The 251186-nt window shown below is 40.6% G+C and overlaps 2 protein-coding genes across 3 annotated transcripts; one reads left to right on the forward strand and one right to left on the reverse strand.

The window, feature by feature from the left end:
* Positions 1 to 12355: 12355 nt before the first annotated feature.
* Positions 12356 to 15130, reverse strand: sp9 (sp9 transcription factor). Of its 2 annotated transcripts, XR_010018238.1 has the most exons (3): positions 14991 to 15130; positions 13288 to 14732; positions 12356 to 12943 (listed from the first exon to the last, which is right to left on the reverse strand). XR_010018238.1 is itself a non-coding variant. In XM_063050100.1 (2 exons), exons 1-2 carry the CDS (start codon positions 15009 to 15011, stop codon positions 13401 to 13403), a joined length of 1353 nt encoding a protein of 450 aa, XP_062906170.1. In that variant the 5' UTR covers positions 15012 to 15130; the 3' UTR covers positions 12985 to 13400. The 2 variants fall into 2 exon arrangements, 1 of the variants encoding a protein (XP_062906170.1); XM_063050100.1 differs by lacking the exon at positions 12356 to 12943 and having other exon boundaries at positions 12985 to 14732.
* A 30037-nt stretch (positions 15131 to 45167) lies between these two features.
* Positions 45168 to 218632, forward strand: ola1 (Obg-like ATPase 1). Its single transcript, XM_063050101.1, has 11 exons — positions 45168 to 45271; positions 45701 to 45816; positions 66768 to 66911; positions 70786 to 70913; positions 132148 to 132323; positions 134199 to 134279; positions 134509 to 134606; positions 182349 to 182489; positions 185649 to 185745; positions 194973 to 195095; positions 216572 to 218632. Exons 2-11 carry the CDS (start codon positions 45716 to 45718, stop codon positions 216671 to 216673), a joined length of 1191 nt encoding a protein of 396 aa, XP_062906171.1. The 5' UTR covers positions 45168 to 45271; positions 45701 to 45715; the 3' UTR covers positions 216674 to 218632.
* Positions 218633 to 251186: the final 32554 nt, after the last annotated feature.

The following is a 251186-nucleotide window of genomic DNA, read 5'->3' on the forward strand; positions in this document are numbered from 1 at the left end:
CTCGTCAATACTGAGTACACCATTTCAACAATCACAGTCTAGCTTCAAAAAACTATGTGAACCTCTGGGGTAATGCCCTCTACAAAAGCTATTTGGAGTAGGGTGTTCCAAACAATGAGATGAGGTTGGAGTTTGAAGGTTGAAGGTGTGGGTTGTGGTGGTGCCCTGTCCTATAAAAAAAGACACACAAAGTGAGGTTACTGACAGAGCCTGCTCTTCTCAAGAAAGATTTGTTTACGTGGGCCATGCCTCGATCAAAACAACTTTCAGAGGACCTTGGAGGAAGAATTGTAGCAATGCATGATGCTGGAAAAGGCTACAGAAACATTTCTAAAGACCTGAGTGTTCATCAGTCCACAGAACGAGAAAATGTCTACAAAATGGAGGAAATTCAGTACTGTTGCTACTCTCCCTAGGAGTGGGCATCCTTCAAAGATCACACACCAAGAGCACAACATGCAATGCTGAAGGAGGTGAAAAAGAACCCAAGGGTTCTTACAGGAACCTCTTGAACTTGCTAAAGTCTCCCTTCATGAGTCCACCATAAGGAAAACATTTTGCTTCTTGCACGGTCAGGTATAAACATGAGGAACAACACTTCATCTTCTGCCTAAGCATACTGCAGATTTCCAAACTCAATGTCAAATTCAACAATTTTAGGTAATTCACTTTCTCTATGTATCTGAACTGATCGGTCCTATAAGTTACCCAGCTTTAACTTACTTTTCTTTCAGCTGTCCGGTCTGTTGAGTATTTTCCACAGTTCTGATCTGCAATTTTAAATTTCCTATTATCTTTTCTCTCTGCAATTACCCTCATTAATCCCATCAACAGCCGACAACCAAAAGATTCCTGGCCTCACCCTATCAGAGATATTCCGTTTGTCTTATTCATCTCTGACTCATGCACTCTGCAACTTAACTAACTTGTTCTCCCTTCCCAGCTCTAACAAAGAGTCTTTGACCTAAAGCACTAATTGCTCTTCTTCTTTCTGCAGATGCTGACTGACCTGCCAAGTATTCCTGACATCTTGTTTTTTTATTTCAATTGAACTAATCAGATGTGACCTTCCCATAATAAATTCATTTAAAACAAAATCTGTTCAAGGGAGTCTCTTAAATAGATGTCAATAACTTTTCCTTCTCAAGATAAACTAACTGGAATGTAAATATTGGGTTTATCTTTTCCTTTCTTTTGAAACAATGGTACAGTATTATCAATCTCTACAGCCAAGGAGAATTTAAAAAGTGGTCAGAACGTTCATAATTACCTTCCTCAGTGCATTTGACAGTGGAATTTATCCATGTCCAAGCAGCTAAATCATTTAATGCCTCCTATTTTACTATGTTTATCCCTTACAATATTTCACACTCTTCATCCCAATCAATAGAATTGCATCCTCTTTTTTGTAAAAACTCCTGTGAAGAATTTATTAGAGTCTTTTCCCATAATCTACTGTATACCATAATACAGCTTTATTGTCCCTAGTGTTCTCTTTGGTTAACCTTCTTCCTCTTTTTGCACTTACAAAAGAAGATAATTCTCTAGACACATGAGATTTTAAATCTTGCTATTGAACAGAAAGATATTCTGGTTGCCTATGATTTTTTGAAGGTTGCTTGTTTCTAAACCTGGGTCTTCAGGCTTAAGAGGTTTATAACTTTGAGTAAATCTCATATTTATTCAATAAAATTTGTCACAAGAAATAGAAGAAATTTACACAATAGCAAAGTAAATTTGATTATGTTTTCAAGTCTTGTTTCTGTTATGGCTATTTGGAATTTTCTTGTCAGAGTATGTATTTAGATCATCAGAAGATCATTCTTTAGCAATTTATTACACATTAGATGCTTGTTATTGCTAATGGATTCCTAATTTAGTTTTTTTTTATAAATTTGATGTGCCAGGACAAAAATAAAGAACAAAAGAAGAAAATTGAAACACCTGTGACAGATATGTAGAATTAAAATACAGTTTGAAATTTATATCATCATTCATATTCCAGAGAAGAAAAATGCCTTGCATTTACTGTATATACACAAGAAAGTATGCAGCTGCTGGAAATCCAAAGTGACACAAACAAAATTCTGGAGGAACTCAGCAGGTCAGGTAGCATCTTTGGAAATGAATAACCAGTTAACGTTTCAGGCTGAGACCCCGAAGAGGCTCAAAACGTCAACTGTATATTCATTTCCATAGATGCTACCTGACCTTCTGAGTTCCTCTAGCATTGTGTGTGTTGCCTTGCATTTACATATGCTTCATAATAATATCAATGGTCTTTATAGCCAATTAAGTATTTTTGGTAGTTCTTTAATATTATGGAATATCTGAACTAAATATCTAGTTATTTTTATTTATTAACTTTCACCAATCCCACATTTACTGGTGAAAAACTATGTATCAAAAATTTCTTGTTAAATTTCTCTCACTCTACTTGCATTCAAAGACCTACTTAAACCCCATCTTTTCAGTCTTTTACTCTTCCTTCATATCTATAATACTCTGTATTAGTATTCAGTTATTTTTTCCATTTTTCTATCATGCATTTTACAATATTTCTGTGGTAAAGATGTGTAAATGCCAGTGATTGTTATAGTGGTTTGTCTATACAATTTTCATTCACGCTCTTAGTGCACAAGTGTTTTTTTTTCCACACTCATGCTCTTCATTGCTTTCTGCCTTTGCTGTGTCTTTCTTGATTCCAATATACACTGACCACTATTTTATGAGCATTCATTTAAATGGTCTGAAATTCACATGCAGAGCAGAGTCAAATTTCCATTCTCTGTAGTCAAGGCTTCCTCTGAAGTGCATAAAGTTGTAAAATTTCCCCTTTTATCATTTGTTGAATAGTGCTACTTATGCTGAGCATTGCAGAGAGGACTATAGATAATAAAAAGCCTTGAACACAAGACAATTGGAAACCTCTGTATCAGCTCCACTTTTTTACCCTTTTCTCATTCTGTTTATCTGAACAATAATCTGTTGATCTCAGTATTGACTCATTTGGATAATTGTACACCATGGGCCTTCTCGCACAGAGAATTCTGAAGATTTGCAAACCTCCTCATTGCAGTCCTAAATATCCACATCTAATACATAGACTAACATCCCATAATTCTCTCCAGCCAAAGCAGCTTCTAATTATCTATGATATCCACTGCATTTATAATTCTACACGCTTCATTGAGCTTATTTTCAACTCCAAAATCCAGCCATTATAGTTAAATTCTGTTCGATCTCCTCTTCCTAGGAGTAAGATTTAGCAACATTTGTTGCATTCCCAAAGATGGCCCTTAGCCCAATGGACTACCCATGAAAAAGAAACTTCCTCTTGAAGACAATTATATCCTTATAAAGGAGAACAAACCACAATGCTGTACTCCGTGAGCACTCTAATATCCTTGTCCACTGTGATGCAACAAGATTTCCCTGCTGTTGTACATCGCCCCCTTCGCAAGCAAGACTAACATATTGTTTGCCTTCTCAATTTGTTTTCCTACCTGCTAGCATAGGTTCTGTGATTAGTGCACAAGAAAATCAGCAACTCTTAAACTCTTCCTTAGAAACATTTTTTCTGCAGAACTAGATGCTTAACGCTTCCCAAAGTTACATTCTTTTCACCATGTTGCCAGATCACTTTGCTTTCCACAGCTTCTTTGCATCCTCCTCACGGTTCATTTTTCAATCTAGCTTTGCATCAGCAGGCATAGCTCTCTGTCCCCTTATCAAAGTTATTAAAATAAATTGAAAAACATTACTTTCCAAGGATGCATCTCACAACACTCCATTAATTGCTCTAATTACCATTCCAAAAGCATGTCCTGTTTTTTAACTACTCACTGCTTTCTCTTCCCAAGCCCTGCTAATACCTTACTATCTAATTCCTCAGCCCTAATATCACATAACAACCATGTGACAATTTATCTAATAGATTCCAAAGATCCAAATATACCACAGTCACTGGTTTTCCTTTTATTTGCCTTAGTTTCACTTTTGCTGAAAGGTCAATAATCTAAAACATTCTCTGTCCACAGGTAATGCAGATACTGCCTGGTTGCTGAGTATTCCCAAAGTTTTCAATGATTTTAAAGTTCCAGCATCAACAGTTTTTGTCTTATGAATCCTTTTAAAACCCAAGAATTAAGGATATTTATTGAAGTGATATAACAGTTTTAGGGGATTTTAAATACTCCAGTATGTTGGTTTCACTAATACTGAATACTTCAAATTCCACATATTCAAGAGACCTTTGGTTCTCCCCACAATTTCTGATACGATTATTGTAGCCTCTATAATGAAAATAGACAAAAATATTTATTTTACTTCTCTGGCATTTCCTGACATTGTATTTCTTGAATCTAATTCCCAGGATTATTGTGTTTTCTTTGTCATGCTCTTCTAATTTCTTAATTTCCACTCTCTACAATTCCTATTTTGTTGAAGTGTGGCTGCTCCCACTTTTATTTTTTGTCCTTTAGCTCCACCCAGACTGAGTTCCAGGGTGTTTTTTTTGTCCTCCTTTGATATCAAGACTCCACCACCTCTTTGCCATTTCCCTGACTTGTCGAAAAAGATGATCCAGTTCACAATGTTTGTCTTCTTGCAAACAAAATTTTAGTAATGGCCAGAAGATTAAACCCTCTTATCTATATTTCTGCTGTTCACCTTACAAATTTTTCATATTCTCAGATATAATTCTACTAACGTTAACATCATGCTATTGTTTTTTGATGCATCTTCAGGTGCTATTTTCCTACTACTTCATTCTCTCTCTCATTTCTGTCACAACCTATGTAATTTTATACAAATTGTTTCTCCAGCCTCTGACCTTGACTTTTTTAACTAGATCATAAAATATAAACATAATCCAACCCCTCAATCCCCATAATTGGCTTTATGTTGTAACTGCTGAAGTTATTTGATTCACCAGGAAACAGGATTCTCTTAATGTGATAGTAAATACTGTGGTACTGACTTGTAAAGATGAGAAAACCCTCAGATCACCTGAGTCAGTTAATCTTAATTCAGTTAATAGGCCACAGTTTCCTCAAGCTGCTGCTCCATTCATTACCAGTGAACCCTGTACGGTTGTCAATTGAGGACTTAGCGGGCTCAGCTTCGTTGGTCTACCTTGCTGACTTGCCAGCAGACATGCTCTCCAAATTACCTTGAAGGGTGAGATATCAAAAACCACCAGAAAGGTGTTGATGTCTATTGGTCTCCAGTACTCATGTTCAGAAATATAAAAACTCGCTTGCATGGAAAGAATGAACTTAAACAACATGAAAAATTTGTTTACATTTCAAAAGTACATTTCCAGGTCTCGGCATATTCCAAATGCTGTTATGCAGCCTAAGAAGTATTTTTCAAGAGTAGTCACCCCTTATAATGCAGGTATAACATCAAAGAAAGATGAAAGGGATACAGGAATAGAATGAGTAAAGGTGTCTTTCACATAAGTGTGGTGAGTGCAAAAGACAGCATGACCTGTTGACTTCCATGACCCTGACCATCAATGATAGATATGTCTGCACCTGTAATTTTAAGTTAAAATTATGTAGGAATCTGAATGAAAACCAGTAATCAATGGGGCATTCATGGAAGGAGAAAGAATGGCAATATGTACTGCAGAAGTTCAAATAGAAACTATGTTTTATAATCTTTCAAATAATTTGTATTAAATTGCCCCACCACAGTTTTTGTTAATGATTTTTTTGTTGTAGATTATTGTTATATTAGTTTATCACAACTAGAAAATAATGACATTGTAAAATGTCCGGTTTCAAAATCATGCTATGGGGTTATTTTGGGAAATTACTCAGTATACACATTTTAGAGAACTGAGATCACCTAATCTTTACAGTTTTAGAGGTTACAATAATAAAATTCACATTTCATTGTTGCTAAAGAGTTGTTGAATTTAAAGCACAGTGGGACAAAATGAAATTTAAAATGTAAAATATTGCCTCATAAATAATGCTTGAACACAATTACAGACTGAAATGTAATTATTTATTTGCTATAATACCAGGGAGAATTAATGATATTTTTATCCCAAGTCGGTCATCACCTTCTGCCACACCTTCACTCTCCCAATCTCACTAACCCCCATCAACTCACCAGCATTTACCCTTGATACATTGATCCTACTGAGTAATTTTTTCCCAGTTGTCCATTTTTTAGGTTTGCTCAGACAATTTGTCATGGTTGGTTAGTTGACCATGAATCATTACAGTGTAATTTCGTATTCATGTGATTTAAAATGTGTTTGAATTTGGACATTATTTGTTTTCATGAAAAGGCCTTCTGTTTACTTTCAAACTTTAGTAATTATTCTCACAATTTATGTCTTGTGTCAATTACATATTGCAGGTCTGGATTCCACACACAGGGAGGCTATTGTTGAACCAGCGTTGGGTTTTAAAGGGTGGAGAGCTAATAATCATTTATTGCCAGGTTTGGAGATTTGAATTCAGAATCTTTAGATTTCAAGTCAGTGCAATATTGCTACAATAATATACCCATATTCAGCGGACGTTGCAAGGTAATGCTGAGAAATTGACATTTCAGATGATGTTCTTCTTCCCTATCCAGCATTAATAAAACAAGTTTCACAATGGGCGTCTGTAAACGAGCAAGGCGTCAAACCTGGAATCAGTCTACATATCCATTCATCCCATTGAATTAATTGGATGAACCATCTTAAATGGCAAAATCTTCACCAGTTTGAACAGAAATATTTTTTATGTTGCACCGTCTATCTCTCCGCTATTTATTCATAATGTTATTACAAGATAAAATGTAAAATTGTCTTTTGTCGCTTTTGCTATATGTTAATTGTACAGTATATGTGTGCTTTAAATCTGCAGGATGATTATTTTGAAGGAATTTTTAAAAATAATTATCCGGTAGATGGCAGCCTTGTCTATTTGCTGCAATGTACCACGTCTTGGTGAAACGTTCGCTCTGCATGTTTTTTTTAACTCACATAAAATTTCATAAATTTTACTTGTTAAAACGCAGTATTCTTCGCGATTGAAAATGTAGTGCGACTTTTTTGAGTTACATACCAGTACAATATTGTAAATGATATTGTTTCCCCTTTGGCGTTTAAATTAACTTTTGTTTAATTACAGCATAAATAAATCTGTTTTAATAATGTCAAAGGAAGCTTTTGATTTTCCACTTCTATTTTGAATATACTGGAATATGTTGCGCAGTTGATTGCATGTTTTAATTTTTGTTTCCGTATTTAAATAAGAAGTAAAAACTAGGCTAAAATCACACATTGTATTTCTATCCAAACGTTCCCCTCTTGTACTTCAGCGTCAAAAATGTATCTCGATTAGTTTTTCTCAAACTTGATTAGCCGGCATTCAGAGATACTATTCGTCCCAAACGGGAGACCGGCTGATCCAAAACGTCACAGGTTGTAACTGTTCTTTTGAAGTATTTTTGCTTCCTGCGGGTGAGAGGAAAAACGACAGACTTGTCGCTGTGTCACATACAGTGTTTTATGTTATTTCTCACCATAGGAACACGTTGAAGAGGAATGTTACTGCACGTTTTTTTTTATCGATTTAGTAGTATAAATAATAGGTTCCCAGGAAAATGGAAGTGCATTCGTTTAACAATTACTAACTGCGTTCTTTTATTTTGCTCTGTTAAGATCCAGCAGCTATTTATAGTGAACTTTTCCGATGAAAGACTTATTGTATGACTGGAATTTTTAAAAGTAGATAAATAACAATTTAAGCGCTGTGTTTCTGTCCTGTTCACCTCATTCCCCTTTTCATGGTAGCAGGCATATATGAAGGGGAATATTTGTTATACATGAGCTCAGCTGTTTCTACCCCCAATGATATTCCATAAATAATTGTAAATTGTTATTTATGTAAGTGTGTGCTTATGTTGTCATTGATTAATACACACTGTATAGCTCATTAGATTTCGATTATGAACGATTTGATGCTAATTGAGGTAGTTGTATATCATCTGTTAGACATTTCAACTTATAATTTGAATGGGCAAAATTACTATAATTAAAACACAGGTAAAGAGTTTTGTTTTAAAGGTGATCACTCTGGGTGGCGCTTGATAGAATATTTTTCATTTTTATTTAAATTAACGAGCATATGGAGAGATAGAAAAATCACAACATTTTAATTCTTCGTGTATTTACATACGTCTGGATTGAACAAGCTGCCAATTGAAAAACATTGGCAGTGTAAGGATGTTTCCATAGTAAAGTCCCTTTACTGGGTAACCTCTATATTAAAAAAAACATGCACTCTATGAATAGCTGTTTCAAGTACCATTCTTTATCGATTCATCACAATAGCTTTTCTTTAAAAACTTATTGACCTTTTATTGAATCCTAGCTAAAAATGACAATATAAAGAGATCACTGAATGTTTGAAACCGATGTAAATTTGACAAGCAAATTGTTCTGAAATGCGAACCTCTAAATCGAAGCCCGGCACGATCTATAGAAGGCTTTTTTTTTAATGACCAATTTTCTGTTACTGTTCTATAGTTACCAGGTTATCTTGGATATTAAGATTAGATATTGAATGAAAATTCCAACAGTAGCTAAAAATTTTATCATGAACTGAGTGTGCGTTTTATCAATTTATTTACGTAACTAAAACTGGCTTTTGCTGTGGAACAATGCTTTATTTTCCCGTTATAGTACAGTATTGCCATTGGGTTTGTCAGAATGCGTAGCAGCATGACTACTTTAAATATTCAAAAGAAATTTTGAAATTTTAAGATCTTGTGTTGATGGTATTGACTGGATTTATTTAGAGGCGAATTGATCGGCGTTCAGGTGCTGGCGTTCTGTTTTTCGATATAACTGCCTGAGTCTTTTGGCATCGACATAAAGATAATTCGCAGCGCCTGTTGTTTGTAATAGTAGGAAAATCAAATTAAATAAGTAAAATGCTGACCTGGCGGGTGGGTGACCTGATACAACGACATACTAATCCAGGAAAATTTCAGGTTCGTGAGCTTTGGTTCTAACTCGACTCTCGTCTAGTACATTATAAAGATACCGACTTTAGTAAAAGCCAGCGAGGCACACTCCTGTGTGCTGTGGAACGCCGCAATAATCTTTTGATGGAGCAAGGATGTCATCGATCAAAGTGAAAGGTGTCACTTAATTAGTCCATCGCTCATTACAAGCAGCTGGTTCTATTGTTGTACCTGACACTTCGTCAACAGAGGCAAACACCTGTTTTGAAATATATCATTTCAATGATTCTGACCATGGTTACCTGGTTTGTAGCCAATAACTGCAAAATGCTTGTTCTGATTGCTTTCCGATTCTGCCAAAGGCATGATTTGCTGTTGCAACTTATATGGATTCATACAAAGTTCACATTCAAAATAACTTTGTCGTTATATTGCAATTCAACTCAGTTGTTCCTCTTTGCCACTCGGTTCTTGCATCTCACCGCCACATCAGCGCCACGTTAAATTTTCTGGTGGGTGGGAAAGTCCAAACCAGAGCATTCAGACTATTTATTCTAAATCCTGACATATTAAGAGGTATACATTTGGAGTGTGAAGTCATATGTGAATATTGACTGAAGTATATATTTATTCATTACCATATCTTTTCTAAGATCTTATAAAGTAATTACGACGACGGATATTTACAAGAACAGTCTTGTGACGTTTCCTGCTGAAATATGGATCATTCAGCGATGAAAATATGGAATTTAAACTAATATTGAATGTTATATATATTGCCACTGTTATTAAATAGATACTTTGACTACCACACGAAATCGGCAGAATGTCGTGTATAATATTACAACGTGTCACTGAGATAATAAACCAAATAGTCTCGAGAAAGGAGCACTGGGGTGGAGTCGGTAGATGTCGCTCTATGGTCGTGCCTTAGGAAAAGGGAGCTGCTGAAAGTCGGAACCTTCGCCGAATTTAGCAGCACCTTTTCAGTCCTCAGAATAATTAGAGCACCGCAGTTTGCACAAATCGCTGCTCTTTGGCGCAACTGGTTAAAAATAAGGTCAGAAAACTGAATCCTTTCAGCCTTACTCCTTTCTTAAATCCAAATTCGCCGAGTTTGGAAATAAGTCCCGAAGCTACTATCCTTGAATTGCTGACCTACAGAAATTATTTCCCTTCGAGGAACTTGTACTATAAACTTTTCTTTCTGTGAGATGATAGCTGTAAAAATGAAATGTTTCAAGAAAAAAAAGTTTCCCCACGCAAAAAATTAAATTGAGTAGTCTCTCAATAGAAAATCCAATTAGGTTTATAGACAGTTTATAATAATTGTATTCCTCCCCAAGCTGGCGTCATGCAGTCTGCCCAACTATTATTATTTAATGTTCTGCGGTGCTTAATTTAAAGCAAACAAATGCCTATGCTACCATAAAATACTGTTTATTGTTGCCTAACCCCCAAATAATCCACGATTAATTCACTTTAAACAACTTCGAAAAATTTAAATTAGAGTGCTTACTTGCAACTTTGATAAATAAAAGCTGCCCGTTTCTTCATTATTAATTTTGCGTCGGACAACCTCGATCGCACCTTTACTATCCAGTAGTTTTCTTTGCACTTTGAAACGTTGGGATATGTACAAATAATTGTTTATTCTTGTTGGGGGGAAATAAGGGAAAGTTGCCATGTATAAATAATTATCCTTACAAGTTATAATGTCTTTATTATGACTTCGTGTGCTCACCTGCTCGTTAAACAATTTTACTACCGTATGGTCATGTTGGCTATTTTCTAATTCCGCTCACATAAATCAAATCAAGATACCAATTTCCATGTGAATATTTTTCTCTAAAACTCATGAAAAACAAAAGGTGCCAAGTTTATGAAAAGTGATATCACGAATTGTGTGGTTTTAGCATTTTTCATTTTGAACTTCTAAAATACACGATTCTTTTCTATTAAACTGGGAAACCGTTTTCGTTTTCAAGTTCGCTTATAGACTAAATGGAACTCATCCTTAGTGTTGCTGAATTATAACAACGCTTTGCTTATTTTGAGTTGTGAAGGCGGTGTGCATTTTAACATATGGCTGAATTATAGCAGTTTGTCTTACTCATAAATCCTCCTTGTCCGCAATGAATTTAAGATATTTTGCTTGCGTCTAACTTTCGTGGTTGACGTATTTTACAATGCGTTCCAGCACAGAAGATAACTAAGCCAATTCGGTAATCACTTTAATAATAAGAATTACATAGCTGAAAAATAATTATTTAAGTTAGCCGAGGCCTTGCATAATGTTTTAGGTATACATTATTTACAGTATTTCCAATACGTTGGATTTCTTATGTTTGTATGTCGCCGATCCTCTTTTGGGGAGTTTCAAGTGATGGACAACCGTTTGACCTGCGAGGGCCAAAAGCAATCCAAACTGAGCCTTGATCATTCAGCTGGGAATTGTAACCCTGTGGCCTGTCGTGAAGCGGACCAGTAAGATTTGCTTTGATCTCCATTGGTTCTGTGTGGAAAACAATACTGACTTCAGCCCAACACCCACTGAGAATGCATACCAGAAAAACAACCAGCAAACAGAATTACTGGCAGTGACTTTTGTGCAGTTCCCCAGGCACCAGCCCACCTTTCCCTGCAAACTAGCGCACGCACAATTATCCATAATAGACATGCCAGTTCTTTTAAAATCTCGGTACTTTTAAACTGACAAACCTGTGTGTAAAATTATTTGTTTTGAATAATGGCTTGATTGTAGAGACAGACTTTCATTTTGCAGATAATTTCCCTCCATGTCAATGGCGCCTGCTTGTTGTTAGGATGAATATTATGCAAACCTCGCTGAGTCTCAGAATTTTGAGGGGAAATTATGGGACAGATGCTTTAAAAATATTAAGGGAGAGCTCAACAGATTTGCCGTTATAATGCGTGCGAGCTGAGAACAAAAGATAATTAAAACTATTTTCTTTCCGATAATTACCTTCTGGTCAATTTAACTGTACAGAGTTTGAAAGAACCTGGGTAAATGAGATCCCGGTCCCAAACGTGTTCCCATGCCTGAGCCTAGCCTATAATTATTCGTTTGGTTTCATTTGCTTCAGACGCTGCAGTGAGTAATCACAAAGAAGTCAGAGAGCATCCTTGAACCTTTTCAATACCCAAGCCAGTGATATTCAAATAACGTTTAAGGGCCATTTGACTGGGAACATAAGCATTTCAAATTCAGCATTAGCATACATTTGCTGCGTTTGAAAAGCAATGAAACAGTTGCCTTCATAACATAAAAAGCAAGGTTATCAAATCGAGAGCCCCATTCCTCCTCCTCCCCCTCCCACCACCACCACCAACGCTCACATGTTATCTTGAATTCGTTTTTTTTTATTCGTTTGACATGCAAATATGTCCAGTTAATTTGAAAAATTAAAATGGATCTTCAATGGCGCTTTGTCGCTAGAAATCTCAGGAGTTTTACATGGACAAGCTCGGATAAAGTTCAGGGGAACAAATGATGTCTGAGAGATTAATTGGATATTTGATAAAACATGAATCTCTAATCGGGAATACAAGGCACTGGGGGCTGCTGTGTGTTCCGAGTCAAAATTACTAACATTTAACAAGCTTTTCATTAAGGCATGAAATGTTTGCTACGGGGTATTAACTGTTCTCGTATTCCACAGAGAACTCAGCTGTGCCCCCGTTTTCACAGTATTGTAATCGCTTTGGACGTCAGGCATGTACATTCAAGCGTCTTGTAAAAAACGGTTACTAGCACCACGATAATGTTCTTAATTTATATATTTCAATATGGCTAAATCTATTAACAGCCTAATAAGCAATTCATATTATTTGATGTTTGGAAGCAGGTCTGTCGATTTCCCTCCGGTAGCATTGTCGATATGTTTTCTTATCTTTCGATTTAGTTTGGAAGATTTCCTGTTAATATTTCGTGGCTTCGCTAAAGGGAAAATAACAAAGAAATGTCCCAAGTTTGTACTTGCACAATTTATTTATACAGATAAATGCATATAATATTTTTATGCGGCGCAGATTTTCTGTTCATATAGTATGTGGACGAGCTGATTAATATGCAATTTATTACATATCGACTTTCACAAAGTGCATCGAAATCATAGAATTCCCAGTTTCAAGTGCGACCCGGTCACAAAATAGTTTTATCAAACACTTACAAGAAAAAAAAGAGGAAACACAGGACATTTTGAACTTTTTCTGTACATAGAATTTTAAACAATCTTATACATAGAGAAACAAGTCCCAAGCATTTGATGCACATATGCTCACCTCCTTTTAAGATGTAACTTCCGTGAGAGTGCAGGGCTTGGAACTCCAAGTACTTAATAGTCATACTGTACTGGACACAAATTTTTAATAAGTTCCTGTTTTGGGTATTAGATTTAGGAATCATTTTGTACCGGAGTGGCTGTTTTGATTGCTCTATTGGAATGCACAGCCTCCATGAGGATATCTGGCGATTCTGATCTGGGGGTCTCCAAGTTGCTGGTGTCGGTATCACTATCGCTGCCCTTTTTGCCTCCGCCGCCGCTGTGTGTTTTGATGTGTTTACTGAGGTGATCACTTCTCATAAAGCGTTTGTTGCAGACCGGACAGGCGAAGCGCTTCTCTCCCGTATGGGTTCTCAAATGTCTCTGCAACTCGTCCGATCGGGTGAAGCGTTTGCCGCAGAACAACCAGTTACAAACGAAGGGCCTCTCCCCAGTGTGCCATCGTAAGTGTGCCTTGAGGTGAGAGGTCTTGCCGTAGACCTTACCGCATCCTGGAATGTGGCAGCTGTGGAGGCCTTTCCTCCGAAGGCTGGCTCCCGCAGGTCCAAGGCGCTCGGCCTCCTGGCAGTTGGGGCAGTCGCAGGTTGCTCTGCCGGAATATCGCCGTGAGGACCTGGCTGAACTGCCTAGTCCCGACGGGCCTGAAATCATCGAGTTCGCCGTGATTGCAGCAGAGGTGGAATCCGTATAGGACGGAATCATAGGTTTGAAGCCATCTTGAGCGAGGAGGTGCTGCCCCGTGGACAACAGGTGAGAGGCGGTGGAGCCGATCCCGGTGGAACTGAAGGCGGAGTGGCTCAGAGTTGAGAAATCCGCGTTGTAAGTACTAAGCTGTGTGTGCAGTGAAGCCTGTGCGCTCCCGGAGTGCAGGGTGGGCTGGAGGCCCCCATTTGGATTCTGAACTTCCAGCCAGCTGGGGTTAGTGTGCACGTCCCACCAGGAGGACGCCCCGCTGCCAACCTCGCCAGAAATGCTCGTGTGGAACCCGGATTTGTACCAGGATTCATAAGGATGAGCCATGCCGACCCTCGGGTACATTCCCTGAAGAGTGTCAGCGGAAGAGTGGACTTTGGATATGAAAGCCGATTGTCCGGTGTCTTGCGTGTTGACACTCGCCGAGACGGAGTTGGAGAAGAGGTTGTATTCAGTGCTGAAGGCAGAAGACGTTGGAGAAGTGGAAGCCAAACAGAAGGCGCTGTTCCCGGAACCGCTGCTCACCGAGAAACTGTTGCTTATACCGCCTGAAGCTCGACTGTTGGCCACGCTGAATCCCGACAGGCCCGACCCCAGATTACAGTTGGAGACAGACCGTTTCCATGGATGAAATCCGCCCTTCCCAAATGCACTGGATTCTGGCAAAGTTGTTAATGGGCTTGTATTGCCAATCTTATTACAAGTTGCGGCCAACATTGCCAACGGAGTGGTTCCAAATCTGGGTTCTTCCTGGTGGTGGAATCATTATGTTAAGTAATATATCATCGATAAAAAGAAAAATATAAACCCAAACACAATAATTGAAAAAAAGCTATCCAAAATGATTCTGAGAAATAATCTATATTTAACATGAAGGCAGTTATTTTTTTCTGAGTGTATAATAAAGTACTGCAAGATATACTGCAATGTCTACTGCCCGCAAATTATGACGATATTTATGAAGATGAAGCTTATTCAACTATTTTGCATTAAGTTTGCGCAACTTACCCCAAGTATTGAAGTTGCCATGACGGCTTCTTTCTTCCCTTTACTGTGCTTAAATTAACGGAACTAAGCTGTCACAGTTGAAGATGATGTCTACTCACTCACTGCCTTGTTCTCCGGACTACTCGACCTAATTGTAGTGAGCGCACCCTTTGAAGTGCCGCGGTGCTGAGCTCTGAGCCAATCAAACCTTTTATTACACGGACAGGGCGAATAGTCAGCCACTCAGAGTGCCCAGCACGCCGCAATAGATAGGTCACAGCCAATCACGGTATCTGGAACTGGGCAGCACGCGTCAATCACCCGGTGCAGCATCTCACTGCTCTGCACGTTAATGTAATTGATATACATTCAAGTTCAGTTCGCATATACACGGTAATTCAGCGGTCAGTTTGGTCCATTGCCAGATATCACAAGAGGCTCGTGTATTACGAAGTATTTTAATATGCTGAACATTTTCCGAGGAGTAGAGCGAAAAGAGGCTACATAAGTTGGTGGAGGATCACCAAACTTGCTTGTTTTACAATTAAAATAGCATCTTGGCTTAACGCAATGAATCATTTTGCATCAGTTCAGTTTTGTGTGAGGGTTACAGTTATGTTCAGGACTAAGGCATTTGTTATGAACGTCAGCGTCTTATTTAAGAGTCTGTTAGCCAATTTATCCAATGACTTCCGAATCCCATTCCGGAGCATTTCCTGAAAAATGCTTCAGAACCTGCTTACATCATTAATACATTTTTTATGGATCCGACTTTACGATGTCTCGTTAGCTTCTATTTCATTGTATTTACTTTGCTACCGTTATTAATTTGTTACGATCGAGTTGCGATTTTATCGTACCGTTATTTCTGTATGTATGTTGGGGGAGGGGCGTTGTAGAAGAACGATATCAACTCCGACTAAACTACATTAAAAGGCTAGTGAAAGTTCAATATCAATAGCCAAATTATATACTTAGTTTCTGTGTAAAGAATATTTAACATAGTTTTGTTTTACAAAGTAGACTACGTTAAAAAAATAATGCTTCTCGGATTCTGTAGGGAGAGCTAACTAAATTATTTGTGCAAAGTTACAATATCAGTATAAATAGTGCAAGCTGAACTGCAGCCGAGCATAATAAAGTTAAACATGCGTCAGGGTCCAGAGTGTGCATCGCAGATCTGAATTACTAATCGCACGTCTGTCTCAAGCCTGAAACGAGCTGAAGCTTACCCTTGGGGACTGCGATCTTGATCAAAATGACGCCGCTGTTATGATTCTTGTTTGATCTACTGAGAGAAATAACGAAGCTGCTTAGACTTGCATTTATTGAGAGTCTGTTTGACAGCAGGTGAATATTGCTCTTTACTGTGTATTAGGAAATTAAATCTGTTTATTTCTGCCATGTTTACTGGGTTTTGCTTATAGCTGTGATTACAAGATGTCAGTAAGGCGTTTCCGACCGGCCCAGGGGCAGGAAAGGGAGGGGAGGGATAAAGGCGTTTTTTGTGTCGCAGAAGACTGATTGACGGAGTAACAAGTGAATTTGTGAAGATTCCTTTTGTTCTTATTTATTTTGATTGAACAAGTTGCGGTCAAGGGGTTCAAAGATCTGGCTTCTTACATCTTTACAACATCGTGAGTTAAAAGTGGATATCAATTATCGGAATGAATGACTTGTATTCAATACGCTAAAACGAAATGGACTTTCTAGTGTACGTCACCCATGGATTTATTAAGACGCATTCATATATCTTTACTGATTACGAGAGGTTTTAACAATCTTCTGGGAGTGAAATAATTCAGAATGCTAATAATCCAAACACGAAGACATGATTTTAAAATTCTTCGAGTCTGTGTGCATTTTAAAGCATTAATTCACAAAGTCCCTTACAATAGGGAATTTTGAACTTTTAACAATCATAGCAGAACATGGCTTTAAACCGGGATCCGTGCATTATGCGAATGAGTTGTGCTAACGGTTAAAACATTTAGAGGTAATGACAATCTAACAAAGCCCTAGTTCCGAGTGTAATCGCCTGTGACTCATCATCCTTTTTAAAAGTTAAAGCAATTTCAGGAGAGACGCTTTCAGTAACTGCTTTACATTATTCAAAACGGACAAATAATACTCTATTATAGCGCTTGAATGCTGCCAGTCATCAGATGTGCAATTTATCGAAAAAACTCAATGTGCCAAATATCGCAGTCTTTATAGGGTACTGAATCTAAAACAATTTCTTAGAATCTCTGCACAAATTTCGAAAATTGCTTCCCATTACAATCATCCCAATTTGACGAGAAGGCAATTAACACTATTAAACGTGGATTCTGCATAAACAAATATAATAGAAATGCAACCAGTTACTTGCCACAAAGGAAATTCAGTTCCATAATTGCTTTCCGTGATGAAGTTTCTCAATCTGCTAATGTAAAACCATATTTAAAGTCGATTTTTCTAACGTTCTGATTAACGACTAAGTTGAACGTTTCAGGTAGTCCCATGAGGAGATAATTTCCCATCAGTTGGACTCTGTCTGCTTGAATACGCTGATAAATAAAGACATCTAGAAGCTTTTAAAACCTCTCTATGTTTACTTATTCCGATACTTTTGATAGCCCTTCGTATTTAGTTATAAGATATTAGTGCTATCCAAATTGTAAGAATGTTGTCACTATAACTAAAAGTTAGTTAATTCTAGAAATATTTAAATTCTACGAAAGTTTTGTCATGTTTGTTTTAATAACTGTTCCTTAACCATCTCTATTCTAATAAGTTAACAAACATAAGGGGAAGTTATTTCATATAATTGGGCTTAAAATCTCAAACGCAGGCATTGTCTCCATGTAGATGTAAACTGCCATCAAACACATTTGTCTTGTAAGATTATTTTCCACAATTTTTGCTTCACAAAGCCTTCTTTTACCTTTGTAATCTGCAGGTGTAATTCGCAATGGTAATTTATTATCAGATGGCTTTACACGGCTGATCTACTCAATTCTATTTTCATATTACAATTCAACTGTATGTTAACAGGATAAGACGTGGAGTCTAGAAATATAAGCAGAAATGCATTAAAATAATAATTCTGTACAATAGAGATGGTCGAGCAGCTTGGTGTTTCAAAATCCGCATTGTAGATTATCATTTCGGGTCTACCTGTTATAGCCGAAACCGTTTTATATATAAGGTATCTTTTGTTTCAGACAATACTTCTTTTATTCTTCTTCAAATAATATTAAAATTGGATCACATCAAGGAAGATCTTAGTTTTTAATTATCGGCTTAAAAGACCATGTAATCATTACATATACCAATGAGAAAATATCGTTCAAGTGCAATGTGGACAAAGAACAGATACGTTTTATTTGGTTTGCTTTGTTATCTTGTCCACGTGAATGAAGTTTGATTCAGAAGCGTTTTGGAAAAGCATCGGGCCTCTCGCAAAAGATTCTGGAGGGCGAAAGCAATAGCAGCAGCAGCGGCGGCAATGTTTGAGAGTGGCAGGCTGCGGAAGATGAATGCTCCATCTGGGATGCAGGATTTTAATTAGAGTGATTATGCACAGATCGCCCTCATTCATTCATCAGCTGATCAGTAAGTGGCGCTGCCAACGCTTTGGAAAATGCGGTCGTGATCAGGCAAATTATTTTAAATGAGTCGCAATATTCTTATATGAAGTGGTCCCATAGTAACGACCAAACCACTCGGTAGGGTCGATAAAGTCTTCAACAATCACGTGTTATTGAAAATATAAACAAACAACATTTATAAATATTTATTCGGATAATAAATTATTGTGCACATCACCCAACTAATTATTCTGTCCGTATAAATCTTAGAACACTTGGAAATACTGTCCTGAGCAGTTTCATGTTGCTACAAGTAAAAATGTACCATTACCATCCAGGCGTCACATCTTTTGCGAGCTGTACACCACGAGGAACTCAAGACTTACTGGCATTGAAACAGATGGAACAAGTGCACACAGCCCGTTCACATTTTCAGAAGCATCTTATTTAGGTTGCTGTTGTGTGGTGGTAAATTAGCTCTACCTTTCGGGATTTCAGAATATATTCACTGAAAAGTAAATATATCTTAACCGGACACGCAAACAAAGTTTTATATCTTTGAAACACGACGTGCACCAACGCACGAGATTAACGTAATTTTTGAGAAAATAAATAGGTCGCTTTCTATAAAGTGGAAGGGTAAGTAATTATTCTTAAACATACAACCCATAATAATCAGAATGAAATATCTTAATACGATCAATGTATTGAGTTATTTTTTCTTTTCGTTAGTCGCAATTCTTCGTGTATATTGACTGAGGGAAAATATCATTTGTACGATATATGCGTGGATTGTACTACCGTGTTCTTCGCGATGCGAGAGCTGCTGCCGGTAGCTGATGGTTACAGTCGTCTCAGGGTCGCAATATGGTAATGCGTGTAGACATTGGTGGGCGGGGGTGGGGGGGTCTGTGAAAATCCAGGCAGATTTAACTCACCTTCTTGCCAAGATCTGAACAGTTCATAAACAGAGCCCATTTTTATTAAAGTATGCAGCAAGGATAAAGGTCGATTATTTCCTGAATGTGTACAGAGCTCCAGCTGACATATTTTAGAACTAGTACTTGCATATTCTGAATTGTCCTTGCATGTTGACCCTGAAGACTTGACTTGAACGATCCACAAACTACACCAGACATCCCTGTCTCTTCTTTTGATAAAGTAAGTTAGTATTATAACGAAGGAATCAGAACCTGCCCAATGACATATTTAACGAATTTGACTGGAGTAGGAGCATTTTTCAGTTGTTCTGAATTTGGTTACCGGCATTGCCACCGAAACGCTCCCTGTAATACTTCCCACAAAACACGGTTGAAACTGTGATATAACACGCGCATACTCGTGAGAAACCTTGAAAAAAACCCGACGCTAGTTTTTTTTTTGGGGGGGGGGAGATTTGACTTAATTGTTTTTGAGAGCTGAGTTGTTAATATGGTAAACAGCCACAGGTATCGGCGATTAGCCTATTTCTCAATCAAAGAGAGTCAGACCCAATCACAATAATTGACTCGAGCAAAGATCATACAATATACAGTATTGAGATTGAACCGCCCCATTTGTGCGGGCAGTCCTCGCTTCGTATTTTGAAATCTCTCCACTGAGGGGATTCTGTCTATCGCACTTCGCTGTCGATTTCAAATCCATTTTCGTATTAGACCGTATTAACGTCGCATCTTCTCAGTAGAATTTACCCAAACAGTAACTGGGCGAGTTCTTACAAGGGTTAACCATTATCTGCTATGGTCGTGATCTTTTATTTAGAAAGAGGCGGTTCAGATCGGTTTTTAGCCAATTCTTGGGAGAAGGGCTTCCGGAAATCAATTATCAGGCGCTATTATAATTGCTTTGTGCGGTTCTCAAAATTATGCACTTCAAATAATAAGTGCTTAAAATACAATGGAACAGTTGAGGTCCAGCGTCCTAATCTGCATTGTCGATATACTCCTGCAGTACGAGTTGACATTTCCAATGCAATATTATACTTCCAGTTTCTCAACGTTAGTTATGTCCAGCTAGCTAAATGTAGGTGTTAGTTAAAGTTATCGTTAAAGAAATGAATTTGGAAATCAATATGCAACTTTACAGGATTTGACTTTCTTACAGGTTGATGTTGCCATAATTAATTAAGGTACTTTTTAGATGTTTATAGTTATCTGATTTTAATCGTTTTTAGAATATCTTACAAAAGGATCAATTGTTTTCAATGCTGTCTTCAGATATCCTTACAACCTCTATTAATTATTGCTCATCTCGTGCTCTTGTACAGTGTCTTAGAATATTAGACTCTTAAAATGCAAGACGTTATTGTCACAATTGTTACAAAATTTCTCCTTTCTATCTCCCTCAGAATCCGTTTAGTTTGCAACAGCATTTATAAATCTTGCAATCAATTTACTGTAAATAATAAAGAAATCCAAAAGGATACAGATTTAGTGTATTGTGGACACTTTTTGTGCAGATGAATTTGACTTGTGAAACTGTAATGCATTCATTTCCACAGAGTTTAGATAGTCTATCTTATGGATTGTGTAAGTATTGTTAACAGCAACTTTGGCCTCTCTTTAAATCCTCTACTGAAATATTTCTTGGTACCTTCTTGCAATCAGACAATCAAGGTTTAGTTGAGATGAGTATGTTCCTTGTAAATTCAATCTCCAGGTTAGAAAGCCTAGGATAAAGACCCCACTTTCCTTATTCCAAACACTAACTTCCATTTATACAGAAGTAAGAATTGTGAGCTCTGATGTTAATCTGCAATGGGAAATGTATAGGCATGATAAAGTGAATGCCAAACATAAATGATGTGTTGAAAAAGATGAATGCATAAACAACAGGGAAATAGTTCAATCAATAGTTGGTCGAGTCATAAATGGTATTTAGATTGGAGAAAATTAGGAAACAGGATACTTTGAGGATCAATAATGGGACTATGATTATTCATAATTTATATCAATTATTTGAATTTATGCTTAAATGACATGATATAAAATCTGTAAATAATACCAAAGTGTGGTCTATAACAAATATCAAAGAATAATGTATAACAGTAGAAAATGAGTTTACAAATTTTACAGTGGTGCTAGAAATGTTTTCTGTGTTATTTAATTGGGTTCTCTTTATCTAGCATTAGGACTTACGTGAAGATCTGATCGCATTTTAGGTCATATTTATACAGAAATAGAGAAAATTCTACAGGGTTCACAAACTTTCTAGAACTGTACACATGAGTAAGTAATTGGAAAATGATCTTTAACATAAGTATGAGTTCATCCATATGGGCATAATGTAAGAATTAATAATGGGATAGTGCTACAAGACGATCTACAGATACATGTCCAAATTGTTAAAAATACCATTTGGGAGAGCAAGGTGAATAAAATACAAATAAACAATGGTGATTTTTCTCAAGGGGTATAAAATTAAAGCAATGCAGTTATACTGAACTATTTGAACAGCATACACTTAGACGACTGTATACAGTCCTCTCTATAAAAACAACATAGAAACACAATAGATGGTGTAAAATGATTTGCAGGCATCACACACAAAATGCTAGAGGAACTCAGCAAGTCAGGCAGCACCTACAGAGGTGAATAAATAGTTGACATTTCAGGCTGAGACCCTTCATCAGGACTGGAAAGGAAAGGAGGAAGAAGCCAAAATAAGAAGGAGGGGGCAGGGGAAGTGGTACAAGCTGGTAGATGAAACCAGGTGAAGGGGAAGGTGGGTGGGTGGGTTGAATTCAGAAGCTGGGAGGGGATAAGTGGAAGAGGTAAAGAGCTGAGGAAGAAGAAATCTAATAGGAGAAGATGGTGGATCATGGAAAAAAGGAGGAGAGGGACCAGTGGGAGGTGATGTGCAGATGGGAAGAGAAAAGATGAGAGGGTAACTAGAATGGGGAATAGAAAAAGAAAGGGAGGGGAGGGGGGTATAAATTAGTGGAAGTGAGAGAAATTGATGTTCATGCCATCAGGTAGGAGGCTACCCAAATGGATGGCATGAACACTGATTTCCAGCATCTGCAGAATCTCTCGTGTTTATTATTTAGAAGTACCCGTATGATACCATATAGTGATTATGACTAGAAGGAAAGACTGGAAATTGTACATGGTGCATTTTTCAAGATAAGTCACGTTGAGGTTATTTTTTATGCATGAAGCGTGTCTGCACAGAATCTATGAAAAGAACAAAGTGATAGAGATATAACATACATAAGAATGTTGTACAAGAATCATGTAAGAAAAGAAAATAATTTAAACCCCCAAAAATTAAACATATTTTCTTGCAGTGCAAAGTGGTCATAGTGTTGTTATAAAGAGGTAGTGATTAGGGTTGTACAGGTCGTTTCTAATGATTGAAGGGAAGCAGCTGTTTTTGTACCTTATGGTGTGGGACTTCAGGCTTCCGACTGATGGTGGTTGCAGTGGCACGGATAGTGGGATTCTTTGATGATCAATGCTGCTTTTTTGAGGCACTGCTTCCTTAGATATTTTTGGTGATGAGGAAGGATGTGTGCCTGATGAATTGGACCGAGACCACTACCCTGTGCAGTTTCTTGCATTACTACTGTGGCGACCCACTTTCTATGCAGGCGAACCAGTTCACAAAATGGTGCGCGCGTCGGCAGAGAGGCCAGCCCCAAAATGGCACTGGGCCTTCTTCTTCACCAGCAAGGGGAGAAAGCCCGTGCGCGGGGAGAGATTTTTGTAATGCACCTCTGACGTCATTTCCGCCCGGAGAGGGCGGGAACGGAACTGCATAAAAGCCAGTGCCGTGAACTTTGAATAAATCAGTCTCGAGTGCAACTTACAGACTGCATGTCGTTACTTCAAGCTCTGTGTGTAGCACATCCCTACAATGGTGACCCTCACGGTCCAAACGGGATTTGGACCAAAGATGATCGACTCTTCATCTGTTCACACAGTTTTGCTAAAACTGCCAACTTCCTGGACGCTGCGACCACGCATGTGGTTTGACCAAGCAGAAGCCCAGTTCCAGATTCGGCAGATATCTTCGATTCCACACGTTACTATTACGTGGTGAGCTCCCTTGACCAGGAGTCAGCCGCATGAGTTGGGGATTTCATACAGTCAACCCCGAAGAAGGCAAATATGCAGCGTTCAAAGCACTGCTCTTAGAGACCTTTGGCCTCTCACAGCGTGAGCGAGGTGCCCGCTTGCTGCACCTGGACGGTTTGGGAGACAGGCCGCCGTCAGCATTAATGAACGAGATGCTGGCCCTGGCTGAAGGACACAAGCCCTGCCTCATGTTTGAGCAGGCGTTCCTAGAACAACTGCCCGAAGACATACATCTGCTGCTGGCCAACGCAGATTTCAGTGACCCCCGGGAGGTGGTAGCCCAGGCAGATGTGCTGTGGAAAGCCAAGAGGGAGAGCGGGGTGTCTGTCGGACAGATTACCAAGCCACGCGCCCAACAGCAGGCCAGACCAGGCCCGGCACTGAAGCGCACACAACCCAGAGGCAGCAGTGAGGAGGCCAATGAACAGTGGTGTTTCTACCACCAGCGGTGGGGCACAGAAGCCCGCCATTGTCGCCCGCCCTGCAAGTTCCCAGGAAACACCAGGACCAGCCGCCACTAATGGCTACGGCAGCTGGCCACCAAGACAGCCTCTTGTATGTCTAGGACAAACAGTCGGGACGCCGCTTCTTGGTCGACACCAGAGCGGAAATCATCGTCTTACCCCTGACGGGGTGCGACACCCACAACAGGGAGCCGGGACCCACCCTGAGGGCCACAAACATCAGCACGATACGGACCTATGGCACCTGCATAGTGCAGCTGCAGTTCGGCGCCAGCCGGTTCACGTGGGACTTCACACTGGCCACCATGGCCCAACCACTCCTCGGGCTGGACTTCTTGCGAGCTCACAGCCTGCTGGTCCACTTGCAAGGGAAAAGACTGGTCCATGCCAAGACTTTCTAGATGTTCTCCCTGGGTGAAGCCAAGTTGCCGGCCCCACACCTGGACTCCATCACGCTGTCTGGCAACAAATTCACCAGAATCCTGGTGGACTTTCCATTGGTTCTGGCACTGCAGTTCACGGCAGCCATGCCCAGACACGGAGTACAGCACCACATTCCAACCCAGGGACCACCCCTCCACGCCCGCACACGAAGGCTCCCCCTGGACAAGCTCCGCCTGGCGAAGGAGGAGTTCAAGAGGATGGAGGAATTGGGGATTGTACGGCGGTCCGACAGCCCATGGGCCTCCCCCCTGCACATGGTGCCCAAAGCAGCCGGGGGCTGGAGACCATGCGGCGACTACCGCAGACTGAACGAGGCTACAACTCCAGACCGCTACCCCGTGCCGCACATACAGGACTTCACAGCAAACCTGCACGGGGCAAGCATCTTTTCCAAAGTAGACCTCATCTGGGGATACCATCAAATCCCGGTACGCCCTGAAGACATCCCCAAAACAGCACTCATCACCCCGTTCGGCCTGTTTGAATTCCTCCGAATGCCGTTCGGCCTGAAGGATGCCGCACAGACGTTCCAGCAGCTAATGGATGCGGTGGGACGCGACCTGGACTTTGTGTTAATCTAGTTGGACGACATCCTCATAGCCAGCAGTAGTCGTCAGGAGCGTCTGTCACACCTCCGCCAGCTCTACTCCCGCCTGAGTGATTTCGGCCTCACGATCAACCCGGCCAAATGCCAGTTCGGACTTGACACCATCGACTTCCTGGGACATAGGATTACCAAATACGGGGCAACACCTCTGCCCGCCAAGGTAGATGCAATCTGCCATTTCACCTGGCCCAACACAGTCAAAGGCCTGCAGGAGTTCGTTGGTATAGTGAACTTCTACCACCGCTTCCTCCCCTCAGCAGCCCGTATCATGTGCCCTTTGTTCACTGTGATGTCGGGTAAAGGCAAGGACATTACTTGGGATGAAGAGGCTACGGCCACTTTCATTAAAGCCAAGGAAGCCTTGGCAGAGGCTGCGATGCTGGTGCACCCCAGAACGGACGTTCCAACTGCCCTCACAGTGGACGCATCCAACACAGCAGTCGGTGGGGTGCTGGAGCAACTCATCGAGGGGTGCTGGCAACCCCTGGTGTTTTTCCGCAGGCACCTGCGGCCACCCGAACCCAAGTACAGTGCCTTCGACCGGGAGTTGTTGGCACCATATCTGGCAATCTGGCATTTCAGGTACTTCTAAGAAGGCAGGCCGTTCACCGCGTTCACGGACCACAAACCGTTGACCTTCGCGTTCACGAAGGTGTCCGATCCCTGATCGGCCCGCCAGCAACGACATCTGTCCTACATCTCCGAGTACACGACGGACATCCAGCATGTCTCAGGAAAGGACAACGTCATGGCGAACGCACTCTCCAGACCCTGCCCCGGGGGTGGACTATGCAGCACTGGCGGAGGCGCAGCAGGCAGACGACAAGATGCCCAGCTACAGGACCACAGTCTCGGGTTTGCAGCTGCAAGACTTCCTCATAGGTCCAGGTGAGAGGACCCTCCTGTGTGACGTGGCTACTGGCCAACCTCGCCCCATAGTCCCAGCAGCCTGGCGGCGGCGAGTTTTCGACTCCATACACGGCTTGGCGCACCCATCTATCAGGACAACCGTCCAGATGGTCTCCAGCAAGTTCATGTGGCATGGACTTCGCAAACAGGTCAGCGAATAGGCCAAAACGTGTATGCAGTGCCAAACAGCCAAGGTGCAGTGGCACACCAAAGCCCCACCGCAGCAGTTCAAACCCACCCGCCGGAGGTTCGACCACATCCATGTGGATATCGTGGGGCCCCCGCCAGCATCACGAGGAGCGCGGTACCTCCTAACTATGGTAGACCGGTTCACCAGATGGCCAGAGGCGGTCCCGCTCACCGATACCACCGCCGATTCCTGCACCCGAGCACTGATCGCAACCTGGGTAGCACGCTTTGGGGTACCGGCCCACATTACCTCCGACAGAGGCGCCCAGTTCACCTCCAGCCTGTGGTCGGCTATGGCCAGCCTGTTGGGAACGCAGCTACACCACACAACTGCCTACCACCCACAGTCGAACAGACTAGTGGAACGCTTCCACCGTCACTTGAAGTCTGCTCTCATGGCCCGCATGAAAGGGCCTAACTGGGTGGACGAGCTTCCCTGGATTCTGCTTGGAATCCGCACAGCACCCAAAGAGGATCTGCACACCTCGTCGGCCGAGCTGGTGTACGGCGCACCCCTGGTCGTCCCAGGAGAGTTCATATATTGCCCCAAGGGGGCAAGAGGAAGAACCCGCAGCAGTCCTGGACAGACTACATGAAAGGCTCGGCAACCTGGCCCCCGTAGTGACTTCACAGCACAGACAGATCCCGACCTGCGTACCCAAAGACCTGCAGAACTGTAAGTTTGTATTTGTACGAAGGGGCGCACACCGGGCACCGCTACAGCGGCCGTTCAAGGTGATCAGGAACAACGGGTTCACGTACGTTCTGGACATTGAGGGGAACGAGGAGGTTTTCATGGTGGACCGACTCAAACCAGCCCATGTGGACTTGGCGCAGCCAGTTGAGGTTCAGGCACCGCGGCGCAGAGGCAGACCGCCCAAACAGAGACTGATCCAGACTGTGGACATTGCGGGGTGTATCACCGGTTCTGGGAGCGGGGGTTATGTGGCAACCCACTTTCTACACAGGCGAACCGGCTCACAAAATGGTGTGCGCATCAGCAGAGAGGCCAGCCCCAAAATGGAGCTGGGCCTTCTTCTTCACCAGCAAGGGGAGAAAGCCTGCACGCAGGAAGAGACTTCTGTAATGCACCTCTGACGTCATTTCCACCCGGAGAGGGCAGGAATGGAACTGCGTAAAAGCCAGTGCCGCGAAGTTTGAATAAACTAGTCTCGAGTGCAACTTACAGACTGCGTGTCATTATTTTCTAGCTCTGTGTGTAGCATATCGCTACACTACACATTTAAATTGCCGTATTAGAAAATGATGCAGTCAGGGTACTTTCAATAGTACATCTGTAGAAGTTTGTGGGCTTGTCAGTGACATGCCGATCCTCCTCAACCATTTTAAGAATTAGATTTTTCTTGTGATTGCCTCTATGTGCTGTGTCCAATATCAGTCATACAATATGTTAATATCCAGGAATTTAAAGTTGCTTACCCTCTCTGCCATTAATTCACCATTATAGACTGGCACATATTTACCCTCCGTACTCTTCCTGAAGTCAATGATCATATCTTTAGTTTTACTGATACTGTCACCGCAGTACCACTCAATCAGACGCCCGAGCTTGCTCCTGTACATTGATGTATCACCACCCATGATTTGTCCAATGACAGTGGTGTCATCAGCGAATTCGCAAATGGCACTGGAGCAATGCTTAGCCACACGGTATGTGTCTATAGAGAGTAGATCGAAGGGCTGGACACGTCGCCTTGAGGGGCACCTGTGTTGATGGTCAGGTGATGCTATTACCAATCCTCACTGACTGAGGTCCTCCACAACCTGGAGCCACATTTGACATCATGTGCTTCAAGGGCTCCATCAGGTGATGCCAACCCAGGACCACCCATGATGGAACGTCTGTGGACAAGATGCCAGACAAAAATTGATCCAATCCTGGCTCCCGAACGGGCAGACTCATGTCTGCCCCTCCTGGGCCACACTTCATCATGAATGTCAAGCCACGAGCTGGAGGAGTGGCTCGACAAAAAGACAGTCAGAAGTGTGAAGAAAAAACACCTGCCGTATGAAACAACAACTGACTGAGATCTGCCAGAGGGATTTCAGTTGTGAGGCCGGTACAGACGCTTGGTGATAAGATAGGAGGAATGATTGTGTTGAATACTACACAGTAGTCAATGTAAGTGTGTGTGACATATGTGTTCCTGTTGTCCAGATGATTCACAGCAGGATGAAGAGTCAAAGGAATAACATCTTTTCACCAGCCTATCACTTACCCCTGGATCCCCTCCTCCTTCCCTTTCTCCCGTGGTCCACTCTCCCCTCCTATCAGTTTCCTTCTTCTCCATCCCTTTACCTTCCCCCCCACCCCCGCCACCTTTTTATTCTGCTGTCCTTCCCCTTCAGTCCCGAAGAAGGGTCTCGGCCCAAAACGTTGACTGTTTATTCATTTCCATAGATGCTGCCTGACCTGCTGAGTTCCTCCAGCATTTTGTGTGTGTTGCTCTGGTTTTACAGCATCTGCAGGATCTCTTGTGTCTATGATGTGTTATAGACTTTTTGTGGTAGGAGGCAAATTTCAGGTCATCTCTGAGACTAGAGCTGATTTGTGCCATAACCAGTTTTTCAAAGCACTTCATTATAATCGGTGTAAGCAATTCCAGACAGCAGTCATTGAAGCATGTCACCATTCTCTTCTTGGGCACTGGTGCAATGAGTGCCTTTTTGAATCGGGTGGGATCTTCAGACTATTGAATTGAGAGATTCAACATGTCCGCAAATACTGCAGCTACTTTGTCCACACAGTTTTTTATTACTCTGCCAGGTATGCTGTCTGGACCAGTTGCTTTTCTTGGGTTCATTCCCGAATTTGCTCCTCTACCTTTCCCGTCCAGGACTTCAGGCCTCCTCACTGGTACAACACGATTCAGTTTCTGTCTAAACACAGGGAAAAGAAGCCCAGCCAGGTGGTTGGATTTACCAAAGCACCGGTGAAGGATGAAACAATATGTTCTGGTGGTTGTATAGCAATGGTTGAGTGGGTTCTATTCTTTAGTGTTGTAGATGACATGTTAATGATAGATAGACAGAGACTTCTACAAATAGCCTAATTAAAGTCTCCCACCATGATGTGACAGACAGGGTCTCAACTCAAGATCACTGAATCCTGAGAGTTTTGCTGAGTTCCTCCAGCAGTTTGTTTTCTAGTCCAGGTAACAGGATCTGCAATCGCTTTTGTCTCCGTTATATTCCAGACAATTGATTTTCCATTGGTTATTTTCCCATCCCAATTACATTCAGTATCAATGTTGTGCATCTGTGTAACAGTCATTATTAACAGGCATTTCATATTGTCATCCATCACACCTCATTTCTCTCAGTCATTTAAGTCACTCTGGTGTTCTTTGACTCCAGAGAGGAGCAGAGAGCTATAAGCTGTCCTCCATGGGGATGGGAGATGGGGAGAAGAGGAGGCAGAAGCACCACAGGTACCTGGTAATGGAATTGTATCTCATGCAGACACACGTATTCAACACTCACTCATGGAGTTGAGCTCAGCAGCACATGAAAAATAATGGCACACTCAAAAAATCCGCAATAGAATAACAAACGTAACGGAATCAGTGAAACACTGCACCAACTTGGGCTTTCAACCAGTGTGCAAAAGACAACAAAACAGTGCAAATACAAAAAGAAAAAAAAATGAACAAACAATAAGCACCGATAACGTGAGATGAAGAGTCCTTGAAAGTGAGTCTTTAGGTTGTGGGAACATTTCAATGATGGGGCGAATGAAGTTGAGTGGAGTTATTCCCTTTGGTTCAAGAGCCCGATGTTCGAGGAGTAATAACTGTCCCTGGACCTGGTGGTGAGAGTCCAGAGGCTCCAGTACCTTCTTCCTGATGGCTGCACCAAGAAGGGAGCATGGCCTGGATGGTGAGGGTCTCTGATGATGGATGCTGTTTTCCTGCAACAACATTTTGTATAGAGTGCTCAATGGTGGGGAAGGGCTTTACCCGTGATGGACTGAGCCTTATCCACTACTTTTTGTAGGACTTTCCATTCAAGGGAATTGGTGCTTCCATGTCAGGCTGTGATGCAGCCAGTCAATACATCTATAGAAGTTTATTAAAGTTTTGGACGTCATGCCAAATCTTCACAAACTCCAAAGGAAGTCGAGGAGCTGTCGTACTTTCTCCATAATGCACTTGCATGCTGGGCCTAGGATAGGTCCTCTGAAATGATAGCACTAAGGAATTTAAAGATTCTGACTCTCTCCACCTCAGACCCTCCGATGAGGACTAGTTCATGGACCTCTGGTTTCCTCCTCCTGAAGTCAATAATCAGCTCCTTGTTCTTGCTGACATTGAGAAAGAGGTTGTGTGACACCACTCAGATAGACTTGCAGTGTCCCTCTTACATGCTGATTCATTAGCATCTTTGGTTAGGCCTGCGAATGTGGTGTTGTCAGCAAACATGAATACTGTATGTCGTTGGAACTGTACTTAGCCACACAGTCATATATGTAAAGCAAGCAGAGCAGAAGACTAAGCACATAGCTTTGTGATGCACCTGTTCTGATGGAGATTGTGGATTGTGGAGGAGATGTTGTTGCCAATCCAAACTGCCTGGGGTCTGGCAAGTGAGGAAATCGAGGAATAAATTGCACAAGGAGGTACTGAGGCCAAGGTCTTGAAACATATTGATTAGTTTGAGAGGATGATGGTATTGAATGCCGAGCTGTAGTTGATAAAGAGCATCCTGATTTATGCAGCTTTGCTGTCCAGATGTTCCAGGGTTGAGTGAAGAGCCAATGAAATGCCATCTCCTGTGCACCTGTTGCTCTGGAAGGCAAATTGGAGTGGACCCAAGTCGCTCTTCAGGCAGGAGTTGATGTGTTTCATCACCAACCTTTCAAAACACTTTATCACTGTGGATGTAAGTGCTACTGGATAATAGTCATTGAGGCAGGTCCTTAGGCACCGGTATAAGTAAAGTCTGCTTGAAGCAGGTGTGTATCTCAGATTGCCGAAACAAGAGGTTAAAGACCTCAGTGAACACTCCAGCTAGTTGATCAGCACAGGTCTTTAGTACTTGCCAAGTACCCGGTCTGGGCCAGATGCTTTCCCTGGTTTCACCCTCCTGAAGGCTGTTTGCATGTCAGCTTCAGAGACTGGATCATTGGGGGCCATGGGAGTTTGTGATGGTTCCATGTTTTGATGGTCAAAGCGAGCATAGAAGGCATTCTCATCTGGGACTGAGCCCTGTTGTCACCTACGTTGCTTCATTTTACTTTACTCAAGGTGAGAGCATTCAAGCCCTGATTCAACTGTCAAGCATCCTCTGTTGATTCAAGTTTAGTCCGGAGGTGCCACTGTGCCTGTGAGATGGCTTTCTGGAGATCATACCTGGACCTCTTGTAACTTTCTTGGTCACTGGACTTGAATGCCTCTGATCTGGCCCTCAGTAGATTGCGGATATCATGGTTCATCCAGGGCTTCCGGTTGGGGAAGAGTGAATGATTTTGTGGGGACACACTTGTCTACAACTGTCTTAATAAAGTCTGTGACAACCGTGGTGTAGTCATTCAGATCCACAGAAGAGTCTTTGAACATGTCCAGTCCACTACCTCGAAGCTCCTCTGCCTCCCGTGACCAACTCTTTGTTGTTATAATCTCTGGAGCTTTGTTCTTAAGCCTCTGCCTGTGTGCAGGTAGGAGAAGTACAGCCAAGTGATCAGATTTACCGAAATGTGGTCTGGGCATGGAACGGAGGTATTCCCTTAGTATAGTAGTGGTCTTATGTGTTGGGACCTCTGGCACCATGGGTTATATGTTGATGGTAATTGGGCAGGGATTTCTTCAAACAAGCCTGGTTGAAGTCCCTGAGCATGATTTAAGATGCATTAGGATGGACTATTTCCCATTTGGAGTTAACAGTAAACAGTTCTAATTAATACCTCTCACTTCCTGAAGAATTTTTTTCATCTCACAAGATGACAAGATGACGAATTCTCTAAAGAAAAAATCACTCAATTGAGAAGTGCACTGTTTTGGGGCTGGTGCCTGTCGTATACAGTACCCACACTCAGATGCTCACACTTCAGTAAGAAAGTTAATTGGATTTTTAGTTGTTGACTGAGACGTCAGAAGTGAGCAAGTACAAGTGGTGGAGCCAGGGACTGCAGTGTAAAGTCTGTGTTAAAGGGTGCAAAGCACAGCAGCGTGCTACTGATACCGAATCTCAGGAAAAGCAGAAACAAGTTCAAGAGATACTGGCAGGCATTTGAGCTACACTGGACATGTTTGCAGAGACCAGAGGAATCTGATTAGAGCAGAAAAAGCATGATGTCACTTTGCTTTGTCCTTTATCTCTGTAAAGAATGGTTTCTCACATGGAGCATGAATCTGACAATCACATAATTAGCCCAACTACATCATTCTGAGTATCAATTTGAATCCTTGGTAATATTTGAATACAGCAGACCAACACATAAGATTGGAATATGAGTAGCCATATCTATTTAAGAAAGAAAGATAATGTGCCTCTTAATACAATAGATACCATGACTACCAAGGTCAACAGGATACACAACGATCTAATCTAAGGCATTTAGTACTTTATTGATTTGCAGCAATGTGAGAAGTGGTTAGTAATTTGTTCCTAGCAGGAGTGTGGAAGGGCTTTGGGCGGGGAAATAGTAATGAGGACATGAAAGTAGGGTCTCTGTAAGCTCTTTCACCTGCTCTATTTCCTCCCAACTCTTAAGGAGCTGCAAAGCTCTCTTGATAGTTGATGTCTAATACAGCAGAACCTACATGAGTTTCAAAATTGGGAAAGTACCAAGCAAGAATATCTCGAGAATCTCATCAAAGGTTCCAGCAGTTAAAACCACGGAAACTGCACTATGTAAGAACTGTAAGAAAAGGAATGGTGGAGAGCATTCTATGTAATGTTAATTAGATTTCAATTCTTTTGGACTCAAAATTAATTTGTCGGTCTTGTATGGAAAATTTTCTATTCATGAATGTCATGAATGGTAAGGTGTGGATTAATACCAAGCATTGTTGACACATGGCTATTTGAAGGATTGATTTGCATTGGTGATTTCTGGAGGCAAAGTTGAGTGTGAAGGAGATCCCAGGTGCCTTGTAGCAAATGGGCGCCACTCTTTTCAACTTCTACAACTTCTTCCTCCTCATCCCTGCTCTTCCTTATCTTCTGCTCTCTCCTCATTCAGAGTTCTTCATTTCAGATTTCCACCACCAATTTTCACTGCTCAAAACTGTGTAGACCTTAGGGAACCCAACAGCTGCATATTAAAGAATATATCAAGATGACTGAAATGTGTCCGTAACAGGCTGATGAATTCCACAATCAAATTTATTGTTGCTGGTTGGGTTTGTTTATAACACATAGGCCTCATTGTTTAGCTTCCTCGTAGATGTTTATTGAGGGAGAATCCCTTGCTTCTGAGCATCCAGCTTAGAGGTGCAAAGACATCAAGGAGAATGGGTTACTCCAAGAAGAATGCTTCTTGACTGCTAACTGGGTACCTTGCTTGTGCCACATGGAGTCCGGAGGCAAAATTCAATCTCACTAAGATTTGGACCTGGTGCATGATCAATAATGCCACTGCACGAGTATTGTAATGTTGGAAAGCAAAAGGTAAAGGAGAAGGTCAATTATTTTAAAAAGTCACTTTTATATTTTTACTTAGTTCTTTGAAACTATTTTAAAATTTTGGTTAAAAATTAATACTTTTTAATTTGTAAACATTAATTCTTTCAATTTTAATCATATTGAAGATTCAGAAGGATAGATAGAAGTAAACACGATGGAAAATATCTTAAAGGTTTTGTAGCAAGGAGGGTGAGAACAAGCCTTTGCCAGTCAAAGCAGTTCATAGAGTTATACAGCTCAGAAACAAGCCCTTTGACCCAGTTTGTCAATATCAACCAAGGTGCCAACCTGAGATTACATTTGCCTGTGTGTGGCTCATATCACTAAAAACCTTTCTTATCAATGTACCTGTCTAAATGTCTTTAAAACATTGTAATTGTACTTGCCTCTACCACTTCCTCTGGTAGTCTTTATTCCTGAGTCGAGTCTTTTTACAAAACTAACTTGCTGCTCAGCGTACATGCTAACTTTTAGTGTAGCAGTACTATGGGAGTAGATTTTTCTTACTTCACCACCGCCATTCTTACAATCTGAAATCTGGGATGCCTTGAATTGGTGAGATTAATTATCCAAATCTGGTCGTGTAAGCATTGATTTATTATTGTCACATGTACTAGATGCAGTGAAAGGCCTTTTCTTTCATACCATTTGCACAGATCAAATCATTACAGGTCCAGCTTTGAGCTAGCATAAGGCAAACCAATGCAAATTAAAGTGGAAAAGAGTGCAGTGCAGGTAAACAATAAGATCATAACAAGGTAGATTGTGAGGCCAAGAGTTCAATGCTTGGAGGCCGGCTGAGGTCTTCGAGGCCGGGGTTCTTGGAGCTTGGAGGCTGGCTGGGGTCTTCGAGGCTGGGGTTCTTGGAGCTTGGCTGCAGGATCTTCAAGGCCAAGGTTCTTGGAGCTTCTTCTGGGCAGAACGCGGAACTTCACCCCACAGAGGCAAGGACAGGGAGGGACGGACCCAACCGCAGGGTAACAGCAATCGGCCTGGCTTACCCGACGGAGGCAAGGGGCAGGAAGGGACAGAACCAACCGCTGTGTAACGGCAATTACAGCCTGGCTTACCCGACAGAGGCAAGGAACAGGAAGGGACAGAACCAACCGCAGGGTAATGGCAATCAGCCTGGCTTACCCGACGGAGGCAAGGGGCTTGAAGGGACAGAACCAACCGCAGGGTAACGGCAATTGGCCTGGCTTACCCGACGGAGGCAAGGGACAGGAAGGGACAGAACCAACCGCAGGGTAATGGCAATTACAGCCTGGCTTACCCGACAGAGACAAGGGACAGGAAGGAGCAGAACCAACCACAGGGTAATGGCAATTACGGCCTGGCTTACCCAACAGAGGCTCAATCCAGGGTGGCTCTGAGTCTTGGGGCAGCCAGCAACCTTGTCTGGCTACAGAAACGGCTGAATCCATACCATGATGACTACTCCGACGAGTGGCGTCAAGGCTTCATGAAGTGGTGGTCCTCCAACCAGGCCTAGAGATCATGAATAGTTACACTAGCCTTCCATCAGCAAGTTGCTCCAAGGAGGACTGACAAGACAAACCAGCAGCCCACACTCAACCCCAAGGCCACTTATATTCCAAGCCCCAAGATGGGAATCAGTTGCCTATGATTAACTCAACCAAATGAGGGACATCTGGAAGACCCGGAGTCCTGAGTCCACGGACCGGACCTTGAACCGGAATGCGGACTTCACGGACCGGACCATGGCAGTCATTGGTATTCTCTTTTATATTATTGCCTAATTTCCCTTCGTATTTCATCTTTTCTCTCCTTATGGATTTTTAGTTGTCTTCTGTTGGTTTTTAAAAGCTTCCCAATCCTCCAACTTCACATAATTATTTGCTATGTTATATGCCCTCTCTTTTGCTCTTATGCTGTCTTTGACTTCTGTTGTTAGCCATGGTTGTGTCATCCTCCCTTTACAATAGTTCTTTATCTTTGTAATGTAGTTATACTGCACCTTCCGAATTGGTCCCAGAAACTCCAGCCACTGCTGTTCTGCCATCATCCCAGCAAGTGTCCTCTTCTAATCAACTTTAGCCATCTCCTCTCTCATGTCTCTGTAATTCCCTTTACTCCACTGCAAGATTGATAGATCTGACTTTAGCTTCTCCCTCTCAAACTGCAGGGTGAATGCTATCATATTATGATCACTGCCTCCCAATTGTTCCTTTACCTTAAGCTCCATGACCAAGACTGGTTCATTGCACAACATCTGATCCCAACTAGCCTTTCCCCAGTGGGTTTAAGCACGAGCTACTCCAATAAGCCGTTTCGTAGGCATTCTACAAATTTCCTCTCTTGGAATCCAGCACCAACCTGATTTTCCAAATCTATCTGCATTTTGAAATCCCCCATGACTATTGTAACATTGTCCATTTATATGCCTTTTTAATCCCCTGTTCTAATTTGTATCCCACATTTGACTACTGTTCAGAGGGCTGTATGTAACTCCCATTAGGGTCTTTTTACCATTGGAGTTTCTTAACTCCACCCACAAAGGTTCTATATCTTCTGATAAATGACCTTTTGATACAGGGTGTATCCTTGGATGTTAAGTTCCCAACTATGGGCTTCTTTCAGCCACGACTCAGTGATGCCCACAACATCATGATTGCTAATCTTTAACTGCGCTACAAGATAATCTATCTTATTCTGTATGCAGCCTGCATTCAAATATAACACTTTTTTCCTGTCATCACCCTTTTCGATTTTGCCCCCATGTTACATTTCAACTCATCCCACTGACTGCAATTTTGCCCTATCATCTGCCTGTCCTTCCTCACAGTCTCACTACACACTGCATCTACTTATATACCTACTGTCCCATAGTCAGCCCTATCACACCAGTTCCTATCCCTCTGCCAAATTAGTTTAAGCCCTCCCCAACAGCCCTAGCAATGATGTTCTGTTGCTTAAGAAAGGCTCTAATAATAAGCTGGGAAATTGTAGGTCTGTGAGTCTGACATCAGCATTGTGTAAGGGATTAGAAGGTATTCCAAGAGACCGATACGTAAGTATGGTATTTTGCAAAGATGCAGGGGCCGATTAGGGATAGTCAACATGGCTTTGTTCATGGTAGGTCATGTCTAATCAATCTTAAAGAGTTTTTCGAGGAAGTTGCCAGGAAAGTTGATGAAGGCAAGGCAATGGATGTTGTCTACATGGACTTTTGCAAGGCCTTTGAAGAGGGCCAGCATGGGAGGTTGGCTCAGTTGCTTGGCATTCAGGATGTGATAGTAAATTGGATTAGACTTTGGCTTTTCAGGAGAAGCCAGAGGGTGGAAGTAGATGTTGCTTCTGACTGGGAGGCCTGTGACTGTAAGGATCAGTGCTGGGTCCATTATGGTTTCTCTTCTCTATCAATGATCCAGATGATAATATGCTAAACTGGATTAGTAAATTTGCAGATGACAGCAAGATTGGGGCGTAGTAGAGAGCGAGGAAGGCTATCAAAGCTTGCAGCAGCATCTGTACCAGTTGGAAAAATGGGTTGAGGAAGGGCTGATGGAATTTAATGCAGACAAGTGTGAAATGTTACACTTTGGGAGGCAAACCAGGGTAGGAATTGCTTGGGGAGCAGTTGGGCACTGAAGAGACAGAGGGACCTGGGAATACAGAAACATTATTTCTTCAAAGTGGTGTCAGAAATAGACAAGGTTGTAAAGAGAACTTTTGGCACATTGGCCTTCATAAATCAAAATACTGAGGACAGAAGTTGGGATGTTATGTTGAAGTTGTATAAGATGTTGGTGAGGCCTAATTTGGAGTATTGTGTGCAATTCTGATAACATACCTGCAGGAAAGATATCAATAAGATTGAAAGAGTACAGAGAAAATTTACAAGGATGTTGCCAGGACATGAAAACCTGAGTTATAGGAAAAGGTAGAACAGGTTAAAACTTTATTCCCTAGAGCATAGGAGAATGAGGGGGATTTGTCAATGTACCATGCCTACATTGTAATTTATATTGTATCTCACCATTCCTTCTGCCAAAATAGATTATATTTGCATTTCTCTATATTAAACTTCACCTGACTTGTTCACTCAGTCTTCTAGTACATTTATGTAATTTATCTGTCACTTTTCACCTCACTGGTGACAATATCCCCAAAACTTTTGCCAAATATAAATTTTGATTTTTTTCGAATGCAACCCCATGTCTATGCCATTAATATAGTTTGAAAAGCACTGACTGCTATTTCAGGTGTGCATTTAAAGCTTAATCAGTGAACTAGTCAGCACAGAACAGCTGCCATTGCACTGTAGGAAGAAGCAAACTGACGAGCCTTGTGTTAATATGAGGTGGGAGAAAATCCAGCAAGTGATTTGCGGAAGCATTAAACAATAGGAAGAAATCTGCAGTCCATAATTAATCTGGTACACTAACAAAACAATGTAGATCACCTGGAGACACAAAAGACTGCAGATGCTGGAACCAGGAGCAACAAACAGTCCTGGTGTGCGGTTTCAACCCAAAATGTCGACAGTTTCTTTCCTCCCACAGCTGCTGCTCAAATCAGAGTTCTTCCAACTGAATGTTTGAAAAAAGATTTAAAATCATGTTTTAAAATTTTACTTCATTTGATACTTGAATAACAAAGCTACACAGGAATAATAATGTAACACACAAAATGCCGAAGGAGCTCAGCAGGCCAGGCAGCATCAATGGAAAAGAGTAAACAGTTGGCGTTTCGGGTTGAGACCCTTCATCGGGACTGGGAGCTTGGCAGGCACAAGGGGCTGTAGACGTTGCAATGTAGAGCAATAAACAATGTGCTGGAAGAAACAATAAACAATGTGCTGGAAGCAGCAACAAACAACGTGCTGGAAGAAACAACAAACAATGTGCTGGAAGAAGTCAGCAGGTTGAGCAGAACCAATGGGAGGAAAGGAAATGTCAACGTTTCAGGTTGAAACCCTCAGGACTGAGTGGAAAGACGAGATGGCCAGTAGAAGGAAGCAAAGGAGTAGAGAAGAAAGGATTCTGTGGTGATTGGTGGACTGAGAAAGGATGTAAGATGACTGGCAGTTGGTTCCAGCTGAGCAGAATTGGAGCAGGAGAACAGTGGCAGGTGAATGATAGATGGAAGGAGACGAGGAGAGGGAGAGAGAAAAGGGAAATAAAAATAATGGAGCAAGGTGGGGTGAGAGAAGTGTGGAGATAAGTGACAGCTGTGAAAGCAGGGGTCCCCAAACTTTTTTATGCCATAGACCCCTACTATTAACTGAGGTGTCCGTGGACCCCAGTTGGGAACCCCTGTGCTGGGGGAGATGAGCAGGAACACAAAGTGCTAAGAGTGATAAATAAAGGAGGTGAAAATGGGAACCATTAGGGGAGAGGTGACTGTTTGTTGGGGGGACAGGGGTGGAGACACCTATGTGTGAATGAGTGGATGGAGTTAAGAGGAAGAGAGGGATGGTAGGTGAAGGGCAGGCTGGGGTTTGTGTGGGAATAGGACAAAAATAGTAGAACTGGAGGAGAATCAGAAGGACAGGGAGAAGAAGTTGGGTTGTGGGAGAGAGAAGTTGTTGGTGGGAGGGAAAAGGAGGGAGGAGGAAGAAAGAAAAGAAGGATAAAATGGGGTTACCTAAAATTGGAAGACTCCATACCTATGCCACTAGTTGGAGACTACCTGGGTAGAATATAAGATGATGTTCCTCCTGTTTACATTGGCCTTAATCCTGATAGTGGAGAAGGCCAGGGATGGACAGGTCAGTGTGGGAATGGGAAGGAGAATTTAATTGGTTTGTAACTGGGAACTTAGGATGGTCATTACTGACTGAGTGTAGGTGTTCTGTAAAACAGTTACCCACTCTGTGATTGTTCTTGCTGTTGTAGAAGAGGCCATATTGGGAACACTAAATGCAGTGAATGAGGTTGGAGGAGATGCATGTGAACCTTTGCTTCACCTGGAAAAACTGTTGAGATCACTGAACGGTGGTGAGCGACGATGTGTAAGGACATCTACTGTGAAAGCAGGGGGAGCTGCCAGGAGTCAGGGCAGGATAGATGTGGAAAAGTCACGGAGGGAGTGGCACCTTGCAAAGGCAGAAAGGAGTGGGGAGGAGTAGATGTGACTGTTGGTGGGATCTTGTTGCAGCTGATAAAAAAGGCAAAGGATGGTTCATAGGGTAAAGGGTCAGGAGTAGGGGAACTCTATCTCTGGTTCTGTATGGGAGAAGGCTAAGTGAGAGCAGAAACACAAGAAACAGAGGAGATGTGAGAGTGGGGTCTGTCAACTGTAGCAGAAGGGATGCCACACTTCCCGACATAGAAGGACATTTCAGATGTCCTGGAATGGAATGCTTCATCTTCAGAGCAGATGCAGCAGAGATGGAGAAACTAGGAGAAAGAAATGGCAATCTTACAAGAGACAGACTGAACCTCTTCCCACCCTAAGCAGCTGTGGGAATCCATGAGACCATAAGACATAGGGGCAGAATTGAGGCCATTTAGACCATTGAGTGTGCTCCACCATCGATTATGGCCGATTCATTATTCCCTCTCAATCCCATTCAAAGTTCAAAGTAAATTTATTATCAAAGTTTGTATATGTCACCATTTTTCAGCCTGAGATTCAGTGTCTTGCAGGCATTCATGGTAGAACAAAGCAATACGATAGAGTCAAAGAGAAACTACACACAATGAATGACAAGCAACCAATGTGCAAAAGAATACAAACTCTGCAGAGACAAAAAAACTACGACTACAAATAATAGTAATAAATAAGTTGTGTGATCACTTGTCAAGTATAATGTTCTCCAAAGGGTCCTCTGGTGGCTGTAGAGGCTGATCCAGGATCTATATTGCTCGGATTTTAGGGTAGATTCCCTTCATAGACCAGTCCAGTGTGTGACTTTGTATAACATGGGGAGGCTGATGCATGAGCAGCCACCACAGGTCCTTGACAGATCAGGGTCAGGATCCATGGCATAGAACACAAGACGATTTGGGATCCTTCACTCCTGCAGCCTTCCTCCACCTTCATTGCTATTGTGATGTCTCATCATCTTCCTCCAGCTCCAGCATTGAGAGCTTGGATGGATTGGGACTTCATCTGGAACTCACCTTCACCTTACCACCATGGGTGACCCTACCAGAGTGAAGTGGCAGATGGCATCACTCTTAGGGTGTCAGAAACTCACAGGTCTTTCCACTATAACAAGATGATGATCCTTAGAGAAGTGTAATAAATTAAATGAGTATTTAAATAATACTGAGATCATGAGTTCAGTATTATTCTCCTGCTTTCTCCCCGTAACCTTTGGCACCCCTACTAACCAAGAACCTGTCAATCTCTGCTTTAAATATATCCATTGACTTGGCCTCCACAGCAGTCTGTGACAATGAATTTCACAGATTCATCACTCTCTGGCTAAATAATTACTCTTTCATTTCCGTTCTAAAGGAATGTCCTTCTATTCTGAGGCCATGCCCTCTGATTCCATATCCTCCCATTACTGGAAAGATCCTCTCCGTGTCCACTCTATCCGAATGGTCAATATTCAGTAGATCTCAGTGATATCCTTCTAAACTCCAGCAAGTACAGGCCTAGAGCCATCAGACACTCCTCTTTATTTAATTCTTTCAGCCCCATAAATATCTTCAGAACCCTCTCCAATGCCAGCATATCCTTCAATATTGGACCCTAAACTGTTCACAATTCTGCAAATGTGATCCGGCAACATTGAAGATGGTGTGTTTATAGTAAATATCAGTGGTTAGTCTGCCTCCTGAGATAGAGGCAGAGAGATCTAGAAAAAGGAGTGAAGAGTCAGAAATGGTCCATGTGAGTGTGAGAGCAGGGTGGAAGCTGGTGGTGAAGGTGATAAAATTGATGAGTTATACAGGGATGCAAGAAGCAGCATCTTTTCAGTCATCAATGAAAGAAAGAGTTGGGAAGTGGTACTGGAGAAGGTTTGGAATAGGGACTGTTCCACCATGACTATTGTCCAGTAGCACTCACGTCTAAGATGATGAAAAGTTTTGAGATGTTGGTCATGGCAAGAATCAACTCTGGCCTCAGCAAGGACCTGGACCCACTGCAATTTGCCTATCGCCACAATAGGTCTATGGAGGACATGATCTCATTGGCTCTCCACATGGCCTTGGATCACCCAATCAAAATACCTATGTCAGGATGCTGTTTGGTGACTACAGCACAGCATTTAACATAATCATTCCTACAGTTCTGATTGAAAATCTCCAGGACCTGGGCACCTGTACCTCTCTCTGCAAATGGATCCTTGACTTCCTAACCTGAAGACCATAAACTGTGCGGATTGGGAATAACATCTCCACCTTGCTGACAATCAACACTTACCCCACCGCTCTATTCTCTTTGCACCCATGGCTGTGTGGCTAGGCTCAGCTCAAATACCATCTATAAACTTGCTGACAATACAACCATTGTTGGCAGAACCTCGGATGGTGATGAGAAGGCATGCAGGAGCAAGATATACCAGCTAGTTAAGTGGTGCCGCAGCAATGGCCTTGCACTCAGTGTCAGTGAGATAAGAACTGATTGTGGATTTCAGAAAGGGTCAGATGAGGTAACACAGACAAGTCCTCATTAAGGGATCAGAAGTGGAGAGAGTGAGCAATTTCAAGTTCCTGGGTGTCATTATCTTTCAGTACCTAATCTGGACCCAACATATTGATGCAGCTATAAAGAAGGCACGACAGCAGCTATATTTCATTAGGAGTTTGAGGAGATTTGGTTTGTTACCAATAACTCTCACAAATTTCTACAGATGTACTGTGGAAACCATTCTGCATCACCCTCTGGTATAGGAGGGCTACTGCACAAGATCGAAGTAAGTTGTAGAAAATGGTAAGATTAGTCAGCTCCATCACGAGCACTGGTCTCCCTACTATCCAAGACATCTTCAAGGAGCAGTGCCTCAGAAAGGCAGCATCCATCATGAATGACTCCCACCACCAAGGACATGCCCTCTTGTTATTGCTACCATCAGGAAGGAAATACAGAATCCTGAAGGCGCATACTCAGTGATTCAGTAACAGCTTCTTTCCTTCTGCTGTCCGATTTCTAAATGGATATTGAATCCATGAACACTACCTCACTACTTTTTTATTTCTATTTTTTTGCACAACTTACTTAACTATATATGTATTTACTTACTGAAATTCAGTTTTTTTTCTGTCTGTGACCATGTATTGCATTGTACTGCTGCCACAAAGTTAACAAATTTCAAGATATTGAACATGATTCTGATTCTGCAAACAATGAAAAGACAGCATTGCTTATTCAATGAGATAAATACAGATTTCTCCATCATTCCAAAAGATACTATTTAAATTCATGCCAGTTAGAAATTGATCACATCATGGATTAGTCTGATACTGGACATAAATTTGGGAACAAGGAAACAGGAACAAGTGCAGGGTTAGCATGTGAAATCTTAATATCACATTGGCCAGAACAATCAGAAAATAAGAAATAACTGAAATAGATGCCATTTAAGCTTGCTTCTCCAGCCATAAAATCATAGCTGATCTTCTACCTCAATGCTGTTTTCCTGCTCTGACTTCATCTCCCTTGATTTCCTTGGTGTCAAGGAACTTATCAATCAATACACTCGAGGTCTGAACCTCCACAACCTGCTGGGTTAGTGAATTCCAACAAATTATCTGAGTTTTGAAATTTCCCATGTCTTATTCTGAGATGATGAAGCCTGGTTCAAGGGTCTCAGTGAGAAAACAACCCCCTTTCATCCAGTCTTGTATGAATTTTCTAAGTTTCAATAAGATTCCCTTTGGGAATACAGGACTATAATATAACAATATGAGACCTGGAACTCGTTGGGTAAGTATACCAAAACCATACACACACAATTGAGAAATGAAAACCTTCAAATGATTATTTGGTTTTGTTAAAACAAATTCTTTCTATCAGCACAGGTGCTGTTTGATCTGATGGGTATTTCTGGCATTTAAGACAATTATTTAAGTTAGCACACATGCCAGCTGCATTTTATTTATTTATGGTTATAGTGTGGAATAGGATCTTTTGACCCATCAAGCTGTTGGCCACCAAGCAGCCCCTGACTTAACCCTATCCACAGGACAATTTACAATGACCAATTAACGTACCACCTAGTAGATCTTTGGACTGAGAGAGAAATCCGGAACAAACCCAAGCAGTCACAGAGAGAATGTACAGATTGTCGCAGGAATTGAACCTGTGCCACTGGTACTGTGAAGCATTGTGCTAACCATTACGGGACTGTGCCACCCCAAAATCTTAGGAACATAGAATTGGCTTAATAGCCCTATGTATTCACTGGAATGTCCAGCAGGAAAACAAACACTAAGTTACGCAATAGTTTTATAAATAAAAATGCCTTTGTCTGTGAATTGGAACACTTGCCTCACCTGGTTTCACCTACCATCTGCCAATGTGCTCCAATCCCCCCGACCGCACCTTCCCCCTTCCTCTTTAGTCCTGATGAAGGGTCGCGGCCCAAAACTCGACTGTTTAACTCCACAGATGCCGCCTGACCCGCTGAGTTTCTCCAGCATTTTGATGTGTTGCTCTGGCTTTCCAGCATCTGCAGAATCTCTTGTGTTCCTAACACAAGAGTTGTGGTGGTTCAGAGGAGTAGTCAAGTTTGCGTTTTATGTCGCGGAGTGAAATTTTTGCCCTCTGTTACTCTCCCTTGCAAACTTCCTGGACGAACTGCTTGCAGAAAGTGAATTCTTCTCTGTAAACAAGGGCTTTTGTGGCAACGGGACAGAGGTAGGGACAAAAGGCAATACAAATTTTATTTTGACAGTGTTCGGATGAATTATGTGTCTACTTAACTTATTTTATCGTAGATTAAAAAATACAGCTTTGTTGTGTAAATCTAAATACTTAAAATATTGACAGGTGAGTAACATTTAACGGACCACAAACGAGTTGGGATTACATATGATTTTATTGGGGTTTAGCCCGTCGAAAACAAATTTAGTCCTATACTTCTTCACTTCAGCGCAAATCATCTAATTATATATATATATACTGTAGTAATCAAAGGAAACAACTTTGTAGCAACATGGAGTCGTTATTAGTTTACTTTCTGAGTAATCAACGGGATTTTTTTCCCCCTCACATTATTTCTTTCCAGCCTTTCTCTGTTTTTATCTTCCCACAACGCTTCCTTTCTCCTTAAATGAGTTACTTCTGCCGGAATTTCAAATGGCCCGATGTTAGCCAATGGGCAGGTGCCGTGTGCGCATGCTCCAGGCTGCGGCTGCCGGAGCCCCTCCCCCTCTGGCCGGTCGGCGCGTGCAGTGTGTGTAGCGGCTGTCCGTTTGAGTTTTATTATAACAGTTCAGTCCTCAGACACGACCCGCTGTTTTATCAGGTGAAGCCGATGTTTCGCTGCTTTTGTAGTCTGTGCTCGCATCTAAGCCTGGCGGCGTTCGCTTTTTTTTAAAAAAAAGCCTAAGATATTGTCCAGGCCTTGCAGCTTGAGTGAGCGGGCCTGCTCCTCCTGGCAGATCTGATGAAACAAGAATTAACTCATTGGTGCAGCTGCTGTGTGAGAGGTGAACTAAAAGACTCAGTTTCTAAAGGTGAAATGTCAGCATTCAGCTGTGAACAGGTTATAAATAGAATGAGTCTTCTGGAGGGCTACTCAGACTGCTTAAATAGGGAGCAATCTATAGCTTTACTTAATTAGAGTTTCACTATTAGTGATAAATTCTGGTATTTAATTATCAGTAATTCACTGATATGTTAAATACGTGCCAAATTATCGGAAGCTTATAACGCAATTGTTATATTTTTACAGTTCGTCTTTTGGAAGATGCCTCCAAAAAAGGCAGACGGTGAAGTGAAATTACCACCCATCATTGGAAGATTTGGTACTTCGTTGAAAATTGGCATTGTTGGTTTACCAAATGTAGGGTAAGTTAAGTTTTATGGTGATGTGATCTGGCCTGAATTATATTAACGTTAACAAGTGTTCATGCTAGACTTAAATTAGCAATAGTTCAGTATCATTGCAAGATGAGGATTAATAGATTTGATTAATGCTGTTCAGTATTTCATGAAAAATATACTTGTCCAACCAAAGGTTGTTTAACTTCTAATAGAAACGCAATTTCCTTGAAGTTTATTTAGCTTCTTAGTGGGAGTTGTAAACTAATTACTAGCTTCTCCCTATTCTTTTGTGAACTGGGCTGCTTACTAGTGAACTGGTAATTTAACTTACTGCTAAAATAATAAGACAGTCTGGTGATTTGTACTGTATTAGATAATATGACTAATTTTATTTATTATATAAAATGCTTTAATTATACTTATTGTATTTAAGGAATACTTAGATTTTTATTTAAAAGCAAATAATTATTTTGGAAATAGATGCAAAAAGAAGGATGTCTTGCTACTTCATTCACAGCAAAATAAGTTTGGGAAGTATTTTGTGTATAGACTGTTCTGCATTATTATTATTAGTATTATCATTATAACAATCCTGTAATATATGCAGGACAGATGATGGGGGTATAAATACAACTGGACTAGAAATGCCCAGGCATCATCCCTGATGAAGATGGCAGAGTTTGTTATTGAAATGTTGGTTGTAATTGATACTTGTACCCTGCTGGAAGCCCGAGAAAAGTTTATTTGTCATATACGCTGGGAGAGCACGAGATGCTTTTTCAATCCTGTAACATTAGGAGAACAGTGATCTAGATTATATTAAGATTCTATGTGGATTTTGAAAGTAAGATGTTAGACGTAAAAGTCATTGCTTTTGGCAGGGAAAAACAAACGATTAAAGGCATTGGTAGGGTATGTGGGTATTTGGTTAATAATTGTAAAGTGCTGCTTTGTATTTAAAGGGCTAGTGGGGGGGACTGAATTGTCGAGGGGAGTAGAAACGGAAAGAAAATGAAAGGATGCAAGGAATGGAGGAAATGCGTGTGAAAACAATGGAAAAAGAAAAAGGACCTTGTGCTATCTTGGAGTATATGATGCATAAACTTCTCTTGGACTTCCAGTCGATTTTAACTGAAGTTTTGATGACAAACTCTGCCATCTTCATCAGGGATGATGCCTAGGCATGTCTAGTGTGGGATGGACAATGGGTGTGTGTGTGTGTATATATATACACACACACACACACACACACACACACACACACACACACCCCCCACCCCCACTGGACTAGACGTGCCGAGGCATCATCTCTGAAGATGGCAGAGTTTGTCATCGAAACGTTGGTTAAAATTGATACATGTACAGAAGCCCAAGAAGAGTTTAAGCAATGGAAGGATTGCTGTAATATTTCTGCGGTGCCTAACTTGTTAGAAATTGTTTACCCTGCTCTGTCACATGTAAATAAAGTAAAAGCCAAAGAGTATAGAAAGGCATTTAATAAAACACTATAGATGAGCTTCCAAAATAAGAGAAATATAGTTCTGCTTTGTCATAATCATGTTTGACATTTTGGATGAGCAATTAAAGTGGCAAGTTGCTTGAATTAAATAGTGTGTGTCATTGCTTCGAGTAGAATTAAAGTGCATGTATTTTTTTTTGAGGCACGTCACGCGATTAGAAAACATTTTTCTTCTCTTGTCAATGATTAATAGTAACATGTTTTTATATATACTATTGGCAGTCAATTATTGCCCAAAATATATGTGCAAGAGTCGATGGTGATGAGACCTACTTAAATCATGTTGCACTCCTTATGAAGGAAAATCCATGGTGCTGTTGTTGCTAAATTCCCATAATTAGAGCTTGTAGTGATGACAGATTAGTGATATATTTTCATGTAAGAATAGTGTTTACTTTGAAACTTGATGTTGTTCATGTGGATCTGCTCTCAGTCTTTTATGAGGTAGGGGAGTGTGTGTGTTTTCAGTGTGGTCAATGGAGTGCAAGTCAAATAGGCTGCTTTACTCTGGACGGACTTAGTCATAGAGGTAAACAGTTTGGAAACGAGCCTTTTGGCCCAACCGGTCCATGCTGACCAAGATGGCAATGTAGTCCCATTTGCCCATAACCTAAACTTTTACAATTTGTGTACCTGTCCACTGACTTTTAAAAGTTGTTAATGTATGACCCTCAACCACTTCCTCTGTCAGCTCATTCCATATTGATTCCACCATTTGTGTGCTTAACCAAAAAAGTTACACCTCAAGTTCCTATTAAATCTTTCTACTCTCACCTTTAACATATATCCTCTAGCTCTTAATTTCCCAACCCTAGGAAAAAGACTTAGATGCATTTACCCTGTCTATGCCCCTTATGATTTTCTACTCTGTGAAGTCACCTCTGTCTCAAGAAATAAAGTCCTACAAACACAAAAGCTGCAGATGCAGGAAATCCAAAGAAACACACACAAAATGCTGGAAGAACTCAGCAGCCAAGCAGCATCTATGGAAAAGAGTAAACAGCGGTCGTTTCGGCCCGAGACCCTTCATTAAATCTTAGCTTGTTTAACCTCTCCCTATAACTCATTCCCTCAAGTCCTGGTAGCACCCTTATAAATCTTTTCTGCACTTCTTCCAGTCTAATCTTAATTCCAGTTCAACATCTTTAGTATAGCAGGGCAACCAAAACTGAACACAATATTTCCAAATACAGCGTCACCAGCCTCCTGTACAAACTCTCCATGATCTCCCAAGTGTCATGATTTATGATGGCCAACATGCCAAAAACATTCTTCACCACATTGTCTTATTTGTGACTCCACTTTCAGTGAACCATGCACTCTAATATCCCACTGTTCCACAGCACTCTCCAGGGTCCTGCCATTCAAAGCCTACCTGAATTTGCTTTTCCAAAACTTAACTTGGACTTATCCAAATTAAACTCTAATTCAAATGCACACCTTGGTATGTTAAACGTGGAGACAGTACACTTAAGGGTAAGACCCTTTAAAGTATTAATGAGCAGAGGGACCTTGGGTTCATAGTTCCCTAGAAGTGGTTACACAGGTTGATAGGGTAGCTAAGGCATATGGCATACTTGTCTTTGTTAGTCAAGGCATTGTGTCAAGGATTGGTTGCAGCTTTTATAATACTCTAGTTAGGCTGTATTTGAAGTATTGCATATAGTTCTGGTCCCCCCGTTATAGGAAGGATATCGAGGCTTTGGAGAGGGTGTAAAGAGGTATACTGGGATGCTGCCTGAATTAAAGGGCATGTTGTATAATTAAAGGTTTGACAAACTTGGGTTGTTTTCTCTGGAGAATTGGAGGCTGAGAGGGGATACAATAGACAGTATATTTTTCCAAGGGTATTCAAGCCAAGGGGGTAATTTCAAAGGACATACAAAGGGCAAGGTTTTTACACAGTGCTGTTCTGCTTGGTTGGTGGTAGAGGCAGATGCATTAAGATTTTTAAGAGGCATTTAGATGGGCAAATGAACATGAGGAAAATAGAACGATCTGGATATTATGTGGGCAAAGGAGATTAGTTTAGTTAACTGTTTGATTACCAACTTATTTGGTTTGGCACAATATTGTGGGCTGAAGGCCCTGTTCCAGTACTGTTCTGTGTTCTAAACTCCATTTGCCATTCCTCAGCCCATTTGCTCGGCTGATCAAGCACTCTCTGTAATCTTTGATGACCTTTTTCCACCTATATCACCTAGTTTAGTCGTTTTCAGACTTGCTATGTCATGTGTATTGTTATCCAAATTGTTGATGTAGATCAACGGTCCCCAACTACCGGGCTACGGACTGGTGCCAGACCGCAAAGCATCAGCTGCACCTTTCCTCTTTCCCTGTCACCCACTGTTGAGCCATTACGCATGTGAGGTCAACCCGCGCGTCATCCATGTCAGCGCAGGAAGGAGATCAACTCCTCGAGCTTGCAAATGACGGCGGGCTGAAAAGTATGTTTGACATAAAATCTATGCCGGCATTCTGGATCAAAGTCAAGGTTAAATATCCTGAGATAGCCATGAATGCACTGAAAACGTTGCTTCCATTTCCAACATATCTCTGCAGTGAATGCAACGAAAACTAAATTGCGGAATAGACTGGACATAAGGAACCCCCTTTGAGTATCACGTTCTCCCATCACCCCTCAATAGGACTGTCTCGTTGCGGGGAAACAAGCCCAGGGCTCCCACTGATTCAGTAATGTTAGTGTGTTGCAATGATTTTATATGTTCATACGAGGAAAATATGTGCTGTGTGTTTAATATCCAAACGTTACTTAAAATGTTATGATGCTATTGACTTGTAAGTGACTTATATAACCATATAACAATTACAGCACGGAAACAGGCCATCTCAGCCCTTCAAGTCCGTGCCGAACGCTACTCTCATCTAGTCCCACTGACCTGCACTCAGCCCATAACCCTCCATTCCTTTTCCTGTCCATATACCTATCCAATTTTTATTTAAATGATAATATTGAACCTGCCTCTACCACTTCTACTGGAAGTTCGTTCAACCCTTACTTCAAGCTCCCCTGACCTCCCCTGATAATTGACTTATCACTATATTCATGCAAGGAAAATATGCGGTGTGTTTAATATTAAATTCGTCAGATAAACCCTTTTAGAAACAAAATTGAGTGTATTAGCCACTTACCACCTATATCCCGGTTGTGATTAACACCCCCCCCCGGCGAACAGAATTGCCAAAAACGACTTGTAAATCAGCACATACACGCATGCGCACTGGTGCCCGCGCAAGGCTTCATGGTCATTGTAGTCTTTCTTGGGGTAAACAACATGTTTGACTGCTACTCCTGTCCGTTGGCAACCCTACCTTCCCCCCCCCCCCCGGGTCAGCCGGTCCGCAAGAATATTGTCAATATGAAACCGGTCCGCAATGCAAAAAAGGTTGGCGACCCCTGATGTAGATGACAGGTAACAATGGGCCAGCACTGACCCCAGAGGCACAACATGAGTCAGGATTCCAGTTTCAGGTGTATGGTGTGTCCCAGAATGTTGATGATTTTTCCTCTTTTAATAATATGTAGTTTTGACTTTTCTTTCAAAAAATGGCTTTTTTCTTTATGGACCCCTTGTGCATTTTGACTCTTTTCGTCAATGTTTCATAATCCAAGTAATTCCCTCTGGATACTGAAGGTTTTAGTTTACCCTACCTAGAAATATGTTCATTTAAGTTTACAACAGTGTATGTGGTACTAGTGCAACCTGAAAATGTAAGTGAATACATCCAAAACCCAAATCTCCACTTTTAGATTAAACTTTTATTCATGAAAAACACATCACCTTTACCAGGGCCCCATTTTGAGTCAAAATTGTCTAAGGATGCAATAGAAACAGCCATATAAATACATTACTTCTAAGAGCAGATCAGTGGGTGGGTGTCCTTCCTGTAGTATGTGAATGTTAGCTGGCTTTACAAAGTCTTTCCACTGTTAACAGGATGATGTGTGCAAACTGGCTTTTTGGATTAGTATGTTGAGGTTGTATGGGGTCATTTTGGAGAAAGTTACTATAACCTGATAGAATTCTTAATTTAGCTTAAATGTGGAAAAACTTAAATCTGAAACGAGGATCCTAAATTTAAATTTGCGTAGAGTACAATCAGAAAATGCCTGCATAATTAAATAAATACCTGTGCCATCTTCTGTAGAGGGAAAAAAAGACAAAGTTGTCAGGTATATTAGGGAACCAAGGATTTAATGAAAGTAGGGAACGAAAGGAAATCAGTGTTTTAAAAAGAACTGCTGGAACACTGTTTAAAATTGCATGTATTTCAATGCAGGTAACTTAACTGGTAATATAGACAAACTGAGAATGTGGATTGCCTCTAGGGGAACTGGGATATTGTGGCCATAATAGAAAAGTGCCTGAGAGAAGGGCAGGACAGGTCAATGTTCTGGGATACTTATGCTTTAGGCGTGACAGAGAAACAGGTAATAGTGAAGTGAGTGTAATGGGCAGTAGTATGGCAGTTAGCTTAATGCTTTACAATGCCACCAATTGGGGTTCATTTCCTGCTGCTGTCTGTGAGGAGTTTGTGTATTTTCCCTGTGACCTTGAGTTTCCTTTGAGTGCTGTGGTTTTCTCCCACATTCCAAAGCCATACAGGTTAGTAAGTTGTTGGCATGTTATGTTGGCACCGGAAGCATGGAGACATTTGCAGGCTGCCTCCAGCACATTCTCTGATTGTTGGTTGTATGTTTTGATGTAATCTTTCCCTTTTTAATAAGGGAAGATGTAATAGCAGTGAGGATATTCTTGAGGATCATTTAACGAGGGCACTTAGAAATAAGAGAGGGACAGTTACCTTTGTAGGACTTCATTAAGAAACCCCTCCCCTCCCCCTATAGTCAATGGAAACTTGAGCAAATGTGTCAAGAAATTGCATGTAGTTGTGGTAGTAGTAGGGAAGTGCTAGTGGAATATTTCAATTTTCCCAGTATCAACAAGACCATCCAGAGTGCAAAGGGTCTTAATGGGGCAGAGTTTGGGTGGTGCCTTCAAGACAGTTTTCTCATGTGATATATAGAGCGTATGTGGGCAAGGGCAACACTGGACGTCTCTTAGGGAATGAGGTAAGCCAGTTAACTTAAGTAGCAGTTGAGCATTTTGGGTCCAGGGGCGTGATTCTGTTAGTTTTAAAATACAGTGGACTCCAGGTAAATGGGACATATTGGGACCAATTCATTTTGGTCCGATTAAGTGGCTGTCCCAATTACCAAAATTCTCAGGAAATAGTTAAAAAGGTTAAAAAAAAGATAAACAGCTTTTTAACTGAGTAACAAATTCTGTATTTAAATGGAATACAGAACAAATTAGAACATTACAAAAACTAGTACAGTACCATAAAATTTATTCCTAAGTTATCAAGAGAGGTATTAATCCAGTGTATGTACTTAAGCCTAACTGCTTGAAACTGCAGTGATCAAAACAGTTCTGAATTCTCTTACTGCTTATTACTTGCCAACTATCCTTGAGGAAAATCACTGCTCTTTGAACATAAACAGGAGAAGATGGCAGCACGATGCAGCGCGTGTGGCCACTCCTGTGAATGATATCTGTAATCTGTCAGGTAGGGGACCGTGCACAATTCTGATTTGATGGAGACAAGACGTGAGAGTACGGAGGAACATCTGGAGAAACTTTTGAAATGCCAGCTTTGCTGCCGCTGCTACTGTGTGGTCCTGAATCTCCGGAGGAGAAGGCCCCGAGTCCTTGGCTTTGCTTGTTTCGGTGGCCGGGGCGAGGTCGAAGGCCCTCGGCAGAGGATGGTGCTTGGAAGGCTGTATTGGAGGGGCTGGTCGGAGGCTTGAAGTTTTTGGAATGGACGGACTCAGTGTCAGCTGTGGTCAGGTGCTTCCAATGCATCGGCAGTTGTTGGTGCCTGGAGGTTTATGGCAGGGAGTTTCTCCCTTTTGCCACCTGCTATCAGGGACTTGGGAGTCGATTGGGACTTCGAGACTTTTTTTTGCCGTGCCCATGGTCTGCTCTTTATCAAATTATGGTACTGCTTTGCACTGCTGTAACTATATGTTATAATTATGTGGTTCTGTCAGTTAGTCTTTGGTTTGTCCTGTTTTTCTGTGATATCACTCTGGAGGAACATTATATCATTTCTTAATGCATGCATGCATTTCTAAATGACAATAAACAAGGACTGAGTTCTAAATCTAAATAAACACATTTAAGTGATGCTATTTAAAAACTGTAAGGTCTAATTATGGTGTAGTGTCTTACGGCACATGACGTGCATGCGACTAACACTAATTATAAGCGATTTGGCAATAGTCTGCTGTCCCAATTAAGTGGCATAGTGTCCCAAATAAATGGGAATCCTTTCTACTTGATTTGTTTTTTGTTCTTTAGGAGTTGTCCCAAATATGTAGCTGCCCCAGTGAACCTATTGCCCAATTAACTGGAATCCACTGTAGTTATAGAAAATAGTAGAATAGGTCCACGGGTTGAAGTCCTGAACTGGAGCAAGGCCAACTTTGACATTAGGTAGGATATAATTTGGGTTGACTAGATTAGCTATTTAAAGGAAAAGGAACATTTGGCAAGTGAGAGGCTTTTGAAAATGTCATTTGAGTTCAGGGCATCATATTCCTGTTAGGGTGAAGGGTAGACAAACATTTAAAGTATTTTAATTAAGGTATTTAAAGCCTGGCTAATGAGAAGTTGAGGTTCTGTAAGGGAAGAAACTGGGGAGAGTACATTGCTTTTATGCAGTTAGAAACAAATTAATCCTTCAACAAATATGAAAAGTTTAAGAGCAGGCTGAAGAGGGTAATCAAGGAAGGTAAAATGAGGGTAAGAGGTGGATTTAACAGCAGAGTTAAAGATAATTCCAATTATATTAACAGCACAAAGTCAAGGGGGTGGGATTGGTGGGGGATCAACTATGTCCTGTAAAAGGCCATCAGAACTACTTGTGTGTGGAACTGCAGATGGCCAAAATTTTTCATGTATTTTTCTCCTTGGTGTTTACAAATGAGAATATTATGGATGCTGAAGAAACAAGTGCAATATAAGCTGATGCTCTGTGGATAGCTCACAAAACTACTAGATATTCTACAAGATGTACTTCTGAATGATCACTGCAATCTGCTGCCTGTAGTTTCCCTTTAAGAAATGTACTTTTGAACAGTCTCAACAAACTAGCGATTTTACAATCTCCTGAAGGTTTTGGTAAATTTGACTCTCAGGAAGTGAACAAAGCTCGGCCATTGCCGAGCTGGATTTGAAGCCAGATTAAAATGTTGATACCTGAGAGAGGAAAACGAACCAATGTTCAGCCCCACTACTCTGTGCCATGTGAGCTCGTCCTAGCTGCTTTCGTTTGACCTGCTTCCCCTCCTGCTGCAGGTGTAGGATTCTTGGATCCCACACCTCTAGGTTCAGGAATAGTTGTTGCCCTGCAACCACTGGGCCCCTTGGCCAGTGTGGATGACTTTACTTGGCTCAGCACTGGACTGTCTCCACAGCCTGTAGACTCACTTTCAGGATTCTGCAGCTCATGTTCTCTGTATTATCTATTTACTTTCTTTATTATTTGCATGGTATGTCCTCTTTTGCATATTGGATGTCTGTTGGTTTTTGTTATCTAGGTTTTTCATGTGTTCCGTTGTGTTTCTTTAGTATAGGTGCCTGCAAGGAAGTGAATCTCAAGGTTGTATATGGTACACATAATTAGATGATAAATTTACTTTTGAACTTTTGATAAGTAGAACATGTGCATATCACAAAGGAAGGAGGTACTTGCAGCATTGAGCTGGGCAAATCCCCAGGGCCTGACCAGGTGCAACCCTGGACTTTATGGGAGACCAGGAAAGAAATTGTGGGGGCCCTTGTAGGGATATTTGCTTTGTCATTTGCTGCTGGTAAAGTTCCGGAAGATTAGTTGGTCCTTGCTCCATTGCTCAAGAATGGTAGCAAGGACCACCCAGGGAACAATTGGCTGGTGAGTCTGATTTCAGTTATAGAGAAGTTACTGGAGGGAATTCTGAAGGACAAGAACTATATCACTCGGATGCTCAAAGCTTAATCAGGAATATTCTGCATGTTTTTGTGCCTGGGAAGTAATGTCTGAATAATCTTTAAGGGGATAAATGAAGGTAGGGAGTGGAAATTGTCTATTTGGACTTTAGTAAGGCCTTTGATAAGGTCTGGGAGATTAGGTCACATGGGTTTCTGGGAGCTGGTGAGGTGGATTCAGAATTGATTTGGTGATAAGAAGCAGAGGGTGATGGTTGTAGGTTGACTTTCCATCTGGAGGCATGTGATTAGTGGGATGCCCCAGGACTCAGTGCTGGGACCTCTTTTATTCATTATTTCTGTAAAAGATTTGAATGTACAGAGTGTACAAGGCATGATTAGCTGGTTTATTGATGGTACTAAATTAGGGGTTCTTACTGATAGTAAAGTGGATTATGATGATTTGCAGAGATCTTAATCAGAGATGGGCTGAGTAATGGTAGATGGATTCTACCATTACTAGATTTCCAGTGTGAGGCTTTGGACAGTCAAACCAGGGTATGATTTGTATGGTGAATGGCAAGGCACTGACAGGAGGAGTAGGACAGAGGGACCTGGGAGTGCAAGTGCACAGCTGAAAGCGGCCGTGCAGGTATAGACAGGGTGGTGAAGAAATCATTTTGCATGCTGACCTTCATCAGGCAGGGCAATGAGTTTAGGATTAGGAACGTGTTGCAGTTATATGTCATTAATGTGGCCACAAATTTGGTAACTCTGTTATAGGAAAGGTATTATAAAGCTGGAGAGTGTGCAGCAGAGATTGGCGAGAGTACGGCCTGGATTAAAATGCCTGAGTTATGGGGGAGAGGTTGCCCACAGGAGATCTTTATTTCCTGGAGTGAAGGAGAGTGAGGGGTGACCTCATAGAATTTTATAAAATCATAACCTGCCATAGAGAACGTCCCATAAAGATACACCAGACTGATTTCTGTGATGGGACTGGCTCATTCTTTTTGAGATTAGGTGGACTTAGTTTCTATTTACTGCAGTTTAGAAGAATGTGATGAGATCTAATTGAAACTGGCACAATTTTGACAGGATGTGGAATGGGTGCTTTCCTTGCCTGGATGCCTAGAATGTGACATCACAATCTTGGCTTCCATGGCAAGATTTAAGTTTAAGGTTTAAGATGGTGCAAGTGAAATGTGGTGACCCTCAACTGGCAGCATACAAATCTGACCATATTAATCACTTTTACTGGACAACAATTACTGCAATCAATAGCCTGTAGCTTCACCTTTTGGAGTTAAGTTTTTGAACTGCCTGTACGACCTGACATTTTTGCGATGTCCTGGGGGATTTAGCTGCTTGGTGGGTACAAGCCAAATTGAGGTGTTGGGGCCTTGGCCCGAAAGCAAGGAATGAGCTGATGTTTGGCTAATGCTTGAGTGGACTTGGGGGGGTCGAATTGAAGTGCAGGACCTGGGCCCAAGATTGAGGAAGAAGCCAATGTTTGGCTGATTTAAGTGCAGGGGCAGTTTGAAAAGGTTGGGGTGTCAGGGCTGGAGGCAGAGGAAGGGCCACTTTTCAGCTTACTGCTCTGCGAAGTTTGCTTAGCTGTGCTCTGAACTGAGGCCGTGGCCTGCAACCAACAGGCTCCGTTTCTGGCTGTAGTTGTGGTTGTGGACTCATTTTCGTGAACTTTAGTTCTGTGTTTTTTGTTTACTTTTTTTTAATAAGGTTTATTCTTTTTTTTCCACATTGGGTGTTGGACAGTTTTTCTTAAAATGGGTTCTAATGGTTTTGCTACCTATAAGAAGACAAATTCAAGGTTGAACGTAGTATACTTCAATAATAAATGTACTTTTGAACTTGAAGAGATTTGAGACTTCCTTCACTCAGGATGGTCAATCTGTGGATTTCATTACCACAGATTTCATTCATCATTCGTCAAGTTGCTGAATATACTTCAGAAGGAAGTAAACAAATTTCTTGATGCAGAGGTGTTAGGAGAGAGTGGGAAGAATATATTAACACAGATGGTTAACTGTAATCACATTGAATGGTGGAGTGAGGAAATGGTTTTCATTTGTTCTTATTTTCTGTGTGGGGCACAAATGAGTGCAGTGGAGAATGTTGCATTTGCTGAATGACTACATCTTCAACAGCACATAAGCAGGACTAGTAATCTGTTCTCCCATTTACCTTCCAAAGTGTTTCACTATCACCAGTTGCATTGTACTGTGTGTACCATGTACTAATGCTTTACGGTTAGTTAGACTTTTCCAATATTTTTCAAACCTGTAACCTCTACCAAAGACAAAATAGCATGTATGAGAATACTACCACCTGCAGGGTCTCTTAGAAAGTTAATTGTTGACCCTTCGTTGCCCTGCTGGACATACCGACTGTGTGGTGAAAAAGGCACAACAGTGCCTCCTTCACCTCAGATAGTTGAAGAAGTTTGATATTGCTCCCCCAAGTCCTAAGAACATTCTATGGGGGCACAACTGAGAGCATCCTGACTAGCTGCTTCACTGCCTGGTATGAGAACTGTACTTCCCCCAATCATAGGACTCCGCAGAGAGTGGTGCGGACAGCGCAGTGCATCTGTAGATGTGAACTTCCTACTATTCGGGGACATTTACAAAGACAGGTATGTAAAAAGGGCCTGAAGGATCATTGGAGACCTGAGTCACCCCAACCACAAACTGGTCCAGCTGCTGCCATCTGGGAAATGGTACCACAGCATAAAAGTCAGGACATCAGACTGATTAATTCATGCTGACACAACTGCATTTCTTTTTTTAAAGTTTATTTTTATTGAAGGAATGACACAATACAGAATATGTAATGTATTATATTTTCCTCTGTTTTGCTTTTATATCTTACCCTTAAACAAAACTCCCCTTACCCGCCCTCCCCGAACATACCATGGCAGCTAATATATTTACAATACAACACTTCACAAATACAAGTTTACAGACATTTTACTGCCATACCCCCACATTCCTTCAAGACGAAGGCCCACACACATCCACAACACGTCAGATGATCCAGAATACACTCATATTACAATGCATCAACCACCCTGTGAGGTAATCCATATGTGCGTTAAAAGGGAGCAAATCCCGAAGTACAATCAAATGCCCCCAACTGGTAGGGAATTCCTTAAGACTTCCAAAATATGACAAGAAAGGTCCCCATTTTGAATAGAACTTTTTCACAGACCCCCTCAGAGTAAATTTAATCTTTTCTAGTTTCAGAAAAAACATTACGTCCTCTAACCAAGCAGCAGCAGATGGGGGAGTGGCAGATTTCCATGCTGCATTGTATTCCTTTGCTACATTGACTGTCCTGTTGTTCAATGCGACAATCTTCACAATGTGACAACTACAAGAAAAATGTCGTGAACAACATCAATCTTTGTACATGGTATTTATCGACCTCACCAAAGCCTTTGACTGGGTATCAAGGGAACTCCTGTGGGATGTCCTGTCCACCTGTGGATGCCCTGAAAAGTACGTTCAAATCCTGAGACTCCTCCATGATGGCATGCTTGCCACAGTCATGGTCAGCAACAGTAACTGTGAGCCTTTTCAAGTTAGATCAGGAGTAAAACAGGGATACGTGATTGCCCCAACTTTGTTCACCATCTTCATTGTGACAATCATCCACATTATCAAGGATGACCTACCCCCAGGAGTCGAAATTGTCTACAGAACAGATGGCAGACTTTTCAATCTTGCCCGTCTCAAATCCGGAATGAAGACATCCACGAGTTCCCTTGTCAAGTTCCAATATGCAGATGACAACAGTGTTGCAGCTCTTTCAGAAACCCACCTACAACAGATTCTGACTGCCTTCAACCGTGCATACATGAAACTTGGACTTATCATCAGTTCAAGAAGACTCAGATCATCTATCAACCTTCACCAGTTCAGACAAATCTGATAGAACCATCAATTCAACTTGGTGAAACAACCCTGGAAAACGTGGACCACTTTCTGTATCTTGGAAGTCACCTCTCCTCCAATGTCGACCTTAATGACGAGATCTAACATCGTCTTAAATGCATTGGAACAGCTTTTGGACGTCTCCGAACAAGAGTCTTTCATGATCGTGACATCCGAACAGACACCAAAATGATAGTGTACAAAGCTGTGGTAATCCCAATGCTCCTGTATGCATCAGAAACCTGGACAACATACCAACGCCATCTGAAGGCACTTGAAAAGTTCCATCAATGCTGTCTTCGAAACATCTTAAATATCAACTGGGAAGATAGAAGAACCAACGTCAGTGTGCTAAATGAAGCAAAGACAACAAGCATTGAAGCCTACATCATCAAGAACCAATTAAGATGAAGCGGTCATGTTGTTCAGATGAAAGACGAACGTCTGCCGAAACAAATCTTTTACTCCCACCTTAAAGAAGGCAAACGTAAAAGAGGCAGACAACAGAAGAGATTCAAAGACGTCTTAAAAGCCAACATGAAGAAATGTAACATCGACATCCAACAATTGGGAAACCAGTGCCAAGGACAGGAAACTCTGGCAAGCCATCATCCGAGAAGGAACAGCAACTTTCGAAGCCAACAGATATGCAGAATTAGAAGAAAAGAGAAGAAGATGGAAAGAGGCAGCAACAACCAAAGCCTGATCTGCCATCTGGAATTACCCGTCCTGAATGTGGAAGAACTTTCAAAGCCGAGATTGGACTCATAAGCCACTTGAGAGCCCATAAATAGATCAACAGAACAAAGACCATCATCCTCGACCTCGAGGGATAACCACGACGACCTGTTGTACATACTATTTATTATAAATTCCTATAAATTGCACATTGCACATTTAGATGGAGACAGAACGTAAAGATTTTTACTTGTAAATGAAGGATCTAAGGAATAAAGTCAATTCAGTTGTTGCTGGGTCTAAATCTTAGAAACTCAAGCCAGAGTATTGTGAGAATATTTTCACTTTTTGTAGAACCCACATTCCAAAAAATGAGTACCAAAGTGTCTTGACTATTTAAAGTACTGTTGGAATCTAGATCAGTCAACCTTTTGACTGTGTAGCAGATTTATAGTTTAGTTATAAATCTAAGTCAGTTTTAGAATTTGATTAACTTGGAGCATGGGAACTTCTCTGCAGCATAGTACTTAGCTGGAAGGTTTAAAACTGAGCTGCCATTTGCATTTCCATTACCAGTGCTGCAATTATAATATGTGAGGTTGGTCACTTCACATTGTAAACACGAATATAGGAATTTATAATAGGTAAAATTAACCACAAATGTAAGCATATTTGATATTTTAATATTCTAAATTCAGGTTTTAAGAAAATATTTTATAAAGAATATCCATGAATAGTTTGGACGATAGTGTGTGATCTTAAAAAAATGAGTTTGGATAAAATTTGAGCAACATACAAAGTTTTTTCTATCCAAGTCTCAGTTATAAAATATCAATATAATAAAACTTTTCACTTGTGCTTTAATTGCTTTATTTAACAGTTCTTTGTAGATTATCTTTGAAGCATTTAATAAATTTTAGTATGTGTATTGGATCAATAGACTAAATAGAGGGTTTGGTAGCATCGTGGTTAAAATTATTGGATGGGTATCTGGGGGCCTGGATTAATGATCCAGAGAAATGAGTTTGAACCCTCCATACCTGTTGTGGAATTTACACTTATTTAATTAGATTAATCTGGAGTATAGTATTGGTGCAGTAAAGTACAAATTATGTGATTATGCTTGCCTTATCTGGTCCAAGTGTAAGGGGGTTTCGACTTTTATGTTACTGCGGAGGCTAATTAAAATGGCATCTTTGTTATGTTAATCTGGGGAATGCGGCTTTGTTGTGTTAAATGCTGAGAAAGTTTGCGCTAGCAGCTTGTTTCGCTTTTGAGTGTGATAAGAGAGTGCTATTAACCAATTGGGATAGTTGTTATGGTTTTGATGTATTTGAAGATACTGTATGCGCGGGGTTTTGGGGCAGAAGGCGGGAGAGCGAGTCAGAGGATGGATGATGTGCTGTGATGTCCGCTAATGGGGTCGGACCCCGAGGAGGGCGTTCGGCGAGGAGACGGAGACAGACTCGTATGGAGCGTCTGGTCGACCACCGTTGTTGGTCCCAGGCGGCCGGTCGAGGTGGTCTAAGGGGGTCGCAGGGTGAAGAAGAAGGTCCTTGAGCTCCAACGGTTTTTGTGCACGAAGAGATTGAACTTTGATAAGTGTGGCGCCTTTTATTTTCCTTTTATATTTTATTCTCTCTTAATTATATAGTTCCAGTAATATCTATAAACTGTAAATCATTTAATCGTATCTGGTGTATTGTCTGTTATTTGGGTGGCGTGGGGTACATCACACAGCATCCACACAAACGAATTACCCAGTTTGCCGGGGCCGAGGGCTGTTTCCCTAGACGACAGCGAGCCGAGCGACCCTGAGGGTGGCCGGGAGGGGGGGGCTACACAAGCTATACCTGAATGGCAATCCACTCTATTTAAGAGCAATTTAGGATATAAATAAAGCACTGTCCTGCATGTGATAGCTGCATCTCCACTATGAGGATGCCTGGAACAATAATGCATGTTTTTAAAACTCTTGTGAATATTATTAACCCGGCTCTTTGTACAGACTTTTTCCATTTAAAAAAATAACTATGAAAGAGGCAAGGTGATGAAGGGTCTCAACCTGAAACATTAACTGTATTCATTTCCAGAGATGCTACCAGACCTGCTCAGTTCCTTCAGTATGTTGTGTGTGTTACTCTAGATTTCCAGCATCTGCAGTCTCTTGTGTTCAAGATGGTGATACTTTTAAAAACGCGCAGTGCTGTTCCAGGACAATAAAAAATGAGAACTTGCGAAGGATGTGTTGTTACTTGTTATATCACAATGTTCCCAATTTCAGGCTTGTATTGGTTTTACTCTAGAGCAGTGGTCAATATTTGACGCTGCCACCCAGGTTCCTTTACCAGTGAAATCACTGAAGCCTACCGAGAAACGCTTTGACAGGTGGATAAATCAACAGCCTGGATTTACTGAATGTCAAAAATGTTATTGTACTGGAATGATCTGATCTTTTTCACATATTGAAAATCTTCAAGCTACCAAAGATTAATGATGCTACTAAAATTTTTTACAACACACAAAACACTTATATTTGTTATCTTAATTAATTCACAAGCTAAATTAAAACGTACTTCAATCTCTTGCTGCTATTCCTAATTTTTGAAATGAATGGAGTTGCTACTTTAGGTGTAACATTAAGGTTCAATGCTTACATTTTCAGTGCAATTGCTGGGAAACTTAGTAAACCATTGCTGGGGTTTAGATTAGTTGTGCAGTTATAGAAGTTGAGGTGAGGATCGCTTGAAGTTTGGAATGTCTGCTTCACTTACCTGGAACAGTAATTGCTGTGGTCGTTTTAGACCTGTCTTCAAAACAAAGATGTGTACTCTTCTGCAGCCTTATTTCCATTTCTACTACTCTTATTGTCCTTTCTTTTATTTCCTTTTTCCTTTGTAGAAACTTTTTGAGGTTGGGTTGAGATATGAGTGAGACATTTGTTGAGACTTTGAAAGAAGCCATATGGTGCCATAATACTGTGGTGCTGTTGGTCATGGAGGAGACAATTTCCTGGAGTATCAGCAAGTCTATCAGCCCTTGAGTAACAGTCACTCTGTTCATAGATTACTTTTGTGGTGGTTAATTAAGATCCTGCCATGCACTCTCCAACTTGCCACTCTTTCAGTGTCTCGTTTCATCTTCAGCCCCTTACCATTTCAGTATCAAAATGAAATGACTCGGAACAATTATTTTTCACCTTTGTCAGTCTTTTTCTTACACTTTTGAATAGCAATTTAAGTTTGCTTTTGTGCAAATCATTACTTCCTGACTGGTAGTTCTACCACAAATCTACCCGTTTCTCTCCAGTGGGAAAGAGTACAGACTTCTCCAGAGATTTTCTTAATACTGTTATCCTCTTTTGGTATCATCCAGTCACCCTATTCTTTTCCACAATATTTAAAAATTTATATTAATTTTAAATACACAGCATTGCAACTTAATAATCTGGAATCATTTTGTACAGTCTTGAGTATTTCAAATTATGTCTTCTGTTAACTGTAAGTGCATTATGTTCGTGTATTCAATTCCCATTTATGATGTGCTGTGTATAGATATCAAAAATGAATATAAGAACTGCTGAAGTCGTTGTTATTCTGATGCAAATCATAAGTCTTGTATTCCAGGATGTGGCTGATGGGAGCAATGTAGCAACTTGTAAGGGAAAACTCCATCATTGTTCATTACCATTTCACATCAGCCAGGGGGAAGGCTTTTGCATTTCACTTGTCATTTCTTGACAACATCATCTCCAAAATGCCATGGTCGTGACAGTGTTTTGACACTTTCACACTTGGTTCTTCTGTTGTTGATGGGTCATATGGTACAATAGTTTACTAGTAAATGAATTGAGAGGTCAAAAGTTCATTTTCTAAACTGCCACAAAATTATGTGCATTGATGCATGGTTTTCTGATACAAGCGACACACATGGCTTTTATTTTAGATTGAAATAGAATTTTAGTGTCATTAAGGTTTCCACCAAAAAAAAATTGTTTGTTATGAAAGCAAAGTTACATCACTAAGTGGTTCCCATTGAAACATATGAATTAGGTGCAGAGGTAGGCCACTCAGCCCCTTGAACCTGCTGTGCTGTTTTATCAGATCGCTGCAGATCTAATAATGCCATCAATTCTATTTTATTGATATAATGTATCTTTCACCATGCTTATTAGGAACTTGTCTGGCTCTGCATTAAAGATATTAAAGGACTTTCTTTGAAACTCCAAGAATTCATAATTCCAAAAAGTATTTTCACCTCAACTTTACCTAAATGGACAACCTCTTATTTTTAAACAGTAATCCCAAATTCTGGATTCACCCACAAAGAGAATTGTTTTTTCAACATCAACTCTGTCAAACAGCTTCATGATCTTGTGTTTCAATCAATTCCCCTCTCATTCTACTGGACCCAACCAGATACAAAACTAATCTGTCCAATTTTTCCTCTTAAGACAACCTGCCTATTCCACATGTTATTTAATTTGACTGCAATCAAATCAGCATAGTTATGAAAATCACTGAATTATTCCTTTTAAGGACATGTATAAAATGTATGAATTTAACCAATTTAAAAATGAAGAATCAACTACTTCGGTGATTGAAATAGATGAATGATCTATTTTTAGTAACATAAGGTAAGTCTAAATCTGTCATCTACAGTAAATGTTAGTAAAATAGGCAGATATCTTGTAACTTTGTGATATGTGACAATTTTACTCTTAACATTTAACAAATGTGCAAGTCCAATCAATGGTCATTTCCAGTTGCAGAAGCAGATCTTTTATCTTTCAAAAATAAAATGCTGCAGATGCCGAAAATCTGAAATAAAACACCATGCTGCGTGTTCCGTGAATATTTCCAACACTTCCTCGTTTTAGTTCTGACACCCAAACCACTTTGGTGGAATAATTCAATGGTAATCAAAAACACAACTGCAGAACTGGAGGATTCTACTTGAATCTTGGAGGATTTACCCAACTGTCAATCTTCTGGTGTCTTGTCTTCCAGTGGATGCTTTCATTATTGTGTACTGATTTACTTGAAGACAGCAGAATGGCATTTGGGACTACAACGTTGTGTTTTGTAATATTCTGTGTTTAAAACTAAATATATTGTTTTGGATCTTAGAATGCTGATAATGGTCCTTCTGCCCACCATCTCTAAATTAATCTCAATTGGTTGTAACATTTTATCCGCCCTGAACCTTAACAATGGTGCTGTCCGTGATTGTGTTAAATCCTCTGCTCTGCTCCCTTTCTAACAATAACTCTTTGGCTAGATACACCGCTAAATTGCAAATACTATGTCATGATGTCAGAAAAGCAACCTAGCCCTTAATGTCAGAAAGTATCCTTATGGATTGCATCTCAAACTGGAATGATAACTGATCTGCTCTTGACCATTGGAAGCTACAGGTCAGCCCATCCCAGACATCTCACTTTTATTTCATCCAGTCCATTTTCAGGAAGTTTGCTTCAGGAAAGCAAGTAGTACTAAGGATGCCTGCCACTATTACCATTCTCTTCTTCGCTCTTCTGCTGCCTTAGAAAATATACAGGAACTCAAGACAGCTTCTTTCTTATTGCTGTCAGACTTCTGAACCATAAACAAGATTTTACAGATGCTGGAAGTTCTGAGTAAAGCATGCAAAATGTTGGAGGAGCTTAGGCAGCATCTATGGGGGAAAAACACAGTCAATGTTTCAGGCTGAGACCCATCATTAGGATTAGAAAGGAAGGGGAAAAAAGCCCGAAATGTCAACTAATTTCTTTCCACAGATGCTACCTAACCAAAGATTCACCAACCTCCTTGAAAAGATCCTACGCAATTCAGTTTGAAATGACCAGCTCCTCATTGTACAACTGTCACCTAGTGGGAATGTTTTTGTCATCTACCCTATCATGCTTCTAAAGATCATGGATGTTTCTGTAAATTTCTGCCCTCACCCCCCCCCCCATTGTTCTAAGTGCTGGATCACGTAGTTCTTTCTTGTTTATTTGCTTGTGATAGGATGAATTTCGTATGCCAGGGCAGAAAATGAAAATGCATTTCCTTTTTTTGTGCTAAAACTAGCATCTCTCACAATAAGTGCAACACAAATCCTGTAACAGCCTTCTGAGCTACATACTGCTGTAATGCTACCAGTGTTCTACAAAATTCATTTTTCCATATTCTAGATATTGGGAAGCCAGCATTTATTATACTTAGCCAAGTATCCTTGAAAGAGCTGATGAGCCTCCTTGAACCTTTGCAGTCATTCTGATGTAACTCTCCCACAGTGCGGATGAGAAGGGAGTTCCAGGGTTTAGACTGGGCACTGATTGAAAAAATGAAAATATATTTCCAAGTCAGGGAAATAGGCAATTTGGGAGGGAATATGCAGATATGATGTTTCCATGTGTTATAGCCCCTCTTCCTTCATGTGAGAGGTTGTGGGTTGGAAGGTGCTGTGGATTAGCAAAGGTGAGTGACTGCATTTCACTTTGGGGATGAATACTCAGCACTGTGAAATGAACATTTGGACTGATGGATGGTCTGTCAGTCAAGGAGGTGTTTTGTTCAGGATGGAACTGAGCTTCTGAGTATTGGGCTGTTTGTGTGCCTGGTCTGCTATATAATATATATTTTGTATACATAAGACCTATTTAGCAATGTTTGTAAAATCATTTAAAGGTCTCTCAAACTTGCCCCTAATTCTTTAAGTAATTAGTTGGTGTTGTAAGCAGGATGTTCAGTCTTTAAGATAATCTTGCTGTCCTTCACTTTCACTGTATCAAGTGTTTATATTCAAACATTTGCTAAAATACTCTTCTTTTCTGTGAAACAGGAAATCTACATTTTTTAATGTTCTAACAAAGAGCCAAGCAGCTGCAGAAAACTTTCCCTTCTGTACTATTGATCCCAATGAAAGCAGAGTGCCTGTTCCAGATGAGCGGTTTGATTTCCTCTGCAAGTACCATAAGCCTCCCAGGTACATTAATTTATTTTTCTTAGAGCTTTGGATATTTTAGTTAGGAATGACATTTTATAAAATTGAATGTTTGATGTCTGCAGATGCTTAAGGTTTAATGACCAACCTTTCTGAGGTACTTATAAATTCATAAGTTCTCAAATATAATTATCTCCAAATCTGTTTTGTCACTCCATAAAACAGCATGCAGATTACAATCTTATTGGTATACTTTTTGAAAATCTTTATATCCATGTAGAATTTCATTTGTAGCCAGCCCCTTTCAAAAATTGCTAGTAGGTATTAATCAGGTTTGAAGTGAACCATCTTACTTCACCAGTTCTTGTACAACTTTATTAAAGCTAATATCATTTTATTTACTGTATTGTTGTGATTTGTATGAGACACATTCCATTCAGCTTCATCTCTTTTCTGCATCTCATCTTTTTTAAGCTGTAGACATGTTAAATTTTTAAACACTAGATTCTGCAGATGCTGGAGAGCCAGAGAAACGCGTACAAAGTGCTGGAGAAACACGTACAAAGTGCTGGAGAAACACGTACAAAGTGCTGGAGAAACACGTACAAAATGCTGGAGAAAAGCGTACAAAATGCTGGAGAAACTCAGCGTGTTAGGTAGTATCTATGGAAGGGAATAAACAGTTGACGTTTCAGAGCGAGATCCTTCATCGGGACTGGAAAGGAAGGGGAAAGAAGCCAGAAGAAGGTGGGGGAGGGGAAGGAGTTACTGGCAAAGAAGGTGGTAGGTGAAGGCAGGTTGCTGGGAGGGGGTGAAGTGAAATGCTGAGAGGTGATAGGTGGAAAAGGTGAAGGGCTGAAGTGGAAGGAATCTGATGGGAGAGAGAGGAGGAGGAGGGGCACTAGGGGAAGGTGATAGCTAAGTGAGGAAAAGAGAAGAGGGCAGGGGACTGGAAGAAGAGAGCTGAGGGAGAAATGACTGGGAATTGGAGAAATTGATGTTCATGGCATCAGGGAGGGGGCTACCCAGACAGAATGAGGTGTTGTGCCTCCACCCGCAGAGTAGCCTCATCATGGCAGTAGAAGATTGACATGTTGGAATATGAATTTGCAATTGGAATTAAAATAGTTAGTTACCAGGAAATCCTGCTTGCTGCAGATCCAGCAAAGGTGCTCAACAAAGTGGTCCCCCAGTCTACGTCGGATCTCATCAGTGTAGAGGAGCCTGCGGTGACAGGGACCTTAGAGCTTACAAAAGCATTTTTATCTGCACCAAAGTGACTTTTTTTCTCCAGTTTCTGCTTCTGAGACTGAGGTAGATGATCTTGTAATGCAGTTAGAAATTGACAGGTATGATGTTGCGAGCATCATTGGGTCGTGGCTGAAAGAAGATCATATTTGGGATCTTAGCATCCAAGGATACACATTGTATCAAAAGGACAAGCAGGTGGGGTGACTCGATTGATAGAAAGAGATGACATAGGATTGGAAGATGTAGAATCCTTGTGGATAGAGTTTAAGAAATTGCAAGGATAAAAAGACCCTGATGGGCATTATATACAGGCTTCCAAACAGTAGCCAAATGTGGACTCTGAGAGTGTTGTGACTTTGATGGAAGTCATTGGAGAGGCACTGAGCTGGTGATGTAGAAGCCTTTATTCATCATAACAAGCAGACATTCTTCTCGAAACCCTCTTGATAGTCTCACAAATTCAAAAGTGCATCTCATTTTTATACCCTTAAGATCAATGGTATGCTTAAGAAAAAATTTCAATAGTTATAGTGCCATTGTTCACTTAAATACTTGAGGGTGACAGTGCTTTCTCTTTGAATTGCGTATCTATGTTGGAAGACATCTTTGAATGGTCGAATACCTTTGCTGGGACAAACTAATTGATAGTATCAGTCTGGCCTACAAGCTTCCTTGAACTTGTTTACAATAGTGCAAACCCATAGTTACCCGGATTGATGTAGGACAATTAACACAGCCCCATTATCTTAAACGTTTGGCTAATCTATATGTGTGTTCATCTCACGAGCACCATTTTGCCAACCATATCTCTTGGTCTGTGCATCAGCCTGTGCTTCACAGACAGTATTGTTTAATCAAAGGTACGCTTTAACTTTAAAATTGATTCCAATCTTCAATACTTAATGTAAATTGTAGACTGGTTCTTGAATTAATATCTACTATATTCACATAACTCCAGAATATTTCCTAACAGGGAGGTAAACAAAGACATGTCAAAAGGAAATGTTGTGATAGTCATGGGGCGGGGGGGGGGTGTGGAGGAAATTAGGTTGGTGCTGGATCCTAAGAGAAGGAATGTATAGATTTGCTACACGATGGCTTTTTAGAGCAGCTTATGGTCGAGCCCTCTAGGGAAAAGGTAATTCTGGTGTGCGATAAACCAGATTTGATTAGTGAGCTAAGGTAAGGGAATCCTTAGGAGACAGTGATCATAATATGATAGAATTCACGCTGCATCAGTATTATAGTTGAGTAAAGGCAACTACAGAGGAATGTTAGAGGAGGTGGCCAAAGATGATTGGAAAGGGACACCAACCGGGATGACAACAGAACAGCAGTGGCTAGAGTATCTGGGAGTCATTTGGAAAGTGTGAGATTGGTTTATCCCAAAGAAGAAGAAGCAATGTAAAGGGAGGATGAGGCAGCTGTGGTTGACAAGGGAAGTCAAAGCAGCAGAAAAGCAAAAGGGGGCATGTAATATAGCAAATATTAGAGGGAAGCTAGAGGATTGGGAAGCTTTTTTTAAAAAAAAAACAACAACATATATACTTATACAAAGTGGTGAGTGTGAGTATCAGACTGCTGGAAAATGATGCTAGAGAGGTAGCAGTGCAGGACAAAGAAATGGCGAATGAACTCAAGTATTTTGTGTCAGTCTTCACTGTGGAAGACACCAGTGTTATGCCAGAAACTCAAGAATATCATGGAGCAGAAGTGAGCATAGTTGTGATAACTAAGGAGAAGGTGCTTGGGAAGCTGAAAGATCTGAAAGTAGATTAGTCACCTAGATGACACCCCAGGCAAAGACCCATAAACAACAATAAGTTAAATGGTCAGATGATAAGGCATCTGAATTTCCAAATAGATTGTTATATCAATTTATGAGCATCAACTTGGATGTGTACTTAATGTAGTGGAAATGTTTAGGACCTCATCATAGGTATTTTATGGGGTGCTTGATGTTGGAATAGCATTCCACTGGATTTTAGATCTAGATCTTTTAATCAAAGGATTACTGGTGTCCAGGTTTCATGACCTTTTTAAATTTTAAGCATTTTCTGGAAGACCTGTAAGTGATAATTGTCTTTGAACCACTTTGGCTGTTGCTCAAGTGGCCAAATGGCATTCATATTAGACCCTGATAAGTTTTTTGTGCACACTAAGTGCTAGAAATTAATATGTGCTTCTGAGACAGTTCTATATTCTTTATTTCACAAGGACAATATGAAATGGAATCACATGTACATTTGGCAATGTCATTCTCAGTAAAGTTAATACGTCATGAATTAAAATTCCAAGGATGAGCTACTTAATCCTGGCTGATCCTTAATTATGGTGATAAGGGATTGAAGTGCTGTCTTTGATTGAGATGGTAACAGGTTCCATCTCTTTGGCTGGAACTACTGAAATCCACTGGCTACTTTCTTTTTGTGCAACTGCTTTGCAGCAAATTCTATATTTGCTGATGATATAACAGTAGATCAGGTGTTTTTCATGTTTTTTCCCCTTCCACTCTCCCTCCCCTCATTATTTGTGACCCTGCCTCTGAACCATTGTGATTTATCCTTTGTAATTCATTTTTTTCTGATTTGTGTTTATTTTCAATTTTGAATTGAGTTTGATGTATAGACAGAAAAGCAAGTTAAACTTTGTTAATTTTTTACAGTAAAATACCAGCATTTCTGAATGTGGTTGACATAGCAGGACTTGTGAAGGGTGCTCATGCTGGTCAAGGGCTTGGGAATGCCTTCCTATCTCACATCAGTGCCTGTGATGCAATCTTCCATCTTACAAGTATGTATCAATGAAGAGTAATTCACTATCATTTAATATCACAGTATATTTAATAGTTTTTCCCTCATTTTCATTGTTCTGCTGGTATTCGCTGATTTCAAGTGTTACTTCGACATAATTATGCAATCCTTCAGTCAAAATATGGGTTGAAATGAAATCCTGTAGCATTGGAGTTGGCATTGGTTTGCTGAAATGTTAAATGATATATTTGTTCAAGTAGTCATAATGTTCCATGGTACTTCTCTTGAAGAGGAGCAGGTGTTCTTTCAATTTTGTTCACGAGCATCAGTCGACCAGTGGCAATAAAATGGATTAATTGGTTGTTTATCTTAACTGTTTTATAGATCCTTAGTGTGCAAATTAGCTGTTACAAACAGTGACTTCCAATATTCCAAGTTTTTTTAATATGAAAACTGAAACAGAATATAAAGTTATTATTATTGACCTGAAACATTGTTTTCAGTAAGCTTCTGAAAATACATTGAAATAAGCAAAATGATACTGGCTATTTCACCATCTTGACTGTACTTATCCCATCATCCTCCACTGGATTTGTAGCCGTACAGGTCATGGTTCTTCAACTCATCCAGATACTTTTTACATGTGATGTGGAGTTTTGCCTGAGCCATATTTTTTAGGTAGGTTCCCTGCAAGACACCTGTCACCTACCGGGAGGTGCGGGAGGGAACTTGATTTCCTAGTTCTTCTACCACTGCTTTTGTGCTATTCACCCTTGTTTTTTTGACCTCAATGCTAAAGGAAATAGGTCTTTCATATGTATTTTGTCAAGTCCCTTCATAATATTACACACTGGAATTGAGTCTCTTGGTCTCTTCTGTTCCAAAGAAAACAAGCTACCTTATCCAATATATCCACGTAGCAAGTTTTCTGGTTCTGAGAAAATCCTTAAATCTCCTCTAAACCAGGTCTAGTGGATGAGTGTCTTTCTTATAATATAAATGTAGATATTATTTGCGCTGTGGCCTGGCGAATATTGTGTGCCATTCTAGTATCATAACACTATTGTTACTGTCTTAGCGAATAAAGGAAGACACTGTGTGTGCTTTTTGAATTTATTATTCTTTCCAGCTGCCTTTAATGATCTGTGGACTTGTACTACTCCCTGTTTGTCCAGATCTTTCAATATTCTGTCACTTATTGTGCATTCTTTGTATAGTTCAACAAATGCATTACTTCCTAATGAATGGACTAAAATCCATTTACTACTTGACTGTTTAACTGACCAGAACATCTAATTTTTTTTGGTGGTCTAACCTGGTACTACTTACTACACATCCAAATTTTGTTGCATTTTCAGGTTTATTCAAGTATCACATGCTCAATGAATCAGATGTGTTGAAGGGAATTAATATACAGTGCCTATAAAAAGTATTCACCCCCCCCCTTGGAATTTTCATGTTTAATTGTTTTACAACATTGAATCACAGTGGATTTAATTTGGCTCTTTTTAGACACCGATCAACCGAAAAAGACACTTTTGTGTCAAAATGAAAACATCTCTACAAAGCAATCTAAATTAATTACAAATATAAAACACAATAATTGATTGCATAAGTATTCAACCCCTTCAAGTCAGTATTTAGTAGATGCACCTTTGACAGCAAATACAGCCTTGATTCTGCGTGGATTAGTCTCTGTCAGCTTTGCACATCTGGACACTGCAATTTTTCTCCATTCTTCTTTACAAAACTGCTTAAGCTCTGCCTCTGGGGATCATGAGTGAACAGCCCTTTTCAAGTCCAATCACAAATTCTCAATTGGATTGAGGTCTGGACTCTGATTTGGCCACTACAGGACATTACTTTGCTTTTAAGTCATTCCTGTGTAGCTTTGTGCTTCAGGTCATTGTCTTGCTTGAAATCAAATCTTTTCTCAAGTCACAGTTCTGCATCAGGTTTTCTTCCAGGATTTCTCTGTATTTCGCTGCATTCATTTTGCCTTCTGTTTTTACAAGCCTTCCAGGGCCGCTGTAGTGAACATCCCTACAGCATGATGCAGCCACCACTGGTTTCATGGTAGAGATGGTGTGTTTTTGATGTGCAGTGTTTGGCTTATGCCAAACATAGCGTTTAGTCAAAAAGCTCAATTTAAAAAAAATTGAGATACAGCACAGTTAGGCCCTTCCAGCCCTTGGAGTTATGCTGCCCAGCAATCCCTCGATTGCACCCTGGCCTAATCAAGGGCCAATTTACAATGATCAATTAACCTACCAACTGGTGCTACTTTGGACTGTGGGAGGAAACCGGAGCACCTGGAGGAAATCCACACAATCACGGGGAGAATGTACCATCTCCTTACAGGCAGCAGTGGGAATTTGGTTTCATCAGACCATAGAACCTTCTTCCAGCTGACTTCAGAGTCTCCCATTGCCTTCTGGCAAACTTTAGGCGAGATTTCATGTGAGTTTTTTTTCTTTTTCAATATTTTTATTAATTTCTACATAAAAGAATACAGAGTACAAGAAAGTATATATAAAGGTCGAAAAAGCAACTACCAATTACATTATATCTATTCATAATAACAATCTTGTTACCCCATATTCATGTAGGTTAGTCAAAGTTATATTGAAATATACTAATTTATTACAAAAAAAATCTAACCCCTACCAAGACCGAAACGGTTTATTAAGGAGAAAAAAAGGTAAGATATTTTCTCGTATAATAAAAATTAATAATAGCCAACATCTAAATTTAAACAACAAATTGCGGGTTTTGAAAATAATTCAGAAAAGGTTCCCACAATGTTTGAAAGTCTTGACGAGATTCAGAAATTGAACAACGATTTTTCTTTAAATCTAAACATGACATAACATCGCATAACCATTGAGCATGAGTAGGAGGAGAAGCATCTTTCCATTTAAACAAAAGCACCCTCCTAGCTATAAGAGAGCTAGAGGCCAAAATATGTAAATCTGATGTCTTCAACTTGATATCTTGTCCTGCAACAATACTGAATAGGGCCGTCAGAGGATTAGGCTTAAAATTGACTTTGAAAAGTAAAGAAAAAGTTTGAAAAACTTCCTTCCAATATTTTTCAAGACATGGACAAGTCCAAAACACATGAATTAATGAAGCTTCTCCATTATTGCATCTGTCACAGTAGGTAGATATATCCGAATAAAAATGAGATAGCTTATCTTTAGTCATATGGACTCTATGTACCACCTTAAATTGTATGAAGGAATGGTGAGCACATAGCGATAACGTATTAACCAGTTTAAAAATTTCATTCCAAGTTTCCTCAGATATTGATGTCTGTAACTCTTGTTCCCAGAGATCCTTAATTTTGTCTAAAGGAACATTCCTCGTCTCCAGTAACATGCCATAAATATTAGATGTTGAACCATGATCTAATTGCTTTAATTGATTGGCTAATTCAATTATTTCTTTATAGCTTTATTCTTAACATTCACAGTATAAGAAATAATTTATTATAGGCCTTGAAAGTATCCCATCCATACAATAAGATTAGAAGTCTCTTCCTTTTTATTCTCTTCAAAAAACAAAATAATATGCTTCTCTGGAAATTTAAAAAATTCCTTATCAGATAACAAAGTTGTATTAAAATGCCAGAATCTGTTGGTTTGAAGAAGACCAGGGAGTTTTAAAGATAAAAATATAGGAGCATGGTCTAAAACATCAATCTCTTGATGTTCACAGGAATGAACTGATGAGATTATTTGACTATCGATTTAAAAAAAAACAATCAATCCTGAATATGTGTGATGAACATGGGGGAGAAAAACGAATATTCCCTATCTAAAGGATGTAAGAAACGCCAAACATAACTATACCACACTTCAATAAAAAGGATTGAATAAACAAAGCTGATTTATTAAGAGACGCTGGTTTAGAACACGATTGGTCTAAGATTGGGTCTAGCGAACAGTTAAAATCTCCTCCCATCACTTAAGAATAAAGATTCAGATCTGGTAAAAATGAAAAAAAGCATTCAAAGAATCCTGGTCATCTACATTTGGGGCATACAGATTGGCAAATACTATTAACTTTTATCTAGTTTTCCTGAGACTATAACAAAACATCCATTAGTATCAGACACTATGTTGGACAAAGTGTGTTTTCTATAAGAATTGAAACTCTAGATTTGGCCTGAAAAGAAGAGTGAAAACAAAGTCCATTCCAACGGCTTAAAAATCGTAGATTATCATATTTGCATATGTGAGTTTCTTGTAAAACAAAAATAATAGGGACCTTAAATTTCTTAATATAAGCAAAATTCTTATGTTTAACAGGGTGATTTAACACTTCACGTTAAAACTGAGTAAATTAATAGTTTGGTCCATTTTTAATATTATTTAAAGGAAGGGTTAAAATGTAATTTTAAAAACCAAGCCATAAACATAACGAAATGGTAACCAAGCAACAAGTTGGCTAAAAATTCGAAAACAGCTTCTAGGAAAATACCATAACCCTGCCCACCTCCCAAAGAAAGAAAACCGACCAATAGAAAGTCGGCATCTACCAACTACTGACAACGCCCGAAAAAACATGTTGATTGCACCAATTAGTTTCAAGGTTATTTATATTCCAACCGAGACTAAATAAAACCCAAACGAGATTCAGCTCTTGTATATTAAAAATACAGTATTAAAAAATACGAAAGGAAATTAGTTACAAAGGTTTACCAAAAGTAAAGGATAAAATTATTCATACAGATAGACATCTTGTATCTTCATGGAAAAACAGACTAAGCAATTAGCTTCCAAATTTAAAAAAATCTTTGTGCTTCAACATTCAAACAAAGCCTTTCGAGGGATCCATCTTTAATGAGATTCTCAGTCAAACTGGGTAGCCAAGGGATGGGTTAAAACCCTTGTTTAAAAAAAAAAATTCCAACAGAGCTTGTTTAAACTTGGCGCACTCCTGCATAACCTCAAGCAAATAACCTTCGAGAATCTTAATATTCCACCTTATAACCAGGCATGCCCCTTCGGGATTTGCGAATTAAAAGTTTCTCATTTAATCTTGTGTCTTCATGTAAGGAGAAACTAAACAGTTAGCCTTCGGGTTTAACCATCGGATTTTAAAAACTTTCGTGCTTCAATAGTCGAGCGGAACCATTCGAAAGAACCGTTTTTAAGTGTAATTCTGAGTCAGGTTGGGTAGCGAAGGGAAGGCTTGAAACCCCATATTAAAAAAACTCAGACATAACTTCTTTGAATTTAACAAGTTCCTGCATAACCTCAGGCAAATAATCTTCAATGATTCTAATCTTGCAACCATTATAATCAATCATGCCTCTTCAACGAGATTTGTGAATTATGAGTTCCTTTGTTTTAAATTCATGAAAGCAGATTATTTCTGATCTTGGTTTCTGAGCATTAGGAAATCTAAATGCAGGAGATCTGTGAACTTGTTCGATCATAGGCACAGATGTCAAAACTCCGGAAATAATTAAAAAAAGTTTGCAAAAAACTCCATGGGATGTTAAACTTTGATTAATTCTTTGAGACCCAGAACCTGTAAGTTGTTCCTTCTACTTCTATTTTCTAGGTCGATAATCTTCTGTCTTAACTTTTCGTTGGACTTCGATTGCTTTTCACAAAGCTTCTGCAATTCATCCACTTCCGTTTCCAGAGCCAACAAATTTTCCTCATTATTTTTAATAAATTTATTGTGTTCATTAAGAGTTTGTTGAATAGAGTCCAATTTACCATCTATTTGTTTAAATTCAGTGCTGAATTGTTGAAACTTCTCAGAGGCTTCTTGTGTATGACTTTGCAGCAATTCCGTAATAGAATCCAAAGAGGCAGGAAAATCAACCTGTTTAGTACCTCTGGCAGTCCTTCCAGCCATAATGAAAGAATATCACACTTCTATATTTAAAAAAAAAGTTTCAAGACAGGTTGGAAATAGTAAGATAATTAAAGTTGGAGCAACGGCAGATTGCTGTTACTCCATCAGCTGCCACCAGGAAATCTTGCATGTGAGTTTTTCTCAACCGTGGCTTTCTCCTTGCTACTCTCCCATAAAGTTGTGACTGGTAAAACACCCGGGCGGTAGTTGCATGCAGTCTCTTCCCATCTCAGCCACTGAAGCTTATAACTCCGCCAGAGTTGCTGTAGGTCTCTTGGTGGCCTCCCTCACTAGTCTCTTCTTGTACAGTCAGTCAGTTTTTGAGAACGGCCTGCTCTCAGCAGGTTTACAGATGTGTCATATTCTTTCCATTTTTGATGATTGACTAAACTGTACTCCAAGGGATGTACAGTGACTTGGAAATTTTCTTCTGTCCATCTTTTGACTTGTGCTTTGTAATAACCTGTTTGCGAAATTGCTTGGAGTGTTCTTTTGTCTTTGTGGTGTAGTTTTTTGCCAGGATACTGACTCAGCAGCTGTTGGACCTTACAGATACAGGTTTATTTTTACTACAATCAGTTGAAACATCTTGACTGCACACAGGTGATCTCCATTTAACTAATGTGACTTCTAAAACCGATTGGTGCACCAGTGATGAGTTGGTGTGTCATATTAAAGGGGGGGGGGGTTAATACTTGTGCAATCCTTTTTTTAAATTTTTGTTATTTATTTAGATCACTTTGTAGAGATCTGTTTTCACTTTGACAGGAAAGTCTTTTTTTCTGTCAAACAGTGTCAATAAAAGCCAAATTAAATCTATGGTTCAATGTTGTAAAACAATAAAAGAAGAAAACTTTGGGGGGTGGTGGGTGAATACTTTTTTATGGACACTGGTAATAATACCATCTTTTGGTCAGTATACAGTCTTGTCTGGCAAATGGGCTATGCATCCCTATGCAATAATGTATACAAGCTAGGAACCATGCAGTGTAGGAGAACTCTTGACGGGATAATAACATGCACAGCGGGGACCCGTCAGATTGTAAGCAAACAATGGTAATCATGAATTAAACCCCCAGTAAAAACCAAATTGTCTTGAGGGTATCTGGAGAGAAAGGCTATGGGATTACATGATGAAAAATAAAATATCTGAAATGGAGTCCAAGAAGTACTGATGCAGAGCTGATTTACTATCTGGCAGGTTTTACAGTGAAGCCCATGGTAGATACAGAAGCTTGCATTCTTTTAAACTCAGCTGAGGACTTTGTGGAGCGTAAGAATGTCCTGATGTTTTATTGGGTTGGCATTCTTCTTGTGCTCATACCTTTACGAGGACACCAGTACTGCTAAAATCAGAGGAGCAAAGGGAGTCCTTGTGCATTTGAGTCAGTGGTGAGGAAGGCAAATGCAACAGAAGCATTCTTTTTGTGAGGACTAGAATATAAAAACAAGGATGTAATTCTGAGGCTTTAAGGCATCGGTCAAACTGCACTTGGAGCACTGTGAGCAGTTTTGGGCCCATTATCTAAGAAAGTAGATGCTGACATTGGAGAAGGTCCAGAGGAGATTCACAATAGTGAAAGGGTTAAGGAATGAGAAGCATTTGATGTCTCTGGGCCTGTACTCAAGTTTAGAAGAATGGGGGGGGGGCGGGGGAGATATCTGATTGAAACTTATCCTATATTGGGTCCTTGATATTGTAGATGTGAAAGAATGTTTCCTATGGCAGAGCAGACTTGATGGGCTGAATTGCCAATTTCTCTCCTATGTCTTATGGTCTGTAGTGGGGGAGTCTAGGAACAGAGTGCACAGCTGCAGAATAGAGGGACATCCCTTTAGAGCAGGGATGAGGCAGGATTTCTTTAGCTAGGCCTTTGTGAATCTGTGGATTTCCTTGCCACAGCCAGCTGTGGAGGCCAAGTTGTTGGGTATATCTAAAGCAGAGGGTGATAGGTTGTTGATCATTAAGGGTCTCAAATATTACGGGAAGAAGGCCAGAGAATGGAGTTGAAAGGGATAATAAATCAGCCATGATAGAATGGTGGAGCAGACTCAATTGGCCGAATGGCCTAATTTCTCCTATGCCTTATGGTCTTTTAGTAAATAGAATAAGCTACCAAAGGAAGTGGCTGAGGCATGTACAATAACAACTTTTAAAAGACACTTGACAGGTATGTATATGGATAGGAAAGATTTAGAGAGATATGGGCCAAATGGACTAAATAGCTTCGATGGGCATCTTGGTCAACATGGGCAAATTGGGCCTTAAGGCATTTCTGTGCTGCAATAATCTATGACTCCAAATACCTGATTATTCCATTTCTTCAAAGCTTTTCCATCCATTCTATCATGTTCCTTACTCGAACTACCAAGAGAGCATCCTTTTAGAATTCTTGATTGAAGCTGTAAAGGTCACCCACCTATAACTATATGAACTATGCAGACAAGTGCTAATGCTGTATTTTTAAATCCTTTACCACACTCATCCTCCTACTTCATTGCCAAAGCGTGCTCCATGAAACACTGCACAGATTTGTCTTTGACCTAAAATACCAATTAACAGTGGAGGATCACGAGTATGGTTTGGGCATTAATAACACAGTAAATCTAAATTATTTCTCTATGCTGAGAATGCCTAAAATTGTTACTTTATTTTCTGACGAGGATGTCACGTGGTCTGTACGTACCGACAATGTGGTGAAAAAGGCACAACAGCGCCTCTTTCACCTCAGATGTCTGAAGAAGTTTGGTGTGGGCCCCCAAATCCTAAGAACTTTCTATAGGGGCGCAATTAAGAGCATCCTGACTGGCTGTATCACTGCCTAGTATGGGAACTGTACTTCCCTCAATCACAGGACTCTGCAGAGAGTGGTGCAGACAGCCCAGCACATCTGTAGATGTGAACTTCCCACTATTCAGGACATTTACAAAAAGAGGTGTGTAAAAACGGCCTGAAGGCTCAGTGGGGTCCCGAGTCACTCCAGCCAGAAACTGTTCCAGCTGCTGCCATCCGGGAAACGGTACTGCAGCATAAAAGCCAGTACTAACAGATTCCGGGACCGCTTCTTCCACCAGGCTGTCAGACTGATTAATTCATGCTGACACAATTGTATTTCTATGTTATATTGTTTATCCTGTTGTACATACTATTTATTATAAATTACTATAAATTGCACATTGCACATTTAGACGGAGACGTAACGTAAAGATTACTCTATGTGTATGAAGGATTTAGGTAATAAGTCAGTTCAATTAAATTTAAAGAAATATCTTGCTCAATGAGTGTACAGTCTTACTGTATATCCTTATGTGGGAATGGATGGGTTAGAAGTAAAGCACAGCTAAGCAGCCCTATCTCCTGTAAAACTGCTATTCCTTTTTCTCAGTTCACAGGATGTGGCTTTCCTTTCCAGAATATCAGAGATCTCTTTCTGCCTTCAAAGAACAGTGTTTCCCTCTCTCCACTATTGATGGTGCCCTCACCCAAACATCCATGTTCACCTCGTTTTCCTGCCACCTTAACAGTGATAGAGTTCCTGTTGTTCTTTCCTACCACTCCGTGGGCTTCTGCATCCGACATATCATCCTCCCCAATATCTGCCATCTCTAAAGGAATCCTACCTCTAAACACATTTTACCCCTCCCCCCACCTGCTTTACCCAAGGTTCGCTCCTTCTGTGGCTCCCTTGTTCATTCATCCCTCCCCACTCATCTCCCTCCTGGCACTTATCCTTACAAGTGATCTAAGTGCTACAGCTGCCCATTCACCTCTTCTCTCACCTCCCTTCAGGGCTCCAAACAGTCAGTCATTCCAGGTGAGGTTGTCCATTGTGTCCGGTGCTCCCAGTGTGCCCCTTCTATATTGGTAGAGGAGGCCACATTATAAATTGGGGGACTGCTTCATTGAGTACCTCCGCTCCATCCGCAAAAAGTGGAACTTCCTGGTGGCCAAACATTTTAATTCCAATTCCCATTCCTGTTCGACATAGCTCCATAGCCAAGATGAGGCTGCCCTCAGAATGGAGCCGCAACACCTTGTCTTCCATCTGGGTAGCCTCCAACTGTTGGCATGAATATTGATTTCTCCTGGTAAATTTCTTTCTCTCACCCTCCTGTCTTCCTCTATTCCCCACTCTGTCCCTTTACCTCTTCTCATCTGCCTATCACTTCCCCCGCATCCTCTCCTCCTCTTCTTTCTCCTAAGGTCCACTCTCATCTCCTATCAGATTCCGTTTTTACCTTTACCATCTCCTTGGCTTCACCTATCACTTTCCAGCTAGCTTCCTCCCACCTTTTTATTCTGGCATCTTCTCCCTTCCTTCTCAGTCCTGAAGAAGAGTCTCAGCCCAAAATTTTGACTGTTTATTCATTTCCATAGATGCAGCTTGACCTGCTGTGTTCCTCTAGCATTTTGTGTGCTGTAAAGCTGGTAACTATTCAATGAGTTTAAATATCTAATTTTCTTCTTGTGATACAATTGCTTCTGGTGCTTTATGCTCCAATTACTTTGCAAAGGAAACTTCAGATCCTGCAACATCATATTTTCATGATGTTAACCATGTTTCTGCTTAATAAGTTTAAGCAAAAATTTAATAAAAGTTTAACAAGGGGATTTTGCTCATTTTTAAAGTTTTAGACCCCACCTTTGTGTTGCTGATTGCAGAGCTTCTGATGAAATTGGAGTCCGTGGAGAATGTGAACCTAAATAAATGGTAAAGATACAGATGTTTAGGATGATATGGACGTAGAAATAAATGCATTGATTAACACAGTGTAATGATTCTGCTGGACTAAGTGCATAAGCTAGCACCCACACCAAACATTGAAAGGCAAAATATGCGGTAAACGTATCCATGATATTTTCTTGACACGACAATGCAAAATTTGCAAACTGTTTCAAGTTCAACTGGGTACTCTTACTTGAACTTTTAATGCAGAAGCCAACTTGGATAAATCACAGGTTCTATTATTTAACTCTGTTTATGCAGTCTAGTCCTATTTCCCCTCTAGTCTTATGGAAAGATACTCTTGCATGAAATTTTTAATCAGCTAAGCCTTTTTTTTTGACAAATTTAGCAGAATGAAGCATATCCCAATTGCACTGCTGAACAGCAAAGCTCACATTTAAGACCATGTTCTGCTTTTCTGGGATTATTTTAAATAAGGAGTGTATTTAATTTTTTTGTGTGTTATCCATCCTTTAAAACTTCTATACCCAATAAATTGCATGCATCCAGTTTTGGTACTATTAATCTCTAAACCCATGTATAATTTTGGTGAATTTGCACTATATACACTCCAAGGCCAAAATGTTCTTCCTGAGATCAAATGCCTGGAAACGAATTCAGTACAATATATTTGGTGTAACCAGAGTTTCAAAGAGCAAAAGTTTGAGTACCACTCCTTTCTACACTGGTACTCTTAAGGTTTCCCCTATTTTAGTAACCTCAATTCCCAATCCATCAGTTTCTGGTGATACCTGAATGTTGGGTCCCAAATCTCTTTACTCTTCCATGCACTTTTTCCAAAGGAGATGTATCCAATGGTAATCTGGGAGGTATTTACATAAGGGTTTACTGGATATGAAGAAAGGTTTAGTGTAAATTCTATGTAACACGAATCTCATGGAACATGGAAGGCACATGGAAGAATGAATGCAGCTTTTAAAATCTTGCTTGCTTCAGTATATGCCTAGATTGCTGACTCTCATAAATTAATTGCATGTTTTAAAGCTTCCAAGAAATGTCTGTAGCAAAAATTCATGCACCAAGAATGGCACCAAGCAGAGTCGATGCCAACTTCTAAGCCCTGCTGGAGAAGGATGAGTTTTGGGAATTATCAGCACCAATGCAAAAAAAAACCCAGACGATTTGCCTCAGAAGTTTCTGTTTTTGTTTAGATGAAGGAAATTTTGAAAACTCCACCTTGGGGTCATCATCAGCTTCACATGCTTTGTATTCTGAATAAAACAATGCCAAAATTACTTTTTTTTAATAAGGAAGGCACTGTCACTTAAAATTCATTTACCTGCTAGCCATTTCCAGGGACTTTATAGAACTACTATAAAAATGATTTCATAGGTTAAAAACTAATCTAGGGTCAAATTTCCAAATAAATGTATTATGTTGTCATCTAAGTTGATTATAAACATTGAAAATCTATAAAAGGTTTGTTTTAAAAAAAACAACTCAATGAAGTTCAAAGTCAGGTAAAATTGTTTACTGAAAATTCAAGTCGTACAGGACCTGCTTATTTATGATTTAAAAAAAAAAGAAGCCTTTGCACCAGACCCTTGAGACATCCAAAAAGAGAACTCATTGATCTTTTCAGAGTTGAGCACTGTACGCTTCAGAGAATTAAGGCAAGGACCACAATGGGGGAAGCAGTAAAGCCATTGGACAGGGACCAGTGGTTAAGTGCTTGCTGGTAATCAGAAAATGCAGCTCAGTAGAGAAAATGTGTTCATGTGAAAGAAAGGAGTTTAAAAAAATAATAGTTCAAAAACTATGGGAACATGAAATGCTTTCTTACAACAGAAAATCAGCCAACTAAAATTTGAAATTTTTTAAAATTTTAAATGATAGACAAATCTGTATGAGAAAAAAGGACCCAAAGGAACCAGAATTAGGTTTAATAGCCCTATGTCATATGTCACGACATTTGTTGTTGGCAGCAGTGCATTTAAAAAAGCAGTGCAAAAAGAGTTGACCATAGAACCATAGAAACTACAGCACAGAAACAGGCCTTTTGGCCCTTCTTGGCTGTGCCGAACCATTCTCTGCCTAGTCCCACTGACCTGCACACGGACCATATCCCTCCATACACCTCCCATCCATGTATCTGTCCAATTTATTCTTAAATGTTAAAAAAGAACCCGCATTTACCACCTCGTCTGGCAGCTCATTCCATACTCCCACCACTCTCTGTGTGAAGAAGCCCCCCCCTAATGTTCCCTTTAAACTTTTCCCCCCTCACCCTAAACCCATGTCCTCTGTTTTTTTTTCTCCCCTTGCCTCAGTGGAAAAAGCCTGCTTGCATTCACTCTATCAATACCGATCATAATTTTATATACCTCTATCAAATCTCCCCTCATTCTTCTACGCTCCATGGAATAAGGTCCTAACCTATTCAACCTTTCTCTGTAACTGAGTTTCTCAAGTCCCGGCAACATCCTTGTAAACCTTCTCTGCACTCTTTCAACCTTATTTATATCCTTCCTGTAATTTGGTGACCAAAACTGAACACAATACTCCAGATTCGGCCTCACCAATGCCTTATACAATCTCATCATAACATTCGAGCTCTTATACTCAATACTTTGTTTAATAAAGGCCAATGTACCAAAAGCTCTCTTTACGACCCTATCTACTTGTGACGCCACTTTTAGGGAATTTTGTATCTGTATTCCCAGATCCCTCTGTTCTACTGCACTCCTCAGTGCCTTACTATTAACCCTGTATGTTCTACCTTGACAACAGGAATTCTGCAGATGCTGGAAATTCAAGCAACATACATCAAAGTTGCTGGTGAACGCAGCAGGCCAAGCAGCATCTATAGGAAGAGGCGCAGTCGACGTTTCAGGCCGAGACCCTTCGTCAGGACTAACAGTTAGTCCTGACGAAGGGTCTCGGCCTGAAACGTCGACTGCGCCTCTTCCTGTAGATGCTGCATGTTCTACCTTGGTTTGTCCTTCCAACGTGCGATACCTCACACTTGTCTGTATTAAACTCCATCTGCCATTTTCAGCCCATTTTTCCAGCTGGTCCAAGTCCCTCTGCAGGCTCTGAAAACCTTCCTCACTGTCTACTATACCTCCAGTCTTTGTATCATCAGCAAATTTGCTGATCCAATTTACCACATTATCATCCAGATCATTGATATAGATGACAAATAACAATGGACCCAGCACTGATCCCTGTGGCACACCACTAGTCACAGGCCTCCACTCAGAGGAGCAATTCTCTACCACCACTCTTTGGCTTCTTCCATTGAGCCAATGTCTAATCCAATTTACCACCTCTCCATGTATACCTAGCGACTGAATTTTCCTAACTAACCTCCCATGCGGGACCTTGTCAAAGACCTTACTGAAATCCATGTAGACAATATCCACTGCCTTCCCTTCATCCACTTTCCTGGTAACCTCCTCGAAAAACTCCCAATAGGTTGGTCAAACATGACCTATCACGCACAAAGCCATGTTGACTCTCTCTAATAAGTCCCTGTCTATCCAAATGCTTGTAGATTCTGTCTCTTAGTGCTCCCTCCAATAACTTACCTACTACCGACGTTAAACTCACCGGTCTATAATTTCCCAGATTACTTTTCGATCTTTTTTTAAACAATGGAACAACATGAGCCACTCTCCAATCTTCCGGCACCTCACCCGTAGACAGCGACATTTTAAGTTTTTCTGCCAGGGCCCCTGCAATTTCAACACTAGTCTCCTTCAAGGTCCGAGGGAACACTGTGTCAGGTCAAGACAGCAAGCACCTCCTCCTTTTCAATCTGTACAGTTTCCATGATCTCACTACTTGATTCCCTCAATTCCATAGACTTCATGCCAGCTTAAGAAAGAGAAAGAAAATAGGTAGTTTATATGTGTTCATTATCCATTCAAAATTCTAATTGTGGAGAGGAAGAAGCTGTTCCTAAAGCATTGAGGGTGTCTTCAGGCTCCTGTAGCTACTCCTTGATGGTAGCAGTGAGAAGAGGGCATGTCCTGGGTAAAGGGGATACAGAGTCAAAAGCTGCAAATGTGTGAACACTAAGCAGATTCGCACTTAATGGCAGCAACGCTCCAGTGACCCAGATTCAATCATGACCTCATGCTTTCGGTGCACTTGGATGTGCTCCAGTTTCTTCCTGCAGATTACAGATTGGTTGGGGTAATTATAAATTGTCCCTAAATTGCTGATAACTATTTGAAGCTGGGGGTGGTGGGGTGGAGAGGAGATATAACAAGATGAGCAGAAAATGGTCAAGCCATGATTGGTGCAGATAACTGGGTGTTTAATGTTTTAGGTAGACTCTGGAGGCAGAAAAACAGACTCAGTTTTTAGGTCAATTATTCTTCACTTGGACCTCCAGGGTTTGTTGTCTCAGGCTACCTGTGACACAAGCTAGTGAGGCCAGGAATAGGAAGATCATACAGTTTTACACATGCTTAAGGTTTTGGTATAGGAGGGAAGGAGTCAGATTTTTGGATCGTTGGACTCTCTTCGATGGAAGGTGGGACCTGTACAAAAGAGATGGTTTGCTCCTGAAATGGTGATAGACTGATATCCTAGCAAAAAGATTTGCTTGTGCTCCATGGTGAGGGATGGGGGGTTGGGTTTAAACTAAAGTTGCAGGAGGATGGGAACCAGAGTGCCAAAAGATATGATGGAGAGGTTGTGGAGAGACATTGCTAAGACATCAGACAAAGTCAAGAATCAAAAGTTTGAGTGTGATGTGACAAAGTTTCTGCACTATGTATATTTCAATGCAAGAAGTATTTTAGGAAAGGCACATGATCTCAGGGCATGGATCAACAGATGGAATTATCATATTGTAGTTGTTTGTGAGACTTGCTTGTGGGAAGGACAGGAGTGGCAGACCACAGAGAGCATTTACAAGGATTTTGCTGAGAGTGGAGGACCCAAGTTGTAAGGATAGTTTGAATAGGTTAGGATTTAATAGTTAGGACTTAAAACATAGAAGATTGAAGGGAGGTTTAATAAAGATGTACAAAATTGAGTGGTGTAGACAGGGTAAATACAAGCAGGCATTTACTACTGAGATTGGTAGGATTGCAACTAGAGATCATGGGTTAAGGGTGAAAAGTTTAAGGGAAACAGGGTAATCTTCTTCACTCAGAGGGTCACAAGAGTGTGGGACAAGCTGCCAGTTCAGGTGGTGCATCCAAGCTCGGTTTCAATGTTTGAGAGAAGTCTGGAGGATGGGTATGGTGGTCAATGGGAGTAGGCAGTTTAAATGGTTTGGCACAGACGAGATAGGCCAAAGGGCCTGTTATTGTGCTATAGTTTTCCATTACTCTGACTGAAACTGGAGTTGTGATGGAGCAGTGATTCCAAAAGTGGGTGATACTGCCCCTCTGGGGATGGTGGGTGTTTCTTAGGGGCAATAAAGATAAAAGGGGTGGTGGGGAGTGCTCAGTAGCAAGGGGACAGCTGAGGGATTAAAGAGGATTTATTTAAGGAATCAATTACTTAATGCAAACATGATCCTCAGTGCCTCATAATTGATTACATTGATCACATAATGACCTCATCTCTTGCCTTCCTCTTAGACCGTTCAAAGTGACACTTCTGTATTTTGCATATCATGAGAAATCTGGACTGAAAAAATTGTTATTTCCAGGCATTTCCAGGTTTATACCTGCGCTAAGCTACCAACGGAACTGTGGGAAAAAGTCTCTTTCAAATGAGGCAATGAAACTGGCCAGGGTCCTTGAAGAGAATGCACTCTGATAAAGCAAACATGAACTTGGCTTATTTTCAGTCACTTTGTGAAAACATTCAGAAATTGAAAATATTTCAAAACATTTTTGCCAGCACTTCATATCAAAACAGTGATGGTTGCACGCTTCATACAATATTTCATTGCTAAGTCTGGAAAGCCCTATACAATTGGAGAAGAACTGATGAGGTTCTGAGTATGGTTTTGCATAAGTCACCAGGCGAAATAATTCAAGCGATTCTGCTCTGCAACAACTCTTTACAAAGATGAATAGATGAAAAGTTTGAGATTGTGGAAGACACTTTGTGCAACATATTTAGGACAACAGAATGTGTTCTGCAGTTGCATGAGTCAACTTTGCCAGGCAATGAATCTTCTTGGATATGTCACTTCATAAAAGGTGAAAGCATTATTGAAGAGTTCTTATTTGAAGGGGTCCAGAAGTAGATACGAAGGGGGAGTCAATATTGTGTGGTATTGAGCAATATTTCAAAGACTTCGCTCACCAACACCCTTGCTTTCATAACAGATGGGGTAACTTCAATGACAAAGTGTCACTGTAGGGTTATTACTTTCTTGAAAAAAGCTGTACTTAACATATTCACCATTCACTGTGTAATTCAAAGACAACATGTTGTCACAAAAAACTTAAGTGATCAGCTGTACGAAGCATTAAATACTGTTATCCCATGCTCTTAATTGGAAACTGCTTGAGATGCTTTTATGTGCTGTTTGAAGCTGATAAAATTCTTCCAAGACTGGGAAGCTGGGATTGCAAGGAAATGATGAGATGTGTTAAAGTCAAGTTTGCCATCTCCACATTTCTGTCCAAGTTAACCCTGTTTTAAGTGCAACATTGGCCATTGCGACCTTTTCTGAGATCGTTTCGCTGAACACCTACGCTCTGCCTGCCAGAAAAAGCAGGATCTCCCAGTTTTAATTCTACATCCCATTCCCATTCTGATATGTCTATCCATGGTCTCCTCTACTGTCAAAATGAAGCTACACTTAGGTTGGAGGAACAACACCTTGTATTCCATCTGGGTAGCCTCCAACCTGATGGCATGAACATTGACTTCTCTAACTTCCGTTAATGCCTCTCCTCCCCTTCTTACCCCATCCCTTATTTATTTATTTATTTTTCTTTTTTTTTCTCTCTGTCTCTCTTTCTCTCTCTCCCTCTCACAATAACTCCTTGCCTGCTCTCCATCTTCCTCTGGTGCTCCCCTCTCTCTTTCTCCTTAAGCCTCCCATCCCATGATCCTCTCCCTTCTCCAGCCTTGTACCCCTTTTGCCAATCAACTTTCCAGCTCTTAGCTTTATCCCTCCCCCTCCTGTCTTCTCCTATCATTTCGGATCTCCTCCTCCCCCTCCCACTTTCAAATCTCTTACTATCTCTTCTTTCAGTTAGTCCTGACGTCGACTGTGCTTCTTCCTATGGATGCTGTCTGGCCTTCTGCATTCCACCAGCATTTTGTGTGTGTTGCTTGAATTTCCAGCATCTGCAGATTTCCTCTTTTCATATTTCTGAGTCTCTCGAGTTGGAAGAGAAAGGAAGAATACCAGATGATCTTCTAGGGTACTGTGCCCACATGGATGAGCTGCATAAAGGCAACTCAGAGATTTCAGGATCTTCTCTCGATCCAAGTTCCAAATTGGGTAATAAATCCATTCTTGAGCACTAATGAGAAATTAACAGGCACGATGGAAGGAGAATTGTTCACACTACAAAATGACTTTGAGCTGAAGTCAAGCTTTAAAAACTGATATTAAGACTTCTGCTTACAGAAAAAAAATCTCAAAGTAATGCTGTGGAAAAGATGTTCTTTAATGCATTTCCAACATCATATTTAGGGGACTGTGGTTACAGTGCAGCTTCAAAGTCAAAATAAATTTATGTCACCATATACAACCCTGAGATTTGTTTTGCCTCTGTGCGTACTCGCTAAATTGAAGAACCATAATATAATCAATGAAAGTCTGCACCCAACAGGGCAGCCAAACAAGGATATATATCACTGTGTTGGTAATATTGTCGGTAAAAACAGCTTTTCTTTACTAACAATCCAGACAGGTGCACCTCAAGGATGTGTGATTAGCCTACTGCTGTGCTCTCCCGATACTCATGACTGTTGATAGGCATAGCTTTAATGCCATCTATAAACTTGCCGATAATATCACTGAATCTCAGATATTGATGAGGTCGTACACAGGAGTGACACACACTAGCTGGTTGATTGGTGTTGGAAAAATACCCTTGCACCCGACACCAACAAGACCAAGGATTGATGGTGAACTTCAGGAAGGGGAAGTCAGGAGAACACTCATTGGCTCCCATTGAGGAGTCAACAGTGGAAAGTGTGAGCAGCTTCAAGTTCCTAGGCTTCAACATTTCAGAGGATTTGTCCTGGGAGCACCATATTGATAGCACCCCGGCGGCTGTACTTCATTAGGAGTTTGAGGAGATTTGGTATGTTACCAAAACAAATTTCTACAGATGTATGGTGGTGAGCATTCTGATTGGTTGCATCGCCTCAGTTGTGGAGATTCCAGTGTGCAGGCTTGCAGAGGGTTGTAGGCTCAGCCAGGTCCGTCATAGCCACAGCACACCAGACCATCAAGGACATTAAGAGCTGGTGCCGCAAGAAGATAGCATTCCTCATGAAGGACCCTCACCATCTGGGACAAGACTTTTTCTCATTATTGCCATTGGGGAGGTGGTAGAGGAGCTTCAAGACCCATACTCAATGTTTTAGGATCAGCTTCTTCCCCTCTGCCATCAGATTTCTGAACAGTCCATGTGCTCATGAACACTATGCCATTATTGCTCTTTTCCACTGTTTATTTTTGTAACATATAGCAGTTTTTGTCTTGCACTATACTACTATTGAAAATTAAAGCTCATGATATTCTGTATGTCAATGATTTGGATTTGAATGAACTCAATAAATAATCCTCAATCTTCTGTTTTAGATTCAAATATTCAACAGGGGTCTCTTCAAAATTCTCTTTGGGCAGAATGATAACTGCTCCCAGAATGGAAGGCCTGAACATCCTATTCCAAAATTATGGACCTGAGAACATTGGCTCCAGTTCTTCAACTTCTTAACAGATGCAGTGCCTTGTAAAATTATTAAGCCCCCAACCCTTTTTTCACATAAACGTGTATTACCCACAGGGATGTTGATCAATTTAACTGAGAATTTTTATGCTCCTTTTTCCCAAAAATGGGGAAAATTGTAAAGCATGAAAAACTAAAAAAGTAAAAACTTAATGTCAGCTATTCAAAAATATTCATCCTCCTTTGCTCAGTACTTGGGCAATGAATTGAATTGACTTTATTACTTATATCCTTCATATACATGAGGAGTTACATCGCCATCTAAATGTGCAACATGCAGTTTATAGTATTTATACTAAATATGTATGACAGGATAGTCAATATAACATAGAAATATAGTTGCCTCAGCATTAATTTAGCATTCTGATGACCCAGTGGAAGAAGCTGTCCTGGAGCCTGTTGATCCTGGCTTTTAGGCTGTGGTAACATTTCCCGGATGGTAGCAGCTGAAACAGGGGTTGGGGTGACTTGGGTACCCAATGATCCTTTAGGCCTTTTTTACACATCTGTCTTTGGAAATGTCCTGAATAATGGGAAGTTCATATCTACAGATAAGCTGGGCTGTCCGCATTGCTCTCTGCAGAGTCCTGCGACTGGGGGAAGTACAGTTCCCATACCAGGCAGTGATGCAGCCAGTCAGGATACTCTCAATTGTGCCCCTGTAGAAAGTTCTTAGGACTTGGGGTCCCATAACAACTTCTTCAACTGTCTTAGGTGAAAGAGGCGCTGATGTGCTTTTTTCACCACACAGATGATATGTACAGACCACATGAGATCTTCAGTGATGTTTATGCTGAGGAACTTGTAGCTGTTCAGCATCTCAACCCCAGGTCCATTGATTTCAATAGGGGCTAGCTTGTCTCTATTTCTCCTGTAGTCCTTAACCAGCTCCTTTCTGTTTGCGACATTGAGGGAGAGGTTATTTTCTTGACAGCACTGTGTCAGGGTGATGACTTCTTCTCTGTAGGCTGCCTCATTATTATTTGAGAGTAGGCCAATCAGTGTAGTGTCATCAGCAAATTTAATTAGCAGATTGGAGCTGTGGTGGCAATGCAGTCATGCGTATACAGAGAGTAAAGGAGGGGGCTTAGTTCACAGCCCTGAGGGGCACCTGTGTTGAGGGGCAGAAGTGAGGGAGCCCACTCTTACCACCTGCTGGCAATCTGACAGGAAGTCCAGGATCCAGCTGCACAAGGCAGGGTGAAGGCTGAGTTCTCTGAGCTTCTTGTCGAGCCTGGAGGGAATTCTGGTGTTGAATGCTGAACTGTAGTCCAAGAACAACATTCTTACATAAACAAGCAACACACACAAAATGCTGGTGGAATGCAGCAGGCCAGGCAACATCCATAGGAAGAGGTATGGTCGACGTTTTGAGCCGAGACCCTTCGTCAGGACTAACTGAAAGAAGAGATAGTAAGAGATTTGAAAGTGAGAGGGGGAGATCCGAAATGATAGGAGAAGACAGGAGGGGGAGGGATGGAGCTAAGAGCTGGAAAGTTGATTGGCAAAAGGGATACAAGGCTGGAGAAGGGAGAGGATCATGGGATGGGAGGCCTAGGGAGAAAGAAAGGAGGAGGGGAACATCAGAGGAAGATATAGTGAGAGGGATAGAGGGAGAAAAAAAAGAGAAAGAAAGGTGGGGGGAATAAATAAATAAGGGATGGGTTGTGAAGGGGAGGAGGAGCATTAGTGGAAGTTAGAGAAGTCAATGTTCATGGCATCAGGTTGGAGGCTACCCAGACGGAATATAAGGTGTTGTTCCTCCAACCTGAGTGTGGCTTCATCTTTACAGTAGAGGAGGCTGTGGATAGATATATCAGAATGGGAATGGGACGTGGAATTAAAATGTGTGGCCACTGGGAGATCCTGCTTCTCTGGTGGACAGAGAGTAGGTGTTCAGTGAAACGGTCTCCCAATCTGTGTCGGGTCTCGCCAATATATAGAAGGCCGCACTGGGAGCTCCGGACGCAGTTGGAACGCACCTCCCAACTCACAGGTGAAGTGTCGCCTCACCTGGAAGGACTGTCTGGGCTGTCGGTAGTGGGTTCAGTGTGGTAGTAGCATGCTGTAGATGTAGTGCTTGACCAGCCTTTCAAAGCATTTGTTTATTATTGAGGTGAGTGCGACAGGACGCCAGTCGTTCAGGCATGTTACCTTGGTCTTTTTAGGTAAACAATGGTAGATGTTTTGAAGCAGGTGGGCACTCTACACTGGGAGAGGGAGAGATGGAAAATGCCTATAAATACATCTGACAGTTGTGCCGTGCACATCCTGAGTACCTGTCCCGGGTGCTCTTGCAGCTATTACAGCCAGTAGTTTTTTTTTGGATAGATCTTTGCTTTGCACAATGTGATGAAGCAAGATTTGCCCATTCATCCTTGCGAAATTGCTGAAGTTGTGCCAGGTTAGGTGGGGAGCGGCGTGGACAGCAATCTTGAGGTCTTGCCAGAGGATTTCGATTGGGTTGAAGTCAGGACTCTGGGCACTCAAGGACATCAATTTTCTTCATTTTAAGACACTCCATGGTTGCTCAGGCAGCGTGTTTAGGGTTGTTGTCCTGCTGAAAGATGAACTTCTTCCCCATTTTAAGCTTTCTGAAAGAGGCTAGCAGGTTTTTATCCTAGATCGCTCTGTATTTAGCTTCTAGAGTATTTCCCAAATTGGATGCAAATTGTCATGAGTAAATAGGAATAGAGAAGCAGATGCATGCTTCAAAGTGGTGTGGGAGAACGTGGCTTCAATGCATCAAGCACTGAAAGAGGGAGATGTTCCTTTGGAGTGGGCTTCCCTTAAAACAGGCTGGTACCAGTATCTTATCAATAGACTAAGGCTGTAGAAAACTTCGAACTAAATTTTGTGCACTGAACTATGTTTCACGTTTGGGAAATATTAGAAAATTTAAACAAAAGGGCAAATTCCACATAGTATTCATAGCAATGTAGGTCAATTAATGGTACAAGTAAATATGTGAGCAACCTAACAGGCATTACAGATATCTGGTTGAAAATTAAATATTTCAGGATACTTTTCTTTTAGAAGAAATTGACAAAATGGAAAGGTATGTGGGATAGCCCTGATTTTAAAGAATATGACAAAGTTATTAAGGAAGACTGATTGTAGCTCAGAAAATCAAGTAGAAACCAACTGTGTGGAGCTAAGAACCACTGGGAGTTGTAAAAGACCTCTAAATAGCAGTGGTAATGTATGGCATCTTATCAGAAAATTTCAATGTATGTAACAATGGTAATTGAATACTCATGAGACTCGCATGTAGACTTGCAAACCAATATAGCAGTAATAGTGTGGAACATCAATTCATGGCGTATATAAAGGGTTGGTTTATAGGTCACCACATTTTGGAACCAATGTGGAGTGAACAATTTTAGGTTTTGTGTCATGCAGTAAGATTTAATTGGTACTCCAGGGCCTTTGTGGAGTGGTGGTCATAATGGAATTTTATATAAAAATTTAAAGTGATTTATATGAAGATTATAAGTGGAAAAGTGTATTATTTGAATAAAACCAAATATGAAGGCATGAGGCAAAAAAAGTTGGCTTTGATAAACTATAAACAATGGTGATTTGTAAAAAATTAGTAATTTTAAATGATTTGCAATTAAAATATGTATTTTAAAGAACAAATCAATAAAAATATGGTCTTCCCAAGTAAACTATAGTATTGGATCAAAAAAAGGAGTAACATTACCAGAAAAAGGATAACAAGTATGAGAAATGGAATAAAATATAAAAACTCAGTGAAAGAGAAAGCACTAATTAGGAAGGGTGAAATGAAAAAATAAAGCTGGTAGTAGGAAACAACAATGTGTTCTATTGTAGTTGCGCTGGTACGCTATGAGTGAAAACAACACACTGACTCGAGCAGGGTCGGGTTGAACCGTTTACTGTTTGAATTGGCGCGTGCTCAAGTAACCCGCTCCCAGCAACCCACGCCCTTTGCGGGGCAGAAGTTGCGTTGGTTTCCGGGCCGAGGTCTGCCCCGCACTCAGAGTCCTCTCGGTTGGGCTGCGGCCTCGCCAGCGACTGCTGGAGCCGGTTCGTTTGCTGCGTGGGCGAGCCACCACATGACACCCCCCCCAGAACCGGCGATAGGAGGTGCAGAGTCCGCAGCCTGCACACTCTCAGTTCTTTTAGGTGGCTGGCCTCGACGTCGTGGGGGTGGTACCACAACCGGGCGTTCGGGGTCCAGATGCGCAGGTTTGAGACAGTCAATGGTAAAAGTCTTGTCCCGACCGCCGATGTCAAGAACGCAGGCCGCCACATTATGGTTCACCACCTTCTAGGGTCCCTCGTATAGTCGCTGCAGGGGTGGTCTGTGTGTACCTCGGCGAATGAAAACATACTTGCTCTGTTGTAGGTCCCTGGGCACGAAAGAGGGTGTTGTTCCGTGGTGGGACGTTGGGACTGGAGCAAGTGTTCCAAGCCGCTCCTGGAGATTAGTTAGGACCCCAGCAGGTCTGTGCTCCGGGCCACAGGGTGCTGGCACAAACTCACCGGTAACTGTGAGCGGGGCACTGTAAACAAGTTCGGCCGATCATGCGGCCAGGTCCTCCTTGGGTGCCGTGCGGATACCACGCAGCACCCAGGGGAGTTCGTCCACCCAGTCTGGCCCTCGGAGGCATGCCTTCAGGGCCGACTTCAAGTGCCTGTGGAAACGTTCCACCAGGCCGTTAGGTTGCGGGTGGTAAGCAGTTGTTCGGTGGAGCTGGGTTCCGAGGAGTTGTGCCAGCGCAGACCACAAAGCCGATGTGAACTGTGCACCCCTGTCTGAAGTGATGTGGGCTGAGAGTCCGAACCGTGCCACCCAGGTGGTAATCAGGGCTCTGGCGCATGTCTCCGTGGCCGTGTCAGCGAGTGGGGCAGCTTCCGGCCACCTTGTGAACCGCTCCTCTGTCGCTCCTCTGGAAACCGGCAGTGGGCCGACGATGTCCACGTGGACATGTTCGAACCTCCTATGTGTCGGCTGGAAGGGTTGCAGTGGGGCCCTCACGTGCCTCTGGATTTTGCAGGTTTGACAGTGCGTGCATGTCCTGGCCCAGTGCCTGACCTCCTTGCATAGGCCATGCCACACAAACCTATCCTATCTGGAACAATGGGCTGAGGTTGCCCAGTGGACACATTGCAAAAGAGCTTCTTACCTTCGTGCCCAATGGGTATGTCTTTGAGGCGGAGTCCTGAGACTGTGGTTTGGTACGCTGGCATCTCTCCATCCAGCCGTTGTGGCTCAGCTAACGCCGCATAATCCACCTCCGGAGACAGAGAGTACACTGATTGGATGGAGGTTCGTGTCAGCACGTCTGCCACAATGTTGTTCTTCCCGGAGATGTGCTTGATCGTGGTGGTAAACTCCGAGATGTACGACAGATGGCGTTGTTGGCGGCCCGACCATGGGTCCGACACTTTGGCAAAAGTGAAAGTGAGGGGCTTGTGGTCTGTGAAGACTGTGAACTCTCTCTCTTCCAGGAAGTACCTGAAGTGCCAGATGGCAAGGTACAGGGCCAGCAGCTCCCTGTTGAAAGCACTGTACTTAAGTTCCGGGGGTCGTAGGTGCTGGCTGAAGAAGGCAGGCGGCTTCCATTGACCTTCGATGAGCTGCTCGAGCACGACACCAACTGCCAGGTCGGAGGCATCCACAGTGAGGGCAGTGGGGACATCGACCCTGGGGTGGACTAGGAGCGTGGCGTTTGCTAGCACGTTCTTGGCTTGTTTGAAAGCCGCCTTCGCCTCCTCTGTCCAGGTGACCTTTTTGACCTTGCCGGACATCAAGCCAAAAAGGGGCCGCATGATCCGGGCCGCTGAGGGCAGGAAACGGTGGTAAAAGTTAACCATCCCAACAAATTCCTGCAGGCCTTTTAACAGTGCTGGGCTTGGCAAATTGATGGATGGCCTCAACTTTCGCTGGCAGAAGAGATCTGGTGTCCCAAGAAGTCGATGGCGAATAGGCCGAACTGGCACTTGGTGGGGTTGATAGCCAGGCCGTAGTCGCTTAGGCGGCCGCAGAGCAGGCGTAGATGTGCTTCCTGACGGGAGTGGCTGGCGATAAGTATGTTATCCAGGTAGATGAACAGAAAGTCCAGACCTCGCCCTACTGCGTCCATCAAGCGCTGGAAAGTCTGCGCCGTGTCTTTGAGCCCGAACGGCATCCTGAGGAACTTGAACAGGCCAAATGGGGTAATGAGGGCAGTCTTGGGTACATCATCTGGGTGGACTGGGATCTGATGATACCCTCGGACCAGGTCAATCCTCGAAAAGATGTGCGCCCCGTGCAGGTTGGCTGTAAAGTCCTGGATGTGCGGTACCAGATAATGATCGGACGTGGTGGCGTTGTTCAGCCTGCGATAGTCGCCGCATGGTCTCCACCCTCCCGCGGACTTGGGCACCATATGGAGTGGGGAGGCCCACGGGCTGTCGGAATGCCACACAATCCCCATCTCCTCCATCTTCTTGAATTCCTCCTTCGCGAGGCGGAGTTTGTTGAACGGTAGCCTGTGGGCCCGGGCATGAAGGGGAGGTCCCTGTGTGGGGATGTGGTGCATCACGCCGTGCTTGGGGTTTGTTGAGGAAAACTGCGGCGTGATGATAGATGGGAACTCCGATAACACTCTAGCGAACTCGTTGTCGGAATAAGTGACGGAGTCCAGGTGCGGGGCCGGTAACCTGGCCTCACCGAGGGAGAAAGACTGGAATGTCTTCACATCGGCCAATCATCGTCCCTTCAAATCCACAAGCAGGCAGTGCGCGTGGAGGAAGTCTGCGTAAATGTCCAAGTAAAGCGGCTGGAACCGAACTGCAAGGGGATGGTTCTTGTGCCGTAGGTGCGGATGGTGCTGCTGTTGGCTGCCGTAAGTTCCGGTCTTGTTCTTCTAGTTCGGTTATCGTGGCTCGAGGGGGGTACGACACTGATTTCTGTTCCCGTGTCCGCCAGGAATCTTCGCCCAGAGAGCTTGTCCCAAAAGTAGAGGAGGCTATCACGGTGACCAGCCGCCGTAGCCATCAGCGATGGCTGGTCCTGGCGTTTCCCTAGAACGAGCATGGCAGTCGGCAGTGGTGGGCCCCAGAACCCCACCTTTGATGATAAAAACACCAAGACTCAGAAATAGTGCCGTCCCTTGGTGTGGATGTTCGGTGCTCCACTGCTGGGGTGTGGGAGGGCTGGGCTTTCGGCCATGCCGCAGGACTAATTCCGATGGTGGTTCGGCCAATTTGTTTGGCGCGCCAAAGCACGTCCGCGCGGGCAGCCACCCCGTGCGGGTCTCTGAAGTCTTCATCCGCTAGCATGTCTTCTGGCGTTTGCTCCAAGAAGATCTGTTCAAACAGCAGGCAAAGCTTATGGCCGTCTGCCAGTACTAGCATGTCGCTCATCAGGGCTGATGGTGCGCGGTCGCCCAGGCTGTCCATATGTAGTATCTGAGTGGCCCGTTCACGGCGGGAGAAGACAAAAGTGCGGATTAACAGGGCCTTGAGTGCCTTGTACCTGTCTGTTGCCGGGGGCTGACGCAGAAAGTCGATAACACGGCCTGCGCTTAAGTAACCAGCTCCCAGCAATCCCCGCTCTTTGCGGGGCAGAAACGACGTCGGCTTCCTGGCCGAGGTCTGCCCCACACTCAGAGTCCTCTCGGTTGCCGCTGGCTGCGGGCTCGCCGGCGACTGCTGGAGCCAGTTCGCTTGCTGTGTGGGTGAGCCGCCACACTATAGTTATGTAAAAAGGAAAAGAACAGCAATCCTTTCAGACTGAGGCAGGAGATGCTTTGAAAAATAAGGAAGAAGATTTAAAATTTTCTCTATCTTCATAAAAGATAATAACTTATCCCTCAACGTCAGCAAGACGAAGGAATTGGTTGTTGACTTCAGGAGGAGTAGCGGACTGCACGACCCCATTTACATTGGTGGTGCGCAAGTGGAACAGATCAAAAGCTTAAGTTCCATGGGGTCAATATCACAAATGACCTGACTTGGTCTAACCACCTTGGTCCACTGCCAAGAAGGCCCACCAGCACCTTTACTTCCTGAGAAAGCTAAAGAAATTTGGCCTGTCCCCTAAAACCTTCACTAATTTTTATAGATGCACCGTAGAAAGCATTCTTCCAGGGTGCATCACAACCTGGTATGGAAGTTGTCCTGTCCAAGACCAGAAGAAGCTGCAGAAGATCGTGAACACGGCGCAGCACCTCACACAAACCAATCTTCCGTCCTTGGTCTCACTTTACACTGCACGCTGTCAGAGCAGTGCTGCCAGGATAATCAAGGACACGACCCACCCAGCCAATAGACTTTTCGTCCCTCTTCCCTCCGGGATAAGGCTCAGGAGCTTGAAGACTCGTACGGCCAGATTTAGGAATAGCTTCTTTCCGACTGTGATAAGACTGCTGAACGGATCCTGACCCGGATCTGGGCCATACCCTCCAAATATCCGGACCTGCTTCTTGTTTTTTTTTTGCACTACCTTACTTTCCCTTTTCTATTTTCTATTTATGATTTATAATTTCAATTTTTAATATTTACTATTGATTTTACTTCAGGGAACGCAAAGCGCAGAACCAAATATCGCTGTGATGATTGTACGTTCTAGTATCAATTGGTTGGCGACAATAAAGTATAAAGTAAAAGTATATATGGAAAGCCTCATGAAAATGGTGGAGAGCAACAGGGTTAGAGTAAAACAGGAAGTCAAATTAGCATTTGTTTAATAAAGGCTTTGGAGAAATTACTAAGGCTTTTAAATCACCAGGATGTGATTATCCGCATTTTAGGATTCTGAAGAATATTGCTCTCGATCCATTCTTAGACTTCAGAATGGTTTCCACAGGCAGCAAATGTAATCCCACATTTTATGGAAGGAAGAAAAAGAAAATCTGAGGACTGTGGAACAGTGTGCCTGAATCAGTAGTATGGAAAATGTGGAATTTATTATTCAGGAAAAAGTAACTAACAAAGGTTAGACTAATGGAGTAGTAACTAGGTTTGGGATTTTTCTTTACCTGCAACTACATGACCTTCTGTGTGTTTCAGTGCTGAGTCTCTTTGTGATACACCTATGGGCAAAGTTTCTGGAGACACAGCGAAAATTGTATAGCAACATCTTGATTTCTGCATGAGTGGACACTGGAAGTTATTGTCTGATTTATGTTTCTTAGTGGTAAGCACTGGTGGCAATCATTTTTTCTCTCCAGCTAAATCTTTTTTACATCCCTAAGCACTCAAAGATAAATACATTGAATTTCATTACTTGAAATTAATGGAGTCCTGCATAAATTTAATATTGATTGTACTGTGAGGGTCACACCTTAAACCCTGAGCTTACCTTTGTCCAGGACACGCCGCCTTCTTATTGCTACCATCAAGGAGGGGGTACAGGTGCCTGAAGACGCACTCCCAATGCTTGAGGAACAGCATCTGCCCCTCTGCCATCAGATTTCTGAATGGACAATGAACCCATGTACACTATCTCACTTCTTATTTTTTGCCCTCTTTTTGTACTAATTTAATATTTAAATACATCATTGTAATTTGTAGCTTATTTATTATGTTTTGGAATGTACTATTGCTGCAAAACAACAAATTTCACGACATGCCAGTGATATTAAATCTGATTCTGAGCTTTTTAAGCTGTTCTTAAGGGATCAGTGGAGGAACCCACAGTACAGGCAACATCTATGGAAAAGAGTAAACAGTTGACATTTCGGGCTGAGGTGTCCTGTTGAAGGGTCTTGACCTGAAATGTCGACTTTACTCTTTTCCATAAATGTTGCTTGGTCTGCTGAGTTCCTCTAGCATTTTGTGTGCGTTGTTTTGGACTTCCAGCATCTACAGATTTTCATGTGTTAAGAGATGAATGTAGTTTTTGTTTCTAGTGCATGATGCAGTGGGTGTAAGCAGCATACACAAGTATATTGTATTTAGTAAATAGATGAACTATCCATTTCCTGCAAAAGTCCAATCTCATCTTTTAGGAGGAGGCCATTCAGTACATTGAGTCTGTCTCTTCTTAGAGCAATCCCATTTGCTCATTTATTTGCCTGTAACCTCTTTCTCATGGCTGTCAACTTCATTTTGATTCCTTTACCACCCACGTGCACTAGACATTATTTATAATAGCCTATTAAGCTACTAGCCAGTATGTTTTTGGGAAGCGGAAGGAACTCATACATTCAGGGAGAATATACAACTGCACACAGCACCAGAGTCAGGATCTTATCCAAGTTATTGGAGCTATGAGATAGCAACACTACTTGCTACACTACTGTACCAATGTACTGGCTTATTAACAGCTTGTTAATAGTTAACTTAAAAGTACTTATGAAAATTTGTACATTGTTCTTTATTTTTGGGACAAAGGGAAACTTATCAAATTGCAAATCTCCATATACTTGAAACATTTGGTGTTAATTTCAGTGCACATCGTCCTGTGAAAATTGTCCAATAACTTACTGCTACATTGTTACCATTTTTACTGAAATGCACTTCCCCCATTCCTTTCTACCCCCACCCCTCCACCACACAAATGATTAAATTCTAAAAGCATGCTGATCACTTGTCACCCATCAATGGTACCATGAAAATTACTTGTGGTACAATGCTTGCAAGAAAATCTTTTGTGTGTTAGACATCAGCTTTGTTTTACACAATTAAAGTATTACACGCTAGAGTAATTTAAGTTGTACATTCTAAATGGTGATGTAGCCTTTCTATAAAGGCTGAATTTGTTTGCTGATTCTCTGCAGCCGTTGACTTGTCCTTTGTATGGGGAGCTTCTTGATCAGTCATCTTGTGTTGTCACTTGCCATAAACAATGCATTCCAAGATAGTGCAAAAAATATTGCTCTAAATTTTCAAAAATTATAACATTTTCACTTTGAAATTTATCATTTGGAAATTCAGCAAGGAAAGTTGTTAAATCCTCAAGCAATTTCTGTCTAATTTGTAAATGATTGCTTAATTTTTACTTTAGAAAAAATAGCAAAATACAATAGCTCACATGAAGCACATTTTAGAAAAATATATTTGAAGTGTACTATGTACAGAGTACAATTGGAATAGGTTTACTTCATTGTTAATCGTCAGGTCTAATCAGTCCTGAACTGAATGCAGAAATTTTGGCTGATGTTCAGTGTAATATGTAGTGTGCTTTGCATTGATGAAGATACAACCATTTGAGTGAGATGTGAAACCAAAGGCTGATCTGCACTCTCAGGTGAATGTAAAAAGCTTCCCAACGATATTTTTGAATAAAAGTTAGAAGCTATCCATGTGCTCATCAACATTTATTTCTCATACTCCATCTGAAAATCAGACTACTTGATCATTGACTGCTTATCAAGACTGCTCAAACACCAATCTGGTTGCTATGTTTCCTGTATTTTAAGAGTGATGATATTTCAGAGATACAGCATTTGATCTGAAGTGGTTTGTGACAACCGAAGGCTGTGAAAATGCAGTATAATTGAATGTTTTAAATATTCGTGTGCAGCACTGAGGATGTAATAGGTTACGCTTAAAGATGCAGTAGGTTATGCTTAAAGGGTGAAAGGTCCAGTGGTGCCATGTAGCTGATGTGTTATCATTTGATTGTGTGTTGTTTGTAATGCTAACTGCTGCATTTTATTTATTTAAGTTGTATATTAAAACAAATGAGATTTTTTTTAAACAAACAGTAACTATGTTAGTACTAATGAACAAGCTTCAAAACGTGGGCCTCTATCAGCACTGTTAGGTAGTAACATCTTGCTGACATTCAACATAGGTGATTAGCCCATTGTTCTACACTCTACCCTCTTGACTGTGTGGCTAGGTACAGTTCAGATGCCATCTAAAAAATCACACAACACCACTGTTGTTGACAGAATACCAGATGGCGATGTAGAGACTTATAGCAGTGAGGTGGATTGGCTGGTTGAGTGGTATCGCAACAAAGACCTTGCACTCAGCATCAGCAAGACCAAAGAATTGATTGTGGACTTCAAGAAGGAGAAGTTGGCAGTGCACACACACCAGTCCTTATCAAGGTGGAAGTAGTAAAAAGGTAGCAGCTTCAAGTTCTTGGGCATCAACATTCCAGAGGATTTATCTTTAGTTCAAAACATTGATGCATTCACAAAGAAAGCATACCAGCGACTCTACATCATTAGTAGTTTGAGTAGATTTGATACCAAAGACCCTTCCAAATTTTTACCTATGTATGATGCAGAGCATTCTGACTGGTTGCATACCAGCCTAGTTTGGAGCCTCCAATGCACAGGGGGCTACAGACGGTTGTAGGCAGCTAATTCCATTATGCTCACAACCCTCCATGGAGGACATCTTCAGGAAGTTCCTCAAGAAGATGGTGTCCATCATTGAAGATCCTCATCATCCAGGACATGCCTCCTTCACTTTACTACCATCAGGGAGGAATACAGGAGCCTGAAGACCCACACTCAACAGTTTAGGAACAGCTTCTCTCCCCTCTGCCATTAGATTTCTAAAAGGTGATGAGGTAGTGTTCATGGACCAATCTCGCACTATTTATTTATTTAACTTGCTCTAATTTTAATGTTTGACATTGCACTGCTGTCACACAAAGCAACAAATTTTATGACTTATTGTCAATGATAATAGAATTGATTCTGACCTAGCAACAATAAGGTTTTCAATTGAATTCTTTGTGACTTCACATAGCCATCATTCCACGTCATTTTTCTTCCTCTGTGTTTCTCAAGGCAACTTTTTGTCATTTATTCAAAAACATCGTCAGGATCATTGTTCATCTCTAATTGCCCCTGGGAGGGTGATGGTGAATTGCCACATTTATTTATTTATTGAGACACAGTGTGGAGTAGGCACTTCCGACCCTTCAAGTCTGTGCCACCCAGCAATCCCTCCATTTAATCCTAGCCTAATCATGGGACAATTTACAGTGACCAATCAGTGTGTCGGAGGAAACGGGAGTACCTGGGGGAACTCCATGTGGTTTCAGGAGAGTGTACAAACTCATTCAGGCAGCAGCTGGAAATGAACCCATGGTGGTACTGTAAAACATGCTAACCACTATGCAACTGTGCTGTCCCAGTCTTGTGTGAGTCTTATGTGGTTTTGATATGCCCACAGTTCTATAGGCATATAAATTTCATTGAAGGACAGCAATATTTTTCCAAGCCTGTATGATGTGACTTTTTTTTCAGGTGTTGGTTCTCATCTGTTTGCTGTTCTTTTTCTTTGTAGTGGTTAGAGATCTTGAGTTTAGGAGATGTTCCTCTATCTTTCTCTAGAATATGTTCTGCCATTTCCTTCTGACTTTCTTTCATCTTCGTGACAGGATAACAGAGTCATATGGCATGGAAACAGGCTCTTCAGCTCAAATTGTCCATCTGCTCATGTTTGGACCTTAGCCCTCAAACCTCCCGTATGTCTTTTTCCAAATGTTCTTTTTAAGTGTTGCCCATATGCCTGCCTTCAACGCTATTTCTGGTAGTGCATTCTGAATATGTATCATGATTTTAGAAGCTGTCCATGATGTAGCTTGCCTCTGATCTTAAATCTACTTCCTTTTGTTTTTAAATCAACCTCTCCCTGGAGAAAGAAGACCTTGTCCATTCACACTGCCTGCCCCCCTCATGACCTTCTATACCTTGATCAGGTCATGCTTCAATCTTCTACGTTCCAGGGAATAACATCCTAGTCTCTGCAGTCTCTCTTTGTAGCTCACCCTGAAGTCCAGGCTGCATTCTGGTAAATCTTTTTTGCACTTGTTCTAGTTTAATAACATCATTCCTACGGCAGAGTGACTGATGCTGTACTCAAAGTGCTGTGTCACCAGTAGTTTTCATATCTGTAACATAACTTCCTGATGAAGGCCAATGTGTCTACCTGTATCACCACTTTCAGTCAGCTTGCACTTGCACTCCAAGGTCCAACTGTTCTATAACACTGTCCTGGGTCCCACCACTTAATGTGATGGAATAAAGTATATGGTCATGCACTTAGCTAGAAGGAGCAAAGCTGAAGACTATTTTCTAAACAGGGAGAAAATTCAAACATCAAGCGATGCAAAGGGACTTGGGAGTCCTTGGGCAGGATTTGCCAAAGCTTAACTTGCATGTTGAGTTGGTGGTAAGGAAGGTAAATGCAATGCTAGCATTCATTTCAAGAAGACTAAAATAGACAATAGACAATAGGTGCAGGAGTAGGCCATTCAGCCCTTCGAGCCAGCACTGCCACTCACTGTGATCATAGCTGATCATCCACAATCAGTACCCTGCTCCTGCCTTCTCCCCATATCCCTTGACTCCGCTATCTTTAAGAGCTCTATCTAACTGTTTCTTGAAAGCCTCCAGAGAATTGGCCTCCACTGCCTTCTGAGGCAAAGTATTCCACAGATCCACAACTCTCTGGGTGAAAAGTTTTCCTCAACTCTGTTCTAAATGGCCTACACCTTATTCTTAAACTGTGGCCTCTGGTTCTGGACTCCCCCAACATTGGGAACATGTTTCCTGCCTCTAGCGTGTTCAATCCCTTAATAATCTTATACGTTTCAATCAGATCCCCTTTCACCCTTCTAAATTCCAGTGTATACAAACCCAGTTGCTCCAATCTTTCAACATATGACAGTCCCGCCATCCCGGGAATTAACCTTGTGAACCTATGCTGCACTCCCTCAATAGTAAGAATGTCCTTCCTCAAATTTCGAGACCAAAACTGCGCACAATACTCCAGGTGTGGTCTCACCAGGGCCCTGTACAACTGCAGAAGGACCTCTTTGCTCCTATACTCAACTCCCGTTGTTATGAAGGCCAACATGCCATTAGCTTTCTTCACTGCCTGCTGTACCTGCATGCTTACTTTCAGTGACTGATGAACAAGGACACCCAGATCTCTTTGTACTTCCCCTTTTCCTAACTTGACACCATTCAAATAGTAGTCTGCCTTCCAGTTCTTGCCACCAAAGTGGATAACCTCACATTTATCCACATTAAACTGCGTCTGTCATGCATCTGCCCACTCACGCAACCTGTCCAAGTCACCCTGCATTCTCATGACATCCTCCTCACATTTCACACTGCCACCCAACTTTGTGTCGTCTGCAAATTTGCTGATGTTACTTTCAATCTCTTCATCTAAATCATTAATGTATATGGTAAATAGCTGCGGTCCCAGCACCGAGACTTGCGGTACCCCACTAGTCACTGCCTGCCATTCTGAAAAGGACCCATTAATCCCTACTCTTCGTTTCCTGTATGCCAACCAATTTTCTATCCATGGCAGTACCCTACCCCCAATACCATGTGCTCCAATTTTGCCCAGTAATCTCCTGTGTGGGACCTTATCAAAGTCCAGGTACACTACATCCACTGGCTCTCCCTTGTTCATAGTTACATCCTCAAAAAATTCCAGAAGGTTAGTCAAGCATGATTTCCCTTATGTAAATCCATGCTGACTCAGACCAATCCTGTTACTGCTATCCAAATGTGCCACTATTTCATCTTTTATAATTGACTCCAGCATCTTCCCCACCACTGATATCAGGCTAACTGGTTTCATAGAAGAGCTAGAATGTAATGGTGAGACTTTTTAAGGCACTTGTGAAGCCACACTTGGAGTATTGTGAGCAACACACACAAAAGTTGCTGGTGAACGCAGCAGGCCAGGCAGCATCTCTTAGGAAAAGGTACAGTCGACGTTTCGGTCCGAGACCCTTCGTCAGGACTAACTGAAAGAAGAGCTAGTAAGAGATTTGAAAGTTGGGGGGGGGGAGATCCCAAGTGATAGGAGAAGACAGGAGGGGGAGGGATGGAGCCAAGAGTTGGACAGTTAATTGGCAAAAGGGATATGAGAGAATCATGGGACAGGAGGCCTAGGGAGAAAGAAAAGGGGGAGGGGGGAAGCCCAGAGGATGGGCAAGGGGTATAGTGAGAGGGGCAGTGGGAGAAAAAGGAGAGAGAGAAACAGAATGTGTGTATATAAATAAATAAATAACGGATGGGGTATGAGGGGGAGGTGGGGCATTAGCGGAAGTTTGAGAAGTCAATGTTCATGCCATCAAGTTGGAGGCTACCCAGACAGAATATAAGGTGTTGTTCCTCCAACCTGAGTGTGGCTTCATCTTTACAGTAGAGGAGGCCGTGGATAGACATATCAGAATGGGAATGGGACGTGGAATTAAAATGTGTGGCCACTGGGAGATCCTGCTTTCTCTGGCAACTCTGTGAGTCGGCTGGGGTGAAGTACTGTGTCCAGTGCTCCCGATGTGGCCTTCTATATATTGGCGAGACCCGATGCAGACTGGGAGATCATTTCGCTGAACACCTACGCTCTGTTTGCCAGAGAAAGCAGGATCTCCCAGTGGCCACACATGCTGATATTTAAGGGGACCTATTCTCTCTCTAGTCCTTGTTTTTACTTTACCTATAGAATCTCTTGGGATTTTGCCTTATCTTGCATCTCAGATCTCTCTCATATCCCTTTTTGCAGATTCAGATATATTGATGACCTGTACTTTGCCGTTTGCGTTAACAACCAACATACCCAAGGATGTGCTGGGAACAACCCACAAATTTATAGATGACATTTGAAGTGTGCCTAACCACACAGTTGGGATGTTGAGAGAGTAGAGCAGTGGACTAATCATGTATCCTTGAAGTGCACATTGTTGATTGTCAGTGAGGAGATGTTATCTCCGATCTCCATTGCCTGTGGACTCCTGATGAGGAAGTCAAGGACCCATCTGCGGAGGGAAGTACAGAGGCTCAGGTTTTGGAGCTTGTTGATTAATACCCAGCCTGACTTGGGTATAGCTATTGTTCAGGTGACCCCAAGACCAAGTAGAGAGTGGTGAGATTGCATCAGCTATAGACATATTGTGGCAGTTCACAGCAGGACAGGTCCTTGCTTACACAGGATTTGATTCTGTCCATGATAACCTCTCAAAGCACTTTATTACAGTAGATGTGAGGGCAAATGGTCAATCATCATTGAAGCAGTTCACCCTGCTCTTCTTGGTCACTAGTATGATTGTGGCCCTTTTGAAGCAGGTGGGAACCTCCAACTGCAGCAGTGAGAGATTGAAGATGTCCTTGAACACTTCTTCCAGTTGATTGACACAGGTTTTCAGAGCCCTACCAGGTACACCATCAGGGCCTGACTCCCTGTTAGAGATCACCCTCATGAAAAATGTTCTGACGTCAGCCTCCGAGACAGATTGCAAGGTTGCCAGATGCTGCAGGGATTGGCACAGGTGTAGCTTTATTCTTCCTTTCAAAGAATGCATAAAAAATGTTTTGGTCATCAGGGAGTGAAGTATCACTGCCATTCTTGATGTTTAGTTTCACTTTGTAGGAAGTAATAGCCTGCAAACCCTGCCAGAGCTGAGCTGCATCCAATTCCATCTCTAATCTTTAATCAGAATTGATTTTTTGCTCTTAAAGTAGCATTCCATAGGTGGATGTGTTGTATAGTTCTGGATCACTAGTTTTAAATGCCACAGGTCTAGTCCTCAGTAGACCACGAATCTCCTGATTCAACCACAGCTTTTGGTTTGGGTATACTTGGTATTTACTCTAAGGCACACATTCATCCACACAGGTCTTGATGAAGTTGGTGACAACTGTGGCATTTTCAGTTGGATTCAAAGATGAATCCCTCAATATTATCCAGTCCACTGGCTCAGAGCAGTCCTACAAGTGCCCCTCCATTTCATTTGACCATACCTTCTTGGTCCTGAGAACTGATTCTGTGGTCTTTAGTCTCTGCCAACATGCCAGGAGTACAGCCAGGTGATCCTATTTTACAAAGTGCAGGTGTGCAATGGCACAGTAAGTGTTCTTGCTGGTGGTATAACAGTGGTCAGGTGTGTTGGCTCCTCTGGTTCGAAAGGTGATATGTTGGTGGTAGTTTGGAGACTTCTTGGAGTTGTTTGGCCTTGCTGAAATCTCCTGTAATGATAGGGAAGGCATAAGGTTGCACTGTTTTGTGACTGCTGATCACTGCTCAGCTCCTCCAGTGCCTACCTGACTGTGGACTGAGGTGGTTTGTACACTGCCACCAGGATGATGGTGGAAAACTCGCTTGAAAGATAAAGTGGATGGCACCTGCCCGCTAGATGTTACAGGTTGGGTGAGAAGGGCTGAGGCAGAACTGTCACGTCTGTGCACATGGGTTAATCATGAAGCATACTCCCCCGCCTCTATCTTTAAAAGACTCAACTGACCTGTCTTTATGGTGAATGGTGAAGCAATTGGGCTGCAGCGTTGTATTTAAAATGGCCGAGGTTAGCCATGTTTCTGGCAAAGTACACAACAGTCCCTGATGTCCCTCTGGTACTGCAAACTTGTTCTGAGACCTTCAATTTTATTTCCAGACACTGTACATTCACCAGAATGATGGTTGGAAGTGATGGCAGGGTAGGGATCTAAGGCCTTTGCATTTCAATCATACCCGTAGACCAGTATACCTTTTCCGCTTCTGTTCTGTTAAAGGAGAATTACTCACATCCCAAGTATGCTGTCCAGAGTGTGTCGTTTTTGAGGATCGACAGAATTTTTTTACCATCTGAAAATGATGTTGCTTACTGAAGTACCCATGGCTGTGACTGTGGATTTCAGCTGCAGTAGTTCTAAATGGTAATATTTGTTGATTCCCATCAGAGCTGCACGCAAATAGTCGCCATTATTGGCGCCATCTTGAACCTTTAACATTATGGATGGCTCTTTCTATATTATGGAAGTTAAAACCTCCCACAAATACTGCCCTATTAAGTTCAAAGTTAATTCATTTATGGATGTGTATATGTATGTATGTATATGTTACCATATACTACCTTGACATTCATTTTCTTGCAGGCATTTATAGGAAGAAATGTAATACAATAGAATTTTCTGAAAAACTATAAAGCTATAAAACTATAAAAAACGGACAAAGACTGACAAAGAACCAATGTACAAAAAGTAAACTGCAAATATAAAGTAATACTAAGAGTGTGAGTTACAAAATGAGTCTGTAGGTCGTAGAATCAGTTCAGACTAATATTGAAGTTTTTAGCTAGCTGCAATCTGTCTACATATCTGCTCTTCCAATTCCCCACACATTGCTGGGAGATCTATAATGCCATTGAAGATAACTCCACTTTCTCTTACCTGCGGCTGTCACACCAGCAGCATTTGTGTCCTGTAACATTGAGTTGCTAGTTTTGCTCATTCTTCACCCATGTTTTTGTTACGGCTGTGTGTACCCCAGTGCCCAGAACCAATCTCTGCCTTGAGTTCATCCACCTTACCTTTTAAACCTCTTGCATTGTAATAAATGACATGAGTCTTTATTTATTTACGAGCAGCAAGATAGTGTAGTGGTTAGTGTAATGCTTTAGAGTGCCAGCAATCAGGGTTCAATTCCTGCCAATGTCTGTAACCTTTAGCAGGACAGGAGAAAAAAAGATGAGTTAGAGTAAGAAGGTGTTGGGGGGTGGGGGAAGAACACAAGGTGATAGGTGAAACCATGAAGGGGGAGGGATGAAGTAAAGAGCTGGGAAGTTGATTGGTGAAAGAGATACAGGGCTGGAGAAGGGGGAATCTGACAGGAGAGGACAGAAGGTCATGGAGATGGAGGGGATGGGCTGGTAAGGATATAAAGTGAGAGAAGGAAATGGGAATGGGGAATTGTGAAGGTGGAGGGTTCTTTACTGGAAGTTCAAGAAATCGATGTTCATGCCATCAGGTTGGAGGCTACCCAGATGGAATATAAGGTGTTGCTCCTCCAACCTGAGTGTGGCTTCATCATGGACTTGTCGGAATGGGAATGGGAACTAAAATAGGTGGCCACTGGGAGATCCCGCTTTTTCTGGCACATGGAGTGTAAGTGCTCATTGAAGCGGTCTCATAATTTATATTGGGTCTTACCGATATACAAGAAGCCACACCAGGAGCATTGGATACCCCAACAAACTCACAGGTGAAGTGTTGCCTCACTTGGAAGGACTCTTTGTGGCCCTGAGTGGTAGTGAGGGAGGAGGTGTAGGGGCAGGTGTAGCACTTGTTCCTCTTGCAAGGATAAGTGCCAGGTGGGAGATCAGTGGGGCAGGATGGATGGACAAGGGAGTCACATAGGGAGCGTTCCCTGTGGAAAGCAGTAAGTGGGAGGGAGGGAAAGATGTGCTTAGTGGTGGGATCCTGTTGGAGATGGTGGAAGTTATGGAAACTTATGTGCTGAATGTGGAGGCTGGTGGGGTGGTAGGTGAGGACAAGAGGAACCCTATCCCTGGTGGGGTGGCAGGAAGATGGCATGTGGGCAGACGTGTGCTAAATGGAAGAGATGTCGTTCAGGGCTGCATGGATGGTGAAGGAAGAGAAGCCCCTTTCTTTGAAGAAGGAAGGCATCTGCTTAATTCAGGAATATTTTATTTCTTATTTAGAGATACAGCAAGGTAGCAGGCCGTTTCGGCCCAATGAGCCCACACCAGCTTATTGCACCAATTCAACCAATTAACCTGTCAATCTGTACGTATTTGCAATGTGGGAGGAAACCAAAGTACCCAGAGGAAACCAACAGAGAACATATGATCTCCTTACAGACAGTGGCAGGAATTGAACCCAGGTTATTTGCACTATTACGCAGCGTTCCGCTAATCGCCAGGCTACTATGCCACCCCTAATACTTTAAATGATGTAGTCATCTTCAGAAGTTTGTATTTTATTTTAGTTCATAACACTTTTGTTTTTGCATGTTTTCTCATAAAATAATCAGAAGCTTCCCCTATTCCATCATAATTTTTTAGAATTAATGGAATGCACACAGTCTGGGTGAGAGCCTTTGTGCACAGTCTAAACAGTAATAAGCAATTACTTAAGCTTACAACACTGGCATAAATAAAATAAACCAGGCCATTTTAGCATAATTATTTGGATTTCTGGTATGTCTGCATTTTGATTTAATTGTCTTTTATGCTGTATGGTGCTCAGTTTCATATTAAATGCTGATCTCTGTTCAGTATCACTTCCTTTGTGTTTTTAATGAGCCCTTCTCTGTATTGATCACCATATGTATCTCTATCCCTAGTTCAGATCTCTCTTTCAGCCTTTGGAATACTTTGTTAATAACAAATAAGACCTGAAGTTTGAGGATTAATTTGACAATGTTACTCTAGAATTGTAGGCATGAAATTGAAAAAGAGCTATGACTTTAATTGAACCATACTTGAACCTTCAAACAATGCTGTTGTACAGTGACTGGAGAAAGTGTAAAATTGATCTACCATCATGCAATAACATGAAAATCAAAGGAAATTATGGTGAAGTTATGTGGTGCATTGTAAATCTGTACTTTGAAAACTTTTTGCCATATGACTTCAGCATGCATAGGAGACAGGACACAGTTCAGACATGATCCAAAAGATCAGAATCAGTTCAGGGAATAACTACAAACTGGATCTCTGACATCACAGGACTGAGTCAGGAAGGAATATTTGGGGTACATAAAGTATTGCGTGCTTAAACCTTGAAAGAAAGCTTTGCTTGAAAGAATGGAATGGCTGTAGCAGTGGTGTTAGAGATTGTACATTGATGGTATTCCATAAAAGAACAGTGGGCAGCAACTTTACAGGTGATATGTTGTTCTTTACACAGATAATTGAAATGATTTTAAAAAAAAAACGGTGAATAAATTTAATCAGACTTTTGTTTTCTGTGTGGATGGAGAGATGTTGGGGAAATTAACTTTACTGGATCAATGATTTGAAATGTCTGCATCTATGTTATCACAATTCAAGCTGAAGCAAACTAAAGCATCTTACAAATTTTGAACAAGATACAACAATTTTTTTCTGCGTAGAAGCTTTGTACACTTAACATTAATGTGAACTGTACAGTTTGGTTCGTGCACTATGAAGGATGAAGCAAAGAGAACAACAATACTACTAGGAATGGGAAATTCAAGATGTGTGGAAACTGTTTTCTTCAGTGATCCCACTCGATAGTTAATAGTTTAATGTTCTCTTGCTTGTTCCAACTTGTGAGTAATATTGTTGGTACACTTCAAATCAGGTTGTATAAAATTTTCATTTAAAAAATATTGGGTAGTTACAGCCAGAATGTTCTATTTAAATCACTATAGCTTTCAGGCCATAGACTAGCAATTAAGACAATTTTAAAATACATTTTGGCAATATGGTCTTGTAGTCTAGAAATGAATAAATGTAAACAATGTTTTATTGTGTCCAATCAAATGTAACGATGAATGCTGTTGGACAGGTATATTCTTGGAAATGTCATTTACAATAGAGTAAAAATACAATGCTGGTTGAACAGTAAATTGGTGTTAATGCAGCAATTCTTCTTCTTTCAGCTATCATTTTGTGCCCTTTTTAAAAAAAAATTAAAATGCATCCTTGGCATGAGCTTTTATGTGAGGAAAACAGTGTGACTGTAGGAATAGAATTCCTCTCAATTTGTGCTCCTGGTATTACATAAAACATGATGCTGATGAATGGTGACAGTATGCTTTTAAGATAATTAATTTAATTTAACTTTAATATTTTTACATCTTTGACTTTCAAAAATGACTTGTGTCTAAGTTCAGATCCTTATGACATTGTGTCTGTTGCTGCAAAACCTGCATGCATTTTTTAAAGCTACCGTCTAATTTTTTTCCTGTTAATTCAGTGCTCCATTCTGATTGATTTCTCCACCTATTATTGTTTATGGATCATTTTTTTTTGTTTCTGGAGGAGCTAATTTTCAAATGAAAAATTAACCTTGAGGTAAAAAGAAACAAAACTTTCAGCACATAAAATTTTGTGCGAGGGTATGTGATTGGAGTTCAGATTATACATTACCAAAAGTCATCTCACTAATTGCTCCCTAAGATTTTGATATGTAATGACAAACTAATATCATGTTCCTAAATGAAAACTACTTACAATAAAAAGTTGCCTAATAAAATATCAGTTGTCCATTTTTCTGGAGTTTATGAAACCCTTTCTTGTTTTTATGAAAAATTAGTTTGGAAAATAATTACTTCTCTGTTGAAGGAGGATGCTCAGGATTTGGTGAAGTCACATATTCTGAAGCCATTTGGGGATTCTGCATTATTATTCTGCTGCCTTTTTAACCTTGAACATATCTAAGTTCAAAAAATGGAAATTTGTACAATCGACTGTCAAGAATTTCACATTGCAAACCTTCCAGTGTCAGGTTTCAGAATTCATATTTGTTTTTGGCAGAAGCTTCAGTGAAAATGGTACATGGTGTTTTCATTGCTTGTTGAAAGACTTTCATGCAGTTAAAATAAGCATTTTGATACTGGTTGAATTACAAGTTTTTGTCGGTCTATTCTCATCATGGATGATTAGACTAAAAGGTCTGGTTGTCTTGACTTGAGATCACCACAGCTTCAGATAACATGCTTCGTGATTGAAGGTCGAAATATTTTGAATTCTAATAGGCTGGCAGATGAATTGCCTGAAATAGAGTGTAAAATTTCAAGGCTTCCTTTTCCATCTGTTGTGAAAAGAGCCGTTGGGAATGGCTGAGCTTGATGATCATAGAATTACTGGATGGTGATTCTAAGACCCTCAAAGAGAAGTTGCTATGGAGATCAGTTGCAAACTGTGAAATGATTCACCTCTGAAAGGCTTGAGGGACTGAGAAGCTGAACACATCATTGTTCAGGTGGTCGTTGGTTAGGAAATTGCTGGTGCCTTTGTAATGGGCACTCCTGCGATAGTTAAAGATCTAAAAAGGTTTGTTCTGTGAATGATGTGGGGCAACTGGAATGTACATAAGATGGATTCTTTCAATCATTGCTTATTCATCCTGGGACAAATGTAACCTGACTGGCAAGGAAATGAATCGCTAAAAATAGAATACAATGTGAATTTAAAGTAAACCTTCAATGAAATTGAACTTTAAAAATATGATTTGCAGTTGGAAAAATACTAAAATTGCAATAGGCATTTGAACTGCTTGTAAATCAGTTTGTAGATGATCTGTTTTATACTATTTGGGCGTACCTTTCCTTTATTATTTGGAGATCTAAAAAAAGTTGGATAAAATAGCATTTTATTGTCTGCTGTCACCAATGTGGTGTTCTGTATTTGCAAGAAAAAAAGGACATTTTGTGCAGATAAATATGTTGCATACAAAGCTGCGTATTTGTTTGGTCAGTAATATGTAGATGCTAAAGATAGTAATGTTCAAGATAATTCAAGTCTGCGAAATATTGAGGTGGTGAATTTGTAATGTTCTTGTCTTTCACTGTGCATTTATTGTGTGGTGTAATATAGGTAGCTATGTGGAAAATTAATCTTTGATCAAAAGCCCTGTTTAATTAAGCTGTGTGAATTGGGCATTGGAAATATTAGTCCTTTTAAAAATTGTATTTCCAGAATAGGGATGGAGTTTGAAGTACCACCATGGCAGCTGGGTAATTTAAAGTCCATTATTTAATTACATATAGAATAAAATAAGTATATTGGTAACATTAAAACTATTGGGTTAACATTAGAAATGTCTCTTTTTCACAAGTATCCTTTGGAAGGGAAATTTGTTATCCTGTCTACCAGGGCTGTGGCAGAGGCAATGAAATAACTCATCAAGTCACTCAGTTGACTGAATTGAGAGAAACTGCTTTAACCTTTCAGATTAGTAACATGTCATCAGAATTAGAAAATAAGAAAATGAGCATCTTTTAAATCGCAGGGAACAGGCAGTGATGGAGAGAAGAAAATGAGTTTTTATTATGGTAGAGACCAAGAGAAACTAGATGGCATAAATACTGTTAATACTGTGTAAGAGGGTGACGCATGCTTGATAATTTTAGTGATCTCTCTGGAGGAGGTGTAAATAGAGAAGAGGAGAGCAGAAGAAACAACACCAGCCTATGTATGCCCCTGCTCCATACTCTCACCTGCCCTGATTCCACAGCTCCCACCTGCACAAGACACATGAGGGTGCAGAGCAGCGATCGTACAGAGGTCTCGTATCGATTGTCTGGTATGATAAAATGGATGGAGCTGGAATTACAGTTATCTGAAAGCAGCTGCACAAGTAGACAGGGTGATGAAGAAGGCATTTAGCATGTTGGCCTTCATCAGTTAGGGCATCGAGTTTAGGATTAGGGACATTACGTTGCAGTTATTTAAGTCATTGGTGAGGCCACACTTGGAGAATCGTGTACGTTTTTGATTACCCTATTATAGGAAAAAAGCATTATCAAGCTGAAGAGATGTAGAGGAGATTTATGAGGATCACAAACACAAAGGATTCAGCAGATGCTGGAAATCCAGAGCAGCACATGCAAAATGCTGGAGGAAGTTGGCAAATCAGTCAGCATCTATGGAGAGGAGTAAACAGTTGATGTTTCTGGCTGAGACCTTTCATTAGGACTGGAAAGAAAGGGGAAGAAGCCAGAAAAAGAAGGTTGGGGGGGGGTAGTTGAAGGAGTACAAGCTGACAGGTGATAGGTGAAACCAGGTGAGGGGTAAAATGGGAGGGGGTGGGTGGGATGAAGTGAGAGGCTGGGAGATGATAGGTGGAAGAGGTAAAGGGCTGAAGAATCCTACAATTTCAACTGGTATTGATGAAGAGTGATCCTGGACAATAATGTGCAGTTTGGTACTGATTAATATTTGTACTCCATTTCAATACTAAGAATTTGGAAAAATAGCTATAGTTCCAAAAATTGTGACCCATTTAATCTCGAAAATAATCTTCAAAAAAAAAAATCACAGCTGAATTGCAATGAAGATGAACAGAATTGCAGGACAGTAATATTAAATTTATGCTATTAGCAGTAATTTGCAAATTTTGGGAGGAATATTCATTTTTTGGAGAAAATAGTTTACATGAATATTTTTAACACTTCGTGAACTACCATGCACCCACTAATTATGTCTTTACCACTCCGACTGCAAACAAGATGCTTTCATCAGTCCAAGAAAAGAGCCTGTTTGAACACTTGCAGTATTGGTTCTATGCTCCCCAAGTTGAAAAAAACAAAAGAAGCATTTGTATTTTAAAAAAAACATTAGAAATGAGTAGAAATAAATTTCAATGCCACGTACAGACCTCTAAAAAGATCCAAAAATACTATGTGGTTTTCCCAGATTTGTACAATTAATAATTTATTGCTTTTAAAATTTATTAAAGGGGATGAATGCTTACACAATCAATTATTTTGCACTTTCTATTTGTACTTAATTTAGATCACTTTGTAGAGATCTGTTTTCACTTTGACACGAAAGAGTCTTTTTCTGTTGATCAGTTTTGAAAAAAGCTATATTAAATCCACTGTGATTCAATGTTGTAAAACAATAAAACATGAAAGCTTACAACGGAAGTGAATACTTTTTATAGGCACTGTACATGGAGGTTCTTATTTTCTCCCTTCTATTTTGAAATAATTCCTAAACAGCATCAGTCTGTGGAAAATTTACAATTCATCGAGAAAAATAAGCATTTCACTAGTTTTAAAAAAAACTAGTTAAGTTTCTTAATACAAATTCCAATTGGCATAAGCCAAACACCACACATCATCAAAAACACAACATCCCTACTGTGAAGCATGGCGGTGGCTGCAGGCTGCATCATTGCTGTGGGGATGCTTCACTGCAGCAGGCCCTGGAAGGCTTGTGAAGGTAGAGGGTAAAATCAATGCAGCAAAATACAGGGAAATCCTGGAGAAAAACCTGATGCAGTCTGCAAGAGAACTATGACTTGGAAGAAGATTTGTTTACCATCAAGACAAGGACCCCGGGCCGGCTGGTGGCACAGTGACATCGGCGCCAGACCCTGGAGCGGAGGTTCCCGGTTTGGAAACTAGTTGGGTCTGCCCCCGAGTATGCTTTCCATCCGTGCCAGGTTGAGTGTTGAGACTGCAACTGGATCTCGTAAAAATAAAGGGAAAACACTGTGAGAATGTCTGTGTGAGGAGTGACGTGTCACAGAGTCTTTTACTGTTGATCAGTGTCTAAAAAAGCCAAATTAAATCCACTGTGATTCAATGTTGCAAAACAATAAAATATGAAACATTCGGGGGGGGGCGTGGTTTGAATACTTTTAATAGGCACTTTTAATCTCTCCAAGCTGGCACTTCTTTTATCTCAAAATCATTTCATTGGCACCTATTAATAATTTATTATTGTTTGCTTTATCAAATTCTGACATCGTTGAAGTTATGGCATGGTAAACATACTTTGGACTTGAAACTTTAATTATTTAAATTAAAGATATATTTGGCTTGCAGAAGGAGCTGAGTGTTTTTTAAAAGAAAAAGAAATATTGTAACTTCCTGTTAAATGTATTTTCTTCTGTAAACAAACATTTCCTGTGTACATACATCTATTGATGCTTCTGGACACATCTTCAGTGATGTTCCTGGAATCATCGGGTGTTTCGGGTCTTTCAATATCATACAACCTCCTCCAGGTGACCCAGCCGGGGCTGATCAGACTCCAGCTTGTGTCCAGATGGCTAGCTACTTATGACTCCATGGCTCCCCTCTTTTGAGCCACAGCCATCTTGAGGCCCTCTCTGCCACATCGGTGGTACTGCGGATGGCTCTCCTCTTCCTCTCTCCCTTGATGCCCAAAATGCTGAAGGCTCTAACTAAAGAACAGGCTACGAATCCCCTACAAAGCCAAATTAAATCCACTGTGATTCAATATTGCAAAACAATAAAATATGAAACATTCGGGGGGGGGGTTGAATACTTTTAATAAGCACTTTTAATTTCTCCAAGCTGGCACTTCTTTTATCTCAAAATCATTTCATTGGCACCTATTAATAATTTTTTATTGTTTGCTTTATCAAAATCTGACATCGTTGAAGTTATGGCATGGTAAACATACTTTGGACTTGAAACTTTAATTATTTAAATTAAAGATATATTTGGCTTGCAGAAGGAGCTGAGTGTTTTTTTAAAAAATAAGAAATACTGTAACTTCCTGTTAAATGTATTTTCTTCTGTAAACAAACATTTAAACATTTTCAAAGTACTTCCTTTCCTGAAAAGTACCTTGCATTAACGCGCAGCCAACCCAACTCAATTTTAGAAAGTGCATGTTGGAATTTAGATTAGAATTTTTCTCTTTTTAATCCATCTACACTTGAATGTTTCTCGCAATATTTCTTGGATTTCTAGCAGCTCAACCCAAAATGGTATTTGTCATTTTGGTGAAGATGTATAGAACTTAAATTGTACTGGTGGGAAATCAGGTTCTCCACTCTCGACTCTCTCCGAATCTAGTGAAACTATATTCTCTAATAAGCCTTGGCTAAAATTAAACTATCCTGCCATTTGTCAGAGCTACTTTCTGTACTCTAATTTATAAATTAACTTGCGCATACCCTGAGTACGTTACATCATCACTATGCTTACCTTTAGTCATTGAAGAATTTGCATGAATATATGCATGAATTTGTATATGATGAGTTAGCGTACTTAAGAGAATGTTAGAAAATTGATTTATGGATACTGATGGCTCTTTAAATGGATGTAAATCTCACTAGCAGTGTAGTAACATTTTGTAGTCTATATTGATGCCAATGACAAGTAAAAAGAGCAAGGTCCTACGGGCAGTTTACAAGAAAGTAGGTCAGGATGTCAGGAGTGTACATTTGATTTTCATTGCCAATGCAACCTGCACAAAAATCCGGTGCTGCTGGCAGATCATCAGCTCAGTGAAAGACGCTCTTTGGTCAGCCCGAAACTTGATGATCTTCCAGCACATGGAGATGTCTGTGGCAGAATGCTCTCGACTGGCACATTCTCGGCTGCAGGAGTACGTGCTGAGGGACGCACTGAAACTTTGTGCAGCCACCGCAAAGGCCCGGTGGGGAAGGACCACAGTTTAGGGTTCTTCTCCTGCGGGATTGGGAGGGGTCAGGTGGTGGGGAGTATACTCCTCATCAGCGGTGTGTAAAGGTGAAACAACAGAGTGCCACGTGAGTGGCTAAAAGTGTGGAAATATATAGAATATAATGGAAACGTCTGTAAAGGATTGAAAGTCATCGAATGGTTTATTGTACATTATTTTTGAATAAAGTATATTTTGTTAATTAAAAAAACCTGCACAAAAATAAGAATGCGGATCAATGTTTGGGTGTAAAAATGATACACGAGAAACTGAGAAGTAAACAAAGGCTTATTGTTGGAAGTGTGCGGTAGATGCTGTAGACATATGTGTGAATACGTATGCAAGTTAATAAGAAATCATAAAATAATAAGATATTCCAACCACCCTTATATAAATTAGAATAAGGGAAGAGAAGAAGATATGGGAGTGTCAGAATTCTTGATATGTATTCAGTAGCACTTTTAAAATTAGTCCCTTAAACTCAACGTGACTTAGTTTTAGAGAATTAACTGTGCAGATTGCAGGCTTGGCAGCGGGAGTAAAGATTGTTTTTCAGAAATTGTGGAATTCAGTATCAAGTCCTGAGGATTATAACATGCCCTGCTTTGATGATCAGATTCTGCATTTTGAGTTAACACTGGACCTTACTGCAACATTGCAAGAGGCCAAAGTGCAGGTGAGAATGGAGAATTAAAGTACAGGGACATTTTAACCTCAATGTGACTCTGTGGACTGATAATGCGAAATAATTTAGGTATTTAAAGCGATTATTGATGGAGCAGTTGGAGTTATGCAAGGAGATGATAATGAAGGTTTGGGTCAATATGTTCCAAATAAAAGAAAAACAGGTAATTTCAAATGCAGAGTCAGGCAAAAAATGGAAACTTACAGCAAAACAGGAGTATAATGTTGCAGAAAGGTTGGAGAAGCATGGAAGTATAGAATTTTTAATGCTGTTTAGCTGCAAGAGTGTTGCTAGAGACATGGATGATTGGTACCATTGTTGTGCATGAGAGGGGAAGGTAAGTCAAGCATGGGTAGTCAGCTTATTGTCAGTTAATGGGAATAATTCTTAAGAAACAACAAAAAATCTAGCAATTATAGAAGCACAGGTTAATCAAGAACATGCAGTATGGATTTATGAGAAGGTCATATCTGATTAACCTGGCTGAATTTTATTAGGTAGAGAGGGTTGATGAGGTTGGTGCATTTGATGTCTGAATTTTCATACATTTTCAGAAGATCTTTCTTGGCACTTAAACAGGAAAATTAAAGCTCTTGGTAAGTATGGGACAATGAAAGATTGGATTCATAATGATCTTAGAGGGGAAAAGGAAAAGGTATTGTCAATCAGAATTTATGACTGGAAGGTTATATGTAATGGGGTACCATTGAACTTGGCACTGGATCCCAAAACTATAATGGGCTTAAGCTTTAATGCTTAATGTCTGTGATTTAAGAACTTTGGTGATACTAAGACTGGCACAACAGTTAATGCTGGGAAATCAAATTCTAAGTTATGGAAAGATATCAGTGCACTAAGAAGCTTTTATTCAGAAGCCTGAATAGCACAAGAACATAAGAAATAGGAGCAGGAGTAGGCCATCTGGCCCATCGAGCCTGCCCCGCCATTCAATAAGATCATGGCCTATCTGTCCATAAAACTCAGCTCCATCGACCTGCCTTTCCACATAACCCTTAATTCCTTTACTATGTAAAAACCTATCTAACTGTATCTTAAATATACTTAGTGAAAAAGCCTCAGCTGCTTCCCTGGGCAGAGAATTGCACAGATCCACCACTCTCTGGGAAAAAAACAGTTTCTCCTCATCTCCGTCCTAAATCTTCTCCCCTGAATCTTGAGGCAGTGTCCCCTAAGGTATGCATTTAAGCAGTACACAGTAAGATCGCGACTTTTGGAGTAAAAGAGGACTGTCCATTGTTCTCTAGTTGTGGCGCTTTTTCTTTTGAAACAAAGGAGTTGGAAGAAAGATTTAACTGAACAGATAATGCAAGCTGAACAGGAAGGACCATTTTTTCTTAGCACAAAGGTTCATAATGGTAGGAAGGGGTTTCGGAGGCATAGTTTTAAATTAATTGATGGAAGGATTGAAGAAGAGTTTACTAAAACATTTCTGCCTGAAAGAGTGGGGAGGTAGAAGACCACCTTATACTGAACAGGTATATTCTTGACTGTCTTTGAGATGATACATCTCCTGTAAATAAAACCTCTGAAATGTAGAGTGTATTTTGCCCTTTGAATGTCAGTTTATCATAGAGATAGTTAGTGACAGGATGCAAAACATGTGGTTTACAGGACTGAAAAGATATCCGTTCAAAATTACTTTACTGGACTTTGGTAGAACAACTAAAACTAATCTAAATATTTTCCCTTTCACAAATACTTACATAAACAATAAAGCAGTCTTGATTTTAACGTAGAACTATGTAAAAGTACATCGTTCTTGAGCAGTCCTTTGAGTGGGTAAAGATTAGGGGCAGGCAAGGTATGGTAGAATAGAGGAAAAAGAATTTTACTCTTAGTTTTGATTATAGCCCTTGTTATTAACATTCCAATCAGAGAAGTATTGTTGTCATTGTCAAAACCCTAATTTTAAAAGCTTCTATTAAATGTCCTTTGTTTAACATACTCCAGTGAAAATAATTGTCTTAACTATTCTGATTCAAAGCCATACTGTCTTTATTATCCTTTCTATAATTGGACACCCAAAGCATTGTTAATTGTGACTCATCCTGTATTTTATGCAAATGTATAATTACTCTTGTAGATCTAAAATATTATTGTTCAGCTTTTGACTTACCTTTCAGCATTCTGGCTCTTTTGCGAATTAAATATTCAAATCTCTTTGCATGTTTGACATCCCACTTTTAAGTATTCTGTCTTTGTTTCTTATTAACTTGTTTCTGGCCATTTATTTGTATCCAGAGTTAGTTGTGTATTATAACCACATAACCATATAACAATTACAGCACGGAAACAGGCCATCTCGGCCCTTCTAGTCCGTGCCGAACTCTTACTCTCACCTAGTCCCACCGACCTGCACTCGGCCCATAACCCTCCATTTCTTTCCTGTCCATATATCTATCCAATTTAATTTTAAATGACAACATCGAACTAGCCTCAACCACTTCTGCTGGAAGCTCATTCCACACAGCTACCACTCTCTGAGTAAAGAAGTTCCCCCTCATGTTACCCCTAAACTTTTGCCCTTTAACTCTCAACTCATGTCCTCTTGTTTAAATCTCCCCCATTCTCAATGGAAAAAGCCTATCCACGTCAACTCTATCAGTCCCCCTCATAATTTTAAACACCCCTATCAAGTCCCCTCTCAACCTTCTACGCTTCAAAGAATAAAGAATAAAATTCATGCATTAAAAAAAATCCTACCTATGGAGAAGCTTCATCAAGTTTCAATTGAAGAGAAACATGCGATTGAGTGAGGGAGAAGGACGATATTATTGCTATCTTCAGAGTCACTATTACTGGTAGTTGATTTATATTTCTACATTCTTTTTATAAACTTAATTTAAATTCAAAAACTTCAATGGCAGGTTTTGAATTTTTTCAGTGTATTAGTCTAATAATATTGCCTTTCTGTAATCAGAGAATTTCCTAACAAATGAAATTATTACTACTTTACGTGGAGGAAAAAAATTGAGGGTATGTTTAACTTCTACCCGGAGGCAAAACCATGTGTTATCAGTTTAGTCACTTTCCTTTCTTTCTCTGTTATCAGTTTAAAGTCAATGAATCTTCAATACAACGCCAGTAGCTGCTTGATAGAAGGGAAAATTCTTATCATTGCATCAGTATTAACTTCCAGAATCCATAAACTTTGAGGTTGTTTTAAAAATACCAGATCAACTGTACTCAAAACATGATGCTCATTCTTCAGGTAGACCATAACCTATACTTTTGCCATGGTAGATAAAAGCTATTTAATCTAACAGTCTTCACATAATTCACATACTTAAGGAGGATTGAAAATTTTGCCAAGATTTTGTTGTTTTGTTAATTTATTCAAATATTTTTAGTATCTTAATTTGTTTCTGCCTTTTCTACTATGTTTTCAAGATTCATGATTGTTTAATGTAATTTCCAGTGCACAGTTTTGAAGGAGAATGAAATAATTGTTACTCTGGATCCAGTGCATCACAAAGATCACAATCAGATAAAGAACACAATAATTTAAAAAAACACAATAAATACATAGATTGATTATATGTCCATAAAGTGACGATAGGCATAGGAGTGTCTGTACATAAGGTGACTGACAGGAAATGATAAAGTAGTGGTGGTGAGGAGTGTGAAAGGGTGGATTAGTGGGTGGAGGTGTTGATCAGCCTTACTGCTTGGGGAAAGTAACTGTTTTTGAATCTAGTGGTCCTGGTGTGGAGCTACATAGCCTCTTCCCTGATGGGAATGGGACATACAGTCCATGAGAAGGTGGGTGGGGATCTTCATAATGTCCGAGTAACCTTATAGAACAGGATCATCAAACCTAAGTAATGTCTGATGTGCAAGCTTATGCGTAGATGTGGTATAACAGGCAACTGCAAATACCTAATGTTTAATAGGATGCAATATGCAATTTCTTCAAAGTGCATTTGTTTGCATATTTTGTGAACAGACAGTTATACGTGTTAATTGGTTGTCATTTTCTGCACATCGCTTCATTGTTTTCCATGGGAATTTCTCTGAAACGTTGAGCAAGGCAGGCCTCCTCCTCTCAACCACCTTGCACATTTGCAGGTACCTTTGGAAATTCTCAAGCATAGTATTGATTATTTCCATCTGCACATTCATTTTACCCCATGTAACCTTCAGTTGACAAAAATGTATTAAGATAGGAGCATTGGAATCTACAAAGAGGAACATTAATTTTGTGTTTTTTTTTTACCAGTGTAAGGATCTGTAAAGTTTATGGTCTTTTGAAAGCTGTTGACTTATTTCTAAACTTTCCCCTTTGTCAAGAATTTAACTGCAAATATCAATATTGGTATAAACTTGCCAACAGTTATTCTTGAAGTTTAATTTAAAGAAGTCCCAATGAGAGAAGAGCTTGCTGCATTTTAATCCCAAAACAATAAAATGCCACTAGGAAGAAATGTACCTAATTTTGTTAAAGCTCTCAACTTTTTTGAGCATTTATACTTGGGGTACTGAACAAGGTAATATTGCTGAGTGACAGCTGAATTTGTGACCCATTGTTAAGTGTGAAATTTTATTCCCACTTGATGCCAGTTTCTTCCCTCGTTTCTGAAATAACTTGGAGACATAGGAGACTGTAGATGCTGTAATCTGCCACAAAAAGAGAAAATCAGCAGACACAAGAGATTTTATAGGTGCTGGAAATCTGAAGCAACACTCACAAAATGCTGGAGTAATCTGCAGGTCAAGCAGCATCTGTCCATACAGAGGGTGGTGAATGTTTTGGGTTCAGACTATGCATTGGAGCCTTGACCATATTTCAATTGTTATTAAGTTGCTAAACTTGAAACATAGTTTGATTTTTAATTTTTAAAAAAAATTCAAATTTTTGTGAATATTTTAAATTGATATTTTCAAACTTACAGAAGCTTTTGACAGTATATTGTACATCATAGAATAGTACAGCACAGTACAGGCCCTTTGGCCCACAATGTTGTGCCGACCCTTAAACCGTGCCTCCCATATAAACCCCACCTTAAATTCAACCATATACCTGTCTAGTAGTCTCTTAAATTTCACTAGTGTATCTGCATCCACCACTGACTCAGGCAGTGCATTCCATGCACCAACCACTCTCTGAGTAAAAAACCTTCCTCTAATATCCCCCTTGAACTTCCCACCCCTTACCTTAAGGCCATGTCCTCTTGTATTGAGCCCTGGTGCCCTGGGGAAGAGGCACTGGCTGTCCACTCTATCTATTCCTCTTAATATCTTGTATACCTCTATCATATCCCCTCTCATCCTCCTCCTCTTCAGCGAGTACAGCCCCAGCTCCCTTAATCTCTGATCATAATGCATACTCTCTAAACCAGGCAGCATCCTGGTAAATCTCCTCTGTACCTTTTCCAATGCTTCCACATCCTTCCTATAGTGAGGCGACCAGAACTGGACACAATACTCCAAGTGTGGCCTAACCAGAGTTTTATAGAGCTGCATCATTACCCCACGACTCTTAAACTCTATCCCTCGACTTATGAAAGCTAACACTCCATAAGCTTTCTTAACTACCCTATCTACCTGTGAGGCAACTTTCAGGGATCTGTGGACATGTACCCCCAGATCCCTCTGCTCCTCCACACTACCAAGTATCCTGTCATTAACTTTGCCTTGGAGTTTGTCCTTCCAAAGTGTACCACCTCAAACTTCTCTGGGTTGAACTCCATCTGCCACTTCTCAGCCCACTTCTGCATCCTATCAATGTCTCTCTGCAATCTTTGACAATCCTCTACACTATCCACAACACCACCAATCTTTGTGTTGTCTGCAAACTTGCCAACCCACCCTTCTACCCCCACATCCAGGTCATTAATAAAAATCACGAAAAGTAGAGGTCCCAGAACCGATCCTTGTGGGACACCACTAGTCACAACCCTCCAATCCGAATGTACTTTCTCCACCACGATCCTCTGCTTTCTGCAGGCAAGCCAATTCTGAATCCACCTGGCCAAACTTCCCTGGATCCCATGCCTTCTGACTTTCTGAATAAGCCTACTGTGTGGAACCTTGTCAAATGCCTTACTGAAATCCACGTAGATCACATCCACTGCACTACTCTCATCTATAAGCCTGGTCACCTCCTCAAAGAACTTTATCAGGCTTGTTAGACACAATCTGCCCTCCACAAAGCCATGCTGACTGTCCCTGATCAGACCATGATTCTCTAAATGCCCATAGATCTTATCTCTTAGAATCTTTTCCAACAGGTTTCCCACCACAGACGTAAGGCTCACCGGTCTATAATTACCCGGACTATCCCTACTACCTTTTTTGAACAAGGGGACAACATTCGCCTCCCTCCAATCCTTCGGTACCATTCCCGTGGACAACGAGGACATAAAGATTCTAGCCAGAGGCTCAGCAATCTCTTCCTTCACCTTGTGGAGCAGCCTGGGGAATATACCATCAGGCCCCGGGGACTTACCCGTCCTATTGTATTTTAACAACTCCAACACCTCCTCTCCCTTAATATCAACATGCTCCAGAACATCAACCTCACTCATATTGTCCTCACCGTCATCAAGTTCCCTCTCATTGGTGAATACCAAAGAGAAGTGTTCACTGAGGACCTCACTCACTTCCACAGCCTCCAGGCACATCTTCCCACCTTTATCTCTAATCGGTCCTATCTTCACTCCTGTCATCCTTTTGTTCTTCACATAATTGAAGAATGCCTTGGGGTTTTTCTTTACCCTACTCGCCAAGGCCTTCTCATTCCCCCTTCTTGCTCTCCTCAGCCCCTTCTTAAGCTCCTTTCTTGCTACCCTATATTCCTCAATGGACCCATCTGATCCTTGCTTCCTAAACCTCATGTATGCTGCCTTCTTCCACCTGACTAGATTTTCCACCTCACTTGTCACCCATGGTTCCTTCACCCTACCATTCTTTATCTTCCTCACCGGGGCAAATTTATCCCTAACATCCCGCAAGAGATCCCTAAACATCGACCACATGTCCATCGTACATTTCCCTGCAAAAAATATCCCAATTCACACCTGCAAGTTCTAGCCTTACAGCCTCATAATTTGCCCTTACCCAATTAAAATTTTTTCTGTCCTCTCTGATTCTGTCTTTTTCCATGATAATGTTAAAGGCCAGGGAGCGGTGGTCACTGTCCCCCAGATGCTCACCCAGTGAGAGATCTGTAACCTGACCCGGTCCTTACATCTTACCCTTACATCTACAAGTAATCTTTGGGAGAGAAAAGAACAAATCTGTGGCAAACTTTTGACATGTGCCATGGGTATTGAATTTTTGATGAGGGATCTCAACCCTCATGTTCCCCTTAAATAATTCATCTTTTCCCCTTAACCTCTTTTTCCTGTTTCACCCAACCTCAGTGGAAAAAGCCTCCTTGCATATACTCTGTCTATACACTCATTAATTTGTGTACCTATATCAAATCGTCTCTCATTCTCCAGGGAATAAAGTCCTAGCCTATTCAATCTGAACTTATAACTCAGGTCTTCAAGTACCAGCGACATCTTTGTAAATTTTCTCTGTACTCTTCCAGTTTTACTTACATCTTTCCTGTAGGTAGCTGACCAGAACTGCAGGCAATACTCAAAATTAGTTCTCAGCAACATCTTGTACAACTTTAACATTCATCCCAACTCCTGTACACAATACTCTGATTTGTGAAGGCCAATGTGTCAAAAGTTCTGTTTATGACTTTATCTCCCTGTGACACCGTTTTCAAAAGATTATAGATTTGAATTCCCAGATGCATTCTTTTCTACCGCCCTTGTCACGACTCTACTGTTCACTGTGTGAGTCGTAGCCTGGTTTGTCATCCCAAAGTGCAACACCTCACACTTGTCTCCATTAAATTCAGTTAGCCATTTCTCAGCCCATTTTTCCAGCTGGTCCAGATCCTTTGATAGCCTGTATAATTTATGTTCAATCTATGTTTTTCTTGTGAATCCGGCTTATCTGAAGCTACATGCCTGTGATGCTGCTGCAGTTAATTATTTCATTTCACTGCTGTATTCATGCACTTGTGCCCATGACAATAAAAATGAGTTTGAAATTTTATTCCTAACTATCTTTGGCCTTTTTATAACCAGTATGGTAACTAATTGGGGGGGGGGGGAGGTAGTGGATGTAATGATAAGGAGAGATTGGATAGGGTGGATATCTTCTCACTGGAAGATGGAAGATGAGATGATCTTAGTGACTGCAAAATTATGAAGGATGTGTACAGGATAGATCACCAGAATCTTTCGCTGGGGAATGGACTCTAGAATTAGGGAGGCACTGATTTAAAGTGAGGTGAAGAAATCTAAAGGAAATCTGAGGGGTACGCTTTCCCTTCGGAGCATGGCAATTATCTGGAATGAGCTACCAGAAGAGGTGATGAAGACAGATACAATGATAATATCTAAAAGATGTTTGGATAGGTAAGGTGTAGTGAGCACAGGCTAAAGTGGACAGATGAGGTTACCAGTGATAGGTATGGATGAAGTAGGCCAAAAGAGCCCATTACTGTGCTGTACAGCTTTATGATTCTATAATATCTAATTTATTTATACCAGTACCTACAAGATTTTGTTCTAATTGTGTTCTTTCATGTAAAATTTTTACAAGTAAAACACACTCTCGAAAAAAAGGTCAATTGCAGTGCATAGTGAACAACATGGTCACATGTTGCAGTGATACTGAATTAACTTTTGCAGGTTGATTTAAGAACCAAATTGTTGAAGGCATACAGACATTTACACCACATGCTGCTACCGCAAAGCAAACAGCATTATGAAGGACCCCACACACCCCTCTTACAAACTCTTCTCCCTCCTGCCATCTGTCAAAAGGCACTGAAGCATTCGGGCTTTCACGACCAGACTATGTAACATTTTCTTCCCCCAAGCCATCAGACACCTCAATACCCAGAGCCTGGACTGACACCAACCTACTGCCCTCTACTGTGCCTATTGTCTTGTTTATTATTTATTGTAATACCTGCACTGTTTTGTGCACTTTATGCAGTCCTGGGTAGGTCTGTAGTCTAGTGTAGTTTTTGTGTTGTTTTACGTAGTTCAATGTAGTTTTTGTATTGTTTCATGTAGCACCATGGTCCTGAAAAACATTGTCTTGTTTTTTACTGTGCACTGTACCAGCAATTATGGTCGAAATGACAATAAAAAGTGACTTGACTTGACTGCTCCTTAAGCTGATGGTCTGGAACGTTAGTCTTCTGTACTTCCTGCCTGATGGCTGCTGCAAGAAGATGCATGGCCTGTATGGTGAGGATCTTTGATGATAGATGTTGCCTTCTTGAGGTTGATGAATGATGTGCTGAAGCTGTTAATCTTGTGCAGCTGTTTACAAGGGAAGAAGGAATAAACTGAGTATATACCTCAGATTCAAACGAGAGTAGCAATTGGGTCTGAAGCTCATTCAGGTGAAGGAAACGAAAGGTAGTAGTTGAATGTTTTAATGCCTTGAAGCCTGTTAACAGTAAGTTTCCATCATGCTTAGGAATGGGATGCTTGTGTTTTTGTAATAAGTAAAGGCATCCGTTAGTCTTGTGAGACCATGGATCTGCGCCTGGAAAGTCTTCACTCTCCAGGGCGCAGGCCTGGGCAAGGTTGTATGGAAGACCAGCAGTTGCCCATGCTATAAGTCTCCCCTCTCCATGACACCAATGTTGTCCAAGGGAAGGACATTAGGACCCATACAGCTTGGCACCAGTGTCCTCGGCTGGGGCTCGAACTCACGACCTTCAGGTAGCTAGTCGAATGCCTTAACCACTTGGCTACGTGCCCACACTTTTGTAATACATGCTAATGATTCTGACGAAGGGTCTTGGCCTGAAACGTCGACTGCACCTCTTCCTACAGATGCTGCTTGGCCTGCTGCGTTCACCAGCAACTTTGATGTATGTTGCTTGAATTTCCAGCATCTGCAGAATTCCTGTTGTTTGCTAATGATTTAGACTTGTATTTAAGTGGCTTGATAAAGAGATTGATACAAAATTGACTGGTGATAACAATGAAGAGGAAATCTTTACACTGAAGGAAAATAAATATTGGGAATGAAATTGGTAAATGGAATTTAATCCAGAGAAGTATGTAATAATGTATCTGAGGAGGTGCATCAAGGCAAAAGAATATATAATAAATAGGATATTAATGGATGTGGAGGAATGAGTTGATCAATTGCTGCCTTTAATAAGCTAATATTTTACTCAATGGTAGCCTGGTGTTTCTTTTGTGCTAATTTATGAATATTGTCCTTTAGGATTACTTTTAAAAAAATTAAGTTGAATGAAAATGATGCAGCATTGCATGTCAGTGCACGTATTCGTTATCTGCATGTACTTTTATCTGGGTTTTATATTTTTAATTCTTGAGAATTTCACAATGTCATCACACCATTATATTTCCCCAGATGTGGCCCTGATGTTAATAGTTGTCATTAAGTGGGTAAAAATTCAGCATGTCACCAAATACTTAACACACTTGTACAAGATGCACTGTAAGAAGTACCATAACTGGTTGCATCATGGCCTTGTATGTCAGTTCCAACACAGTAATGCAAGAAGCTGTGGAGAGTTGTGGACACAGTCTAGTCCATCATGAGCACAGCCCTCCCCCACCACCGAAAGCACCTACATGAGGAACTGTCTCAAGAAGGTTGCATTGATCATCAATGATCTTGGCAATGTCTTCATCTTGCTGCTACTATCAGGCAGGAGATACCAAGACCTGAAGTCGCACAACACCAGGTGCAGGAACAGCTACTGTCTTGAATTGACCTGCATAACCCTAATCCTATCTCGGAAGTGGAATGCTACAGATCATCTCTTTGTTACTATGGGCTAGGTTTTAATTGTGATTTTGCACTAATGTTTTGCAGTCTTTTTCTTCACTGTCTTATATAATCTACAGTACTTTGCAGAAGTCTGAGACACATACATATAGCTAGGATGCCCAAGACTTCTGCACAGTACTGTAGGGTGCCATTACGATGATGAAAGATTGGTTATGGTTGTTTTTTTTTTGGCTGTGGGGGAACTTGAGGTCAATTAAAACAATGAAGTGCCTAGATAGAGTTAATAAGAAGATCAATCTCCCTGTCAGAAGGATCAAAAACCATGGGATTACAGACTCAGAGTGACTGGTAGAATTAGAGGGGATTTGCGGATTTTTTTTCTACCTAGAGGGTAGTAGGAGTCTGGAATTAATTGCCTGAAAGGTTGTAGAAGCAGAATACATTATCATAGTTAAGTAGCATTTGATTGTTCACTTAAAATGTATGACTAGCAGGGCCACGAATCAAGTGTTGGAAGATGGGGTTAGGCTAGACAGTTCTTTTTCTACCAACACAGACATAATAGGCCGAACGGCCTTCTGAGTTGCAAATTTTTCTATGAAGTAGGAAAAATAAGGCAGTCTCCATTCATTCTTATCTATTGCAGCTGATCCATAAATACATAACCTTTTAAAGTAATGAATCATTGTGTTTGACTTGTAACATTGGCCTTTATATTCACTGCAATCTGTTCTTTTCAGAATAGCTGTTCGGCAATTGCAAGCTATATTAAACTGATATTCTGATTTTGTTGTTTGATAGTTGCTTCATTTTTTTATGGTATTTTTTGGCTGTGATAATTTATAGATGTGGTTCTTTGGAATCACATTTATGCAGTTTGTTTGCATAAGCTGAATAAAAATGACATGGAAGGGCATGAGTCAGTACACATACTCCAGTAATATCTGGTTGTTTTACACTTTTATTTCCAGTTGGCAATTTAAAATTATGGCCCTATCTGTACTTTAAATATGTGATAATGGCATGTGTACCTAATAAGGGCCAGAACCATTTCTTCAAACTGTGTGAATAGTTGTCACTCACAAATGACAAATGCGCCGTCATTTGCTCTTTTCACGGCTCCCTAAAATCTATACCCTGGAATCAGGGCGATGAAATTAGCTGCTGTGTAAATTGTGTGTCTGAATGGTTCATTATCTAATCACCATTGGAGCTAGAATGATAAAATAGATTTGATTCTGAGAAGAGCCATGGCAGATGAATTCAACTATTTTACAATTTGCACTTAATTTCTTATAGAAACAAAAATGGTGGGGTTCAGAATTAAATGGGATATTGAATACAGTAGTGCACTTTCTAAATGCACTGTTGCTATCTTCAGTTTATTATTACATTTATATCAATGTACTCTGAGAAGGTACTTCTCTAACTTCTATTAACAAATCTTATTTTAAAAATTTCATTGTAAATGTCTCTTTCAGGAGCTTTTGAGGATGATGGTATTGTTCATATTGAAGGAAGTGTGGATCCTGTTCGCGATATTGAAATCATTCACGAAGAACTGAGACTAAAGGATGAAGAACTCATTATGCCCATTATTGACAAACTGGAGAAAGTGGCAGTGAGAGGAGGTGACAAAAAACTAAAACCAGAATACGTAAGTAAAATATCAGCCCCATCTCTCTCAGTCACCCCCTGCTTTTCTCCGGCTGTGTATGAAATAATTGAAATGCACAGTCGATCTACTTTCTGCTTGTTATCCTTGGTCATTCTGTGACAGTTGTATTAAAGGACTGAGTTTAACATGATATTTCTGTATATAAATTATAAAATTCTGAGGCCAGGAGTTGTAGACATCATTAGCACTGAGTTATTCATTCAGTGGGTAACCTTGGGTCAGAATGCCAGGCTAATGAAAGTATTTGGACAGACCTTTTACATGTTCAGAGCACTATACAGATCTTTAAGCCTTGTGCTTGATGTGACAGCTAGGGAAAATAATTCAAACTTATGATTTTTACTCGTGCAGAGCATCATTTCTGTTCTACAAGTTAAAGTTCTGGCCTTTTCATTATTTTCTCTGTCATTTATCTTGATGAAGCTATCCTGACTCTTTGTTGTATTAACCAGCTGGGCCATTTCACCTGCTGAAACCATTAGGGGACTCGGTGTTTTCTCAGATTAATCCTCCTGACATTGGTTTTTGTGATGATGGCTGGAGCAGGCATTCAGAATTTGCAGGTGGCCAGTGACGCACATAATTGCTGACAATTTTAGGCAATGAATAAAAATGGTCTGCATCACTTGTCAAAGGTTGTATGTAAAGATGCCAAGTGAAATCTCCTGGATGCCTTTTTAAGCTATAAAGAATAGTTAGTGAGGATGATGTTTAGCATTTTCATATTGTAATGCATGTGCAGGTTGTTAGTGTCATGTCATTAAATTTTAAAATTGTAGAAATCAAAAATGTGATTGTCATGAAGATGTTCTGATGGAATAGAAAATTTACTACTTCGCAGATCTTTCATGTTTTTCTCACTGTCAATGTTCATCATATTGGCCAATTATAAAATTCTGTTTTGTATTTTTGGGGTAAAATGATCCCGAGTTTATATACTTGAATTTTTGTAGAATCTTGCTATTTAAATGACTGCTTATCTTGCAAGTATTTAGACAATTAAAAATTTAATGTTAAGAACATTCTGTCTTTAGTACTGTTGCTAAAATATTTCCATCACAAAATATTTATCAGAAAATCTTATGTATACATTTTTGTACATAAGAGTCAAGCTTGACCTTTTAAACCTGCCTGCCTTTTATTACCACCTGCTTGTAAAGGAAATTGTGCCACATGCAGCTCTCGATTCAGAGCAGTGAAATGGATAAGGAAAGGCTTTAAGAGTTCAGTTTGTGTCACTTGCTGTTTGCCGTTTCCATTTCACAGATGATTAATCTTTCTTTAAGGAACGGACAGAGAAACAAAGCAAGTTGTCTTCCTGCAGTTGCACCTTCTGAATGCTCATTGGTTTGATAACTAGAAGGCCTTTAAATTTCCTGTTGAGAAAGATGTTCTGAAACTGAATGTACTGGTTGGAGATCACCAGCATGATTCTGTTACTATTGTGCAATTGAAGTGAATTTTCCTTTTCGTTTTCTGGAAGTGGGGAGGTATTGGCAAAAAGCAAATATAGAATAAGCTTTTTACTATTTTTGCTGGCTTCTGTGAGGTTGGATAAATGTGGATGTTTTATTTAGCTTCTTGTTCTCCCTTTATTTTCCATGTCTTCAGTCATTTATTTATTTTAATCCTGGTTTCCAATGTTGCTTTTCTCACACAAACTAGTGAGAATGATTACATATTTTTGAAAAGGTTATGTTGAAAGTTAACAAAAGTATTTTTCCCTTCCATTCCATGAAGCTTTTCCTTTGAAATAAAATACTATTTCAACAACTGGAAAATAATTGCCCAATTCTTGTAGAGTTAATTTACTTTTATAGATTGTAACACATTTGTTTTTGTATAATCTTTTAGGATATAATGTGCAAAGTCAAGAACTGGGTTATAGATGAAAAGAAACATGTGCGCTTCTATCATGATTGGAATGACAAGGAGGTAAGACTTGGAGCAATGTATTATATATATAAACTGCATTACATGTCATTTCATCCGACAAAAATCTTGTAATTAGGTTGTAAGAAGGACTGTTGTATAATTTACTTTCCTAGTTACTTAAAATGTCTCACATGTAGTATGACAAATATTGTTAAATTGATTCTTATTTGGTCTCTTCTTAGAAAGAAATTGAGCTCTGAAGTCTGCTTTTTTTTGGCTTTTTTAACAGATTGATGTATTGAATAAACATTTACTCTTGACTTCAAAGCCAATGATTTATTTGGTTAACTTGTCTGAGAAAGACTACATTAGAAGGAAGAATAAATGGTGAGTTTCCCCACTGGAAAGAGAAAACGTGACTCTTTAAATTTATCTTCATCTGTGCTTTTATCTGTAAAAGCTAATGATAGAATGTTCCTTAGGTCAGATCTTAAATACAATGTTCGTCATAATGTCTCAAAACAGTTTTTAAATGAGAACTTTATTCTAATGCTAGTTTGATAGGTGTATATTAATGTAACATGGGTAACTATGAATAACCTTCATAATCTTTGGAGTATTAACTTAATGAAGTTTCTTATTTTGCGTTTTCATTGAAGAAAATTGCAAAATTGAAGACTAAAAGTGCTCTCAATGCATAATTTATTCATTTGTACCTAAATGAGCAGACATTTGGAATAGAAATTATCTATGATTAAAGGAAATGAAAACTAGAAATATGGAGGGTTAAAGAATATTTCTTAATTGCACACTTGAAGTAAATATAAGTAATTGTTCTAATTTGGATTATAGTACATAACTGGTATGGTAGCCGTTGTGGGTTATTTTGTATTTGTTATCAGCAGGATCACTGAGGAAATGATGCCAGTACAAGAGGAGTAAGACTAAAATAAATTTAAAGATTGAAGACAATCTTAAATGAGTAAATTATCTTCTCCTCATTTATTAATATATTAACTCTGGTTTGTTCCTGTTGATTCTAAACATGGAAACAATGTAAAAAAAAGTCCTTTATTATCTGCCCCTGACTGATATACTGGTTTGTGTCTTCATTGTACTTCTATCTTGTATGCTAATTATTACTGTATGAATTGAAAACTTTGTAAAATATGAGATTAATTTCCAAAATTGAAAGGATTTCACACTCATTGAGTTGACCAGAAGTGAAGATAGTGTGGTGTAATTGCACAGTTAATAATAGACCCCAATAATAAACAAACTTTCAGGAGAAGTTTGCCTATGATTTAACTTTCCACTTGTAGTTTTGATTAGAGTTTATTATTTCCTTTGAACATGTATAGCTAGTAGAATTAAAACATTGTTTTTGCTGGATGAACTGTGAATCTTTACTTACAACGTAAAGAAGCTTGCTTTGTAAGGTTCATGATTCATTGTTGAATCATAGAATTAAAAATGTGCAGTGTACTGTTATCTGTCTTTGTCAGAGGATCAAAGTCATTGCAAACGAGTGATGTACCAAAAGCAAATTTGCCACATAGCCATTTTTTTCTGAACAATTTGCTGCCTGCTGTTCCTGTTTTCCCTCCAGCAAGTCACTGACTACCCCCTGCACATCCCTGCCCGTAAAATAATGATTAAGGGAGTATTTGTCATACATTTATGAGTGGAAGCATTGCGTGATGTAGAAGGCATCTACTGAAATTGGGGATCCTTTTTTTCTTCTTTATATAGATCGTATCAAAACTTTAATGCTCTATTTTTCTCTGCACAACATTTGTACCAGGGTTTAAAAAAACATACATTTGAAAACAATCATAACAGGAGGTTTGTGTGTGTTCAAGTTATTGTCATAATGTACCAAGTCAGTACTTGCAGTTTCCAGGTGTGAAAGACTCATGCAGATAACATTTATGGTGGCTGTTTCTTAATTAATATCTTAACTGATGCACTTTAGCTTCATTGGTGCTTGGAAAATATTGGCTCACTGATAAAACATTTGTCTTGAATTAATTATATTCATTGTTAAGAGACAAAAATTGGATTAAATATATGAGGAATATGGACAATTACAAGTAGTACAGGAAAATTAGTTTTGAATTACCTAAGTCCCATAATACAATTAGTTTGTACCTGCAAATATACAAAGATCAACATACATTTATCATGAAAATATACATTGTAGTATATCTGACTCATACGGCCAGATTTGGGAACAGCTTCTTTCCAACTGTGATAAGACTGCTGAATGGATCCTGACCCGGATCTGGGCTGTACCCTGCAAATATCCGGACCTGCCTCTTGGTTTTTTTGCACTACCTTACTTCCCATTTTTCTATTTTCTATTTATGATTTATAATTTATATTTTTAATATTTACTATTTTTAACTATTTTTAATATTTTTAATTTTTAATATTTGTAATCCAGGAAGTGTGAAGCACAGAATCAAATATCGCTGTGATGATTGTATGTTCTAGTACCAATTGTTTGGCGACAATAAAGTATAAAGTATCTCCTTACAGGCATCCACAAAACAAAGAAACCAATTAAAATCCATGAAAACAAAAGAAGACTGTTGAACACCCAACGTGCATGGAAAAACAAATCTTTTAAACAATAGAAGTAAGCAAATAGTATTCAGAACTGAGGTTCATGAAAGTGAGTCCACAGCCAATCCAGGAGCCCGTTAGTTGCAGGCCATAGCCTTGGTCCAGTGCAGAGACAAGTAAGCCTCAAAGTGCAGCAAGTTGAACCAGCGTATCCCTTGCCCCTGGCCATGACACCCTGGCCTTTTCATTCTGATCCGGCGCTTAAATCGTCCAAACCGTGATTCGTTCCTTGCTCCTGGACCCGGGTCCTGCTGCTTCGATGCGCTCGCAGGCCTTGATTCGGCCTGTACCTGACCTTTCCAATTTGCTCAGTGCTTAAATCAATGAAACCTTGGGTCTTTTCTCACTCTTGGGCCTGGGCTCCACCTTGATTCTGCTTTGCCTCCGCTCACCTTGCCTCAGTTCTTCTGCATCGAATTGCCTCTAAGTCTGCTCCAGCAACGGCAATACATAGGCTCACTGCCCGCTGTCAGGCCTGGACCCTACTGCCTCGATTCGGCTGGTACACTCCACACCACAACCGTGTTGCACCTTCGAGACTTCAGTTCACACCGCAAGAATGCCAGGTCCTACAAGCAATTCAAAAGCTATTGTTTGCAGTGATCGTTTACCATAAAAAGAGTGATTAATAAAGTATTTAGTTGTTTTCTTTGTTTTATTTGTCACCAGCAAGTAGTCGCTGAGCTTCACCAGCTCCATCTTAAACGAAGCCTAATATACCTAATTAAAGTCATAAGACTCCACTGAAAACGTGCTATTAATAGGTGGCTATGAGTGCCTTCATAAAGGGGAAAGCCCTACAAAAAAGCTAATTTGTCAGTATAATCTAATTTCTGCTTGTTCTACAGCTCTTTCTGTTGGGTAGCTTTATTGTGATAAACAAGTTCAAAGTTATATGAATAAATAATTTCAAAGTAAGCTTTTAAAGCCGCTTAAAGAGTACAATATTTTAGAAGGTGCACTAAATTGAGGATTATTCCAGTTTTTTAATTTGTTCAGTATATGAGAGACAGGAACAAATTCCTGCATGTATCTGTTAAATACACTATTAGCAAATTTGACACATTTTTGTACCTTGATGTAGTTATGATGCTTTTGCCAGTCTACCATCATGGGCTGTTGTGCAACACTGGACCCTCAATGCTCGGGATGAGGAATGTTACAGAGGATTTTTAACTTGGTTTGTTAATTCTACTAGTGAGTCTGGGAATTTTGCAGTGACAATACTGGTGATATTATCCCCCATACTTTGAGGTGCCAGCTGCTGTTTGTCCGTGTGTCTGAGGAATAAGAGAGAGCAGGGAATTCTGCTTTGCAGACTGTGACCTTGTTGCTGGGTTTGAGACCTTGGTCTCTAAATAGTCTTTTCCTTGGTTTGGTGAAAGTTGTCATCATGTATGGGAATTGTCATTGCTATTGAGAGGGAGCTTCAGACTTTTACTTTTCTTTAGTTTATTGTCGATAGGTAGAGTTGTGTGGTGGAGCAGGTTAATAGATAATTCTGTTTTTTGGATGTTACTACTTGTTTCAGACAAAACATAGAGTCACCTTCATAAATCCCCATTGACCCCCAATAACTGTGATTTCATTCTCTTGAGACTGACACGTGAGCATCCTTCAGGAGGATGAATCTATGCAAAACTTGTGACCCAGACGGTGTACCTGGTCGGGTACTGTAGTCTTAACTGGCTGGAGTGTTAATTGACATCTTCAACCTCTTGCTTCGGCAGTCTGAGGGTACCCACCTGCTTCAAGCAGACTTCAATCATACCAATGCACAAGAAGAGCATGGCATCCTGCCTCAGTGACTATAGTCTAGTTGCACTTATATCCATTGTGATGAAGTGGTTTGAGAGATTGATCATGAAGTGTATCAACTCCTGCTTGAGAAGTGACCTGAATCCACTCCGTTTTGGCTACCATCATAACAAGTCAACGACAGATACCCTTCATTCAGCTCTGGAATACACGGCCAATGAATACATTAGGAGCTTTTCATTGATTGCAGCTCATATTCAATGCTGTTGTCCCCTCAACACTCATCACTAAGCTCTAAGGCTTGGACCTCGATACATCGCAATGCAACTAGATCCTTCACTTCCTCACTTGTAGACCCCAGTCAGTTTGGATTGGCAGCAATATCTCCTCCACAATCACCATCAGCTCAGGTGCACCACAAGACTGTGTGCTTAGCCCCTGCTTTACTCACTTAATATTTATGATTGTGCGGCCAAGTATAGCTCCAATGCCAAATATAAATTTGCTGACAGCACTACTGTTATTGACCAAATCAAAGATAGTGATGAATTAGCATATAGGAGGCAGACTGAAAATCTAGTTGAGCGGTGCCACAACAACATCCTTTCACTCAACATCAGCAAAACCAAAGAGCTAATTATTGACTACAGGAGGAAGAAATCAGGGGCCATGGCTTTGATTTGATTTAATGAATTAATTTGCTCTTTCCGTAGCTGCAGCTCTTATATTGTATATAAACGTAAACCTATTTTGTACTTTTACCATTGAGATGCTTCATTTTTATGTACAGGTATGTCTGATTTGCTCCTGGCATGCTCTTTTATTTTCATGTTTGAACTAGGACTTGTCTTTTGCCTTAATGGTAGTTGTATGCTTTTTAAAATTAATTTATAGGATGTGGTTGTTGCTGGGAAATCGGTGTAATTGCCTCTGAATAGGTGATGGGAAACCAACTTCTCGAGCCACTGTAGTGTCTGATGAAAGTATTCTCACTGTGTTGAGGCAGACAGAGCACTACCAAACATGGTGAGTTCTTTCTCATTGCGTGGGCTTTTGTCTTACTTCTTAAACCATTGAAGAGACAGGGTCTAGCGGAGTGGCCATCATCGGAGTGGGAGCTAGAGTCAGAGTGGGCACTTTGAGGCTTTGACAAGAAGAGGCTGAGACCAAAGAAACAAGTAAGAAAGGTAGGTTTTTCCTTTCGTTTTGCTGAACGAATGGTGTTGGTTGCCCATAGTACAGTGCAGGCAGGGTTGCAGGTATGGCATTGGAATGCTCCTCCTGCAGGATGTGGGAATTCATGGATCCTGATGGTCTCCCTGATGACTACACCTGTGGGAAGTGTAGCCAACTCCAGCTCCTGAAGGACTGAATTAAGGAGCTGGAGTTTGAGTTGGATGAACTAAGGATCATCTGGGAGGCAGAGAAATTGATAGGTAAGACTTTTGAGCAGATGGTTACACCCAGAGTGCAAAATTCAGGGAGTTGATGAGTGAACACAGAGAGGTAAAGGGAGAAAGAAGTCAGTGCATGGTCCCCTGTGGCCATTCCCCTCTGTAAGAGGTATACCCCTTTGGATACTGCTGAGGGGGAGGCCTATCAGGGCAATGCAGCAGCAGCCAGACCAATAGCACTGTGGTTGGCTCTGAAGCTCAGAAGGGTTGGGTGAAATCAGGTAGAACAATGGTCATACGGGACTTGATAGTTAGGGGGACAGATTGGAGATTCTGCAGCAGCAAAAGAGACACCAGGATAGTGTGTTGCCTCCCAGGTGCTAGAGTCCAGGATGTCTCTGAGCAGTTGCAGAATTTTCTTGGAGGGGAGGGTGAGCAGCCAGAGGTCGTGGTGTGCAGTAAGTTTAGGGAATTAGGAAGGAGGCTGAAGAGCAGGACCTCCAAGGTGCAGGGGGCAGGGTTTCAAGTTCTCAGATAATTGGAACCTTTTCTGGGAAAGGGGTGACCTGTACAAGTGGGACGAGTTGTACCTGAACTAGGGGGAACCAATATATTGGGAGGGAGGTTTGCTAATGCTTTTGGGGAGGGTTTAGACTAGATTTGCAGAGGGATGGGAACCAAAGTGAAGAGGATGGGCGGTTGGAACTCAAATAGAGATAGCTTGTAGGGGGTTTGTGAGGAAGGACAGGCAAAGATGCACTCAGCCAGATGGTTTGAGATATGTCTCTTTTAATACAAGGAGAATCATAAACAAGGCGGATGAACTTAGAGCATGGATCAATACGTGGAACTATGACGTTGTGGCCATTACAGAGACTGCGATGTCTCGGGCAGGAATGGCTACTGAGTGTGCTGGGCTTTAGGTGTTTCAAAAAGAACAGAGAGGGAGGCAAAAGAGGTGGAGGCATGGTATTGCTAATCAGGCCTAGTATCATGGCTGCAGAAAAGGTGGAAGCCATGGGGAGATTGTCTACTGAGCCAGTGTGGGTGGAAGCCAGAAACAGTATGGGGTAATAACTCTACTGGGTGTTTTTTTTATATATAGACCTCCCAGTAGTACCAGAGACATCGAGGAGCAGATAGGGAGGCAGATTCTGGAGCAGTGCAATAATAATAGGGTTGTTGTGATGGGTGATTTTAATTTTCCTGATATTGACTCATCTCCTTAGAGCAAAGGGTTTGGATGGGTAGAGTTTGTTAGGTGTGTTCAGGAAGTTTTCCTGACACAATAGTAGATAAGCCAACTAGAGAAGAGGATGTACTTGATCTGGTATTGGGAAATGAACCTGGTCAGGTGTCAGATCTCTCAGTGGGAGAGCATTTTGGAGGTAGCGATCACAACTCTATCTCCTTTACCGTAGTGCTGGAGAGGGATAGGAGCAGACGATTTGAGAAAACATTTAATTAGGGTATGGGGAAATATGAAGTTATTAGGCAGAAACCTGTGGGCATAAATTGGGAGCAGATTTTCTCAGCACGCAAAAACGTGGCAAATGTTCCGCATAGGTATGTTCCATTGAAGCAGGGAAAGGAACCATGGTGTACAAAGGATATAGATAATCTAGTTAAGAAGAAAAGAAAAACTTACAAAAGGTTCAAGGAACTAGGGCCTATTAGAGCTCTAGAAAATTACGTTGCCAGGAAGGAGCTTAAGAATGACATTAGGAGAGCTAGAAGGGGCCATGAGAAGGCCTTGGTGAGCAGGATTAAGGAAAACCCTTTATGTGAAGAGCAAGAGGATGAGCTGTATGAGAATAGGACCAATCAAGTGCAATAGTGGCAATGTGTGCATGGTGTTGGAGGAGGTAGTGGAGGTACTTAATGATAACTTTTGCTTCAGTATTCACCAGTGAAAAGGACCTTGGCAATTGTGGGGATGACTTACAGTGGACTGAAACACTTGAGCATATAGGCATTAAGAAAGAGGATGAGCTGGAGTTTTTGAAAAGCATTAATTTTGATAAGTTGCTGGGACCGGACGAGATATACCCTAGGCTACTGTGGGAAGTGAGAGAGGAGATTGCTGAGCCTCTGGCAATGATCTTTTCATCATCAATAGGGACGGGAGAAGTACTAGAGGATTGGAGTACCAGAGGGTTGTTCCCTTGTTCAAGAAAGGGAGTAGAAATAACCCAGGAAATTATAGACTAGTGAGTCTTACTTCAGTTTTGGGCAAGCTTTTGGAGAAGTACCTGAGAGGCAGGATTTACAGTCATTTGGAGAACTATAATCTGATTAGGGATGTCAGCATGGCTTTGTCTTGCCTAATGAGCCTGATTGAATTCTTTGAGGATGTAACAAAACACATTGATGAAGCTAGAGCAGTGGATGTAGTGTATATGCATTTCATTAAGGTATTTGTTAAGGTTCCCCATGCAAGGCTCATTCAAAAGGTAAGGAGGCATGGGATCCAAGGAGATCCAGCTTTGTGGATCCACAGAAAGCAATGGATGGTTGTAAAAGGTTCGTATTCTGCATGGAGTTCGGTGATCAGTGGTGTTCCGTAGGGATCCCTCCTCTTTGTGATTTTTATAAATGACCTGGATGAGGAAGTAGAAGTTTGGGTTAGTAAGTTTGCTGATGACACAAAGGTTGGGGGTGTTGTGGGTAGTCTGGAGGGTTGACAGCGATAGGATGCAGAACTAGGCTGAGAAGTACAGATGAAGTTCAACCCAGATAAGTGTGAAGTGGGTCATTTTGGTAGGTCAAATTTGAAGACAGAGTATAGTATTCAAGGTAAGACTCTTGGCAGTGTGGAGGATCAGAGAGATCTTCGGGTCTATGTCCATAGGACACTCAAAACTGCTGTACAGTTTGACAGAAGGCGTATGGTGTATTGGCCTTCATCAACCGTGGGATTGAGTTCAAGAGCCATGAGGTAGTGTTACAGCTATATAAGACCTTAGTTAGACCTCACTTGGAGTACTGTGTTCAGTTCTGGTCACCTCACTACAGGAAGGATGTAGATACAGTATTACAGAGAGAGTGCAGAGGAGATTTACAAGGATGTTGCCTGGATCGGAGAGTGTGCCTTCTAAGAATAGGTTGAATGAACCAGGGTTTTTCTCCTTGGAACGACAGAGGATGAGAGGTGACCTGATAGAGGTGTGTAAGATGATGAGAGGCATTGATCGTGTAAATAGCCAGAGGCTTTTTCCCAGGGCTGACATGGCTAACATGAGGGGGCATAATTGTAAGGTGCTTGGGAGTAGATACAGGGGTATGTCAAAGGTAAGTTTTTCACACAGAGAGTGGTGGGTGTGTAGAATGCACTACCAGTGACTGTGGTAGAGGCGGATACAATAGGGTCTTTTAACAGTCTCTTAGATAGGTACTTGGAGCTTAGAAAAATAGAGGGCTATGCTGTAGGGTAATTTGAGACATTTTCTAGAGTAGGTTACGTGGTCGGCACAATATTGTGGGCCAAAGGGCCTGTAATGTGCTATAGATTTCTATGCTGTATGTTCTATCTAGACACAATGATATTGAATACAATTCTGCCATTGAATACATTTACATTGCTTAACTTGAGCTGGATGTTTTTTGAATTTACCTATTTTTAATGCCAGTTTTTTCAATGGTAGGTTTTAAAAACAATCCACTGCAATATTATTCAGTTATTCAAAACAGACAGCAATATACATATTATTCAAACACGGCAAAGAAATATTTTCAATATTTTCTGCTTTAAGGTTGATGAATGCTACATTTGAGGATTTTAGAATTCTGAAGATGGGATTAATTTTTTTTCGTGCAGATAAATGGATGGTCTATTATAGTTTTTCAAACTGAGGAAATGTCCTTTCTCTTTGTTTTCTAAGCCACTAATTTGAAATTGAGGATCGTGAAAAGTAATAGTTAGGAAAAACTCATATTGTTTTCAAGGCCTATCATGAAATGGCATTTATCATAGTTCTTTCTTGACCTGGAATTAGACCACAAAAATTTACATACAGAAAGTTTTAATGATTTGGAAGTTGAAGTTTAATTCTTAGACATCACCACTGTTTCTCATTAATGCTTGCAAGACTTTGCTCCATTTTCTTGAAAAATTGTTTGTGTGGATGGTTGTCATAGTTTTCAATTGGACACTGGAAATGAGAAGATAGAAGCTGATGTACCAGATTTTAAAAAAATTGAATGTGAAGCTTTGAAATAATGTTTGAACGAATAAGATTCCATACATAAAAATATTGCAGGGAGATTGTCAGCATTATATATTTATATTGTAGTATAGAGTCCTGATGAAGGGTCTTGGCCCAAAATGTCGACTGTACTCTTTCCTATGGATGCTGCCTGGCCTGCTGAGTTCCTCCAGCATTTGTGTGTGTTGCTTGGATTTCCAGCATCGCAGATTTTTTCTTCTTTGTTACTGCAGGGTAATGTTTTTATTTGTGAAAGCCTACACCACCATTTAAAAAAAACACATGGGTCATACTTCAGAAAAAAAGTACATCAAAAGTCGTTGCACTGATTATTTCAGTTTATACTGGAAAAGATTGCGACAGCATTTTCAGTGCAGGAACGTTCAAACAGATTCTGGGCTGAATTTTAACTGAACATGTCTGTTGTTCCAGAAGTTACTGTGATAATTTATTTTTATAACAATGAGCTGACAACCACACTGTAGATATTCCCAAACTTATGAGCACCTGTACATCTGAACGAGTAATTTGGAGATTGGTGGGATTGATTTACTGGCTACTACAGGACTGCACACATATTTAATGGTGTGAGGAATCAGTTCGTAACTGCATTTCCTACAAACTGTTCACTGAAACAGAACCCAATATACATCTCTGTAAATTTTTGAATCACTGAAGCTGCTGGTTGAAGTCCAGATAAAAACAAACCAGGATCAAGTTGTGATGATGTGATATTAGTTAAATGCTCATTTTATATGACTTAATTCAAGAAATATTTATTAATTTTTTTGCTCTCAGAAAGCTATAACTTATCATTTGATAGATGATGGGATTGATTCTACTTACTTGTGAAAGGAGGTGACATTAAATCATTTTGCTTTTATTGCTGTATGTTTTAGCATCCATACACTTATTTTCAGAAACAATAAACAGGTCTTTATATCTATTTAATAGAAATGCAAAGATGGATGTAGTATGGATGATAAAGCAGGGAAAATATCTGTTTACCTGGAATTTTGTGTAACTGATAGCAATTTGATGTAGGATGTAGACATTAATCCCCTTCAGCCTTCTCCATCCTTTAGTTATTTCAGAGGTGTGCAGTACTTTTAACTCGGCAGACCAGTTTTGATCTATTACCACTTAATCTGTTAATCTTAGTTTTGAGAGTTTAAGTCTTCCAAATCTATACTTGTGAGAAACCAGTGATTATATCTCTGCTTTTTAAAAATATAAAATAAGATGTGCCAAGTAATTTGGGGATCTATTGAGTTAGATGCAGCCACTGAAAACCAATAGCTAAGTTGGAACTATCTCAAGAAAGTAACAAGAATTCAAAAGCGGCTCCAGTATGATCAGTTATTTGTAATACAACAACTTGCTGAAAATTATAGTCAATGCAGACATGAATTTACCAGTGTTACTGATTTTAAGCATGTATTTGACAGTTTGACAGAAATTCTTTTCAAAGTTGCGACTTAAAAATGTCAACGGTTTGGCAAATGGGGTATACAAAATACAGCATGCACAAAAAGCTTGATTTTGGAGACTGACCTAAAGCAATGGGTTGTAGAAAATCTATCTTTATCCCTTAATTTGTTTACCATTATGGTTGAAAAGGTAATGAACACATTCTTGGTGCCATGGTTGCAAACAAATTGTCATTTTTAAAACTTTGTTGAAAAGTGTAACATTGATTGCAGAAGATGAAAATGACTGACAGATTATTGTGTAGCACTGAAAGCTGCAGATATAGATTTAAGACCTTGTTAAAATTACTCAAAAAAACCTGGCAAATATGTACGGGCATATGTAGAGTTCATGGATAACAAGATTTTGAAGATTGCAGAATGAGCTACTGCATGTATTTTTTTTATGAAGGTGACTAATGTACAAGAGACAGTATGTTAGCTCTGACTTCATTCACTCTACTAGAGATATTCCTTTTATCCTATCCATTCTTCCACACTCACCACTACTTAAAACTATTTTCTCTTTTCCCAGTTCTAATGAAGGGTCTTAGACCTGAAACGTTAACCTATTTTGCTTTTCCACAGGTTTCTGGCTGATCTACTGAGCATTTCTAGATTTTTTGTTTTGGTTTCAGATGACCTTAAACTGCTGTTTTTAAAAATTTCAGCTCTTCCATCTTCTACTGAGCACGGCTTGTTTTCTGTTTTATTTTTGTTTCAGATTACCTTAAACTGTTGATTTTTTGATTTTCAGTTAGCCCCTCCACCTTCTCTTCTACTAACTCTCTTAATTATGACAAAGGGGCCCAGAATTGAATGTTAACTGTTTCCCTTTCCATAGATGCTCTTTGCATTTTCTATTAATCACTATTAGCATTCCTGGAAGAAGCATGGGAGTCAATTCAAACTTGAAGCACTTTCTCGTGGGATGTATGTCTCCTTCCCTCATTCACCCTCAATGATTCCCATTCTCCTCATCGATTTTTGATATGTCTTGACCAAAACTCAGTTCCACCGCCATCTCTTTCCTCAGCCAATATCTCAAGAGTTTCAGTGCAAAACCCATTCTTTCACCTTGCCTCACTGCACCATCAATGGATCAAAAAGGCCCTTCCAGGTGAAACAGTGTTCAGTTATACTTAACAATCTCTTATTTTACATTTGGTGTTTATGTCATTATCTCTCCTATTTTGGAGAAACCAGATGCAGATTGGGAATCTGCAGAATACCTCCATTCAGTCTGCAAGGCTGATGCTAAACCTGTGTTCTATCTGTCTGTGGCCTTGTAAGATTTTCAATAAAACTTAAAATAAGCCTGAGAACAGCACCTCATTTTCTGTGTAGGCAAATTGAAGCCTTTAGAACTCAATACAGAATGGAATCATTTCCGATAACTTGCTTTCTCTGTATCGGAGCTGACCAGTTTAATTAGGTTATAAGTGTTTTGTTACATTAATTTAAATTTTCACTCTCCAGAAATTTCACATGATGCCCTGGACATTTCCAGCATTTTCCTTTTGGTTTCAGGTTTCAGTAGCTCATTTTGTTTTCCTGAAGGCAGATGAAAAAAAGCAGGTGTCATCTTGAAATAAGGAATGTCCAGAGAAATTGAAGTTCAAAATTTGCCAGTTCTCAATGCTTATTCATCTAGAATTCCAGTCAGATACACTGTAGGTATCAAAGGTGCAAGGTTCTTTGATTTTCTTCTTAGAGGAAAATAATAAAACATAATTTACAGAAGAATAGAGCAGGAATGTAAAGTACTGACAAATTCCATGCAGGCAGCGGATTGGTTAAAATGGTGATGAGTGGCAGGTGAAAGTCATGGTAACAAATATGTGATATGGGGGGTACCTGGACTTTGAAGCATGTTGAAAATTCTGTGCAATTCCGAAATAACGTAGAAATCCTAAGAGGAAATATACAATTAACATGTTGGATATTGAACACGCTTTACATAATGCATGCAGATAAATCAGTGTGTGATTAAACTACTAAAACCTTTCAACTGGCATGGTCCATAGTTCTGTAATTTTCCCCCTAAAGTTCCTACCTCTTTGCAACTATCATGCTTTAAGATGTTCCTTAACATGTGAATTTTTTTTAACTCAGAAAGGCTTCCAGTTAATCATCATTAAGTAGCCTGTAATTATTAATTACTAAAATACTATTATGGAAGAAAATTGCAAGGAAGTAATTGCGACTTAAAAGTCAATTAATGTATCAGTATTATTTAAAAGGAAAGCTGTGGTGATGAGTGCTGTAAGATCAAAGTTATCCTTTCAGCCTTGACATGTAATGCTATTGTGACAACTGCTAAAAGTGATTGAATACAAAGAGGTCCCGTCCAAGGAGGCTGTCAAATACATGAGCCATCTTAATGCAATATGAAAACTGTCAAGTTGTGTCATTATTGCCATTCTTGGGAATCCGTTGTAGCTTGTTGAACAGGGAATTCCCCTGTCCATGCCCAACATGCAGTTTTATTTTTCCTTCTGTAAAGTGTCTTATTTTCTGAATTGAGTGACAATCTAATTTTGGTTGACTGAGAACGTTATTGAATGAAAAGCAAATACAGCAAAATTGCATTAAGCAAACATTTACTGTCACGAGCTATAACAGGTCATGTTGTTAGGGTTGCTGAGCAGTTGGAGGATTTTAGACCCATTTTATTGGTTCTTTCTCAAGGATGGTTCTGTTTTTCTACTTTGGATTGATTCCCCATCTGTTTCTATCAGAGTTTTTCATACATGCTCACTAGCTCCTAGAGTATGTCTTGTCAGTTAGGAGGTGTAGAAGAGTGAGATAGATCAGCTGGCTGAGAGATGCACTGAATGTCAGTAAGACCAAGGAATCGATTGTGGATCGTGGAAGTTGGGAGAACACGCACCAGTCCTCATTGAGGGATCAGCAGTGGAAAGGGCGAGCAGTTTCAAGTTCCTGGGTGTCAACGTCTCTGAAGATCCAACCTGGGCTAAACATGTTGATGCTATTACAAAGAAGGTGTGACAGCAGCTATATTTCATTAAGAGTTTAAGGAGACTTGATATATCACCAAAGACTTGCAAATTTTTACAGATGTACCATGGAGAGCATTCAAACTGGTTGCATCACCATTTGGTATAGAGGGACCACTGCACAGGATTGGAAAAAGCTGCAGAAAGTTGCAAACTCAACCAGCCTCATCATGGCTACTAGCCTCCTCAGCATTGAGAGCATCTTCAAGAGGCAATGCCTCAAAAAGGCAGCATCAGTCATTAAGGACACCCATCACCCAGGATATGCCCTCTTCTCATTGCTACCATCAAGGAGGAGGTATGAGAGCCTGAAGGCAAACACTCACCATTTTAGGAATAGCTACTTCCCCACCTCCATCAGATTTCTGAATGGATAATGAACCCATAGACACTAGAGTTATAGAGTCTTATAATGCTACAGCATGGAAACAGGCCCCTCAGCCCATTTAGTCTATGTTGAACCGTTAATCTCCCTAGTCCCATCGACCTGCACCCAGACAGGACTCTGTGCTCCTCCCATTCATATACAATACCTATTCAAATTTCTCTTAAATGTTGAATTTGACCCCGCAATTACCATTTGCGCTGGCTGCTGATTCCACCCTTTCACCACCCTCTTGAGTGAAGAAGGTCCTCGTTCCCCTTAAACATTTCACCTTTCACCCTCTAGTTCTAGTCTCACCCAATCTCAGTTGAAAAACCTTATCTGTATCTCTCATAATAGTGTATACCTCTATCAAATCTCCCCTCAATCTTCTACGTTCCAGGGAATAAAGTCCTAAGTTATTTAACCTTCCTTTACAATTCAGGTCCACAAGTCTTGGCAACATTCTTGTAAGTTATGTCTTGTACAACTTCAATATACCATCCTGACTCCTGTACTCAATACTTTGAATAAAGAAAGCCAATGTGCCAAATAATCTCTTTCTGATCCTGTCGCCCTATGACTTCACTTTCAATGAATTATGGATCTGTAAACACAGATCCTTCCATTCTCCTGCTCTCATCCATGCCCTACCACTTAAGTCCTATCCTGGCTTGTCCTCCCAAAGTGAAATACCTCACACTTGCCTGCATTAAATTCCATCTGCCATTTTTAAGCCAATTTTTCTAACTGGTCCAGATTCTGCTGCAAGCTTTGATTGCCTTCCTCACAGTGCACTTCCTCCCTCAAACTTTTATTGTCTAGCACATTAGTTACCTGCAGAAAATGGATTTGCTCTCACCAGCTAAACTGACAAGTATATTTTTCTGTGTTTAAGCATTCCTGTAATGGGACAACACAGTAGTGTAGTGGTTAGCACAATGCTTTCTTTACACTACAGGCGACCTGGGTTCAATATCTGCCGCTGCCTATAAGGAGTTTGTATGTTCTCCCCGTGACCTCATGGGTTTCCTCCAGGTGCCCCGGTTTCCTCCCACAGTCCAAAGATGTACTGGTTGGTCGATTAATTGGTCATCATAAATTGTCCTGTGATTAGGCCTGGATTAAATTGTGAGTTGCTGGGCATTGTGGCTCGAAGGGCTGTGTATCTCAATAAAAAATAGTAATGTAAATTAAAGAATTACCAAATTAATTAATTATCATGGCTTTAATTTTAGATTTTTTTTTAATATACAGAAAGTGTCACTTATTATGGCAACTTTTTTTGAAATTGCATTACTTAAAAACAAAAAGCATAGCATTAATTGAGGAAATAAAATTACCTGTTTGATATGCAGATGGAATGTTAAGTCAAAACTGGTTTCTTTGCTTCTATTATTGGTAACTCTGGTACTAATATCATAAAGTCTTTTGCCTCACCTCTTACATTGTCAATCAATGCATTGTTACATCAAATAGTAACTGAAAGAAAATGTCTTTGTGAAATGAGTTCCTGTTGAAGATTGTAACGCACCTTATTGTGTATCTCCTACAAATAAAGCTGCATTTATGAATTTATGATGTGATGTACTAATAAAGTCAAACGCACTGTGGGAAGCTGCTTATCTTCACAGCAGTCAGATTTCTTGAAACATTAGTAAACTCACCATTTATTTTTACCTGTAGTTTACTTGTATATTTTTCCTATGAGTCGTGCAGTCTAAGTCGCAATGAAGCATCATTAGGGGGCTGAGAAGAGAATAGGCAGGATTGGACAATTTTTCTGAAAAGCTACATATTGTGAACTCCAACACATAATTTTAAACTGTATGAATACACACAGTAACAATTACCAGTTGAAGAGTCTATTCTATGAATTTATGGCAGAAAGTAATTGAAAGAGTTCTGCATATAGGTACATTTGAAAAAGCTGTTTTTACACATCATTCTGACATTCTTTTGTAAATTATTTTTCTTTTCTCTCTAAACCTTATGTAATTTAGATGATCTTTTCACATACAGAGGTCAAAAATATGCCAAAATCTGTGGAAATTACCAGTCTAATTGCATCTAGGTGACAATAAAACTAACTCCCTAGGGAACTTTGACAGTCTGCAATTGATCTTGGCTAGCTTAACTGTACCTAGTTTGTTCCTATATGATATGGCCTATGCAGTAGCATTCAATGGGCAAATATGGAGAAGAATAGTAAATTTAAAGAATTTAAAAAAACCTAATTTCCATTGTCTGCAATTTTTGAAGCAATTGGCAAAGGAGGAAAAACTTAAGAAATAGTAAATAATTGGGGGCAGATCTTCTTTTCACTGCATTGTTGCAATTTGTATTTTCTGTGACATTAGTAGTAACAACATGAAAATGGTACCCAGCTGTTAGTGTTATATCAGAAAATTTCAAGATATGAAATACCCAACTGATTTCAAGATCTTTTCTCAATACATGTTGGCAAACTGGCCTGTAAATCATTCCACCAAACACATGAGTTGCATCTACCTGTACTTAGCCTCTGCCTAGATTCTTTACTCAAGTTTCCCAGCCCCACTTTTTTCAGGATGTGGAAGGTTAGATAAGATGACCAACCTTACCTAACAAATGATACAGATTAGTAGCTTCAAGAAGCAAGTAAGCCTCAGATCTACTGGTTGTCAGAAGTTTTTAAAGAATCTTATATCTCTAATGTATAATTTTAAAACTACTCTGATAGATTTAATCAGGATATTTATTTGTCTTTGATATTTCAAAAACTAATAAAATAAAAGCAGATTAAAACACTAACAAAAACTAAAAATTTTGTTATATTTAAAGTATAGACACTGCCAGTTATTTGTAGTTACCATGTGTGCAGCATTGCCAAGAACCTTCAGTTCTCTCCTTGTGCATAGCTTGGGAGCTGGATGTCAGCTTCGCTCAGCACATTGATGGTGTGGAGCAAACAATGCTGGCATTTCACCTCCAGCATGTTCAGGACTTCTGTTGTTCATAATGCCTGTACGGTTTAAAAAGGCAGCGTTCCTCAAGGGCATTTAGGGATGGGAATTAAATGCTGACCTTGCCCAGACTGTCAAAATGAGTAAATTCATATATATATATATATGTGAAGCTGGTTGTTTCCTTTAGAACTTTCTGCTGTCAGTTAGTTAGACCATTGTTCTTTTTTCATGTTGCATCATTATAGATAAGTATTCCTGTGTTAATATCTTCTCTAATCACTTAATCCTAAGAATTAATAAGAAAAGCAACATACACTCAATGGCCACTTTATTAGATAAATCTTGTACCTAATAAAGTGGCCGCTGAGCGTATGTTCATAATCTTTTGCTGCTGTAGCTCATCAACTTCAAGGTTTGACATGTTGTGTGTTCAGAGGAGTACTTCTGAACACCACCGTTGTAACACATTTGAGTTCCTGTTGCCTTCCTGTCCGCCTGAACCAGTCTGGCCTCCTCTGACCTCTCTCATTAGCAAGGCATTTTTCTCCCAGAATTGCTGATCACTGAATGCTTTTGTTTATTGTACCATTTTCGTTAAACTCTAGAGACTCTATGTGAAAATCCTAGCTGTTTCTGAGTTAGTCAAACCACCCCATCTGACATTGACAATCATTCCATGGTCAAAGTAATTTAGATCACATTTCTTCCCCATTGTGATATTTGGTCTGAAAAACAACTGAATCACTTGACCATGTCTGCATGCTTTTACTTATTTATTATTTAGTTTACTTATTTTTAGGCACAGAGTGGAACAGGCCCTTTAACCCACATATGGGAAGAACGAACAAATTTAGTTACAGAGGATGACGGAATTGAACTCCCAACTCTGATGCCCCAAGCTGTGTACCGTGTCTCCCTAATTATGCATTGAATTGCTGCCACATGAGTGGCTGGTTAGATATTTGTATTAATGAGTAAGTGTACACGTGTACCTAATAAACTGGCCACTGAGAATAAGTAGATAAAGAAATCATGTGGCATACTTGCCTTTGTTGGGGCATAAAATTTATAAGTCAGGAGCCCATGTTGTAGCTGCATAAAACTTTGCTGAGGCCAGGTTTGGAGTACTGTGTGTGCAATTCTTGTCATGGCATTACAAGAAGGATGTGGAGTTATTGGAGAGTATGGAGAAGGGGTTGAACAAACCTGATTTTTTTTTCTCTTGGAACCATTGAAGGTCAAGGGAAGACCTGATAAAATGATGGAACTGCCAAATATGAGAGGCTGTAGCTTTATGGTAAGAGGCTGAAAGTTTAAAAGAGACTTACCAGGCAATTTTTTTTTCAGCCTGGTAGGTGTTTCAAACACATTGTCGGGGCAGGTGGTAAAAGTAGATGTAAAACTGACGTTTAGACAAACACAAGAACAGGCAGGGATATTGACCCTGTGAAGGCAGATGGGATTAGTTCAAATTGGTATCACGGTAGACTGAAGAAGTTGTTCCTTCGTTGTACTTTGTTTTGTACTTTGTTCTTTGTTTTATCATTTCCTCTTTAAAAATAGACTATGTTTGGAAAGATCAAAAAATCTGTATACATAAAATGATTTCTGTTATATTTTCAAAAATCGTTAACCTACCTGGTTGTTGAAACTAAAGTGTTGCTGATGGGATTTTAATAGCTTGCTGTGAATTTGATAAATATGCCTCCGACTCGAAAACTTTAAAATCAAACTGATTTCTCCTTGAATTTTGTACTTATTCTTTAAGTATTGCTGTGAATGACAATTTATACCATATGTAACATTTATTCCTATTCCATGTCAGATTGTCACTTTACACTTATGACTGAGTGCCATTTTCAAGTTTCCTGATGACACCACTGTCATAGGCCAAACTGAAGGTGATGACAAATCAGCATATAGAGGGGAGATTGCAAATCTAGCTGCATGGTGCCACAACAACAATTTCTTAATGTCAGCAAGACCAAGGAACTGATTACTGACTTCAGAAGGAGAAAACCAGAGGTCCATGAGTCAGTCCCATTGGAGGATAAAAGGTGGAGAGCAATTTTAAGTTCCTTGGTGTTCCTTGTTCTGGGCCCAGCATGTAAGTGCAATTATGAAGAAAGCACGGCAGTGCCTCTCCTTCCTTAGGAGTTTGCGAAGTATTGGCATGACATCTAAAACCATGACAGACTTCTGCAGATGAATGGTGGAGAGTAATTGACTGATAGCATCACAGCCTGGTATGGAAACACCAATGCCCTTGAATGGAAAATCCTACATAAAGTAGGATCAGTATCTTCACAGGTAAAGCCCTCCCCACCATTGAGCATATCTACATGAAGTGTTGGCGCAAGAAAGCAGCATCCACCATCAGGGAACCACACCACCCACTTTATGCTTTCTTCTTGCTGTTGCCACCAGGAAGAAGCTACAGGAGCCTCAGGACTCAAACAACCAGGATCAGGAACAGATTACCCCTCAACCATCAGGCTCTTAAACTAAAAGAGATAACTTCAGTCAACTTCACTTGCCCCATCCATCACTGGAATGTTCCCACAACCTATGGACTCATTTTTAAGGACTCTTCATCTCATGTTCTCGATATTTATTGCTTCTTTTTATTATTACTTCTTTTTGTATTTTGACAGTTTGTTGTCTTTTGCACATTGGTTGAACGCACAGTTGGTTCGGTCTTTTGTTGATTCTATTATGGTTATATATATTTTTTCTACTTTGCTTTTCTTGCTTTTTGTTTTGTAGTTTGGTACTTCTGAATTTTTGTAGCTTTTTGCTAGAAAATTAGTATAATAGAATGTGGCTAAAACTGAAGATTTTGGACTAAGCCTCCTTGGAAGTACAGTGGGCTTAGTGCAAACAATCAAGGAAAGAGTTGGCATCAAACTCATATATTGAAAGTGGAATCTATAGAAGCTCTATTCCAGCTTAGTACTATTGCTTGAGTATTCATTTTTTAAAAATGGTAATACCAAATGTTCATTCATTTGGTCTTACTTGGTATCTTTTCTGAATAGGACACCTGACATTGTGCTTTCCAGTGATGGTCTCTTAATATCATGGGTAATCTGTCATTACTACAGTTATGTTGTTAGTGGGCTGCTAGGGAGGACTGTAATAAATTGAAATACAGGTTTCTAAAGGCCTCCTCCCTACCCTCCTGGCAAATACACTGTTTATGGAAAATAAATTTGAAGAATTCAGAGCAAGACTGCAGTACCAGATTGACATCAGGAACTGTTCTGTTACAGAGACATGGTTTACCATTAGTGTTCCAGTTTGAGGGCTTCACCTTCCACCACGTGGACTGGATAGCAGTATCAGATAAAGGCAGAGATGGCAGTGCTTTCTTTATGATTAACTTATCGTGGTGCACAGGAATGGTGGTTCAGATGTTGTGCTGAACTGGAACATCTGGGGAGCCTGGTGTTCAAAAGTTGGAATTCAGGATCTTTATCCAGGGTCTTCATTCATTGTCATTGGTGAGTCCTGGCCCGACACCAAAGATCGAAGTCTGAAGGTTGATCAGAAGCCCAGAAATTGAAACCCTGTGGCTGGAGCCCTGGGCCTCTGAGTCAGCGAGTTCACTGGGAAGGTGAAGGTCTAAATGTCTCCACTGGAGGTTGGAGATGGCCTGTCCTGGGGTAGGAGTGGGGCTTGTTTAGCTGCTTTTGTTGTTGTTTCTTGTGTTGTTCTGTGAACATGGTGGACATGATATGTTGGTGATAGAATGTGTGGCGACGTTTGCGGGCTGCCCCCAGTACATACTCAGGTTGTGTTAATTGTTAGTTGATAAATAAATGAATCTGATTCAGATCTGAAATCTCAATCCCGCGCCCAAACTGAGTCTCTGTACCCCTCTCTGCAAGTGGATCCTTGACTTCCTTATCCGGAGACCACAATCAGTGCAGAGCAGTAGTAATATATCTCCTGCTGACAATCAACACAAACACACCTCAAGGATGTGTGCATAGCCCACCGCTGTGTTCTCATTATACTCATGACTGTGTGGCTAAGCGCAGCTCAATTGCCATTTGTAAATTTATTGATGACACCACTGTTGTTGGTGGTATCTCAAGTGATGAGGAGCAAGATAGATTTGCTGGTTGAGTGGTGTCACAACAACCACCTTGCACTCAACATCAACAAGACTAAGGAATTGATTGTGGACTTCAGGAAGAAGAAGTTGGGAGAGCACACACCAGTCCTCATTGAGAAGTCAGCGGTGGAAATGGTTAGTAACTTCAAATTCCTGAGTTTCAGCATCTCAGCGGATCTATCCTAGGCTCAACACATTGATGGCACATTAAGAGTTTGAGGAAATTTTGTATGTCACCAAAGACTTGCAGCTTTTGATCGATGTACTGTGGAGCACATTCTGACTAGTTGCATCACAGCCTGGAAGGAGGCCCCATTGTGTAGGATCGAAAGAGGCTGCAGAGGGTTGTACGTGTAGCCAGCTCTCATCAACAGGCGCAACCCTCTGCACCATTAAGGACATCTCCAAAAGCTGATGCTTCATGCCCTCTTCTCATTACTACCATCGGGTGGGAGGAATGAACCTGAAGACCCACAATCAATGTTTCAGGAACAGCTTCTTCCCAACACCATCAGGAGGTCCATGAATGCTACCTTGCTATTCATCTTTTGCACTGTTTATTTATTGTAGCTTTAGTATTGTTTTTATCTTGTTCTGTACTGCTGATTTAGAAACAAGTTTCATCACATATAACAGTGTTAAACCTTATTCTGAAATTTCAGCCCAAGTACAAGCTAACATTAACCTACTCATTGCAGCCTGGGAATTGAACGGACAACATTCTTCATGGTACCACTATGGTTTTTATATTTTGTTTAATGACCTACTGTAACCTGATAATGAAATGGAGTATTAATTTCCTGAAAGTTGATGAAATTCTGTGTTGCGTTGTAACATACTCTTATGTTGCAACATGCTGTAAGTCTATTTTACTGATACAGGTTTCCCCTGCCATCCGAAGGTAGAGCATTCCTATGAAACGGTTCGTAAGCCGGAATGTCATAAAGCGAAGAAGCAATTACCATTTATTTATATGGGAAAATTTTGTGAGCGTTCGCAGACCCAAAAATAACCTACCAAATCGTGCCAAATAACACATAAAACCTGAAATAATAGTAAAAGCAGGAACGATATGGTAAATACACAGCCTATATAAAGTAGAAATACTTTTCCACAATCATTGCCTGCACTGTTCTCTGTAGCGAAAATCTCACGCAAGCGCTCTTGGGAAAAACACGGCGCAAGCGCTGTTGGCAGAAAATCTCACGCAAGCGCTCTCGGCAAAAACACTCTCTCCAGTAACCTTTAAGCTATGAAACTGCCAAATCATACCAAATAACACATAAAAATACACAGCCGATATAAAGTAGAAATAATGTATGTACAGTGTAGTATCACTTACGGGAATTGGGACAGCGCCGAGCACACTGATGGTGTGTTAGACTGAGTTGTCGGAGTTTGGGTGGTGCAGTGGCCCCACCCTCCAGGCAGCAAACCAATACCGATCCGCGAAGCATGCAGTGGTACAGCGGTAGCCGGGAGGCACACAGCATATCTTTAAGAAAAAAGCCGAAATAAACAAGCTAATTGATTAGGTGCCGCCCAGCAGATAGTTGTCGGCCCAGATCAGAGGTGATTGTCGAATGCGTCGCCTCTGATCTGGGCCAACAATTACGTGCTGGGCGGCACCTAATTAATTAGCATGTTTATTTTGGCTTTTTTCTTAAAGATGTGCTGTGTGCCTCCCAGCTACCGCTGCATTCTCCACAAATTAGTATCTGTCCACAGCCTGGGGGTTGGGGTGGTGGGACACTGGGGTGTCATCTCATCGTCATCTGTTTCCATTAGGGCAGGCAGCTCATCTTCTCTTATGACTGCCTGCCTCGATGTCGAAGGTCGAGGTTCATCGTCTGCTGTGGCTGATGTGGAAGGTATGCTTGACTGCTGAGCCTCACGCAATTTTCTATCATACAGTTCTTTGTAAGCACTCAAACCATCCTGCAAATATCCCCTAAACCTACGTACCCTTTCAAAATTAAAGTCGTACTTATTATCATTGCTGCGAAAATCTCACGCAGTTGCTTCATGTTCAGTTCGCTACTGCATTCGGTTTCGATTGTTATCCTTTCCTCTTGCAATTGCATCAGCTCTTCATCTATCAGTTCTTGGTCATGGGATGCCAAAACATCAACATCATCTTCGTGAGCTTCCACAAGCCAAACTCACTTTGTCCTTCCTTCGTTCACCACGATCAAAATGCTTAATTATGTCTAGTTTTACGCTAAGTGTAACACCCTTACGAGCTCTTTCAGGCTTTTCCAATACTTTAGAACTCATCTTGCAAACTGCTGCTCACAGGGACGTGTTTAAGCAATGCCGGCGAGAATGCAGTTCCGAATCCGGGGGAGAGCGGCTGCTCGGGGCGCACAGCGCACTGCTTTTTTTCATAACAGTGAAAACACCTTCTGTTAGCGAAAACAGGGAACTAATGTAGAATGTAGGTCTTTTGTAACAGTGAGGTTTCGTAAAGCGAACGTTCAAAAAGCGAGGGACACCTGTAAAGGTAAAGACAAGGTAATATTGTCATTTCTGATAACTTATAAAATAAAATTTTGATTTTGTGATTAAGTGTAGAATATACAAGTTTTGTCTCCTGGAACATGCATGGCAAGATATTGTCCATTTTTAATAAAAGCAAATATAAGCCTATTTTAAAGGTAGCATACAAGTCTATGGACTTGGAGCAAGAACAGACAACTGAGTCACACAATCCTGCAATTGCACAATCCTATGGGGAGATCCAAATGTAACCTCAGCTCCATGTTCTCATCAACCCCTGGTAACTTTACATATCCCGTGCAGCAAAAAGCCATTTATGCCTGCTTAAAATACTCAATGCTTCCACTGAACTGGAAGAGCAGAGAATCTAGACCAGGGATTCTCTAAGAGGAAACAAAACGGAGGTGATAATTTCACTCAACTTCACTTGCCCCATCACTGAGCTGTTCCCACAACCTATTGACTCACTTTCAAGGACTTTTTATCTCATGTTCTTAATCTTTATTGTTGAATTATTTCTTATTATTATCTTATATTTTCCTCTTTTATATTTGCACAGTTTGTTGTCTTTTGTCCGTCCCGTTGGGTGCGGTCTTTTATTGTTTCTTGTAATTACTGTGAATGCCCACAAGAAAATGATATATGCTGACATAGATGTACTTTGGTCATAAATTTACTTTAAGCTTTGAATTTTGAAATTCAGCTTGTTTCAGTAATGTTAATTTTAAACAGTGACCCTGGTTCTAGGTGCTTTAAGAAGCGCACTCTTATCAACCTTTTCTAGGCCCCTCAAAGTCTCAGAAGAATATATTAAACTTTAGTTGAACAACACAACAAAGGTAACAGCATTTGTAGAATAACTACAGAAAAGGGAACTCTGAATTCTGTTTCATGGTTTTTGCTATTTGCTGAGTGTATAAAAATTGCAAACTGAATTTCAGGTACTATAATTTGGATTGCAGTACAAAGTCAGTACAATATTCAATTACTGTATTTATTGGGGCATAGTTAGCTCATTATGGTATGTCACAAATACAAGATAACAAAGCAAAAGTTTATTATCTTATAATGATTTAAAGGATATTCAACTCTTCCAGAAAAATAATAGATTTGTCCTGCTGGGGAAAGAAAGATCTTTAGCACCCAAGTCAAAAAAAAGCACAACCATGTTCAGAGCAATGCTTCCTTCCTCCAACTTCAGTTTAGAAAGAGCTGTCCTCTTCCCTCCATATTTTGTTGTGGCAACAACCCTCAGTGCTCACTTCATTAGGCACTTACTGTAAGTTTCAATATCTTGTACGTTTAGAGATGCTCTTCTGCACACCACAGTTGTAACACATGGTTATTGGAGTGACTGTCGCCTTCATGTTAGCTTGAACCAGTCTGGCCATTCTCCTCTGACCTCTCATTAACTAGGCATTTTTAGCCACAGAACTGCTGCTCATTGGATGATTTTTTTTGTTTTTTGCATCATTCTCTGTAAACTCTGGGGACTGTTATGCATGAAAATCCCAGGAAGTTAAACCAGCCCGAAAGGCACCAACAAGCACTCCATGGTCAATATCATTTAGATCAGATCTCTTCCCCATTCTGATATTTGGTTTGAAATAACTGAACCTCTTGACCATGATACATGCTTCAATTATTGAGTTGCTGCTGAGAGGTATTTGTATTAATGAGCAGGTGCACCTAATAAAGTGCCTACTGAGTATGTAATTGCTATATTTGTTTTGCTGTATATCTTTGCAGTGATTTCAGAGTGATAAGGTTGAGCTGAATTGGATTAGGTTTTGTTCTGTTTGCTTTTTCTGACCACTGGTAGTGTACACCTGTGGCTAAGGATATTTTAAATATTTCTGCCAGGGCCGCTGCAATTTTCTGCACTAGTCTCTCTCAAGGTCGGAGGAAATACATGTTAGGCCTGGGGGATTTATCTACCTTTATTCGCTGTAAGGCAGCAAGCACCTCCTCCTCTTTAATCTCTATATGTTCCATGACACTGCTGCTTGTTTCCCTTCCTTCCATATATGCTATGCCAGTTTCCTGAGTAAATACTGATGCAAAACAGTATGCAGAACTTTTGTTTTAAATAGAACAGGAGAAAAATGCTATTATTAATTATAATTTTAGCATGAGTTGCTAACTCCCGAATTTTGTTGTTTTGTGTATCAGGAAGCTTGCACTCCATAAAGAACTTGTGTTTCCTGTTTTAATTTGCACTTCATTCTACTATATTGTTCCGTTGTCCAATTTAAATTACAATGTCATATGACAGTGACAAAAATTGATGGTGTCATAGTAAGGATTCTTGAAATTTGGGTGGAGCAATGACAGATGGAATTTAATCTTGACAAGTTTAAGGTAATGTATTTTGAGAGGACAAACAAGGATAGGATGTACATAATGAATGGTGTGGCCCTAGGGACCGTTGACGAACAGAGGGAACTCTGGATACAAATCATAAAGTGAAGGAAGCTTCAGTTAGTCCTGACGAAGGGTCTCGGCCTGAAACGTCGACTGTACCTCTTCCTAGAGATGCTGCCTGGCCTGCTGTGTTCACTAGCAACTTTGATGTGTGTTGCTTGAATTTCCAGCATCTGCAGAATTCCTGTTGCTTGTACACCATAGGAAGGATATTTTTGTGTTGGAGGGCATGCAGAGGAAATCACCACTGTGTTTCTTGGAGTGCAGTTAAACTGCTAGAAATATGTCAATGGCAGTGATATCAAGCAACTACTTGTGGTTGCTGAGTTTACTCCTAACTTGATTGCAGCTTTGACCAATGAAGCTACAAGAGGTTCCGGTATGATCTCCAGAAAGCCCATCTCACAGGCAAAATGGCAATTCTAGACAAAACTTGAATCAACAAAGGATGCTCGACAATTGTGGCTACTATCTCTTATAAAGTTAAATCAAGTGACATAGGCGACAACAGGGTTTCACTTTCAGATGAGTTCAATGCCTTCTAAGCTTGCTTTGACTATCAAAACCTGGAGGAACCATCACAAACTCCTATAGCCCCCATCTGAAGCCGATGTGTGAGCAGCCTTCAGGAGGATGAATCCACGAAGCATCTGGTCAAGATGGGGTACCTGACCAAGTACTAAAAACCTATGCTGATCAACTGATTGGAGTGTATACTGAGATCTTTAATCTCTTGCTTTGGCAGTCTGAGGTACCCACCTGGTTCAAGGAGGTTTCAATTTTACTGGTGTCTAGGAAGAACATGGTAACCTACCTCAATGACAGTCGTCCAGTAGCACTTATATCCACAGTGATGAAGTGTTTTGAGAACTTATGCCCAAGAAGTGACTTGGATCCATTCCAAATTGCCTACTGGAGCAACAGGTTCACAGCAGATACCATCTCATTGACTCTTCACTCAACCCTGGAACATCTGGACAACAAAATTGCATACATCAGGGTGGTCTTTATTGAAGACAGCTCAACACTCTATACTAGAAATTCTCTCAAAACTAATGAATAAGCTTCAAGACTTTGACCTCAATATCTCTTTGTGCAATTGGAGTTCCTCACTTGCAGACCCTACTCAGTTTCTCAACATCTCCTCCACGAACTCCATCAGCACAAGTGAACCACAAGGCTGTGTGCTTATCCCCTTGCTTCACTTGCTTATGGTTTTGAGGTTAAGCATAGCTCTAATGCCATATTTAAACTTGCTGACAACACCACTTGTTGGCCGAATCAAAGGTAGTAAAGAATCAGCACATAGGAGGGAGATTGAAAATCTGGCTGAGTGCTGCTATGACAACCTCTTAATGTCGGCAAGACCAAAGAGCTGATTATTGACTTCAGGAGGAGGAAACCAGAAGTCCATACCAGTTCTCATTGGTGGATCAGAGGTGGAGATGGTCTGCAAATTGAAATTCTTTGGTGTTATTATTTTGAAGGACCTGTCTTAGGCTCAGCAAGTAAATACTTCCTTAGAAGTTTGCAAACATTTGGCATGACATCTAAGATGTTGATGAACTTCTACAGATGTGTGCTGGAGAGTATATTGACTGGCTGTATCACAGCCTGTTATGGAAGCACCAATGACCTTGAATGGAAACTCTTAGGAAAAGTAGTAGATACGGCCTAGTCCATCATGGGTAAAGCCCTCCCCACCATTGAGCTTATCTACACAAAGCATTGTTACAGGAAAGCAGCATCCATAATCAGAGACCCCCACCACCCAGGACATCAAGGGTAAAACATTCCTCCCATTGAAGTAATCTGCAAAAACATTTGTGGAATTGCAGAATGTCAGTGCTACATGAGGCTATTGTTTGGCTGATTGTATATTTGCACGTCAAGAAAGAAATAATCAAAGTGTTGTATTTCTGCCACCCCCACCTTTTCAGGTAGCATTACTAATTTCTAGGTTTAAAACAGATCCTCAGCGCTCATCTAATTCCTTCATCAATTACCTCAAATCTGCACTGTTTTGATTCATCTGTTTGCAGAAAATGATCCTTGTTTATTCTTCATAAACTCTTCAAACTCAATCTTGTCTTTGTCTTTCTTTGGGCATCTGTTACAATGTGATCTTAGTCATTCTTTGCTTACAACTAAATTTTTCCAGTCTTGTTGATCATGGTTATTGTAGGCAAATCCATGGTGTTTTTGCAAGTGATTCCTTTCATTCTTCACATTTCATAAATGAATTGGAAAAAATGCTTCAGGAAAAAGTAATTTTATTATCTTTCCAAAATTCCCATTTCCATGATTTATGTTGGTTATGTATGTGCTTTCTCCACTCCAATATGTTTTGCTTTGTAATAATACTGCATTTGATTTATCAGAAATAGCTTCACAGAATAGAAGATTTCTTTGTCATATGTTCAAGAAGTGTAATGTAAATTTTGTTACAAAGATTCTTTTAAAATATACTCTATAATTAAAGTTATGAGGAGCAAATGTATTTCCGTAAACTGATATTTCCATTGTGTTTTATTAAATTAATATCCAAGTAATGTTTGTTCATACTGCACGGCGTTTAATGTTCCCTACAAAAAAAGCATTAAGACTTGCTTTGTTTTGCATCATCGAGGGAAAAGTTGATTGAACTTTTAATAGGCTTATATACTAGAAAGTAATCTTCCACGTCTGGAACATGTCAAAAATGAAAAAAAAAACTTACAGGCTTATTACTGTACTGTTTAAGCTTTCTAAAAGGTATAGCTGAGTGTTGACCTTTATTTGCTAGCACTTATCCTGGGTGTATTCAGTCTGGATTTACTTGATGTGAAGGCTGTTGAGTGATTTTATGAAAAATAATCATGACTTAATCTCAGTTTTAATTGTACTGATAAATAAAAGAATACCAATAATTTACACTTTGAACTGCAGTTGGTTCTAATTGTTTGATGGGTTTAATTTAAATATTAGATATTTTGAATTTCTTAATGAAATAATTTTACAAGTGCTTCATGAACTTTGAGACATTTGGAAATATTGTTAAGTATCTTGTTGGATTTGACCTGCCAGCAATGCTTGAAAATCACTCACTCACCCATCCCACCTTTCCTGGTGTCCGTTTTCATTTCAGGTTCTCCCAGTATTGTGGAATTCCTCACATTTTATTTGAACTGTGTGAAACCCAACTAGTTTACTGCAAGTTGGAAATGCATGCAAACTGAGTTCTCATACAATAGAATTAGCCCACTTTTCCTCAACAGCCGACAAATCTATACTGCTCGGCTTCCAAATACTTGTTTGTGCATTCAGGCTATGGGCAAGTTGGGTATTTATAAGGTGAGGAAACCCACGTAGGGAGGCCCTGCAGATATGTTTATTCTGAATGCCCAACTACAACTGTCATTCCAAGAAGTGAAGCAGGCTGAGAATGGTGACTTAGCCTCAGACATTAGGTACTGAAGCATTGCCATAGAAAGCCGTGTTTCCCTTTTGACTTGCTGTGTCTGTGAACCCAGAACAATTTTTAAATGTTTCTGATCATCAGTGGTATTTAAAAGCTGTTGAAGCAACTTTAATTAATTTAAAATACTACTAAAACAAAATAAATGCCTTAAGGTGCCTCTTAAGTGCTATAAAATAATTAAAAGCATGTAGTAAAATTTAAAAAATGCTAAACTCACCTGCAGCAAGGTTTCCAGTGAGCATCATGATCTATTCAAATAAATGGCTCAGACTGCATTTCTGGATGAGAGAATGCTGAATGACCAAATGTAAAGTGCATTCTTCCCATCAGAGCTGAGTCCACTGGTGGAAAGATGCTGGCATCTGTCTGCTAGAATCTGATCCTCATCTTGTTTCTGATGTTCACTTTGCAACAAGTTGACTTGCTTTCTTTTGTGAGCAGGCATTTTTTCCGCAGAGCTGCCCTGATCTTGTCCTTTTGTTTTAGATAGACAGCATTTTTGCTTGCTAATTTTAATTTGATCAGTTCTGTTCATGGCTCTTGTTCTGTTCTCCTCTTGTGATCCCAGATATCTCTTATAATCCAAAGAGTAGTCTGTATATGGAATGAGCTGCCAGAGAAAAGCAGATGCATTAACATTAAAAAAACATTTGGGACAGTGTTGTGTATATACATCTATTGATGCTTCTGGACACATCTTCAGTGATGTTCCTGGAATCATCGGGTGTTTCGGGTCTTTCAACATCATACAAACTCCTCCAGGTGACCCAGCTGGGGCTGATCAGACCTCAACTTGTGTCCAGGTGGCTAGCTACTTATGATTCCACGGCTCCCCTCTTTTGAGCCACAGCCATCTTGAGGCCCTCTCTGCCGCATCAGTGGTACTGCGGATGGCTCTCCTCTTCCTCTCTCCCTCGATGCCCAATATGCTGAAGGTTCTAACTAAAGAATGGGCTATGAATCCCCTACAACCAACCTCCACTGGGAGACACCTCGCTGTCCATCCAGCCTGCTGACAGTTGCTGACCAGTCCCGCGTACTTGGAGAGCTTCCTTTCAAAGGCCTCTTCCAAGCTATCTTCCCATGGGACTGTCAGCTCCAGCAGCACCACTTGCTTAGTCGACTCAGACACTAGGACAATGTCTGGTCGCAGGGTGGTGGCTGCGATATGGTTGGGGAACTTCAACTGCCCTTCGAGGTCCACCAACAGCTGCCAGTCCCTTGCAGAGATCAGAATGCCTGCAGATGTTCTTTTGGCAGGTATTGGCTGCTCCCCAGCTCTGACAAAGGCAATGGTCTGCTTGGAGGGTCGGGACTGCTTCGCCCACTCAACTCCTGCACTGATGGCTTCAGCAATGGTCTTCAGGACCTGATCATGCCTCCACCTGTACCGTCCCTCACCAAGTGCCCTTGCACAGCCGCTGAGGACATATACATGGATAGGAAAGCTTTAGAGGGACATGGGCCAAATAAATAGCATATGGGACTATTGGGCATATTGGTTGGTATGTACCAGTTCGGTAAGAGGGCCATTCCCATTCTGTATAACTCTGTGAGTCTGATTCTGAGATCATCTCACATTTTTATAAACTCCAATGAGTATAGGCCCAGTCTGCTCTATTTCCTCATAAGATAACTGCTTCATCCCAGGAATCAATAGAACGAACTTTTCCTGCATTCACTGCCTTAAATGAGGCAATCAAAATTGTATGCAGATGTGGTCTCACCAAAGTCCTTGACAGTTGTGGCAATATTCTCCTACTTCAATTGATCCTTCTGTTAAGAATAATGTGGCCTCACCAAAAAATATGGTCCAAATTTTGCTATTTCTTTAATATACACCTTTGAGTTAATGGAATATTTCAACTGTGATTAATTGACAGCCCTAAGATAATTTTTAATAATATTTTTACATCTGGTATAAATAGTTATTTGTTAAATCATCAGCATGTTTGTCATCTGCTAGCAGTGTAACAACCAGAGTTATATTTCACAAAACAGATGTTGATTTGACATCTAACATATTTTTGAAAAATGTTTTCAACAAAATCATATAAGCTAATTACTGGAATTTGTTTAACGGCAACACCTTGAAGCTGAAAGCCACCTATTTGTATTCTGTATTTTGGTGTTCTCTCTATTGTAGGAAAACGATTGTGATGGCAATCACAATTAAAATTTTTAAATAATTTATTAGTAGAATGGTAATTCTTTTAATTTGAACTAAAGTATGAAATTGAAATGATTATAAATATTATTAGTTACCGGAGCCTATTTTTTGAGCATTTTAGACTGATAAGTGATTAGCGGAAATAATTATCCTGTTTGCTATAATTACATTAAAATGTGGTGAACATCATCTAATTTTGTACTTAATATGCAAAGATTTCCACTAGATTTGCAGTATAAGTCATTGAAATGCCATTATTACAAGAATAAAAATTGCAAGCACCATTTATTCAGGGAAGTAAAAGGCCTGGTATAGATCAGGGCTTAGTGTTTATGAATAATGGGACATCAGTACTCGCTCTGCCATTCACCATTACTGTCTGTCTGAATAATTACACTAAAGTGGACCACAGATTAGAATCCTGGTCTTAGTTACTCTTGAAAAGTGTTATATGAGAAATGTTAGACTTTCATATATGATCAAAATGTATCTTTTTGATAATGCAGACAGAAACTACTGTGGTAGATGAATTACTGTAAATATTAAGGGCTAAATCTCTCAAGTATGTAGTATGAAAATTAGGCTACTGACTTAAATGTCTTTTCTTGAGCTGAGATTCTACATAATGATATAAATAGTAATGATTAATCCGAAACAAATCTAAACTCAGATGAAGTAAACTAATGGAGATATACAGAAAATCACATGAATCTTAAAACTTGGATCAAAAAATAAATCTCTGCTAAATATCATAATACTAGCAGAACTCCCTTCAAGTTATTGAATCAAAGGGCAAATAGGTTTATGATTGCATTATGACCTTGATAGTGACTTGTATATTAGTCATGTTTGGATTTCATTGGCATCATGAGAATTTTAGTGATAAAGTGCATTCTGCTTAATTGGGCAGTTAATCGGGGCAGCTGCTTATTTGGGACAACTCTTAAAGAACAAAAACTAATTGAGAAAATTGCTAGAATTCCCTTTGTTTATTTGGAACACTGTGCCTCTTAATTGGGGCAGGAGACTTGCCAAACAGGTTACAGCTAGCATCACCAACAAGAGCAAATCTGCAGATGCTGGAAATCCAAGCAACACACACACAAAATGCTGGAGGAACTCAGCAGGCCAGGCAACATCTGTGGAAAAAAGTACAGTCAATGTTTCGGGCTGAGACCCTTTGATAGGACTGGAGAAAAAAGGATGAGTGAATTTAAAAGGTGGGGGAGCGGAGAGAGAAACACAAGGTGACAGGTGAAACCAGGAAGGGCAGGGATGAAGTAAATAGCTGGGAAGTTGATTGATGAAAGAGACACAGGGCTGGAGAGGGGGGAATCTGATAGGAGAGGACAGAAGGCTATGGAAGAAACAAAAGGGGGGAGAGAGTACCAGAGGGAGGCGATGGGCAGGCAAGGAGATAAAGTGAGAGAGGGAAAAGGGATTGGGGATTGGTGAAGGAGAGCAGTGGGGGGTGTGGGGGACATTACCAGAAGTTCAAGAAATCGATGTTCATGCCGTCAGGTTAGACGCTACCCAGACAGAATATAAGGTGTTGTTCCTCCAACCTGAATGTGGCATATCTGAATGGAAAGTGGAAGTGAACGGGTGGCTACTGGGAGATCCTGCTTTTTCTGGCAGACAGAGCGTAGGTGCTCGGTGAAGCAGTCTCCTAATCTACCTTGAGTCTCACCGATAGTATCCTTGCAAGTGGAACATGTGCTGCACCTGCCCCTTAACCTCCTCCCTCACTACCATTCAGGGACCCAAACAGTCCTTCCAGGTGAGGCGACATTTCACCTGTGAGTCTGTTGGAGTCATATACAGTGTCCAGTGTGGCCTCCTGTGTATCAGTGAGACTTGACGTAGGTTGGGAGACCGCTTCTTTTTTAAAAATATATGTACCTTTTTAACTATTTCCATGAAACTACGGGTAATTGGAGCAGCCATTTAATTGGGCCAAAAATATACTGACCCTGATGTGTCCTAATTAACTGGAATCCACTGTATATTGAAGTTTGAAATTTAAGACCTAGACAAAAACAGTAAAGGATAAGCATTTGCACTAAATACTTAGATAAAATATAAAATCTTCTTGCACACACGTTTTAAATGCCCAGAATGCAAATGATGAAGCAGGAAAAGTGTTCTTTGTTAAAATGAGTTCTAAGGAGTGATAGTTGCAGTATCCATGAGTTGAAGAGGGATTTATGATGACAGAATAAACTTCTGGGAAAGTTATTATGAAGTTTGAAAATAGCAAGGGCACAATTAGTGGGAATAACAGAATAGGTGCAGCAAGTTTTTGGAGCACTGAGGAGGATTGGTTATTTTAGAAGTTGGATCTTGTGTGAGTTGAAGTATTACAGTACGATTGTACTGAAGGTAGTCTTGGGTTTACAAGTATTGTGGTGGATGATTTTTTTTATGCTGCTGCCAAAATGTGGCAATAATTTAAATTATTTGTTTGGAAGAGTTGAATGGGTGCAGGGGCTTTTATGCTTAATGTGGAAATGTTTTATGGAAGTGAGGAAATAACAAATTAAAGGGGATGTGTATCAAACTCAACAACAGCAACTTGTACTTGCATCATCCCTTAAAATAACATGAAGAAACTTTGCAATGTGATCCACAAGAGCATACTGAAACAACCCGGTGGTAATGAGCTTATGAGGGCAGATGATTTAAAATTTGGTCTTAGAAGTGGTTTTTAAAGGAGGAAAGGGTGCAGAGTTTAAGGAGGGGATTAAAGAATTTGGGGTTTTAGTAAATGAAGAGAAATGCCTAAAATGGCATAGTACAGGTTATGACAAGATTGAAAGAATTTGGGCTCCATTTCATGGAAAATTGAACCAAGAGTCTATATGAATACTTACTAGGTCACAAAAATATGCTGCAAATGAGCATAAGCAAAGGCAGAATTTGGAAGCACAAAGACAGAAGTTTATAATGTTATAATGACATAGTTGGCATCATTATTGGTGGTTGCCTGCAGTCCTCTCTTGCCATCGCCTGTCTTCCATCTATTCCAGATCATGCCTGCCATAGCTGATGTTAGAATTGTGAAATGCATTTTTTTTGAGTTTTCTGGACCTTTGAACGGCTTTCTCCAAGGTGGGGCTGTAACTTTACAGCTGACCATAAAATCTGAGACATATTGATCCTTTAAAAAGGTTAGAAATTAATATTTCAAAAACCAATAAAGATAATCTATTCATTCTGCAAGTTTTTTTTAAAAAGCTTGCACTTAAAAACACTTTACAGTTTCCAAATGTTTACTATATCCAATTATTCAACATGCAGGTACCAACTATCAAGTCCAAATATAAATATTAATTAATAGAACTTACTGCATAATTTACAGGCATCAGTTTCTTTTGTCACTTTTATCTTGTTCACAGTTCTCTTGTAGCAATGCTCTCTTTTTCACTCTTAAATGAAATAAAAATGTAGCTTATTCAAGAATGCTAGAGTAAAGAATATAGTCTATATGCACAACCACTGCTTGACAGCCATATCCCTTGGTGAACCCTGCTTTCATTGGATCTTCTGATAAAGCTAAAATGTTCTGATATTATTATCCTAATCAGAAGCCTGTTTCTGTAAAACTGCAGTGCCTATAAACCATCTGCAGTCTGATACAGAAGTTTGTTCTGTTGCATTCGCTACCGTTGAATACCATTCTGGCTGAAGAAAGACAGGTTCACTCTGTGTTAACTGCTTAGTTATGGGTCAGTGTTTGCTAAATTCTAAAGTTGCCAGATTCTGTTATTTCTCAGCAAAAATTCCTTTCAGATTTCAGTTCATTAATATCATTCAAAAGACCCCATATGTTTATCTCTCAAACTTTGTGTGTTACGTAGAGCATAGAAGAGTACAGCACAAGAGCAGGCCATTCAGCCCACATTGTTGTGCCGAACCACCTAAAAAGCAATCTAAAAACACCCAAACACTAATCCCTCTGACCTACATTATGTCCATATCCCTCCATCTTCCTTACATTCATGTGCCCACCCGAAAGTCTCTTAAAAGCCTCTAATGTATTTGCCTCAACCCCAATACCAGACAGCACATTCCAGTCATCCACATCTCTCTGTGTTAAAAGAAAACTTACCCTCTCATCCCCCTTGAACCAACCCCTTCTCAACTTCAATGCATGGCCTCTGGTATTAGACATTTCAACCCTGGGAAATATACTCTCTGTCCACACTTATCTGTGCCTCTCTTAATCTTACAAACCTCAATCAGATTTCCCCTCAGCCTCCAACGTGCCAGAGAAAACAACCCCAGTTTATGCAGCTCTTGTGTTGTTTGGTTTCACGACAAAAGATGGCATAAAACTTCTGAGAACCTGGGAAGTGTTTTAAGTTTATGGAGCCAGAGTGGGAATAGGGCGAAATTAAGAAGCAATCTCTTTTGAAACAAGATCCATTTTGATTTCCTAGAGCATAGTATATCAGTAGATGGCCTGCTGTGCCTTCGTGTTCACTTTTGAGCAGCTAGGTGAAAGGATCAAGGAGAAGCTATTCTATGAGAGAAAATACTCAAAGTACTCTTGTAGACATGGGCTTATTCCTGTGAATGGTTGACTTGAAGGATATGTATGGTAACCATACATACATCTTAAGTGTAAACACTTAACATCTTTTGAGAAATGAGTTACTAACATAGCTGGTTGACTTTTTGAGTTCACTTCTACGTCATTGGAAATTATCCTTTCGGGAACAAGAATTTCTGATTCAGTGCACCTATTTGAAGTACTTGAAGAGATAGCATTGGAGGGAGAAGAATGCAGTGTTTGAAAAGAGCCTTTCAAGATGTCCGAAAATGCCTTCAAACAGTTATTAAGGCTGAAAGAAGACAGCTATCAGAGTTTCTTAAGATATTTTAAAATGAGTTAACAAAGTAAGCATTGAGAAAGTGAATCTGGAAAATTAATAGTGCAAAACAAGAGAAGCATTTAATTAATTTCATGTATAAGTAGCTATTCCTATTTATTTCCACAAATGGGTGAATTATAATGCTCTTATGATGTAAATTTTCCCATTCCTCGGTAATGATTGGTTTTTTTTTGTTTATCCAAAAATGTTTTGTTGCAAAGTTTAAGTTGGTTGTATTACATTTCTTGAATAAATGCATTGGCATTAGCAGTTTTGAAGTTTTAATTCATTAATAAATTATCTATTTAATTTCATGATCCACAAGGCATTTCTTGTAGAGGATTAATGCTGCTATATGTACAGTGTTCACACATTTGTATTTATATTTAACATAATTTGTTCTGGCATTATATAATGCCATAGGTAGACTGCTTTTGAGACACCATGTATATTCTTTTAAATATTGCTGTATTACTTCAATTCATTAACTGCAAAAATATGTATATTTTATAAACAATGATTTTCTTCACAGGGACAAGTTTGTTTTGAATTTTAATCTTTTTTTTCCTTGCCTTTGTATTGCATGGATACCTGAAGTTTTTAAATAAAATCTACAAGGGCAAGATTTCATATGTGCAATAGGTGTTTTGATTGCTATCAAGTTGATATCAAGAACTAGCTTGAAAACTAATGGACTAGATAGTAAGACAATTGAAAGCTACAGTAGTAGACTGATAATTTAAGATTTTTTACCTTATTCACTTGTGCATGCTGTCTATATGATGTCAAGTTGGCTAGGAAGTACTTTTTCATTTCATATGACAGAATGTGGCCGTCATGACTCTTAAGGCAGTGAATGAGCTGTTTACACTATGTATGGTGTTTCCTAATTCTTTGTTAGTCATTTCTTGTCAGATTTGATGTCAGTCAATGAGGAAACCCTAAGACCTTCATGCTCATTTAGTGGTTGAATGTATCAGTTCTGCTTCTACATTATGAAGATGGGCTGTCGAAATTTGAAATAGTGCCTTTTGTTACTCCCCTTGTGATATTCAACATTGTAGTAGTTTCTTCAATTATGATTTATCCCGGAAATAATATGTTTATTGATCAAGGTCTTACTTGTAGACAGAAACTGATTCTGTAGATTTGTTTGTACAAAATAAAAAGAACTTCTTAAGGAATTTTATTCTTTGCAGTGATGAAGGATCCATAACTTTTAAAAGGAGTGTAGGATGTCATTATACAAGATTTGTATCTTGGCCCAAAGTGGTGGTCAGTATTCGCTTCCTTTGTCAAAACTTATGGTTTAAAATGTGCACTGCAAGCCTACTATTAATGAATGTAAATCTTAAAGCAAAGCTGTGATTTGGAAAATTTTTATAAAGTCCCTTAAGCATGATGGTTGTATATGATTCCACTAGCTCCTTTGGCAGCGAGTTGCAGATATCAATTAATCTCAAAAAGAACCTATCCCCTCAAATCCCTTTTAAAATTCCTGCATTAAACCTGTGTCCTCCTGTTTCTGATACCTTCAACAATGAAAACTTCTGATTGTCTACCCCATCTGTGCCTCATATCAGAAAGCCCAGTCGATTCAGTCTCTCTACTTAACTAAAGTTCTTCAATCTAGGCAACATTGTGGTCAATCTCCTCGGCACTACTTCACAATGCACAGTCTAACTGGTATTTTGTAAATTGCAACGTAGCATTCTAAGTTGTTTATGTTGTGCCACAACCTAAGAAGGTAAGCATGTCTTATGCCACTTTCACCACCCAATCTACCTTTGTTGCTACTTTTAAGGCATTATGCCTTGAACTCTGGTTCCTTTGTTCATTGATATCTCTTAGCACCACACTATTTACTGGCAATTTTCCATCTGATCCTTATCCTACTGTACCCTTAGACAATCTTCCTTGCTATGCACAATACCATCAATATTATTGTCATTGCAAGCTTACTAATCATACTCCTATGTTCACATCTAAGTCATATGTATGTAGGGGTCCTAGCACATTCCCTGGAGTAGACCACTGGTCACTGACTTCCAATCAGAAAAGCATCCTAACGCCATTCTGCCTCCTAACACCAATGATCGAAGCTGTCCTTGAGACTGGTGGTACATGCTTTCAGGCTTTTGTGTCTGCTGTCTGATTGGCGGGGGGTGTTGGGAAAGAGAGCATGTCTGGAGTAGGGGGGGGTCTTTTATTATCCTGGCTGCTTTGCCAAGGCAACAAGAAGTGTAGTCAGAGTTCATGGAGGAGACACTGTTTTCTGTGATATGCTGAACTGTGTCCACAACTCTCTCCAGCTTCTTGCAGTCATGGACAGAGTGGATAGTTTTCGCTGGTGTATTAATAAAAATTGGTGTGGTGAGGGCAAAAGAGAACATGCTAATTTTCTGTAGAAGTAGAGGAGTTGGTAGGGCTATCTTCACCATGGTGTCATTGGACTGGGATAGGCCATTGGTGATATTCATTTCTAGAAACTTGAAACCTTCAAACCTCTCAACTGCAGCACTGTTGATGTAAAAAGGAGTATGTGCACCCACTTCTTCCTGAAGTCAAAGGCCAGAACTTTAGTTTTGCTGACATCAAGAGTAGGATGGAGAATTAAAATAGCAGGCAACGGGAAGCTCTTGGTTGCATCTGCATGTTGAACCCAGATGTTTCATGAATTGGGCATCTAGTCTGCATTCAGTTTCTCCAATGTAGAAGTGATCATATTATGAATATCAAAGCAATACACTAGATGAGGAAGTACGAGAGAATTACTCCTTTACTGTTTGGATCTCTGAATGAATGGATGACTGGAAGTGAAAGGACCAACATTGCATTTACTGTGCAACCTCGGGAGATGAAACACCTGACCTTTTGATATGATCTGATTGTTGATTGTTTACCTTTGTTGCATAATGCTTTTGCTACCTAGCATGTATTGCATTTTTGCCATATTGCCACCACAATTTTAGATAAGCCTTACTCATGTTGGCATATCTTTTTGCATTGATTGAACCAGCTTGGTGTCGTGGGTTCATTGTTACTGTGAGTGATGTGCCATCTGATACAGATCCAAACCAGAAATTGTTTTTCAGGAATAACTGAGCAAATCTTGTTGATGGCTATCCCAACCAGAGAATATTTTGTGCCCTTTTTATTCTCTGCAGTTTCAATAGGTGAGTGGGGATAGTTGGTGATGATTAAGAGAAGGCTTCCATGCCTAGGTATGACCCAGTGCTGTGAAATTTTGAGGTTGTCAACTTTGAGGACACCCAAGGAATAATTTTGCGTTGTCCAGGGTGAGTGCCAAGTTTGACAATGGTCCATGTAGTTTTATTCTGCTTGATACAACTGACCGACTTGCTAAGCCATTTCCAGAGACTGTTCAGAATCTGTAACATTGCTGTGGATCTGGAGTCACATTTGTAGCAACATTTCGTTGATTGAATTTAAATTTCCCCACTGTTATGGTGAGATTTTAACTTGTGTTTCTGGATTAGCAACATAGGCCTTGAGATTATAAAACCATTGACGTTTTTTGGTGGAGGGGGGAGTCACTCCATGAGGTTGGAGGTACAGAAGCCTGAAGGCACACACTATATATATACACACACACACATCTGAGATCCAATTTCCTGTTTGCGGGTGCACTTCACCAGTTCTATTACCCTTCAGCATTTCTTTTTCCACTTCAAAGCATCAAGGCAGCGAAACAACAATACAGAGACAGGATTCAGACTCAACTTTCCACCAACAACACACACAGCTTATGGCAAGGTCTGCACACCATCACAGACTTCAAAGCTAAACACAGTGGAGTTTCCAACATCGATGCCTCTCTCCCAGATGAACTAATTCTTTTTTTACACTCAATTCGATGTCGCCAGTACTGAGTCCCTGAGGAGACCTGCAGATGATGCAAGTTCAGCTTGGTCATCTCTGAGGCCGAAGTACGCAGGTGTTTCCAACAGTTGGACAGTCGCAAGGCTGCGGGACCAGACGGCATCCCAGGGCAGGTATGCAGAATGTGTGCGGCACAACTGGCAGGTGTGTTTACAGACATTTTTCATCTCTCCCTCTCCCAGTGTAGAGTGCCCTCCTGCTTCAAATTATCCACCATTGTCCCTGTACCAAAAAAGACCAAGGTAACATGTCTGAATGACTGGTGTCCTGTCGCACTCAACTCAATAATAAGCATATGCTTTGAGAGGCTGGTCAAGATCTACATCTACAGCATGCTGCCACCCAAACTGGGCCCCCTACAGTTCGCCTCCTGACACAACGGATTGACAGATGACGCAATACCCACAGCTCTAAATACCATCCTTACACATCTGGAGAAGAGGGACACTTATGTGAGAATGCTGGTCTTGGACTACAGTTCAGTGCTCAACACCATAATTCCCTCCAGGCTTGACAAGAAGCTCAGAGGCCTCGGCCTTCACTCTGCCTTGTGCAGCTGGATCCTGGACTTCCTGTCAGATGGCCGGCAGGTGGTAAGAGTGGGCTGCCTCATCTCCACCCCTCTGACTCTCAACACAGGAGCCCCTCAGGGCTTTGTACTAAGCCCCCTCCTTTACTCTTTGTATACCCATGACTGTTGCCACCCACAGCTCCAATTTGCCAATTAAATTAGCTGATGACACTTCATTGATTGGCCTAATCTCAAATAATAATGAGGCAGCCTACAGAGAGGTAGTCATCACCCTGACACAGTGGTGTTAAGAAAACAACCTCTCCCTCAACTTCGCAAAAACAAAGGAGCTGGTTGTGAACTACAGGAGGAATGGAGACAGGCTAACCCCTATAGACATCAATGGATCTGGGGTTGACAGGGTGAACAGCTCTAAGTTCCTCGGCATAAACATCATCGAGGATCTCACGTGGTCTGTACATACTGGCTATGTGGTGAAAAAGGCAAAACAGCACCTCTTTCACCTCAGATGGTTGAAGAAGTTTGGTATGGCCCCCCAAATTCTAAGAACTTTCTACAGGGCCACAATTGAGAGTATCCTGACTGGCTATATCACTGCCTGGTATGAGAACTGTACTTCCCTCAATCTTAGGACTCTGCAGAGAGTGGTGCGGACAGCACAACACATCTGTAGATGTGAACTTCCCACTATTCAAGACATTTACAAGGACAGGTGTGTAAAAACGGCCGAAGGCTCATTGGAGACCTGAGTCACCCCAACCACAAACTGCTCCAGCTGCTACCATCTGGGAAACGGTACCACAGCATGAAATCCAAGACCAACAGCCTCCAGGACAGCTTCTTCCACTAGGCCATCAGACTGATTAATTCATGCTGCCACAACTGTATTTTGATGTTATATTGACTATCCTGTTGTACATAATATTTATTATGAATTACTATAATTGCACATTGCACATTTGGACAGAGACATTACATAAAGATTTTTACTCCTCATGTATATGAACGATGTAAGTAATAAAGTCAATTCAATTCCTGTCCTCATCACTATGTTCTCCTATATTTTGTTTTCTTGTGCCCATCTTTATATAGAATAGGAATTTCTTCTGTAGCTATTCTGATATTTTGGAGATTTTGGATATTTTGTCCAAAAGCTTCTTTAACAGTTAGAATGGTTGATACTTTAAGTAACTTTTACTGAAATGAAAGCGCTAAGCCCATAATTCACTTAATACCAAGTGCAAGCTGGCTAGAACAGGATAGCAAGAGGTTACCTCAGTAAGGAATGACATTGAGAGCCTACACTTATTTTTCTGAACAAGTATGACATTTTTGAGATAAGGTATTGTTGTTGCTAAGGAGGGATATTGTATTTACATTGGCGTGTAATATTCACTGCCACCTTGTGGAATTGTAGTAGACCTGTATACTGAAACAATTCTGATTTTAAATGTAAAATTTTCTGTGCTTGACAATGATGTTACATTTTTTTAAAACATTATAAATGTCAACCATATTACCACCTACTGATATAGGTATAGTAAGTAATTAATGCTTTCAAAATTGAATTTTCTTTTGTCAGAGAGGATATCATTTGGATTTGAGATGGAATTTTTCTCTTTCATATGCTGTCTATCACCCTTCCTGCTGTTCCAAACTATCTCAACTGACTCCATTTTTCTCTGCGGGGTCTGGCTCTATTATGTTTACTTTGGCTTTTGTTATGACCATCACCTTTTCCCAACCTTCTTACTCACTTTTGCAAATCTCTTTGCTTGTTCATCCCTCCCATTTCTGCCTTTCCACCAAGTAGTCTGTCATTGTCTTTCCCCAACCCTGTCTTTTGTCTCTTGGTCACCCAGACTGGAGTTCTTCCTGTTACAATTTGATTTGTTGTTTTCTCTCACTTTGTTTGTTGAATATATTTTGGCATAACCAAGTTCTCAAACAGCTGGCATCAATCTTGGAACAGAGGCAAATCACCACAAATGTTCTCCCACAAACATCGGCAGGAAATGTCCACATCACACGACTTGTACCAGCAGGCCAACCCCCCAAGCACCACATAACATCAAAAGATGTAATCATTCTGCAGGTTGCTCGGGATTGGAAAATGGACGTGGACTTGGAAAAAAAAGCTTGTGTTTCCCCCAGACATTGTGGCTACAACACTCTGCCCAAATATGGTCCTGTGGTCCACAACAGCCAAGCTGGCATATGTTGTGGAATTGACAGTACCATAGGAAGATGGTGTCGAAGAAGCTTATGAGAGGAAAAAGACCAAGAACTCTGAACTGGCAACTGAAGCTGCCCAGAATGGCTGGAAGACCAAGATTTTCCTTGTAGAAGTGGGATTCAGGGGATTCATTGCTACATCTACGACCAGTCTATTGAAGAAGATGGGGGTGAGGGGACACTCCCTCCAACAAGCAATCAAGTCCTTGTCAAATGTAGCAGAAGAAAGCAGCAATTGGATTTGGATTAAAAGGAAAGGCAACAACTGGGCTGCAAGATGAAGACAGGAGGGTATGGAACTGAGGGGGGTGTATCTGGGACGCCAGGTAGCACCGTTGAGCCCTCTGGAGACGTCGTGGGCTTATCAACGAAGCGTCAAAGAAGGAGAGTGCCCACCTGATGACCCCGATGACGTACCTACCCTCCTTGTCACCACTCCAAGCCCACTGCCAACATCAAGAGTGCCGACTTACCATAGGGATTGAAACATCAAGTCCTAGTAGCTCTACTATACTTCTGAGTCATAGATGACAGAATCTCACTTGTCGTAAAGCACCCATTTTCACTAATCCTATTTAATTTCCCTCTCATTCCCATCAATTATCCCCAGCTTCTACCACTCAGTCAAGTACTAAGGGCAATTTACAATAGCTGATAAACCCATCACCCACGCGTCTTTGTTCATAGAAGGAAATCCATATGGTCACAAATTCCACACAAACAGCACAGCAGCTCTGGATTAATTCTGTGTCACTGGAGCTGTGAGCAGCAGTTATACTGGTTTATACCACTGAGTCACCTCTAATCTCCGAAAGAACAATGGAAAGCTGAAACTGGTGTCTGGTTGATTCATAGAATACAGAGAGTAGGATTGGAAGGCTGATACTTTAGTTGGAAGTCTGACTCATGGTGTTCCACAAGGATCAGTGCTTGGACCTCGGTTGTTTGTAATACATATCAGTGATTTGGATGAAAATGTAAAACAGGTGTATTATCAGGTTTGAGGATAACACCAAGATTGCCCAAGTTGTAGATGTTGTAAAGGACTATTAAAGAATACAGTGGGGATGTACTATAAATCCATTACAGATATGGGCAGAGAAATGGCAGATGGAGTTTAATCTGGACGAGTGTGAGGTGTTGCACCTTGGGAGTTCAAATGAAAGGAGGAAGTACAGTATAAGTTAATGGAAGATCCCTTAATAACATTGAGGTACAGACTCCACTTAACACAAAAGCATTATTTTACTCTTAAAATTCATTTTTGTATGTGCACACTGAAATGTAGTAGATAGATTTGCCTTTAGCACTTCTGAAGGAATATGCCTTCTAAAATGTGTGGAAGACAGGGACCACATCATCAAAAGTAAATAAGTATCTTTTATTAATTTTGTTAAATAAAGACTTTAAATGATGAGTTTCTGTCCAGTTTTGCTTTGCAGTGTTTTTCCCTGAATTAGTGTGATGTGTGATAGGTCGCAATATATTCAGTTTAAATTGAGTTTCCATGATCTTTAGAGCTAGTTTAAAAACTTTGGGCAGCTAGCTTTTGGCATACAAATTATTCATCATTCTTCAGTTGCCTATCATTATTCACCAGTGAAAATTTCAATTAATTTGTGTGATATGTGGTGGCCTCCAGAGAGAGTCAAGAAATTGGACATTGTATCAGCAGAACTGTCTGAAAGAAAAACAAGTATCTTGATTGATTTTTCCTGTCCACCTAAAATCCCGGGAACAATTAGATAACTTTATTAAGTGCTATTATTTTTTTCTCACTTGTCAATGTTAACATAAGAAAAGTTGTTTACTCACGAAATGTCCTTTTACTGTGAATGTACAGCTCATTGGAACAAAATGATGGAAACTGATTGCATTTAATTTCTTGGGATCAGTCCAAAGCTGTATTGAATGGGTGTGTATTTAATCTCATAATTGTTCTTGTCTCCTGCTGGTTTAAAGAAGAATTAATGTTTTGAATAAACTCTGCACAATTTGTTTCTCTTGAAGTTAGTAAACCTTCTTACCTTTCTCTTTGGTGTTCAAGTAATTTAGTACTACTTTGCCCCACTCTTACATTTTTATCTGGAAATCTATATTATTATTGTTAGCTTTTTTTGTATTAGCCACAGTTGGATTTGTTCTTGTGTATGCTGGTTCTATTAATTAAGTTCTATGTTTAGATTTGCTTTCAGAACACCCTTAGAACATTTAAAAAACACTGTCTTCAAATAGATGACTGAACCATGCAACTCATTAGTGGCAATTTAACTATAAATTGGTGATTTTTATTTTGTTGACTCATGGAAACAGAGCTCACCAGTAAGTCAGAAACATTGTCCATCCTTAATTATCTCTTGGACCAATTGACTGCTGGACCAAATTAAGGGACAATTAAGAATCAACTTCATTAATAGGTCCAGAGTCATTTAGGATGACTTGAATATGTTCAGCAGACTTCCTTCCTGACTTTCTCCAATACTACAGTTGTTTCATGAAAATGGTACTGTGCTATCATATTATACAAATGTATTCAATAACTTTGGTGAACTGAAATGAGTCACCCTGGATCAATAGTTCAGGCTCTCTGCTGGTTGGTAACCTAACCAATAGGCTAATTGAAACCAAATGTCTTGTAATATTTTAGATAGTTCAAAAAAGCCTTCGCCTGTATAGTCTTATAGCTGAAACAGGCCCTTTAACCCAACTCATCCATGCCAATGGTGATTCTCATATATGCTAATCCCATTTGCCTACATTAGGCCTGTTTCCCTGTGTTGTTTTCCTACCACTCTCCAAATTCCTTTCGAACATTGAAATTGTATCTGCCTCAATCATCCCCTTTTGTGTAGGAAAATTTACACTACAGATCTCCCTTAAAATTTTCCCCTCTCACCTTAAATCTATGCCCGCTATGTTTGGACACCCCTTACCTTGGAAAAGGACTGTCTACTCTTTCTGTCTTCCTCATAATCTTATAAATGTTTGTTTTCCCCTCAGCTTCCCCCCCCCCCATGTTCCACCCAATCTCTCATTGTAACTAACGCCCTTCATTCCTGATGGATCTCTTCGGCACTCTTTCCAATGTGTGTATCTGTTCTGTTGTGTGGTGCACAATATCCCAGGTGCAGCCTTAGCATTTATTTGTACGGCTGCAACATGATGTCTTAATTCTTGTATTCATGTTTACAAAGGCAAGCAAGCCAATGCTTTCTTGCTGTCCTATGTAACTATGTCTCCAGGTTCATGGAACAATGAAAGTGTATCCAAGATCTTTCTGTATACCAATATTCCCTGACTTTTATCGTAAATGTCTTGTCAGTATTTAATGTCCAAGAAAACTTTACCATATATTATTCTGATTACATTCCATCTGCCACTGCTCTGCCCAATTCTCCATTTGATCTCTGCTCCTCTATATCCTTAGACAACCTTTTTACTTCAATTCCAATTTTTATATGTCAGCAAACTTGCTAATCAGACCACCTACATTCTCATCTAAGATATATATATATATCTGGTTCTATATATAGAACCAGAGAGGTCCTGGCACCTTTTCTTAAGTGAGGTACGCAACAGAATACAGGCTTCAAGTCAGAAGACCAACCTTTTCAATACCATTCTCTACCTTCTGTCACCAAGCTAATTTTGGCTCCAATTTGCCAACACACCTTCAATCCCTAATGGGCCAGCTTCAATAATGATAGCCTTTTTTAATGGCATCGTTGCATTTTTAACTTGCAAGTAACTCCTGTCTTTGATTTACTTTTTGACCCTAAAGATAAGTGCAACCTTGTACTGGTATTTCGGATTCTGAATGTAATTATCAGTTAAGCATATCTGACCATGCAAGTTCTATATAGAAAAATGGCAATTAAAAAATACAAACAACAGGAATTCTGCAGATGCTGGAAATTCAAGCAACATACATCAAAGTTGCTGGTGAACGCAGCAGGCCAAGCAGCATCTATAGGAAGAGGCGCAGTCGACGTTTCAGGCCGAGACCCTTCGTCAGGACATAAAAAATACAGATGTTTTATGAAAATATTTTTACTGCTAGATGATGACTGTTGCACAATGATGCCCAGAGTAGCTAACAATGTTTTGCATCTTTTTTGTACAGGTTGATAAAAATTAAAGAGTGGGTAGACAAACATGATCCGAGAGCACTGGTCATTCCTTTCAGTGGAGCAATGGAACTCAAGTTACAAGATATGGATGAAGAAGAAAAAACAAAATACCTGGAAGAAAACAAAACACAAAGGTTATTGAGCATTTACTTTTTAAAGCTTTGTTTTTATTTATTAATTTAATTAAATAAAAAAGGAGTTTCCAATATACATTTTGAAATGCCATTAAGTATTTTAAGTTTTCAGTGTTTGTGCTGAAATCAAATTACTTAGTCAGTTCTGAATGGACTTCAAATGGAGCAACATTTAGTTATCCCTTAAATTTGTTCATCATTTTTATCTCCTCCTGTGCACATAGCCTTTGATTCTACAAATCTGGGCAGAGTGTAGTACAGTACAGACCTTTTTAACCTACTCCAAGATCAACCTAAGGCTTCCCTCCCATATAGCCCTCCATTTTTCTTTTGTCCATGTGCCTGTCTAAGAGTTTCTCAAACGTCTCTAATATATTTGCTTCTCCTACCACCCCTGGCAGAGTATGCCACATACCTACTGCTCTCTGTGTATTAAAAAAAACTCTCTAACATATACTTTCCTCCAATGACCTTAAAATTGTGCGCTCTCGAATTAGCCATTTCTGCCCTGGGTAAGTCGCTGGCCATCCATTCTGCCTGTGCCTCTTATCATCTTGTACATCTCTGTCAAGTCACTTTGCATCCTTCTTTGCTCCAAAGAAAAAAGTCCTTGCTCATTCAACCTGTCCTCAGAGGACATGCTCCCGAATCCAGGCAGCATCCTGGTAAATCTCCTGTGCGTCCTCTCTAAAACTCCACACCTTTCCTATAATGAGGTGACCAGAACTGAACACAATAAATCAAGTGTGGTCTAATCAGAAATTTATAGGGTTGCCTTGCAGCCCTTGAACTCAATCCCCCAACTAATTGAACTCCATCTGACACCTCTCAACCCATCTCTGCATCCTATTAATTTCAGTTGTATCCTATGACAATCTCTACACAATTCACAACTCCACCAACCTTTGTGTCATCTGCAAACTTTCTAACTTACCCTTCCACTTCCTCCTCCAAGTTATTTATAAAAAATCACGAAACATACTATGTGCCTTCTTAACCACTCTAACAACTTGTGTGGCAACTTTGAGGTATCTATGGGTGTGAACCCCTCGATCTCTCTGTTGTTGCACACTATCTCCTGCCATTAACTCTATACTCTGCATTTAAGCCCAACCTTTCAAAGTGTATCACTTCACATTTTTCCATATTGAACTCCCATCTGACACCTCTCAGCCCAACTTTGCATCCTATCAATTCTGATTGTATTCGATGACAACATCGATACTATCCACAATTCCACCAACCTTTGTGTGATCTGCATACTTTGGAACACCAGGGATCACCTTCCTCCAGACAGAATACACTCCATCTACTATCACACTCTGTCTTCTGTGGTCAAGCCATAGAGTCAAGTTTCCCTGATTTTCTGAATGAGCCTACCATGGGCACCTTGTTGAACCTCTCACTAAAATCCATATACACCACATCCACTGCTCTACCTTCATCAGTTTGTCTTGTCACTTCCTCAAATAGTTCATTCAAGCTTGTGAGACATGACCTGCTTCTTACAAAGTCATGCTGACTATCCCTAATCAGACTACACCTCTCCAAATACTCCAGATGCTGTCTGTAAGAATTCTCTCCAATAGTTTGACTACCACTGATTTTATGTTCACTGGTCTATAATTCCCAGAGATAGCACTATTATCTTTCTCGAACAAAGGAACGACATTTGTGACGCTCCAGTCTTTGGGTACAACTCCTTTGGCCAGAGAGTACACAAAGTTTGTCATTAAAGGCACAGCAGTCTCCTCCCTCTGTTCCCGTAGTAACCTGGGGTGTAGCGTATCAGGCCTCAGGGAGTTACCTATACCAATGTTTTTCAACAAGTCCTAGCACATCCTCTTTCTTAATGTCGACACATTTCAGCTGGAGGCATATCTCACTGAGCTAGGGAAAGGATGGTAGGGTGAAGGAGGCATGGCTGACAAGAGGTGGAACATCCAGTCAAAGGGAAGAAAGGAGTACACTTAAGGTTTAGGAAGCAAAGATCAAGCAGGGCGCCTGAGAGTTATAACGTAGCCAGGAATGAGCTTAAGAAGCTAGAGAATATTTAGTAAATGTGTTCTTTGAGTCCACTTTCAATGGCTACTGGTAAAATCTGAGCTCTGACTATGTATAAGTAAAAACTTTTTTGCTGGTTTGCAGTACTGGAGCTGATCTTCTGATGACCAGCAAACCTCCTGAATGTGATTGTGAACATCTTGTTTCTTCACTTTATGCCCCCAGATGTAAGAAACCATCCCCAAATGATCAGTGGTGCACGATTTCTCTGACCAGCTGGTGTGACTCTCACCCAGCAGATAAGAGTCCCTCTTCCCCCAGTACTAATTTGCTGCCATCTGATAAATAACTACTGAAAAGGAAGCAGATTCTGAAGGGCTGAGTTCATTTCCCTGTTTTCTTTTCCATCTTGGTGCTGCCACCAATGAGCTTCGTCTGGGTTGGGAGACTAAGAAAGACGATCATAGTGGACTGGCTTTTTTTTTGTCAGTCATTGCATTCAGTATGCACCACACTTACTACTCTTTTGCTTTGGGTCATACTGTAATCATTTGGTTCTTCCCTCACCACACGGTATATTCAGGTTATTACATGAAATGAGGTAGTACAAACTGAGAAAAGTAGAAATCTGGAAAAAGCTCCACATTGGGTGCTAATGTATTACATTAGAGATTTGAGACGATATCAAGGGATTGTATTATTTAAACACTGGAATAAAATTGTGACATCGCACATATTTTTACCCAAATAAATTATTTTATTTGGGGCTGTTCTACTCAGCTTTTTATATATGAGGTTTACTTTTAAACATTAACTGACAGTTTATAATCTTGTTGAAGTTTTTGTGAAGTTCCTGACAGGCCATGAGTTGTACTTTCTCATGACACCTTTGTGAAACTTTGATTATCAAGGAGAAAGTTGATTATACTTAGCTTGCAACCTTCAGTTTTAAGCTTTTCATTGTATGATGTATGTTTGTACTCAGTTATTATTGGAGTGAATTTAATATTGTGAAAAGGTCTAATAATTGAGGGATAGAGTTTAATAAAATATATTTTGCCATTTGATGTTTTTGAGGTCAAATATCCAAAATATAAATATTTGCACTGAAATGTATTGAATAGAATTTTTAAAATGATTTGTTTGTAATTTAAGTGCTTTGGCCAAAATCATCAAGACCGGATTCTCATCTCTTCAGCTGGAATATTTTTTTACTGCAGGCCCGGATGAAGTAAGAGCATGGACCATAAAGGTATGTTTCATAGTCTTGTTGTCAGCCACACACAGTTCCACACTGTTGAATTCAGATTGATATCACTGACTTTTAAGCTTGTCATGGCAGTGATTATAGATGAGGTTTTGTTCGTTTTAACTTTAATTATTTGTGAGCTGTTGAACAGTGAAAGTGGGGTGCATTGATTGAGGCAGGTAGCAATTGATTCTGCCTATTACATAGTATGAATTTCTTCATCCTGCAGAATCTATCTTCCCTCCTCCTGTGGTCAGAGATAAGGCACCTCAGTATTGTGCTTGCTTAATCTGTGTGACTGGGTTTGTCCCCAGTGAAATTGATGTTGCTTTTCATTTGGTATTTGCTAAGTTTGTTTGGGCTTTGTGTGACTGCTGCTATTGCTTTACTTGACTAATGTTGATTTGTTTTAAATTAAGAAATTATATTAATATAATTTGTGATTGATATGCAGAATGTTTTATTCACTCCTACATAAGAATACTTTCTTGAATTTACTATTTTAAACTACTTTCTTATGGCTTCATGCAGTTAGCATGATGCATTTGAGGTCTTAACATGCATGGTGATTCAAAATATGGCTAGATGCAATGCCCAGTCAATTTTTATACATTGGACTGATCCTAGTTTGCACTTTATAAGTGGTACTTACAGTGGCTCCATGGGGTTACCTTTGTGTTGCAAACTTCCCAATGTGCAGATAATATTGACACCAAGTCTGTTGTGGTACTAATGAATTTTAGTGTCAGAGATGGACCAAGTCAGGTCTGTTGTCTGGAAAGAAGTGAAGAGCCTTAAGGCTTTCCTAATGGGGGAACAGGAGTGTGTAGGGACTGGACATCCACTGCAAAAATGGGGCGATCAGGGCCAGGGAACTGCAAGCGGCCAAAGAGATCAAGAGTGTGGGAAGGGACTGAACCAAAGGGGATAAGATGTAGTCAAGTATGTGGGTACAAATTTTGTGGGGCAGGAGTAGACGGAAACAATAGGTTACTCACACTGGTTTGTGGATTTTAGGTCGGGGCAGAAACAGACTGGGTAAGTGAACTATGAGGTTGGTGGCAGTGGATGGCAGATCTCCATAGCTGACGAGGTTGGTGATGGTGCGGGAGACAATGGCCTGATGCTCCTAAGTGGAATCTTTCTCAAGGGGTAAGTAAAAGGATGTGTCTGAGAGTTGCTGCATGGCCTCAGAAAGGTAGAGGTCAGTCTGCCAGACCACAACAGCACCCACATTAACAAAATGGATTTGGTAGTGAGGTTATTATTGGTGTGGAGGGAGTTGAGGGCAGTGCCTGTAAGGTTCAAATAGGAGAGAGTGGTGCTGAGGTCAAGACGGTTAATATCTAATCAGCAGTTATAGATGAAAAGATCCAGAGAGGGCGAAAGACCAGGAAATTACTCCAGCATTTGTGGATGTTACTTATTTGGATTTTCAGAAGGCCTTTGACAAGCTGCACACGAGGCTGCTTAACAAGATAAGGGCCCATTGTTTGAGAGGCAAGATACTACAAAGTACAAAAGGAATAATAATAAATACTGTAAATAAGCAATAAATATCAAGAACATGAGATGAAGAGTCCTTGAAAGTGAGTCTATAGTTTGTGGGAACAGTTCAATGATGGGGCAAGTGAAGTTATCCCACGGGTTCAAGAACCTGATGGTTGAGTGTTAATAACTGTTCCTGAACCTGATGGTGTGAGCCTTGAGGTTCCTGTACCTTCTTTCTGATGGCAGCAGTGAGAAGAGAGCATGTTGTGGGTGTTGGGGTCCCTGATGATGGATGCTGCTTCCTGCGACAGTACTTCATGTAGATGTGCTCAATGGTGGGAACGGCTTTACTTGTGATGGACTGGGCCGTATCCACTAACTTTTGTGAGATTTTCCATTCAGGGTCATTGGTGTTTCCATAGTTGTGATGCAGCCAGTCAATATATTCTCCAACACATCTGTAGAAGCTTATGAAGGTTTTAGATGTTATGCCGAATCTTTGCAAACTTATAAGGAAGTGGAGGAGCTGCCGTGCTTTCTTCGTATTTACACTTATGTGCTGGGCCCAAGGCAGATCCTCTGAAATAGCACCGAGGAATTTAAAGTTGTTGTCCATCTTCACCTTCAATCCCCCGATGAGGGCTGGCTCATGGATCTCTAGTTTCCTCTTGAAGTCAGTATGTAGCTACTTTGTCTTGCTAACATTGACTGAGAAGTTGTTGTGGCACCACTCAGCCAGATTTTCAGTCTCCATATATTCTGCTTCCTCACCACCTTTGATTTGGCCAATGACAGTGGTATTGTCAGCAAACTTGAATATGGCATTGGAGCTGTGCTTAGCCACGCAGTCATAAGTGTAAAACGAGTAGAGCCAGGAAATTACGTACACAGCCTTGTGATGCGTGTGTGGAGATGGAGATTGTGGAACAGATATTACCGATCCAAACTGACTGGAGTCTGCAAGTAAGGAAATCAAGAATCCAATTGTACATTAATGATCTTGATGAAGGAGCTGATGGCATTGTGGCCAGGTTTGCAGACAATACCAAGATAAGTAGATGAACAGATAGTGTTGCAGTGACAGGAAGAAGCAGAATGACTTGGATAGGTTAGGAGATTGATCAAAGAAGTGGCAGACAGGAAGCATAAGGAAGTGTAGGGTTATGCATTTAGTAGGAAGGATAAAAGTGTGGACTATTTTCTAAATGGGGAGAAAATTCAGAAATTCAAGGTGCAAAGGGATTTGGGAGTCCTAGATCAGGATTTCCTTAAGGTTAACTTGCAGATTGGAATCAGTAGTAAAGAGGGCATGTGCACTTTAAACATTTATTTTGGAAGGACTAGAATATGAAAGCAAGAATGTACTGCCGGGGCTTTATAAACAGTGGTTATACTGCATTTGGGACATCGTGAGCAAGTTTGGGTTTCATATCTAAGAAAAAATATGCTGGTCTTGTAGAGAGTGCAGAGGAGGTTCACAAAAATAATCCTTGGAATGTCAGACTTAACAAATGAGCATTTGATGTCTCTGGCCTTAACACCATGGAGTTCTGAAGGATTGGGTGGGGGGTGGGAGAGGTGGAGGGGGAGACTCGGATACTCATTAAAACCCACCAAATAATGAAAAGCCTGGATGGAGTGGAGAGGATGTTTCCATTAGTAGAGAAGACTAATATCTAAGAGCATACCCTCTGAATAAAGAGCCACCCTTTAAAACAGAGATGAGGAATTTCTTCAGCCAAAGGGTGGTGAATCTGAGGGCTGTGGAGGCCCTCATTCAGTGTACTTAAAGCAGTGATTCAGATTCATTTATTACATGTACATTGAAACATCTGTCATTTGTGTTAACAACCAACGTATTAACCAGAAGTGTTGCCTCACATTTCCACATCAACTTAGCAAGCCCACAATGCTTAGCAGAACAACACAAGCAGCGACAAAACAAGACAACAAAGGCAAAACAAGCCTCTTTCCCAACCATCCACTTGCCCATACAGACAGGCCTCCATACCCAGGAGAAGACACCTCCGGGCCTCCAGACCTTGGGGGCCCCGGACTCTTAGACCTGCAGGCATTGGGCCTTCAACCATCTGTCCCTAGTCCAGAGTCACAGGTGTTGAGCTTCTGACCTCCTTGTAAGCTGATCCAGGAGCTTTGACCTTTGTAACACACACAAAATGCTGGAGGAACTCAGCAGGCCAGGATCATCTATGGGGAAAAAAAGTACAGTCGATGTTTCGGGCCAAAACGCCGACTGTACTTTTTCTCATAGATGCTGCCTGGCCTGCTGAGTTTCTCCAGCATTTTGTGTCTGTTACTCAGATTTCCAACATCTGCAGGTTTTCTCTTGTTTCAGCTTTGACCCTTGGTCTTCTGTCTCTGTACTTGGCAATCTCTAGACTTCAACATTCAGCTTTGGCCTCTGAACTTGGCCTACCTCTTATTACTGATTGCAGCATTTAACGATCATGGGTTTGACCTTCAGTCCTTGACTTCCAGACTTGCATGGACTTCCGACCCCAGTGTCTTTGGGGTGGGGCAGGGGGGTTGTCGCAGGCACTCGTAACTCCTGCCCAAACAGACTTGTCACCTGGGGATCACTTGTCTTCTCAGCTCCTGCAGACTTAACGTTCAACCAAGGAGTGTTCTTACCTGGACTCCAAACACTGGCTCCTGCCCCTGACTCTTCATTTGCCACCCATAACCTCTCATTTTTCCTTATCCCTATCCCTGAACCTTAACCTGACCTCTTAGTTCCTGTGCTGACCATCATTATGAAGCTCAGAAACAACTGTCTGAGCGAAGACATCAACAGATTTTGCAGCTTGGCACTATCTTGACTAAAACATTGGCTCCTGCCCCTGATTTTTCAGTTATTGCCCTTGATTCCTTTCGCTAAACCCTAATCTGACCACTAACTCTTAACTGTTTCTCCAAAACTATCACAGTGTACCTAAAGTACAACCAAGTGTGAGCCACAGCATTGATGGACATTGCAGCTCAGTGCCATCTTGTCTGGATTGATAGGTTCTTGACTTGTGTGGTGGTTAAAGGTTATGGGAAGAAGCCGGGTGAATGGGGATGAAAAAGGCAGCCATGATTAAAAGGTGGAGCATATTTGATGCACTGAATGGCTTAAGTCTGCTCCTATATCTTATAGACTTTAACTTATTTTGAATAATTTAAAGGGAATTGGGCACATGAGAAATCTTCAGATTTCTTTGCTGTTCTATGCCTCATAAATAAACTGTTGCCCATTATTTAAACAATCATAACTTTATATTACTGCAACCAAGACCTGAAGAGAACCAGTAATTTGTGTAAGATGCATATTTGCAAAATTTTGTGTTAACCTGTATATAAAAAGAACAGAAGTGACAATTATTATTCTTTTACATAACAGTTAAAATTTGATTTTCGATCAACAGAACTAACAACATAAATATTAACATGGCATGTAGTTTTTTTATTAAAATGGATCAGTTTTATTTTATATATTTTATCTGGAGGTACAGCGCGGAACAGGCCCTTCTGGCCCAATGAGCTGCACAGATCAGCAACCCACCAGTTTAACACTAGTCTAATCACGGGACAATTTACAATGACCCAATTAACCTACTAACTAGTACCTGTCTGGACTGTGGGAGGAAACTGGAGCACCTGGAGGAAACCCACGCAGTCACGGGAATAACATGGAAACTTCTTAACAACAGCGCAGAACGCCCAGCATTGCACTAATCACTTTGCCGCCCATTAAATTAACCCATGGAACAACAGATGCTGCATAATCTGCTGAGTATTGTTGGTTGGTGCAGTTAAATTACTATGTGTGGCTGAAGCAGACAGTAAAAGCAGTGCTGATGAAGGGTAATATTTCAGACAGGAAACCAAACTCCTTGGGTTTATTCTGTTTGTTTAGCTACACTAATATCAAAGTGGAATCCAAAGTTTATAAAGTATAAAAAAAACCCATATTATCTGACATTAATATCACTAAACTTTATTGGAATTATATTAATCATAGATTATATATTACTATCATTACAAAAAAACTGAAAGGTGAATTTAAATTGCATTTTGAATGTCATATTTTTTGATTTAATGATATAAGCACAATATTTGTTCTGTGTGACAAGCGGAATTTATTTCTTTAAAGTCGATATCCTGGCCCATTGCTATGAAGTATCGCTATGAACCTAAATATCCATCACTAACTGTAAAGTCGCACGTGTATTCCATGATCTATCTCCCTTTGTTCCTCCAAGCTTATCAGTATCCTGCCACAGTAAATTCACTAGTTGATCCTCCCAAAAACGTTATCTTACACTTCTTAGAATTATTTTCCAAACCAAAATTCGACCAAGCCACTTAAAACATTAATTTAGCAAATAGTAACATTGTAAGGAGGGAAGATTCACAGTGGGGATCATAAGAGAAAATTCCACTGCTTAGTTCTTCCGTAGAGTAAATAAATTCAGGGCAAGAGCAAACCAGGATTAAGAACTGCAGACATTCTTCATACAGATGTGGTTTGTGGTGACAAGGTCGGCAGTTGTTCCCCACCCTGATCATTGCTTTACTTTTTTAGAGAGCAGTTAAATTGGTAATGCATATTTGGCCAGGAGTAAGGCTAAAACAGAAATAAAAAGTAGATTAATGAGATCAGTGTGTTTCATATAATCTGCAGTATATGGACTTCAATAATGTTTTTGACAAGATGGGCAAACTGGCAAATTGGATGCAAAATTAGCTCAGTGGCAGAAGCAAAAGGAAATATTTGATAGGTGTTTTATGATTAGCAATTTTTTGTGGTGGATTCAGTCCCTTGTTTTTTGTGAAGTCTGTTAATGATCCATTCCCAAATAGGGTGGAATGAGGTTTGCAGATGGTACAAGAATTGACATGTGATTGATTGGAGGAGGGAAGCTTCAGAATGCAGGAAGACAGAAGGGATTCTGCAGATGCTGGAAATCAAGATCAACACACAAAATGCTGGAGAAACTTAGCAAGACAGGCAACATCTATGGAAATTAATATTCAGCAGTTGATATCTGAGACCGTGACCCTTTGCAGGAAGATGTAGTTAGGTAGAAAAATAACAAATGGAAATTAGTTCTGAGAAGTGTGAGGTAATGTATTTGAGAGGATCAACTTATGAATTTACAGTGGGAGGAAGAAAGGGGGATCTTGGCATGCACACTCTCAGATACTAAAGGCAACAGAATAGGTCAAATAAAGTTGTTAAAAAAAAATGCATGGAAGGCTTTTTAATAGCTAAGGGAATGTAAGAGCAGGGAAGCTACTTTAGAACTGTAGACCACACGAGTTAGACCACAGCTTGAGTTTTGGTTGCCATGTTATAGGAATCGTGTGATTCCACTCAAAACATTGCAAGGAAGGTTCAGGGATATTGTCAGAACTGGAAACTTGTAGCAGTGTAAAAAGAATAGATAAACTAGGGCTGTTTACTTTGGAACATAGACTGAAGGAAGACAATCATCATGCATTAAATTATTGTGGAGAGACGGCAGAAGTGGTTTGGAGAGGGTAAATGGGAAGGATGTATTTTCCTTTCACAGGAGACAAAAGTAATTGGTTGAATTAGAGGGAAGTGAGGAAAATTTTCTTCACCCAGTATGTAGTAGAAATGGAATTTCTCATCACTTAAAAAAAAAACTTGGGTGTGTACTTAGAGCTGTAATCAGCAGAGCCACAGACCAAGTACTAAAGCGTGAGGTTAGGCAAGTCCTTTTGCCAGCATATCCATGATGGGCAGAATATCCTCCTTTTAGGATATCAGTGAACTACCTTTTTGATTATTTGAATTATCGTTACTCCTGCTATGATGTGATTTCAGATCATCAGGCCAGGTCCATAAATTGTTGCAACAGTAACCTATCACTGAACAACATACTCTATTTTGATCACAGGAAGTACAGAGATATGGGTCTGAAAATTAGGATGCAAATTTTTAAATTTAATTGCTTACCAGAAGAAAATGTATGTCAACAAGCACAGATATGATGGGTGAACAGGACTTGGTGCAGGTTAGAGCTTAGTCATCAGAATTTTGGATAATTCAGGTTGGCAGAGAAGAATGAGGAAGGTCAGACTCCTTGACTTTTTTTTTACCAGCAGATGATCTGAAGAAGGAACAGCACATAATTAAAATACCAAACTGTAAATTTTGTTATGTATGAAAACAATATAGAATTATCAGTACAAAATTTTGTATATTAAAAAAGGTGTGTAAGGGCAGAGTAATTTATTTTGCATTTATAATTATTGATGTAATTGTACTTGATTATATTAATAATTTTGAATTTGATATTTAGTCAAGCAAACATCATGAAAAGCTATAAAAATGTTTTGAAAACCAGACAATTTAACATATGGTTTATATACGTTTGAAATTGTCATTGAGTCAACATTCTTTTCATGATGCTTTTGATAACTGTATAAAATAGCATTTTGACAATTGCGTAATATTGTATTCCCATTGTCTACCTGAAATCTGGTTTTTGATATATTTTCAGTATTCTATCACTGAAGTGGTATTTTATTTGGATATGAATAGAAGATGGTCATCAACAGAACATTGAATATTATTAGCATTTTATCTTTATGCGCTGGATATTCCCTTGCATCACGGTTTTCAGAGTATGAAGATAAACACCATGAATCATTGAATATATATAATTTACATGGTAACCTGTCAATGCACACTCCAGATTACATATATGATATATGTACACTAAATCGAATGTAGTTTATTTTCCAATGTTTTGTCAGTGTTATATTACTCTGGCTCTAAATTATATTCACGTGTTGGCGTGTGGCCAAGTGGTTGAGGCGTTCGTCTAGTGATCTGAAGGTCGCTAGTTTGAGCCTTGGCTGAGGTAACGTGTTGTGTCCTTAAAGCAAGGCACTTAACCGCACATTGCTCTGCGACGACACCGGTGCCAAGCTGTATGGGTCCCTTCCCTTGGACAACATCGGTGGCGTGGAGAGGGGAGACTTGCAGCATGGGCAACTGCCAGTCTTCCATACAACCTTGCCCAGGCCTGCGCCCTGGAAACCTTCTAAGGCGCAAATCCATGGTCTCACGAGACTAACGGATGCCTATATAAAAAAATTATATTCATAAATTGTAAGGTAAACATTTTAAGTAATTAAGCAATATTTACATTTGTTTTTCACTTGATTGCAGTTATTATATTATAAATAAATAGGTTCATATTTTCTCCTTTTGTATCAGTAATTTCTAGAAAACCCAAATCAAGAGTTTTCAGAGGCAAAATATTTCATTTCTGTTTAAAGCGTTTGAATATGTAGTAAGCTAAGCCTATCTAATGTTTTTGAAAATGCAGTGTGCCCTTTTTGGGTCAATAAATTCAATTACAGTTTCAGATCATGTAACCAAAATGTTGCCTCAGACACTTTAAATGAAAAGAAATGTTGTTTGGCTCACGGTGACAAGATTACTTCATCTAAAATCAATATTACCTTCAAAATCTGTATCAAAAATTGCTGTTTTGCATTGATAACCGAGGACACTTTATCCCTGGTTTGCTTAATGGGTATCCAATATCAGGATAAGGCTGATTGCTTCATATCACTTGACATGTCACATATACAAAGTTTCTCTGAAAGCTGATTTTGTATCAAAGAGACATGCATCTCTCCTGTAATCCATCTTCCTAAAAACAATTAATTTTCTTTTGGTCGTCTACTGACAGAAAGGGACGAAGGCACCTCAGGCTGCTGGCAAGATCCACACAGATTTCGAGAAGGGCTTCATTATGGCCGAAGTAATGAAATTTGAAGATTTTAAAGCAGAAGGCAGTGAAACTGCTGTCAAGGTGAGAGTACCTTTGCAGCTTTTTAGACACTTCTTTGAATTAAGAGAAGTCTCTAGCGATAAGCTACTGTGGCAGTCACATTCAGTTTTAGAATGCCTGTTAATACAAATGTACTGTGGATTTACACGGGGGAAAGAATTACCCAGGTTTTGTTGTAAAAGACATGACAGAGTTCAAGAATGAATGGCAGCTTAAGAGAACAGATATTGTATTTCAGAATGAGTGCAAAAACGCATAACTGGTTTTTGAAATCAATGCAAAAACTGTAATCATTAAGCAACTTGTACTTTAAAACTGTGCTTGATATGTTTGTGGAGTTTATGTTGCATTCAAGTGAATTGATTGGCAGTTATGAAAGAAGATATTTTCAGAAACAAGTCAGCACAATTTATCTAGTTCATTGCCTCTGCTTAGCATTTTTTAATTGCAAAATTTGAAACTTTTATTTAACATCACTAAATAATTGTTTTAACCTTATTTGCCAGGTTCTCACCTGTGAAATTTTACCATTGCCTTGTCAGTTATTTTTAACAAGAGAAACAATTTTAAGTTGATTTCAATAGAATCATATAATTTATCTGGCAGAGCAACTCATCATACCTTAGAGTTGTACAAACCAAAAAAACTATAGTCTTAAAATATAGTTGTCTCAAATGAATAACTAGTGGCTCAGTAAATGGCTTTGTTTAATTTGGTGAAAAAGATGGTGAGTATCTTTATACTACACTAAGTGCAGGACTTCGTAGTCTCAGTTCTGAAAAATAAAGATCTACTCTGGCTCCTTTAAAAAATGACTAAAAAATGTAATTAGTCTGTTTCTAAACACTAGATGGCAGTTTCCAGACAAAGCACATTGAGTATTTTTCATTTTTTAATTCACATGTCCATGCCTATTACTTATATTAATAGTTATTGTGCAAAGTTACAGAAATGGCTATCTATATACTACTAAAACTCTCATGCTCTGTCTGTTTGTGACCTTCAATTAGCGCAAACGGTCCATTACAGCGACACTTTTTTTGGTTACATCGAATTAAAATGCGCTAACTTACAGAATGCAGGCAAAGTTCAGGGTTAGCTATATGTATGTAATTGCTCATTCGCCAAAAATCGGCAGGCTGGCTTTCACCCGAGACCCGATCGGCCATCATGGAAATCGGGACGTGACAGCCCAATGCATGCGCACGGCCAGCCTCAGCAGCAACACCTACCAAAGCAAAAGGGCAGGGCAGCTCTATTTTGAGGGGTCACATTCTGCTAATCACATCAGCATGTGCAGGATTGGGACAGATCTAACTGCCACCCATCAATAAGAGATAATTAAATCTTATTGTAATTATGTACCTCGAAACACCCATAAAACCCTTTGCTGCAGTCAGAGGACAGTGGTGACTATATCACGTCCATTTAGGAGAGCGCCAAATAAATCAACAAGAATAATCTGCATCCTTTGGTGTTAGTGCTTCGTATCTTCTATCCAGCATTAGGGTAAAAAAAAATGGTCAGCCTAATTATGCCGTGTGAAAAGGGAAGGGGACATTATGCTCAAGAGTTGATGCCAAACATCGTCGGAAAGTGGCAAGGAGAGGGAGAGAACAAGAATCGGATGAGGCCAGGTCTGCACGACTCCAGGATCAAAGAGTCAGGACAAAAAAAGATGAGAGAAGAAGAGACAGAGGAGGAGAGGCATGCATGTCTCCAGGATCAGCGACTAACAACAAACAGCAGAGGAGCTGAAGAGACGGGGGATGAAAGGGCTGCACGTCTCCAGAATGACAAAAACAGGCACAGAAGGAGTAGAGAGGAAGAGACAAAGGAGCTGAGAAATTCACGTCTCCAGGATCAGAGACAAAGAACAAACAGCAGAAGAGATGAAGAGACGGGGGATGAAAGGACTGCACGACTCCAGAATGACAACTATAGGCACAAGGGTGGCAGATAAACCAGAAATGATGCCATCAAAAATGTCCTTCATTAAATGAGGAGGAGCTATATTTGCTTTGCTACGTGTTGTTCTTCTTTAATAAACTGAGTTTTTTTACTTCAGTTTCCAAAGCAAAGTGATACCAATAGTATTCAGGAAAATTTAATGTTCATTCTGGTCACATCAGACTGCACTACCCTTCTCTCAAATGGTGCCCCAACATGTCACCCCGTTGTCTAGTTGCTATTAACTTTTAACAATTTTTACTTGCACCATTTACTGCTAACTATTAATAGCATTGGGGTATTCATATAAAATTTTAAGTTGAATTTGCACACCTGATCATGTTTAAAAATAAAAATTAGACACACCCTTGCAAAATATGTATTGAGGACTGTTGCATGAACTATATACAAATTAAGTATATAAATCTGATGCTTAATGTGAAATTTCTCTCAAAGTATAGAAATAATTATCTGACATTGATCGGAACAATTTCTTTTCTGGCAGTCTAAAAATTTGAAACTTTTTTTTAATAATTGTATTTTAAAAACTTTAGTTTCTTGGTGTCCAGCATCAAAATTCAAATTTCACTAATTTTGTATTTTCATTGTCTACTTTTGAATGCATGCATATACACTCATGCACTCACATTTTCTGTCCCACCCCTTCCCTCCTCCCCCCTCTCTCTCTCTCTCTCACACACACACACACACACACACACACACACACACACACACTCAATTTTCAGCCTTCAAGATTCCTGTTACTTCAGCAGCCTGCTTTGATTGTACATATATATCAATTTAAGCAATAGATTGCATGTTAGTCTGAGTTGGAAAGGTATGCACTAATTTGTACCACAATAATTGTTTTCCTTTATTTGGTAGCTTGTTGCAGAGTTGGAAACTTTATGTAAATACATAAGAAAAGCTTTTACTACTCAAAGTTTAAAATTCCTTCCTTGTTTCGTATTCTAAGGTTATTACTTTGTTAGTGCTGCCATTAAAAGCTACAGATAAGAAATCTACAATTCTGTGGTTCTTCTTTCCATGGGCAAGGCACCACTACTATAATTACTGTTATTGAAGTATTATGAATGCACTGCTAAACTCTTGATTTGCTTAATTCAAAACAGGAAAACATAATAACTGGAGCAGGAGTCCACCACATGACATTTGTACCCCACTACCTCATTTTGATTAGATTGTCATTAATCCTGTATCTCATCTTTGTATTATTCCAAATGTTTTTAATTTCAGTCTTGAGTTAAGTAGTGATTTGGCATCCAAGAATTAGAGAATTCTCTGCATTTGTAAGTGTATGCATAAATTTCTCCTAGACTCATTTCTAAATAATTAATTGCTTATCCTGAGACATTGCTCCTAGTTTCAAACTTACCAATTGGAGGAAAAGGCCACTTGGTTTATCATCTGTGATTTGATCCTTCTATATCCCAAACTGGCTAAGGAATACATTATGGATTCAGAGATGGAAGGAAAATAGTTCCTCTACCTTTAAGGTGCATCTTGAAGTAAGAGAGAAGGGAAAGAGGAAAGTGGAGTTCAGGCTTATAGAGAGGTTGAGGATTGATGGGGAAAGGTGAAGTAAATGGTCATGGAGATGCCATGAAAAGAGAAAGGGAATTTTTAGAATCATTGTTCCCAAACAATTTGCCAATAAATAGCAACTTTGTCAGTTTTATTTATTGTCCACAAGTCTTCAGAATTTAAAAGCCTAGCCTTTTGACTCAGATGTGAGGGTAGACTACCATATTGGCTCATAACACTTTTTGGGAAGCATGTTTAACATGGAAATATCCCAGAAGTACTTCACACCTGACAAAATTGTTTTTCAATCCAAGTAACAAGATAATATGAGTAAACAAAAGGCTGCATATATTTTAGGAAGACCTTGCTTTTATTTTAATTTAAAAAGTACGGTGGAAACTTACGGTGGGAGGAGGGAACTAATGAGTTTTGTCCTGGATTAGTTAATGATAGTTGTCAATAGGAAAGCTCACAGAAGTACGGTATGCCGAGGGTGTGGGAAAGAAAAAGTGGCTGTAGAGGAGGATTAAGTAATAGGAACTATGGATATGAATGGAAATAATCATGTGAATTTAATTATAGAGACCTTGAGTTTATATATTTCTGTGAATGGTTTGTCAGAAGGCAAACTATAAACCAAAATTTCTTCAACTTGTTCGGTGAACGAAAAATTGCAGATGTTTAATCCTTTCTTCATAAAATATCCAAATAAACTCCATCACTACAGACCATTCAGTCTACAGTAGTGATGGGGATAATATTGGAAATAATAATTAGAGACTGAATAACCAGTCAGTGGGAAAAAGTATAATGGTTAGAAAAGTTTAGTCATAGAGATATAGAACACTACAGCACAGAAACAGGCCCTTTGGCCCATCTAGTCTATGCTGAACCATTAATCTGCTTAGTGCCATCGACTTGCACCCGGATCATAGTCCTCCATACCCCTGCCATCCATGTACAGTACACACCCAAATTTCTCTTAAATTTTGAAACTATTCACCTCTTCCCGCTGGCAGCTCATTCCACACTCTCACCACCCTCTGAGTGCAGATGTTGCCCCTCAAATTCCCTTTAAGCAATTCCCCCTCATTCTGCTATGCTCCAGGGAATAAACCCCTAACCTATTCAAACTAAAAGCTCATGTGTACAAAGTCGCCAAGAGTAGTGGGAAAGTGGAAGATTGGGAAAACTTTAAAAAGCAACTAAGAACCACTATGCAAGCTATAAAGAAAGGGAAGGTGGATTATGATAATAAACTAACACAAAATATAAAAATGGATAGTGAAAGTTTTTATAATTTTATAAAGCAGAAAAGGGTGGCTAAAGTGAATGTAGTCCCTTGGAGGACGAGAAGGGGGAATTGATATTGGGTAATGAGGAAATGGCTGAGGCTTTAAATTATTATTTTGTGTTGGTCTTCCTGGAGGAGGACACATCTAACATGCCAAATAGGAATGATATGGATGCGATGGGAGATGAGGACCTTGATACAATAGCTATCACTGGAGGTAGTGCTGAGCAAACTTGTGGGCCTAAAGAAAGATAAGTTCCCTAGTCCTGATGGAATGTATCCCAGGGCACTGAAAGAAATGGCAAAGGTTATAGTAGAGACTTTGGTGAGAAATTACCAAAATTCTCTGGACTCTGGGTGGGTCCCAGCAGATTGGAAGAAGGTGAATGTCACACCACTATAAAAAGAATGTAGGCAAAAGGCAGGTAACTATAGGCCAGTTAGTTTAAGATCTGTAGTTGGGAAAATGCTTGAAGCTATCATTAAAGAAGAAATAGTGAGGCATCTGGAAAGAAATGGATCCATCAGGCAGATGCAACAGGGATTCAGCAAAGGCAGGTCCTGTTTGACAAACTTACTGGAGTTCTTTGAGGATATAACGAGCGCAGTGGATAGAGGGGAACAGATGGACATTATTTACTTGGATTTTCAGAAGGCATTCGTTAAAGGTGCCAAATAAAAGACTTATCCATAAGATAAGGACACATAGAGTTGGGGTGAGGTATTAGCATGGATAGAGGATTGGTTAACCAAGAGAAAGCAGAGAGTTGGGATACATGGGTGTTTCTGTGGTTGGCAATTAGTGGTGAGCGGTGTGCCACAGAAGTTGGTGTTGGGCCTGCAGCTGATCACTATATACATTAATGATCTGGAAGAGGAGACCGAGTATAGTCTTTCTAAGTTTGCTGATGACACTAAATTAACTGGAAAAGCAAATTGTGCAAAGGATAGGAAGAATCTGCAGAGAGATATAGATAGGTTAAGTGAGTGGGCAAGGGTCTGGCAGATGGAGTACAATGTTATAGAAACAATTATGAGGTTGAATAATTTTTTCGCATTGTAGGGGAATTAAGGGTTATTGGGAAAAGGCAGGTAGGTGGATATGAGTCCATGGTCAGATCAGCCATGAACTTATTGAATGCTGGAGCACACTTGAAGGGCCAGATGGCCTACTTCTGCTTCTATTTCGTATTTCTTATGTAATCTTTCCTTATTATTCAGGACCTCAAGTTCCAGCAACATCCTTGTAAATTTTCTCCGAATTCTTTCTGACTATCTTTCATGTAGGTTGGTGGCCAAAACTGCACACAGTACTCCGAATTAGGCCTTAACAATGTCGTATACAACTTTAACAGAACATCCCAACCCCAGTACTCAATACACTGATTTATGAAGGCCAATGTGCCAGAAGCTTTCTTTATGATTCTATCTACCTGTGAAGCCACTTTCAAGGAATTATGGACATACTTCCAGATCCTTCTGTTCTACTGCAGTCCCTCGACCTACCGTGGTTAGCCTTCCCAAAATGCCATATTTCACACTTATCTGCATTAAATGTCATCTGCCATTTTGCAGCCCATTTCACCAGCTAGTCCAGATCCTGCTGCAAGCTTTAATGGTCTTCTTCACTGTCCACTATAACCCTAAGGAGCTGCTCCGGCCTATGTTCAGGCCACACTTAGATCCCCTCCAGCAAATTTCTGAATGGTCTCTGAACACTACCTCATTATTCTACTTTTGCACAAAACAACAAATTTCACGACATATATCAATGATAATAAGCCTGAATCTCATTCTGATTCTTGTGAATGTGAGAACTTTGGGCATAGGAAGGAATGACACCATAAATAGAGGGATTTGAAAATGAGAGAAGAAATATTGCAATGAACAGGTTGCTTCAATTGAGCCTCCTGTGTATGCAACCAAACATGGTGGTGATGGATAAGTGAGATTTAATGAAAGTTAAGCATGGAAAATATAACTTTGAATTACTTAAGTCTAAAAGGTGTAACAAATGTATGGATGAGATTTTTAGCAGCCGTTGAGGAGTTGAGGCAGAGCAAAGTTAGTCTATGTTATGGAGCTGATAGAGGCAGTCTAAGTCAGCGGTTCCCAATCACCGGGCCGCAAAGCATGTGCTACCGGGCCGTGAGGAAACAATATGAGTCAGCTGCACCTTTCCTTATTCCCTGTCATGCACTGTTGAATTTGAACATAGGGTTGCCAACTGTCCCGTATTTGCCGGGACATCCCGTATATTGAGCTAAATTGGTTTGTCCCATACGGGACCGCCCTTGTCCCGTATTTCCCCTGCTAAGGTAGAGCATTCCTATGAAACCTTTCGTGCCAAAATGGCATGAAGCGAAGAAGCAATTACCATTAATTTATATGGGAAAAAATTTTGAGCATTCCCAGACCCAAAAAATAACCTAACAAGTCATACCAAATAACACATAAAACTAAAAATAAGTAACACTAACATATAGTAAAAGCAGGAATATGATAAATACACAGCCTATATAAAGTAGAAACAATGTATGTACAGTATAGTCAGGAAGATGAAGGCAAAACCGATTTGTGGGGAAAAATCGGCACATATGCGCATGCGCACACAGGTGCCTGTGCAAGGCGTCATGGTAGTCTTTCCTTGGGTAATGTCCTGGGATTTGACTGCTACTTTTGTCCCTTATTTGGGAGTGAGAAAGTTGGCGACCCTAACTGTAAAGACATGTTGAGGTGAGTTTAACCCTACTTGAACACCCCCCCCCCCACCCGCCGGGTCGGCCGGTCCGCAAGAATATCGTCAATATTAGACCGGTCTGCGGTGCAAAAAAGGTTGGGGACCCCTGGTCTAGTCTAAGCGATGATGTAGATATGTGATTAACAGCTCGTCTTGGAATCATAGTTGCAATAAAATCTGATTCATTTTCAGAGATACTAGTGAGATGGTTTCAATCGCTGGAGAGCTGAAGACAATGGCTTGATTTTCTCAAAATTTACTGAGCAACTTTCTGCTCATTTGGTACTGTATGCCAAATGCGGCAAAATGTACTCTGACAATTTGGAGAGGGGGTCAAGATATAGTTGAGGAAGAGTAAAGGTCAAGACTGGATGTTTATGACACAAGCAGCTGCTGCACATATCAGTGATCGGCTGAATCAAAAGTGGTGATGAATCAGCATATAGAAGGGAGTTGAAAATCTTGCTGAATGGTGCCGTAGTAACAACCTCTCACTCAATATCAGCAAGACCAATGAGCCAAGTATTGACTTCAGGAGGAGGAAACCCGAAGTCCATAAGCTAGTCCTCATCGGGGGTTAAGAGGTGGAGAGAGTCAGCAACTTTAAATTCCTCAGTGTTATCATTTTAGAGGATCTGTCCTGGGACCAGCATGCAAGTACACTTATGAAGAAACTTCATGACAGCGCATGACTTCCTTAGGAGTTTGTGAAGATTAAGCATGGCTTTGAAAAACTTCTATAATTGTATGTTGGAGAGTACATTGACTGGCTGCCTGATATAGAAGGGAGTTGAAAATCTAGCTGAATGGTGCCACAGCAACAGCGTCGCACTCAATGTCAACAAAACCAACGAGCTGATTATTGACCTCAGGAGGAGGAAACCAGAAGTCTATGAGCCAGTCGTCATTGGGGGATCAGAGGTGAAATGGGTCAGCAGCTTTAAATTCCTTGGTGGTATCATTTTAGAAGATCTGTCCTGGGTCCAGCACATAAGTGCAATTATGAAGAAAGCTTGGCAATGCCTCTGTTTCCTTGGGATTCGGCATGACATCTAAAACTTTAACAAATTTTTACAGACATGTGATGGAGAATATATTGACTAGCTGCATCACAGCTTGGTATGGAAACACCAATGCCCTTGAAAAAGGCATGGATACGGCCCAGTCCATCATGGACAAAGCCCTCCCCATCATTGAGCACTGTCGCAGGAAAGTAGCATTCATCATCAAGGAACCCCATCACCCAGGCCATGGTCTCTTCTGATTCTTGAGGGGTAATAACTGTTCCTGAACCTGATGGCCCTGAGACTCCTATACCTTCTTCCTGGTGGCACAGAGAAGAGAGCATCAGCTGGGTGGTAGGGGTCCCAGATGCTGGATTCTGCTTTCTTACAACAACGCTTCGTGTAGTTGTGCTCAGTGGTAGGGAAGGCTTTGCCCGTGATGGACTGGGCCGTATCCACTATCTTTTGTAGGATTTTTCGGTTAAGAGCATTGGTGTTTCCATACCAGGCTGTGATGCAGCCAGCCAATATACTCTCCACCACACATCTGCAAAAGTTTGTTCAAGATTTAAATGTCACGCCAGATCTTCGTAAGCTTCTAAAGTAGAGGCACTGCCATGCTTTCTTCATAATCATACTTGTGTGCTGGGCCCAGGACACTTCCTCTGAAATGATGATAACAGAGGAATTTAAAGTTGCTGATCCTCTCCATCTCGGATCCCCTGATGAGGACTGGCTCATAAACCTCTAGTTTCCTCTCCCTGAAATTAATAATCAGCTCCTTGGTTTTAGAAACATAGAAAAACTACAGAACAATATACGCCCTTTGGCCCACAATTCTGTGCTGAACTTTAGAAATTACCTAGGGTTACCCATAGCCCTCTATTTTTCTAAGCTCCATGTACCTATCCAGGAGTCTCTTAAAGCCTGCCTGCACCACAGTCGCCAGCAGTCCATTCGACGCACTTCGAACTCTCTGCGTAAAAAAAAACACCCCTGACATCCCCTCTGTACCTACTTCCAAGCGCCTTAAAACTGTGCCCTCTCATGTTAGCCATCTCAGCCTTGGGAAAAAGCCCCTGCTATCCCTACGATCAATGCCTCTCATTATCCTATTCACCTCTATCAAGTCACCTCTCATCCTCCGTCGTTCCAAGGAGAAAAGGCCAAGTTCACGCAACCTATTCTCGTAAGGTATGCACCCCAATCCAGACAACATCCTTGTAAATCTCCTCTGTACCCTTTCTAAAGTCTCCACACCCTTCCTGTAATGAGGTGACCAGAACTGAACACAGTGCTCCAAGTTGGGTCTTACCACAGTCCTTTATAGCTGTAATATTATCTCTCGGCTCCTAAACTCAATCCCATGATTGATGAAAGCCAATACATGATATGCCTTCCTAACCACACAGTCAACCTGTGCAGTAGCTTTGAGTGTCCTATGGACATGGACCCCAAGATCCCTCTGATCCTCCACACTGCCAAGAGTCTTATTCTGCCATCATATTTGACCTACCAAAATGAACTACCTCACACTTATCTGGGTTGAACTCTATCTACCACTTCTCAGCCCAGTTTTGCATCCTATCAATGTCCTGTTGTAACCTCTCACAGCCCCTCCACACTATCCACAACACCCCCAACCTTTGTGTCATCAGCAAATTTACTAACCCATCCCTTCACTTCCTCTTTCATGTCATTTATAAAAATAATGAAGAGAAGGGGCCCCAGAACAGATCCCTGAGGCACACCACTGGTCACCAACATCCATGCAGAATATGACCCATCTACAACTACTGTTTGCCTTCTGTTGGCGAGCCAATTCTGGATCCACAAAGCAAGGTCCCCTTGAATCCCATGTCTCCTTACTTTCTCAATAAGCCTTGCATGGGGTACCTTATCAAATGCCTTGCTGAAATCCATATACACTACATCGACTGCTCTACCCTCATCAATATGTTTAGTCACATCCTCAAAAACTTCAGTCACATCCTCAAAAACTTCAGTCAGGCTTGTAAGGCACGACCTGCCTTTGACAAAGCTATGCTGACTATTCCTAATTATATTATGCCTCTCCAAATGTTCATAAATCATGCATCTCAGGATCTTCCCCAACAACTTACCAACCACTGAAATAAGACTCATTGGTCTATAACTTCCTGGGCTACCTCTACTCCCTTTCTGGAATAAGGGAACAACATCTGCAACCCTCCAATCCTCTGGAACCTCTCCCGTCCCCATTGACGATGCAAAGATCATTGCCAGAGGCTCAACAGTCTCCTCCCTCACTTCCCACAGTAGCCTGGGGTATATCTCATCCAGTCCTGGTGACTTATCCAATTTGATGCTTTCCAAAAGTTCCAACACATCCTCTTTCTTAACACCTATATAGTGGCACGCAAAAGTTTGGGCACCCCGGTCAAAATTTCTGTTACTGTGAATAGCTAAGCAAGCAAAAGATGACCTGATTTGCAAAAGGCATAAAGTTAAAGATGACACATTTCTTTAATACTTTAAGCAAGATTATTTCCATCTTTTACAGTTTTAAAATAACAAAAAAGGAAAAGGGCCCGAAGCAAAAGTCTGGGCACCCTGCATAGTCAGTACTTAGTAACACCTCCTTTGGCAAGTATCACAGTTTGTAAATACTTTCTGTAGCCAGCTAAGAGTCTTTCAATTCTTGTTTGGGGGATTTTCACCCATTCTTCCTTGCAAAAGGCTTCTAGTTAACCATATAACAATTCTGTGAGATTCTTGGGCCATCTTGCATGCACTGCTCTTTTAAGGTCTACCCACAGATTTTCGATGATGTTTAGGTCAGGGGACGGTGAGGGCCATGGCAAAACCTTCAGCTTGCGCCTCTTGAGGTAGTCCATTGTGGATTTTGAGGTGTGTTTAGGATCATTATCCTGTTGTAGAAGCCATCCTCTTTTCATCTTCAGCTTTTTTACAGATGGTGTGATGTTTGCTGGTATTTAATTGAATTCATTCTTCCCTCTACCAGTAAAATCTTCCCCGTGCCACTGGCTGCAACACAAGCCCAAAGCATGATCGATCCACCCCCGTGCTTAACAGTTGGAGAGGTGTTCTTTTAATGAAATTCTGCACCCTTTTTTCTCCAAACATACCTTTGCTCATTGTGGCCAATAAGTTCTATTATAACTTCATCAGTCCACAGGACTTGTTTCCAAAATGCATCAGGCTTGTTTAGATGTTCCTTTGCAAAAATTCTGACACTGAATTTTGTGGTGAGGATGCAAGAAAGGTTTTCTTCTGATGACTCTTCCATGAAGGTCATATTTGTGCAGGTGTTGCTGCACAGTAGAACAGTGACACCACCACTCCAGAGTCTGCTAGATCTTCCTGAAGGTCTTCTGCACTCAAACAGGGGTTTTCATTTGCCTTTCTAGCAATCCTATGAGCAGTTCCCTCAGAAAGTTTTCTTGGTCTTCCAGACCTCGACTTGACCTCCACCTTTCCTGTTAACTGCCATTTCTTAATTACATTACGAACTGAGGAAACGGCTTCCTGAAAATGCTTTACTATCTTCTTATAGCCTTCTCCTGCTTTGTGGGCATCATTTATTTTAATTTTCAGAGTGCTAGGCAGCTGCTTGGAGGAGCCCATGGCTGCTGATTGTTGGGACAAGGTTTGAGGAGTCAGGGTATTTATAAAGCTTTGAAATTTGCATCACCTGGCCTTTTCTAATGATGATGGTGAACAAACCAGAGCCCTAACAAGCTAATTAAGGTCTGAGACCTTGGTAGAAGTTATCTGAGAGCTCAAATCTCTTGGGGTGCTCAGACTTTTGCGTGGTGCTCTTTTCCTTTTTTTCACTCTAAAATTGTACAAAACAAAAATAATACACTAATCTTGCTTAAAATGTTGAAAAGAATGTTTCATCTTTAACTTCATGCCTTTTGGAGATCAGTTCATCTTCTACTCACTTAACTATTCACAGTAACAGAAATTTTGACCAGGGGTGCCCGAACTTTTGCATGCCACTGTATGCTCAAGCTTTTCAGTCCGCTGTAAGTCATCCCTACAATCACCAAGGTCCTCTTCCGCAGTGAGTACTGAAGCAAAGTATTCATTAAATACCTCCACTATCTCCTCTGGTTCCATACACATTTTTCCACTGTCACACTTGATTTGTCCTATTCTCTCACGCCTTATCCTCTTGCTCTTCACATACTTGTAGAATGCCTTGGGGTTTTCCATAATCCTGCTTGCCAAGGCTTTCTCATGGCCCCTTCTGGCTCTCCTTATTTCATTCTTAAGCTCCTTCCCTCTAGCCTTATATTCTAGATCTCTATCATTACCTAGTTTTTTGAACCTTTTGTAAGCTTTTCTTCTTGACTAGATTTACAACAGCCTTTTTACACCACGGCTCCTGTACCCCTACCATCCTTTCCCTCTCACTGGAATGTACCTATGCAGAACGCTACACAAATATCCCCTGAACATTTGCCACATTTCTGCCTTATATTTCCCTGAGAACATCTGTTGCCAATTTATCCTTCCAAGTTCCTGCCTGATAGCTTCATATTTCCCCTTACTCCAATTAAACGCTTTCCTAATTTGTCTGTTCCTATCCCTGTCCAGTGCTGTGGTAAAGGAAATAGAATTGTGATCACTATCTCCAAAATGTTGTCCCACTCAGAGAGCTGACACCTGACCAGGTTCATTTCTCAATACCAGATCAAGTACAGCCTCTCCTCGTGTAGGCTTATCTACATATTATGTCAGGAAACCTTCCTGAACACATGTAACAAACTTCACCCCATCTAAGCCCCTTGCTGTAGGGAGATGCCAATCAATATTGGGGAAATTAATATCTCCCGCCATGACAACCCTGTTATTATTGCATCTTTCCAGAATCTGTCTCACTGTCTGCTCCCCAATGTCCCTGTTACTATTAGGTGGCCTATAAAAAACACCCAGTAGAGTTATTGACCCCTTCCTGTTTCTAACTTCCACCCACATAGACTTGCTGACTCAGCCTTCAATGGTGATGTTGTCATCAAACTTTAAATATGGCATTGGAGCACTGCTTAGCCACACAGTCTTAACTGTAAAGCAAGTAAAGCAGGAGACTAGGCACATAGCCTTGTGGTGCACCTATGCTGATGAAAATTGTGGAGGAGATGTTGTTGCCAATCTGAACTGACTGGGGTCTTAAGTAGGCAATCGAAAATCCATTTGCATAAGGAGGTATTGAGGCCAAAGTCTTGAAGCTTATTGATTAGCTTTAGGGGATGATAGTATTGTGTGCTGAGCTGCAGTCGATAAAGAGCATCCTGAGGTATGCATCTTTGCTGCCCAGATGTTCCAGGATTGAGTGAAGCGTCAATTATATCGCATCTACTGTGGACCTGTTATCCCAGTAGGCAAATTAGAGCAGATCCAAGTCACTTCTCAGGCAGGATTTGATATGTTTTATCACCAACGTGTCAAAACACTTCATCATTGTGGATGTACGTACCATAGGTACGACTAGATGACAGTCATTGAGGCATGTTACCAAGTTCTTCTGAGGTATTGGTGTAAATGAAGCTTGTTTGAAGCAGCTGAGTACCTCAGACTGCTGAAACAAGAGGTTAAGGATCTCAGTGAACACTCCAGCCAGCTGATCAGCATAGGTCTTTAGTACTCAGCCAGGCACCCCTCCTGGGCTGAATGCTTTTCATGGGTTCACAATCCTGAAAGATGCTCTCATGTTCAGCCTCAGAGACAGAAATCACAGCATCATCTGGAGCTGTGTGAGTTCCTGATGGTTCCTCCATGTTTTGAAGGTCAAAGTGAGCTTAGGGGGCACTGAGCTCACCTGGAAGCAAATCCCTGTTGTCACCTATGTCACTTGATTTCACTTTGTTAGAGGTGATAGCATACAAGCTCTGCCACAACTGTTGAGCTGTTGAGCTTTTCTCATTGATACATGGTTAGCCCAGAATTACCCCTTAGCCTGTGAGATGGCTTTCCGGAGGTTGGGCCTGGACCTCTTCGAACTTTCTTGGTCACCAGACTTAAATGCTTCTGATCTAGCCCTCATCAGATTGTGGATCTTATGGTTCACCCAGGGCTTCTGTTTGGGGAACGCACTGAATGTTTTTGTGGTGAAACACTCATCTACAAATGTTTTAATAAAGTCTGTGACAGCCATGCTGTATTCATTGAGATCCACAGATGAGTCTTTGAATACAACCCATTCCACCAAGTCAAAGCAATTTTGGAGCCTTCCTCTTTAGTCTCTGCCTGTATGCATAATAATAATAATGTTGAGCTCTATAACAACCCACCAATGCTCTCCACTAAAATCGAGGTGAGAAGACTTTAACTAGCGGGCACTGTCTACACTACCCCGAGCTACCTGCCAGCCTAGTCATCATATGGGAGCCCAAGCACAGGAGGATGAACCCTGGGCGCCCTCCCAAGACTATGGTCAACACGCTCCTAGAAGACAGCGGTGCGGCTAATGTAGATGAACTGAACACACTGATGAGGGAGAGGGAGAAGTGGAGAGTCCATCATCGTGCCCGAAGCTGGCCCCCTAGGCCTGAGTAGTAGTACTAGTGTATGCAGGTAGGAGAAGGACAGACAAGTGATCAGATTTCCAGAAATGAGATCTGGGCATGGAATGGTAGGCATTCCTTACCTTAGTAATGTGCTGGGACCTGTGGTGCCACATGTTGTATGTTGATGGTAATTGGGTAGGGATCTTTTCAAACAAACCTGATAGAAATCCTTGACTATTATATGAAGTGCATCGTGGTGGACTGTTTCTTGTTTGTGACAGCATCATGCAATATCGTAATTGCTTGATTATAGTCAGCCACTGGTGGTATGTAAACTGCAGTCAGGATCATGGAGGAGAACTCTCTTTTTGCTCGGTATTTGAGCGTTGTGGGTTCCAGGTTGGGGGAACATGAGTACAACAAAACCATCACATTGGAGCACCACAAAGAGTTTATTTAGATTTTTTTTAGATTTAGATTATGAGGACACTCAGTCCTCGTTTATTGTCATTTAGAAATGCATGCATTAAGAAATGATACAATGTTCCTCCAGTATGATATCACAGAAACACAGGACAGACCAAGACTAAAACTGACAAAAACCACATAATTATAACATATAGTTACAACAGTGCTAAGCAATACCGTAATTCAGGGGTCCCCAACCTTTTTTGCATTGCGGACCAGTTTAATATTGACAATATTCTTGCGGACCGGCCGACCGAGGGGGGTGGGGGTAGGGTTGCCAACGGTCAAGAGTAGCAGTCAAATGCGTTGTTTACCCAGAAAGACTACAATGGCCATGAAGCCTTGCGCAGGCACCAGTGCGCATGCGCGTCATGACCTGCCGATTCCCGCCCCGCCTGTCTGCAAACCTCGCCCCCCCCCCAGCAAATCCTTTTTGGCGATTCTGTTCGTGGGGGTGGGTGTTAATCACTACTGGAATATAGGCGATAAGTGGATAATACACTCAATTTTGTATCTAAAAGGGTTTATCTAACGAATTTAATATTAAACACACAGTGCATATTTTCCTCGCATGAATATAGCGATAAGTCAATTATCAGGGGAGGACAGGGGAGCTTGAAGTGTTGAACGAACTTCCAGTAGAAGTGGCAGAGGCAGGTTCGATATTATCATTTAAAGAAAAATCGGGCAGGTATATGGACAGGAAAGGAATGGAGGGTTATGGGCTGAGTACAGGTCGGTGGGACTAGGTGAGAGTAGCGTTCGGCACGTACTAGAAGGGCCAAGATCGCCTGTTTCCGTGCTGTAATTGTTATAGGGTCACTTCTAAGTCAATAGCATCATAACATTTTGAGTAACATTTGGATATTAAACACACAGCACATATTTACCCCGTATGAACATATAAAATCATTGCAACACACCAATATCGCTGAATCAGTGGGAGCCCTGGGCTTGTTTCCCTGCAACAACACGGTCCTATCGAGGGGTGATGGGAGACAGCGATACTCGAAGGGGGTTCCTTATGGCCAGTCTATTCCGCAGTTTAGTTTTAGTTGCATTCATTGCAGAAAACTCCGCTTCACAGAAAAATGTCAGAAATGAAAGCAACGTTTTCAGTGCTTTCGTGGCTATCTCAGGATATTTAGCCTTGACTTTGATCCAAAATGCCGACAGAGATGTTATGTCAAACATACTTCTCAGCCCGTCGTCATTTGCAAGCTCGAGGAGTTGATCTCCTTCCCGCGCTGACATGGATGACGTGCGGGTCACGACCTCGCATGCGTAATGGCTGATCAGTGGCCGTGACAGGGAATGAGGAAAGGTGCAGCTGACTCATATCGCCAAATCATATCGCTTCCTCGCGGCCCAGTAGTGCATGCTCTGCGGCCTGGTACCGGTCCGCGGCCAGGTGGTTGGGGACCGCTGCCGTAATTTGATAAAGAGCAGACCATGGGCACGGTTAAAAAAAAAAGTCTCAAAGTCCCGATAGCCCATCATCTCACGCAGACGGTAGAAGGGAGAAACTCTCCCTGCCATGAACCTTCAGCACTGCAAACTTGCCAATGCAGCTCCCTGGAAGCACCCGACCACAGCCGACTCTGAGTCCGTCCGAAAATTTTGAGCCTCTGACCAGCCCTCCGACACTGAGCACCGGGCACCATCTCTGCCGAGCGCTTCAACCCCGCCCCAGCTGCTGAACAACAAGCAAAGCCGAGGACTCGGGGCCTTCCCCTCCTGAGATTCAGGATCACACAGTAGCAGTGGCAGCGAAGCAGGCATTTCAGAAGTTTCTCCAGATGTTCCTCCGTGCTCTCATGTCTGTCTCCATCAAATCAGGATTGTGCACGGTCTCCTACTTGACAGATAACAGATATTCATCACCGGAGTGGCCGCTGTGTTGCGCCGCCATCTTCTCCTGTCCTATTATAAAACACATACCTGCACCTTTTGCCTTTTCCGAGTCAGCAGTGCAGTCCATCCTGTGTATCAAAAAGTCTTCGAGTCTGATCACTGTATCTGGCATACTCTGAGTAAGCACATCTCTGTAAAATACAGAAATCTACAATTCCTCATTTCCTTATGATACAGCACCCTTGCCCTTAGGTCCTCAAAGTTGTTCTTCAGTGACTGCGCATTGACGCGTGGTAGAGGGGTCTCATCCCTCTGCTTTTCAGTCTGACTTGGAGTACTCCCCCCCCCCCACCCCACCGTATTCAAAAGCAGCTCCAGTTTTCTAATCACAAACCATAGGTTTTTCTTAAGCTTTTTATGTCTGGTTACTCTCTGCATTACTAACCACTTTGGAATGTTCGAGTAAACTACCAATTCAAAAGGTGCAAATGTAGATAATTCAAAATAAATTGCATCGAGCAGTACTTGAACAGAAGAAATATGTTTGAAAAATATGTAACTGACGGAGTTCAAAGTGTTTATGGAGAAGGGGTTATAAGCCTATCTGCTGAAATTATTATTGCCGAGCATATTGTGTATGCCACGGTTTTGACTAATAGCGCTTAGTGATTGTTCTGTGAACTTCACATTGAATGGCTGTGTGAGGGCTTTGTAGTCAACAGGGATGTTGTTTTATTAGCAGTCATATCTGGTTGTGAAATGCTGGCCTTTCCAGATGTCTGCTTTCAAGTGCAAATGAATTGGTTTCACATCTAGCTTAATACATATTTAAGATCTCATAGTCATTATATTTTTAAAATACTCTTTCCCCAGTTCAACAAGAGGAAAATAAATAGTCCACTGAACATTAGGAAGATCAAGTGGTCATTTAAAAATATATAGAGGAAGTATAGATAAAACACTAAATGATACAAGTTAATAAAAATACTGTCTAGGCTTTAAAATTATTTAAATTGCTCTTGTTCTTTGTATCTATTTTGCTTTGATATTTGGTTATCACTATTGTAAATACCAGTGAATATTATTGATTTATGTTTAATATGCATTAATAGATTTTAACTTGAATATTATTTGAACTGTCTGTGTTTGTTAAGTACAATGAACTTTCACCATTACTCTCCTTGTAATTTAAATACCAAATTAGACACAATTATGTTTAACCATATCATGAGCACATGGAGATTGTAAAACAGAAATTGGATTTATATATAAAATTTTATGATTTATACATTCCTTTTCACATAATATAGTTTCAGGTGACTAGCAACTAATAAAAAATATTTTATTTTTTTCACTTCATTAAAGTTCCTGAGAGAATGGGTCTTTCAGTTAATATTCATAAACTAACAAGGATTCATTACAGGATCCTCAAAAGCCTGATTCACATTCTATATAAGAACATAAGAAACAGGAGTAGGAATAAGCCATCTGGCCTGTCGAACCTGCTCGGCCATTCTATAAGACCTTGGCTGATCTGACTATGGACTCATCTGCCTTTTCCCCATAACCCTTAATTCCCCTACTGTACAAAAATCTATCGAACCTCGTCTTAAATATATCTACTGAGGTAGCCTCCACTGCTTCATTAGGCCGAAAATTCCACAGATTTACCACCCTTTTGAAAAAGCAGTTCCTCCTCATCTCTGTCCTAAATTGACTCCCCTAAATCTTGAGGCTATGTCCCCTAGTTCCAGTCTCACCTACCAGTGGATACAACTTTCGTACATCTATCCCTTTCATAATTTTATATGTTTCTATAAGATCTCCTCTCATTTTTCTGAATTCCAGCGAGTACAGTCCCAGGCGACTCAATCTCTCCTTATAGTCTACCTCCTCATCTCAGGAATCAACCTGGTGAACCTCCTCTGCACTGCCTCCAAAGCCAATATATCCTTCCCCAAGTATGGAGACCAGAATTGCATGCAGTCCTCCAGATGCAGCTTCACCAGTACCCTGTACAGTTGCAGCATAACCTCCCTGCTCTTAAATTCAATACCTCTAGCAATGAAGACCAACATTCCATTTGCCTTCTTGATAGCTTGCTGCACCTGCAAATTAACCTTTTGCGATTCATGAACAAGCACTCCCAAGACCCTCTGCACAGCAGCATGCTGTAATCTTTTACCATTTAAATAATAATCTGATCTTCCATTTTTTTCTTCCAAAATGAATGACCTCGCATTTACCAACATTGTACTCCATCTGCCAGACCCTTGCCCAATCCTTAACCCATCTGTATCTCTCTGCAGACTGTCTGTATCTTCTGCACAATTTGCTTTTCCACTCAATTTCGTGTCATCAGCAAACTTAGATAAACTACACTGGGCCCCCTCTCCAGATCATTAATGTATATTGTGAACAGTTGTGAGCTCAGTACTGACCCCTGCAGCACACCACTCACCACTGATTGTCAACCAGAGAAACACCCATGTATCCCAAATCTCTGCTTTCTATTGGTTACCCAATCCTATATCCATGCTAATACATCACCCCCAACTCTATGCATCCTTATCTTATGGTTAAGTCTTTTATGTGGCAGCTTATCAAACAATCATATTTCAGTAACCATTCCAAAGGTGGCATCATTGATGAAATTTGCCACCAGTTGCACTCTTTTCCAAATATCAAAGTACTTTCAATATTTGGGAGAGTATTTAAAGATCAAGACTTCAAAACTCATGAGTTGCTGGGTATCAGTGATCCTTGCCCTCGTGTATGCTTGAGAGAAGTGACTTCCAAGCACACAGGAGTGATACCATCCAAAGCTACCTTTGCAAATCTTTCAGATCCTCTGACAAGATAAATTTACCAGTGTCAGTGTCCTCTCGAAGGCCGACACATTCAGTTTCAAGACTGTAATCTCACTCAGTTGGCTACATTGGGCAGGTTAAACCTTTCATATGTTTTCCCCAAATTTCTGAAACAGGCATTCTGAATTGAACAAGGGATTACTAAGGGGTCATAGGAGGCAATTGAATGATATTCTCAAAACTTCCTTCAAAATATGTAACATCCTCATTAGCGTATAGGAATCCCTTCCCATTGACCATAAATGAAGGAGGAATTAGGATAGCATTGAGAACTTTGATTCTCCAGGAGCAAATGGAACCCTAAGAAAGCAACAGAAAAAGTGTGCTATTTCCCAAATTAATCAACTGTTCATTCCAAGCACCTTTTGAACCCACGTAGCATCATCAGCCATGAGATTCCAGTTAAGAAGAGGAAAAAGCAAAACTGATTTTGTATAATTTCTATAACTCCAGTGCAGAATTTAGTTTGTGTTTCTGGATCATTCATCTAAACCTGTGGCCATTTACACAAATACCAATCAGTTTCCATTCTAAATATTAAATGCAAACTGATCTAACTTTAACAGGAAGTCTGAGACGAGCATACCAATGTGTTGTATGGGAATGGTCGGAGTCAATCAGGCTACTCTGATTGTATGCCTTGTTTGTCTGGACATCTGGGTTTGTGCTAGGCTTGTCTGGAAGTTGCATAATAAAATTAGATTAAACTCCTCTGGCACCCACCCATCATTATATTTACAAATGTAACACAAAAGATCTGCCTGTTTGTTAAATGAATGTCAGAGGAGAAGACTGCATGAAAGTCAGAGTGAACTTTATTCTTGTTCTGGCAATAAATTACTTTTCCTTAATATGATGATTGAAATTATTAAATGTCAGTTAAGGTGACTTAGGAGGACATTGTAATTGTATGTGCTCAGACTGGTTAGTTATAGATATATTGGAATATTTTTCTGGGTTGCTGATTTGATTCCAAAGGCCAACAGAATGGAAGAAATGATCAAATGGAAGAAAGGAAGAAATGATCAAAAGTAAAATCTCTCATGTTCTCGATCAGAGCTTGATTTGGAAAAGAAAGGAAATCAGATGTTCAACGAGAACCGAATAAATCTGCAGCTGAAACTTAATAATATATGTGTTTATGAATCATGAAATTGTTCAAAGAAAATGTTTCTAAACTGTGTTTTTGGAAGTATTTTATTTGCATTCCACAAATAATGATTGTTTATTCATTTCAATTTTTGTAATTGTTTGCAGAGTGCTGGAAAATATAGACAACAAGGCAGAAATTACATTGTTGAAGATGGAGACATTATCTTTTTCAAATTCAATACACCACAGCAATCAAAAAAGAAGTGAATTTAAAGTACAACTTCCTCCTGTCGTGAGCAGTGGAACATAATAGGCAAGACATTGCACATATTCAAACTTGCAAATAAAAGGAGTTTTGATATTGGTTTCTGACTAATTGGTTAGGGACAGATTGGCATATGGCAACAATGACAATAAATTGGATCTTTGATAGGATTCATCTTATATTGATCTGACGTGGATTTAACTATATTCTAAACAACTGAACAAGATTGAATTTACTTATTTTTAAATATACATTTGGCTGTAAATCATGATTTCAACCTGACTTGGGACAGCTTGTTATTCCTTTAATTGTATTCCTCATGTTTGTTATGGAATGAGATAATGTTATTCCAATGAAAGTGTAGGTTCACTAAATGTCGACAGCTTTAATTTAAGATTAAAGCTCTACTCTAAACTGGAGCATTTCAAGAACCATATTACTCTCATGATACTTCATTAATCTCCATCACTAGATGCCAAATCTGACACACTTGACAGAAAAGACAATGGCATTGCTCCTTTCTGAATCTACAGATAATGCATGTTTTACAGTACTCCAGATGTTTACAGTCAATAAAACATTTGACAAAAACAGTCTTGGTGTGTTTGGGGATGTCTGTATTGACTGACTGTGGTGTGTTAAATGTGATATGGCACCTGGTAGTTGCTGATTACAGAATTTAAAGACGTGTATGATACAGTAACTGCCAGTGTGGGGCAGCTTTTTATTATATTTCAGAAATGGTTCTTTTCATTAAAAGATAAAGATTAAGGTGCTGATGATTTACTGAAAGCATGAATAGATGGGCATTTATTGTGAGGATAAGTACTTTCATGTCTGTATTATAGGAGTTCATGATCTAGATGGGTGTAATACAGAAGCATAAATTTATGTTTTTTTTGGTAAATTGATTTTTGTGTACAACTAGGAGATTCACCTCAGTGGTTTGATTTTATTCCTTTAGAGTTAACCCCTTTAGACATTTATAAATGCATTGTGCTGTGTTGGTGATTAAAGCTCTTTTCCAATATCATAATACATTTGTCACCCATTACATTTTCTCTTAAGTTAGGGTTGAATAGTGGTCAGTAACTTTGTGGAAATGTTTGTCGTGTGTACTTCGTTGATTTATTCACTTACAATAGATTGTTGATTGCAATTTTGTGCCATCAATTTCCAGTAAGCATTAAAAAGAAAAGGCAAAAACAAGCTTGAAACATACATCTGGAAGGGAAAATATATACCAGAAGTATTAACATTATTTTTTCTTTCAGATATGTGATTTTGTCATTTGTTGAAATTTATAATAGAACTGTATTAGTGATTTTCTTTTATATATGCCTAGAATACCTACTGGGTATGTGCTGTTGGACTGGAATTGTCTTTCCATACAGGAAGAGGAGTTTTTTTTAATTGTATATAGGAACAGTTGAGATCTGAAAAAATGTCTTTTTAAATGTCAAATGGCACACTTGACATTGTTAAAGGAGTTAGAGGCTATTGCTCTTTATTAACCACGTAAAAAACAATCCTCTTGTGCTTACTGTGAATGTTAAATATTTTAACAGAAGAAATATGATCGCCGTGGTTGTATAATTTTTGATATATGAAAATATTATGCTTGGAAAATAATCTTTGGAAAGGAATGTCTCTTGAGAAAATAACCAGTAGGAAAAGGTTTTCACTGAAAATTTCATCAACCCATTGAGCAAAGTCCATTGCGTCAGAATTGAAGAACTTAAGCATGCATGTTAACAGTCTGAACAAGAGAGCTTAGGGGGTTTAAAAACACACTTTCAATGTAGAAAATAGGAAAAATTAGTTATTGGGAAGGGTTAAGTGATAGGATAATCTTATTAATATGACCAAAATGAAGAATGTGGAATATTTCAGCAGGAATCTGTTCCTTGTGCCTCTGAATTACCTTCTGGATGTAACAGTGATTAAAATAAAGATGGGAAGGAGCATACACTCAAACTGATTTTTATAGATTCTGTTTTATAGATAGCAACTTTGATGTGTGTTGCTTGAATTTCCAGCATCTGCAGACTTCCTCGTGTTTGCGTTTATAGATTCTGTATTATGTAGGCAATGAAATAAATTGTCAAAGTAGCCCAAATCTATTGCAGAAGCAATGAAGTAACGAAGGATCTGAAAATGAGTAATCCCAGCCTCTGGTCAAATTAAGTTTTAAATAATATGTGTTCCAACCGTTTCCTTATCAAACTTGACATGGTCATGGATGATAAGTGTTTTAATATTAAAACAGTAAAATGTATAAGTCATTATAGATTACCAGGTAGGAGGTATTCCGGGGGAAGGGGGTGCTTTAAGGTGCATTATGGTGAATAAGTTCCCAGGCCTGACTGAGTGCAACCTCTGACCTGTGGGAATTTATGGAAAGATTGTGGAGACCCCTGGAGAGATATTAAGTTCATCTTTAGCTATAGGTGAAGTACTGAAATATTGGAAGATAGCCAATTATTTACTATTATTTAAGAAGGGCAGCAAAGAAAACCCAGGGAATTGCAGGCTTGTGAGTCTGACATTTATGGGTCGGTTACTGGAGGGGATATGATCTATTAACCTTTGGATAGACATCTCTAATCAGGGTAGTCAGCATGGCTTTGTGAGTGAGAAATGTGTGATAAATCAGAATTTTTCAAAGGGGTAACCAAGAGGGTAGGGCAGTGGGCATTGTGTATGCGGAACTTTGACAACATCCCACGTGACAGACTAGTCTGGAAAGTTTGCTAGCACAGCATAACTAATTAGACTTGTAATTGGCTCTTTCGAAGGAAGCAGAAAGTGATGGTCAAAGGTTGATTCTCGGACAGGAGGCCTGTCTTTAGTGGAGTGCAGCAGGGACCATCACTGGGACCTTTGTTGCTCATTTATATGAATGATTTGGTTATTCAAGATATCATTAGTAGATTGCTGAATTATAATAGATTAGGTTGGATTGTGGACAGTGAAGTAGGTTATCAAAAATTATCGATGGATCTCGATCAGCTAGGTACGAGGGGTGATAAGTTTGTGGCCTAAGGTAGAAGAAGTCAATTTTAGAAAACCTAGCATATTTATTTTTCAACATAGTCCCCTCCTACATGTACACACTTAGTCCAGCGGTCATGGAGTATACGGATCCCTTTTTTGTAGAAGTGGTCCACAGCAGGGGTGATTGATAAGTTTGTGACCTAAGGTAAAAGGAGATGAGTTATTAACTTCATACTTCCTGCATTATCACTCAAAGAGTTGAACTGCACGTGCATGTAACGAGAGCGTCTTGGACCGCCAGGTGGTCCACAGCAGGGGTGATTGATAAGTTCGTGGCCTTGGGTAGAAGGAGGTGAGGTATCCAGCTGTCGTTACATGTACGTGCAGTTCAACTCTTTGAGTGAAAATGCAGGAAGTTTGAAGTTAATAACCGATCTCCTTCTACCTTAGGCCACAAACTTATCAATCACCCCTACTGTGAACCAATTCTGGTGGTCCAAGACGCCGCTTCTACAAAGAAGGGATCGGTATGCTCCACGACGGCTGGACTAAGTGTGTAAATGTAGGAAAAATAAATGTGCTAGGTTTTCTAAAATTGACTCCTACCTTAGGCCACAAACTTATCAATCACTCTCGTAAATTGGCTGAAGATTGGCAAATAGTAATCAATTCAGGTGAGTGCAAAGTGTTGCATTTTGGGCAGTCAAACCAAGGTTTAACTTGTATGATGAATGGTCAGGCCTTGGGGAATATTGTGGAACAGAGAAACTTAGGGAGTGCAAGTATGTAGATTACTGGAAGTGCTGTCATTACCTGCGAAGAAGATGTTTGGCACACTGGCCTCATCAGGACACTGAGTTTGGGAGTTAAGATGTTATGTTACCATTGTACAAGATGCTGGTGAGACTGCATTTGGGGTTTTATGTATTATTTTGGTCTCCTGTTAAGGAAAAACATTAGAGAACAGGAAAGAGTGCAGAGATTTACAAGGATGCTACCAGAATAAGTTACAGGGAGAAGTTAGGTAGGGTAGAACCTTATTCCTCAGAGAATGTAGAAGCTTGAGGAGTGACTTTATAGAGGTGTATAAAATCATGAGGGATATTGATAGGGTAAACACACAGTCATTTTTACCCAGGAGAACTTAAAACAAAAGAGGGCATATGTCTAAGGTGAGAGGTGAAAGATTTAATAGACCTAAAGGGCAAGTTCTTCATGCAGTGGGTTGTAAATATATGGAATTATCTTTCAGAGAAAGTGGTTCAGACAGGTACAATAATAACATTTCAAAGAGATTTGGATAAGTGATTTAGAGGGATATGGGTCTAAAGTGGGCAATTCAGACAATTTTGGCAGGCACCATGGCTGGAATGGATGAGTTGCGCCAAAGGTCTGTTTGCCTGTTGTATTACTTGATGACCGATTTTCTCAGGGCAGCAGCAGATGTACAGTACTGTATGAGAACAACACTACTTGTAAGCTGTCTTTCAAAGTGATACAATATCCTGACTTGGAAATATATCAAAGTGCCTTCATCACTGCTAGGTCTAAATTATGCAACTCCCTGTCCAAATAAGATGCCTTGAATGGAATGGTATGACATTTGTAGAATGTGGACCAACACCAAATTCTCAAAGACAATTAGCTTAGATAGTAAATGTTGTCTTTGGCAGTGATTCCATCTACAAAAAAATATAGGTATTGCGTTTTTTCCCTTGAAGATTTGTACAAAGACTACTGGAAAGCAAAATATTCTGGATAGTGAAAATCTGAAGTATAAATGCTAGATATACACGGCTAATAAGGTATCAACCATGTACTTAAGTTCGAAAAGCTGGGAATTGTAATCATCAAACTACTGAAATGTTTCAAAATTATATTTTCAGGGATGGAAATCTATCATTCTTTACCAAGCCAGCTCCTTGACATTGGCCCATTCTTATAATGTTTTTCAGCATACCACAGTCTGCTCTACAGCAAATTTAAGTAATTCAAATGCAGTCATCATTATTATGTAGAAAGAATGGCAAACAATTCATGCACAGACAGGCCCAAGGTTTAGTAATGTTTGGCAAAAGATACACAGTATACAGCTCAAAACCAAATAGAGCCTCAGTTTAATGTCCTATCTGAGGGTTGCCATTGCTGACAGTGTAAAACTCCCATTAACTGTGCACATGCAGCCTAAGTTTGTGTCTGGATCTCTGAAGTGAGATTTCTGAAATAGGAACTTTCTTTGCCACCGCCAGCACAAATTGCTTTGCTGAATATGGGCAGACTGGACCGAAGGGTGCTACAAATGGAGTCAAATGCAAACTTGACCAAAAAATTACAGCAGAATCCCTTCCATCGAAGGGATTTGTGAATTAAGATTTCATTGGTCACAATGATGCTAGCTTTTAAGTCTGCTTATTTAATTAACTGGATTTAAATTCACCAGCTGCCATGGCAGATTTTCAACTTGGATCATTAATCCAGGCCTGTGGATTAATTGTACAGTAACAACTATTACGTTACTTCACACCAATGGATTTCCTTGCATTGAAGATGATTATCACCGATGTTCTACACCACTGTGACATAGAACTTGAACCACAAGTCAAGGGTTCCAGATTGAAACAATTTCTGTCCTCAGAATTATTAGCCTAGTGGCATAACCATTACTATATGTACACAATATATAGATTCAAAAGGATTACAGTGAATACTCACAGCTGTAATTGTGATCATCCTGCTTTAACTAAGTTTTAATTTTAGTAGAAAATTATGTTAATAGACCTTTAGTAACTTAATTTGTTTATTCAATTAATGAGCATCTTCAATTATCCATTTACCAAGAACAGAAACACTTATGTTAACAAATGTACAGAAATTTTAAGTACAAATGCATCTGCCACAGAGATATGCATTGAAATCAAATTCCTGTCAAGGATATAGTCATATTTTATTGATCCCAGGGGGAAATTGGTTTTCGTTACAGTTGCACTATAAATAATAAATAGTAATAGAACCATAAATAGTTAAATAGTAATATGTAAATTATGCCAGTAAATTATGAAATGAGTCCAGGACCAGCCTATTGGCTCAGGGTGTCTGACCCTCCAAGGGAGGAGTTGTAAAGTTTGATGGCCACAGGCAGGAATGACATCCTATGACGCTCCGTGCTGCATCTTGGAGGGATGAGTCTCTGGCTGAATGTACTCCTGTGCCCACCCAGTACATTATGTAGTGGATGGGAGACATTGACCAAGAAGGCAAGCAACTGACCAAGATGAGTAATATACATTACTCATCTAGTATTGCCACAATTAGTTTGTAAGTAAAACATATTGGATTCTGCTGGAAAAAAAACTTAGCCAGGATCTGAGCTCCTAATTACTGTCCAACAGTAGAAGTTACATGGAGAAGGTCATACTCTGTTCTGATCCTGTGATTAGTCAGATGCTGATGCAGTCAAGACTCTGATGCAAATTCCTGGAAGAATGAAGAATTAAATTATAAGGGGCATCCATGGAACTGCATTCTCAATCAAACATACAAAGAGTGAAAATTTTATAACAAGAATAAAAATTTAGTGAACTTAATTACCTGAAAATTTTGGGAAATCTTAAAACAGAGAATTACAGTGGACAAGGAGAGAATGTTTTTGGAAGCAGGAGCGTCTAGAACCAGAGTGCACAGCCTCAAACTAAAAGGTTTCCCTTTAGAATATAGATGAGGAGGAGTTTCTTCAGTGATAGGGTGGCAAATCTGTGGAATTCATTGTCACAGATGATTTTGGAGGCCAAGTCATTGGGTATATTTAAAGTAGAAATTGATAAGTTCTTGATTAGGGTTAAAGCGAGAAGACAAGAGAATGGCTTTGAGAGGGAATAAGTCTGCTATGATTGAATTGCAGAGTAGAATTAATCATCTGAATGGCCTAATTTTGTCCCTATGTCTTATGGTAAAATGTCTTTTTTCAGCTTGAAATTGTATGTTATACTGAATGAAAATAACTATGTGGCAGTGAGCGTAAGTAGTATGAACCATATTGTTTCCTAATTGTGCATAGTGTATCAATTTCCAGCTGCTAGCTTTGATTAATTATTGGAAACATAAATATGTATTATTAAACATCATTGACTACAAAAATATTACCTGATTTTATAAATTTAATAGGTAACTGCTCAACTCTGAAGAAGCTTGCTTATATTTTTCAAAGTATCATAACTTTTAAAGAAATCCTGATTTTCTTTTAATGAGCATTTGTATCCTAACTCAGGCCAGGTGGACATTCACCTCTTACGATGTTCTCTGAAGACTTTGCTGCAGGTCCTAATACCTCCTTTAGCTCTGTGTCAATTTATTTGTTATATTATGCGCCTCTGAATAATTGGAGATGTTTTGTTATTTAAATGTGTTATATAAATGCAGGTTTTAAGAATCATAGAGACAGAACATTACAGCACAGAAACCAGACCTTTGGTCCATCTAGTCTATGACAAACTATTAATCTGCCTAGTCCCATCAACTTGCATCCAGGCCATAGCACGCCATACTCCTCCCAACAAAGGACCTGTCCAAATTTCTAGATGTTGCAATCAAACCGGCATCCACCACTTCCACTGGCAGCTGGTTCCACTCCCTCACCACCCTTTGAAGAAGTTCCTGCTCATGTTCTCCTTAAACATTTCACCTTTCGTTCTTAAAGCATGATTTCTAGCTTTAATCTCACCTAACCTCAGTGGAAAAAGCCTGCTTGCTATCTATACACCTCATAATTTTGTATACTTCTATCAAATCGCCTTTCATTCTCCTATGTCCTGGGTAATATTCAACCTTTCTTTATAATTCTGTTCCTCAAGTCCAAGTAACATCCTTGTAAATTTTCTCTGCACTCTTAAATCTTATGATATCTCTCCTGTAGATAGGTGACCAGAATGGCACACAATATGCCAAATTAGGCATCACGAATGTCTAATACAACTTCAACATAACATCCCAAATCCTCTACTCAGTGCTTTGATTTATGAAGGCCAATGTGCCAAAGGTTCTCTCTCTTTCTGACCCTATCTACCTGTGACACTACTTTCAAGGAATTATATAACTGTATTCCCAGATCCCTCTGTTCTATCCCGCTCCTCATTACCCTGCTGCTCACCGTGTAAGTCCCTCCTTGGTTTGTCCTCTCCAAAGTGCAACTCCTCACACTTGTCCAAGATCAGGAATGCTTACCATTCCATGCCCAGACCACATTTTGGTAAATCTGATCACTTGGCTGGCCTTCTACCTGCACACAGGCAGAGGCTAAAGAGAAGCACTCCAGAGATTAGGACAACAAAGAGGTGGTTGTGGGAGGCAGAGGAGTGGCTATGGGATTGCTTTGAGTCGGTGCACTGGACTGTGTTCAAGGACACATCTGTGGATCTGAATGAAAACACCAAAGTTGTCACTGACTTTATCGAAACAGTTTTAGGTGAGTTTGTCCCAACAAAATCATTCAGAGTTGTCCCCAACCAGAAGCCTTGGATGAACCATGAGACCTACAACTTTCTGAGCATTAGGTCAGAGACATTCAAATCTGGTGACCTAGAAAGTTACAAGAGGTCCAGGTCTGGAAATCCATCTCATGGGCGAAGTGGCAATTCCAAACTAAACTTGATCAACAAAGCAACACACATCAAAGTTGCTGGTGAATGCAACAGGCCTGGCAGCATCTCTAGGAAGAGGTACAGTCAATGTCTTGGCCCAAAATGTCAACTGTACCTCTTCCTAGAGATGCTGCCTGGCCTGCTGCGTTCACCAGCAACTTTGATGTGTGTTGCTTGAAATTCTATCATCTGTAGAATTCCTCGTGTTTACGTTGATCAACAAAGGATGCTTGACAGTTGTGGTAGGGCTTGAATGCTATTACCTCTTATAAACTAGAAACAGGGCTTCACTTTCAGATGAGCTCAATGTCTTCTCTGCTTGCTTTGACCATAAAAATATAGAGAAACTATCACAAACTCCTGCAGCCCCAATGATCCGGTAATTTCAGTCTTTGAGGCTGATGTGTGTGCATCCTTCAGGAGTGTGAACCCAGGGGAAGCATCCAACCCAAACAGGGTACTTGGCCAAGTACTAAAGACCTGTGCTAATCAACTGGCTGGAGTGATCACTGAGATCTTTAACCTCTCACTTTGGCAGTCTGAAGTACCCCCTGCTTCAAGCAGACCTCACTAACACAAGAGCTTAAGAACATGGTAACCTGCCTCAACGACTAGCACTTATGTCCACAGTGAGAAAGTGTTTTGAGAGGTTAGTGATGAAATTTATACCTGAGAAGCAACTTAGATCTGGTCCAATTTGCCTACTGTAGCAACAGGTCTACAACATCTTATTGGCTCTTCACTCAACCTTGGGCATCTGGACAACAAAGATCCATATATCAGGATGCTCTTTATCAACTACAGCTCTTCATTCAATACCATCATCCCCTCAAAACTAATAATTAAGCTCCAAGACCTTGGCCTCAATACTTCCTTGTGCAATTGGATTTTCGATTTCCTCACTTGCAGACCACATTCAGTTTGGATTGTCAACAACATCTCCGCAATCTCCAGCAGCACAGGTGCACCACAAGGCTGTGTGCTTAGCCACCTGCTGTACTCACTTTACATTTATGACACAATGCCATATTCAAGTGTGCTGACAACACCACTGCTGTAGGCCAAATGAAAAGTGGTGACAAATCAACATGTAGGAAGGAGATGGCCTGCCAAAATGCTGACAATGTACTTCAGGATGCTAGTATGACATTATTAAGAGAGAATTGAAATGTGATAAGCTCAGGTGAATGCATGGAAGCATCAGCACTTGCAGGTTCCCAAGCACATGTTATCCTCATGAACTATATCTCTGGGCTTTCAGTTTGCTGATGACACCGCTATCATTGGCCAAATCAAATGTGATGAATCAGTGGATAGGAGAGAGACTGAAAATCTGGCTGAGTGGTGCCACAACAACAATCTCTCTCAATGTCAGCAAGACCACAGAGCTGATTATTGACTTCAGGAGGAGGAAACTTCAGGTCCATGAGACAGTCCTCATTGAAGAATCAGATGTGGAGAGGGTCAGCAACTTTAAATTCCTCTGTATCGTCATTTCTTAGGACCTGTCCTGGGCCCAGCATGCATGTGCAATTATGGAGAAAGTATGGCAGCGCCTCTACTTCCTTAGGAGTTTGTGAAGATTCAGCATGACATCTAAAACTTTAACAGACTTCTATAGATGTATGGTGAAAAGTATATTGACTGGCTGCATCACAGCTGATACGGAAACACCAATGCCCTTGAATGAAAAATCATACAAAAAATAGTGGATATGGCATCATGTGTAAAGGCCTTTCCCACCATTAAGAACATTACACAGAGTGTTGTCACAGGAAAGCAACATCCATCATTAGGGACCCTACCACCCATGTTACGCTCTCTTCTCACTGCTGCCATCAGGCTCCTGAACCAAAGGGGATAACTTCTTTCCCCATCATTGAAATGTTGCTACAATGGACTCCCCTTAAAGGACTCATCATCTCATGTTCTCAAAATTTATTGCTTATTTATTATTATTATTTCTTTCATTTTGTACTTGCACAGTCTGTTGTCTTTTGCACACTGGTTGAACACCTAAATTGGTGCAGTCTTTCATTGACTCTGTTATGAGTGTTATTCTCTTATGGATTTATTGAGTATGCCTGCAAGAAAATAAATCTCAGTCTTGTCATCTTCAGAAGTTTTCGGATGACTCTGCCATAGTTGGATGCATCAGCAAGGGAGATGAGGCTGAGTACAGGGCTACAGTAGGAAACTTTGTCACATCGTGTGAGCAGAATTATCTGTAGCTTAATGTGAAAAAGACTAAGGAGTTGGTGGTAGGCCTGAGGAGAGCTAAGGTACCGGTGACCCCTGTTTCCATCCAGGGGGTCAGTGTGGACATGGTGGAGGATTACAAATACCTGGGGATACGAATTGACAATAAACTGGACTGGTCAAAGAACTTTGAGGCTTGTCTACAAGAAGGGTCAGAGCCATCTCTATTTCCTGAGGAGACTGAGGTCCTTTAACATCTGCCGGACGATGCTGAGGATGTTCTATGAGTCTGTGGTGGCCAGTGCTATCATGTTTGCTGTTGTGTGCTGGGGCAGCAAACTGAGGGTGGCAGACACCAACAGAATCAACAAACTCATTCATAAGGCCAGTGATGTTGTGGGGATGGAACTGGACTCTCTCACGGTGGTGTCTGAAAAGAGGATGCTGTTTAAGTTGCATGCCATCTTGGACAATGTCTCCCATCCACTACATAATGTACTGGGTGGGCACAGAAGTACATTCAGCCAGAGACTCATTCCACCAAGATGCAACACAGCGTCATAGGAAGTCATTCCTGCCTGTGCCCATCAAACCTTACAACTCCTGCCTTGGAGGGTCAATAGGCTGGTCCTGGACTTATTTCATAATTTACTGGCATAATTTACATATTACTATTTGACTATTTATGGTTTTATTACTATTTATTATTTATGGTGCAACTGTAACAAAAACCAATTTCCCCCAGGATCAATAAAGTATGACTATGACTATGACTATATGGTGATATATATGTACTTGGACAATAAATTTACTTTGAACTTTGTCTGCATTAAATTCCACCTGTCATTTTTCTGACCATTTCTCTAGCTGATCTAAATCCTGCTGCAAACTTTGATAACCTTCCTTGCTGTCTTCTACACCCCCTAATGATATATCCAGTAGCAGCTTGGAACTAGATTTCAATTGTTGATGGCTAATTTCAGGCAACTAGATACTTCAGATTCAGATTCCTGTATTCCGGAATTCACCAACAACTCACTGATGCTTTATTGATGGGTAACTTGGATGATCCCATTCGAAACAATTTAGTTCTGCTTAACTGAGTAGGTTTTTCTAAAGGTAAGCTGGCTGATCTTGTCAAAATTTGATTTTTGCCAAGTATCCAAAAAATTTTAAAGAATATTTTCAAGATGGCAACAAAAATGTTTTGTGGTACTTATTAACAACTGGAAACAGTATATATTCCATTAGTTTAACAATGGGTGGTGGGTGAACATACTGTAGGTGAAATGAAAGAATTATAGGAAGTGTAAGCAGAGTGATAGGATGTGAGTCGCTATAGAAAACAGACATGTCTGACTTACACAAAAATCAGTTACACAGTTCTCTGGTGTCGAATGTAATTTGTGCACTGGCTGTACTGGAAAGCTAACAATAAGCAGACAACAGCTATTACTGGTCTTTATGTATCTGATGCAGATGTAATTTGTCATTGAAACAGTGAATGATCATATAACATGAGTATTAATTCTCATTAACATGAGAATCTACTCAGTTGGTAAAGAGGAGGAATTTTTGAAAAATATATTCCTATAATGCAACTGACATTTCTTAATCTTTAAATACATGGACTTTATTATTCTCAACTTTTCCTTGCTGGAGTGAAGTTCTTAGGATGTTTGTGAATGAATAAGATCTAGTGCACAACTGTAGTGGCATCAGTGAGGCAAGAACAATGAAATAAAAGTTTAAAATGCTGGAAAAAATCAACAGTTGAGGAATTTTTCTATTTTTACTTAATATTTCCAGTGTCTGAAATCCTTCAAATTTCAAGGAGTAAGAGTGCTGAAGTTATTCAAGAGGAGTATGAACGTAATGGCTTTACCTTTTGCTACATTGGTATGGAATTATTGCATCAGCGTTGTCTTCCATGTGGCACCTGTGGAACTGTGGATTTATGAGCCAGGTTCTGTAATGTTGCTGTGAGCATTAGACAGAAAGCATCTTATTAAGAAACCTTTTATGTTTATTGTCTTAATCTACCACAGATAAATTGTCTGAGAAATTGTTTCTGTAAGTATTTCATTTTTTGCTCATCCATAATTGTTGTAAGATATAATTTTGATTATTGACACCAGCATGTTCAAGAGTAGTTAATACATTAGTTCAGACATGTTCCTATAAAAAGAGAAAAGTAGCAGCTGTCAAAGTAATTGCTTTAACTTAACATGTTCTTGTTTATACCACTGAAAATTTACTTTAAAACCTACCTGATTAACGAAGTTTTTTGTCATCTGTCCTTATAATCTCCAGTGGAGTAGTATTAAATTTATTAAAGCTCTCTTAAAATACCCAAGGGTTATCAGGTAAAATGTACTTATTTAGAAATATGCTACTACCTAACATATGAGGAATGGGCTATAATGAAAATGTTTCCATTTGTTACATTTGATATGAGAAATGAGCTTACCTCTAGATGTTTTACAGTTGGTATACAATGCAATGTCTTTTACTACTTCTACTTATTTAAAACACTTCACAATCTATATATTTTTGAGACATAGTTGCAATCGTAAAAATAAACATGGCAATCATATGACATACAGCTGTTCAGCGATGTATTTTAGTAAATGTTATTTGAGGGATATATTTGTCCAAACTTAGCTTTTTCTTTCCTTCACACCATGGATTGTTTTTTATTCATGGAAGGGTCAGGAAGGCCTTAATTCACTGCCAAATCAGAACAAGGGCAATTCTGACAACATACCACACCCTCAGTATTGCATGGGTGTGCCTGCTTAAATATTGTAGTCTTGTCTCTGGATTGGAATTTGAAAATGTCCTGAACCACAGCCAAAGAGAATCTAATAATGTTTCTCCTTTCCTTAAAGAAGATTTCTTTTTATCATGACAAACTTGCAAAATCAATGCAGAAACGATAATGAATGCTTTGTCTCTGTCCAGCGTGTAGTTTGAAGACAAAAAGCAGAAAAAGAATATGCAAGGCAAAATTGAACATTATTAGTTCAAAGACTACATGAAAAAATAAGGATCGGTATATGCAAAATTGGTTTTACAATGCACAAAGGGCAAAAGAGAAAGGCTTATTCCAGACCAATGGAAGTAAATAAATTATAGAAGCAAAATGTATTCATTTAGAACCACACTGAACTCACAGAAAAATGGGTAATACATTGCTTTAAAGAAGAAAAGAAAGAAGAAGTGTAAATTATTGAATGTGATAATCTAGAAAAGAGAAAAATGAAGAATTTTATCCTTTAAAAGTAGGTCAATTGAAGACCAAATAAAATGATGTTAAGAAAAGCAAGGCAGAAAATAGCAGAGACTCCGGTCAAGATTTTACTCCTGCTTTAGTTTTAGGATGAGAAGTTGCTCGTTTGTCGTATGAAGGAGGAGGAAGGGATTACCTGGACAAATTTAGCCCAGTCAGTACACCAGAAGTATTGGGGAAATTCTGAGAACAATTTTAAGGAATTGTACTAAGATTAATCAAAGACTATCAGAATGGATTACTTCAGGAAAGCTGATGTCAGACTTGTGATTGACCCTCTCTTTACCTCCTCAATGAATTCAGTAGATGTCACATTTGATATTATCTTCCAGAATTTTGTTGAAGTGTTTGAAACATACTAAACAGCTGAATAAACTCGCTTAATCCAAATAATGGCAGAAATTAGCTGCCAGATAGTTTAATAAGCGATGGACTGCTTGCATCAGTTTCTGGTAGGTTGAGTGGTAGGTGCTCAGTTTTCATGGTCACGTATACTGTGATAGGGTAATAGTTTTGTATGAAAATTGAAAGGAATTCAGTTCAACCTGAAACTTGTGTCTTAAATCTGAGTGAAGGCATGAGATGAAATAGCTATGGTGATTTAGGAAACCATGCTAAAAATTATCACTGGAACCTCACTTAGTTTTCCCCTCACAAAGTACTGATTCACGATTGCACTCTTTGTCCTCTAGTCCGAACATTCATGGGTACTTAACCCATTTCCCCCTCTCCCAAATTTTAAAGAAGACCTTTACTCAGGCTTCTTCAAGATTTAAGATAGTTTAATGTCATTTCTAGTACATAAGTGTAAAGGAGAACAAAATAGTTGTTACTCCAGATTCCATGCAGCACAAAAGAACTGTAAGATAAAGAGCACAGTAATAAATAAATAAATGCTCGCGCGTGTGTGTAAAATACAGTACTATATATACATAGAATGATTGCACATCCATAAAGTGACGCCACGCACAGGAGTGTCCGTACAGAAGGTGACTGATAGGAAATGATAAAGTAGTGGGAGTGGCGTGGTTGTGGAGGTGTGTGTTATTGGGTGGAGTTGTTTATCAGCCTCACTGCTCTGGGAAAGTAACCAACATTCCCACAATTCTTTTTATGGCTGTGTGGACCAACCATTGCACTGAGCAGGAAATGTTTACACAACCAGAAAAATACACAGCAGTTTAAATGTTATTTTTTGTAACATGCATCTTGACTACTGACTGGATGGCATCAGCACACAGTGGGTCAGCAGTTTATTAACAATGAGCTACCAACTTCCATTGTATTTATTGTTACAATTTGTAACAATGTTGTAACCTGATACAATGTAAATATACTAAAGTTCTAAAATGTTTCAAAGTAAAGCTTGTAGTTTATTGTTTAGAACATTTATAGACTATAATCATTAACATAAGTACACGGTATTTCACAATTATATTAACACAATTTCAAAATTATATTAACGTTATATAAAAGAAAACTCCAGCTGAGCAGCAACAATGACTATGTGCAAGGGAGCATTTTAGTTACTACGTGGCCATGCACCCACACAGCTTAGAGGGAACAGTGAAAGTAACTTTTTGCATCTGGTGGTCCTGGTGTGGATGCTACATACCCTCTCCTTGATGGCAGTAGGACAAACAATCCATGGGCAAGGTGGGTGGGATCCTTCATGCAACACCTCATATACCATCTAGGTAGTCTCCAGCCCCTTGGTATGAACATAGAATTCTCCAACTTCCGGTAATTCCCTCCCCCTCCCTTCCCCTATCCCTATTTCACTCTGCCCCCTCCCCCAGCTGCCTATCACCTGCCTCATGGTTCTGCCTCCTCCTACTACCCATTGTGTTTTCCCCTATTCCTTCTTCACCTTTCCTGCCTGTCACCTCCCTGCTTCCCCTCCCCAACCCCTTTATCTTTCCCCTTACTGGTTTTTCACCTGGAATCTACCGGCCTTCTCCTTCCCACCCTCCCCTCACCTTCTCTATAGGGCCTCTGCCCCTTCCCTCTTCAGTCCTGACGAAGGGTTCCGGCCCGAAACGTTGACTGATCGTTTCCATGGATGCTGCCCGACCTGCTGAATTCCTCCAGCGTATTGTGAGTGTTGCTTTGACCCCAGCATCTGCAGATTATTTTGTGTTTTCCTTCATGATGTTACTGGCCTTTCTTGATACCCTTTTGCAAATTTGATGCAAAGCACTGCCATCTCTGTTGCTGCATGCTAAATGTGATGTAAGCAAGGAACATCTGAGTCATTTATTGAATATATAATCCACAAAGCCATAACCCCTTGTAAGGCAAAAAAGTCAGCTTGAAAAGTAGGAACCCTGAAGTTTGAAAAAATCTTAGAGTTCAGCAAAGGAAAACCAGAACATTGATAAGGAACTGGAAAGTAGAATATAATAAGAGTAGACTAGAGAGGATCACAAAAACAAACTGAGTTCTACAAATATATAAAAAGGAAAAGATAAATAATTAAATCTGGCTCATTTATATACTAATGTAGCGTAGCATAATTGGGAGAAATGCACATAATTCACACCCACTGACATTGAGTTGGGGTTTCACTATAAGAGGCTGGTCTGACATGATGAGAATGTTTTATAAAGATTTTTAACATGCTTTGTGTTTAACTTTTTGAGTTCATTAAAATGTGTTATGGGTTTCCTTAAATGTAAAACACATCACTTTGTTTTATTTGCAAAAACCTACATTGATGACCCCAATGCTCTACAACAATTCCAGAGTTATTGAACATGTCAGCCAACACAGTCACTTTGAAACTGCCGGAGTTTTGGGAGCAAAATGCAATTGCATGGTTTGTACAAGCTGAGTCCCAGTTCGCACAGTGAGAAATCACCGCCGATAACTCCAAATTCTTCTATGGGGTAGCATCGCACAGCAAATCCATGGCAGTGAAAGTGGTGAGTTAGCTTGTACACCTCCCTTAGTCTGTGAGCCAGTAGGGTTGGTCGGTACCATCCGAGGGGAATAATGCTCATAGTGATTTTGGCAAGGTATACATCTCTAGAGTTAGAAAATATGTGATAGCATTGCACCAGTGGTAGCTTTATGTGTTGCATACAGAATCTTCTGTAGCTTTACTCTGTACTCCGCCTTCCTCCATTCATGGACTATGAAGCTAATGAGTATTTTTGTTACTGACTTTGGTCAGGAAGCTCCTCCACTGCCTCACCATCTGTGTGCCTGTGATACCTTGCAACCCATGACCAGTCTCTTCACCCCATAGAGATCTTTCACTATTCTTGATAGAGTTCTCCTTGTATATGTCGAACACAACATCTATTCTGCTACTCTGACTGCCTTCCCTCAGAGCCATACCCAGAATTGTTGTGGCAACATCTCTGAAAGTAACTTGATCACCTTTCACTCTTTGGACCAAGTTCATTCCATCAACCACTGTAGCAGAGTTTCCTGGGAGTTGCTCTTCTACTGCTATATTTTTCTGCAATGTTGTGGCTAAAGTAGCTTTATTCGTCTTTCTCAGCAATTCTTCTGGTGTGGACGGGGCCCAGGGCAATGGTCCAAGAGAATGAGAAAGGGTATCCTCCATACATAGACTGCACCCTTGTGGCATCACTATGATGCATCCAAACAAAGACCTGTCTGCTTTCAAGATTATCACCCTCCCATTTGATTTCACTTCTCTCTCCTTACACATATCACTGAATGTTTTCAGCTTGTTGGTTTTCATTGGGTCATGGAATTTCTTTGCTGATGGGTCTTCCTCTAGTCTCTCATCCTTGAAGGTTGCATAGCATTGCTCACCAATCTCATATGCCTTCATCAGGTCGGAGGCAATGTCCTTGGGGGCTGCCTTTGCCGTAGATATGCTAATGAGGTCCCATTTCTCTGCAAATGGGTTGACCCATTCATGTATGAGGCTAACCACTGCTGAAACTGCTTCCTCATCTTTCTGGATTCTTGGCTGCTGTAGCTCCGCAAGACAAGGCTCTGATTTGTTGCCTTGCACCATCTCCCTTAACTGACCCAGGAATGCACTGCGGTGCTCAGCTGTTATATAGTAACACTTGATAGCTCCAGCATTCAGCCTGAACCGTGATGTGCCTCCAGGAATCTGTGTGTCTTTGTTCACTGTGGCTTCAATAGCCTGGTCCACAGGGATCTGCCCAAAGGGGTTGTTACTTGACAGCTGCACTGAGAATTGGCCTGTCTTGAAGGCCTCATACACAGAAGGATTCTTCTCTGGGAGGTTCATCATCTGAGCAAAGTAAGGGGACAGGTACCTGGCATAATTCATCTTATCATTGGCAAAGCACCATAGGATCATGGTTCTTATAGCATGGAGGTGCAACTCCCAGCCCCCCTCACGAGAGGCGCACAGAAGCCCAAGTACCACGTTCTCTACCATGTCAATGTATGATATCCAGAATGCGGATAGCTCTCCATTGTTGTGATGGAGGTGTTCCAGAAAGTCTGTCCACAGGGTTATCAGCTCAGCTAAGAGTGGACTTTGCAGCAGATTGTTCAACTTCTGTTGGTTCAAGTCACTGGTCATGTCGTTCACATGGTCTAAGAATGATTTGATCATCCCACTCCTATCTGGAATGTTGTCCTTAACCCATGGTGTGATCTCTGCCCATGCGAGTCTCATCAGTGCTTCATAGATGTACTTATGGACCCTAACAGCACGGTTGTAGTGTTTACCATCAAGGACTCCGTTGATGGACCCCTCTGCGACAATTCCAGCCACTATGCATGCATCCTTTAGACCAGCATCCAGAAATCGCTTTCCTAGGATGGCTAAGGCACTACGTATGGTATGGAATGTCCCCATCCTGAGAAGAATGTTTGAGAAGTGCTCTTTGTGCTTCCAGGCAATTTCAATGGTTCTTGCATAGAGTGCTTGATCCATGACTACCACAATTGTTTCTAGATGAAGTTCCTTCCTGATTAGCTCTGATTGGTTCAGGATTTCAAATACTGTGGTCAACTCTGTGGCTGGTGAATTGATAGTTGGCAAACACCCAACAATATCTTGTGAGATTGGTTCTTGGTCCCTGGTGCTGATATTAAAACCAGTCCAGCTTGGGATTGTCTGATTCTCTGGATCTGTTTGCCTTGCAAGTGTCCACACGAGGTTCTTCTTGCAGGCAAGACGAGCAGCTTCCTTGGTTTCCTGGACACTGTTCCCTGGTTGGGAGAGGCTGTGGGCCCACATGTGCACCTGCTACATATACTTCCAGTTCTTGGTCCTCAGTGGTGGCTGCTCTGCTTCAGTTTCTCAATGTGTGGAAGCCTGGCTCTTGGCAGATGTGGTCCATAGACACTGGCCTGTTCCACTATGCCATTGACTCTATGTGATGTACCCTTTCCAGTGAGAGTTTCCTCAAGTCTATCGATATTGTCCCATGCAAGATTGGTGAAGACATGAGGCTTGATGGAGGCTGGAAGTACAACTCTCCGGTTGGAGGCTGTTGCTAACTTTTGGAGACACAGAGCAGTGTTGTTCTCTTCAAGTTGGAAGTAAGACACCCCATGCCCAAGCCTGTTCAGTGTTTGGATGAGCTCAGTGTTACCCGTCAGTGTTTTTACTGCATAACGAAGTAGAAGGTGTTTTGGTGGTTCATGTTGACCACATGTCACGGCATGTACTATGTCCTGACTAAATGACTGAACCAGAGCAGTGACCCTCTGTGTTTGAGTCTTGGTGTCAGGATTTCCAGTGAGCAGTCCAACAAGAAGCCACTCTAGTTGATCCAGTATAGAGGTATGAGCACTATCTTTCACATCGGATGGATGGAATGGCCAGGGAGTCACAGTCATCTCCTGACTAATGATTGATCTGATATGTGATGAAGTCTGATCTATGATCTTGTTGAAATTGGTTGCCTTGGCCCTCCAAACAGAAAGCTACCGCCGCTGCAATGCTATCACATGTTTTCTAGCACTAGGGGTATTATACCTTGCCAAAAATCACTATAAGAATTATTCCCCCCAGATGGTACCAGTGACCCAAATTTGGGGTCCTGGCTCACAGACGACCTGAGCAGGATAAATACCAATCACTGAAAACTCACTTTTTACAGACTTTTGGACTATGGAAGTCTGATCACACAAAACAGTTGCTCTCCTTGCCCGGTCTTGGCAATGGTAAGCCTTTGGAGCTAATGGACCACATGCTGTCTCTCCTGTCTCTCATTCAAAATGTTTTATTTTTAAAGAGCTCTTCAAACAGCAAATTTCTGATGCAGTCATATGACTGTCACTGATGCACCCATGATGCACTACAGGGAGCTTGGTAACATGGCTGCTAGTCTACACTTATCCAGGCAGAGGTGCATCATTCCTCCTCCTTTCTCTGCCTCAATAAGCCCAGTCAGCAAGGCCCTCAATAGAAGGACACCTACAGTTGTGAAATAGAGTACGCCGGGCCTGGCTTTTACCATGGTCGCTTTGGTAGGAACACTAGGAAGTGCCAACCACCTTACAGCTTCGATAGTGCCAGCGCTTCAGGGCATCAGAGGTCTGTGAATACCATGGGCTCCAGCTGCCAAGGACGTCTACTGTTCATTATGGTCGCCCTTTCGGGACAACACTCCCAATGTGACACAGGTGCTCAGGTGAGTGTGCTGCCGGCATCGCCTACTGAAGAGAAGGCAAGGAGCGATGAAACCTCACTGGAGGCTGCCAACCGCAGCACGATCCAGACTTACAGGGTACGGGCAACGTTACATATGGGACTTTGCCTTGGCTACATGGGCTAGACCTCTGCTCAATGCAGGTTTCCTGTGTGCCAAAGGACTGTTAGGCGATCTTAAGAACTGCCAGCGTGTGGATGTCAAGGACTTTAGGCAGTTATCCTGATCCCCCAGTAAGTTCCCCACAATGACTCTGTCAAGCACATGCACCACCTCATGTGAGTTTACTCGACACACACAAATGCTGGAGGAGCTCAGCAGGCCAGGTAGCATCTATGGAAGAGTACAGTCGATGTTTTGACCTGATGTGTCGACTGTACTCTTTTCCATAGATGCTGCCTGGTCTGCTGAGTTCCTCCAGCGTTCCTATGCATCACCAAGCCCACATTCTCCACTACAGTCACTAAATATGGGGTCAAGCCCCACATTCCCACAACTGGCCCACTAGTCCATGCCCGTCCGCATAGACTGGACCCAGAAAAGCTAAGCTTAAAGGCAAGTTTCCCAACACCGAAAGACTCAGCATTGTATGCTATTAGAATAGCCCCTAGCCTTCAGCCCTTCGAATGTTCCCTAAGTCCAATGGTGTTTGTCGCCCATGTGTGTGATTACTGACACCTTAGCAAGGCTACCACCACCAATCATTACCTGGTCCCACGTATCCAAGACCTTTCAGCTCATTTAGCCGGAAAGTTAATTTTTTCCGAAGTCAGTCTATTGTTAGGGGCTACCATCTGGTGCTTGCGTGCTCAGAGGACATTCCCAAAACAGCTGTGATAAGCCTGTTTGGCCTCTTAGAGTTTCTGCTCATGCCATTTGGACTGAAAAATGCAGCACAGACTTTCCAACGGCTGACGGACTCTGTATTAAGGCTTAGATTTTCTTTTTTTTAACCTTGGATGACGCACTTGTCACCAGTATCTCCAAATCAGAACACGTATCTCATCTTCACAAACTTTTCGGACATAAGAATATAAGAAATAGGAGCAGGAGTAGGCCATCCGGCCCATCGAGCCTGCCCTGCCATTCAATAAGATCATCGCTGATCTGTCCGTAAACTCATCTCCATCTACCTGCCTTTTCCCCATAACCCTCAAATCCCTTACTCTGTAAAAAAAAACCTATCTGACTGTATCTTAAATATATTTAGTGAAGAAGCCTCAACTGCTTCCCTGGGCAGAGAATTCCACAGATTCACCACTCTCTGGGAAAAATAGTTTCTCCTCATCTCCGTCCTAGATCTTCTCCCCTGAATCTTGAGGCAATGTCCCCTAGTTCTAGTCTCACCTACCAATAGAAACAACTTTCCTATTTCTATCTTATCTATCCCTTTCAAAGTTTTGTATGTTTCTATCAGATCCCCTCTCATTCTTCCGAATTCCAGAGAGTATAGTCCCAGGCGATTCAATCTCTCCTCATGGGTTATCTATCTCCTCATAGGCTGTCTACAAGAAGGGTCAGAGGCATCTCTATTTCCTGAGGAGACTGTGGTCCTTTAACATCTGCCGGACGACGCTGAGGATGTTCTATGAGTCTGTGGTGGCCAGTGTGATCATATTTGCTGTTGTGTGCTGGGGCAGCAGGCTGAGGGTAGCAGACACCAACAGAATCAACAAACTCATTCGTAAGGCCAGTGATGTTGTGGGGATGGAACTGGACTCTCTGACGGTGGTGTCTGAAAAGAGGATGCTGTCTAAGTTGCATGCCATCTTGGACAATGTCTCCCATCCACTGCATAATGTACTGGTTGGGCACAGGAGTATATTCAGCCAGAGACTCATTCCACTGAGATGCAACACTCAGCGTCATAGGAAGTCATTCCTGCCTGTGACCATCAAACTTTACAACTCCTCCCCTGGAGGGTCAAACACCCTGAGCCAATAGGCTGGTCCTAGACTTATTTCCTGGCATAATTTACATATTATTATTTAATTATTTATAGCTTTATATTGCTATATCTACAAGGGGGTGCAACTGTAACGAAACCCAATTTCCCTTGGGATCAATAAAGTATGACTATGACTATGAGAGAAACCCATAACACATTTTATTGAACTCCAAAACCTGTATACAAAAGCACACTAAAAAATCTACATAACAACGTCATCATGTTGGACCAGCCTCAAAGCAAAATCCCAACTCAATGTTGGTGGTTGTGAATTATGTGCATTTCTCCCAATTACATTTCAGGCCCCACCAGAATTCACTAAAACCGGCATTGCGAGCCAGTCTGGAGCTCGGACGAAGGCGCCTAGCTTGGGTCCTGAGTTCCATGCGTGGAGGAACCGCAGGTGCCTCTAGATCACCCAGAGCTGCATTGATTCATTCATGGCCATGTTGTGACACCAGGGCCATGGCAGCGGAATTCTCCAAATCTTGGTGGGCCCATTTAAGGCGATTTACTGAAATACATCCAAGTTTACATCCCCTCGTTACGTACTTCCAAGCACCTTAAAACTATGCCCCTTTGCGTTAGCCATTTCAGCCCTGGGAAAAAGCCTCTGTCTATCCACACGATCAATGCCCCTCATCATCTTATACACCTCTATCAGGTCACCTCTCATCCTCTGTAGCTCAAAGGAGAAAAGGCCAAGTACATTCAACCTATTCTCAGAAGGTACACCCTCCAATCCAGGCAACATCCTTGTAAATCTCTTCCGCACTCTCTCTATAGTATCCACATCCTTCCTGTAGTGTGATGACCAGAACTGAACACAGTACTCCAAGTGGGGTCTGACCAAGGTCTTGTGTAGCTGTAACATTACCTCATGGCTCATGAACTCAACCCCACAGTTGATGAATGCCAACACACCATAAGCCTCTGTAACAGCACTGTCAACCTGCGCAGCAGCTTTGAGTGTCCGATCAACAGAGACCCCAAGATTCCTCTGATCCTCCACATTGTCAACCATTAATACTATATTCTGTCTTCAAATTAAACCTACCAAAATGAACCACTTCACATTTATCTGGGTTGAAATCCATCTGATACTTCTCAGCCCAGTTCTGCATCCTATCAATGCCCAGCTGTAATCTCTGACAACCCTCCAGACTATCCACAACACCCCCAACCTTTGTGTCATCAGCAAATTTACTAACCCACCCCACCCTTCTACTTCTTCATCCAGGTCATTTATAAAAATCACAAAGAGGAGGGGTCCCAGAACAGATCCCTGTGGAACACCACTGGTCACCAAAGTCCATGCAGAATTTGAACCATCTACAATCAGCCTTTGCCTTCTGTGGGCAAGCCAGTTCTGGATCCACAAAGCAAGGCCTCCTTGGATCCCATGCCTCCTTACTTTCTGAATGAGCCTTGCATGTGGAACCTTATCAAATGCCTTACTGAAATCCAAATACACTAAAGCCACTGCTCTACCTTCATCAATGTGTTTTGTTACATCCTCAAAGAATTCAATCAGGCTTGTAAGGCATGACCTGCCCTTGACAAAGCCATGCTGACTATCCCTAATGAGATTATGTCTCTCCAGGTGCTCATAAATCCTGCCTCTCAGGATCTTTTCTAACAACTTGCCCATCACTGAAGTCACTGGTCTATAATTTCCTGGGTTATCTCTACTCCTTTTCTTGAATAAGAGAACAACATTTGCAACCCTCTAATCCTCCAGTACTTCTCATGTCCCTATTGATGATGCAAAGATCATCGCAAGAGGCTCAGCAAACTCCTCCCTTGCTTCCCACAGTAGCCTGGGATATATCTCATCCGGTCCCAGTGACTTTTCTAACTTAATGCTTTTCAAAAGCTCCAGCACATCCTCTTTCTTTATGTCTACATGCTCAAGCATCTAAGTCCGCTATAAGTCATCCCCACTATTGCCAAGGTCTTTTTCCCTGGTGAATACTGAAGTAAAGTATTCATTAAGTACCTCCACTACCTCTTCCGACTCCACTATCGCACCTGATTGGTCCTATTCTCACATGGCTCATCCTCTTATTCTTCACATACTTGTAGAATGCCTTGGGGTTTTCTTTAATCCTGCTCACCAAGGCCGTATTATTGCCCCTTCTGGCTCTCCTAATTCCATTCTTAAGCTCCTTCCTAGGCATAAGGAGGTAGATTGTGAGGTCAAGAGTCCATCTTATCTTACTAGGGAACCATTTAAGTCTTAGTGCAGCAGAGTAGAAGCTGCTCTTTATACTTGTGGAATGTGCTTTCAGCCTTTTGCCTGATTTTGCAGAGTAAGAAGAAACAATATCTGGGTGGGCTGGTTCCTTAATTAGGCTGGCTTCTCTACTAAGGCAGCGAGAAGTGTAGACAGAGTCCGTGGAGGGGAGGCTAGTTTTCATGATGTGCTGGACTCTGTCCAAAATCACAGCTTCTTGAAGTTACAGGCAGAGCAGTTGCCATGCCAAATTATGATGTATCTGTATATGGCACAGTGATAAAAATTGGTGAGGGTCACCGAGGACATGCAAAACGTCTTTAGCCTCCTGAGGAAGCAGAGTTGCTGGAACACTTTTTGGCCATGACATCTACAGACTATTGCTGATATTCACTCTTAGGAATTTGAAGTTTCAACTCTGCTGACCTCAGCATCACTGATGTAGGCAGGAGTATAAGCGCCACCCTACTTCCTGAAGTTAATGACCAGCTCTTTTGGTTGTTATCATGACACAAAACTACCTCTTTTCTGTACTACAAATCATTTCTTGTGATTTGGTCCACTGCAGTGGTTATCTGCAAATTGTAGATGAAGTTAGAACAGCATCTTGCCATGCAGTCATGAGTGTAACAGAGAATAAGGTGAGGGGGCTAACGACACAGCGCTGTGGGCACTGATTTGAGGATAACCATGGCAGAGAAGTTGCTGCCTATCCTTACTGATTGTAGTCTTTGGTTCAGGAGTCAGAATCAGGTTTAATATCACCGGCATGTCGTGAAATTTGTTAACTTTGCAGCAGCAGTACAATGCAATACATGATCATAGAAGGAAAAACAAACTGATTTACAGTATATATATGATATATACATCACAGTTAAATAAGTAGTGCAAAAATATAGGAAATAAAAAAGTAGGGAGGTAGTGTTCACAGGTTCAATGTCCATTTAGAAATTGATGGCAGAGGGGGGAAGAAGCTGTTCCTGAATCACTGAGTGTGTACCTTCAGGCTTCCGTACTTCCTTCCTGACAGTAGCAATGAGAAGAGGGCACGTCCTAAATAGTGGGGGTCCTTAATGATGGATGCTGCCTTTCTGAGGCACCTCTCCTTGAAGATGTCCTGGATACTACGGAGGCTAGTGCCCATGATGGAGCAGACTAACTTTACGACTCTCTGAAGCTCACCTTGATTCTGTGCAATAGCATTACCAGACAGTGATACATCCAGTTAGCATGCTCTTCAGGGTACATCTGTAGAAATGTGCATTCATTTGCAAAGGGAGATGTTGGGTCCCAGGTCGAGGAGTTTGGTTGGAATTATAGTTTGAAGGTGGAGCTGTAAAAATAAACAAAAACCTAACGTAGGTATTTTTAGTATCAAGATGCTCCAGAAATGAGTGGTAGGCCAGGGAGGTGGTGTTGCTGGGGACCTGTTTCAGTGGTAGGCAAATTGCAGTGGATCGAGGTTGACTGGGAGTTGAACTATACCATGATGATCCTCTTGAAGCACTTCATCTTGTGGATGTTAGAGCCATTGGGTGGAAGTTATGTTACCTTAATTTTTCTTGGGTATCAGGAATTCTGCACTTTTCTCCTCTTTTGCACTTATTTATCATAATTTATAGTACTTTGTTATGCCTACACTGTACTGCTACCACAAAACTGCAAATTTCACAATTAATGTCAATGACAATAAAGCTGATTCTCATTCTGTTTGTAAGCTGCTGGGGTTCAGAAAGATCAGAATGTACTTGTGCATGAATCACGGAAAGTTAGCATGCAGGTTGAGCAAGTAATTAAGAAAGGAAATAAAACATTGCCTTTTCGGTAAGGGTACATTTTGTTCCAAATATACATGGCCTACATTCAGAACATCATGTCCAAGACTAGTCTTCCTAGCAAAGGAAATACTGTATATACTTAAAGAGAGACAGTACAGACCAGGTTTTGTCAGTTTGATTTCCTGTGATTGTGGGTTTATCTGATTAAAGATTAAGCAGATTGGGCTTGTACTTTCCAGAATTTAGAAGAGTGAGAGGGAATCTGAAATATACAAAATTCTCCAAGGTAGATGCATGGTTGATGTTTCAACTGAAAGGGGGGCAGAGGTAATCATTCAAAGTAAATGGGTAAGCCATTTGAGACAGAGTTGAGAAAACATTTCATCAAAAACATAGTGATGAATCCTTGGAATTTCTAATAAAGGCTCAAAAACCTGATGTGATCATTGCAGGAACTGATGGATCTTTAGGTGATGAGAGATTCAACAGATATGCAATAAATGTAACAATGTGGTACTGAGACATTATTTAATAATTAAATGCAACAAACACTGAGGAGCAAATATACAGAAATACTGTATATCAAAAAAGTGAAGTAGTGTCCAAGGGTTCAATGTCCATTTAGGAATCGGATGGCAGAGGGCAAGAAGCTGTTCCTGAATCACTGAGTGTGTGCCTTCAGGCTTCTGTACCTCATACCTGATAGTAACAGTGAGAAAACAGCATGCCCTGGGATCTGGGGTCTTTCATAATGGACGCTGCCTTTCTGAGACACTGCTCCCTAAAGATGTCCTGGGTACTTTGTAGGCTAGTACCCAAGATAGAGCTGACTAGATTTACAAGCCTTTGCAGCTTCCTTTAGTCCTGTGCAGTAGCCCCTCCATATCAGAGAGTGATGCAGCCTATCAGAATGTTTTCCACGGCACATCTATAGAGGTTTTTGAGTGCCAAATCTCTTCAAACACCTAATGAAGTACAGCTGCTGTCTTGCTTTCTTTATAACTATATCAATATATTGGGACCAGGTTAGATCCTCAAGAGATCTTGATATTCAGGTACTTGAAACTGCTCACTCTCTCCACTTCTGACCCCTCTATGAGGATTGGTGTGTATTCCTTTGTCTTACCCTTCCTTAAGTCCACAATCAGCTCTTTCATCTTATTGACATTGCCAGGTTGTTGAAATGCAGAGGGGACATAACAGTTATGTAAAAGAAGAAGCAAATGGAATTCCAACTGGTGAAATATGAAGCAATTAGTAAGGCCATTAAGACCTATAATGGCATGTGGCTCTTTGTACAGCAATGAAATAGATAGCTAGGTTTGACGAACACTTTAATTGGTCAGCATTGCCCTGAAAGGAGGGAAGCCTCATCTCGTGATATAAATGTTATTATTATACAAGTCCCAATTTGAAGTTTGCCAAATAATGTACAATAAGTAGGAGGTGTATTTTAGGGGTGTGTGTATCTGTATTTGAGTGTTTAAAGGATGTGATAAACAGAACAGGGCTCTGGGCTACATCTGGGCCAACTATAGTTGATTTTCCTACAGTGTTACAACATCCATTGTTGTCTTCTAATTGCCCACTGCCAAGGATTGCCTTGGTACGTTAATTCCCATATCTTTAAGGAAAATTAGTTGTGCGGTTTGAGCTTGGCAAAAGATGCCAATTCTCCTGTAATACCAACAGAGGAAGGAATGAGGAGGAGAAAATAAATCTCCATGAAAACCTAGACTCATTTGAAGAAGCATTCTTGAGACTGGCTGTATTCCAGGGTCTCGGCCAAAATGCCAATCATTTACTCTTTTCCATAGATGCTGCCTGGCCTGTAGAGTTCCTCCAGCATTTTGTATGTGTTACTTGGATTTCCAGCATCTGCAGATTTTCTCTTGTTTGAAGACTTCTCTTTGTTGGTATACCAGTTGACAGGAGCCACTCATTTCTCTACTTGAATTCTTAAATCCTTTAATAGGTCTTCTGGGCCTTTGTGGCCTACCCAGGAATAATGTCAGTCCTGGACCAACATCTTCAGCGCAATTCTGGATTCAGGTCATATCCCAGTGTACTGTACTGGTAGACTTGAATCTGCTGTTATTATATGCTAGGATACAGTACTTCCTTAAGGTTGTTATAGCCAGGGGTGGTAATGGGGACAAGCTGCCACCACCTATTAAATGCTCCCAATGGCATGCCCCTCATATAGCCTCTGACAACTAAGTCCAGCTCCTGACCTTCACGTGTGGCTTAGCTACTAAGCCCAGCGGAACTCTTTCTGCTGACAAGAGAAGGGGAAAAGGTGAGTTACTGGCACCTTAAAACCAGTCGTTTTGGGCATATGGGCTCATTAGCTGTGGTTGGCAGCTTATCCCAGAGAAGGAAAACTCTGATCTCAAACCTCCGCTGCCTTGCGGCTATACCCACTCATGGGGAAGGCTTCCGGAGTAAACCCCAAGGCAAAAATCTGGAGCTGGCATTCCTAAGGCAGTTCTACATTGAGTTCAATGCTGACTGGGTAACTCCTGTGACACTTCTGGTACCAAACTGTAACGGTCTCTGCCGTTCCTTTGGGTTCATCAGATGCGTGGAGAGGGGGAGCTTGGTACATGGGCAACAGCTTGCTCTCCATATTGTACTGCCCAGGCTTGCGTATCTAGACAGCTAGGAAGCAACATCCATGGTCGACCCCGATCGATAGGGGCCTCACCCTCACTCACATTACTGCCAGATACAAGTTTGTCAATGTTTCACACCAAGTACCATATTGACGGCATATAATAAAAACCAAAAATGCTGGAAACATACTGCAGGTCAAGCAGTATCTCTAGAATGAAAAACAGTGGACTTTCCAGGAGAGATCTGGGAAAGTTCATTTTAAGTTGCAGAGAGACTGGCTGAGGTATAGATAAAAAAGAGGGAATATCAGATAGGGAGGCTCATCTTATCTTCTCAAAGATATTGACTTTGTGCGATCCTTTCCTTCCCCCACTCTTTTTATAACTTATTTTCTCCCTTTACAAGGTTTCTGACCTGAAACTTTAAGTTTCTTTCTTCCCAGATGCTGACTGCAAAGATCTTCTGTAGCTGCAACTTTTCATAGGTTGTCATAATATAACACTGGGGTGCCTTACGGGTGGGTGCAACATTTGACTGGAATATCAATGCCGACAAGACAAAGGAAATGGTTATCAACTTCAGAAGAACCCGAACCATCACACCCCTCTCTACGCTGGCTGCACGGCACTGGAAACTGCAAGCAGGTTCAAACTCCTGAGAGTACTCATCTCACACACTACCCTCTCATGGTTCCAGGACACTTTCTATTCAACTGGGAAAGCTCACCAATATCTCTACTTTCTGAGGAGCACTAGACTATGCATGTCTTTACACACGTCACTCTACAGATGCACAGCGGAGAGCATCCTAATAAGTTGCTGTTTGGTACGGAAACTGCATGGGAGCAGGCAGGAGAGCTCTACAGTGGGTAGTCAAAACAGTCCACAACTTCACCGGCACCAGCCTAACCAATATCAAGGACATATGCACAGAAACATGCCAGAAGAGGGCCAGCAATATCATGAAGGACCTCACCCGTTCTGCTCATGGACTATTTGTCCCACTCCCATCGGGGGGAAGCTATGTAGCATCCACCCCAGGACCACCAGACTCAAAAACAGTTACTTTTCCCAAGCAGCAAGTCTGATCAACACCTCCACCCACCCAATTTTATCATTTCCTGTCAGAGTCGCCTTGTGCCTCGTACAGATGCTCCTGTGCCTCGTATCACTTTATGCATATATATATTTATATATATATGCTATCCTGTTTTTATATTTATTGTGTTTTTTATAATAGTGTTCTTTATGTGTTTTCTATAGTGTTCTCTATCTTATGTTTTTTTGTGCTGCGTCAGATCCAGAGTTATTTTGTTCTCTTTACACGTTTCTTCCTTTTCTTTCAAGCATTCACAGTTGAACAAAGAAATACAATTAATGAAAAGTGACATATAAAGACTGACAAACACACAATGTACAAAAGATGACAAATTGCAAATAATAAATAAATAATACTGAAAACATTAGTTGCGGAAAGTGAGTCCAGAGGTTGTAGAATCAGTTCAGAGTTGAGGTGAGTGAAGTTATCCACTTTGCTTCAGGAGCCTGATGGTCGAAGGGTAACAATTGTTCCTGAACCTGGTGGTGTGGCACCAAAAGCTCCTATACCACCCTCTTGATGACAGCAGTGAGAAGACAGAATGGTCTGGATGGTAGGGGGTCCTTGATGATGGATGCTGCTTTCTTGTGGCAGTGCTCCTTGCGGATGTGCTCAATGGGGTGGAGCTCTTTGCCCAGGCTGTGCTGTAGGATTTCTTTGCTTGGGCATTGGTATGTCTGTACCTGGCCCTGGTGCAACCAGTGAAGATACTCTCCACTGTGCACTGGTAGAAGTTTGTCAAAGATTTAGAAGACATGCCATATCTGTGCAAACTTCTAAGAAAGTAGAGGCATTGTTGTGCCTTCTTTGTGAATGGCAGTTAAGTGTTGATTCCTGGACAGATCCTCTGATATGATAATGCAAGGAAGTTAAGTTACTGACCCTCTCTATCTCCAATTCCTGAGAGGACTGGCTCGAATTACAATTTTTTCCTCCTGTAGTCAATATTCAGCTCTTTGGTTTTGCTAATATTGAGTAAGAGATTGTTGTTGTGGCACTATGCAACCAAACATTTTAATCTCCCTCCTACAAGCTGATTCATCACCCCTATTGATTCAGCCAACAGTGGTGTCATCAGCAAACTGGGTCAGGTCACGGATCTCTCAGTGGGTGAGTATCGGGGGGACAGTGACCACCGGTCCCTGGCCTTTAGCAGTATCATGGAAAAGGATAGAATCAGAGATGACAGGAAAATTTTTAATTGGGGAAGGGCAAATTATGAGGCTATAAGGATAGAACTTGCAGGTGTGAATTGGGATGATGTTTTTGCAGGGAAATGTACTATGGACATGTGGTCGATGTTTAGGGATCTCTTGCTGGGTGTTAGGGATAAATTTGTCCTGGTGAGGAAGATAAAGAATGGTAGGATGAAGGAACCATGGGTGACAAGTGAGGTGGAAAATCTAGTCAGGTGGAAGAAGGCAGCATACATGAGGTTTAGGAAGCAAGGATCAGATGGGTCTATTGAGGAATATAGGGTAGCAAGAGAGGAGCTTAAGGAGAGGCTGAGGAGAGCAAGAAGGGGGCATGAGAAGGCCTTGGCAAGTAGGGTAAAGGAAAACCTCACGGCATTTTTCAATTATGTGAAGAACAAAAGGATGACAAGGGTGAAGGTAGGACTGATTACAGATAAAGGTAGGAAGATGTGCCTGGAGGCTGTGGAAGTGAGCGAGGTCCTCAATAAATACTTCTCTTTGGTATTCACCAATGAGAGGGAACTTGATGACGGTGAGGACAATATGAGTGAGGTTGATGTTCTGGAGCATGTTGATATTAAGGGAGAGGAGGTGTTGGAGTTGTTAAAATACATTAGGAAGGATAAGTCCCCGGGACCTGACGGAGTATTCCCCAGGCTGCTCCATGAGGCGAGAGAAGAGATTGTTGAGCCTCTGGCTAGGATCTTTATGTCCTCATTTTCCATGGGAATGGTACCGAAGGATTGGAGGGAGGCGAATGTTGTCTCCTTGTTCAAAAAAGGTCGTAAGGATAGTCCGGGTAATTATAGACCAGTGAGCCTTACGTCTGTGGTGGGAAAGCTTTTGGAAAAGATTCTTAAGAGATAGGATCTATGGGCATTTAGAGAATCATGATCTGATCAGGGACAGTCAGCATGGCTTTGTGAAGGGCAGATCGTGTCTAACAAGCCTGATAGAGTTCTTTGAGGAGGTGACCAGGCATATGGATGAGGGTAGTGCAGTGGATGTGATCTATATGGATTTTAGTAAGGCATTTGACAAGGTTCCACACAGTAGGCTTATTCAGAAAGTCAGAAGGCATGGGATCCAGGGAAGTTTGGCCAGGTGGATTCAGAATTGGCTTGCCTGCAAAAAGCAGAGGGTTGTGGTGGACAGAGTACATTCGGATTGGAGGGTTGCGACTAGTGGTGTCCCATAAGGATCTGTTCTGGGACCTCTACTTCTCGTGATTTTTATTAACGACTTGGATGTGGGGGTAGAAGGTTGGCAAGTTTGCAGATGACACAAAAGTTGTTGGTGTTGTGGATAGTGTAGAGGATTGTCGAAGATTGCAAAGAGACATGAATAGGATGCAGAAGTGGACTGAGAAGTGGCAGATGGAGTTCAATCCGGAGAAGTGTGAGGTGGTACACTTTGGAAGGACAAACTCCAAGGCAGAGTACAAAGTAAATGGCAAGAAACTTGGTAGTGTGGAGGAGCAGAGGGATCTGGGGGTACATGTCCACAGATCCCTGAAAGTTGCCTCACAGGTGGATAGGGTAGTTAAGAAAGCTTATGGGGTGTTAGCTTTCATAAGTCGAGGGATAGAGTTTAAGAATCGCAAAGTAATGGTGCAGCTCTATAAAACTCTGGTTAGGCCACACTTGGAGTACTGTGTCCAGTTCTGGTCGCCTCACTATAGGAAGGATGTGGAAGCATTGGAAAGGGCACAGGGGAGATTTACCAGGGTGCTGCCTGCTTTAGAGAGTATGCATTATGATCAGAGATTAAGGGAGCTGGGGCTTTACTCTTTGGAGAGAAGGAGGATGAGAGGAGACATGATAGAGATGTACAAGATAATAAGAGGAATAGATAGAGTGGATAGCCAGCACCTCTTCCCCAGGGCACCACTGCTCAGTACAAGAGGACATGGCTTTAAGGGAAGGGGTGGGAAGTTCAAGAGGGATGTTAGAGGAAGGTTTTTTACTCAGACAGTGGTTGCACCGCCTGAGTCAGTGGTGGAGGCAGATACACTAGTGAAGTTTAAGAGACTACTAGACAGGTATATGGAGGAACTTAAGGTGGGCGGTTATATGGGAGGCAGGGTTTAAGGGTCGGCACAACATTGAGGGCTGAAGGGCCTGTACTGTGCTGTACTATTCTATGTTCTATGTTCTAATATGGCATTGGAGCTGCATTTAGTCAGTCGTAGGTATATTGTACAGTGAGTTGAGCAGGGGCTAAGCACATAGCCTTGTGGAGATGCTGCCAATCATCCGTAAGTGAGGAAATCAATGATCCAGTTGCACAGGGAGATATCGAGGTCGAGGTTGCGCAGCTTATTGATCAGCTTCAAGGGGGTGATGTGTTGAATGCTGAGCTGGAGTCAATAAAGAGTATCCTAATATATGCATGCATCTTCATGTCCTGATGTTCCAGAGGTGAGTACAGAGCCAATGAAATAACATTTGCTGTTTACCTGTCATGACATTAGGCAAATTAGAGGAGATCCAAGTCACTTTTCAGGCAGTTGATATACTTCATGAGGAACTTCTCAAAGCACTTCATCACAATGGACGCCAGAAATTCAGGCAGGTTACCACATTCACGACACTGGAATTGAAGCAGGTGGGTACCTCAGGCTGCCGAAGCAATGGATGGAAAATGTCAGTCGACACTCCAGCCAGTCATTGGCACAAATCTTCAGTACTCAGCCAGGTACGCTGAGGTACATCTTCCTGAAGGGTGCATTCATGTCACAGGCGTTCATGAAGACCATAAGGTAGAGGAGCAGGGGTAGGTCATTCAGCCCATCGAGTCTGCTCCGCCAATTATGGGCTGATTCAATTCTTCCAGTCATCCCCATTCTCCCGCTTTCACCCCATACCCTTTGATGCCCTGGCTAATCAAGAGTCTATCT

This window comes from Mobula hypostoma, chromosome 6, assembly GCF_963921235.1.
Source record: "Mobula hypostoma chromosome 6, sMobHyp1.1, whole genome shotgun sequence".
NCBI lineage: Eukaryota > Metazoa > Chordata > Chondrichthyes > Myliobatiformes > Myliobatidae > Mobula > Mobula hypostoma.

Excerpts from the sequence above, each read along its gene's own strand:
- ola1 (XM_063050101.1), top strand. The coding sequence starts at position 45,716 with ATGCCTCCAAAAAAGGCAGACGGTGAAGTGAAATTACCACCCATCATT. Across the intron at positions 70,914-132,147 it reads TGCAATCTTCCATCTTACAA|GAGCTTTTGAGGATGATGGT; the intron begins GTATGTATCAAT and ends TGTCTCTTTCAG. Across the intron at positions 134,607-182,348 it reads ATTAGAAGGAAGAATAAATG|GTTGATAAAAATTAAAGAGT; the intron begins GTGAGTTTCCCC and ends TTTTTTGTACAG.
- sp9 (XM_063050100.1), bottom strand. The coding sequence starts at position 15,011 with ATGGCAACTTCAATACTTGGG. Across the intron at positions 14,733-14,990 it reads TGGCAACTTCAATACTTGGG|GAAGAACCCAGATTTGGAAC; the intron begins GTAAGTTGCGCA and ends TTCCACCACCAG.